Source organism: Molothrus aeneus, chromosome Z, assembly GCF_037042795.1.
Source record: "Molothrus aeneus isolate 106 chromosome Z, BPBGC_Maene_1.0, whole genome shotgun sequence".
Lineage (NCBI taxonomy): Eukaryota > Metazoa > Chordata > Aves > Passeriformes > Icteridae > Molothrus > Molothrus aeneus.
In genome coordinates, this window is record NC_089680.1 from 32,231,419 (window position 1) to 32,475,211 (window position 243,793).

The 243,793-nt window shown below is 38.7% G+C and overlaps 3 protein-coding genes across 5 annotated transcripts in view; 1 reads left to right on the forward strand and 2 right to left on the reverse strand.

The window, feature by feature from the left end:
* The window catches only part of AP3B1 (adaptor related protein complex 3 subunit beta 1), a 153,139-nt gene extending 119,914 nt beyond the window's left edge, over positions 1-33,225 (reverse strand). For both annotated transcript variants that reach the window (XM_066568762.1, XM_066568763.1), the window contains exons 1-6: positions 33,074-33,225; positions 19,669-19,744; positions 13,448-13,522; positions 8,166-8,261; positions 5,795-5,955; positions 2,371-2,437 (exon numbers count right to left, since the gene is read on the reverse strand). In XM_066568762.1, the coding sequence (XP_066424859.1) occupies positions 2,371-2,437; positions 5,795-5,955; positions 8,166-8,261; positions 13,448-13,522; positions 19,669-19,744; positions 33,074-33,204 (606 nt within the window). In that variant the 5' untranslated portion in view covers positions 33,205-33,225. The remainder of the gene's footprint in view (positions 1-2,370; positions 2,438-5,794; positions 5,956-8,165; positions 8,262-13,447; positions 13,523-19,668; positions 19,745-33,073) is intronic.
* Positions 33,226-74,658: 41,433 nt separating this feature from the next.
* SCAMP1 (secretory carrier membrane protein 1) lies at positions 74,659-115,593 on the forward strand. Its single transcript, XM_066568819.1, has 9 exons — positions 74,659-74,871; positions 87,303-87,380; positions 95,047-95,145; positions 95,405-95,516; positions 101,791-101,919; positions 107,493-107,652; positions 109,329-109,430; positions 111,232-111,349; positions 112,344-115,593. Exons 1-9 carry the CDS (start codon positions 74,815-74,817, stop codon positions 112,506-112,508), a joined length of 1,020 nt encoding a protein of 339 aa, XP_066424916.1. The 5' UTR covers positions 74,659-74,814; the 3' UTR covers positions 112,509-115,593.
* A 6,161-nt stretch (positions 115,594-121,754) lies between these two features.
* LHFPL2 (LHFPL tetraspan subfamily member 2) lies at positions 121,755-238,185 on the reverse strand. 2 transcript variants are annotated; one of them, XM_066569538.1, is made up of 4 exons: positions 238,090-238,185; positions 176,925-176,977; positions 136,385-137,159; positions 121,755-122,948 (listed from the first exon to the last, which is right to left on the reverse strand). In XM_066569538.1, the coding sequence occupies exons 3-4, from the start codon at positions 136,812-136,814 to the stop codon at positions 122,692-122,694; spliced, it is 687 nt and encodes a 228-aa protein (XP_066425635.1). In that variant the 5' UTR covers positions 136,815-137,159; positions 176,925-176,977; positions 238,090-238,185; the 3' UTR covers positions 121,755-122,691. The 2 variants fall into 2 exon arrangements, with proteins under 2 accessions (XP_066425635.1, XP_066425636.1); XM_066569539.1 differs by lacking the exon at positions 176,925-176,977 and having other exon boundaries at positions 238,090-238,161.
* Positions 238,186-243,793: the final 5,608 nt, after the last annotated feature.

The window sequence follows — 243,793 nt, forward strand, 5'->3', positions numbered from 1 at the left end:
GAACTGCAAAAAGCTGAGACATTCCACTAATCAAATGCAGGCACTTCATAAGTCTATGACCAAAAGCTGTTGTTTTACAGTTTGGTCCCATTTGAAGAATTCATATGGCTGCAAATGGACCTAATTTTCTCCAGCAAGACTATAAAATACATAAAAAAGACAAACATTTTAGAAAGTATGTTGAAGGAGCTTTTTCTTTTAGGCTAAGTATGAAGTAAAGCTTCCCTCAAAGAATTCAAAAAGATGAATCAAATTAACACCAATTTCCCCAGGATGCATCCTCATTAAACCTATAAAGTCGACAGCCTAAGGCCACACCTGTACTTAAGGACCACCACCTATAAGCAGCTGCATCTCCTCCAATTTTAAAGGCTGAATCAAGCAACAAATGGCACTCTTGATTTCCCCACTGTGAGCAAATTGCTCTTTTCCAATTAGGGGCAAAGAATAAGCTTATTCAGATTGGAGTTACCTGCTAACAAAACACTTGTGCACTATGCACGTTCTGTTAGTAAATGTGGAAGCTTTCTGGGAATATTCAGTGGTAGGTGACAAAAGATAACTACTTAAGATAAAGCTTTGCCATGCTAAAGTAGTCCTTACAAGGCTATGAAAGATTAAATGGAGACTGATCCATTTTTGACCACCACAAGCTGTGGAGTCTGGGGTGAAAGAGCACAATTAGATGTAGTGAGCCTTAAAGAGAGATCTGTATGTTTTCTTTCTGAAATAATTAGTCTTCATATTAGTTCTCAAAATAGTAAGACTTCAGAAGCTGAGATGTCAGCTCAGACTGGAATCAGGTCTCACTAGCGAATAGACATAGAGGGATCAAAGGGAGTAAAAAGTTGTTGCAGTTAACCAAGTATGTCTCCAAACAAACCCAGCAGACCTAAGTCCAGTCTATCATTTTCAGCTACTGCTTCAGCCGGTATGTTTGTAAGTATGGTGTCCAGTACACAGTGTATGCGCCCAATAGGCAATGAGCCCATTATCTCCCCTTAAGTAACTCCAAATTCCAAGGAGATAAAAGATCCAAATCTACTCTATACCTTTTTTGTTAAAGTAAATGTGTAAATGACTAGGCATGGGATAACCATTTACCATATGCTATAAGGCCCAGGAGTACAACTCAGGGATTTTACTTTTTTGGGGGTATTTTTTAGCCCTTTATTCCTCCACTGGTACTAACAACCTAATCCCACATTCACAGACTGCATGTATACCATGTGCACGAACCACGATATAAAATACATGAAGAACCACTGCAGGTGTAGCTTCACACAAGCTCAAGGCCTCTGTCAAATCAAGCACAGATGCAGTCAGGAGACCTAACCGATTTACTGTCTGCTGAACCACTAACCACTAAGTTCTAACACACCTCTTTCAGTAACCCTTCGGTGGCAGTTACAGGATGTCTTTTAGCCAACAGAACCTTTTATGCTTTGAACACCTTGACTGTGCTAGAACAGGATACAGTCCTGGATACTGCATCCTGGAGGATACAGCCGTGTTACCAAAACACTTGGAAAATAGCAGATGGAGCAATACACTACCTGGTACCTAGTAAAATTTCCACATAGTCAAAAAGGATTACATACAATTAATTAGTAATCTGAACAAGAACATGAGAATGTTTTAATTCACAAATCTGGTTTCTCTTTGAAATCTAACTTTGATTCTTTGGTCAATTATCTTTCTAGTTCACAAGTGGGAAACTTATCTGCAAAACAAAATGAACTAAAGATTGTGAGACACTCAGGAGTACATATGGAAAACCTGTAGCTATATAGGGCAGGTTAAATATAACAGGAGTGTTAAATTTACAGAAATTATGCCAGAACATCTCTTATTTACCAGAGTGGAAATAGAGATACTGGCAAGAACAAACTGCCCAGCAAATATAATTTTTTAAGAACCATACACACTGCAAGATAGATGGATGTCAATAGGCACACTGTGCACCATACACAAGTAATTTATTCCTACACTACTACAAACTAACTGAAATTATCAAACTAATTTCCCAATGAAAAAGTGCATATGAAAATTTATAAACACTCGCACACTGATTCATATTATTATATAACTTTGATTTTCAAAATAAAGTTTAAAGAAGCATACATAAAACACATGCTAACAAAAACATTAATTAACAGCCTCATGATGCAAGTAAAACTACATCTTATTAAAGGATAGTCACTATTACATTCATACTATAAATGCATAAATACAGAATGATTCTTATGTCTAAAAACATACAAAGCCACATTGGCAAGGGTTAGGAAAGTATATTACCTACTGCTGAATGACAGTCTCAGGAGTAAACTCTATAAAAATATAGGCATATGTCACAAATCTGTTTCTTACCGTACTTCTATCCTTCAAAAGCTTTTCTATCACTTCAATCAACATTTCCTTTTGCTCTGGATCAAGACTAGGAGGAAAAATAAAATTATTTTAACTAATTTGGTCAGACATATCCAAAATTAAAGCAGGTTTGATTTTTGACCTTTAGACACAAACTAGCAACAAAGAACTTTGAAGAAACCACTTCCAGAAAAATCAAGTATTCCAAAGAACACACTGTAAAAGAACTTGACTGCAAGTAAGTTAGGAGGACAAAATTAAACTAAAAATATAATTTTATCTTAGACCCTTTATGTGTATTCTATAAGAAACTTAAACTCATAAAAAACCATTAAGACAGGCTAACCAACATCACAGAGAACTTGACTGAACTTCAGATGCTACACGACAAGGTTCTCACTGCTCTTGCAGAAATTAATTTCAGCATGAATATAACTCAGAGGTGAATGAACATCAGGACAAAGATTCATACTTTTATTATCTAATTATCAACATAAAGCTTTTAATAAGACACTTCAACCACTTTTAAGTTAACCTCTAGTTTTAGTCAGAAGTATTGGAACTCAGAAATGTGGACATGGTATTCAAGTGTACCTATACAAAGCTGGTGTGCAAGCTAATGGAAAACAGACTGCTTGAAGTCCAAAATAGCAAAAGCAGAGGAAAAGCAAAACTTGCATGCAACAACCTTTTCACATCACAAGAGCAGAGAAAAATTTGCCAGAGACATCCACTATTGTCAAACTTGCTTCTTAGGCAAGTAAGGACAAACTTTTCATTCCAGCTGCTTCCCCTTCATGGATCTATACAGCACAGAAGAATTTAAAGCCAAGTCAAAAGAAAATAGGAAATGAATACAAAGACCCTTAGAGATGTGTAGTTCTGTGCCTTTGAAAAGTCATTTCAACATGGATACAATTATAGATAAGTGAGGGAGTATTTGGTCATTATTGCATACTTCAGTTTTAATGCTGAGTGATCGATTGCCCTAATGCACAGTATATTATTCCAGGTACAGATTCACAAAGTCATTATCTGGCTGAGTACTACTTCACTAAGATTTTAAGACCTAGCAACATCAGACCATGCAAAATGAGTAACAAAAATTTGTAAGAAGCCATCATCATCATAAGCAACACAACAGTACTTTGTTCTCTAAGTACTTTCATGATCACTTTTGACTGCAACTTCTATTTTTGTAAAAGGAGTTTTACTGGATCTTCTGTCAAGGACCAAAACCTTCAGAGGAAAAGCCAAAAGTCTCTCAAAAAGGTTTTATTTCAAATTTTTTAAAACTGGCAGAAAATTTAGAGAGAAAGGAATATTTAAAACTAAAAAACTTCAGCAAAACCATTTATTTATGTGATCAAGAAAGTCTTCAGAAAGGTGTGAATGAATGAATTTACATTCCTCCCCCTTCACTGTCCTGATATTTAAGACAAGGAAGGGACCATTTTCAAAGAGAAAATAAAAGAAGAGGCCAAAGAGGTCTGTGATTTCCTCCCATTATGACATCTAGTACTAGTATGGAACCTACTAATACTAGTGATGGGAAGTAGTCCTTCTCCAAACCTCACTGCAAACACAGTACAGTTTTCAGCTGATAGACAGAAACTACTAATATCTTTAAAATGCACTCTTAAATAAAGTAAGCAAAAGGTCTGATGAAATTACTTCAACATACCTGGCAATGTTGACTATATTGGACACAAACGTTGCTGTTCAGACTATGTCTGAAATCTTTTCTGTTTGATATGTAAACTTCCTGCTGCTAGGATTAACTGAACTGCTAATAAACAGCTCTTCTAGGGCAGACATCCATCCAAACACCATGACACTAAACACAGGGAAGTCTGGAGTATCGAACTTGCATCCAGAACCCTGACTAGAGTACTAACTGAAATACAGAACTATCAAACAGGCAGAGAATCTGGGAAAACCAAAAAGCAAATGGAGCATACAAACATATTAGAATAAACGGTTACTACTTCTTATTCAAATGGCTGCAGAAGATGGAGTAGCTAGATGTAGGAGAGTGTATTAACTGTTGAGTTTTACTTAAAAAATCCATTCCTTCTGAATTCTGATTGCGACCAACTTAAAAATAAGTATTCTGAAATGACTTACTTGTTGCAGTAGGCCAATAGTCAGCCTTGCCACCAATGTATGATCAGTAATGCAATGATTCAGTATTGCTGAATTATCTAGCTATCAGTCATTAACTTTTTTAAACAAAGTATACAAAGACAGCTTGTTAACTACTACCTAATTCTTACTTTCTGCCAAGCCAACCGAGTCTGCCTGTGGGCAGGTTAATTTGATAACCTCTTCACTAGTTTCCAATACTGTTGCTTCCTCCAATGACCAAGAAAATTATATTCTCTCCCTTGGTTCCATGGCTAACTAGCACTATGAGATACAGCATTTGTACTAGTAAGTTTTGAAAATGTGAAAATAAAAGTTCACATGCTTTTTATAAACAGCTCTCAAATCCTACTACTAAGGACACAATTTTTAACTCCAGCTCCACTCAGAAGTAATCATGAAGCTTACTCTAGTCCAGGTAAGGAGGAATTTCCAGCTACAGCAGCTCAAAATCTTGCATCATGATACTTAGGATGCTTGCATGAAGACAGCTTTTGAAGGATGCACCCTCTGAGGCCGTCTGAACCATTAAGGAAACAGAACATCAGTTTCACTAGTTTTCCTTTGTCATGTAAGCTCCATGCCCATTTCACTACCACTAGGAATACATGGAAAATAGAAGGACATAGGCCAGTTTCTCCAGATTCTGTTACTGTGTTTTTTACCTGATTCAGAACCTCTAACATCTCTTAATCTCCACTTTTTGGAATTGGTGAAATAAAAGTGAAGTAGAATAAATGCCTGAAAATGTTTTGTAAAGGTACGGGTTCTGTTGACTCCACCTCTGCAAACCAGTACCCACATCTTTATAAGAACTCTTACAAAGCAAGAATTTCTGAAGTAAGAAGATCTGAAAGATTTTGACTTGCACAGATAAAATTTCTAGAAGTTAGCATTCTTTGTCACATGTGCCGCAAATTACTTTCAGGCAAATGCCCAAGGATGAAAGATATATACTTGAAACAGTGAATTCATAGATTCTGAGAATACCCATCAAAACAGTTGTTACACAGATGAAAATAACTAGTATCTTAAAAAACAAAGGACAGTGTATCAGTTTCTTTTTGTATCTCTTTATAGCTAGCCTGTTAAGTCTAGCAATCAAGAGAACTGCCTGAATCACAACCAAACCAGCTGAGTGACAGAATGTCTACACCCACCCCATCCTTTTAAAGAAATAGATCTGAGACATGCTAAATTCAATTCAATTCAGTAGTCTTTATAAACGTAGCCCACAACTATTACAAATTGTTTTTCAGTAATTGCCAGAATCACTTACCTGTACAGTTTTTGGATTGCATGGGCTGCATTTTTTCTCACATAAGGAGATAAATCAGAAGAGGCTTCCTTAATAGCAAGCATCATAATAGGAACAATAATTGGGACACGTATACTGGATAAAACTCTTAAAGCACTTGCACGGATTAACTGATTAGGATCCTAAAAAACAGGAGTGAAGGGGTGAAATAAAATAAGATCGTGCAGAAACAAGTCATTAAATACACTGCTGTGCTTACACTAATTAGTGATGATACATTAAAACATGTAAATCTAAGCCAGACTTGCAAGTGAAGGCCATGCTATAATAATTTCTTCACACAATTCCAAAACAAAAAAAAAAGTAAAACAAATAAAGAAAGAGAACAGTAAACATTATGAAAATATTAAAATTTTATAAAGGAAAACATTAACATCATGCAATTTTCCAGAAAAAATATGTGAATTGTGGATAAAATATTAATATTTTATTTAATAATCTGATACATTTGCTGCAATCCAAGTGGAATTCAGATATTCTGAGAGAAACACTAACTCAATTTTAATGCCTATATTTACAAAATGTCAAATAAAAATGTTGTTCTCAGTTGTGACATTCCCATTCAAGTTCTTGACAAAATATCCATTCTATGCTTTACTGCAAGATATAAACTGAAGCCAGTAACAAAAATAATTTCAAAGAACATGTCAAAATATTCGGCTAAATGTTTTGAGACTTCTTTCTATTTCTTATCCTCTCTTCTTCTGCCTCAATTCTTGGTCAATTTTACAAGACTACGGTTAGCCTGGAGATCCAACACATCTGTATTTGGACGAACTATTATGTAAACGTATCCATTAATCATGGGGTTTGGAACACAAGGGAAAAATGTTGCTTAATCAAGTACTAAATCCCCTGAAATCTAGCAAAGTGAAATTGCAGCATCAGTAATTCACTATACTTTACAGTGTCTTGCAATAAGGTAAACTCCCAAAGAACATTTCTCCCAAGGACTGAGAGCTGGCAACACATATTTTCAGACTGGTATTACCTAATTCTCAATTAATCTAAGATCTCAAAATCCCTACATTTTAGAAGCTTCTAAGTACTAAGTATCTGGATGGTGAAAGCTCTTTATTTGACTGTTTTTGGAAAAATATCTTGTTCCTGCTAGAGTCTGCAAAGCTCATCTGCAGCCACTTTAGTTTAAAATAAAAAGTTCCTTCAACAGAGGGAGGTAAAAGAAAATCTCCACACATAAAGCCAAATTATAATCATTATAAAATGAGAAACAAAACATTACAAAACACGAACAGAGACCTATCTTTCATAGCAGGCATAGTAATTTCTTTAGTTGCTGACAATCTCCACTATTTGGTGTCTACCCCCTTGTCACAGCACCAGTTCTTTTTTTGCTACTCAGCCACAACATTATCACTCCTCCCTCTGCACTCATTACTCACAGCTTTTAAAAGAGTTATGCCATGAGGAGTGTTCACTGTATACATACATCACAAAAACCACTGCATACAAAGTCATTTGAATTCTAGCTTTTTGTGGCAGTCAGAGATAGTGAAGGCAGTACATATGACATTGGGATGAAAGTTCAAGGGAAGGGGACAGAAAACTCTCTAGTCAATGTGGGATCCTCCTACAGCCGCACAACTGGTGCTCTGATTGCAACATTTTCCAACAAGATGCAAGGTGTGGGTTAAGTAACATAACTGAAATGAGCCTAGAATACAAGAAGAGCACACAAAAAACCCAATCTTCTCTTATTATAAAAACTGGCCAAATTTCAGAACAGAAACTTAATAAATCTTTCTTCTCTCCACAGTCACACTTCAAAGGCAATCCTAAACTTTGCTGTCTAGTCCCATTTCTCATTGTTATCTCATTTGAAACAAGAGTACAAAAAGCTATTTTTTCAGTGTTTTTAATGAAAAAGTACCATGTGCAAGACACTGAAAATTTTAATTTAGGTACTACTGTCTTCCTTATGTTTCAATTCTCTGTTGTACACAAAGCTCATTTTTTTACATAAACTAAAAAGGAGCATAGGTGGTTCATGGTAATAACGGGGTCTTTTTTCCATACATACAAGTTACATTGGAATGAGAAGTCATTCCAGAAATTGTTTGGCATGTGGATTTGAAAGCACCATTCTGCTGTTTTTCTTTAGTGAAGCAATTTTACGTCTTTCAGGCTTACTTAGCTGCTTGACAAGGTTTGAGGTAGCAGAAAAAAAATACATCAATCACGTAACTTAAAACTACTTTAGCAGATGTAGATATTTACATGCTTTAATTTACCATACTACACTCACACAGATATATTTTTTTTGTGCTACCAGCTCAGAATTCCCCATAAAATATTATTATTACTCACTCACTTTCAAAGCACGCTGGAAAGTACTGATGGACAATAATGCTAGATCTTGCTGCTCCTCTGCGTAGCGCATCAGATAAACATACACAAGCTTTTTTATCTGAAAAGAAAAAACACAGTGAATTTCACTATGAGAAAGTTTTACAATTCTATAAAACTAGTTTCTAGATTTCACATTTTTACCAACATTTTCTTCTAAGGAAAAACTAATAGATCCCAGGGCTTCTCCCAAAGTCTTATGAAACGCCTGAGGTGCTGCAATGCTACCTTATTAATGAAACAGTCAGATGAAGACTAGTAACACAGAGTTCTGCTTTATATTATTAACTAGTAAATTAAGACTATAATAAACTAAGATGCTGACATGGGGAAACTGATCACTTGAGCACACTTTTTTTTTTCTTATAGAAAATAGTTTAAAGTGAAATAGCCAAGAATTTCAACAAGACCATTTTATTTTACCCTGAAACTCAAAATAAATTACTTTAACACATTTGAATGTGAATATAACTTAAAGCTGAACTGTGGTAACTTACCCCTTTCAAATCTGATTAAAAGAGCACTTATCTTGGATAAAAACAAACGATGTTAGACTCACCTCTGCATGACTACAAGCATTCAAAGGATGCAATATAAGCAAAGCATACTACAAAGGATGTAATGTCCAAAGATTAAGAAAACCTCAGTATGATTTTGGGGAGGAGGGTATTCAATTTAGTTCACTTTACCCCTCATACCCACGAAGCAGTGAAAACATTTTCTTACATTTGAGTAGTAAACTGACTGTTGGGGTTTATAATGGAAAATTCTGAAAGACCCTCAACTACAGCTGTGCTAATAATTACTGTCACTATCAGAAGATCTATCTTTGTGCCAATTCTGGCAAAAAACCATAATATTAAATCACAGAAGGTTACACCACGCTAAATTATTTTTGTTCAGTTAGAGAAGTAGCAATCAACATTGACCACGAGGCCTGTGCACTGAATGACTGCAGGTGTGCAAAGAAAGCCTCCTTTCCTTGAAACCACTCTGTGACTAGAAATGGAAGCACTCAGAGCTCCGTGACTACACTATTCTTTTACCATTTACCTTCATTCAATGTTAAAATGCTCTGTTCTATAAACCTTAATCATAACAGGGGCACATTAGGCTTGAGGAACACAGGCAGATTTGTTTAATTAATTTATCAATATAAGCACATCAAAATCCATGAATTATTGATGAAGACTTAATTTTTTTTCTATACCACCAATTGTTTATTAGGTCACTTTTTGTATCCTCACCAACCATGACTTAGTGCACATAATCAAGCTGAGGTCAGCATGCACTTACACCAAAAAAATCATAAGGCACTTCTATAAACAATAAGGTGCCCTTTGCATCTCTTCAAATAAATTAACATATTATACCACCTCTTCATCTCATTTTCCTGCATCAGTGCACTGAGCCCTGATTTTTAAAAAATATAGCAGCCATTTCTGGGCAGAAAATTCTGGAAAATGGCATGGATACAAGTCACAGAATTGCAGAATGTTCTGAGTTGGAGGGGACCACAAGGATCATTGAGTCCAACTCTTCAACAAATGACCTATACAGGGATGGAACTCACAACTTTGGTGTTTTTAGCACCATGCCCTAGCCAACTAAGCTACTCTCAGGGTTACTCAGATAAATCAATGTATTTTATGCTACTGCATTGCTGCAACTTGTACGAACAGATTTGGTTAAGAATTCTTCAGAACAGGGAAAAAGTTGGCAAAACATTTTCAGGAAACAGGATCAATGCACTAAGGATCTGACTTAATCTAGTAATTTCTCATAAAGCATCCTATGTAACGGACCATGATAAAGCTTCTGAGACAGAAAAGGTCTAACTAGATGGCTGCAAGTACATCTAAACTACAACCTAAACTTGTCATTTAACTCAAATTGATAGAGAAATTTGTCAGATGGCTTTACTAATTGTCCTGATCTCTGTTCAGTTTAACAGTCTTTTCCTGCATAAATATGTTAGTATTAAGTGGTGGAAAAATGAGTAAGTAGGGAAGTTTAACCACAGCACAGATGATGACATGTGAGTTCACATAACTGTCTATTTGTTTTAAAAGAGGAGAAAAGGTCCATAAAATATAAACAGTGAAAAGCTTCTACTAATAATGTTTGGTTATGTGATAAGACCTCATCTTCACACCCACAAAGCATCCCTCCCACAAGGGGGATGGAGGGATGTGTGCACACAACATCCTGCTCTAGTTTCTCCCAAGCCCATGACAGGAACCATCGGCTCAGAGATGCATAAAGAAACAAAATAATAGGAGGGAAAACAAATTCAGGACTCAGAGAAAGGATACCCTGTCACACTCCTCTCAGAAAAACCTCAGGAGGGCTGCAGCTCTTATGCCCAGGTGTTAATACCACCAAAAGTCAATGAAGACTAGAGCACCTTTCAGGCTGAAGGTGTTTACATGTACAGAAATGGGAAACAGATGAAAAGTATTTTAGACATGACATGGGATGTTCTGGGGAAGAGCTAAAGTGAAGGAGAAGCAAGGGAAATCTACATGATCTGGAAAGTAATAAGTCAGGGATAAGAGGGCTGAACAGTTTGATAATTGGTACATCTATCCTTCTGTTCTCTGCATGTGAATAGCACAATCTGTTGCATTGCCTCATTAAATTTCATTTTGAACTGTTTTCTTTATTTGGTGTGAAGATGCATTCATGTGCCTACAACTGCAGTCAGGCCACAGGCTGGAGGGCTGCTATGTCCATGGGCACCAGCAACTAGAGAGACGAGAGTGAGGGGATTAAAGTATGACTCCAGCATCTGCAATGTTAGATCAAGCAATAGGGATCTCTAAGTCCAAGGTGGCCAGCATCTGGAAAAAGTGAGGGTCTGGCTGCCAGCACCTAGTCAGGGACCACAAGCTAGATGGCCCCATGAGCATGTGTGTAACTGAAGAGACCAGAACATGTGAAACCAAGCACAAGCCAATTTGTCTGTGGTGCATCAAGCTGCACCAGCTAACAAGTGGGTGAAGTGGTCTGGGAAGGAAATAGGTGTGGGTGTGAGCATATATGGGCAAGACCACAGGAGGGGCTGGCTATGCCACAGACCAGTGAAGTCCCATCCAGATGCAAGGAAAGCCCATGGCCTTTGGGTCTCTAGGGGCAAGAACCATGATTTTTTGCGCATCTCTTCAAGGGCATAACCACAGGGGTTTAGATAGTAGAGGAGCAAGAAAGTTCTGGCCAGATCCACCTGTATGTGCACAGAGGTGCACACACCTGTGTGTCCAAGGGCAAGTCCATGAGGGAGCAGGAGAGTCCTGGTTTAGAGGGATTCCTGTGTGTAAAGACATTTGTACCAGCAAACCAGAAAGGGCTACAGCTTTAGGGGCTCATATGCCCAGGTGCCATCAACAGGGGCGACTGAGATCCATGGGCCAGACACTGGGCAGACTCCATGAGGATGAACACTGCATATATACACACATTCCCACTAGCAGACCATCTTGAACTGCCAAGCTGCTGACACTGTTTGTGTTCACCTGAATATCCCGTGATAATTTACATGAGTGCCTCTCTACATGCATATTTGTTCTGTATATGTACAGATACAATATTTACATGTATGTGCACACCTACCAGGAATACAGTCTCAGCTTCACTACTGGTTGGGTTAAAAGCCTTGAACTAGGAGAGTCTTGCTTCTATCAGACTAGAGGCTCCAGTTCTAACAGTTAAAAGCACTCCAGATAAATAACATTGTTTAAGGCACTTGTATTTGTGTAAGGTCTCCCTGTTAAAAATTTGACTTAAGACTACTCATAAACATACTTACAAACATAAATTACATCTGAACAGAATATTTAACTAGTCTGATTTCTTACCCACATCTTTTTACTGCCTGTCACTAAAAGTACAATTACAACTTCTAAAATTATTTTAATACAGTAAATTCCTGAAAGACTCTGAATTAGCATCTTTGCACATTTCCTCCTCCTTGCCTTACCAGAGCTCAATACTTGGCCTTGACCAAATAAATCCACTCTCTCAAAGAACAAAAAAACCCAAAGATTTTAAAGTAGTAACTAAAAAAGAATAATTTCTTCAAAGCTAAAATTAAACTCAAAGTTGACTATTACTATCCATCCATGTAAATAAGGAAGAAAACTGATGTTTCATCCATTATATCACGGCATGTTAGAGTGACAAAAGAGTTTGCTGAGGCCATTACTATTGGAAATATAACCTTTAGTGCCATAAGCCAGGGAAAAAATATTTTTTTGTTCCTACTAATAATAAAAATATAATAATAAATAATAAAGTCTGAAGTACACATTTTCAGAAGAGGACAGAAAAATTGAAGCATGCATTCAAATTATTTCTCTCCTTAAAGCCCAATACTTCAAACAACTGTTGCCCACGTTTTTTAAAAATTACAGTCCTGAGCAGTAGGAAGTAACTAAAGTCCTTGCATGTTCACTCTACTTTCATCAAACTGATGCTTGTTAGGCACCATGAGGTCTCAAACTACAAATTTACAGATGCTATTTTTATCAAAATCTTATTTGTAAAGTCGACTATAACTGTGACACTTCTGCAGGGAAGCCGTCAGAGTACGCGCAGTAATGCTAGTGAGCATCAGAGTTACATTTTCTACATACACCCTGTGGTTATACAAGAGTAACCCTGTGGATTTAAACACATCATCCTTTAACACAACCTCAAATTTTTAGCGTTCTGGAAATCTGAATTTTCACAAATCCAGGATGGACTTTTCCCCTTTGCTTTCTTACAAGAAACAACAACAAAAAAAAGATACAGAAGCAAGCTACTTTGTGTCTAATAACACCCAATACAGATGCAAGAACACACCTTTTTTTTTTTTTACCCAGACATTACCTTTCAGCTTTGATCTGCAACAGATGTTTAAAAATACAATGTAGCACAAACCCAAGCTTTGCCAAAAGCACCACACTTCAAATACTGAACTACAATAACTTTCTTCAATTACATCATACCTCATAAACTTTCTAAAATTAAGTAATTTTTCTTTTAAATGTAAAGAGCTACTATTTCTTCCTCCAAATCACCCAACAGGTTCCCTTTATTTATGCACAAAATTATTACCATAATGTCATTATTGAAATAAACTCCTAAGCAGTTCCATTAATGATACTAGAGATTTTATGCATTATGTTGAAGTCTAATACAATTAGACAAAAGTTTCATAAACAGATTTTCCACAACAGTATGTTTAACAAGTTAGAGGAATACCTCAATATTTTTACTGGCAACATTCTTCACAACAGCAGGAAACAGCTCAGAAGCATTTTTTCCCTTTGCAATCATCTGAAAAAAAAGAGACAAATCTGAGTAATGTAACAATATAAATTATTAGAATGTGGTTTGGGTTTTTTTGCTTTATTACAGATCTTTATTTCAAATCTCATTTCTATGAAATTGAGGGTAAAGATGTAGGTTTTTGTTAATTACTAGACCTGAAAGGATACAATCCATAAAATAAAAACTCTTGGGTGTTGTCTGGTTCTCAGTTTGCTGGAGTGGACTTGAACTGGACTTTAACATATAAGACAGCAAATAATTTTTAATGCTTTCAAAATCACTAAAACCAAAGACCTTTCTAACCCAAAAAGCCCTGCAGAATGACCTTTTGGGTGGTGGAGGGGGATAAAAAAGGCCAACCCAACAAAATCCAAGAAGTTATACAAGCTTAAGTCCTGATCCTTTTGCCTGGAACATCTGTGGCTGGCAACAGAACCAAGGAGAAAAATAAAAATAAACATCACACTTTAACAACAAAATAAAGTTATTGCCCAAAGCAAGCTAAACACAGAAGGCCATAAAGTGTTTATACAGAACAAAAAAAAAATACAAAAGCCACACAGTAAAAGCAAGATCAATCAACCCACCTTTTTTTTTTTTTAAACAAAGTTTTTCGTGTTTGATCATGAACAAGGCATGTCAAAAACAATAAAACTGTCACAATAAAGATCATAAACATCAAAACCCCGGCTTAGCTTCAGGTCTTGTTCAAACAGCTTAAGAAGGAAGTTATTTGTAGGAAACCGGGTACATAAGAAGGAATAAAATACTTTCATATACACTATAGCTGCACAATTTTCTGCTTAGATATAATTCCAGTAGGATGTCTGGCAGTGCTTTATGTCTAAACTGCTAATACTGGAATTTCAGCATGATGTTACATCAAGTTACATCAGGTTCAGTGCTGCTGATACAGACCCAGAGCACTCCCATCTCTAAGAATTTGTGCGTCTTGCTCAAGGTCAAGATTCAGCCAGCCAAACATCACATTAATCAAAACCCACAAAATCTCATTAAGAAATCATAGAATGGTCCTTTAAAAGTCATCTAGTCCTGCAGCAAGCAGAAACATCTTCAAGATATTCACAGATCAGGCTGCCCCTCACTGAATGTTTACAAGGATGGGATATTCACCATCTCTCTGGGCAACCTGTCCCCGTGTTTCACCACCATCGTTGTAAAATCTTCTTCCTAATCTAATCTAAATCAACTGTCTATCAGTTTAAAACCATCCACCCTCATCCAGCCATCACAGGGCCTACCAGCAAGTCCCTCTCCAGCTTTCTCACAGACCCCTTTATGTACTGCAAGGTGCAGTAACATCTCCCCAGAGTCTTCTCTTCTCCAGGCTGAATAACCCTAACTGTCTCAGCTTGCCCACACAGGAGAGGTGCTCCAGCCCTCAGATTCTTTTTGTGGCCTGCTCTGGACCCACTCTAACATGTCTGTTTTTCCTGTCCTGAGGACTGCAGAACTGTATGCAGTTCTTCAGGTTGGGACTCTGTTACGAGAGTGGAGTAGAGCAGCATAATCATCTTCCTCAACCTGCTGGCAACACTTTCTGGGCTATCAGTGAACACTGTCAGCTCACAGCCACCATTTCGTCCACCACACACCCAAGTCCTTCTTGTCAGAGCTGCTCTTGATCCCTTCATCCACCAAACTCTGCTGGTACTGGGGGTTACCCTGACCCAAGGGCCAGACCTTGTACTTGGCATTGTTGAACCCCATGAGACTGCCATGGGTCCACACTGCAAGTTTGTCCAGATGCCTCTGGATGGCATCCTGTCCCTCATGCATGTCAACTGCACCATTCAGTTTTGTGTGGCCTGCAGATTTGGTGAAAGTGCACTCAATCCCATCAGCTATGTCATTAATGAGGATATCAAATAGTATAGGTTCCAGTACAGACCCCTGAGGAACACCTCTTATCACCAATGTCCACTGGGGTTCCAACATACATAAGCAACAAAAAATACCAGGGATCCAACAAAGAAACAGGAGTTCTGCAGCTGCAGTCACTCCTGTCCATGACCATTACATTCCAACCATTACACCACATTATACAGCTGATTAAACTTCATATTCTCAGCTCACAGATCTGTTTGTGTATTTCATTGATAAAACACATTAAAAGCATAAAGAGTTAGGATCTCATGCAACAAAAGCAAGAACAGACAAAGCCAGGAAATACCTAGTAAACTGCATATTCTGAGAAGCTTAGAAGGAGGATGCCAGAAAGAAGGCAGCTCTAGCTCAAGCTATTACTCAGTCTTTCCAAAAAGGAGTAAGAGCAGCTGTCCAGTATGACATTTTGATCAAACCCATTTAACATCTTAAACTGTTCATTGCACCTGTATTAAAACGCAGGAAGTGACACAAGCACTGTGAAAAAGCAAGCACAATAAATGAGTTCCAAGGGGTTTTTAATTAAGAATCTAAAATAGATTTACTACTTTCAGGACTGGGGGGGTCTCCACAATAAATGCCAAATTCAGAATGACAAGGTAGAATTTAGCAACAAGATGCACTGCAGAGAAGTAAGAAAGAATGAAAAATTATCATCTTGGTGAAACAGAAGTTACAATACTCAAAAACAGGGATGATCCTCAGACCTCCCTGATACACTGTAATGGTATGACTCTATGCATTACTGGGATTATTTAATTGATCTACCATATAAATATTTAGGGCCTTTTAAAAGAGCGTATTTTGATTCATTATTGCATAGCAACTCGTGTAGACCCTCCTTAGCTTATGGATCATTAACCTGAAAGAACATAAAGGTTCCTTTCAAGACTAATGTCTATCAAATCAATTTTGTGGCTGTGCCTAGACATTTGCCATTTGTGTTGTCTTATACACCTGGAGTTCTTGCATAAAAACATTCATTGTAGTGCAAGAACTGTGTAATGTCAAGATGTACTTTTTTTTTTCCACATGAGAGACACACAGACATGGGTGATACTCTGAGGGAACTCAGGCATGTGACAGTTTCCTAAACTTATGCTCTGAAATCTTCAGGAGTGAAATTTCACTGGTTTTTCCCCAGAAATTCAAACAGGTTTCAAGATCTAGCAATCGTTGTTTGAAGATCAGTGAATGTTTTAAAAGAAATATCAGCTTTATGTTTTCATGCATATAGTAGAATATGTACACACAAAAATTTCTTTCTAAACCAGCTGTGTTGCTTATATTCTTCCAAAGACTGCAATTATTTTATTGCATGCATATAAGAAGAAGAAACATACAAAATAACATACTGATTAAAAAAAAAAAGGTCATTGATCATGAAAGTCGTATTTTATCTCAAAGTATACTTAGGTACCTTCATGCATAAAGGGAGAAGTGAGAGGATCAAAACTGGACTACTCCTATGCTTGAAACAATGCTGTTTTAAGTCACTCTCTGGAAGACAGATTTTGTTCTATTTGTAATGAATCTCCATCTCCCTAGGAGAAAGTTCACAAACTATCTTAATGGAGGAAGCAACCAGAAAAAGTGCACCAGCATTCTCCTGCTACTTTGCTATCACACCTATATGAACAAATGAAGGTTAAGCCTCCTAAAGTTTACTAAAATACTAAGATAACTGCTGGTATCCTAGAATTAGAGTCATACGGAGCAGTTTAGTTTGGCAGGCACCTTAAAGACTAACCCACCTTCCATGGTTAGGGACACTTTACTAAGCATCTCCCCTGTGAGGACAGGCTTCAGCCTAGAGAAGAGAAGGCTCTGGAGAGACATTAGAGCACCTTCCAGTATGTAAAGGGGGCTAAAAGGGAGCTGGAGAGGAATTTCTATAAGAGCATGTAATGACTGGACAAGGGATAACAGCTTTAAGCTGACACAAGGTAGGTTTACACTGGATGTTAAGAAAAAGTCATTGTGAGGATGGTGAGGCAGTAGAACAGGTGGGCCAGAGAAGCTGTGGATTGTGTAAGTTTTTTCAACTATCTAACACTTAGAAAATAAGCATTCCAGTGATACTCAGACGACAGAGTTCCTTTTTCCTGTAATAGTAAGGCTAGAGGAAGCCTTTCATCTCTGAAAAACACATCTCATTCCTGAGAGATGTAAGGTCCCCTCTGTATGTAAGCACAAAAGCACCTTTGTGCTCCACAAGAACATTATCACAACTGCTACAAAGCCTCATGCTCATATTGTGAAATATCCCAGTCTTGACCTGTAAAGCTCATTGTTTGAGTTTGTTATGTCAGCCAGAGGTTAGTGCCAGGTATTTGGTGTGAAACACATTTTAAACATAGCACAGGAAACAGCAAATACCTTGAAGATATGAAAGAAACTGAAAACAGAGGATCCAGTAAATCAAACAACTCACTTGCGGTTAAGTAATGGTCAGCCTTATATGCTAGAAGGCTGTTTCTACTTCAAGCAGCAGCAGCTGAGCAAGGAAAAAATATCCAGAAATCAGAAGGTGCACACTGCCTTTTGGGGAAGTAGTGCTCTTCCTGCAGTGCAGAGTGCTTAGAACAGGAACAGAAAACAATAACCATGAACTTAAAAAAGGACAGAAATCTGCTATTGGAAACTGGAGAGAATTGTCGGAATTGGAAAATGGGAGAGCAGAAGGAAGAACGTGCCCAGTAAATTCTGCCTTCCCTCGCTGAAGACCTCTTGAGCCTGATCACTTCAACCCAAGTCCATCAAGGAACACAGCTATCACTGCTAACTACACATCTCCAACTTCATGGTATCAAACACTTCCACGAAATTAAAGAAGCCATTAAAACCTCTTTTGAATGTTCAGCAGGAGCAGGTATCTAAAATTAGAGAGTTTGCTCACTGCATACTCATTTGTAATGACAGCATTTTTTGTAGGAAAAAAGGAAAATAAAAAAACCAACCCAGTAAAGCCTTGGTTTAAAATTTAAAGCTGATTCAATTTAATGTTTAATTTCCCCCATATATATATAAATATACAACGACATTCAGTTTCAACAGTTTCCAAATACAGAAAAAGATTTGGCCAGTTTTTCAAGGGAGCAAGAGGCAACTTGCCACAACTCTTCTGTCCACAGCAATAACCAGAAAAAAAATACTTTCTGAAGGAAGCAGAAGAATGTAAGTTTACCATGGCACTTATAAAGGTCATGTGTTTTTGCAACAGTACATGCGTATGCCAGACTGGCCAAACTCTTGAGCAATCCCACATCATGTTGGAGAAGATGAATCCAAAAACCTTTCCCAAACCCAAGAAAGACATTATGAAATAACAGCTGATAGGTTACCTGGACCTCACAGGTAAATGGCGTCTCTGGCAGGACTAAGGGATTACAAGCAAAAAGACAATGATCCTGATTAAAACTCCCATCACTGGACAATCATGAAGGGGGAAGCCAGCTCTGGAGTCAGAGGAAAGAACACGATCACACGACACCACCTGTACCTACTCACTTTGGTACGTACTTGGACAGGATTAAGTATGCAAAAACCAAGTAGAACAAAAAAGCACATCCGGAGTAGACTGAAAAAACAATGACAGAAAACAGATTCAAAACCCCTAAAACAAAAAAGCCAAGTGGACACTGAATAATCATCTGTAGCACATTCTTCCCATACTTTTAAGAAGAAATAAAGCGATTCCATCCACTTCATGATGTTTTGTTTATAGGGTTTAAACATATAATAGCGTTAAACGTTATTCAATCACCTCTATGGGTACATTCACCTGAAATAAGTTATCAAAAATTCAGGGATCATGCTCTATCAAAAAAGAAAAACCTCATACAATAATAAAATATAAATAGTAAATGCAACATGTCATTTTATTCCTGCATATTTCTGTTGTTTCCAGTCTGACAAATTTGAAGCATCTCTTGAGGAGCCATTTCCAATTCAAGGTCTCACTGAAAATAGTTGTTTACAGGCATATTGGCACTGTTACATAAATATTTTAAAAGCATGTGACTGCATATATCCAAATACACCAATTTCTACACAAAATTCCAAGTTAAGAATTTTACCATTTGTTCACCACAACTTTTAGAGATCGTTTAGAGACTTAAGTGCTAATCTGGTAAAGAATGTGTAAAAGGAAAGCATTATTCCATCCAAGAAATAAAAAAAGATAATAAACTTCCATATCCCCTAACAAATAAAAACAGTAACAGAAAAAAAAAATCACATACCCCAACAATCCTTTTCATTGCATCCAGCTTTGCAGAATCTTTATTGCTTTCCAACATTTGTTTTAGGTCTTCATTCCTATGGTAGAAATATAGTAAAGCATCAATTAGAAAAACTAAAAAATCAAAGCAGAATACCTTTTTATATTCTTGCATCAGCTCAGCAACTTATGGTGAAGCACTACTCCCTCTTACCCACTTTTAAATTTTTTTACACTGTATGATGAAGTGTTCAGCAAAAGAATGTAACAGATTCTAACAACAACGAAAGACCATGCAACTTTAATCTGCTTTTAAGTGAACCTGTCTCGAAGGCTGAAATCTTAAAGCACAAGAAGAGCTTAGTTTAAACCAACAACACATTCACTTCTCCCTTGTCCTCCAGGGAGGGCCAGATGCAATAAATAGAAGCTGGCATGTTTGTGTTAAAATATAATATCAGCTGATGTAAGTCACTGGAAAGTCCAAACTTCAGTATGCTCTGAATTTCACTAAGAATCAGGGATATAACCTTGCGCTCCTACCTGCCTTTCTGGACTGCAAATTGCTATCCCCTATGCTCAGGATTAAAAGTCTCAGATCTGAAGTACATTCTACCAGCTGTAGGACTAAGACAGCCTGATGATTAGACACATACAGTGTCCAAGCACTTTTTAGAGCTGAAATAAAATTCTCCCACAAAAATATCAAGTTAATAAGAATGTTCTCTTGTAGATACAGCTTTTTATTAGCTGTCACTAATAAGAAACCTCATCCTGCTTGGCTTTTTAGAAGTAAATAGATCACAGTCTAACTGCACTTATAGAGTACAAAAGTTTACAAAAAAGATTCTTTGAAGAAACAGCTTTTTTGTAACATCTGGATTGCCTGATTTACTGAAAGATACAAGTAGATAGAAACTTGAGACACCTGAAATACTCTAAAGAACTCTGAAGACTTTCCAAGTTCAAACCCTGTGAACTTTCACACAAGTGAAAAGCAACACAGTGGGTAAACCATGGTGGGACACCAGATGCCCACAAAGCCATTCTTTCTCTCCCTTTCTGAAACAAGATGGGGGTGAGAGAATAGGATGTAAAAAACCTCATGTGTCAAGATAAAGACAGTTTAATAAAGCAAAAGCAAAGGCTGCATGCAGAGGCAAAGGAAAACAAAGTATTTATTCTCTACTTCACATCAGCAAGCAATGTCCAGCCACTTCGGCAGGAAGCAGGGTTTTAGTATACATAGCAGTTGCTCTGGAAGACCAATACGAAAGAATAAGAAAGAATGCCCACCCATTCTCCTTGTTCTTCACTATTATTGATGACGAGTCATCATATGGTATGGAATATCCCCTTAGTCTGCCTGGGCCATGAGTCCTGGCTACACATCCTTCAAGGTTTTGCCCAACCCCAGGCTGGTATGGAAGGGGGATATTGGAGAGGCAGTCTTGACTCCTATGTGAGCACTGCTCAGCAATAGCTACAACACTGGTGTGTTACAAACACCTCTCTCACTACCAATACAATTTAAGTCTAACTCCTTTTTCAAAACCAAGTGTTTCATGAAATAATTGGAGCAACCTATTACAGATTCCCTATACTGTCAATGTTTGCTTCACTTGACAGTTTAATATTTAATTATTCTCTTAAAAAAAAAAAGAAAAAAAAAGAAAAAAAAAAAAGAAAAAAAAAAGAAAAAAAAAAGAAAAAAAAAAGAAAAAAAAAACGAAACATTCCATTTCCTTTCCTGCTTTAGTACCACTTCGCAAATATCACTGGTAACTCCCTATTTTGTCTGCATCACACTCAAAGGTTTTCAGTATCTTTAGCTACTCCTGGACATGTTCAAAGATTATAAGGTCAGTCGTCTATTGTTACATTTGTTTGATTGTGTATTTGGTCATTTAAAATGTATGTCCCATTCAATTTTGTCCTGAAGTTTTGCATACTGCTCCAATCAGCTTACTAAGTCTATAGCTGGACACCTTCCTCACAGGCAAGTCGTAGCATACAAGGTACCTTCTTGTAACACCACTCAAGGTTGATAGGTCTGTTAAAAATAACTAATGCTGTGATGTCATACGTGTTTTCCTATTATTCCCGTTCCAGGATAAAGTCACACCTTTCTCTACATTAAACTCTACATTTTTCTGATTTGACTCAAAGATGCTTGTATTCACCTCTACATCATCACACTTCTTTTAGTCACTCTATATTTTTCTCTCAGATCCATATCCTTATTTTTTATATCAGAAATAAAGTATTTGTTGGTTTGAGGCTGTACGTAAAATATCATTAATAATTTGGGCTTTTTACCTTTCAATCCATCTGTATAGTTCCATTTCCTATGTTTTAGGAAGAGTAGCTTTGATTTAATTTTTGGCAGCTCTCTTTATTCCTATCACACTTGGCCACAGGAACAGCTGATTTTGCTGACCATTCCTACTCAACTATTCCTCATAGGATAACAAGTAAGTCTCAGGTTTTTTTGATCAGCTTGTAGTACTTTGCCTGACACTTTGCTCTAGCTGGATACAGAAACTCAGAAACCTATAATTCCTTCTGCTTAAGTCATAATTCTTCCCTGTGCAGGAATCTGTACAACATGGTAAGAAAAGTTACACAGCAAAAGACAGGACTTGATTCAAAAAGTTGCTTTTAGTCCTATGCTCCTGGTTCCGGTTTCCTACTTTTGTTGCAAAATGTGACATTTGTAAAAATTTTCTAAAGAAAGGATGTTCTTTGATGTTTCATCTTTGTATACCTTCAAGCCTAATCAACAACAAATGAGATTCAATCTATGAAATGGATAGCGGCTAACAAGCAAGTTCGCAGTGAGGTCCTTGTGTTAGAAAGACTAACTGTAGAATTGCCTTGTTAACGTTCAGGGCTTGACATGTTTCAACGATCTCAGACCCCAGCTGAGGCTAGCAAAGCTTGGGAAGAAGGACACACCCCTGAGGGCAGACCAAGAATGCAAATTTGATGGGCCACAACAATATTCTGCAGGACCACCAAGACAAAGAGTAAACTAATAAAGACAACACAGCAATAGTGTGGAATCAGCTCCAACTGGGTAAAAGGCAATTCTGGCAGGGAGAGACTGTGACCACGGCCCACTGACTTAAAAAATCACTGACCCAGAATAAGAGAAAGGCTGAGCATGTGAACCAGTTATCATGAGAAGGGAGAAATTCATTAACCAATAGAAAGTAGAATACTAATCAACAAACAAACAACAAAGAAGAATATGTCAACGAAACAGAAAATGTAGAAATAACAATTTGAGTTTGAGGATGAAGTAGCAAGAATGGAGGAAGTTACACAGAACAGGATCCAAGTACATGCTGAAGACTGTCTCCCAGAATGTAACAAACAACAAGAAAAATAAAAAGGCAAATTTAAGATGTGAAGACAGAAGAAATTCTTATTGATGAGTTCTACTTCTAAGTGCTTATAGAAAACATTCTATCATACACTTCAAATTAAAACATTTTAAACTGTTAGCTGGGAAGATATAAACCACAGAAATTTATATATGAAGACCTGTTTTCAACCAGCCTTGTTTCCATATGAGAAAAGCAGCAGGGGAAAATATAAAGAAAAAAAAAATAGGAATTAAACAACAAGTTCTTGATGAATCAATTTGGAAATCAATTGTTACTTGAGTAGATGGTTTGTTTGGGTTTTTAAATATCTTTTCTAACAAATAATAATCCAGGATTAGCAAATATTAGATACTTACAGAGTAAAATATTGCTCCATACATCCACCTTGATCACCAGCAGCAGCAAGCCTTTTTTCTTCTACAGTTAGATATGGTTTCAGTGTAACATCAAAGTTTTTCCCTTTAAGAGCAGACTTAATAGTGCAAGACACCTCAATTATTTTGCCCAGCATTGTGGAGTTTTGTTCCATTCTTTTAAGTGAAGTATATTAAAAAAACAATAAAAAAATCACTGAATTCAACCAAGGTTGCCTGCCAAGAGTGAGGTCTACTCTTAAAAAAAAAAGAAAATCTTACAAAGTAACAGGATACGCACTCCCTTGCTGTTTTAACTTCCAGAAACAAATACCATATGCAAATTTCAAAGGTCATTTCCCTCCAAAAACAACTCTTATCAGAGCCTCAATGAACAATGGGAAAAGCAAATGCATTTCAGTACTTTGTAATGTAATTTACTGTACAGTACAAGTATTCTCATCTTTTGATCATTAAGAAGTTTTAAGGAAATTTCAATCTTTAAATAAAAATCCTCTAAATAGAAATAAATGTAAACATAAATGTATGCTTTGCAGTCACAGTAGGGTTCATGTTTCTATACCCATTAGTTATGCTGAGTGACAGTTCCTCAATACACAATCCTAGACAAATACTTTCTTTATCACTTACTTCCACTTGCCAGGGGCTCAGGAAAATGCAAGCAACCCTCAGCTGCATCAATACCTTTGCCTCTACCCGCTAAAACTTTGAGAGACTCTACCCTTACAGAGCTAGGTACACATTATAGATGATTGAAATATAAACTTTATTACTTCAGGAGCAACACCAGGTTTGAATAAGCCTAATCTGATAGTTGACAAATTATGTGGAACTATATGAAGCAGGAAAGTAATGGTCCCAACAACAGCAGATGAAAAAAGACCAAACTTTTGGCAGAGTATCAATATATAGTCTCAGCCATTTTCCCTAACAGTAAGAAGAGTAAAAATCACTCTCCAAGAGTGATTAAAAAAAAACAAACCAGAAAAACAGGAAGATTCCCACCTGTCTGCCCAAGGATGTATTCTAAGAACCCTATGAGACTTCCCTTGAGTTCCCAAGCTATAATCTAGTGTCTTAACGTCTACTTCAATATAGGCCCACTGTTCTTAAAAGTTGCAAGCTGAAAGCACTGTTATAGACAACAATTAGAAATATTATACTCATATGAAATATTAAGTATGTGCTATGAAATATGATCTTTAGTACTTGTATAACATCTACCATAAAAGGCAACAAGTCAATTATTAATGTATTAAAAAATCAGTTCCCAGCTGCCTTTGTAATCTTTAGCACCACAGGCTTGTATTCCTAAGTATTACAATTTTTAAGCTAAAGTAGTATAAATTAGAAATGCAAACTCATCACCTAACTTTCACAGCAGGTATCACGCATGAAAGGTTTGCAATGACACAACATGACGGACATCACAAAACACATCCAAAATATGCTCTCCTTGAAACATTGGTTGAATGTTAAGCAGAGGTAGTTGGTTTCTAACTGTCTTCTATGTTTTTATATTTTATACTTGTAGCATTTAAAATATACACTATTTTTTCTTTCTACATGAAAACACTGCTTTCCTCATATCTTTGTACCATTTATAGATACAATAAGGGTATGAGCATCATAGGACCAGCGACAGACCTACCAGTTTGGATTAATCTTACAGGTGTTTCTACCAGAAAGAAAAAAAAAACACCAGTTAATCTTTTCTAGTTCTCATGCTCTTTCTTGTGGCCTCTATTCCTCTGCCATTAAAAAAGGAATAAGCCATGTCTTTACAACTGCCCCAAAATAAAAGAGGATGGTGGGTGTAGTGGTGTGGTAAGTATATGGAGTGTAAGGAACAAAAGAAAAGACAAAAAACAACCTTAGATCTTGACAGTCACAAGATTATACTTTAAAAGCCTGGCATCCTATACCAAAACCACTTTGATCACCTTACTCTGCATGTTGATTATGGCAAAGAGCATCCAAAAGAAAAATTCTGAATATGCCATACTACTGTCAGCAGACACTTGGTCACTAAAACTGGCATCTTGCTGAGATTAAGCCTAGGATTACAGATTCCAATGCGCATTGTTACCCACTTCTACAGAAAAAGAAAAGTAGGCATAACTGTACATCACTGAGGTTTAAACAGCTATGTCAGCAATAAATCTGGGCCTCTGTCTCAGTTACTTTGCCTTCCCATAGGAACTATGACAAACTCTCAGTTATACTAAAATATGAATCCAGAATCTGTGGCATTTGCCACTGCATCACCATGTTCCTAAGAACTATTACTAAGAAAACTTGCTCCACTCTGGTAAAGTACACATTTATTTTCCATCAGTTTTCGCAACACCATAAGATTAAATCCACAGATTTTCAAGTTTTGCTACAGTTCTGACATGCCAGTTACTGAAAGAAGTCACCCACTAATCATGAGCCTTCAAAGTAATTAAGCAAAAGATTCATGAGTATCAGAACTGCAACTGAAGCCCAACTAGCAATGCAACAATAACCTTGGGAACAGATGTAATCCCCTCAAGGAAAGGAGAGTGAATTCTAAACAAACAAACCCTGGTGAGAAAGAAGATCTTCACATACAAGTACAGCACTATAGCATCGTAAGATAAGATATAAGAAGTGGTAAACAAATCTACCACAGGGGAGGAAGCAAGCTTCACCAGATATTATGGAATAAAGCTCTTACAGAACAGAAGTTACAGAAGTCTCATTCCGTTTCAAGCATTTCTAGTTTCAAATTTTCCATCCACTGCATAATTTCAGTTACACAGTAACTGAAGTATCAATTGCACTGTTCTTGCATTCAAGAGACTTCAGTTGGCAGGACATACTTTTAGCCAGAGCATATTAATTTTTTTTTTTGGCCTTCAGAATGAAATTCAAAATACTGCAGATGTTACCAAGTTTGAAGGAGAAAATACACATTAACAGAGCAGTGTAACCTTAACTCTTGGCACCTGAATAGCAATGAAGTCCTAGGGAACATCCCATGTTTCCTGAAAAAAATTTTTTTTTCTTGACATTTTACTGGTACTGCAAATTGCTTAAAATAAATTGGTTTATTCTAGGTCATGCTATTGCATGAACTCTAAACAAGTTTGAATTTAACATTTAAAGAGGAACTGCAAATTTATTTCAGATGCATAAAAGACAGAAGCTTAACTGGCAGCAAATACATGCTGCAATTTGAGTTAATTTTGTTGATTTAGGGTTTTCTTCTAGTAGGAAAGTAAGAAATCAGAGTTTCACTGCGTTTTGGTCTATGCCATAAACTGTTTGAATGACATCTTGTGGTGCTGTTCAGTACTACCATTCTTTTCCATTATAGCATTATATTTACTTCTAATTCACAACACAGAATTCAACTACTACTTCAAGAAAGCCTTGAATCATATGGCTATGAGTGTAGCTGTTCTATGGTTTAAAGAGAAATTGAGGTAAGAATTTACTTCTTTTTCAGCCCCCCTGATTTTTCAATCTGAAAAAGAAGCACATTATGCAAAAAGCAAACTAAATAGTTTTAAAGGATAGACTAGAGATGTGAGGGAAACCAGGATGATTGTAGTATCCTGTAAGGGTGAGAGTCACAGAGAACAAAACCAGTTACAGTCTGATCAGAAGCATAATTTAACTAATTTAATTGTTAACTTTGCCACTAATTTCTCAAAGCACTTGCAATCTGGATGTTTAGTTACACTCTTTCCCTCACATCGAGGAAACAGGAAAGTGTAAAATTAAAAATTAAATAAAGCATCTCCCAGTTCTCTGCTGTGAATAGATACAACCTGAGCAACACTTGAGCAACTCAGTGCATCAACACCTCTTAAGTTGCTGCTACCACCATCATCAATGCAGATATGTAAACTATCTATATTTCAAAAGCTCTAATCAGATTGCAGCTAGTGTAACAAAGCAGTTTGAAATCCCTTCTGGATCGGACTGTGATTTGAGCTAACATTATCTGTTGTCATAGAGTAGTTAAAGATACTTTCACCCAACAACAAGAAATGTTGTCTGAAAGGATGAAAAGATTCAGTCTTGCAATTGCACTGCACATAACCATTTCTGACAGTACTCACACCACAAATATGGCAGGAAAACTTCTCCCAGAGAGAAATCTTCCTCAGTGGAAGACAGTTTTCTGAGGGCTGAAAGAATGTCATCAGAAGTGGTGCTGCCACTTAAATGGCTGAATCAACTTAGAGCCTTTCTTGAGGCTAGCGCTCAGAATTTGCAGACATTTATAGATCACTTTGCAGCCTTTGATAATTGTGAAGGAATTATAAGTGAGAAATAGTATCACAGAATATTCTCAGCTGGAAGGGACCCATAAGGATCATTGAGTCCAACTCCTAGTGCTTCCAGTTTTCCCAAAAATATGAAAGAGAAAAGGTTTCTTTGAAAGATACCACCACAGAGGTGGTGTTGCCAGAACCTACTCAGTGCTAGTATATTTACATATATGTCCAGGTTTCAGAAACACTGTTTAACAGCATTACAAGGCTGCTCATCTTCTGGCAGAACGTGAAAACCATTCTGGTTTCCTCCAAGTATCAAAACTATCAAGGGGTGGCACAAAAAAGAACAGGTTTCAAAAAAAGCAGAACTAAAAACATGTGGAATTTCAGCCTTGTAACAGCTGTTGGTATGTCTCTTTAATACCATTCAGGATGCAGATCAAAGCAAATGTCTAACGCAAATAAATGACAATGCAGTAAATAGGCAGAAACCACACTGAAGACCTTAAAACTGTAAAACTTGCCTTTTGGAGCAAATAAAAAAGCCACGAAAATATAGTGACTGCATTACAGAGAGCCACAGCAAATCAACAATTCATTGTTTGCATCCTCATATGTGCCAAGTGCATGGCAATAAGAACATTTTCACTGTGTGGCACTTCCCATCAGATCTGACAGATTTCAGCTGGAGATATGTTCTGCAATAGCAAGCCCACATTTGTACACTGCATTTAGTTCCTATCCTTGTACTGACTAGAGGGTTCAGATTTTATCTTGTAGACTTATCAGTTCATCCAAACCATTCATTTTTGCTGGGTTGTACATCCTACCGAAACTGGCATATAACCATATTGGTGGGCATAGGGCCATTTTAACAGATGGAGAAAGAAAGTATTTGTGCCAGTGAGCTAGTGGATGCATCAAGTTTGAATATTAGAGCTGGAGTCTCCTCCAAGAATTTCACAAACAGCAATCTATGTACAATCTCTCCATGACTGGTTGAACAGAATATGCCAAGACAAAACTAGATCAATTTAAGACTCCAAGAACACCACTGGCAGCTGTTGAAAGCAAGTTTTTAGCTCCAATGGGTTTGGAAAAGTCTTCTGCACAGAGAATTGGGGAATGAGTATCTTAATGAAATCACCACCTTCAGCTCTCTGCAAAACAGGCTTGCAAATCTCTGCAAAGAAAAATGAGTTTGCAGCACTGCTGAGTTTTGTGACGAATGGCTCAACAAAACCTGTAAGCCAGACCTGCAACAAAAGAATCTAATAAATTACAAACGTATTTTGCTTGGCAGAAATAGTTTAAAGATGCAAATCAGTAAAGTTGAAAATATGTGCTATAAATTTTGCCATCTGCTTCAATACTGCACTTAGCAATTGACATCTACTGATGTTACTCCTATGGTTCACCTCTTAAGTTGTTACATTTTATCAGCTAAAGCAATAACTAGTTTTATTGCTGAAATTATACCACTTCCAAGTACCAAACATTATTATATTCTAATTTTACATGTGGTAAGTTTTGTTTAAAATGCAATTAATATAGATGAAAATCCTCTGTCCACCTGCAATTAGATGTACGCAGTTATAGCTGTATCCAAATATATGCAATTAGCAGGGATTCTGTGTTTCTAAGTAGCTCTCCAGGTACTTTTACATGTTGGAAGGTGGTTAGAATTTTCATTCCTCCACTCAGAGCAATAATAATGTAATAGAGCATAATCTAACTATAAAAATATTCTATTAACTTTGGTGATGTGAATCACATAATATTTCTCTACACTAAACAGGAGATGTTGAGATTCCACCTAGGCAGTGTTTACTGCATGGAGTCCATCAATCTAGAACTAGGAGAAATAGCTTGAGGCCCATATGCTGGATTCAGATTGTACAAAGATTCACATAACCTATCAGCTCTTACAAATTTTCTGCTGAAAACTTCTGTTATGGACAGAGACTTCTCTGGAGACTGTTTCCATTACTCTGGGGACCAGAATCTGACCCTTTCTCTCCTTTTTGAAACATGTGGGACATGGGAATATCTAGAATATTTCAGTTCACAGACAAGTGTCAAACTGCCAACCTGGACACATGAATACATTCTTAAAACATAAATACACAAGTTTTATAAAGGAATGCCATACATGCCAGTTCATGTGACAAGTGTGAAAGAGGAAGAGAGGAAGGAGAGCAAAAGGCATTTCCAGTCATGCAACAGGGCCCTTTCCACACAAGAAGGTTCAGACTGATTCATCTCAGGTATGTAAGATCTTTCAATTATTTAGTTATTGAGATGCTTAACAGAATGAACACAAAAAATTCCATTCTCCGAACACCAGATCTACTTCATTCATCTCACTAACCAATAGGCTTTAACAGCACTACATACCAAAACCATAAGTTCTATTTGCCTCTTTAGTCAGGATTAAATACACAAGAAAAAGTTAGCACCAGTATAATACATTTGTTATGAAATCTCTTATTCAAGAACAGTTTTAGTTTAGTAAACACCACTAAGAAATCAGTTTCTGATATACATGTTGTAATACTACAGAGAGATTAGAAAACCCTCCTCCTTACCGCCTCTCTTTTGTCCTGAACACGTAGTCATCTCACAGAAGCAGACCAAAATCTTATTTTTATGTTTTCTATTTTCTTTCACTGCAGTGGACACATACAGTGTATTATCTAACAGGAAACAATGCTTGCACATGGTGTGTGCAACATAATGCACCTTGCTTATATTAAGATAAAAGATCATTAAATAAATAGTTATTTTTAATAATCCTCTAAGAGTAAAATTTTGCACTTTGTCAGGATAAAGATGTCACCAGGAAAGAAATTTTGATCAACTAAGATATTTTCAATACCAATAGTACATGTTTGAACCAAGCTACAACACAAGCATGTATCAAAAATACTATGTTCAGCAATTGAATTGAAATTATATTTTTAATTGAAAGTTAGTGGACAGATTATTGAATGCTAAAGGTAAAAAACACAGCTTTAGCAGGAGAATGACACATAGGCTTTTACACCAAGGGATGTTCAGAGCTTTTAGATGATATGAACTTCAGCAGAGTAGTCCTACTGAAATGTGAGTAAAAAGCCAGGACAAATAATTTATATTAGACCAACTTTGGATTTCAGATTTAAGTGTACCAATACTGATTTGCGCCTCTGTGTGGGCTCATAAGGATCAGGATCAAAAACAACTTATCCTAACAACTTCATTATTTTCTTAACCATTTTGGCCTACTTCTTCATGACAAACAGGGGAAAACAAAGAAAAAAAGACTGGAACTTTTTCAATGAAGTGCTTACAATACTATCTTGATACTTATACATTAACTACATTATATTATTCTGATTGACTGGCAACAGGCAAACACAGGGCTCTGGTCTAACATTACTGCACTAATGTTCTGGGGCGTAAACTATATATGTATCCCTCTGCTGAGGAGTATTTCTTGTATCATCAGTAGACCCAAGGAAGAATTCCACTTCCTCAGCAACAAAAAAAGTTTGCCAAGCACTAAAAAAACACAATAATATCAGACATGAGTATATCAGCAATAATGAGAGACAATCTAGAGAGATCAGCAAACTACCTTTAAAAAACTCTAACAGTAATTTTCATTTAACCCTAAACCCACACCTTCATGCACAAGATGCAAGGACACATCTTGCACTTCCCTGTATTCTCTTATATCACCTTGTGATGAGCAGGTTTCGCACTATTACTAGAGTGAACTATTAGAAATACAATGTACATGCCTGATGAATGACTACTGCGTTTTCCAACTAGAGTGCCACACAGTCTTCTTTTCTAACTATAACTCTCACTTGCAGTCCAGTGAGTTTTTCACACTACACAAATCACCCTCCCAGTACAGCATCTGCTCCTCAACTACCCAATCCATACTCAGAGCTTAACCACGCAAGTGTTAAGCTGAAGTGAACTGCGTTGAGTGAATTGTGGATAACACCCTATTTCAGCAAGAACTTGCTTGTCAGCTACAAAACACCACAGACAACGTCTGTTTTCCTCTCAAGTCATTCCTTTAGAGAATTACATTCCTGTAAGGGTAAGAGCAAGTCTAGAGGAGTGATTAATTAATGTGGCATGCTCACGTAGCACAAGCTGCTGGTTCTTCCATACTAAAAGACATCCATATACATACACATGTAGAAAACATCTCAGGACCACAGAGCTGTATTTCCCTATGATCACTGGGGAGCCTCGGGTAGAATCACTCACTTCAGCTTCTGCATTTAATAAAACAGAGAACTATACTCTATCTGCAAAACAGTCCGATGTTTATGAGTTATTTAGAAAATGATGGCCATGTTCAATGAACAGGATACCCTCCACCCCGTGATAAAAAGAAAGTAGCAAAATAATAGTTTGGAAATAAAGTGCTAAGTTGTTTCTATGGAAGGGATAAGGAAGGAAGGGTGCAAACAACCTAAATCAGCTAAAACACACAGATCCGCAGAAGCACATTTATACTAGAGCAGAGAAAATTTGAACTGGAATCAAAAAGTGAAGTATTTAGCAAAATAGAAAGGGAAAAAGAAATGAGACTCATCTGGCAAACTGAGGAGGCCCATCAGCTAGTGTCTTACAGAGCTAAGCATTAAGAGTGTCTGCAGCTTCATGTTTTCGTGATTTACTCTGCTGTGGCTCACAAATAAACACATCAGTCGAGGTTTCCAGAGCATAGATGTTCTCTTTGTGCAGAACAATCAAACTGAAGACGCAGCAATTGATTTTCTAATGTACATGAGACCTTAAGTTTATGGTGCTTTTTATTGGCTGCTCTTGGAATAGATTTCCAATTTGTTGTAGAATACAATTCCAGCTTAGCAAACCTTTTGATCCTTTCATTTGGACATTCTTCCTCTCCAATCCACTTTTACTTTAAAGAGCTGAAAGCTTTCTGTACCAGTGCACTTGGCTGGGTTTTTTTTACCTTCTCCATTTCCTCATTTTGACTTCTGACCAAGACACTGTTAACACTGTTAACACCCACTTCGAGCTGGCCACCTCGCACTGATCCACTACATTTCCAGCCATAACTATCACAAACACTTCTTTTTACAAACTCTTTTTTCATATATACCCATTTGAAGGCAAAATTAGGACAATTCCACCGCTGTTAGCTGTCGAAACAGAGGAGACTCGATAAGCAGTTTTTCAAACAAACTAAAAGAAACACTTTACAGATAACCCACTATCTATGCACACTTTAAACGCAACCAAACGAACTTTTTCGCGGAGTCACGACGGGAGTCAAGCGGGAGGCGCGGCTTCCCGGCCAGGGCTCCTGGAACTGTCCCTGCCCGTGGGACGCCCCGCCAGCCCAGCTCCGCCCGCCCGCCCGCGAGCCCCCTTACTTCTTGGTGTCGCTGCTGAAGAGCCCGAAGGCCGCAGGAGCCGAGGGAGTCACGGTGGGAGCCGCCTCCTGCGCCAGCTCGGGCGCCGCCTCTCCGCCCTGCTCGCTGTAAGTGAGCCCGTTGCCGGACATGGTGGTGCCCTGCTGAAGCCGCTGCTCGCCCGCCCCGCCAAAGTTGCCGTGGCGGCACCCGCGGCGCTGCCGGCCCGGCGCTCTCCCCGGAAGCCGCGCGGTCACGCGGCGGGGGGCGGGGCGGGGCGGCCCGGACGTGCGGCCGGAGCCGCGGCTCACGGGGCCGGGGGAAGGGCCGGGCGGCGCCGTGCCTCGACCTGCTCGGCCTCTGCCGCGCCCTTAACGTACAAAGCTTGGCCTAGAGCGTCGGCTCGTTTGCTGCTTCTAGGGACCGTGTTGCGAATGCCAGTACTCCACGCTGGCGGTAGAAGCAAACTGTTTACATATGCGGCGCCAGAAATATAAAAGGATAGTTAGAGGTCTTCTGAGGGAAGTTTCTCCTAATTCCTTTTTACAATTCTGTTTTCGTACGTCCATCTTTTCTATCTTCCTTAGTCTTTCAGGAATAATCTGTGTTCATTAGAGCAGCCTTCAGTCCATATCCTGACATATGCTAGTGGAGTGCAACCTTTTCCTCCTTAAAACTGAACTAATTTCCAAAAGGTTACCTGTTCACAATCAATACTTTTTACCTTGCAGAGAAGAAAAAAAAAAAAAGGCTGGGGTAGGGGAGTCTCATATTTCTCTGAAGTAGTTTTTTACTTGCTTTTCAGCAACTTGTACTTTTCTGATTGAGGCATTACCAAGCAAATTTTTTTAATTTATATTTTTATTTAATGTTTTTTATAAAAGGATTTACCAGTAAAGGATTTGTTAAGAGTGTGGAGCTGCTGTAAAGGTAGCTGTCCTCAATACCTGCCTTCTACAGGTTCCAGTGTTTTAATTTTTTTTTATGATCTCCCACAGCTTTTTTTCCTGTGTAGCACTGTTTTTTGAAAGTCATGGTTTAGATTGGGAAAGTCCCAGTGTGAATATTCTTGACTATTTCCATTTTGCCTATTGGTTTTTCAGACTTCGATTATTGTTCTGCCTTTTGCATTGTTTACAGTAGCAGTCGTCACAGTTTTCTTTCCCTGTAGAGAGAAATCCGTTATTATTACTACCATAAACTGTCACAGGAACTATTGGTACTCATCCTGTGATTTGATTTGAGGCAGACACATCTCAGTCATACAGAGCCAGAGAGGATTCTACCTTCTGATTTTTAAAGCATCAAAGACCAGAGTAGGCTTGTGGAGAATTGGGTCTGAACCAGACAAAAATGGACACCCACTTCTCTCTACAGAAAGATCTGAGAATTCCTGTCAGCAGTCCTTAGAAATTGCCTCTGTTTTTCAGACTGTGCCTATTTATTTCAAATTGTAACAGAGACAGCACTTGAACTTTGACTCCAAACATGATTTTGTTTACATGAAGATGTTGCTAGCTGTGTCTTATATTTGTGTGCCAGGCACGTAGAGTGTAGGAAGGGGTAATCTATAGGAGGCCAAGTCAACAGTTTGTAAGGTAGATCTATTCTAGTTTCATTTAAGACTGTCTACTTGTTCTCTCAGGAAAGAGGTTACTTCTTTGTATAAATTCATAAAATAAGGCTTTATAAGCACTAAAAGCTCCTTAAGTACAGTAAACTAGGTTTTTTTACCATGTATATCTACTATGTAGTATTTACTATGTGTACTACTTAAGTATTCTTAGAGTGAATGGAAAAATAAAACAATAGAGTTGTAGAATTTGTCAGAATGATTAGTGGGTGTACAAATGGCAAAAGTAAGACAAATGGCTATTGAAGTGGAAGAACGTGGGACTGTGATATGAAAAGAGAAGGAAATAGTAACAGTAATGCAGAGCTTCACTTAAATATTACCTGAAGATTTACTAAGTGTAATTGAAAATTCCTATAAGGAATGTTAGCTGTGAGCTTTTGCTATCACTTCTTGATCTAGTTTTAGTTTGAAGTATGCCACAACTGTTCAATGAATTGTCTTTTCCTGTCTAAATTATGTCTTCAAAATCACCCTGCAGTGATAAGGTACTTGCACATTGAGTTCATACCTGTATGCAATTATGTCAAAATTACAGAATCATGGAACACAAATGACTCCAGATCTAAATTCTCCACTTACATTCATTGGTTACAGCATTATATATTTCAAAGTTTTGTACAGCATAAGAAAATTAACAGACAGGGCTTGAAAGAGAGAACATAGAAGGCTTTTGCTTCTGTTTTGCACTTAGCTTTTTTTCTGAAACTATTTCACCTCCTTTATTCATACCATCTTTACAAATCTACTTATCTAGTTTCTGGTACTAACATGGACTCTTACTTTTCACTCACACAGAAGCTAACAACTATACAATATGTGGAGACATGCAAGCATATACACATATAAGCAAGGACACAGCTTTTAGAAGTTAATTGTGCTGAGAAATAATTTCTAATGCTCAGTGGAAAAGAAGATGTATTTTTATGGATAAATGCATAAGCATTTTCATCAAAAGTCATGCATACATATGCTTTTGAGGGGAAAAAGATTTACATTGCTCAACAAGCTGTAATTTTATAGTTCCAACAAACATAAATTTTCTAGGCTTCCTGAAACATTTACACAAGATACTTTGCAGTGTTTTTTACAAAGTTATATATATTTGTGGCCACTGGACTGCCAAATGCTTATTGTGTGCCCTCTTGTGGCTCAGATTACTAGTATGTTATTTGTCATGAAAAGGACATGAGATGTATTGAAAATTGTTTTTTAATGGAATTCAAGTTCTGTATAAGAGAAATATCAAGCTACTAAAAGCTTTGCTCATATTCTGTATGTTGCTAATAGACTGTCATGTATGCAAAATATACTGATATTGCAGATTCTACACAAATGTCTAAGAGTATTGTCTTGTAAGTGTAATTGATAAAGGGTAAGTAATGATACAATCCAAACTTCTTGTAATACGATTTTTCTTTCAGTAGTGATCTAGAAACCTGATGCATAATAAGTTACTTTAAAATTAAGCACCAAGAACTCTTTCTCCAACTTGACATAATGGGTTTTCAATCTGAGGTGTGAACTCAGTTTCCAGTAGTCCTGAGCCTGAAAAACACTTTAATCTGCCTCCCTCCAAGAATTGAATCAAGATTTGTGACTGTAATGAAAGCAAATGAGGTTTTTCCAAAAGTACCAGTTCTCTATTCCTTCTTAGCAGGACTGGCTACCATGTTATCCACAGAAGCTGAGTTCACCTATCAACTCTTGAAATCAGGATACTTCAAATTATCTTTTATTCTTTTTATTATACAGCTCTTCTGTAAACTCTAAAATTATACAATATATATCTTATCTTCATCAGTTAATGTTCCTTCAAATGGTTATGATGATTTTAGCTAAATGATGAATAGGATAGTAAAAGGCAAAAAGCAAAAACATAGAACGCAAAACAGAAACATTTGAAAAATAAAACAGTTCTTCAGTTGTAGAGTTCTTTTTAATTTCTTGAAGCATAAGCATGCAAAATAGGTACTAGTAGAACTGGAAACAATATTAAGTACTACTTTTGGATAGAGAACATCTTGGAATTAAAAAGATTGGGATTGTATTAAAAAGTATTACAGAAATACAAATGTCTCCAATGGAATAAGTGCTGTGATACTCTCATACTGATATCAGACCTTTGGTGTGTTTGATGGTGATTAAAATCCATGTAAAATGGAAGGTGAACCAGTTTTCAAAACTTCCACTGTAATTAAAAATATTATTTATTTTTCCATTGTTTAATCTTCCCAGATATTTAAATATCATACCATCAAATATGATATCAAAGCAGGAAACCTAAATCAACTGCCAACAATTTCCCATTAGTCCTGTGACAGGAATGTTCACAGACCTCAAATAATAGGATTAAAATGTTAAAAACTGTGTTCAGATGTTTATTGCATAATATCCTATATTTTAAAAACCCTACTCCTGAAGAATGAAAACATTTGGCCTTTTCTCAGATTTGTTTTAAGTAGGAGAAGAAATTCAGGGTGTGGTGGATTCTCTCAAGTAACCCAGCAAGTCATAACTATCATTCTGAAGAAATGACCAGTTACAGATTCAGTCTTGATTGGCCTTTTCTATATAAATTCTAGGTTTCCTCCTAGATCTATTAGTGAAACAACGATAGGCTTGGGTTTGCCAATTTATCTTCACCTTTTCTTAATCTAGAGAAGCATGGAGTCTGCAGTTACAACAAAATATTTAACCGGTTTAAGTAATGAAGCTGAAATAACTTTTTAAAACCTTATGCCCAGATAAACAATTTATACTGTAACATAACTGCCTTAATTAGTATTTTAGTTTCATAGTTACAGTTTGTAATGTACATTTATTTAAAGATCTCTTTAATCTAGTTTAGATTAAAGACTTTAAGAAGAGGGCATATGGACGTGGTTTATGTGCTTATTATAACATTTCTTTATTGTGCTGCCATTATCTAGATTCTCCACTGAGTTAGGCTGCTCTTGAAATACATGCCTGGACAGTTGGAATTATTCAAGTGTCTTACTGGATCCTGAGATTTTAAAGCAAGTCAAGCCACACTTACTAAGGACTTCGACCCTGGTGTTGCTTGTGTACCTGCACATGTTCTACCTTTAAGCTACACTAGTACGGGTAATATATATTTGTGTTCATGTTTGATTTCTAAAGGCAAGTGAGTTGTTTGGCAGAAATAAAGAGATAAATATTAATAAAAGGAACAACAGGTTTATAAGATCTTCTCAGAGTGTTTCTGTATCTTCTAGTCATCTTAGATCTCTCCTAAAGAACCTCTATTCAGTTCTTGAGATTGAGATTGTAATTCAATTTACTGCTGGAAAAGCAGCAATTACAGTATGTGGAATAATAAAAAGAGAAAGGAGGCAATTTTGAGCAACTGGTCATAGGCAGAGAGGAGGCTAGTGTATTACAAACACACTGTAAGCACATTGTGATTTTCTTGGCATGGAGTCAACTATGCATTAGTCCTGGTATAGATTACAGTGGTACCAGAATAGGTTTTACTGATGTTGAATTAATATATAATATAGCATGCTCCTTTCCTCCGTAGCTGGAAAACAATACCCTTCAAAAGTAACACCTTATTTCTACAGCATGCACCATGTGTCATGTCAAATGGAGGGGAAAAAAAGCCAGAAAAGCACCTGTTTAAGGAGATCACAGAATCAGAAAGAATCATCAAATGGATACGGTTGGCAAGGGCCAATGTCGTCTTGTCCAACTTCCTTACACAATCAGGTTTCCCTAGACCAACGGTACTTAGGAGTGTGTGCAGACAGCTTTTGAATAATCTCTTTTCTGGAGAAATAGACTCCGTACCCTCTCTGGGAAATCTATTCCAGTCCTCAGGCACCCTCACAGTAAAGAAGTTCTTCCTCATGTTCAAGTAGAATTTCTGTGTTCCAGTTTCTGCCCATTGCCTCTCATTTTATTGTTTGGCGCCTCTGAAAAGAACCTGGTCCACCCTCCTTACATCCTCCCTTCAGATACTTATGCATCAATAGATCCCCTCTCAGGCTTCTTCAGGCTAACCAAAACCATCTCCCTCTGCCTTTCCTAAAAAGTGACGTGCTCCAGTCCCCCCATCTTTATAGCCTCTGCTGGACCAGCTCCAGGAGCTCCATGTCTCTGTTGTCCTGAGGAGCCCAGAACATCTGGAGTGCTGTATCCTCACCAGGGCTGAGTAGAGGGGCCAAATCACCATCCATGACCTGCTGGTAATGCTCTTCCTAATGCCCCAAGAATACCATTGGCCTTCTTGGCCACCAGGACACGCTGCTGGCTCATGGAAGCTTCTTGTCCACCAGGACCTGCAGGTCCTTCCCCACAGAGCTGCTCTCCAGCAGGTCAGGCCCAGCCTGTGCTGGTGCCTGGGGTTGTTTCTCCCCAGATGCAGGACCTTGTGTTTGCCTGTCATTAGAGATAGTGTCAAAAGACTTGCTGAAGTTGAGGTAGACTATATTCACTACTTTCCCCTCATCTATTGAGGTACTTGCCTCATTGTAGAAAGTAATCAGGCTGAGCAAATGTGATTTCTCCTCGTTGATGACTCTTGATCACCTTTTTATCATCCATGTGGATAATGATGGTCTCCAGAATGAAGTGCTCCATTACTTTCCCAGGGATTGAGGTGAGACTGACTGGCCGGTAGTTTCTTAGGTCCTCCTTCTTGGCCCTTTTGAGGACCAGGGTGACATTTGCTTTCTTCCCGTCCTCAGCACCTCTCCTGATCTCCATGACCTTTCAAAGATGGTCTCACAATGCTGTCCACCAGGTCTTTCAGCATTCATGGATATGTCCTGTCAGGGTCTATGGACTTGTGGATGTTAAGTTTGACTAAATGGTCTCACCTAATCCTTCTCAACCAAAGGAAAGTCCATCTTTTTCCAAACCTTCTCCCTGATCTTCTGGGTTAGAGTTTCTAAGGGATGGCCTTGGCAGTGAAGACTGAAGCATAGAAGTTCAGTAATTCTACTTTTTATGGAACCTCTGTCACTGGGGTCCCTGTTCTATTCAGTAGCAGGCTCACATTATGCCTAATATTCCTTTTGTTACTGATTAATTGAGGTATTGATGTTTTTTAAAACAAAATATAAAGTGGAACATGGAATTAAATAAGAGAAAGCAGAAATTGGTTTTAGAAACTGGAAGGAGCAAAAAAGAAGAATGAAGTCTCAGAAAACTCTGGTGACTCAGATGCTGATCACAGAAGATAAAATTCTTAACAAGATTGTAATAGAATTTGTGTGAGAAACATAGGATAGTCTCTTAATGCAGGAGAATCAAAGGGAGAAATTAAAGGTGTAATGCTAAAAAATGGTTAGTCTTCACATTTTCCTAAGGGTGAAACACTTGCATTACTTATCCTAACAGATTTTTTAAATGTATGGTAATTTATAAATAGTTTCAAGAACGAACATAATGACCTGGCTGAGAATAAGGTCTTTAAGCAATTGCTACACTCAAGTACACTTGTATATTAAAGGGGTGAAAAGGTCAATAAATTATTTTCCTGGCACACACCAGGCATGAGAAAGTTGAAATAACATCTTGGAAATAACAGTAGATACAAAGAAGATAATTTCAGACAAGGGGGGAAAAGAACCAGACAAACCAGCAATTTTTTTTGCCAGACACTTCCCCTTTCAGTCACATCTGAATAGCAGCCATTCCTAACCTGGATTCTCAAGGCCATGGAATTGTGTGTTCTGTTGAAAAATACCTCTAGGTTGTTCTAGAATGAGGTAGGGGCTTCTCAGGACCCTACAACTGAGATTCAAAAGCTAACTCATGTATCTAGTTAACTAAGTGTTAAGGTTTTTTTCCTATGATTAAGAGTTATTGCTCAGACAACATGTCCTGTTTCTCAAAAAAAATGTAGGAAATGCAAATTATAGAGAATTTGTAGTCACTTGTATGAAAAATTTCCTTTTAAAATATATTATTTTAATAAACTTTATGATCATTATTATTAAGTTGATAATTATCTTTCTTTTAATTGCATTTACTAGTAAAATGGAATGGTATATATAAAAATGTTTAAATAATATATAAATTAAGACAAATAATTTAAATGAAATTTTTAATAACAATATCTGACTACATCTCTGATACTTATTCTTTTTACTCATTGAATCATGTAAATACATATTTTTCTGTACTTTTAAAAAGGAATGTAGAAATAGATGAGAAAAGTAGATTTCTTTCATTTACTATTTCAAAGACTAAAATAAAGGAAGTGTAATGCAAATTTATAAGCTCTTACTGTTGAAACTATTTTCAATGTGTATTCCAAAGCCTTTTTTAGATCATAGGCTTCATTTAAATAAATTCGTAGTTAGTCCTGTTCAGTGTATCAGAGGATGCATTTAACAAAACTTGAAATGATACAGGAAGATCAAGATAAAGAATGACCTATATATGAGAGGAAAAACCCTGAATAGACTAGAAGTCTGTGGCCTAGAAAACAGACATTTGATAGAAGTCATTCTGGTTTATGATCTATATCTATAAAGTCATGAATTGCACAGAGAATGTGACTCATTATCCCATTTGCTTGGAGTTATCATATAAAACCAGTAGATTGTAGGTCCAAAATAAAGAGATACTTGTTCTACAGCACAACTGAATATGTACTTTGATAGTTGCCAGAAGTACTGTTGATGCAGAAGTTTCCATGAGTTCAAAGAAAAAGAAGACAAAATCATGAAAGAAAAGGTTATTGAACCTAAGGTTATTGAAACATTGCTGGCTTGGGAAGTTCCTGAACCACAAGTTTATTACAGAGAAATCTTATTATATAGTCTTCTCATTCTGATATTCTTCCATAAGAATCTGATTCTGGTAATACTTAGAAGTCTTTGAGGCTAGATAGACCTTTGGTGGTGCATCTGTTCTTATGTATTTCAGTTCACTATTCCTATTGCAGCTAGATAAATGTGTAGCTATTCCTTCTATAACACAGTTCAGCAGCTGAAAAATGAGAATTGTGTAAAGCACAAAAGAAATTAGCACATATATTATCTAAGGGACTGGTTAAACTTCTACGAAAGACTGCTTCCATAACCTTTGATGTCTGCATTTCTTCTTTCTTTTTATCATTAGTGACTGAGTCATGAAATGCTAGTGAAAGAAGACAGCTTATTTCCATTACCCTTTTCTACTGGGTAGAGAAAAATGGTTTTTACAGAGAATAATGTTAAAATGAAAAGTGTTTTACAGAGAAAAAACATTGCTTGTTAGTGGTCTGAGTTGCTTCACAACAAGCAAGGCTTGTAATAATTATTCTATTAGAAAAATAAAAGGATGGAATAAGCAAAGCCAAAGTAATGGTCAGTGTTGTACAAAGGAGTATGTCTACCAGGACATTTAAAAGGAGTCTAGGAAAAGGAACTACTTTGAAACTGCAAAATTGAGCATGTAGCATAGACAAATCTGGCACACTAGTCCAAATAGTGAGGGTATAGGAGTGGGGTGAGGAATCCATTTGGGACAGCAGGGAATACACCTACACAATGACCAGGGTGGTCTGCATCTGGTTCTCCTCAGCAGAGCTTTGTGTATTAGGCTTTGCTTTTAGGGCAGAAATAATGCTGAGCATTAGAGAACACAACCTTACCCATGCATATGTCCAGTTAGATTTGGGATTGGGGGAACTGAAGAAAGTTAAAGCATTGAGACTTCACCCTGGGTGCCAAACACCTTCCTTCTGCTTTGACAAAGGCATTTCTTTAATACAGCTTAGTATATAGTGTCCAATTCCTTGAAAAGAGGGAGACAAAGACCAAACTGCAGTTTCCTTTTGCAGTTTCCAAGCAGTTTTTTTAGCATTCTGAGGCCAAGTCACACCAAGACTTCCCCTCTGCTGAGAGCATCATCTGAACGCTTCTGAAATTCTGGCAGTTTTGGGTCATATGAGCAGGTGGCCTGCTGAATAGATGAGGGAAAAACTGTGGATGTATTCTACCTGGACTTCAGTAAAGCTTTTATACTCTCTCCCACAGCATTCTCCTGCAGAAGCTGACAGTCAATAGCTTGGATGGGTGTTCTTTTACTCTTTTTTTCCTCTTTCCTGAGTAAAAAAGTAGCTGGATGAGTAGATGGCTAGAGAGTGGTGGTGAATGGAGTTACATCCAGCTGATGGCCAGCCACCAGTACTGGTGCCAGTCCTGTTTAATGCCCTCATTGATGACCTGGACAAGGGGTCTCTCAATCAGTTTGCAGGTGACACCAAGCTGGGTGGGAGTGCTGATCTGCTGGAGGGCAGGAAGGCTCTGCAGAGGGATCTGGACAGGCTGGATCATGGCTGAGGCCAATGGTGTGAGGTTCAACAAGGCCCAGTGCTGGATCCTGCCCTTGGGTCACAGCAAGCCCAGGCAGCTGCACAGGCTGGGGCAGAGTGGCTGGAAAGGCCCTGGGGGTGCTGGTGAGAGCAGCTGAACATGAGCCAGGCTGTGCCCAGGTGGCCAAGAAGGCCAATGGCATCCTGGCCTGGATCAGCAATGCTGTGGCCAGCAGGGCCAGGGCAGGGATTGGCCCCCTGTGCTGGGCACTGGTGAGGCCACACCCTGAATCCTGTGTCCAGCTCTGGGCCCCTCATGATAGAAAAGACATTGAAGTCCTGGAATGAGTCCAGGGAAGGGCAATAGAGCTGGTGAAGAGTCTGGAGGACAAGTCCTGTGAGGTGAGCTAAGGGAGTTCATATTGTTTATGCTGGAGAAAAGAAGATCAGAGGAGACCTTGTTTCTCTCTCCAATTGACTGAAAGGAGGATTTAGCCAGGTGGAGGTTGGTATCTTCTCCCAGGCAACAAGAGACAGAATGAGAGGACATTGCCTCAAGTTGCACCAGGAGAGTTCAGGCTGGACCGCAGGAGAAATTTCTTTGCTGGAACAGTAGCTAAACATTGGAATGGACTGCCCAGGTGTGACTGTGGTCACAAGGGTTTTCAGGATGAAGAAGAGACGAGAATGTTGGCTCTATGATCAGAAGGCTTGATTTATTATTTTATGATATATGTTACATTAAGACTATACTAAAAAGCAATAGAAAGGAAAAGGTTTCTTGAGAAGCTAGCTAAGCTAAGAATAGAAAAGAATGAATAACAAGGATCTGTGTCTCAGACAGAGCAAGAGCCAGCTCTGCCATGAGTGGTCAAGAAATCCAAACACCCACAGGAGACCAATCACTTGTTGCATTCCACAGCAGCAGATAACCATTGTTTACTTTGGTTGCTGAACTGCAGCTTGTCACAAGGAAAAATCTTAAGAAAGGATTTTTCATGAAAGATGTCTGCGACACCCAGGGAAGTGGGAATTCACTCTCCCTGGAGACATTCAAGAAATGGCACTTAGTAATATGGTTATTTTGCATGGTGGTGGTTGGTCAAAGGTTGGATTTTATGATCTTGGAGGTCTTTTCCAACCTTAATGATTCTATGATACTTATATACTTGCTTTTTGAACGAATTGAGGACTTCAATATTTTTCAGCAAAAATTAATTGAAGCAGAGTTGGTAATTAGAGGAACAGGATACTTTTACCCAAGTCCTTGCAAATGCATTGAAGTGTGTCTGAATTCAGGCAATATATCAGACGAGAGTATACCAGCAAAACTCTTCTAAGTGGAGATGAACTTTCAGGCTTCCTGAAACAACAATATGTATAATTTTAAAGCTATATAGGTACTCAATAGTTTGGCTATCTAAGTGCATCCCTTCTCCACTGCTTTGGACTTACATCAATACTGTTCTTCCTTTTTTTCTGTATGTTGTTTCCCCTTTTTATTTTCTGTGAGTGGCAATCAACTTCCCATAAGTTAGAAATTTGATACCAAAAATAAAGGAAGGCTGGGGGAAATCTCAAATCTCTCATTTTTGAAGGCAGGAGACTAAGAGATGAACTCTTCTTCTGGCCCACTCTGGCCTTTCTGATGCTCTTTTAATTGAGACTTTGACATAGAAGCAGTACAGAAAATCTTTTCTAAAGTAATAAGGGAAAAAAAGTATGAAAACTTTATGGAACAGAAAAAAAAGTCAGAAATAAATTGCCTATAAATGAAGTTTTAGAAAAAGGGTTGGAGGAATACAGAATACAAAACCTTGCCAACATCTCCAAACACCAGGTTAAAGACACCAAATCTGGTTCTCTAAAGATTTTGATTCCATTTACTGATTTTTACCCACATTGAATAAAATCAGAATTCTAAGCCTCCTAGCAGCAAAATAGAAATTCATATTCATCAGGTACTTCTTGGTCTTGAAGTTACTCTAAGATTTTTGAAATGAACTTAGCTTTGGCATCTAATTTAACTTAATTATATTAGAAATCTGTGCTTTTGATACTTTTTTTTACGTGGTGATTTCCTGGTGTGGCCTTCTTCCATAGGAGACCCTGTCCCTCTATGAGCCCTGATTTTTAAGTCCATAGAGAGAAAAGGAACTGTGCAAAGATCCACACTATCCTTACACTATGAAGAACTATATTATTAGTATGAATCAGCATTGAAGTGAAACAATAACAATAACAATAACAATAACAATAACAATAACAATAATAATAATAACAATAATAATAGCTTTATTCTGGGTTGGTTAATAAAAATTGTCTGTGGCAGTTCCAACTTTGGGCACAAGAGGTGGATGTTTTCACATGGAACATTTGATTCCATCAAATACTTAACATAACTAGTCAGCTTTTATACTTCAGGATAAGGGGTAGTCAGCTGTTGCTAATTTCCTCTTGTATGTTTTATGTAGTAATACATTTACAGAAATGAGATTAATTGTAAAGATGTAATGTGGAGAGTGGGAGTAGCTCAGCATTTATTTACAATGGGTTATTTATTTTGCCCAGGGGATGCTGGGGCTTCACAGGGAATGCAGTGTCTTGTCAATATTTTGTTCTCTTGACAAAATATTTTTATATGCACTTACATGCAATTTTGAGATCAGAGTAAGCACAGTGAAACAGTCTTTGTGTAGGATTGAGTATATGTTGCTGGCATTCACCTGACCTGAGCTGAATCTAGTGACATTCTGTGTGGGCTGGGACTGTTTTCTTAGTTATTTCTTCCTTTCTCCAGCCTAAACAGATTAAAAAGACAAGATTGAAAAGCCAACCTGATTAAAAGCCATGCATATCTGTGGCTTTAAACACTATTACATTTTTTGCATATTAGTTTACATTATATGGTTTGGAGGTTTTTTAATCAGAAGTCATAGGGAAGAATTACTTGAGTCCACTTATATATTTGAATTTTTGACATTGTGAAAGCTTTTCCATTCCTTAATATCATGAAGAAAAAGCAACATGCTACTTTTACTTAATTTCCATAGGGACAACAAGCACATTCCCTGGTTAACAGCTGCAGAGAAGAAGGATTATTAGTGATGTGATTATGGAAGATTTTTGTATTAATGCAAATATGAGCATTGCTTTGCATAGCGACCTAAATTAACCATTATGTTCAAAATATTATCTGTATTTTAATCTTCTTACAGCTACCTAAAGATGATACTGCTTTTTAAAAAAGGCATCAGTGTAGGCTTTAAACATACTTTTCCACAGACCTGTGTGTTACACAGACTCACAGACTCCAATGTAAAAATGAATCTTTTTCATTCTAGGTCTCTTTTTGATGTGGGATGACCAGAATAGTGGGGTCTGGTTTGTGTATATATTCATTAGAAGACACACTAACTTTTTTGTAGTTACTTATATGAGCAAGGATTGCTTGCATGAATGAGAGTTTCAGAATGGGAACTTACTTTATCGTATGTTGTGGCCTGTAATGCCTTTTCAGGAATGCAGTCAATGGCAGATATCTTGTTTCCGCAAATCACTATTTCTACTTAGTATCTGAAGATTTTATTTGTATTGTCAGTGAGAAAATTGTTGTATGGAGAATTATAGGAGTCTGAAATTCAAAGGAGTCAAATTTTATGTCATTACTTGCCATTAATTTTCTGAAATCCTATGGATAAATTGTTCTCATTTATGTCACAATTCAAATTTTTCTGTAATGGCGCTTTCCAATGGATCATCAATGTATGCTGTTCTTTTGTGATAATCCATTTTCATTGTGAACACTGTCCTATGCAGATTCCTGTATCCAATGCATCCACTTTCTTCAGATGTCATTGTGCTGAATTTTATCAGGTAAATTTTCCTCAGAGGTTTGATGCTGTGAGTACATAATCCCTGCTATATAATCCCTGATGCTGTGAGTACATAATCCTTGCTATGGTAGATGATTTATAATTGCTGTCTCACACACTGCAAAATACCAATCATACCAAAAAGTTAGCCTTCTGTTGTTCCTTGCAACATTCATTGCCTGTCAGCCATTCACTGTATTCCAACAGGCTGTTGAAGTTGAAAGTGAAGAAAATTTGATTTCAAGTAGTATGTTTTTGGTAATACCCAGAGAAATCTCTGCAATACTATTCCATATCAGCGAGAACATGAACATTATAACACTAGCTTATGTTAATTCAATAACTTTCTTCATATACATGCAGCATTTTCCACATAAAAGAAAACCCATTTTGGAACAATAACTGAAGAAAAACTCCAGCTCATGCAGTTTCATATTTCCAAATTAAGAAACCCTCAAGATGAAGAATCCAAATATGTTTTGTTAATGCAGTATTAATACTTCAGGAATTTAAGCAGCAAAAGCCAGAATGAGACAGACTTTCACAGTAAAATGCTATCCTTTTACCTTGGGGTGTTTGCAGAAACCTCCTTCAGCACAAACTGGTAACAGATTTGGTAGGAAAAGTGTCCATTCTAAGGAAAACCAGTCCTGCCTACAGGAGCTGGGTGTGACTTTAAGTGAACCACTTTTCTTATCAGCCAGACTGTGACAGGCTGTTTCATGTAGAGAGACCACAGACACTCTATCCTGTCCCCCAAGCAGTGAGAAGCCAAAAGGAGCAAATCTGTAGTGCTACAACAATGTGTGTTTCAGGTGGCAGACTGCTTCTGTGAGCACAGATCTGACACCACAGAACAGTTTCTCAGTGGTTCTTTTTTTTTAGCTTCACATCCTGACTGACCCACTTGACACATTTTTAGTAACAAGGTTTGGAGTTCAGCTGGCATCCTGGTTCTCTACTACATAAAGCAAGAGCACCCTAATAGAAGGGTCATATGCTATAATAGAGTACCATGTAGAACAATACCTAAACTGCAGCTACCTAAATTAGCTTTTGAATACCTTAGTGTGCCTAGCATATGTGATTATTGTTCGTGAAGCAAGTAGTCTTATAGTTATGTGATAGATATCAGATATAATAAATTGCACCAGGAAACTGAAGCACAATGGAATTACAAAACCAGGTTAGTTTTTATTTTGAGCTGAATTGGATTTCTTTTTCAGTACCAAAAGTGCACCAGACAAAAAGGTACATGGATGAAGAATGGATGGAAGGAAGAATGTAGAACCAGTGGAAAATAATGGGATGATGAATTGGGATCACTATTTCAAACTTGACCTCTCCTACCTTAAAATTAGTGTGTAAAGTTTAATACTATGCAATATACAGCCTTTGATGTTTTAACATAACAATGTATAAAAAAAAGTTAAACATAGCGGAACTTAGCTGAGCTCCTGAAAAACCTCCTGGTTTGTGCTTATCAGATTCAAGTGGGAAAACTTTTATATAGAACTGGAAACGTTTACTCTTGACTGCAGCTTTCATTTGAGAAAATGCAATGGATACCAGAAAATTACCAATAGAATAATTTAGGCATTCAGCACAGAGAGAAGAGAACAGAATATGGTTTGTTAAGATTTTTCACAAGAGCCCATGTAAATAGTGATAGTTAATTGTGATGGGTATTGCTAATAGTGATAGATATTCAGTTCAGAAGTTTAGTTTTTAAAACTGTCTTATTGTTTACTGGATGTCTCTTTTTGATAATAAAATGTTAACTAAATTGAAGTTAAAGTTAATGAACTTGCAGTGAAAAAAGCCCCACCTCTTCTTTCACTTAATAGCACAAATTTAGATTATCCCAGAAAAATGATTACAGAGGGGTGGATTAAGTTAGCTAAACTATTTTAGCCACTTTATCTGGGACAGTAAAAACCACTCAGAAGTTTTGGGTATTAATTTTAATACACAGCTTCCAAATGTGACCGAAATAAACTTTGCTGTCTTTGCTGTCAGGAAGCATGAAATTCAAGGCGCTGGTTCTGTTTTGCAAGAACTTAAATGGTCCAGTGTGTCACATGTTTAAATTTATCTGTCTCTTCCATCCAACTATTTGACTTGCACTAATCTAAAATTTTCAGATGTGTTTCTTGGAGGATGAAGCTCATTGCTTCTCTTCCAGGACTGCCTTTCTGCAGTGCACTACTTGTAGATTATTCTTAAGCATGACCTTGATCTAGTTGTAAAAAAACCAAATTTCAATCTTACAGTTCCAAGCTTTTATAATTAACTATGCACAATTCAGTAAGTGGCAGGATCCCATTTAGGCTGTTATTTTTGGCTGCCTAAAAGGAGAAATCTAAGATATTTTTCACTACTTACTTAATGGTTAATATTTCTATTGCACAGATTGCTTAGTAAGTTGTTTCTTTGATTCTTGTTTTAGTTTATCTTAAAATTACCAGAGATACTGTAGTAATTTGCTTCATGTACATGCATATAACTAATCTCTTTATGAACAAAAGCTAGCTTTGGAAAAATATCTCTTCAATGAGGAGAATATCACTACTTCTACCACCTTAACTTAGTATCTCCCTATTGCAAATCTTGAAAAACTGTAGCCACTATATATTTCAGGGGAAAAAATGCATTACTTTATTCATTTATTAGACTATATGAACAGTATTTTCATATTTGTATTTGAATTGCAAGGAACTAACAGACAGATATTCTTTGCTGAGCCTGGCTAAACTTTTAGAAATGAACTACCTCATTTGAAATCCAGAAATTGCTCAGTGCGTACAGAAGTGTATGCCAATTGATGATGTTAATGCTTTTGGAAACAATTTTGCATCAAAACAAACAACTATAAAAAAACCAAAGTATTAAAAAAATTAATAAGAAATCTATTCCTGAGAGAGCTGTAATTTTGGTTTCATTGATTCTGGACCTTAGCACTAGCAAAAGGACATGAAAATTGAAGAGACATACTATTTTTAAAATTAAGACACATTTGTGGATTCTCTTTGTTATAACTGACCATCTGTCTGAAGAACTGTTGGAATATGTTGTCATGGTACACTTCAGAACTCTTGGAAACAAGAGGAAGAAAGACAGGGAAATATACTGGAAGGCATTCTAATCCCAGGATAAAGGGAAAACATAATACAGAAAACTTAAATAATTTGCTACACAACTAGAATGAAATTTGTCATTTCTGTGGAGTCCTAGGCTGCATTTCATGAAAGTAGTTAAAAGCAGTAGTACCTACAGGACTAAAATGTTCAGTTCTGCTATGAATACAAAAAATGTGATTTTTTTAAAAAATTAATTAATTTAGGCATTAGCAACAGCTTAGCACTGCCAGCAGGTTGAGAGAGCATCTCTCTTAGGAAAGGCAGAGGGAGCTGGGCCTGTTCAGCCTTGAGGAAATAGAACTGAGAGGGGACCTCATCGATGTCTATCAGTACCTGAAGGGAAAGTGCCAGGGAGATGCACCAGGCTTGTCTTGGTGGTGCTGAGCAATAGGACAAGAGGCAACAGGACAGAAACTTATGCTCAGGAAGTTGTACCTGAACATGATGAAGAACTTATTTACTGTGCAGACAGCCATGCCCTGGAACAGGTTGACCAGAGAGGGTGTGGGGTGTCCTTCTCCAGAGATATTCAAAAGCTGTCAGCAACCTGAGTATCATCGGTGCAGCAGACCATGCTTGAGCCGGGTGGCTGGGCTAGGTGACCACCAGTGGCCCCATCCACTTAACTAATACATGTGTTTCAGTGAACAAAGAAGGGTACGAAAGAGACTAAACAAGATTTTTCAACAACTCTAAAGAAAAGATAAAACCTTAGAGAAACGTAGAATTTTATCAGTTCAGTTTGACTGGGCAACCAAAAGAAAGACGAAAGATTACTTTATTAGGATGTACTTGTATCTCATCAGGGCAAAACAAAGGGTAAAAAAGAATGGAGTTACCCAAGGTAAGCACAATAGTAAATTTAAATAAAGCCATAAAATACAAAATAAGCAATTTCTTCATCAAAATTGAAGTGATTAATCACTGGAACAAAAAACAAATTTAATAGCACATTCAGATGAAAACTAAATGGTTACTTTCTTCTTCACTTGTTTGGTTTAAACTCCATGTGTTTGGCTTAAAACTGGATTAGCCATATGAAGCTTTGTAATCCATAGTACATGAGAAATGTAAATCATTGAACTGAAAATTTTACCTTACCCTTTACAACTGTGATTCTGTGAATTTCAGGTTTTAGAAAACATATACTGTAAGTAACATGGAAGAATTTGAAGAAAGCATCATACACTTTTTGTCCTATTCTCCCTGGTCTCCATCCCAGAATGAGCACTGCAAAATAAAATTAACCTGAATCTGACAAATCTGGAGCAGAATACGAATCTTGTAGATCTGCGTGCAATGTGAGTAAAGCAGCTGTAGACAAAAGATAAAATTATAATAACCTAGCATTTTATTAATGTAGAAGTCAAGTACATGCCTTTGTTTTTCATAACTCTAGAAATCACCCATCCTCAGATTTTTGAGTGGTTACTACTATCCTCTCTCTTCTCCCCAGTACCATCAGTATGTAAAGGACTCAAACCCAGTACTGGAAAGGAGTTACTACATGGCCTAACACTGTACATGGCTAATACATAATAATGAAGATACAGAAAGATGATTTAGTGAGCTGATAAATATGATGGACAGCTACTTAATTGAAGAGGAGAAAGATAATTCACTGCTGAAGTGTCATTATTTAAATAATGCTTGTCTGTTCAACAGGCATCTCCTTAACAGAGATGTTATTAAAGCTAAATTACAGCAAAGTGGTGAACATCTCCATCTAAATAAGACAGACAAGTCAAAATGAGTGATGAGATACTAATTTTACAAATTTCAGATAAGCCATTTATTATAATTACCATATGCTATGTCTTTTGTTTCTTCATTTGTCAGTTCACGTATGGAGCCATTTGATTAGTATTTTTGTTATTCAAAGTACATAACTAATATAGACAATTTTTTTAAATTAGAAAGTTGTTTAGTTGAGGAAGTCATATGAAAACAGGAAGATATACGGAGCAACAGAAATTAGGATATAAGAGAAAAAAAAATTGACGTCAACTGTTACATAAGGATAGGCATATTAGAGTATCTACCTTAAATGTAAAGTCTCTCATGGCTGCAAGAGAACTGCTTTAAAATCTAATAAATTGGCTACCTCCAATACACAAAAACTAAAATACTTAATAAAACTTGTTTTAACCTATTATATGAAGATGATTGAGTTTTAGGACAAGATTATTTTTGTAAATAGATAAAGTTACGTATAATATACAGAGAAGATGACAGTAATACCAATGATAATAAGAAAACATGTATCAAAACCTAATACATAGATCACTGAAAATAATGACAACATTGAGAATAGACATCTGTGGGAACGGCGAATGCTTTAATGTAATCATAGATTTAATGAGTTAATGCACAATTTCTAAGTCTTTCTTCCAGCTTCCTTGAAGAAGCTAGGTGTTCATCTCAAATACGCTGAGATTCCTCTAACACACTAACACTAACAGAATTGTTTTTCCAATCCAATAGCCTTTAGGTTTATTTTAATGCCTAGATCCCAGATATGACAAAACCTAGGCAGCTTTGCTGCTTTCCTGCCTGTCCTTAAGGAAAAGCAAATCTTGCTTCAGTCCCAGTCTTGCTTCCTTCCCAGCCTGCATGTTACCCACTCGCCAGCAAACTGAGGGGGCAGCTGGAACAAGTCCCACTGCAAGGCAGATACTTTGTAGGCTCCAAAGCCCACCGGCACCGGCTCCATCAGACACGGGCAAGCTTCCCTCGGCTTCCCAGAAGCAGCCTGGCAATTGCCCCCTCCCTCGCCCCCTCTCCACCCTCCACAGCCCCTGCCACCAAAGCCTTGCTAGGCAGGGCCCTTTGCTGGCCTCGAAGAAAGAGTGCCTTTGATTCTTCTTTGGCGCAAGTGCCTAAGCTGTGAGAAATCAGAGGATAATGATCACACCCGCTCTGCTTTAGCTAAGGAGATTGCTGGAGGCCCAGAGCACAACACTGGTCCTTTAAAGAGAAACTGAAACGGAACCACCCATGCCTTTGTGGTGCATGCGGATAGGAATTGGATAGAATCGGAGGGGTTAGAAACGTCCTCCAAGCTGGTCAGGTCCATCAGTCCCCCAAAATGAAACAAAGTTATCTGGCTGGGCTCCAAAAAGGACTAAACCCGCTGCTTTTATGCCAGAAAATATGGTGAGACCAGCCCACTCATCTAGATCCAATTCAGTGAATTAAACAAAGCCTCCCTTTCCACTCCCAGCTGAGATGTTTAGGAATCAAAGGCTGAAGCCCCAGCGTTATTTCACTGGCAGTAAAGGAGACACGCCTTTTTAAGTCCTGCCAGCTGAGCAAGGGGCTGGGCCTGGGGGAGGTGGCGCCTGCCCAGCTTCTTCTCTCAAGGCAAGTGCCGTCTTTGCAACACCAGGCAAATGGAACAAACATTGCTGGAGTGATTTCATACAGACCAAAAGACAATATGGAACAAACTTTGGTTTAATGATAAAGACAGATTGGGTCTCAACAAAGGCAAAATGACAAAAGGCAGAGCGTAGACAACACCCAACCTCTGACATTTACTGATAGATCTAATAATACTGATGAGTCCTGAATAATACTAATGTATCTTAACTACTAAATTGAGGAGATTCCTATCATGGAAACTAACTAAGTAGAAGATTAAACAACTCAAAAAGCTTAAAAAACAGTCGTATTCCTATCTAACTAATATCTAACAGTTGTATTCCTATCTAACTAATCTGCCTAACTCTTGCTAGCCCTGGACAACCTGCAGGGTTGTCTAATTTGGTCTTTTCTTCTTGGGGAGAGGCTGTGCTTCCTTCCGAGGCCGATGTCTTCTCCTGTGTTGGTTCCTTTCCTTCACGGTTTCAAACACCCTGCAAGATAGGAAACAAACCATCCATTGCTCGGTTTAGTACACGCCATTAAACCAAGGGCCGAGATCTCCGTTTGAGTAGGAATTTCTGTCTTTTCGGGCAGTGGCACATTTGCGAATTGATCAGCACCATGAGTCTGATCGTTCTACTTTCAATGCCTTGAAATGTCTTCCTCCTTTTGCTGCATCCTCTTTTGAATTTGATCAGCAGCATCAAACCAAGCTTTGATGTATCTATTCCTACTTGTATGAACTGTGTCTTGTTGGGGCACGGCAAGGTTTCATTGCGAACACGCTGGGTTTTACCTAAGCTCTTTGGGTTTGAGGTGGGTGTCAAGCTTGACCACGGCTGCCAGGGGCGATGCTGCAAGTGCCCCCAGCTTCCCCTGCGGTGCCTTTGAAAAGGGTCAGCCCATTTTAGTCCAAAGGCGCAGCTTTGAGCAGAAAGAGGAGGAACTTGCGCACCGTTTGCACTGCCCGCAGGGAAAGGGGCCTCCTGCCGAACGGGGCGGCTGGCGCGGTTGGCAGTGGGGACGCTCGGCGCTGCGAGCCCTCTTGCGGCTTCTCTTCCCTGTCTCCCCATTCTCCTTTCTGGGGGGGCTTTTCCTCCTCTTTGCTTTGCCCACGCTCTGGAAATCAAAGAGTCCTTATCAATGCTTCCTTCCTCTCAGAAAGCTGGAAATCAGAGCATGCAGCACAAAAATCTATCAGCCTAAGCAAATCCTTCCAAACCCTTGAGAGCTGAGAAAACGGCTGCCTTTGCCAATGGGCTGCGGCGGGCTGCCAACCCAGAGCTTGGAGGAAAATACTCCTCTTTTCTAAGAGGGCCAAAGGGGTGGGATAAATACCTGGGTATTTAGAGCTCTACATTTCTTATTTCTACCTTTCTGCCTAACATCTATTTCTCTCTGCTTTTCCTCCAGAAATGGCTAGGCAATGGGATTTAAATTCAGTCCAATTAGAGTAGACACATGGTTAGCAATTTTCTACTACCCAAAATAATCTCCCTCCCTGTCTCTCTCTCTCTCTCTGTCTCTCACATGATGTGAAGCAAATTGCTCTTTGCCGGTAAGGAAAGTTTTAGGGGAGCCACAGCACCGGCAGCTCCTTCTTGGGGAGTATGCTGGGATGCTAGAAAAACTCCCTGAAAATCTGCAGCAAATCCACCAAGGCAGCCTGGATTGCTGATGTCAGCAAGCAGTGGGGAATTAAGGGTCTGATTGGAGTCAGCGAGGGTGGCAGCCCTTGAGAAACCCATCTGTAGAGAGTCAAAGCCCATTTTGGTGGCGGTGCTGCTTTCTTGGGTCAAAGTTAGGCTCCAGAATTGCGTATTTCAGGGCAGCAGCACAAGGAAGCCCCGGGCAGCATCTGCTGTGCCTTTCCCAGCGCATGGGACGATGTGATCCTGGCAAAGCGGCGTCTGGCATGGCTCGCCAGCAGCTTTCCTCCCCTTCTCCCAGTTTCTCGACCTTCCTGGCACGTCTTGATTTTCTTCCCCCTCACCTGAGCAAGAGTGCTGGCAAGTTTATGTTCCTTTTTCCAGGAGTAGTAGTACTCCACACACTGTGCCACGGTCTTAGTCTGGATCTGTTGTGAAGAGAAAAAGAAGGACTCCAAAATGATGTTGGGTGCATTGGGGAAAAAGTAGAATATGGAGTGAACTAGGAAGGAAAAGCATGAAGTAAATGGAGTAGGGTGTAAAAGGAAATCAACTTGGGGAAAGAGAGGCATCATGCAATGTGTTAAACCGTGTATTCTGCTAGGTGGTAATACACGCAATGCACAAATCCATCTAGCACAGTTCTTCTTTCCCCGGTTCACTCCAGTTATGCCAGCACACCGTCTTGTGGAAGCAGCAGCAGGCCTGTGCGACGAGTCTGACAGAATGAAGCTTCATCTTCCAAAAGAGCTTGGAGAAAAGGGCTGGAGAGGCAGGAGCATCCTTTTTACACAGGTCTTTGATGTCCCCTTTTGTTACTACTTGAAGATACTTGGTACTTGAGAAGAGAGAGACTGAAGCCCAGTGCTTGTTAGCAGAAATAACCAAGCTTTCCTCCTGATGATCTGCTTGGGTAAAGAATGTCCTGTGGCTTTACCTGCTTCTGGATGAGATGAAAATCCTTGCCGTAGGTGTGGAAAGCCTTTTGGAAGGACTCCTTCTCCTCAGGTGTCCATCTATCAGAGCCTGGCAATAAAAAGCAGCAGGTAGTAAACGGATCCCTTGATCCACACCAAGTAGATCCCACTGGCTGCCGAAAGAAAATCGTCGCAGGCCATCATTCACGTGTGTGTACGTGTCTGCTCCCTCAGAAGGTCATGAAGACAAGAGCAGGCATTGCCCGGGGAGAAGGATTGGAAAAGAAGTAAAGCTGAAGGACTAGATGCTGGTGCTTCCCCACCCGCAGAGGAGACAAGACCTTGTGCTGGTGTTAAGCACAATTGCTTTCAGCAGAAACGCTTGCCACAAGAATGAAGGGGACGGCAGCATCTGTTAGGGACGCAAGAAGCTCTGCTTTGCTTACCTGCATAATGATAATCAGCCATGGGATGGCCTTGAGGTGTTGCAGGCCCCTCTGAGAGCAGCATCTCCAGAGCCTCCTGCAAGATCAAGAGGGAAAAGGCTTTAGCCGCCCCACCACATTAAAAATGAGCCAAAAAATCACAGGTGCTGCCTTGCAGCTACTTTGCCTCTCCAGACATTCAAGCCACTGTATCCCATGTGGGTGAAACACTGTGACTTGCTCCGAGTCCCTAGTTTTTGCTGTCCGACCCTTTGATCCCGGTCCCCAAGAGTGGCCTTTTGCTCACCGACCTAATGATTTTGCTGCTCCTGCAGCCAGAATGGCCTCAGCTGACTGAGGCTTCTGGGAATTTCACCTCCAAATGTCTTAGAGAGCCCAGATCTCCAGGCAATTTACAAGGCAGCAGGCTGTAGGACCTTCTGCCGCCGCCTCCAGGAGGGAGATTCTCCCTGCTGGAGCCGTTTGGGCTCAGCCCGAGGCAGCTGGAGGAGACACAGCAGGCAGCAAAGTACTCTGCTCCCTGTTAAGACCCTTCTTCAAAGAGCAGCCAGGAAAGGCTGTCCCAGTGCCCGGGCCCTCTGCATTCCCTGTGCCCTCTTCTCTGTGCCCAGACAGCCGCTTCTTACCGGAACGCTGCCGCGTGCCTGGTGCAGGCAGTGCAAGGCGCGCTCCAGGTTAGCTGCTGCCCCGGGAATGCCACGGGAGCTGGCCATGTCCAACAGTTCTCTTACTGCAAGCACAACAAAAACCCACCGAAAGTCAGCCTTGAGGCCGGGAAGGGCAAAGGCTGCCATGCAAGGCAGAAGGAAAGGCTGGGAGCTAAAGACAGCAGCTTGGAGAGCATGAAAAGGAGAGCAAAGACAGGGCCAGCCGAACCAAGGGCCCACGCAGTGCTGGCTCTCCCTCCAAAGCAGCTTCTGTAAGAAGAAGTGGGGGCCAATCTCCCCTCTTCCAGTGGCAAATGGCCCTGACCACTTTGGAGAGCAAGGTGCTTGCTCTTTCTCCTTGCCTCTAACACTTCTACATGGGAAGATGGGCGAGACAAGGAGAGAGGCAGAGCCTGCAAAAGGCTGCCTTTTTACGCAAAAGGAGCCTTTTAAAGACCCAAGTAGCTCAGGGGTGGAAGAAAAGCTTGAAGCAAAGCTACCTCTGTCAGGTTTTTCCATGTCAGAGTCATCCTCCCCCCAGGGCTTCCAGACCAGGGTTGCAGGCTCTTCATCCTCACTTGGTGGTCTGCTCTGCAGCTCTGGGAGCTCAGCCTGAAAGTCGCTGCCAACATTGATGTGTCTAAAGGAAGAAGGAGGTGCAGGTGAGAAAGGCAAGTGGTCAAGAGACCCTTCCTGTGGACCCACAGGCTTGAACCAATCCCACCCTGACTCTGGAAGAACAGTTCTCCTCCTCGCCATTGCTCCAGTTTACTGTCCTTTAACGCTATGCCAAAACTCACGGCTGAATGTGGGCTCTTGCTTTCCTTTTCATCGTGCCTCTCCTTTCCACCTGAAAGAGATCAAAACAACGCTCCAGTTAAAAATCCTTCTGCCAAGGATGTGTCAATAGCCTTCCTTCTCATCCTCATCATTGCAAAGCCCAAGCTCCTGTGTCCCAGCTCCTGTCTCTTTGCTGTCATTGCCGCCTTTTTGAGGTGGAATTTCCTAGGCAGGACCCTCTAGCAGTCAGCAGCTTCCTCAGGAGGGCAAGCAGAAGGCCATGCATTAATCTCTTCACTCCTGGGGCCACTGAGAAGAGCCAAGAGAATGGCAGGGGAGATGTGCCAGTGCAGGCTTAGGTTGGATAGAAGGAAAAGGTTCTTCAGCCAGAGGCTGCTTGGGCACTGCAACAGCCTCCCCAGGGAAGGGGGCACAGCACCAAGCCTGACTGAGCTCCAAAAGTGTTTGGACACTGCTCTTGGGCACAGGCTGTGATTGTTGAGGCTGCCCCGGGCAGGCCCTGGAGTTGGGCTCAGTGATCTTTGAGAATCCCTTCCAAGCCAGAAAATTCTGTGCTACTGTGATTGTGCTCTTGGGGAGATGGCATTTGACGGCTGCCCCTGAGCATGAGGTATAACCAGCCCTACATGCATTGAAAAAAGAATCTATGAAGATATTGAAATAGAATGTATCTATAAGCCATGTAACTATGTAAGTATATAAGAATTGCTGATACCAGATGGTTTTTGAAGTTGAAAGCCTGTGTTTGAGGACAAGCCCAGTCAAATGCTTCTATGCCCTGAACGACAGGGATGCCAGAGGAGAAGTGCCATCATTCTGTTGCTTGAAGCTTTGGAGCGGGTGTGAGCAGAGTCAGGGCGTAAGGGGATTTGTTGACACTGAAGCCCTGAACTGCTCAGCCATGAACAATTTGTTTTGGGGTCAGCACAAGATAGTTTTAGGACAGAAATGGGTGCCAAGAACTTTTAATCAGGTCATCCGTGGACGAGGATCTGCAACTGCACTGGGACACCTCTCTAGGTCCTCTATGGAAAGGTCTGTGTTTCCCCTGGAGGCAACATGGTTCCTTCAGAAGCTGCAGCCTGCTTTCACGTGGAAGCTCGTCTGGGGAAAGTGAGCACGCAGCCTGTGTGTCGTGCTTGGTGGGAGAGGCAGCTGGAGCCTCCTGCCCCTGTGCTAGTGCTTTGAGGGCAAACGGGGATTTTCTTACCTTGGACGGTTCCCAAGTGCTGTGGGGATGCCCGGAGGCAGACAAGGAGACCAGGACGTCGGTGCAGAGGCCGGGTCTGGCGCTGAGTGCAGAAGGCGGCTGGTCAGGGACAGCCCAGGAGCTGATCCTGCAGCTGCTGCTCCAGCGCTGCTCTACCAGCGTTCCAGCAAGGGCCGCAGGAGCAGGAGACAACGACAGTTGCTATGGGCACAGCCCAACATTCCATCTAGAACCCCAGGGGAGCCATGGGACAGAAAGAGGCATGGGCCGCCTCTGGCCCTTGTACTTCTTCTGCTGCAAGTTTGCTCTGAGAAGCTTCCCATTGAGCCTTTTCTCCTCAGTCGTCTGATGAGACGGGCAAAAGCAGTGCAGGGACAGCCCTGGGTCTTCCCGGTGCTTCTCTGCAAGGTGCCTCCAGCTGAACGTGCACAGGAGCCTGCCTCTGTGCAAGGGCCCAGACCTCATCTCCTGCCCTGGAGAACCAGAAGGGCTCCTCCCACTGGCTCTCCTCCAGCTCTGAGAGGAGCTGGAATTTGCAAGTTGTCCAGCGCAGAGCCAACTCCAGAGCTTCCTCTCAAAGTGGAGCCATTCATCCTGCCCCCTTTCTCAATTCTCCTTTTGCTGCCCAATAATGTCACTGCATGTTTTCCCTCCTTTGGGCCTCTGAGCTGGTCTCTCACCTCATCACTCCTTCCTTGAAACTTGGAGAAACAGGATGTTTTTTGGGGGAACTGATGGGGACACACACACACCCAGGGACAGCACACCCAGGGCATTTCTCTAGAAAACATTAATGCAGAATTTCTATATCCCTTCCAGCTCCCTTGAAGAATGGAGAATATTCACCTCAATAGATTATGGGATTCCTATAGGAAAGGATTATAAACAAAATTACCTTTCCACACTGATGGCCTTCACGTTTGTTTTAATACTTCAGTCCCAAATATGGCAAAACCCAGGCAGTTTTGCTGCTTTCCTGCCTAATGTTTAACAAAAGCAAATCTTGCTTCCTTTCCAATCTTGCTTCCTTCCCAGCCTGCATGTTACCCATTCACCAGGAAACAGAGGGGTTACTGTTCTTAAAAATATTGTGCTGCAAAACAATCCTTTGTCAGTTCTGGTAGTCCCACCCTTTATTTTCAGAACTTGGTTCGATAAAGAACAGCCTTTCATATAGTCTCGAGCTCTGAACTCCAGAGATAATTAAGTACATCCATGGGATGAATTTGCTTTGTCCTCTTCTATCCTCTTGGATACAATTGAGACATAGACTCTGGTATTTTTTGCCTGATACGAAACTGTGGAAATTAATTTCATTTATTGCTAATCAATCCAGAGCAGGATAAAGACAAATAAACCAAATATGAATTTTTCATTTATCTGTTAGTTTGCCTTGTTGCCCCCCTCCCCCTTCTTTAATATTTTATCCCTGATGTGCTTCCAGCTTTGCTGATGGATTGGCCTTGGCCAGATGTGGGTTCATCTTGAAGTCATTTGGAACTGTCTCCATCAAACATGGGGAAGCTTCTGACAGGTTCTCACTGAAGTCATCCCTGAAGTTCCCCACATGAAGTGCAGCCAGAGGATTGTCAGCCATTTTCTTTGCCCTAGGGAAGCCATGAGCTGTTTTCCTGAGAGCAAGGGCCATCATAGAAAAAGTGTCTGCGGGCTTTTTTGTCAGCAAACTCTTAATGAATAAAAATTATACATTTTGACATTGGCTTGTAATTTGCTAAATTGCTGAGTAAAATCAAAATATTTCCTCAGTGCTGTAGCAGTTGGTGGACTTCCCATGTCACTTTTCCTTACACAATTTACAAGTTATATATTGTTGTTATTATTCCAATATATAATTGTAAATTACGTGTTTTGTTATTTCAATTCTTTACCGATATGGCGCCTGTCACCCTCACCAAGCCCATTAGTGCAGTAATTACAATCACATCACTGTTGTGTTATTTAAATATAATTTGGGGGATTTAATGGCATCATAATATTAAGCTGTGGCATAAGTGGGAAAAGTTGCAGACTGCTGATACATTAAAATACCTGAGGAACTTGGCTGCCACCCACCTTGCTGTTGGCATGCAAGGGTGCAGCTGACACCAGCCGTGAGACAGAGATCACCAGGGGAGCCATGGTTCCATCCTTCAACAGGCAGTCAGGGTTTTCAGGGGTGTTTTTTGTATCCCACTGTCTCCAGTGACAGCTCCTGAGTGTTAATGCTTCTCATGTCATGCACCATAACACAAAAAAGAGGACAAGGTTGGGGGGTGACTGGGAATTGGCCATCCAAGGACTTCAAATTTCTTTGCAAACAATTCTTAAGTTCTTAGGAATTGTTTCCTCATTACATAAAATAAAAATTATAAGCAACTACACCAAATTTCTCTGAACACAATGTAATTCAGAGAGATCAGAGCAGGAATCCTTAGTGTTCCAATTCCTCGTCTATGTTTTTAAGAAATTGAGCTTGCTGTTGGCTAGAACTATTTTTCACTCCTATTTCACAGCTAAAAGCTAGTAACAAAATCCAGAAACAGTAACATTATATGGAAGAAAAAGACATGGACATTTGTTATACTTACAACAGTGTTAATTAGCCATTTTGGATAGTTGTGAGGGGACACAGAATAAGTAAGGTGGAGAGATTTACCTACTGGAAGTAGCAATTAGATTTCCTTATATTTTTATGACTTTATGTTCATCATATAATATACATAATAAATTTGGGAAGGATTATTGAATATAGGCTTCTTTCAGCAATAACCAAATTAATTAAAACACTCTAAGTCACATACAGTCACACACATTATTGCTTAAAATAGTGAAGGATGGTAGATGTCTTCAGAAGTGTATAGATAATAGATGTTTTGGCACTAATGTTACAAAGAAGGAGGACTTATTTCAATGGTATATGGAATGGCACTTGCTTACTCTTTTGTAAATGTGAAAATGTTATTACTAGTGAAAATACCTGGTGAATTCTTCAACTTTAAATGTATAGTAGGACTTCAGTTCTTTTTTTTTTTAAATCTGTTAATCCACAGAATCTTGCGTAACTCTACAAAAATAATTAAAAAATTCCTAAATGCTAATTTGTTAGTATACAAAATAGAACAACTGAAACAGTTCTGTGGTAGGACAAACTTGGACAATGCTGTCACAAAATTCCTGTAGGAAACACTTCTTCAGAAACACTGATGGAATGGATTTTACTGACCTCAATTTTGCAATGTAGCTGGGTGAAAAATATTCAGTTTATTTGCTCACCAATTCTTGCAAGCATAAACAACCTCTAGAATTTAAAAGCACAAGTGACAGTCTATGGCACATTGGGCAATACACAATTAATCAGTATAAATACAGTGCATAGAAACATACACACATTTTTGCATACACAGAGAGAGAGAGAAAGAGAGGAAAAAAATGTTTTCACTCAGGCTCAAATTAAACATTGCTCAAGTCTTAAAACAAGAGCAAGCATTCATCTATGGCATACTACCTCGGGAAACATATTTTTAACAGACATATTTAAAGATAACTATCTTTGATAGGAGTTTTTAAAAGCAGTCACTTATAAAACGTTTATAAAAGCAGTCAGTCACTAGAAAGCAAGCTGACAAAACTATTTACCTTATGACATGTCATACAGACATCTGCAACCTTCAAAGGCAATGGGAATTGTTTTGCTATGTTTTAAAAGGCAAAATTCAGAGTGTCTAAATGTACAAAGTATGGATTGAGGATATGAACAAACAGCAAAAAATTAGAATGAGCTGATGCAGATCACAACTGTGACATCAAAATTAATCAAGCAACACAAATTATGTACTATCTGTTTCATGGAACATTTAAATTTTTATAAAATTCGGCAGTACTGTTGTCCCATATGTCAATGTGAAATTACATAGGCCCCACTTTATACAGGACATATTGGAGAAGGGAGAGCTCATGTAGTGCTGTAAAACTGAAGTGGAAATGAATTTAGCAACAGCATTCTGGGAAAAGATGTGCAATGAAAAATGGATTGGTCAGGGAAAGTTGTTACAGTAAATAAGACATGAAATGATGAAAGCTTTGCTGAGGGTTTTTAGGTGTTAGGGTGGATAAGAAAGGGGCCACTATGACTGTGTATTTCTAACATTTTTACTTCACTTTATGTTTCATTGCAAATGCTTGACAGAATCATTACCAAGCTTATCTTTTGGATGGGACATCTATGTGAATCTGCATTGCTTTTTAACATTTCCCAGATAGTTACTAAGAGGATGGAGTACTTTTGTTGTATTTTTCACATTAATTTTCATCTGAATTAAATAACAAATATATTATTTTGATGTCTGCGTTTTCTCAGCCTTTCTGTGATGTCTTTTCACAAAATTAGGAAGTTATTTGGTTGCTAAATATTATTCAAATGATAAGTGCCTCTCACAGCATGTACAAGAAGCAGAAAGCAGAACGTATACAGCATCCTTTATCTGTTATTATGAATATTGCAAATCAAAGAAGAAATGCTTTACAATGAAATTACCCTTTGGAATAGAAATTCCAATAGTATTCTTGATACAACATTCTGCACTTTTTGTTCTGTCACTTTTGGGTTCCTTATTATTCATATTTTCACTGATTTTAAATATGGATTTTCTTCTATATACAGTTATGGAAATTAAACAGCATAAAAAAATAAGTGATTTTGAGTTACAGTTGTATTTTATATTAAAAAAATAATAACTCTTTTGAGTTAAAGAATAAACTTCTCTATATTTTTTCTGAGAGATGTCTAACAGGCTGATGCCATGTTTCAAAGTAAGTTTCTTTCCACCAATCAGATCATGTAGCTTCTGGTGACTTTTTAAAAAAATTAGGCTTAATAGAAGTGGCACCTTATGTATGAAACCAGACACACATACCTAAAGCTAACATAAAAAAAGGGAAAAGAGTTTAGGGCTTTCATGGTAAATGTGACTTGAGAACGAAAATAATAGTTTATAATACCGTCATTTCCTGGCCACTTATGACTATTTAGATGATACTGGTACTCTCCAGATATTGATAATTTAAGACATTAATAATACACTAGTAGATAAAAAAATCAAACCTTACTTTGTGCTAAAAAATGCCATAACACTTAAAAAAGAAAGTAATTTACCAATTTGTAATACCTGTTTACGGGCTGTACTCCAGCACATTCAATGGTTTGAGAAGTTTACAGATATTTCAATGTTCTATTACAGATTCATATAAGTCCTTAATTCATAAGTCATTTACTATAAGAGAGATGGAATTTTCTAAGGGGAAAACTTGCTTTGGATTGATTCACAGTATTTTAGTAGTACACACATACTTATAAATGGTTTTTATTCTATGAGAACACAAGCTGAAGCAGAGCATTCTGCACACACTACAGCTATACCTCACAGAAATAATGGTTCCTTATGATATTTGAAATAATTTGGCTACCCAGTTTAATAGATCTGTACTAAGTATATTCTCTATCCATAACTCTTTATCCACATTAATGCTAACAGTATAATCTATTTCATCCTTATGGAAAGATAGAAAAAAGGACATCTTTGCAAAACATTCCCATTGTCAGTGGCCAGTCTTTTTCATCATGGACCTGCACGTTTCCTCTCCAACACTTCAGATCTCTGTTTACTAAAATGGTGATTCACCATTTTCAGCTTCTAGGTTATTCTGAGTTTTGAATTTTCAAGTATGGGCTAGAACTTGCTGCACATTTGTATCCCAGTATTTCACAGGGAATAGTGATTCCACTTTAGCATGCTTACCAACAGTTCAGCATTGGAGCCATGACCTTTAATGTCAAGCACTTTTGTGAAGTTCTGGATTTCTTTACCTATTCATTTAGATCATGTTAAAGTTTATCACCATATAAAAATATTTTTGGTGTCATTTTTAATTATCTTATCATGGACATGAAAGGCTGCCATGTCAATAAAGACAATGGGTTGGAATGGAGATTAATGGACATCCTTAGTTAATTCTGCATTTTAATGTAAACAGCATCTTTCAAAACTGGAGAAAAAGCATTTTTTAATTTATTTTAAATGGGGGAAAAAGGGATGTGACCCTAATAAGAAAATCCTTTCTCATCAATTGCAGGGGTTTTAGCATGTAAACTCCTGAAGAATTTTAAACTTTTGAGCTAATAATGCAGTTTTGCTTTCCTTCTATGTAATGCTTCAGAGAGACAGACTTTTTTCCAAAGGCAGAAAAGGCATGGAGAGTTTTTCTCCACTTTTGATGTGCTTCCATGCTTGTATCAACCATGAACAAACTAACCTTTGGTAACTTAACATTTTAAGGATTTTAATTAAAACAGTGTTGTAAATAACCAATCAGGGTCACAATAAAACAATTAATCTGGTTCCTGTATTCTGTTTCTCCCAGCAACTAAATTTAGTGATGTATCTATGTACTTTGCTATCTCCCACACATTAAAAAAAAAAAATCTGTCCTAATAAAGAACCAGTACAAAATTGAATCAATGTTGAAATCATTTCCACTAGAGATCTGTGATGCTTTAAAGAAACAATACGTTTTGTCTTAAGAGCATGCACTGAGTTACTGTTACTGAGAGAGCAATTACTGCTTTTTTAACATTAAATAGACTCCTTTTCTAATTGACTTGAAATCTGAGCAGGCACAAGTTTAGCAAACAATTTACATTTTTTCTTCTTCAGAGACAGCCTAATCTGCATGCTGAAATCTGTCATTTTTTGTACCCATAATTTGCCCTTTCTGAAAATAGTCTCTGAAATTAGTGAGTGGGTAGGCTTTTTTAGTTCTACCAAAATGCTTTTTCTTTAAAGGATCTGATTTACTACCTCTTATGTATGTCAAAGGGCAAATTCAGAGGGACAAGGACAAGCTATTTATTTTAAAAAATGTGGTTTTTTAATATGAGCCCTTGTGAAATAAATCTCTCCGATTTCAAACTATACTGAGTTTAGAGCGGTATGCATGAAGAGCTATCAGAAACTGGAACTCCAGAGCTATTTTCTGTGTCCATTGCCACTGCTTGCTCAATGCCTGCGCACATTTAGAATATGCAAGTAAGAGACAATTGATTTTTCAAAAGTCAAATGTTAAATGAATGTGTGTCAGGGATTGGTCACAGGCCAAATGCCAGTGCCCCCCACAAAAATCACTAATTCTCCTCTGCTATAGTTAAGGAGAGGAGGGGGAAAGAAAACACTTAAATGGGATTCATGAGTTGAGGTAAGAATTGGCAAGAAACACTTTAAGGACAAAAAAGGCTCAAAACTCAAAAGATATAAAGAAAAATTTATTAACAGAATTAAAAGAAGATAATGAGAACTAAAATAAACTTTTAGAACACCTTTACCCACACCCCCCAGCCCTTCTTTGTTTCCCACTGACATAGCAGAGAGACAAAACAGGATTTTTAGTCAGTTTGTTACTTCTAAAGATCCTTTCAATTTGCTTAGGGAGAGAAGTCTCCTTCACCATGCCATGGGGTCTTTCCCACAGGAGATAGTTTTCTCTGAACATTTCCAACACGGTTCTAATTTTCATGAGTAGCAGTCCTGCCTGAAAACCAGCTGAAACAAGAGTGCCTCCCACAGGCAAAAACAGTCTTCCCAAAACTGCTTTTTTTCATGGGTCATTAAGTTCATGGGGTTTTGTTTTTAAGGATGAGCTGTTCTAGTATAAAAGCAAGAGTCTTCTTTTTTCTATCTCAGAAAGTAAGAGTTCTTTCTCTCTCTGTTCAAGCCTCTCACCAGATCACAGTTTTTCAGCATCCACATGTTCCAGTGTGAGCACCGTTTGTGCATGGGCTCTGGGTGAATTCTGCATCCCCACAGGTGCTTCATGAATTATAGGAAACAGTTTGTCAAATTATAATCCTCACCATGGTTTCCAGAAGAATTTCAACTCCAAGAGCATCTCCTCCTCCCCCTCCCTCCTTTGCACCGCCCTTAGAGTCGCCATGTTGTTCTCCTCATGTGTTTTCACCTTTTCCTTTTCTCTGACTCAGCAGAAAATCAGTGTTCATTGGTTCATTTGTTTTCAAGTTCTTTCAAGTGGAACAGTTTTCATGGAGTTTTGCAGTGCTGAACAGTTGATCTTGTCCAGGCTCCGCACCAGGGAATCGCTCGTTGTGCTTCTCGCTGTTGGCCACGTGGTCTTTGCCGACACTCCACAAGATGCACCGGCCGCCGGTTTCAGTCAGTGTCCCTCCTCATGTGGGGCGCTGAAAGAAAGAAAAAGCTGCTGCTGTTTCTGTCCTTTCGTTTCTGATGCAGCAGGTTAGAAGTGGTCAGGCAGGCAAAGTCTATTGCTGGCCGTGACAAGATGGCAGCAGCCACGTGTCTGTTTTGGCCCCGGCCGCTCTCAGTCTCAGCCAGGGCCGCTCCTGTGGGAAAACTATCTCCTGTGGGAAGGACTCCATGGCTGTTTGCACTGCCGGGATGGCCTCCGGTGGCATGGCCGCTGGAAAAGGGACTAGTGGGCTCCTCTGGGAAGGCACCCAGCCAGTCCCCTCACCCCTCCTCACAGGTGAGGGAGAAACAGAGCTTCCTGCAGTTTTGTTTTTCTTAAGTACGTTATCACAGAGGCGTTATCAGCTTTTCTAATTGGCCTAGCAGCATATCTATTCTCGGAGACAGCCAGCGATTGGTTTTGCCAGGCATGGAGGAATCTTTTAGCAGCTCCTCACAGAAATATCACTTCCATGGCTGGCTCCTTCCCTCCTCACAAAAACAATTTATGCAAAACCAACACAATGTGCTTTCCTAAACCTTACAGAAAATTCTCATGAGAGAACCAACTACTAAAAAGGAGAACAATGTCCGTAGTATATATATATACGCCATCAGCTGATTTTGTTCACAAAAAGAAGACTGTAGAGACTTGTGGAGATTTTTGAAAGCTGTAGTTCCTATGGCTTATCTTATAAAATAGACTTGCCCTGTAATAGAACAGATTCCTTCTGCTTTAGGTCATGTGCCTATTACATGTGATAGGACACTATTTCTGGTTCTGTCATGGCCCTATAAAAAATTTTGAGGAATAAAGTTTGAGCAAAAAAAACCCAAGAAAAATACTGTTTGCTGTTAAAAAACATAGTTCTACCCAAACTGGGATATCTGGTTACCTAACTTATGGTTTACTGTCATCTCTTCTCCTTTCACTTGTTAAAATTTCTGGAAATCACTCCTTTCACTGAACCAAAATCTGCCTAATTTTCCTTCAAGACTATATCTTTCCTATTTCATGTTTAAATTGTGTATTTATGTAACCTTTTGTCAGCTTCACTTCATGTCTGCTATTACAGCCTTCAGAATAACTACACCACTCTTTATCTTTCCAGTAATGTGATAATCTGCAAGATGAATTTCACCAGGAGGTCCTCAGATTTAATAATTTTCTTTTTTTATATCCATGACTTTGCTTCAAACTATATGTGACTGTCTTAAATTTCCCCTTTTGTCTAAAGCTGTTGTGGCACACAGGCAGTTGTGCACTGTCATGTTGCCTTGGAATACAGTCTGAGTTGGTTCCAGTGTGAGGGTACATTTCCAACACTGTTGCTCAGTTAGCAAGAACTATTAATGGAGGTTTCTGGATGGCGAGAAGCCTGGTACTCTACTGCTTTTTGTGAAGCCATTCAATTGTTCATCATCTTTCCATCCGGGACTCCTTGTGGACTGCACTCATTGGAAGAGCTGGCCATCTGTGTATCATACCAGACTTCTACATTACAGGCCAAAAGGAAACCTGTCATTAAATCACTGTTTACATCCAGGACACCATTCAGCACTGCAAATGCTACTTCTGCTTTTGATGGGGTAATCACTGCAGCAGCAGAGGCACGGATTCCTGCCTGATGACAGCTGTACGTGTCCTGACACAGCTGTATCGAGACTCTCTGTGCCAGGCATGAGACTTCTTGTCTACTAATGGTCACATTCAGAAGGAATATACATCTGTAGAGATGGAATGACACCAGGTTACCTCAAACCAAAAACTCGCAATTTTTGTGCTTTGTGTGAAGAAACTACTTGCACCTGTGCAACAGAGTCAGGAGAATCCAGTTGTGAAGAATGCACTCTGAGCTATTTTACACAAAATCCTAGATTTGTTCTACAAAACTGTATATTGTTGAATTGATACCAAAACACCTTTTGTTTTTCATCTTTTATCCTTTTTTTATTTGTTCAGAACTCCTGACATTTGAAGACTACAGTTTTGAATTATTTTTATTGAAATTGAAAGTGAAATTGAAATTGAAAGCAATGATGAGAAAATACAAGAGATTAAAAGCAATGCCAAACATAAAAAACCAAGAAAAGCACACAACTATTTACGTTCAATTACAAAAGCACAGTTTTTAAATTGAAAGGATGAGAGACACACAAAAAAGTTATTTCCCAGCATCATTTGGCTGGAAGGGATCATAGTGCAAGTTATGCCACTGTCTAGGAAATTCCCACTGATGGGAATGTGTACTTCTTATTGAGTGGCGCAGATGTGAGGAGAGGCTGATGAAGTATAAGAAAAGGACCACAGAGGACAATCATCTGCAGTATAATACAGAAAGAGAAAATACAGTGGTAGGAGAGACTGAGATCTCACTGGCTGAAACAGCTCTTTTATCACTTTCCTCAGTTTCTGCTCTTCCTCCCACTCTCAAGTTGGTAAAGAGAACATATGCAAGCAGGACAGACTGCCAGTGCTGCTTGGCTTCATTTCAAAGCTGTTTGGAATGCACTCCTCACTCCCAAACAGCATGTGTTTGCTTCGTCACATCTTCCCTCATGACTGCAGCTTACTATTCACTGCACCCACACACTGGCTTTCATGATAGATTAGCTATCCTCGTAAAGGTAGCAATTGTGGCAGTGTGTGGCTGCATCCACACCTGTCATGACTCTTTAGAAAGGAGGGGAAAATTGCTACTGTTCTAGACAAATAACTAGGTGTTCTTCCAGCAGGAGTAACTTTTGCTACATTATTACATCCTGATGTTTTGGCCAGTGCCAGTGACTGCCAGGCTCTTACCTTTACTGTCTGTGGGATGGGGAACAGGCAGACAAGTCGGTGAAAAGAATGAAGACACCTTGTTATCATGTGCCTGCACAATCCTTAAACACAGGCAATCCCTGTCATGGGAGAAGGGCTCTACTCCTTACAGGAAAACAAGCAACTGGTCCACAGGGTAAAAAATAGAGGGGAAGGATGATTTGATGATGATTTACTTTTTGTCCCAGAACAGATGGACCACAATTGAACTAAAGAGAATTAGAAGAGCTGCGGCATCTAATGGGCCCACTGAGGACAGCTTTTACTTTTCATATACATTTGTTTTGAAAACATGACATTGGTCAATTCTAAGTCAGCAAAAGTGATTCTTTACTGAAGCCAAGACTAGCATGAGTTTGTTAATACACAGCATGCCATTACAGCACCTGGGCATCAGTAAAATCAGTCACTTTGAGAAGCAATACAAGAAGTTAGTTCTCTGCTGTAGACTAAATTCTGATCCTCCTGAGGGGCATGAGGAACAATGTCTGCATTCATAAATTCTTACCTCAGTGTGGGTCTGGGGTGGTGTACAGGGCAGCAACAGCCACAGCAAGAGTGGTGCAGAGCGTGAGCATGCACAGCACGAGATCACTTGGCAGTACTAGGCTGGCTTTTGGCAAGATGACTGCAGTCTGGCTGTGCACCACTTACCTGTTCCCTTCTGCAAATCAGCTATTGCCTTGGAAATACTTCTTCTCTTCTCAAAGGGGTGAGCTCTTTATGGAAGAATTCCAAATAGCTTGCTACAACTCTGGAACATAGCAAGAAAATCTAAGTGTAGAACTTCAGAAAGTAGTCAGGGTTCTCATAAGGGCAAGGTGCTCATCAGCTTGTGAGCATTCACTGTTGTCCTTGTTAGGTGACTCCAGGGGCTTGACTTGGTTATGCACTGTATGCCTCCTGTAAGTAGGCTGAGCTGGTTCTACTCAAGAAAAGAGTGCTGCTGTAACTTCTGACAGTAGAACTGGCAAAGCTGCCCCACTCCTAGAAAAAGACTAATGCTACAACTTCAGACTATTAAAAGAGGCTTATATTAGTTCAACACTCTGTATGCTGGAAACAAAGAGATTTTGATTTAGTCATTGGCACAGTGAAACTGAAATAATTATCTTGTGGACTCAGGGCTTCCTTGATAATAAGAACAAGAGGTGAAATGGAAGTCTGCATGTATAATTCTGCGTGCTACTATGATTTCTGACATTTCTCCTATTTTTTTCCATGCATGTTTCTTTTAAATTGATGTAAAAGATTTTAGGAAATAATGCAGCTCATGATCTTCAAGTATTACAATGAAATGCCTGTTTAACACATTTCTGTTCCCTCCCCTAAAGTTAAAATCTTTCCAAAATTTTGAAAGTAAATGTCTTTGCTGTAAAGCCTAGAAAAATGATCTTGCTGCTTCAAATTATTCAATTTGGAGGAGCTACTATTGAATCACTCTTCTTTTATTAGTAGGAGCTACTACTGAATAACTCTTCAATTAAAGTTTTACCTAACAGACTATGTGTCTGCCTAAACTTTTGCAAGACTTTAGTGGTCTTTAGTGGTATCTGCACATGATCTAATCTGAAGTTGTAACTTGTACTATCACAGAGTTCTACTCCTCGCTTCTACTATGTGAGCTTCTAGCAGTCATTCAGTCTTCCATGCCAGTAATTCTGCTCAATGTCTGCAGTCTTAGCTATGTGCTCATGTGGCACACGGACACTCATCATCCCTGTTTTCTTCTAATCATCATGCTAGCATTTGATGCTGGAAAGGTTGCTTCACTTTATGAGAGGAAACTCTCTTTATAAGAGTTAAAAAGATCTTTGTTACAGCTTGGTTTTATTATTGGTCCATTCTCTGTAAAACTGTGATCTATTTCATTGGAGCAGACTACTAATCAAGACAGACCACTTGATGGTCTACTCAGCAGTTGAACATTTTAGACTGAAAAAACTTGATGGATTTTCTTGTTAGCCTATCTGAGCAGTCCTCACCACCACCCGAGTTTGGCATAAACATTGCAAATCTCACAAGTCATAGAAAATTTGAGAGAACCAGGATTTGGAGGAATAATATGAAGTCAGTTCCTTACACAAGACTTCATAAACATAAGTATCCAAGTACAGCTCTCACAGAAGGAGTTTGAACTCCTCTTTCTGAGGAAAAAAAGTAAATTCAGATTATGATAGTTTTGTTTGCTAAGAAAGCTTCTGGTTCAGTTATTAAAAAGCAATGAACAAAACCAGTTCCAGAGACTTGAGAATTTTTAATTAAGAAAGACATTTTTATCTAAAGCAATTCACCCATTCTCTACTAAGAGTTATTTTTCAATAAACTTACTAGCACTTCATAAATCAGAATGAAGGATTTATGAGCTCTTTCTTGTAACAGAATTAGAAAGAGTCTGTCTGTACATCCAGGATTGCCCCATCCCAGGCCAGAATCTGTTACTCATCCTTGTTAAATTTTACATGGTTGGTGATTGTCCATCTCTCTATTTTGTTTCAATCTCTCTGCAGGGCCTTTCTGCCCTCAAAGGAGTCAACAGCTCCTCGCAGTTTAATGTTGCCAGCAAACAGTATTCCTTCAAATCCTGTGTCCAGGTGAATGAGTATTGAAGAGGACAGAGCCCTGCAGAACCCCACTAGCTGACTGGATGCCAGCCTGATGTTTTTGTAAAATACATAGTATTCTTTCCAAAGAAAACATCCCATCGCAGTTTCATAATTGCCTTGGAAGGCATAGGACAGATTATTCCTCTGTGCATAAATTATTATCAGGGAAATGTCACAATGTCAAATGTGTGATTTGAAGCACCAGCAACCATACAGGAAAATACATTATTTTCATCCAATCTTGCATTCATTCATGCATGCATGCATTCATTCATGTTTAGCTCAAAGAGAAGCAAATACACAGTTGTGAGTGCACACAGCATTTGGACTATCAAAATATATTGAGCCAATATCAATATATATATTGATATATATGGCCATGGGTGAATATGGGAAAACAACATGACTTCATGTGCTGACACCATAACTGAGATATATGTATGATTGGAAATAATACTGTAATGTACTTCTGTTGATTGTGCAAAACCTGCCTTGTAAATTTATAGAAAGTATTTTACACTTCATAGCAACCAAGAAATTGAAAGTGTTTTGCTTAGAAGCTATGCTTTTATGATTTGTCCCATTTCCATACCATTTTATGTCTGACAGTATACATCACAGTACTTCACAAAAAGTGAGAAACGTCTGCATAAATCAGAGGAGACCCTGAAGCAAGTATTGCTTTCCTTACTGATACATGCAAAATCAATCTCATTTACCTAGAGTACTCCTCCTGACCTGTTGACAGAATGACCTGATTGTAATGACTGTCAGCACAAAGATCAGAGTAATGATACATGTAGAGCTATTAAAAATCATATAAGTGCTAACACTAGTGTGCCTCACAGTCTACATTATTATGTGGGGGAAAAAAATACACATTTGAATAGCAAAAAATAACAGGTTTACTGCCATAATGATTTTAATTTGACTGATGTGGCTCAAACAACTTTTTTTTTTTTTATTTTAAATGAAACTTCAAATAATTTCTCTAGAAAGCATGTAAGTAAATTCAGGATCTGCTGGTTTTGAAAGTGCTGCATCAATGTAGATTGTTTTAGTAGCACTGAATTTCACATTTAAACCATAGCTCTGAACCAAAGGTGCTCCTTTGCTTTTATTTGCATCTTCTGGACCAGGTTTTTCAAACTGCACTGTCAGCATTTCTGAGGAAGTATTTAAAAAGTCTTTTTAACTGTTGGAAATGCTTGAATTTTTAATTTAAAGGCCTTTTTAATGCTTCTCTCCCACGGAAGCGGGTTTTTGTGATCGTGGTTCAAAGCCAAACTTTCCCTACTATCCTTGTAGAACCTTTGTACAAGTCACCTGAAACCACAAGCCGGGTTAACTATTTACCATCCCAATAGGAGGCGGGAACGAGAGACTAAATGCATGTTTTACCAAGTAAGGCTTTCTACCTTCGCACGTCCACTTCCCTCCCCAAACCAGCCCGGCTGTCCCGACCCGCCCTGACGGCCGCGGGAGCGGAGGGCCGGGGAGGCCGCACGGACGGGTCGAGGGCTGGGACACCTGCGCACACCCCGCGCCAGGCCGCCCCTGCCCGCCCCCCGTTCCGGCTGCCCTCCGGAAAGCCCCGGGCCTCTTTCCGCCCGGCTCCCACCCAGCGCTAACTACTGAAGGCGGGACACAGCCCCATTGCCCCAGAGGAGCAGACGCGAACACGAGGCCGGCCCGTAACCGCAGGCCCTCCAACCAGCAGTTTACAGCCAGCCCTCAGCCAGTCCTAGGACCGGCCCTTCTCGCACTCCGCCTCGCCCCGCCCCCACCCCGCCCCGTCCGGCTCCGGCATGAGCTCCGCTACCGCCCGCCCCAGGAGCCGCCACTCCGCCTTCATCCCGGTCTCCATCCCAGGGCCATCCCACATGTAACTTCACTTCCGGGGCTGCCATTTTGGGCGGTCCGCGGCTGGTCGGTGCAGCGGGCGGGCTCAGCTCGGCCCGGGCCGCGGGGCTGTGACAGGGACTGTGACAGGGGCTGCGACAGGGGCTGTGGCAGGGGCTGTGGCAGCCGCGGCGGGGACGCCGGAGCCGGGCACTGTCGGGACGCCGCCGCAGGGGCAGAGCCGCCGGCCGGGGACCGCAGCGCCCGCCTACCCCCGCAATGTCGGACTTCGACAGCAACCCCTTCGCCGACCCGGACCTCAACAACCCCTTCAAGGTGAGGGGCCGTGAGGTTTCCTTGGTGTCGGTCTGCGCCGAGCCTCGGGGTTTCCGCGAGAGGAAGCGAGGAAGGAAAGGGGGAAGGGAAGAAGGAAGGAAGGAGGGAAGGAAGGGCCCCGTGGCAGCTGCGGGCCGGGGTCTCTGCCCTGAGAGGGCTACGGAGACGGCGTGGGGTGGGGGCAGGGCGCGGAGGATAGGCAGCGTTTCACAACTTCAGAACTCCGTGTTTCCATCTGTACCTAAAATAATACAAGTCGTATTTCAGATGCGTTATTTCGATGGAAAAAAAGAGAAAAGTTGGGTTTTTTTATTTTGACACTAGCTTTGTGCTAGAGGTAATGCTACTACTGTGTTTTTTTATTTTGCCTGGTTGAGCTAAATATTTAAACTTAATGAATTAGAGAATTTATTCTCTTCTTCTCTAGTCTCCTCCCGCTGCCTTTAAGCTTACTTGTTCCCTTACCTTTGTCTGAAGTAACCAGGGTACCAATGGCTGGCATGAATTCTATGCTGCATTTCAAACTGCTTTGTTTTAATGTGCTTTAAAGCTTTTATGTTTTGCACTGTTGACTTGTCATACAGCTGTGAATTCTTTCTTCGCTCACTGTTTTCAGTTGTCAAAACGAGCTGACCTCTCTGGATGCTTCCCCTCCTGTCGTTTTCTTGTTTAAATCCAGTTCAACTAACTTCTGAAGCTACCTCCGTTGATAATGTTACTGGAGTTTTTGCAGGCACTTTAAAGCACACAGATAGTATATGGCAGCGAGTTTAGAATGTTAACTGGAATAATTAAGGTTTTTAAAAACTGAGGTGTTACATTTCAAGCCAAGCATACTTCTCTCCACATAGGTGCTGGAAGCATAATGTTCTTAACATTTGTTCATTAGAGTTGGTCTCAATCTTTAGTTTAGTTTTTATGGTCACAAAACATAGGCAATAGTGTTCATTATGCTAGAATTCCTTAGGCTAAGATCTGTTTTCACTTGTTGTACGCAGTGCAATGATCTTCCAGGTGAACACAAGTCCTGGTGTTGAGTCTGCTGCCAGCAATAGTTTGGGCTGGTAGCAATGTCGGTGAGCACTGTTCTTTTTGGCACCAAACACTGAAAATGTGTCATTCTAGAATGCGTCTTAGCAACAGAAGTACATGATGCTTTTCCTCCTACTTCCATCCTTCTTGTAATAGTTAATCAAATAACATCTAGCAAAATCCAGGGCAGTAAGGGGTATTAGATGCAAAATAGCTGTCTGTGCAGTGCTCATCAGGCCATGTAACTGGCCTTGTGTAGTGCTGTGAGACCTAAATGAGGCATACACCTGAATTATACTTCCACTTTGAAGATACTGCTTAAAGTGCAAAAGGTTATTCCACTTTCTCTGTAGGGAAAGACTTCTGTTGTAACTGTTGGGCAGAATCCATGCTCTGCTTCTCATCTGCAGTGCATAGTGATAAAAGGACTCTATAACAGCTTCTCTGTAACTTGAACTCTCTGTTTGGACTTCTTCATTTGCAGAAGGTGGTTCAGGAAAGCTGTGTACCTTTTCAGAGGCTTTTTTCCCTTCCTTCAGTCTTTGCTAACCTCCATCACATTCTGCTGCCCATAAAAGTTATCTTGCATGCCTTTACTTACTTGTGCATTTAACTTGAAGGGGCAAAAGACTTATATATAAGCTAAAGCTTGATGACCATCTTGTTGGCAGAACAGCTTTGAAATTAGTGGGTACTAATGCATCTATGTATTTAAGTTTATGTGTTTTAAAATACTTTATGCATAGAACCAGTATTTCCAGATGGACCCTTGCAGCCTAAGTAATTTTGTCTAAACACTATCCTAATGTACTCATATTTTTGTCTTTGCTTGATAATTTTATGTATGATGTGATTAGTTGTTTTCCTTGCTTTTGAAGCTGCTTCCTGTACTAATGTAAAATCACGAAGTAGTATGGCAGAGAAGGAGTGGTGGGAAGGCATCAGGTGGAACATTGTTGCCAAGGTCTAAAGATAGATCCTTTTTTTCCTTAAACATTTTGGGTTTACTAGCTGTCTGTGATGTGCATGGGAGGTTTCCTGTAACTGTTCCTATGTCTTTTTATTAAAAGATTAGAGCAGAGCTTCTTGCTTGATGTTGAATCACATAAAAGTATTCTCTGGAAAGACAAAGGTAAAGCATAAACACCTAGTGCTCAGTGTTTTGGGTAGTTAATTTACTTTTAGACTTTCAAAAGTATTATCAGCTGGAAAAACTGAAATTAGCTAACCTGGCTTGATCATGAAGTGCTGTGGATTTTGATACAAGTGGCTACTTAATCTTTGCATTTTTTATTCTTTGTTGTTTTAAAAAAAGCAACAAAATGCACCTGAATCCAGAGTCATATATGCTTTTGAAGTAATAGTTTTCCTCTAAATAAATGGGAATAGCATTCTGAATGCTGTACCAACAAATCCAAAAGATGGGGGTTTTTTGAAAGTCAGAGGGTACTGAAATAAACAGAAAAAGTGACAGGCTAACACTTACAAGCTTTTGATAGCATTTAAGTTGTGCAAAAGAAAATGCATCCATGTACCATACAAATGAAGATGTGAGAATCCTTTTATAATACAATGTATCAGCAATATGAAGAAGTACACACTAGGTATAACCTCGGGTATCATGATTGGAAGCGAGTTAGTAATGAAATCTATTAATTTTGTTTACTAAGAAGCACTAGTCATAGCTTATGAGTGTGAATTCACACTTCGTAAAGTTCTCACTTTCAAATGCCGCAGTCCCACAGCACCCAAACAGGGTGAGCAGAGCAGATGTGGTGATGGTAACTGCATTCAGTGCTAGGCAGATCTATCGAGAGGAGACAGATCTGAGCCCAGGTTAGAAAGCCAAGCCAGGGTCAGGACCACATCCAGTGAAAGTAAACAGGATCAGCCAACAGTCCTGTGATGATCAGGGAAGGTCTTAGTAAGGAGTGAGGGCCTGACCACTTAAGAGGAGTTTGGGAATCCTCGAGGTCCTGACAGTCTGTCTTAAATAGCATAAAGCAGCATGAAATAAATTTTGTATGACAAAACAAAAACGTGTTTCTAATGTAGCTGTCTCCTTGTATTTTTTTTTTTTTTAATGTCATAGGATAGGTGATAGTTGTAGTCTTCTGTCTTGGGAGGCGATACAGTTACAAAGGTTCTGAAATAGCAGTCTCAAAATTCGGTGCAAGTATCATTTACTCTGAAACAATCAGCAAATCAGCAGTTCATCTACAATAAAAATGGTTGGTTCTGTGTTCTTGGTTTGATTTTTTTTTTCTTTTGTAAACAAGCAATCCTACTACTCAGAGAAGTCTTTTTAAGTAGAGCTATGAATTTCACAGGCCCTTCATCTTGGCTGACAGGCAGCAAAAGGTTTGAAAACTGACTGTTTTTTCCTAACATATGAATTATCCTAACATATGAAACAGTTATTTTTTGGTGGCTGTAGAATGAGAACTATAAAGACTGAGTTGTGTGATAAATTCCGTTGGGTCAGTTCATCTGATGTGTTCAGCTCTGAGCAGATGCATGTATTTGACACCATCGAAATTATGATAGGCCTGAAAACTAAGATAATTTCTGTTCAAATGTGTATGGTGACCTTCATGGAAATGCCAAATCACTGTGTGATAGGAAGATTTTTCTTTTTTCTTCATCAGATTTAGTGTGGGAGGGCACAATCAGAGCAGACCTCAAATGTATATATTGTTAAGTACTTGAGTAGTTTCTTTGAGTGGGATGAGGGATCCAGACTGTGAGTTGATACCTTTGAATTGTTGCTCCAAAAAGACAGAACTTACATAGTTCTGTCATGACTGACATTCTTGTTTAGATGGCTGAGGTACTCTGAAATTGCACTGAATTGCTCCCACTGAGGTCACAGGATTACTTGAGTCACTAGAGCTAAGTACAGAAGTAATTCCAGTTGTAAGTTGGATATTATGCTTTATCTTGACTCACGTGAGCACAGATTTGGTGGGAAATACAACCCAGATGTTTGACACTGAGAGCAGTTGTGCAAATGACTATTACCTTCTGTGGCAGCAGAATCTATACAGTTTATATTGTTGTTGCTGAGGTGAAACTAAAGTGATAGAAACTTAGAGGAAGAAAGAGAAGTCCTGATTTTTTTTAAGAATTGGGACCCTTACTACGTAAAATGTTGGTGCAGCTTTAGAATGAAGCAGTTTTGTCACATGCCTAAATGCATAACTGAGTTTTAATTCCTGTATTTGACTATAAAATATACTGATTTAAATTGTCTGTCCTAAAGTTAGTATAGAACATAAAATATAGGTATTTTTTCTGACTTTACTATCTTCTTTCCCTTCATGTCTTCAAAAATTATGAATACCCCTAAATCCTGCATAAATTGATGCTGAACATCGTGGTAGTGGATTGTCCTTTAGCTGTTCTACATGGAAGTTGATTTCCAAGAGTACACTTAACCAGTCCTGTAAGTGCACTGTAATCTGTTAAAAATGTGGAGCGTTTTAATAGTTATTCAGTGTCTTACAGCTGCATTTTTCCCTCTAGATTTTCACTGAAGTGTTAGCACATATTGCCTAGGGTTACTATTGCACTGTATACTGAGATTTGGTGTTACAAAGAGGAACATACAGGTGTCATAGCTGGGAAAGCAGAATGGTTTGAAAGCAGCTGGGAGGTGGGGGTGATACTTTGTTAGGCATTCCAGTACTCCATTGGAAGGTGAGGCTGGTGCAAACTTTAGGACAAATTTGGCCTTGTCAGCCTCTGAAGTTCTTCTAGGTTTCAGAGGTGGGGATCTTGCCTTGCTCAGTTGCTCAGAGCCCTTCACAGCTCTGTTTTCATGTGATGAATGTCACATACAACAGGCAGCATTTGCTATGATAAAATTAAAAAACTTGTTTTTTCAATTATGAAGGAACTGTTATGTGGCTACTTGGGCATTTTTATTATTATAAGTCCAGAATTTTTTACCAAATGTTTATTCCACATGTGTGAATTGCAATTTCATAGGCTTAATCTGGCATTTTTATGGGATGGAGAAACACTCCAGAACCTGTTCATGTAAAGTGTGATGGATAATTTTCTCTTTGTTCAAGAAATCAAAAAAGTCAGACCAATAGTTTCAGGCATTTTGTATTGCATTTTTGCAACAGAAATTAACACTTAATTTTCTGACCCAGTGGTGTTATCTTAGGGAGTACTTCAGAGAGAGCAGGAAGTACAGCTGTTACTATTACTATAACCTCTTCCCACCCCCAGAATCAAAATCCACAAAACTTCAGGATGAATTCTTACTTAAATCTTACTTTCCAACTGTTTTTTTGGTTCTGGGTAGCTTCAGTGATTTTTATTTGAAATTGTTTTCAATTGCTGATGTGTTGTAAAAGCATTAAAATCTCTATCCAAATCAGTGTTTAGTGTTAATAAATTCCATCTCCTGACCTCTGCAATAAAATGCCACTTTTATTTCCTTGCTAGTCCTTGGGGCTCAACTGAAAAAATGTTCTGTGCGGAAAATGCTTTTGTCTTTTGGTGGAAGAGTAGGTATCCCTCAAAGTGAAAAGTTTTTTCAGCAATATGAATGACAGTTTGGACAGGCTGATTCCTAGTTCACTATATTCCCTTCACTTAAAATCACAACTAACAGTATAAGCTTAGCTGATGCTGTTTTTCAGATTATTTCTATATTGTGTGTTTTATATAAGTTGTTTACTGGCGGGGGAACAATTCTGGACCCATATCCAGTGAAGAGTAATATGAACCATTGTTAGAACTGTATTTACTTCTTCAGTCTTTAATTTGGTAGTGTCTTCCATGCTAGTGAAACTGGTAGCTGATGACTAGTTTTGGTCTCCTAGACGACAGAGGTCTATTCACTTCAATTCTGTTTTTTAAAAAACTGTAAAAGCTCACACAGAATGGATTGTTCTGCTCTGTTTTAAACATCCCTGTTTGTAGTTAATTGTGTTTGTACATCTGTGATAACTGGGTATTCAATTAATTTTATCTTTATCTGAGCAATGTGAGCATAATTTGTTACCTTGGCACAGAAGATGCTTTTAATAGTTCTATAGGTGCTCTTGCCAGTATGAAATATAAATGTGTTGCTTTTTCTCTGTTTGTTTTCTCAGTTTGTGTTACTGTGTGTAGAGGTGTTTTTTATGACTTTCCCATTCTTGGCATAAGAAATAGGTTGCTGCTTGTACCTATCTTGTCAGGATTAAAAAAAGTGTGTTAATATTTCATTTTGAGATTGATGGTACTGGAGAGACACTGCAAGAAGCAGCTAAAAGGAAAGATTTAGATGAAAAATGGCTAAATTAATTAAGTTGTGCTACTTTCTTAAAACTTCAGTCTTTTAAACTAATTCAGATCTTGAAAATGTCGTCTGAAATGACTGTGTAACTTAAATGCAACGATAGCTACAACAGCTGGATATGAAAAATAGTCTGGTTTTAATTCTGTTCTGTGATTGTATGACTAATAGTTAAATAAAAAGATCAGAAGCTCTGGGTTTGAAATGGCAGGAGTTTGGGTGAGATAAGACTGGGTGGAACATGAGATACAGAAAATAAATTATTACAGCATAGATTCACTTACTCTTGTGGAATATTAGTTTTTGCTGTTTTTAACCAGTAGAATATGCATGTCATGCAAAATAGAAATTTGATAGCAATCACTTAAATGCCACTTCTTCTGAGTATGTCATCCTGCACAACATGTATTAGTTGTATTCATTATTCAAACGCTGAACAATTTCTAAATTCAATGGGTTTTTTTAATTCTGCATCAGTGAGTATGAGTGCTTCACAACTTTCATCACTGTGTTTAGATGAGTTGGCATTTGCTCCATTTTTAAAATGAGATGCAATGAGTTTAAGGTAAATGATTCAAAACAATTCTTTGTGTTTTGTGGGATGTACTGTCTAATCTCTTCAGAAATATTGTAAGTAGTGTTTTGAAATATGAAGTGTGGCTCCTGTCATTTGATGCACTGTAGGTATTCAAAACAATTAGAATAGCTCCTACACCTGGGCACCCTGACTGTGAAGAGCTGAGGATGGTTGTAGCAGTGAATGAGTTATAGGAGAGATATGAATTTCCAGACTGGTACTTGCCTCCTTCAGCTGTGGCATTCCTCTTTTCCTGGTTTACTTGAATCTTCCTGTGTCACAAACTTCTATTGAAGTCTTGACTGTGTAATTCAAGTTTTCTGAATGCAGAATTTCAATGCTACTTGCAGTGGTGGATTGTGTATTTCAAGACAACAGTATTTTCTTCATTTGCTGAGTAATGAAGCTTTACTTGAATAGAGCTTTTATTGAATGTCCTCTGGGTCATTCAGGTTTTTTTTAGAGCTGCTACTACTTTAGCAAACAAAAGCAATATTTGGTAGAGGTGGAGCAGTTGTTAACTCAAAATGGCAGTTGACTTTTGACAAAGGGCTTCTTGCTCTAATCACTGTGTGTATTTAAGTGTTGAACTTATTTTGGGGTGCTAAGACTGCTGCTCTAGTACACCCTGTTGTCTCAGCATATGTTCTCTCTTTCATTGTTAGTGTTGGAATGTCACAGTAGATGTACAGGGAGATCTGAGGGGTTTTTGACCATGGTCTTCTTGAAAACACTTGAAGAAAACAGTCTTTCTTTCATCAGATATTGATTTTTGTTTGTATGTTGTATTTCTGAATATAGGTTGCTCTTCTGAATTTGACTTGACCACTGTTTCATGCTTTTTGGAAATGGCTGCTGTTCAGTGGGTGTCTCGTGAGTCTGATATTGTAGTTATTCAAGTAATTGAATTTAGAGTCTGTAGGCTCGATTTGGTTCAGTTATTTGGTTAGCAGTGCACTCTTCAAACACAAGTTCAGTGTTGAAATATGCTTTTTAAGCAGCTAATTCAACCTAAAGTCCTAAGTACTATTCAAGTCATAGTAATTAGACCTGCCATTCCACTGTGTGGCTGGTGGTTAGCAATCACAAGTTGCACATGTGTCTATACTTGAATATTTTTCTGTGGAGAAGGGAATTATATGAGAGCATTCTTGAAAGGGGTATCACATTGAAAGCATGAACAAAGTGTTTTATGCTCTGCTAATTGACATTAATGTAATTAATTCCAGTAAAGACTGGAATAAGCGTACTAGGCCTGACTAGGACGGAGTTAATTTTTTTCATAGCAGTCCCTGTTGTACTGTGCTTCAGATTTGTGACCAAAACAGTGCTGGGAAGGCACTGATGTGCTTGCACATTGCTGTGCAATCCTTGCACAGTGCCAAGACCATCACTGTTTCACACTCTTGCTTCCTCTCAGGGAATAGACTCAGGCAAGAAGCTGGGAGGGGGCACAGGCAGGACTGTTGACCCCAGCTGACCAGAGGGACCTCACATGCTGCATAACATCATGCTTGGCAGCAAGGCTGGCAGTGGTGGTAGTAAGTGGGGGAGCTGCTCCAAGCAATCATTGCTCAGAAGCTGAATGGACATGGTGGGGGGTGGTGAGCAATTCCCTTTGCCTGACTTGTGGGGTTTTGTTGCCTTTTTTTTTGCCTCTACCTTCCCCTCTCCCCTCCCACATTTAAACTGTCTGTTTTCTTAACAACCAAAAGTTGTATTTGCTTTTTCCTTTTTGGTTCTCTCCCGTATCCCACTGCAGAGAGCAGTGAGTGAACAACTAGTTTCAGGGCTTTGCTGCTGGCTAGAGTAGACATACCACAATAAGATAAAAGTTTTCAGCTGTATGCAAGTTTCTACTGTTCTATATATTGAATTTTGAAATTGTCTTGTTTATATTAACTTTGTTTTAACTTCATCTTTTTTGATCTTGTACTGGTAAGTTTAGTAAATTAATATATAGTTAAAATGTTATATTTAATTATTTGTATATTTTTATGTACTTTTCTATTCAACATTTCAAGTAATTTCTGGTTGAATTTTAACAGGAAATGAACTCATCGCACCGTGTTTTCCCTCTTTTTTGTGGTTCATCTGCTCGGTCTTTTGTGATCACCAATTTTAGCAAATGAAATAGTAACAATTAATTAGTTTACCAGTTTATGTTAGACCCGATGATAGTCATTAGTTGTAACAATGTATTTGAGTCTAGCATGGTAACTATCGAAGGCTTGTGAGGGAGACTCACCAGCGTGGCTATTTTGAAGTAACTAATTAAAGATGAGTCAAATATAAGAAAGCTGATATTGAATTGCATTTAACATTGTTTTGTATGCATCTTTAGCAAGGATTATTCTTGTTCAGTGACCATTGGAGTACTGTTTTGGAGCTAAATGTATGCTTTAATGAAAAGTGGTTTGTGACCAGAGGGTGTTTCAAGTATGCTTATATACATGATTTTGTTCAAAATAGACAACATATAATTTTTTAATTTTTGAGGCAATGATTTTTCTTAAGCATTTTTGTAGCAAACTTTTAAAATTGCCTTATATGAACAATTTTGTGAGTATAGCTATTGGAATAAACAGACTTGTTCTCATTTGCTCTGTTCCTTCGAAATTTAGAAGCCCTGTTTTTTTTTTTTTTTCCTAGCTGTAAATAAGTTGACTGCAGCCATTAAGAAAGTCCTGTTCCTGCATCTGCAGATAAAGTTCCTGCTTACAAGACTAAGCTAAGGCCATAATAGATGCTGATTATAAGAAAGCAGAGTCTGCATTTAAACTTGATTTTTATTTTATTCTGCTGAATAACTTCTGTATTAACTTAACTGTAGATTAGGTCACTTACTTTTTTAAAAAGGAAGTGACTTAAGTCACTTACTTTAAAAAAAAAAATAAATGTAATAGAATCATAGAACAGCTTAGGTGATAAGGGGTGTTAAAGATCATCTAGTTCCATCTCTCCAGCCATAGGCAGGGACACCTTCCACTAGACCAGGTTGCCCAGAGCTCCATCCAGCCTGGCCTTGAACACTTCTGGGGATGGGGCATCCACAACTTTCTTGGACAACCTGTTCCAGTGTCTCACCACCCTCACAGTAAAGAATTCCTTTACAATATCTAATCTAAACCCACTCTCTTTCAGCTTGAATCCATGCCCCTATTCCTGTCACTACATGCTCTTGTAAAAAGTCTCTTTTTCTTGTAGGTTCCCTTCAGGTACTGGAAGGCCACAGTTAGGTCACCTGAAACCTTCTCTTTTCCAGGCTGAAGAACCCCAATTCTCTCAGCCTGTCCTCACAGGAGAGGTGTTCCAGCCCTCTGACCATCTCTGTGGCCTCCTCTGGACTCCCTCCAGCAGGTCCCTGTCCTTCCTGTGCTGGGAGCCCAGAGCTGATGCAGCCCTGCAGGTGGGGTCTCAGCAGAGCAGGGCAGAGGGGCAGAATCCCCTCCCTGGCCCTGCTGCCCACCCTGCTCTGGATGCAGCCCAGGACACGTGTGGCTCTCTGGGCTGGGAGTGCCCATGGCTGGGTCATGTCCAGCCTCAGCCACCAGCACCCCCAATTCCTTCTGGGCAGGGCTGCTGGGATCTGTTCATCCCCAGCCTGTGCTGGTACCAGGGCTGCTCTGACCCACGGGCAGCACCTCGCACAATGGTCTTGTTAAACCTCATGAGATTCCCATAGGCCCTCTGCTCCTAGAGCTTGTCCAGGTCCTTTTGGATGGCACACCATCCTTCAGCTGTGTCAACTGCACTGCTCAGCTTGGGGTCATTTGCAGATTTGTTGAGTGTGCACTCAATCTGTCTATGTCATTAATGAAGATATTAAATAATACTGGTCCCAGTACAGATCTTTGAGGGACACTTGTCACTGATGTCCTCAATCACCTGCCTGTCCTCCATGTGCCTTAGCACAGCTGCTGGGAGGATCTGTTCCTTCATCTTTCCAGGCACAGAAGCAAGGCTGACAAGTCAGTAGTTCCTGGGGTTCTCCTTTCTGCCCTTCTTAAAAATGGCAACTGTGTTTCCCCTTTTGCAGTCACCTGGGACTTGCCCTGAGCGCCATGATGTTTCAAATGTCATGGAGAGTGGCTTGGCACCTACATCAGGCAATTCCCCCAAGACTCTGGGATGCATCTTGTCAGGTCCAAAAGACTTAGGTAAATTTCAGTCTCTCAGGTCATGAACCTGATCTTCTCTTACAGTGAGTAGTACTTTGTTCTCCCAGTTCTTTTCCTGTCAACCATCCACTTCAGTAGTGTAGGAAGAGAGGCTGCCTGTGAAGACTGAGGCAAAAATGTTGAGTACCTCAGTCTTCTCTTCCTTCATTGTTCCCAGTTTTCCATTGTTACCAGCTGCATTATTGGGGGTGAACTTCTTTAACCTTCCATTTCTGCTTAACATACCTGTAGAAGCCCTTATTGTTATCCTTTGCATCGCATGTAAAGGTTTTAAATGTATCTCTTCAAAGGGAATATGAATGTAAATATATATAACTATGTATTTATTTTCTTCTTTATCAACTCCAGGTTTTTTTTCTAATGTTGAACTAGACTGTTGGAAATGAGAAAATATCTATATATATCTATATACCTAAACATCATAGTTATAAAATAAGTAAATACTTACATATATAAGTATATATATAGCTCTTTTTTATGTTTGGTGTACATATAGAATATGGTACATTTATGTAAATATGTAACTAACAGTATTGAATAAATGGGTTTACTCATTTTCAAGAAAGCCTACCTTTTATCCATTGTTATATTCTGAAAAAGCAAAAATTTTAAGGTGCAGAAACAATGTGATAGAACCAGGCATCACATGGAATAAGTACAGGTTTTTTCAAACTGAGTTGGTGTGGTCCATTGTGGTGGGCTCTTCTGCAGAACAAAGCCTCCCTGTCAGTAGCACAGAGAAATGTTTAATTTCTGAAATTGTTTTCTCCAGCTAAATCTCGAGCAGTCTTTTTTGCTGTATAATTACTTGAGGTAGAAAAAAGTTAAACTTTTTTCCTTAATTTTACTAGTTCAAGTAGAAGCTGAATCAGAAATGCTTTTGGCATTATGGGACCCTATTTCTTCAGCTTCATTTTTATGAAATGCTTTCTCTGTTCTTGATGGGCTTGGGTGTACTTCTGGGTAGGGAAGTCCAAGGGTTACAGAAAGCTCTTTTCTTCTGTTGTGCTTTTCAAGTGTATAGGCTGGAGTCCATGCCTGGTCAACATAGCAGGATAGAGTTTTTTTTTCCCTTCTCTCATGAGAGCTTTTTTTTCCTTATAAATCAAATATATGACAGATGGGATTTCTGTTAACACTGTGTTAATCTAGGTTTATAAGAAGCTCAGAATTAAGTTATGTTAGTTTGGGAGATAAAGAGGTAGATGTTTACAGACTTTTTTAGTGAAAACAAACCTTTTTTACTTTGAAACAAAATCTGACTTTTATATAATATAATGATATGGGTGTCACCTTTTTGATTATATGCATGTGCACAGATTTACACAACTATTTCCTCTTCTAGGATCCTTCTGTTACACAAGTGACAAGGAACGTTCCTCCAGGGCTTGATGAGTACAATCCATTCTCCGATTCAAGAACAGTAAGCATGTTTATTTCTTAATCATGCTGTTAATCTTTCATTTGTGAAAGAATTGGGACTGATGTTGTAGAATGGGCTGGCTACAGGTGGTGGAAGATGTGGAAGAATAGATAGTTCAATTAAGTATTTGGAGGATGCATTGGCAAGGTTGATTTCACAGAGCTTTGACTTGTTAAGGAAGACTGTCCCTCTGAAAGGAGACCAAAACAGAACTGAGGTTTTTTTCCTGTTTTTTAGTAACTTCTGATAGTTTTATTAAATTGTTTTTCCTGGTTTTACAGACTTCTGATAGCCAGTCCTTGTGGTTTTCTGCATTTCACTAGCTTTGGAGTTTATGAGTGTGGCACACTTACCCAGCGTTTTGCTTTTGATTTTTGTTTCACTTAATGAAAATGTTGTTCAGAGTAAGGAAAACATTGTGTTTAAATAATGGTCCACAGACTTTGTATGGTGGTGCAGTAGTGAAAGAAAAAATTTATGTCAGAGAAACAGTTGCTTTACGCCTCTAATTTGTATTGTTTCAATATACCTTGTGCTTTTCTTTTCCATTGTGGGGAAGAGTATAAGAAATAGGGTAGTAAATTCATACTGTAACCGCATTTTTCAGTGCTGCTTCTGATAGTGAAGATCTTGTGCAAGATTATTAAAGTATGTGGCTAGTTATTGTCTGTCAGTATAAGTCATAAATATTTAATACCATATTTTTAAAATGCAGTCTTACTTTTTATGACAAATCTGGTAGTGCTGTTAGGGAGTGTTCATATTTGAGTATTTGCAATGCCATGGATGGAGCAACAGAATTCACTTGTGAGAGAGAAGGAGCTTATGTTAATTGATATAAACCAGCATTTTAACAAAGTTGCATAGGAAATGCAAATGTGGTGGTAAAGTGGTTTAACAAGATTCAATGGTGAGGTACATTTGATTACTGCCCAGAGGACACGGTCAGAAAAAGTTGTCAGGAAGGCCTTCCTGTTTAGTCATGAGGTTCAGAAAGGGCCCCATTGCTTTCTGGACTCCTTTCTGAGGGCAGGGGTTTTGGTATGTATGGATCCAGACTTAGTCCCAGATTTTGTCAATGATATATGTCTAAAGGACTACATGTGCACAATCAGTCCTTTCTATCATTTAGCTAAGATTTCAAAGTTTAGTGTCAATTACTGAAAATCTGTTGTGGCAAGAATTTATCTTCCTCAAGGAGCAATGCTGAGGTGTGTCCCTACTTAAGGGGGGGTCCTGGTGTGCAGCCCATTGCTGTATGGGAGAGCTCAAGGGGCCCTGGGCTGTGCACTGCTTATGAAGTAAGATGATTGATTTGTAGTCATATTTGCATACCAATTACAGAAGTTAGCTTCTTCCAAACTTGGCTTGAGTCAAATCTTTATTAGCACTATGGTTAACTGGGTGCATTGCTCAGATCAGCCCTTGGATACTGTTATCTGTTTCCCCCAAGACCTCCTTAAGAGCTGGATGTAGTTTTCACAACCAGTTGGATCCATTGCAGCTGGTGATAACTTGAGCAAGATTGTGGGAAATAATGGGAGCAGGGAGAGCAGACTCACATAGCAATGAAACAGTAAGGTTTCATACAGTTTTAAAATGCTGTGTGGAAGAAACTTGGTTTTGGGTATGCCTTGGATCAGCTGTTTAAGGTAGAATATTTACAGCTAGCAACAATGTTAAGTAAGTCTCCAAAATTATTTTCTCCTAGGTCACAATATCAGGAATTATGTTAGATTTTGTTTTATCAAGCTAGGAGGCTTTTGAAATGACTTTGTATTGACCAAGAAAGATCTACAAGAAAGTAGATCTTGTTTTACAAAAACAATCTCGAGCTACTCTGACTTCTTTTTTTATTTCTGTACTTGTTTTAACATGCAGCTTTGTGGGAAAAGGAGAACTGAAGCATATGGCTAAGATTATCTGGCTTTGAACAGTCAGATGTGCTTGGATAGAAAATTCTAATTGCTCATTAGAGATGTTACTCAAAAAGCTGGGATGATGAAAGAAATCTAAGTCGATGGTCAGATCTACAATGCGCTGTGATTCAGTTAATAATCTGTGGCATGTTTACAGATTAATAAAAATTATCCACTGAATGAACACTTCTCTGCAGAGATAAAGAACTTCCACAGGTTTTCATGACAAGCAAGACTGAAAAAATTAAGAGTGCAGTAATAATCAACCTTTATGTGTTACTCACCTTCCTCTCTATCTTGTGGTTGCTGAACATATGAGTATTTATTCAGTAATTATATGCATTTGAAAGAGTGTACCTAGGTACCTGAGGATATACTCACAATTCCAAGTGCTCAGCTCTGTTTTCCTGACAGATTTGTATGCAAGAGGGGAGCATACTACGTGTGTATACAAAGAAATATGTGCAACAAGAGTAATTGAAGAGACCCTGGAAGTGAACACCTTCATAGACTGGAAAACCAGAGGTAGAAGCAGGGTCTGTGAATTTTAGACTTGGGGAAGTACCCAAGTGTCTGTCAGTATCCCTGTGTGATGTCCATCCGACCTGGATAGAATCACTCTGTTTTGTGTGCTCCTCAGAGCAAAAGCATGCAAGTAGTTTTGGTGGGAGTCAGTTATCAGATTTATAGTGGTTGTACCAAGATGGTATCTTGCAAACTCTAGAATTAACAAAGCATTCAGTTTTGATCTTGGCTGTACATAAAAGATGTGGACAGGCTGGAAAGGATCCAGAGAAGGGTCACAAAGGCAATCAAAGAGCTGGGAAGCCTGATGTATGGGGAATGATTGAGGAAACTGTGTTTGTTCAGCTTTGAGAAATGAAGTCTTAGGGAAGACCTTAAGTCCATATTCCAGCCTCTAAAAGGTGGCTACAGAGAAGATGGAGACTCCACTTTTACAAGAAGTCACAAGTGAAAGATGGGAGGTGGTGCGTAAAAGTTACTGCTGGGGACATTCAATTGCACACAAGAACAAAATGTTTCACAGTGAGAACAACCTGATCAACAACTTACCTCGACTGATCTCCCCAGGGAATTGTTGGATTCTGCAGCATTCAGATTGAGCTGGACAGAGTGCTAGGCCATATTGTTTAGACCGTGCTTTTACTAAGAAAGGTTGGACTAGATGGTGCTTGAGGTCTCCTTCCAGACTGGTGTTAGTGATTCTTTCCCCATTCTCTCCAAGTGGAGGTTAATGAAGTATGCTACAGTGCAAAATATTTCTCCATTTCAAATCCAGATGGATTTCAATGGATAATTATTCTGTGAGAAAGTGATTTCAAACTGAATACTAATATTTGTTGCATGGTCTCAGTTGTGCTCCCTTTGTCAAGTGAGGTACTTCCTACCAGTCTTTTTGGATACAGGATGGGACACAGGAAAAAAAACCCCTATATTCTACTTTTCCTCAGTATTCCTTATTTTGTTTACTGGCTTCTGATATTTTTGTGCCTTGACTTTTTTTCATCCTTCACCTTCAGTGGTAAGAAGGCAACATGTATGACATATGGAGAAGAGCAAGTAGGCATGGGAGGTTTTTTGTTGCATATGTCACCACCTTAGTATCTAACATGAGAAATCAGTTTTGTTAGGTTTTTTTTTTCCCTTTTATTTTTATCAGATTTCAAAATCTGTCTTGTTTTTGATGTTAAACAAAAAAAAAAGTAGGCAATGGTGTAAATGTCATATTTTTGTCATATCCTTGGCTGATCTTCAGTGGTTTTGTCTCCAGCTCCAATAGTCACCATGGAGATTACATTGTATCTTTTGTCATGTTTCTGAAGATCAACAATGAAGATTAGATTATACAATTAGTATTTCTGCTTCATCATTTAATGAAATTATGTTAAAGAGAGTTTTAATCTCTTCCTGCTTCTATGTTCTAAACTTTTCAGAGCACTCTTTGTATATAGATAAGCCTATACACTCATATATGCCTGTATACCCATATATACCTGTCTTGGTGTGAAAAGACAGGTGTCTGCTAAGGAAGTCAGGAGCCTCCCCTGAAATGGAAAATATAAAACCCCTCCCTCCGAATTGTTATAATTTTAAAATTAAGGGTCTCTCAGGCAAAGGTATGGGAGTAGGAATAACAGTTCTTTATTGAGGAAGAAAATAAAAATAAAATTAAAAATTGCAGTAATACAAAGCAACACTGACAGAATCAGAATACAGCCTGACACCCTGTGAATCAGGGTGTTGGTAGCACTTCCATTCAGTGGTGGCTGCAGTCCTCCTGCAATGCCAGGTGTGGTTCTGTTGGAGCAGCGATCCTGTAGAAGGGAGGAATTTTCCTTTGAAAGTCCTGTGGTGGTGTAGATGGGTTTGGTCTTCCTCTGGGAATGCAGTGGAGAAGAAAGCTTCTTCTCTGGGAATCCAGTGGGAAAAGGCTAACTGTGGTGTTCCAAATCTCAGATTATATCCAGGTAGGAATGCCTGGCTCCTCCCCTGGGCGGAGCATCTCACAATGGGATGATGTAATTTTATCAGTCATGCAGTGACACTCAATGGCCCATCTTAATAGAAGATATCTCTCTGGTGGGAGGATTGGTTATGGAAGAGAGAAAGAAAACTGCCCAATTAAAAGTTATCTTCCCCAGAAGATAACTGCCCCACCTCTAATGAGTGGTGATAGAATACAGACCCCCAGCAACACCTTCCAACCGTAGACAATACCTATACATAATAATGCATACAGCAACCAATTTCAAATTACTGCATTAGAAAATTGGGATAAAATCATTAATGAAGTCGGATTTTCTGTTATTGTTTGAATAGATGTATTTCTGTGGACTTCTTTTGTCCAGCAAATTCCTGGGTAGCTCCCTATCCTTCCATCTTGTGTCTAAACACAGCAGAAAACACAGAATTCTGTAAGAAATCAAACTAATCATCCACTCCTAACTTATTCTGGAATTTTTAACCTGTCCCAAATAAATAAACTTCACCTGTATGAGGAAATCAATTCAAGAGAGAATGTCTTTTGAACACCTATCTCCAGTCAGCTGTTGAAAACAAGTTTAGTTAGATGATTTTTTTAAACTGTGTTCTGATTGTTTTTAAACTGACTATTGCTGAAACCTTAGGCTGCAAACTACAAACTTTCACTTTGGGAAGTTGAACTATTCTTTAACTGTTACTTAATTTTGTGAAGGGAGCCTCTAAGACAAATGCAGGCTGAATGATTAAGAAGCTGCAACCGTCAACTGAAGCTGCAAGTCTGTCCAGATAAAAACAGCTACACATAAAGAGTTTCATAAAGAACAAGTAGGCCCCACATCAAAAATCATATGGGACCAAAAGGCATTTGCAGAGCACATAAAGAACATGTGGAGAATGAGTTCATAGGTTGTGAGGGTATAGAAGCCCAGGCACTTCTTTGTTCTTTGTCTCTCAAAGTGCAGCCAACTTAAGCTTTCAGGTACTGGAAGGTTCTATAAGGTCTTCCCAGAGCCTTTTCTTCTCCAGGCTGAGCAAACCCAGCTTTCAGCCTGTCCTCACAGAAGAGGTGCCCCATTCCTCTGACCCTCTTGGTGTCCTTCCTCTGAACTTATTATGTTCATGGTCTTCTTAGATTGGGGGTCCCAGAGCTGGATGCAGTAATCCAGTGGGGGTGTCATGAGAGGAGAGAGGAGGAACAGAATTGCTTCCCCTGACATGGGCTGCTTCTGGTTAAGCTTCTTTGGATGCAGCCCAGGTTGTGAGCACAATGCTAGAGCGTGAGAGTATACTGATACAACTTCAGTACTCCTCACTTCTATGAAAACCCCAGACTGTGCAGCTATGTTTTGCAGGGCTTTTTGTTGAGCATTATTTTGGGAGCTAAATGATTTTCCAAGGCATTTGAATACTTCTGTTTGTTTCATTGTAAGTAGCTGTAGTATTCTTTTTGCTTCTCAGCTTTGATTAGGGTTATAAAAATAAGTACTTTAGTTTGGCAGGAAGACTTAGATCAAATGGAGTTTAAAAAGCATGATGGTAATTTTTTAAAGAGTCATCTTTTAAGAGTTCAAGAGCAAGCAATTTCAAAGTATTGTTATTCAAGAAAGTGAGTCAGAAGGCCAAGTTGGCTGAGCACGGATCTTTTTCTAGAACTTAAATAAAAATGGGAGGTGTTTGGACATTGAAAACAAGGACAGATGACACAGGAAGGTTTGCAGAGATGCTGTTTTCCACTACAGGGAGGAGATTTGTGTGGTTAAAGCTTGATGAGCATCCAAGCTGGGCAGCACTGTGGTGGATGACAAAATGACCTTTTAAAAAAGTAAACAGCAAAAGGATGTTCAGAGATAATATTGGTCTGTTACTTGATGAGGTCAGTCACTTTGCAGTTAGGGGTGTGGAAAGAGCAGAGATGTTTAGCACCTTTTTTACCTCAACACCACTGATGGGCCTAGGGACCCTTGTAGTCTTGTGACTTGAAGGCTTTGTAAACTCTGAAGGTGCTCAAGGTTTACTGTTCCCACTGAATGCACGTAAGTCAATGAGGCCTGATGCAATTCATCCCAGTGTACTGAAAGAGCTAGCTGATCATTATCATGGGTCCTCTTCACGTTATTTTTCAATGGTCATGGGAGTCTGGAAAGGTACCAGTTGACTGGAAGCTGGCAAATGTTGTCCCAGTTTTCAGTAAGACTAAGAGGGAAGACTTTGGTAATTACAGGCCAATAAGTTTCACTCCAGGGCCTGGTAAAATTATGGAGAAGGTTATTCTGTGAGCAAGGGACAAACACTTTAGAGACAATACAGTCATTAGTCAGAGCCAGAATTGGTCCCTGAGGGGAAGGTCCTGCTTAACCAACTTAAGCTGGGAGTTGGACTCCATGATCCTTGTAGATCCCTTTCAGCTTGAAATGCTCTATGATCATGATGCTTTCTTCACTAGGTTCTTCATCTATCATAGATAATTTATAATACTTGTGCCTATTGTGCATTGCTGTGGTCTTTGAATAGTAACCTGGGCAAATACATTAAAGCTGTATTGAACTTCTAGCATTTATTATGAAGCTAAGTAAGTATGAAAACATGGTAGTATCAAAAACATGTACTTTTTTCTGTGCTTAATGAAAGAAATACTACTGTATTTCAGCAACAGTCTGTATCCTCTGAATACAATGGCTGAAATGTATATTTTGCTGTGATTATATTCTTAACACATGTATTAACCTAGGAGAAATTCTGGAGTGATACCTAGCAAAAATTGGTGAAATAGGAAAGCAATAGATTATGGATCTTGAATTTGAAAGTTTCATATGTTACATTACTTCTCTAGTTCGCTGGGTGATATAAGCCTGTGTTAAGTAGAAGGCTCTGGAAGACATTATTAATAAATTACATGGTGTTTCAGAGTATGAATAGATGACTTAAAGGCTGAAATCCTCTGAAACAGTTACTGGTTGTATTAATATTCATGTCTGAACAAAATTAAAATTCCATTTACTTTTACTGAATTCCTAAAATTCTTTGTCTGTTTATTGAAAGTAATGCAAGATAACATGCACCACGGAACTCAGTTGATGTCTTTTTTTCTAAAGATTATAAATATTGAAAGCAGGATATTGAGATTCCAATTTATTTCAGTAGCACTTCCTTTAAAAAATTTAAATTGGTTCTTACAGATATAATGAAAAGAAGTTTATTAGAATAGGAAAATATATGTCTATAATTGTCTTTTGTTTTCTTAGCCTCCTCCAGGAAATGTGAAAATGCCGAATGTACCCAGTACCCAGCCAGCAATAATGAAACCAACAGAAGAACCATCTTCCTACACGCAAATAGCAAAGGTTTGTCTGCAACTTTTAGGCACTAGTTCCTTTTAATAATAATTATTTAAATATGCTTCTGGAATAATGTATTTTATAAGTAAGTATTGCTTTCCAAATTAAAATTAATACTGCCTTTAAGTAATTGGTAATATGTGAATTTTTGCTATATTGGTTCAGTCTTCATAAGTGGAGATGCTTAATTATAGTGAAAAGACTTGGAATATTTATGCCATGTTCATACTTTTTGTCAATATCTGGTGATATTTGTTTTGTTCAGGAGCATGCCTTGGCCCAGGCAGAACTGCTAAAGCGTCAGGAAGAACTGGAAAGAAAAGCAGCTGAACTAGATCGCAGAGAAAGGGAAATGCAGAGTCTCAATCAGCAAGGGGGTATGCATGAAAAATATACTTTAAATTTCTGAAATGTCACTTTTCCTTAGAAACTTTTTATTTTACAGTGGCATTGTGAAGCAGATTGAAGAGGGATTTTTGTAATGTCTTCAGGAAAAGGAAGTTTATCTCCCTTAAGAAGATGAATGCAGTGAATAAACTGTGCTATCCTTTCAGATTTTCAGTGAAAAAAATTTAAATGTGGCCTCTGTAGCACGTTATTATCTTTTATCTATTATTCTCTTCTATTTTTATTCTAGATTAGTATCTGAGTAACACTACTGAATAAAAATGGAACATTTTGAGATGAAGTAAAACCAACTTCTTGAAGTAGCATCTCTGATTTCTCATTTATCTATTTACACCTGTATGAGAACTCTTCTGCTTTGAAACATTTAATTTCTTTTGCAGTGTTATAAACATAATATTCTACACAAATGCCAGAAAGATCTATTATATTATTGAACTTTTATTAAATTTTTTGGATGCCACAAGCTCTGTGCTGTGCAAAATCAACTGTTTTTTACAGCAATTTCACATGTGCGAGAAGATTTCCATCCTCTTAACTGAAGGTGTTTTTCTACAATTACATTTGTGGGAATATTCCTTTTCAAAAGAGCCCCAAAACTCAACAAAGCAAACCATTGTATGAAAGGTTGACTTTATCTGGTCATTTCACTTTTATCTACAGTTCTGTTTTATTTTCACACATGCTGGTCTTTTTTTGAATATGCAGTGTTACAATTCCAAATTGCTTAATTCCTTATAATTCAACTTGTCAGGAGATTTTATAGAATAGAATAAAATATTTTCAGTTGGAAGGGACATACAATGAATCACAGAATAGTGATTGGAATAGAGTTGGAAGGGGACTCTGGAGGTAATCTCTTCCAAGGCAGGGTCACCTGGAACAGGTGATACAGGAGCAGGAATACATCCAGGTGCGTTTTGACAGTCTCCAGAGGAGGACACTGCACAAAGCTCTCAATGTAAAGCACTCTCAATGTAAAGAACTTCTGCCTAATGTTAAGTGAAACTTCTTGTGTTTTAGTTTATTGCTATTGCTTCTTGTCCAGTATCTGGGCACCCCTGAAAAGTCTGGCACCATCCTCTTGGCACTCACCTTTGAGACATTTATATGCATTGATGAGATCCTCTCTCAGTCTTCTCTTCTCTACACTAAACAGGCCCAGCTCTCTCAGTCTCTCCTCGTTAAGAGAGATGCTCCAGACCCCTCATCATCTTTGTGCCCCTTCAATGGACCCTCTCCAGAAGCTCAATTTCTCTCTTGTCTTGAGGAGCCCAGAGCTGGACACAGCAGTCCGTGGGGCCCAGTAGAGGGGGAGGATCAGCTCCTTTGACCTGCTGGCCATGCTCATTCCAGTGCAGCCCAGGATCCCACTGGGCCTCCTGGCCACAGGGCCACACTGCTGGCTCATTGTCACCCTGTGATCCACCAAGACTCCCAGGTCCTTCTCTGCACAGCTGCTCTTCAGTGGGGCAGCCCCAGCCTGTGCTGGTCCTTGGGGTTATTCCTCCCCAGCTGCAGGACCCTGCACTTGCCCTTGTTGAACCTCGTTAGGGTTCTCTCTGTCCAACTCTCCAGCCCACCAAGGCCCAGCCCAAAGGCAGCAGAGCCTTCAGGTGTATCAGCCATCCCCAGTTTGGATCATCAGCAAACCTGCTGAGGGTACCTTGGATCCCTTCACCCAGGCCAGTGATAAACAAGTTGAGTGAGACTGGGCCCAGTATTGATGCCTGGGGAACACCACTGACTACAGGCCTCCGACTGGATTCTGCTGCCCTGATCCTGACCCTCTGAGCTCTGCCATTCAGCCAGTCCTTGGTCCACCCCACTGTCCATTCATCTAAACCATGCTTCCTGTGCTTACCTGTGAGGATGTTATGGGAGATGGTGTCCAAAGCCTTGCTGAAGTGGAGGCAGACAACAACCACTGCTCTCCCCTCACCTACCCATCCAGCCCTGCCATCACAGGAGGCTGTCAGATTGGTCAAGCATGATTTCCCCCTAGGAAATTCCTGCTGACTGCTCCTGATGACCTTCTTTTCTTCTGCATTCTGGTGCTGACTTCCAGAATGTTCTGTTCCATCACCTTTCCAGGGATGGAGGTGAGGCTGACTGGCCAGTAGTTTCCTGGATCCCGCTCCTTCCTGCCAGTTGTGAAGATGAGAGTAACATTGGCTTTCCTTCAGTCATCAGGCCCTATTCCTGTTTCTTATGATTTTTCAAAGATGGTGGAGAGTGGCTTTACTACAGCATCTGCCAGCTCCCCCAGCACCTGTGGGTGCATCTCATCAGGGCCTGGAGGTGTGGCTTGGGAGGAAAAAAATGGCAGCTAGCCCCTTTGTCTCAGGGAAGGGGAAAATGGAGTTCACACCACAACTCAGGCAAAACAAATGGGGATCTCTTGAAACTTCTGGCATTGTTGTCCTCCTCACACCAGATGAAGCTAGTGGATTTTGGTGTCCTTTCCCTTGTTTGCTCAGCTTTTTTTCCTGAGGTCTGGGGCTCAGAGTAGCCCCCTGCTGGTCCACCATCTCAGCAACTTGGATCTCCAACCAAAAATGCAGCAGAAACAGTTCAATAAAAAAAACAAAATGCAGCTGAAAGGATTCTTGCTGCAGCCTCCAGGCCAGGGGAAAGAAAGAAAGAAAAAAAAAGTGCTTAAGCTAGCAAAAACAAATCTAGTGAAAGCAAGAATGTGATGTCCTGGCCCATACCACAGCCGCACCCTCCGGAGAGAGGCTTTGAATAAAACCCATGCAGGAGCCCAAGGCTCTCTGCCCCTCCCCCTGATTTCTCTTAAAGCTACAGCAGCCATTTCTGGGAATAAGGCAGATGATTAGGGAATAGAGTATCATTGAAAAAATCACCCCAAGGGAATTGTCCAGCAGCACATCTTTTGTCATTAGCTCATATACCACGTGCATTAAAAAATTGTCTTCAGTGACCTCCAGGAATTTCCTGGACTATGTGTGCTGGGCCATGTTGTTCTACAAATACCAGGATTGTTGAAGTCCCCAGGAAAACTGGGGCCTGTGATGGTGAGGCTATTGCCAACTGTCCGTAGAAAGCTTCATCAACTTCCTCCTGCTCATCAGATGGCCTACAAGTGAGCACCCACAGCAGTATCACCCATATTAGCCTGTCCCTTAATTCTCACCCATAAACTGTCAACTCATTTGTCTGCCCCTAAATAGAGCTTGATACAATTCAGTTGCTTTGTTATATGAAGAACAACTCCACCACCTTGTCTCTCTGACCTGTCCTTTCTAAAAAATCCACAACCGTGTGTGAAGTTACTCCAGTCGTGTGAGCTATCCTACCATATCTAATTGCAATGAGGTGATGGCCTTGCAACTACACATAGATTTCCAGTTCTTGTTCATTCCCCATGCTGCTGTGTGTGTACAGGCAACTTCAGACAGGTTATAGAGCATTCAGATTCCCTAGATAGAGTGTAACAGGATTCATTGTAACCATGAACACCCTTGATGTTGTTAGCCCTGTGATTCTCATCTTGAGAAGCAGTCAAGGAACATCTGTTGATGCACTGGTTGACATGACCTCATCCCTAGAAGGAAGCAATAGAATGATCATAGCCACTTTGGACCCTACCCTTGAGTCCTGTAGTCTAAAATCCATCTCACCAAATTGGCCAGTATGCTGCCAAAGATTGTCTTACCCTTTTTTAAGCAGGCAGATCTCATTCCTTCCTAACAGGCCACAATCATTCAAGCAAAACCCATTGTTATAAAAGCCAAAACCTTGATGGTGGCCAGAAAGCAAGATGTTCAGCTGCACAGTGTGGCTGCTTTTGGCTGTCCCTGTTTCTGTGACCAGGAAGATATATGAGAAGATGACTTGGGCACTAATGTTCGTCACTTATCTTGCCAGCACTTTATAGTCTTCCGTGATCCTGCATATTTTTTGGCTTGTGGTAGCATTTGTACCCATGTGAGAGAGGAATAGTGGGCTGTGGTCCATGCTCTTGACAAGTTGGGCTACCCTCTTGGCAGCCTCATGTATCTTTGTCCCTGGTAGGCAGCGTTACCTCTTGAAACTCTCGACTGGGCTGGTAGATTGTGTCTTAGGGACCCTAAGACAGTCACCTGCCACAATTACTCAGAGTTTCTTCTTACTGTAATGACTGTGTGCTGCTGGTCCAGATGTTCCTTGTTGGACTTGCTAATGGACATCTAAAGCCTTTAAAACATCATATCTGTTCTGGTGTGGGTGTTGGAGGATAGAGGTTGGATTGCGCTCTGTATTTGTGGGTCACCAGGATCTAAGGTGTCTCACACTCACTGATGTTCCATTGTAGGTGTATGATTTTGAAGCCATTTCTTTATCTCCGTTTCTGTCCCTCTAACACTGCCTGCTGCAATTTTGTACCTTCAGCAGCAGTTCATCAAACTATGCACATTTCATGCAGGTACAAGTCTTTTCTCCAGAAGAAATATCCGTGCATCCATTGCAAACTACCACCTGTACTCATGTCTCTTTCCTTACCAGTTCCCTCAGTGGATCTGTTACTCAGACTTTTCTGGGGCTGTCTCAGTAGACACACTTGTTTTGATTCTGAGACAAGTGCCCACCATTATGGCAGATGCTTAGAGCACTTAGCACTTACCTGAGGCATGGACCTACCTGCGCATTGCACCCTCCCTGCTCACCCTGCTGCACAAACTGCTGCACCACATCTTTTTGATGCACCATGTTCTGGTCACTCATGCTCCCTAAAGCTGATTAAATCTCCCACACTGCTCCTCGTAATGCTCACTCCCCTCCTGACTGGTTAGTGAGAGCTTCTGGGTCCTGAAAGGGCTTTGGGCTTTAGGTGTCCCTGAGCTCAAGAAACCTCTGGAGAGCTTGATCTCACCCCTGAAACTTACTTCGGTTGCTGCTGCTGCCTCCTGACTGACAATGGCCATATAGTCCAATTACCTGTCCACTTCAGTACCAATAAGTTAAAGCATGTTATTGAGGGCATTGTTCATATGCCTTGAAACATTGACAGGCTGAGGATGTTGACCACTCCTCTAGGAAACCCATTCTAGTGTTTGACCATTTTCTTGGTAAGGAAATGCTTCCTAATGTCCATTGTGAACCTACTCTGGCACAACTTTGAACTATTCTGTGAATTACATTTCTGGATCCCAGGGACATGCACACTAACTTCGACTCTTTTGAAAACACCATAGAGTGGTCTTGACTGGAGAACAGGGTTTTTTGGAATTCTCTAGCTATTTGCATTAATTTGCCTTAAGATGCTGGCTGCAGATCTAGGACACTGTTGTCATATGTTGTCTTAATTTACTACAGTGAAAGATCTTCAAGCTGGTATATCAGCTTGATGCCTTTGACCTTCTCGGCTCAGGTTCTGTGCAGCATTGCATTTGACCTAGTAAAAGTGTGCTGCTTCCTATTTCAACAAATTAATTTGGTCACATGGTGAATATATCTCTTGCATTCAGAGTTTGAAATGCTATGGCAAAGGTTTGTTGCGATGATTGTCTCAACTGAATCTCCGCGTCTGTGCTTGGTATGACTTGTGTTCAGCAGAATGTAAACTCTAGCCTGCAATCAGATAAGCATTCAGGAAATCCAAGTGTCCGATCCTGTGTCCTTTGCAGTGTCCTCACTCTGTCACACAACTGTATCAAAATATAGTAATGCTGTAGGGCATATTCTTGTTAGAAAAAGGTACTTACAGACCATTTCAGTAATTGTCTTGAGATTTCCTGCCTTTTAGGTAAGTTTTGACAGGAAACCATATTGGAAACTAGAGATACATTGACACTAAGAATATCAGGATTCTGAAAATGAAGAATGCTTTTCAGTCCCCTATCTTTGTGTTCAACAGACTATGTGAGTATGGTGGGACTTTAGGGAAATACTCATTTAAAAGTCAAGGAATTCTCAGAAATTGTTTTTCTGTCCATATCTGTTTTGTGAAAAATTCCCTTACTTTTTAGGAAATGTTAGATGCCTGCTCAGTCTTTTATGTAGATAACTATTTTACTTTCCTTGACCTGGCTACACTTAATTGTATTTAATTTCTGAAGTTTATGTTATGGATTGCTCTTAAAACTCTTGGGTTTTGGTAGCCCGAGTTATCCATCCACTTGAGAAACTCATGCATTAAACACTTCAAACAAGTTCAAACATATATCTCTTTCAAGTATACAGAGACTGAAACTACATTATAAACACCTTTTTTTTTTTTTTCCTTTATTTTCTGTTTTGCAGGTAGAAAAAATAACTGGCCACCTCTCCCTGAGAATTTTCCTGTAGGTCCTTGTTTTTACCAGGATTTTTCAGTAGACATTCCTGTAGAATTCCAGAAGACAGTAAAGATTATGTACTATTTGTGGATGTGTAAGTATTTTCTTTTGAAGAAAAATAAAGTGCCTGTTCAAGCTTGGTAATATATACCTGCTGCTTTGGCTTTTGGAGCATCTGTAGTGAAGAATTATTTTAAGTCCAGAAGCCAAATATTGAAGCAAAATTTTATGTTAACTTCAGTTTTAAAAGTATTGAATTACATCATAAAAGCTTCCACAGAAGAAAAGGAGGATTATCCTAGGGCAATTTGGTTCTAATTTATTGCAATTGTCTGGTTTAAGTTTCTCCAGTTGTAAAATGAACTTTGACTGTTTATTAACTTAGAAATAATTCTACTGGTTTTAAAATCAGCTTATATGTTAAGGAATAAATCTCACAATTAGTGTTAATAGACTTTTGAGTTCAAGATGTATAATACCCATTTACTTTAATATACATAATTGTATATAGTTTAAAATGGTTTTCATCTATAGCAAAGGCTTAATATCATTTTACCCTATTTTAAGAAATAGTGTCAATTAGCTGAAGAATCAGTCCATGTTAAAGCTATCCTTTGCAGGCAAAGAATGCTCTACACCGTCTTTGTAGGATTAATTTTGCTCTCACTGGGTGTCTCTGTTTTTACTGGAGAAATACTGGGTTAAAGAAGTGCGCAGATGCCATACTTGTTTCTTCTGCCTTGTCCACTGTGATTGATACAAGACTAATAAATACTCTGACTCTGATAAAATTGCAAGATTTAGATACTTTGATGCCTTTAATATATTTTCAGCCTTCCTATGAAAATGGGGATTTCAGATGTTTTCTGAACTTTTTTTCGTAGCTTAAGATGTAGTTAGGAAATCTCCATAATTTTACACATTACTCTAGTAATCTTATTGCTGTGATTGAACCACGTAATTGAAACACATGAAATAAGCAGGCAGCACTGAATCCAATCAATTCCACTTCATCATAATCTACTGCTTTCTATATTCATTGCTAGATCGTTAATCTTCAGATAAGCAACTATAGAGCGTATGACTGGTCACTCTCATAAAATTGACAGATAATTGAGATGTATATGAAATCTAAGGTGAAATACTCAAAATTTTAGGACGGTTACCAATTCTGGCCATTTGCAGGACTGAGTTCTGAAAGTGCATATGCTTCAAATATGAGGTGAAGTTGGGCAGTTAAAATTGGAATATTAATACTCTTCTTAATTTTCCTTTTTATGGCAACAAGAAGCAGTATTACATTATTTCAAAATACATAGGACCTGTGCTTTTATACTGACATGACTGCCTTCTAGGTAGGCTGAGGTTTCAACCAAGTCTTCTTGCATTCTTTGTTCTTTAGCTGTAGTGCTCTCTGATTTACACGTATTACTAAGGAAGGCAGGAATAGGGCATAATAGGGGAAAAAAACCCCAATATCTATTGAGGTCTATTCGTTCCTAGGATTGCATCTATGTGCTTTGGCTAACTTCTCATTGAGTGCTTATTTATCCTCTGAGGAGGTATTTATTCCCATGGTAGACCTGCTTCTGCTTGCCTCTTTTTTTTCCTCTTCCAGAACTTCCTATGTCTTGTAAGACCTAGGGGTTCTGTGAACATAATCACATTTGGATAAATTGAGTACTGCATTCTCAGCACTTTATAAAGTAGTCCTTTTCCTTTGTGGTAGCCCTGGGAACAAACTTACTAGTTTAGTTTTCTGTATTTTCACTGTTAGTATTAATTTGACATCATCATTCTTGGTTTTTATGTCTCTGAGGAAACTTCTTTACCTGTTTAAGATCCATATGCTCTTCCTTTCATGAGAAAACAATCCTGTTTGTATCCCTATTTCATTAACTCATCCCTCTTTTCTCCTTTTGTAGCAGAAGTCAGAGTTTTTTAATTCGTTGATGTGTTTTATCTTTGCACATTTTTTCCCCAGGGGAGAGACTTTTTTTTTTCCAAGAGACTGAGTGCTCACATGTTTTTGTGAACTATAACAATCAATTAGCAATGACTTTTCACAGTTGCCATTGGAGCTTTTCTATTCTATCTTGGCGTTGTGGCCATTGGTGCTTTAAGGGCTTACTCATGAAAATGACAGTTTTCCTAGCTCATTAGCACTGTTTAGATCTTTTTGTGCTATTACTGTGTCCAGTGTCAAGTACAATGTCTCTTGATTGTGCTAAAAGTCAAAAACAGACTCAAAAGCATGTTTTCAAGCTACTTTCCCCACAGGCTGATAGCATGTGCCTAATAAACACCACTTTGATTTTGAAATATTTCTTATTTGAAGTTACAAATGGAAGAGATTCTGGTAGAAAAATAATACAGTGAAGTGCCAACTTTTTTTCTGTTTCTGTTCAGGAGATTTTCATCTCATCCTTTGTCTGAGGATATGAGAGATGGTGTGTCTGTATATATATGTATATATATGTATATCAGTCTGTGTAGATGTTTGTTCTGCCTGTCCCTGAGAACCTCCAGTGTTAGACACTTCACAAACTCCCTCCAAGCCTGTTCTAATGCATTGCTGACTTTTAGAATTAGAAAATGTTTATTGGTATATTAATTTAATTCTCCTCTTACGTGTTTGATCTTTCCTGTTCTATCCACTGTTGCTATGGAAAATACATTTATTCCCATTAGTCATCTCCTTTTGCCTTACTTAGCATATTTCACTCAGCCTTTCCTTGTGGGTGATGTTTTCTGAAGGTTTGACTGGTTGCTGTCATACAAATTCACTGTTAGTCCACTCTATATTATTATGTGTTTTTTAGTGTGCAGCATCAGGAAATTTTTAAAATGTACCTTCACATTTTAGATAGCACATATTTATGTGCTAATCCAAGGCTGTTTAATGTTATCTGTTTTAGAATCTATTTTTTCCTTACTTGGGAGAGATGTGCTAACATGCCTTAAAAAAAAGAGGAAGATCTTCCTCTTTTTTGTAAGGCATGTTAGCACATCTCTCCCAAGTAAGCAGAACAGGACTAAGAACAAAAGCCTAAACAACATCTGAAGCTCCTTGGTGCTCCAAGGTTATGTGTGATCAAACTTCACTAGCCCAGTCCTCACTTGTGAGTTGCCTTGTGGTTTCAACACTCTCCATTCTACCGGCATCCCATTTGCCTTTAGGCAGTTCCAATCCAGGGTGACAGTCATATGTCCTAATGTGGACTTAGGTTTCCTGAAAATATAATCAATGAAATATTACTGAAATTAAGCTTAGTACAAAAATTTGTTTTCATATGGTCTCAAATGGAATAGCAAAATCATCTTAATAATGTACATGCGAAACTTGTGATCTTTTTTTCTAATTTACAACTCTCTTTCAGACATTTATGGATTATAAAGTGTAGTTAATTAAGACAAGGAATATATCTAAAGGAGAATTCTGTTCAGGGAAGTTTATACCAAGTAAAGTATTAATATTTATTAAACTAATGTATTTTTCCATTGTTGACTCTTATTCTGACATGAACACCTTTTTTTTCAACTTCAGCTGCTTCCACACACAAACTAGGAGAAGGCTTTCTTCAATCACACAGGGTACTCTATTGTTACAGCTGTGAGGCTGTCATACAGAAATTGCATGTTGCAGACTTCTGACAAAGCCCTAGGTGATTTCAGCTCCCAGGTGGTCATTATTTTCTAATAGCTTGTATTATGGTTTAATTTGCTGAGGCAAGTAGGTGGAAGGTACTTTATAACTGTTACCCTGAACCTACAAACACATGTCTGTTCATATAAGAGCTTAAGCTTGCCTACATCCCTTAGTGAAGGCGTTGTCTCAAAGGATAAATGATTCTCTGTATCTTGCAGCAGGCAAGTGAATGGCAAGCACAGTGAAGTGAGAATTGTCAGTCAAGTCTGCTGTCTTCCTTTATTGCTTGCTAATACTCGTTTTGTACTGCTGAGACTCTGTTACTGTAGTGAAGCCAGACCCCTGTGTTGCTGGTTTCAGTATCAGTAGTGGGTGTGATGCTTCCCCCTTTTCTGCACTGATGGTACTCTCTTAAAACTTGTCCTGTTACCATAATTGCAGTTATTAAAAGAAAGTAATTTTGTAAAGTTCAATTTCCACCAGAATTTGAATGTTTCTAGTAACATAGGGGTCTCCATGTGTTCCAGTATTGAGTAGAAAAAGAGAGAATACCCCTTTCTTGTACGTATCAAAGGAAGGCAGAAACTGGTATTTGTATAGTTTCTTTTGCTTTATGAGGCAGAAACACACAAATTCAGAAAGGAATTGGTTTGCCTACCCCTTGGGGCAGTGGTAAGATACATAGGTGCAATAATTGCCTTTTATTTTAAAGAACAAAGGCTTTTGATTCTGGCAACTCTTACTGGAGAATATGATTTATCTGAGGAAATGTTTTCACTTTCATCAGTCTTCCATGCAATGATCTGTGCATCTTGCTTTTAAGAGTTTTTCCCCACTTGTTGATTTAGAGCTCAAGTCATAATTAAGACAGCAACAAAGAGTTTCAGGATTTCCTTTTTCAGAATCTTTAGTATATTGCCTGTTCTGTTAACCTTGCTATCCAGGAGAATGACTAAAATGTTGCTCTGAACTTAAATAAAATAAAAATCATTGCTGTCAGGAGCAGTTTGTGCAGTTATAAATACCCTACTTTATCTTGATCTGCAAGGAAAGAAATTGTTCTCTGAGGCAGCAAAATCCTTCCTGAATCACTGGTTATTGCTGAATAAAGAGAAAAGTTCTTGTTCATCTTTGAAGGCTAGCAGAACTAAATTCTGTGCCAGATAGCATGAAGGTAGTAGTTGTAATGTTTCTTAATATTGCCTTATTCTGTTCTAAGAAATAAACTTAATTGAAATAAAATGTAAAGTCATGATGCAAATGCATTTGTTTTTAGTAGAAATTGAATAGTTACTATGTAACAAGGTCTGCCAGTGAGAAAATGACACTATTGAGCTAACAACAGACCACCAAAAAAGACAGGTGTTCTAAGAAAGACCAGTGTCCTAAGAAATATTTGAATATACAAAATACAGGAAAACATCTAGAACAGCTTCTTCCAGACCATGTTTTACTGACGAACATTCTTAGTAACTGGGGTATTTGTTTTATTATCTGGAAGACAAAGAGCTTTCTGTTGAAAGACTATTTGGGAAATTTTTGTTTTCAAATTTGAATGTGTAGAGTGTCTATTTTGTGATGCACTTTGTCATTTTTAAGCTTTCTCAAAAAATATTCAGTGGTCTCATAAGTATTTGTATTCAGTTATTACTGTAGAAAAAAATCAATTATTGCACCTGTAGAAACCTCTTTTTTCTTAATTTAATATTTGAAAGTGTTTTATTTATATGACAAGATATTTTCCATTGCCAGGTAGCTGATGGTACTTGAATTTTCATGTTGAGTGCTCTTACTTGTGAATACAGCGTTTACCTAAAATTTAGAAAACTATAAAAATCAATTTATTACAGAAGGCCTAGAGATGGTATTGGTATTGTCTGCATGCTGATGTTTTGTTTAAAATGCTGTTTTCTTTAAATGTTTAAAATGTTTAAAAGTTCAGGTATAACTTTAGCATTTGTAATAATTTATTGTTTAAACATAATTTAATTAATACTATTTTGCTTTTGCTTCTACAGTCCATACAGTGACACTGTTTCTTAATATCTTTGGATGTTTGGCCTGGTTTTACGTTGATGCTACACGAGGGGTTGATTTTGGATTGAGTATTCTCTGGTTCTTGCTTTTTACCCCGTGTTCTTTTGTCTGCTGGTACAGACCACTTTATGGAGCTTTCAGGTAACAACTTCAGCTTGACTTAGGATATTTAAAAACTTGTCAAAATGCATTAACATTCCAGAATTTTCTTGATTATCATGATGATAATCCTTTAAAGTGCTTTCATTAGAAACAAAGAGTACGTTTGCCATTAATTCAGTTGACGAATTTGAAATACAGATGCCAGTAGTTAGCAATACCATGGAATATCCTTTAAAGTATTTACCATTTTTACCACAGACAAAATATTGTCAGAAATCCTTAACTTTGTTGAAGTTAATAAGGGCTGGTAACAGTTGCAAACAACATTCTCTCTCATTAAATCTCTGTTTCTACACACCAAGAATTGGAGCAGATTAGTAGTCAATAGTGTGTTAATTTTTTTCCTTCCTGAATGAACTTCATGAATAGCTACTTTTAAAATCTTGTATTTTTGTTATTTTAAGTGATAGACACCTAGAGTATCTCTAATTGAAATAGCCTGAGATTCTTAAGAATTAGTAGAGCAGGTATATATTAAACAACCTAGTATTTTTCCTAGTCTTAGCAATCTTTGCAAACTTCAGAAGCATAATGTGTGTGATTAAGAAGAGAATGATGTGTTTGCGTGTAAAATTAAACTTTTTCTTAGTGAAGATCAGCATGTAGAGATTTCAAGTCCTGTACTCAGTAAGTTTTGGGTTTTTTTTTTTTCACATTGAAGCGATTCAGGATGTTCTCAGTTAAAATACCCTTATTCCTGCATTAAAAGATTGATGGCCAGAAATTGCAATTAACTGTAACATTTAGACTACAGGAAGTGTTTCTTTTTGCTAACCAAGGAGGTATTGCTATACCCACAAATCTTCGAGGAATCATATAGTTTAACTTGCATTTCTTGTCTAATAAACCTGTATCTTTTCTTAGAAAAAATTGGTTGGTTGAGGAAGGAAAACTCTTCTTGCATATTCAACTTGCAGTCAGTTGCTCAGCTGAAAATGAAATAGTTATTGAACTGAACTGGTTGTACAGAAATTACAAACTCCCTTGTGCAGGAAGAGCTGTTAAGGACAAAATCTCTTTTTATGACTTAAATAAATGATTTCTACTTTCTTAAGAACTCTAGTAGGAAGCATTTCATATGGTCAATAGTTTTGACAGAAGTAAGTTGAGTCTTCATTGAAATTTTGCCTGTACGTTTATATTTGGCTCGGGTTTTTTTAATTTATTTTCAGTCTTTGTAAGGCTGGCATTTTAATTTACCAGGAAATGTATTTTGTACATTTTACTTTAAAATAACAGCTGCTTCAGTATTCTGGTGTGCCACGTGTTTCAGTAATTCCATATGAGATCTTCTTTCCTTTCACAAGTTAAATATTCTCTTCCCATCCTGCTATCACTGTGAACTTGACTCTGAAAGTGGTGCAGAATGCAAACTTAAATGGTTAGTTGAAGGGCCCTGCTCTGGGCTGAACAGAACTATTCTCACCTTTCTTAGAGATGCAGATGGCAAAATCACTATATTGAAGAAGAAAGAGCAGTTCTTGTAAATAAACACCCCATAAAGACACAGAATTGCTGATACTTCGGGTCAGTTGATAACTGAAAGTACTTTTTGTCCAGTTAATACAGTAAAATGTTAGATTGGTACTACAGAATATGAATAAAAATAATGAATTTTCTGTCTGCTTTAATCTTTTTTCCCCCACCTCTTTCAGGAGTGACAGTTCATTCAGGTTCTTTGTGTTCTTCTTTGTATATATCTGTCAGTTTGCTGTACATGTACTTCAAGCTGCAGGATTTCAAAGATGGGGAAACTGGTGAGTACTCTGCCATGGTGTTGTACTGTCTGTAAGACAAACACTCTTACTTGAAGTAACAACTGCAGTACAGTCTATGTTTTCAAAGGAATGATCTTGTGTTCACTAGAATGTTACTTTTAACTCTCAAAAGAAAGCATTTTTGGAGTGCTCTTGACTAGGAGAAGTGGGTGAAACATATCCAAAGAATGTGAGGTACTTCTCTTACTGGGCTACTCAAAATTTTATCCTTCAATTTAAACCACTTTGAACTTAACTCTTTCATACACTACCTCCTCTATTTTGGTGGTGTAAGGAGTTATTACTCATTCTGTATTTAAGGTAAAGGAAAGCAAAAATTTAAACATAAATAATATATTGTTTGCATATTTTTCGTATTATTAGGTATTTTTAGTTATATTTATATACTTGCTTCTTATTGAGAAATTTATGGCTAAAATTTGTAGAACGACTTAACAAGGCATTTGGGTGAATATTGGATATTATTTGAAAAGTACATTGGTTAGAGTCACATTCATATTCTGCAATAAGTTGATCTTTCTTTTAAATGTTTGCAAATATATAAGCTTTTACATGAAGCTTATATTTATATTATCTTTTATTTGAGTCTTTGAGGTCTAATATTTAGATTTTACAAGGAGAAGCTAGGAGGAATCAGTCACTGTCCTTGAAATAAAGGAATTAACTAAAAGCAAGGTTGTAGTAGCCACCTGGTAACATGAAGAGTCATGAATGACAGTGCTGTAGTTGGGTAATGACATTTCCCTCTATCAGTGCTTTTTGCTGCAAACCTCCAAATATATGAAGGGCAGACAAAACAGTATTGCTTTAGAATTGTTATGTAAGGAAAGAGCCTGCTTTTTTTTCTTTGGAATCCTCTATTGCTTATTCATCCAAGTCTGGGAAGTGTGCTTTTAAGCATACTTGGGGAAGGAGTATTGAAATTAGCCAGATAATCAGAAAAATCAGAAAATCCTAATTACAGTTTAGATTTTGGTGTTTTGTGGTAGATTATAGTGGGATACAGTTGACATCAAAGCAGTGTGAAGCAGGTAGGGGATAGTTTTAAGGTTTGGATTTACATAATTTTTTGCTAGGGATTTTTTTGTGGGTTTTTTTTTTTATAACATGGAAAAATCTTATTCATCTTAATGCATGGGTTTTGTTCATAAGGCAGCTTGCTTTTTAAATTTTCAGGTCTGAAACTGTTGGTGTCTGTTGGTGTTTCAATTTTGAACAATGGGGAAATGCTTGAAGTAGATACTTATATAGCAGGTTTTTTTTCTATTAGATTTTCTATTAGATTTTCTATCATCTGATGCTCTCTACTTAAAAGAAATATATTTATCTCAGTTGAGAAAGCATCATTGTGTGGATACAATTAAATGAGTCTTCATATAGAAGCTGTGTATGTGTGGTATTCTGTTCTGTATTTATAGAAGTTAGAAACTATCTTTTTAGGGATATTTTCTCATCTATGAATTCATGTAGTCTTGAATCAATCTGAAATGACAATTGAGAAGCAGCTTTCTAATTTCTCCACAATTTTACTCAAGGACAATAATATTTGCAACAACTTTTCGTACAGTTTCACTGCATTTTCTGTGAAAAAAATGGAAATTAAACTTTAAAAGCATATCACAGAACCAGAATATGCTTATGTAAAATTCCCATTATTTTTCTTTAAAAATACTCAAAATGTTTAAGAACCAGGAGGTTATGAAATTTACTTTGGTGAGGGTATCTGATTAAATGGTTCATGGACTGTACTAGTAAAATTTGTTATTTCTCCTTCCTTCAGTGGGTGGATTTCATCTCTTACTGGACTTAATAAGAGTATTCCTGTTGGCATTATGATGATAATCATAGCTGCACTTTTCACAGCATCTGCTGTTATCTCACTAGTTATGTTTAAGAAGGTAAGTTATGTATTAGTCCCCTCTTTTGTTTCCTATATTTGATTTGGATTTTGCTTTCTGTCTTGAGAGAGGTACTCTCTCACAAAGTAGTGGGGATTAAATTACATTCTTCAAGGTGAGCCTTGCCTATTAACATTTGTACAGTTTTGTTTATACTGTTGTGGAGGTACAAAATGCTGTTTGTACAATGCAGGTATTTTCTGCAAATGGGGAATGATAGCTCTGAGTTAGAGAACCTGAGAGGTAACCCCACCACAAAAGAGTAGGTGAAAGCAGTGAACACTGTGATTGTAGCTGTACATGCCAGGTTGTCCATCAGGCGCAGAGAAGCGTGACTGAAATGATTGCTAAGTTACAGCTCTTACCAAAATCATTCCCATTAAAATCAATAGAAGAGAGAGATGCTTAGCACCTCAGAAAAGCATTTTTATTTCTCTATCTCCATTTTTTAATATTTTATTGCCAGCTAATGATGCAGAAGCATGAAAACTCAAGGACATAAACTCTTTCTCTATGGTTACTTCTGTTACTATGGTGAATTATTCCTCTGGTTATTAAGCAGAGCTATTGGTCATCACACTAGTTCTGCAAATATGTAACTGTGTAATAAGGATATTTTGAAATTTTTAATATTCAGTCAGAGTGTTGCTTACTCTTGTTACCAATCAGAGTAACTAAAATGTTTCTAAATATTGTTGTAAAGAAAAATTCACCAAATATACATCACACATTTTAGTGACCATGATGAGACCCCTCTGAACTTGCAGATAATTACAGGTAACCCCCCACAGTCAAATTGTGAGTGCAGCAGGACAATGACAATTGTAAAAGTTTGTGGGGAAAAATTCCATGTTCTCATCTCTGTATTCGCTCAAAAACATGAACAAATCACATTTCCCCACCTCACAGCTCCACTTTGCATTGAGACTTTGCTGTTGCTCTGCTAAGAAATGGAAAGCATGGCACCACTTTCTCAGTGCTTTTCCCCCCGTAGGTGCACGGGCTGTACCGCACGACTGGCGCGAGCTTTGAGAAGGCACAGCAGGAGTTTGCCACGGGAGTGATGTCCAACAAAACTGTACAAACTGCTGCGGCCAACGCCGCCTCGACAGCGGCCACCAGCGCAGCCCAGAACGCCTTCAAGGGTAACCGGATGTAGAGAAACAAAGTCACCCCGGTTCTCCTCAACTGTTCTTTATTTCCCAGTCACTTACTGTATTCCCTAAATGCCTAGATCAAAATTCACACAGCATGTTTGTTTCTTCTACAGCTGTGCATGGGTTAAATGGGAAATGGTTGGTTTATTTTATTATAAATTTATTTATTTTAAGAAGAAAACCAATGTTTCCCCTTCTTTAACTTGTTGAATTCTGCAGTGTAAAGCTTTACATATTTTATGGAGGATAAATAATTTCAACAATTGGCCTGAGAATGAACTCTGGTATATAATGATCAAATCAATATAATAAGAAGCTGGAAGGTTTTTTAGCAATTCACACCAGGATTTTTTTTTAAGTTCAGGAAAGCAGTTTGGATTAATTATTTTTCTTTGTAAGAACTGACTTCCCTATTTCTGCCATAAGAAGTGGGGTAATAAGTGGTCAGTAAGAAGTGACTGAGAGATATAGTTAGGTTTGACTATTGTTTTTGCACTTTCAGCAGCTGCTGGAGGTCAAATACAAGTAAGGCAGAGAGTATAAATTCTTTTCTTGTTTGGTTTTGTTTTCTTTTTATTAGGTAAGTCTTTTGATAAAACCTGTAAGTTTGCATGAATACTGTTGAGTTACCTGATCTTGTTTAAGTAGTGTTTTGGTCCAGAATTTACCTGTGCCACTTTATAGCATTTGTTTGTATGTATTTCCATGGAGTATTCTCTACCTGTGAGAAATTACTATGGGGCATAAACATTCTCTGTAATAGAGTAGTTCAGTTTAAGGAAGTTAACTGGTGATTTCAATCACAGAGCTAAATGATTATATATTTGCTATTTTTAACTTCAGTATTCACATATCCCCTGTCCCTCTTCTATGTGCCGTGGTATTTTTGTTTTATTTGGGATTATTTTTGTTAGTTTTTGTTTGGATTTTTTTCAAGTATAGATTTATGTTTAACAGTGGTACTAAATCTCTAACCTGGACAGTCACTCTGTTTACTGCCTGTCCAAAACACTATATATACAGTGTTTAATTTTCTAACAGGTATATTGTCTAAAACCGGGCTCTTGAAGCAATGGCATTTAACAGATACTTGAATGAATTTTAATATTAACTCAGCCATCTCTGTGATGTGATTTAAGCTATAGAAAAAAAGCTTTTAAACTATTTTGATTTGGCAAAGGGAGAGATGTTTATCTTTATTAAAGTTAGATTTTAACTCATTGAATTGGAGGCCTAAGAGGTTAGATTGATGCTGTGAAACTAACAATCCATAATGGTATACATACCATCACAATATTCTAGAATATAATACAGTCAGGACTTGGTATAGTATGAGTTTCTCTGCTTTGAAGACCTTACATTTTTGGATTGCCTTGTATGAGACTTACATACAATACTTACACAGTTTTTCAAACTCTTCCAGGAAATGGAAAGATGACATCCCATAACCTGTGTATGTACACACCATGGCTGAAATTAATTCAGCTCTTAAGGTGAATGATAACACAGCATAAAGTTCTGAGGCCCCTCCACATTCTGAAAGTGGACTGAATTTCAATACACTGTATTCTGTTTCAATACACTGTATTCATAATAACAGAAGCTCATTTAAAAAAATACTCCCCTAGCTTAATCCCTGAATCAGTAATATACTAGCATGAATTCTCCTATTAGTCTCCTTTCATTTACTAAATTCTTTAAACCGCAATTGAATTTGGAAAAGCGTTGTAGTTTCACAGATGCTGAAGTTCACATTAATGAATATACTTGCTTAAATATTCTATCTAACAAGGCTGTTAAAATGTCATAATAGTGGACATGCTAATATTGAATTTAAATTTGCGTGGAATGTTTTTTAAGCTTTCCAGATTAAAGTCACTGCTGTTCTCTGCTGAAATTGGGGGACCATCATTCTAGAAGCTATATATCAAGATTGTTCTTTTCATATTTTAAACTTAACTTAAGGGTTGTATCTAGGAACTCAGCTATGGACTACTTTTAAATCTAAATTTTGGTATCTCTTGGATTGGAATCATAGGGACATCATCCTTACAATTTAACTGAAGTTGAAGATTGCATAATAGCATAGAGTACCAGAAAAAAACACCAAACACATTAGGAATAAAACCTGAATTTGACAGGTAGATTTTTTTTCTCAAATGTTTGAAGGGTCTTTGAGAAAACATATGTAATGTTCTGTGTATAAGAATTGTTGAATTGTAATATCATGGGTTGAATGTGCAGATTTAAGCCTTCTGAGTGAAATTCAGGGTTGTGTCACATGTGAATTCTTTAAACCAGAAATCTGTGACACTTTGCAACCAAAAGGGAGGAAAAAGTTTGTTTAGCTTTGATAACAGAAGGCTAAAATTTGTTAAAAATATTTTGTATCTAACAAAAATAAGATTTTACAATCTCTTATTAATCGGAGTATGGCGGCCACTTGAGTTGTCTTTTTGTAGTAATTGTGACAGAGTACAAGGTATGAAGTTTAAACACTGGAATGTCAGTAGTCTTTGATTTGTAATTTAGGAGTTGTTTTTATTTATCTGAGGATGTTTGTATATTTTGTAAATTACTAACAATGTTTAGCCATCCTGGTGAATGTCATGGTTCTGTACAAATGCACTTCTTCTGTCCCTCTGTTGCATGTCTGGGTAGTTCAGAAATTTTGTATATTTATTGTATTAACACAGTGTCATAGAATAAAAAAATACTTTTTTCCTAGGTGTTCGCTCTGTATAGTTTTGACCAATAATGGGGATTTTTCTTCTAACAGTCAGGGTGATGTGCAGGGAGGATGATCTATGTAAGAGTCTGACTTGCTTTTTATAATTCTGTATATAAATGCTGTATTTCTGCTGAAATAGTGAAGCAAAATGTCCACTATCAATAAATCTGGTTATAGAGAATTAGTCTACTCAACTGTTACGAAGAAAATTCTTAAAATACTTGCAGTTTACCTTCTTGTGCTGTAAACTCACAAGGGTTAAAATTAAACATGCTCTGTCATGACTGAATGGAATTCTACAGGTATTAAGTGACTCTTAAAACATTATTGAAAGTAAAATGAAGTTGCTGAAAAAAGCTTTGCCATGGTAGTATTTATTTTCCTAATTTCTGCCAGTGAATCAACATTTCTGTGTTACTGCCGTCCTGCTCTTTCTTTGTTTTTTAGTCACTAGCACAATCTGTTGATTTTTTTTCATGTAATGTCAGTTGCAGCACCTGCTCTCTAGAACTCATCTTACTACTGGGTTTCCTCTGAAGGGCTGAGTGACTTCATCATTGACTGTGATGTAGGTAAGTTTGCAAATGCACAATGCATATTCATGCAGTGATACAGTGAACAGTGCTCTGAGGTATGGTCAGGATTATTTTGGGAGATGGCAGACGTGTTTTTGAAGACAGTTTCACATGCATGCATCAGTCAGTATTGACATTCTTCATCCACTTGATCTTTGTAATTTACAGATCTAGAATGGCAGTGTCAGCAGACTGAAGGAAGAGGTTTTGTACTTTCTTGTAAATGTAAGCATGGTTGTGCCATATGATCCAGTCATGTTTTATGTTTAGAATTATTACACAATTTTAGTGCTCTTCATGGGACATAATTCCTCTGGTTTGCTTAGGTTACTTTCCTCAAGAAGTTGTAAGCATGGAGTTGGAAAAGCATGCACACATTGAGAGAAAAGCACGGGTTAGGAGAACTGTAATTAAAAATACTCAGTGATACTTCTGGGAAGATATTTCTGCCAAGGAAAAGGCACACACCTAGAAAGTAATATTCTGCTTATTAATCTGTAGTACAGCACAGTAGGTCAGATAATTAATTAGGTTTTACATTAAAACATGTATGAATTAGTTTGTACTTTTTTTCTAAAAATTAATTTTATGTCTGCAAGTAGCTTTTATTTTCATAATTAGAAAAATCAGGAAGATTGACAAAGGCAGTAATACAGATCTAGCTCAGCAGCAAAAGCCAGTGAAACTTATAAATTATTAAACTAGGTACAATGTCACATGATACTGAGGGGAAAAGAAAAAAGGCATTGATAGGGAAGTGTAACTTGTGGCTCATGCTGCCATACATTTTGTTCTGGAAAAAAAAAATTCCAGCAGTTTAACGGAAGAATATACTGCTCAACTAAACTAATGCTTTTTGTTGGATGAAAAGGGATTATATGGAACAGTTGTGGTTTCAATACAGTCTTTCAATACACTTGAAGTTTCCTGTTGACTAAGTTATGAGTGTATGTGTATATATATAAAAATAAGTGTACTGTCCCGCTTTTGGTGAGTGCTCCTTTATGTTCCTGTTACATTACACTCAGATGTGAAGGAAAATACTCCAATACAGAGGAGCTGCTCTTTACAGCATTGAGAATACCAGGTTTTACTTTATATCCATGATTTGAGAAGGGAAACCTCCAGCTGGAGAGATGGGAACTATTTGGGACAGATTTTTATTAATAAAGTTTGAGGCTGTATTAGTTAAAACAGGGCTGGTGCAGGCCTGGAAGACAGACTGGCCTCAGTTACTTGTGGCCCTGCACTTGGCTTTTCTGCTCTGTGACCCTGTACAGCTGGAGTTGGGTAGGCAATACTGGCTGGAGCCCAGACCACTGTACAGAACAGCTGCCTCTGACCACTGGTGCCTCTGTGGCATCAGCTGCTCTGCCACTGCTCCAGCTGGCAATGCTGCTAGTAGATTTTATCATGTTTCTGGCCTAATTAAAGAATTGTGTACGTCTGAGCTGTAGTCATTGTACACATGCCAAAGCATGGTTGCTGTTTTTTAGTGCAGAAGTGTTGTCTTTGCTGTGGCTGTATTTTTTAGAAGAATGCATGATGTTCTTTTTAGAGGAGTGCATGATGTTTTCAAAGAAAAAATACATATCCTGGGTTGGGCAGTGGGGTGACACTTTTTGTCCAAGGTAAGAGAACAACCGGAAGTAGTCAGAATATAGAATCATGGAATCAATTAGGATAGAAAAGATCTAAATACTCCTGAGATCATTGACCCCACCCTAAGACCTATGTGATTAAATCTGGCATTCTTTCTCTTTTACCTTGGTCAGACCATGTTACTGATCCCACCACATCTGAGTGATACCTTAAGCCAATTACAGATATTGATTCCTATGCTCTAAGAATTTCACTAATATGAAGATATTCCAGGTAAAAGGCATTTGTTTGAAAACAAGCTTTCAGTGAACTGCAGAACAAGACAACATCTTTATATTCCTGTCACTCTAACTCTGATAATAGACATCCACTTTGTGATTGCTCCACTATTCTAAACCCAGCTGGAGCTTGGAGAAGAAGTTACAAGAATACAGAAATGTGTAACAATACACACAATTGGAGACCTGAACTCTGTGCTACTGCCAACTCCATTAACTTTACTGAACAAGGTAATATTTTTAGCTGTTCAGATCAGTACTTCATAATTTCTTTAAGCAGTGTTTTATATTTGGAGACTAAGTGGTCTATCTATACCTGTTTTGAAATTCATAAATTGATGATGGTAGTGGTGCATTCAGTGGCATCTAACCCTTAACTTCTGGACTATAGGTTTCTAGATGTTCCAAGCTGTAACTAAGAGCTACTTCTCTGAAGTTTAGGAACTGTTGGAAGTGTAACTAAACTACACATGAATAATATATAAATTCAATAAAAGTGGACCATTGTAACTGACAAATAAGTGACATACTGACTTTTCTTTAAACTACTGAAAGCCTTGCTCCTGGTTCTACTATTGACTGGCTTTGTAACACTTTTTCTTGTGTCTGTCACTTCACAGCTGAAAGCTAAAACACACTGTGGCAAACATAATTTTAAAAATCTGTGTATGATGAAGCAATATTTGTTTTAGAACTGTTACTACCTTTTTTCATGAAAAAGGAAATGCAGTGCTTTAGTTGCAAAATGAAACACATTTTGTCAGAGATATATTCAATTAGAAAGTCTCTTTAATGCAACTGTATTGTATAACACATAGTTACAATTTCAGATCACATACTTCTGATCAGTAAGCAATAATAAGTGTTTAAGTCAGATGGGAATCTGAAATACATCATTGGACTGGGATATTAAATGCTATTAAAGCTATAATCAAAGCTCACCTTGGCTCAACTTGTCCAATATGTTTGTATTAAGGTAGTCAGACTCCTGTTAAAAGTTCAAAAACTCACATTTAATTGAAATTTAGATTAAAAAGAAGACATTAGGTACATCATTCATGCTAACAAATGTACATAGTGGTGAGTCAAGAACAGAAAAACAGTACCACAAATAAACCATGGCTCAAAACCTACTCTAGCTGGATCGCTGCAGCCGCTCTTCCTATACCGAGGAGCTGTGTATGCGTTGCTGCCCTGCTCTGCTTTTGTTGGACTCTGCCCTTTCCTTGAGGTGTAGGCACCAGTGCCCATGGCTTTCAAGGAAGGCCTGAACTCATCTCCATTTACCACTAGGATATGGGAAACTTCAGTGGGGGGGGTGGGGGGGTAAAAATGCAAAATGGAAATTATTTGGCTGAAAAAAAATTTCTCAGAATCCAGAGAACTTTATTGAGCAAAATAGATACAAAGGTGATATAGACAACCCAGAAATAGCTCAGTAGCAATGTTTTTTGCAGTGCCATATTACAAATAAAGCACACTAAGAAACCTTGCTGAGCTTTTTCAGCTTTTTGAGTGTTAATGGCAAGAGGTGGACACAGCTTCACACTGGAAGTGTCTGTATTCTGAGTAATTCAAATCAATCTAGAAGATATTTTTGTTAAATCTTCAAGCTGCTATTACTACTGTTGTATTGATCTTCAACATCAGTGATTTTATTGCATTAGGTAATATCCACACCATCAAACTCCAGACACTTCTTCCCTGGGAAGTCCCTTTTCCAATCACTTGTTTAAAAGCAAAAACTAAACCCCCCCCCCCCCAAAAAAAAAACCAACAAAAAAAACCCACAAAAAAAAAAAAAAACCCAACCAAAAAAACAACCCAACAAAATAACAAAAAACCCCACAAAACCCATTCCTTGTATTGCACATCTCACACAAGTCTGTGTATATATATATTTTTTTTTTAAATATGCTACAATTAAAAAAAGGTCTATGGCATTTTATTGGATATTAGTTTAAGAAGTTGATGAAACCACAGATGTTTGAAGAAATCTTCAATACCACAAAACAAAGTTAAACTGAACTAATTGGCACACAGGTTTTAAAGAATCCACAGCAAATTCCTCTAGATCCTATGCAGTGCATGTACGTTAAGAAGCAGTTACACTCTACAGCCCCCTCATAAAATCAATTAAATTAGCTTTAAGCTGATTTTGCTTTTTTCTTTCCCAGAGTGCCTTTGAAAGCTGTTGCTGAGGTGAACTTCAGGAGCAATTTAACCAGCTGTGAAATTTAATGAGTGCACCCTGCACCTGAAAAACTCATCCAGGAAAAAAAAAAAATCACTATATATACCACCTTATCACTTGCTAGAAAAACAGAACCCTGAGAAAAGAAATTCTGATTACTTCTCCTCTGTATTTCTTCCCAGCCCGTCTTCTATCTGTACTGTGTGAACATGGATATTCTTGCAAGTTAGTTAATTATGCTGTTGCAGAGCAAGCTGATAATACACCAGCAACAAGCAGAAAAGCTGGTTCTTTTTGGTTACGAATGCAAACAAAAGCAAAATGTGCCACTGAAAATCTCATTAATACTTAAAAAAGCAAACCCAAACAAAATGTACTATCGAAATTTTTTAAAGCATCACGTGGATCACAGCAGACGTCAGCTAGTAACATGAAGGAAGGTTGTTCATTATTTACTTCTCAACCAGAGCAGAGTATGCTCTCTCAACCTTTGTAAGGACTAACCTGACCTGATTCTGGCTAATCAAGTGCTTAAGCCAGTGCAGCATTTTTCACCCTAATACTGTGTCAAGACTTGTTAGCAGTGGTGACCTGGACTTTGGATTGCTACCCACCTAAGGAAGCTAAAACCATACATCTGTTTGGTAATTAATTTTCAGCTGGTTTATATGGTACTCATAAAACTGCTTACCCCCTCTTTTCCAACTGCATGGCCCTGAGGGCAGGGCAGAGCTGAGCTGGTGGCCCAGGTTCAGTGCATGCTCCAGAGAGGGCTCAGGAGGGATGCCTGGAGGAAGCCTTGCTGAACCCCAGGTACAAGCCCAGTGCATGTCCTTCAGGCGAGGGGGATGTGTATGGGGCAATGCCAATGAGACACACAGGAGTGGACAGGGTGTGTGGGCTCTGATTTTCACCCTCAAGCACCACTTTGTGCTGGTAATTTTCCTTCATTAAAATCTTGATTTTTGCAGGCAGTTGGTCCCAGACCATAACTTTTGGAGAGGATTTAAATTCAATATTTAAAGAATAGTGAGTTCCCTGTTTTAAAGTAGAAAATGGTGGATGTGGGTTGCAGGAGCAGGTGAATGCAAGAAGAGGCTGGGTTAAAACAATCCCTTTTTGAATACAGGCAGAAGTTGACCTTGTTGCACTGCATCTCAGAGGTCACCTGTGTATCTGTCCAGCGCACAGAAGGCAGGTGCCATGGGCACAGAGGCACAGGCTGGAGCTGCTCTGTCACTGTGGTGGGCAGCAGGTGCTGGAAGGGGACCCCAGCTCCACCTCTGTTTGCCAATCCTCCAGGCTGCCCCGGGCCCGCCGCCAGGGCCGCTGAACAGCTCTTGTCTTGTGAAGCACATCAGCAGTGCCTTGAAAGCAGCTACATACCTGGACAGTAAAGATTTTTTAATAACTAATGATACATTTTAAGGGACTGACCAGACAAAACCAAGAATCTCTGTGTAATAGGGAAGCAACATTGTCACTAGACGATGTTAAACTACCAAGAAATAAGAAAAGGAATCTGAAATTCACCTAGTATTTAATTAGAACTACTCAGATCAGTTATCCCCAATGCTCCTATGGCACAGTTGCATCATTCCTTTGTTTGTTAAAATACCTTACAAACTTGGTATCAGAAGTAGTTCTAGTAAGTGAGACAACACCACAAATAACACAAGCTGGCTTTGAGAAAAAATGGCATTTGTGGCAACGTCTATTTAATTTCTGCTGATTTAGTTGGAAAAAGGTCTACTACTACACAAACAAAAAAAAAAAAAAGGAAAAAAAATCTTCCCAGCCAAGTAGAATTTGTAAAGGCTTCCTGAAAATTTTAAATTTCCTAAAGACTCATGTGTGTCTGGGTCATGAGACAGACGACTGATCTGTAGGCTGGGAATGACGTTTCATTGACGAGAGAAAAGGTACAATGTTGAATTACAATGTGGAATCCACAGTTGTAGGAGAGGCTGCAGCCCAGATAAGGCTGGTGCTGTGGGGAGCTGTTGTCTGCTTGGGATTTCAGAAGTTTTAATAAAGGCTGTAGAAATATTTCAGTTTTATCTGAATCAGGTGAGAGCCAGTCTAATAACAGCTTCTCTGTCTAGTCAGTGGAAACAATATTTACCTGCTAAGTAATAAGTTGCACACACCTTGTGCTTTAAGTTTCAAGAGAGAGAAACCTGGCAAGGACTTGACGTTCTAAATGCCTTGAGATTGGTGTAAATGTCAGCTTTGCTCTCTCCAACATAGAGTTAATGTCCAAGAAGGCACTGTACTTCTAGGAAGTTCAGTACCAAAAAGCACCTCCATGAAAATGGTACCAAACCAGGTGATGGTGAAGAAATATACACCAGTGAGGGGAGCCCTTGGAAACAAAGCCTCATTAAAATAGGCTTCTCTTTTGCTTAAGAAAAAAAAATGTGCTGGCTTTTATTATTTTAAACCCAAATTCTTCCAAGTGACCAATGTGGGTTAGGCAATCCGATCAATCAGAATTTTTCAGTTTTAGCAACATTCCTGCTATATATATGTGATAACTCACATCCCCAGTCGGATTAATATATTCCACTGTGTCCTGATCACAGAATGAAACTAAAAATATCCCCAAGTATTTACATTCTGCTTTCTTGGGATCCTTTCTCTGATCCTCATTGCCCAGCAAAGAAGAAACACCCTTTCAGTAGTTCAGGGTTGGAATGCATGGGGGTCAATCACACAAATGTTAAAAACAGGTAAATGGATCTGCTTGCCCAGTCAATGGAAAGCAGATAAAGATCCAGGTGCTGGTATTTTTCCCCACTGGAGTTAAAGGAGGCAGATAAGGTTTTTTCCTTCTTCTATTTCTTCTTGCACTTTGTCACTGGATGTGGCTATTTCAGCTTGCGCCGAGAAGACTGCGCAGATGAAGGTCAGAACAGTGCCGCCGATAGCTGTGTAGAAAGCCCAGCCCAAGGAGCAGTCTCCCAGTTTGTAAGCAGAAGCATAAGGTCCACAATAGCTTATCGCCTTCTGGCATCCCCAACCTGCAGGGTAAAGTATCAAGCCTAAGATAAGGAAGAGCCCTAGAAATAAAAACAGAAAGAAGTTTTACAAACAATCAGTCTAACACCAGATGCAGCACATCTAGTAATTGTTATTATGGTCACTAATACTCATAATTTACCAGAATTAGGAGAAAACTGCCATCTCATCCATCCAATCTTCCTTTACTGATTGTTCCCTAGTATATGCCATGCAGTCTTTCAACTAAATCTGAAGCTACCCTGTGATTTATGTTGTATGTGAAAGGCTTACTTTTTATGATAATGGCCTAATTCCTTATTTTAATCTCTGTACTCCTCCTACGTCCTTTCCTCTCACACATTATTGCTACAAATACAGAGCATACAAAATATTCAAGCATCTCCATCTACTGCTTATGCTTGCACTTCTCAAAAATGTAGGAATACTTGCATCCACTTTTGATTTTGTATTTAGCTAGCCCTCATTTAGCTTTCTTTAGCCATTCACCATAAACGTGTTTGCCTGTCTTCCTCTGGATTTTGCCTACACTGATTTTCTTGCCTGGAAAAAAACAAACGAACAGAAGACAATAAAAAAACCCCACTACAAACCAAAACAAAAGAAACCCAAATAAAACCAAAACCACAAAAAAAACCAGATACACTTCTACTTTTTTGGCCACATTAAGATATAGTAGAAAGATAATACTGCCAGTTCACTGAGCAGTTCTCATAACAGAGAGTCAGCCTCAAACAAATAGATCCAAGTACCTATGGCCAGTGCATACATAACCCTGGGATCCTCCAAACAGTTGACTAACTACTTTAGAAGGAAAGCACTTTCCCAGTGACAGGGGCAAAAGCCTTAACTCCCCATCTTGCTAAGCACCCCCAACAGTCTGGTGTGCCTCAGGCTGGAAGTGAAAAGCACAGACTAGTTGTTCTGCCCATGCGATTGTCTCTCATATTCCTAGGTTTCTCTATGAAGACCATTCAACAGAGAAGGGCTTCATTAAGGAAATTGAAAGTCACATTAGTGTCCCTGCACACATGTCTTTGAACAAAGAAAGGAGATTTAATCAGAATGTCTAATATGCTAGTGGCTACAGTGCTTTCTTATGGGCACTAAAAATAATCACAATGAATTAAACACATACCTCACTCCTACAAGGAATGTAAGAAGGAGCTAAGCATAAGAACAGCTCACAGTATCAAAATTTGCTTTCTGTTTACCTTAAAAATTTACTTACAAGAAAAGGAAAATTGTGAAAAACAGTTTTTGTTTAAATGCAGTCAGTTTATCCAGAAAATTAATATAGCTTTCCAGTTCCCATAAATATTTCTGATTTACATTTCAGGCACTTTAGAGCCCTTTATTTAACCTGGTATGCTGATGAAAACAGCTGCTAAAAGTACTGTCACCTTCTAGAAGCAGGCTAAAAGTTGTGCACTAAAACCAGTCTTTTTTTTCTTTCTTGTAACCAAGAGATTACAAAGAACAGGTTTAAAGACTTGTTTTCATCATCTTCCATTCAGTTAGACTAGCAGTTAGACTTCTCTGCAGTATGTTAGGGTTCCTTAATTGTTTGTTCAAAGAAATTTGGCCAGATGCATGAAATTTTCCTCACTAACAATGTGGGTCCTATAAGCAGTTAATTGACACAAAATGCAAAAACCATCATCCAACTGTCTAAAATTAATGTCTGTGAATGCCAGACATTTCACAAAAGAAAGTCCTTCCTCCAGCATTTTTCTAATGATGACACAACACCATGGGCATGAATGACCTAAATGTCATTACTCTTTGGGGCGGCAAAATCCATTAGTGAGTGATATCTGTTCTCTGTGGAGGGATTTCATCACTGCTTACATTTAAGAACCAGTGACAAATTTCATGCAGTGTTTCCTGGCTGGTTGGCCAAACACATTAAGTATAAAGTATTGCTTTATCTTGGACAGACCTGGATAAGCTGTGCATTCATCCTGCTGAGCCCTGCAGCCATTTCAGACTAAACACCAGCAGTTCCTTCTCCTCTATTCATCACTACTTTCCTGTTCTGCGCAACCAGTATGACCACACTATGTATCTTTCTGACTGCACATTGGTATGGGCCAGTTGCTGCTCTCTCTAACGATCGCAAGCCCTTTGGTAGGTAAAAATCATCATCACTGAATTAAGAAGCTGGATCTGAAATGCCAGCATAGCTGCTGCCAACATGGAAGTTTTTTAAGTTTATCACTCCATCACTCACAAACCTAGACAGCCTGTGTTTTAACAGCAAACCCAGCTTATGGCTGGCTGAGTGTCACAAACAGGACCAAGAAGACACATCCATCACTTTTTATCAAAACTAGAGCACTGAGCGACTCCTGAAAGCTACTGGTTCATGGAATGTATGCCCCAAGCTGAAAAGCCATTACCCAAAACTCAGGCTCTCAAAAGGCACAGCACTGCTGCCAAATGTAGTCATTAGGACTTTACTGACTTAGACCTTTTTTTTCAAAAGTACAGAAAAATTCCTGGATATATAAATATAATAAATATGTAAAAAGCCACAATTTGATAAACTTAATCTATTTTCTCACAGATGAAAACAAAATCTGGAGGAAAGCCTTGACTATGGATTTGAATACAGTTAGAGTATATACCTGATTTCAGACAGCTAACTTTGTAACTCCTATACTGGACCAGCATAATGAACAAAACAAAAGTAGTATTTTTACTACCAAACCTCCTTTCTACTTCTCCATTTCAGTGCAGACAGAAAGTGTTTCATGAGCCTCTTAGCACTATCTAATATTTATCACAATTTTTTATTTCATTAATAACTGGTTCCTGCTTGACAGGAAAAGTAAATAAAGATGATTCCATTAAGTCAATTCAAAATACCCACAGGAGAAAGGCACTCCTCTGGTTCATGCTAACAGGAAGTGGAGAGGCAGAGGCCCCTCATCATGTATTCAGCTCAAAGCTCCCATATCCAGAGCAATGGCTGAGCTGTGCAGGGTTCCTTCCTGACTCTCCCAGAAAGGAGTGTTCAGTTAAAGAGGAGCTTTGCCTCCTGCTACCCAGTCTCTCAGACGAGTCAGTTTCAGAGCCCATCTCAATGACTCCTACAGCTTGAACAAAATATGCTCCACCATGCACTAACAGTGCAAACCATTGCCTAAACTGCCTAAAAGAGCAGACAGCAAACCAAAGCACTTAACTGTTCAACCACTTCCACTTCCACCACACCCCTGAGAAAGATCCACCCCCTCTACTCCTGGAAACATGGATGCAAAGGGACAAGGGACAAGGATGCAAAGGGACAGTTTGCCTTGAGATATGTCTAGCAGGAGGACAGTAAATATTAATTATAGAGATTTTTTCTTAATCAGTTTATGTGTGTCCCTGTGTCTTTGAAGAGAAGCCAATACTCAAGAAAAAGAACAGAGAATAAAAATTGAGTGCTCTGTTTGAACAAGTTTTCTACAATGAATCTTTCCAGTTCTTTGTGCTGCTGTACAATAAATGATTTTTAATTCATAGCCAACTTACCTGTGGAATTACATCTGTTTGTTCACCCTGCTGGGAGGAACAAATTCACTCTGAAAACATTACAAGCTGTTTTCCACTGTGCTCATCTACAGGCACATCCACAGAGTTCATGCTTGCACTGTTCTAGATTTAACTCCCTCTCTGGGAGCTGCACTGCTGAAATTGCAGCTTCTGCTGTACACATACCGCTGTTCCTACTTTTTAAGCAGCACAATCCCACTTCTTGAAATCAGTATGATTCTTCAAAATTTCCTTTTTGTTAGTTGTTGCCAGTTCTCAGTTACCTCTTCTCTGAGGAGTCCTCAAAACAGAGGTATGAAAGAATGTCACACAATGTTGCCAGATGTCTAGGCATGACAACAGAAAACTATTCAAATTACTTTTTTACCCAGAGACCTCACCTATAACTCTTCGGTGTAAGTTCTGTCAGCAGAGAACATTTTTGCATCTTTCACTGAAGGCAATTTGACCACATAACCTTTTATTATCAGGCCCTAATTACTTGCTTTTGAAAAGATGTCTTTGTGAGATTTAGATTTTAATGTTACTATTAGATTACTATGTATCTCCTGATTACAACAGCCTATTAAACATCAGGCATTCTTTACTTAAATTGTGTAAAAGCGACTCCTTTCTCCTAAAACACCAAATCAAAATCTTACAGCACACTGAGAGCATCAGTATCAATACAGCAGACTGCATCACTGTGCAAAAATATTTCAGAAGACAGTTGATTAATGCTTTCTCCTATAGGAGAAGATTTTTTGTATTTGTGCACCAAGAACTTTTCCCCTTTTACAGGCCTGCAGCTGCAGCAAGGTATTGCTCCTCCTGGTTTTTATACACTGCAGCAATGCTGCCTGGTCAACATTGTGGAAAACCAACAGACCAGCCTTTCATTGTGGGCATTTTTATGTCACATTATGAGCTGGAGTTCAGATCTGAAGAAAACATTTCTTCTTCCTTGGAAGCAACCCTTGAGACAGGAGGTAGGGCAGAGGCTTGTTTAGCCAGTTGAAGGCATGCTATTTAGTTTTGACAGTCTCCTGTGCAGCTGCTGTTGTGCCATATTAAACAAGAACGTATACTAACAAAGCCACTTTCCATTGCAAAGCCTGAAACCATCTACTCATTTCCTAGCAAAATAGTAAAAAAGCTTTTAAATACTGCTGAAGAAACAGGAAATTAAGCAGCTGTGATCAATGAGGTGGCACTGCAACAGGCTCCTATAGAGCCGCACAACTGAGCAGCAACATTTCAAGAGAGGAAAAAAAAAAGAGTAAAAGGGTAAAAGCAGGGAGGGACTAGCTTTGCAGTGCAGTGCAGGTGGGCTGCATCCCCAGTGGCACTGATCCTGATTATTTTAATCTTCTGCAAAACCACAGGGGAATAAGAATCAGCCCAGGGACACTGCATCAGCCAGGCACCCTGCCTTTATTGCTCACATTTCCACATGTGTCAATATGCCACCCGAACATTTCATGTGTTAAATATCTGTATAAATACATTAGTGTAGCTTAAGCCAAGAAGGCTTCCCCATCTGCAAATTTTTCCTGACAAACCCAGCAGGGATGCTACTGGGTTACCTACCACTCATGCACTTTTGATCACTTTGCCCCCTGACAGACAGGTGAAGGGACAGCCTGCCACCTGGCAGCTGCACAACAGACACCTTCAGCCTTTGCAGTGATTCAGTAATACCATTTTAATCAGATGACAGCTCAAGAGATGGGCTCAGGCCTGCTGACATGGTGTTTCTAGCACTGCACACTGGCTACAGGAAAAGCAAGAGATGCTGAATGGATGCTGATGCTGCTTATAGTACCCACAGCACAGGGCCCCAGACCTGCCTCGGCAGCTGCTCTTCAGCCCCCTGGATGGCTGCCAGGCCCACCAAATGCAAGCAGCTGACCAGAGGCAGGTAGGTCTTTGTCCAGAAAGAAAGGGGAGACTTTGCATGCCCTAGTGTCTTGGAAATGGTCTCTGGCCCACTCATAAAGGCTGCATGAGAAACAAGAGAAAAACTCACAGCATTATAAAGATCAATGCTTTAAAAATCCTGGACACGACAGTTGGTGCAGGCTAACACAAGCAGGTGTGTTTTGGGGCATGTTGGAAGCATGGCTGTTGAGAGGGGCAGGGTTGCCAGCAGGCAGTGCACTGAGGCAAGTGCTCACCTTCATACCTTCAATCACTGCAGATGGCTGCTCACATATATAGATTTCAGTGCACCTGGGATACCCTACCCTGAGGCAGAAGTAGTTTAATACTACAACCAGGTGATGGTTCGAAAGCCCACATGGGTTTCTTTTTCCCTTTAGAATTGTCTCAGGGTGCTATAAGGGCATGTACATACCAGAATAAACAAATATTTCCCTAATCACTGCCCTCCCCAAGCTGAGGAAGAGGATAAGGCCCCTACTCTCATGTTTCTTCTCCCATGTATTATACAAATCGTAGATACTTATAACCAAACCTATGCAAACCTCTGATGACATTAGTGCTGTTGCAGTCTAGAAACAGAGATAGAAATACAGTGCAGGGGACTACTGGCGAGACACTCAACCACTATGTTTTACTTACCCCCCAAAAAAGCCACAAAATAACTCAGTCTGTTAGCTCAATGTTAGGAATTAGGGGGTTGTTTATTATATTGGTATGATCTTACTGCTTAGACTTCTCTGAAGTGTGACCTACAGACTGCTGCTTTTAATAGAGGAGATGGTAAATTCACCACTAGTTTTCAATAATTTTTATGTATGTGGTGAGAGTGCCCACTAGTTGGGAGGGAAGAAAATGTGTAGACTCAAAGTAAAATCAGTCCCAAGCCTTGAAGTGACACTGCTGCCTCTTTGCTGGCTGTCAGTCATGTAAAGTCACCACACTCTGGGGGCTCCCATGTGGTGGCTGTCAACCCAGGCAATTAAGGTCAAGATAAAGCATGTTATAAGGCAAAAGCCAAATGTTTAAATTTTTTCAGCACTACAGAAGTAAACAAAGACTCTCCACTTGTTGGGCCATTGCTCAGGCACAGCCAACTCTCCCATTTTACCTTAAAACCCCAAAAAGTACTGAGTGTTTTTAATCTAGGATGACCCAATAATAGTTTCAGTCAATGCTCCTAATTGAGAAATTCAGTTTTAGGTGGTAAATTCAAGGAGGCTTCTGAATCAGGAAAGAAAGGCCATATTAAATATTCTGTTATTGAAAGAAGCAGAGGCCAAGATCCCATCTATTCCCTACCCCTCACCGTAACCTTTTTCACTGCTATTCAACCAGTGAGTGCCATTGCCTCCAAACCACCAATCACTCATGCTGGCTTACCAGAAAGGGAATGAAATATGACTATAGCTCAGTAAGGGAGGGCAAAACAACCACCTCCCTTAGCTTAAACAGAGGTAAAAGGACTCCAGGTCACCTTTTTCATGGCCTTACATTTCCTCAATACTGATCCCATAGTACAAACAAAACTTCAGTTTGGGGGTGGGGGAGAGGAGCTGCAGAGGAACTAGGACTCAGCCTGAAGGAAAAGGCAAATGGAGTTGCAGGAAGGGGAGAATTTCCTCTGGCTTCATGAGCTATTCAGCAACACAGTGCAGGGCATCTGTACTGGGTAAGAAAGCACAACTCAAATCCACTTACTTCCTCACCACCACATCAGGAACACCAAAGACAGAAGCTTAGCAAAAGATAGCCCCTTTTCCTGAAAGAGCTCCTCTCGTCTTTCTTTCTTGTGCTTGAGTGAGAACACAGCATTTGCTAAGTTTAAATGTTTTCTTTGTGTTTGCATTCTATACACAAATAGCAGCATCTGTTGTGGCTCTGAGGCCTACAACCAAAAATCTGACAGAAACAGAGCCCCTGTGCCCTCCTGATATCCCCATGGCCTCTTGGGGTCACCAGCACTCTTCCACACCACCAGGGCAGGGGTGTAAAGAAGTGCTCAGCATTTCACCTATGCTGGTAGAAGTAAGAGACCTCAGTGTGCACATGTGCCACAGGTAAAATCTTTCTCAGTGGGTAGCATGGGAGTCTCTCTCACACTAAGCGCTGTTTGTTGGAAGACACTTATGCTTGCCAAGATAATCAACTGCCAAACTTGATCACTGAAAGCCTGAAAGTTTTGTTTATTTTTCTATTAATTTTAATCTGCTGTGTGTCTGCTGGTTTTCAAGTGCCCACCTGGATAATGCCGGAGACGAGTCGACCTCTGAATCTAACAAAACACTGAAATCTGCATTTTATTTCTTTGAAGTTACTAATGGTCTCCCTCAGGCTCAAGAGCAATTTAGCACTTGAACTCAGTTTTTCTTCCCTGGCATATTCCAAGACAGCAGTCCCCTTTGTTTGAACTTTCAGCAGCCAAGTGTGTATTAGATATCATGCTGGCATTGGGCCATATAGGTTACAGGAAGCACTATACCGCATGCAGAAGAAGCAGTTCAGACTGTCAGGATTTCCATTAGAAATCCCTCTCCCCTCCCTTTTTTCTTTCTTCCCACCCCAAGAATTCAGAATTCTGGCATCAGGAAAGAAAAACTCTGAGCTGAATCCAAAGAGGAAATATGCTTTTTGAAAAATGCATGCTCTGCGTTTTAGAAAGACAAACAAGAAGCTTCCTTGCCTTCAAGGGCAAAATCACTCTTGCTTTGCTCTCCTACTGCTTGGGCTCCCTGGCTGTTCAACAGCTTCCACTGCCTGCAGGCATCAGCTCACAAGGTCCCTTCTTCCTTATTCACCAGTTTGTCTCTTTCTCAGACAAAATAATGCCTTTGTACAGCATGACGCCACCTATAAACAAATACCCTAAACTATGCTGCAACTACTGTAACCTTTTCTGTTATGGTCTGAATACGAAAGAGCCCTAGAAGCCTCATGCCCCTTCTACCACAGCTTGTGTCTCCTGCTTTTTCTCCCCTCTATGATGAAAGGCCTGGCTGACCTCCCACTTCCTCCCCAGCTTCCTCCTCCACAACTCCCACTGGCCTCCTTAACTTCCAGCAGCCAGGAGTCTGCAGTCGCATGGCTGCACACACCATGAGCCCACCTTTAGTGGCTGCATCCGACTTCACCCACCCCCACAAGCAGCTCCAGATCCTCATCCCCTTCAGATGGTTCCTATCACAACTCTGCTCAGGCCATCTTCCTAATCACACAGCCTCCCACAATGGAAATGATGCCAAGTAAGTATAACAGGCTGAACAATTTCTCAGCTCAAGAAATGTAAAACAAACTCTTTCAGCAGTGAAGACAGAGTAATACACAAGCTGGTTTGAAACTGAATTTCACCTCTTCATTTTAGAAAGCTGCAGAGAAGTTTCTTTGCATTTGAGGGTAAAGTTGTACTCCTGGAACTGAACTATTGCCAAAGTCCTGCAGCAGCTCCTGATGGAGGAACTCTCCAAGATACCAAGAAGGGAAAAGAGAAGACATGGACAGTCATAGAGGGAAATCATGAAAAGGTCAGAAGAAAGAATGCAAAAGAGCTCTTGAGATACCTGAGAAAGTACTGTGGAAGAGCTATCATTGCTTGGGACTGAGCAGGACAACAGTCAGTGGAAAAATAAACCTCTCAGACCCTGGAAAAGAAGAAACTTCTGGGGTGGCAGAGAGAGGCCCAAAGCTACAGCATCTGGGCCCAAACAGACACAGCAACTGTCTTTTTCTGATGTTTTCAACTGATGTTTTCCTGATGTTTTCAACTAAGCATCCAAAGGAAGTTAATGCTCTCTGACCTGCCTGCAGCAGCCTTTGAAAACACAAACCTCTGCTTTGGCTGACTGGACATCTACCTATTAAAGATGCCAGTGGCACAGCCAGCTAAGCCACATGACAGCAAAATGCAGCCATATATTCACCTGAAAAAAACAGAGTCACTCCTTGGTGTGCACACAGCATGCCTTCTGACATATGCAACCCAATTTTTACACGCTTCTGTCAAGCCCCATTACAGCTAGTGGACTGTGAACAGAAGAAGAGATGAGAAGGGGGTGACTCGTGAGGGGCCTTCCAGATGAAGCCAACAGCATCCTGGAAAGATTTTAGAGAAGAGGAACTATTTTATCTTCTTTTGGTAAATGTTCCTGGCAAGGCAGCCCTTCTCCAGCACAGTAAAACAGAAGTAAAAGAAACTGAACTCCCAAACCCATTAGCCTTCCTGATGTGTCAGCTCCATTTCCCCACTGCTCTCGCCAAAGCCTTTGCAGGCACATGATGTTGAGCTCCCCACAAAAAACCACAGGGGCTTGCTCAAGTTCTGTGGTTGATATGATACTGATGCAGCTAATTTAGCTTCCCCTCGCTAGTGTGCAGTCAGGGTGCTGCTGGTGCATTGTGGCTCAGCTGAAGTCAGGCAGACACTGGCTGTGGGGAAGGGGTTGTGTCTGCCCAGCCATGGCACAGACCGAAAAAAGAAGCCAAGTTGCTGATTATGAACTTCATAAAGGAAACTATCAGAGATGAAAGCCAAACTTGGTTTAGGCTCTGTCCTAAACTCTCCCCACCCTCCTCTGAGGCTAGATTATGTTTATATTATATTACTTAGCAACAAAGTGAAGTAGACAAGCCCAAATAAGACTTGTAAATATATAGGCAATTACACTATAGACATACCAAGATATGTCAGTACCAGATCACCAATTATTTACTTCCTATAGCTACATGATTACTGTGAAAATTTACTTTGAATTGATTCTTGTCAGTTAGAATGTAATAATATCCTTTCTCCTCCAGCCTCTGGATTTCAAGTGATTCACAGACTAAAAGTAGAATACTTTCCCTAAAAAGACATACAAATGAAAGTCTGCCTGGTCTTCCTGCTGCTGGATAGTAATTATCTGTTCAATTACATGTCTCCATTCTCTGCACTCTCTAATGCAGAGAAAACGTGCTTATCCAGATGAAACAACCTTCAAACATCTCCAAAACCAGGGCTATTGATTACTGTTTCTACCGCTGCAGAATAAAAGGCATTGCAGTCTGAAAGTAAAATGGTAGAAGTTCTTGCTCCATAAAAAAGGAATTACAGGAGTTTAAACAACAGCCATATTTTCTTCCTTTATGGCCTTGTATTTCTCATTTTCTGCCACAAAAATTATAAAAGAATCCCTGATATGGTCCAGATACTTGTATGGCTTCCTCCTGTTGATCTAAATGACAGTTTGCACATTTGTCCAAGGGCCATAACAGAAAAGATGTTGCTTTCTGTTCTGTAATTTCACCATAGGCATCATCCACAACTAATCTTGCTAGACTGGAAAGATATATCCGGTGTCTGTTATTGTTTTGTCATGATGAATTCCAGGAATAAATTAGGTTGTTGTATGTTTTTAATTATATTAAATCTCTACTACAAAGATATAGAGATTTTAAAGGAGATTAAGTCTGCAAGATCCTGAGTTCCTGTAGATGACTCTACCATGTGTGCATCTCATGTTTAAAAAGGAGATGTTTGACATACTTGCAAATATTGTGGTGATATAGGCTGATTAACAAAATTATTTTGTGAATTCTTCTTGTACACTTACTTGAACCATAATTGTTCACATTAGGAAGAATGATGCTATGCTTAAAATTATTAAGGCAGGGTTATAACTTGCTCCCTGGTCAGGGCATTAGTTTATCTATCATAATCCCTGTCTGAATTAGCCATGCTGACAACTGTCCCTCTTGAGCAACTTGCTTAAAACAAAAAAGCATTTTTCAAAACTCAGGAGCTGACAAAGTTTAAATTAGCAGCCACCATTAGTCAAAAGGAAAATAATTGCAACTAAGTAAGCAGATGCTGTAATACTACTGGAACAAAAGTAGCAGTGGACCCAATAAAATTAATCTTGAGAAAATGAGCTGTGAGCCACAAGATGCCTGGCTGTAAATACTGGCAGCAACGTTTCAGTAAGGTGACCTTTCTCTTACCCAGTTTCATGCTGTGTCATTTATCTGAATTTTAAGAAGGGAAGTGCTTCTATGCTCAGTACGGCTTGAGAAGGACTGATCTATGCCCTAACACATACAAAACGCTTTGTCAACTGTACTGTTCAATGTTTTAGGCTGCAAATCCTATTATGGGTACAGCTGGATTGATAATAAAACATCAAACTGTCTTAGCATGCATTTTCTCACAAATGCAGGGTCTCCAAACACTACTCTAAAATAAAAGTATGTTTTACTTGCTAATCCTAGGTGACAGACTAGATATTTTGAGATGGTATCAGAGTTGTAAGTAAAGTTATCTTTTCAAAAGACTCAAATCTGACATGTCAAAGATCTATTTATGCTGCTAACCAATCTCTCCCATAAAAATGTCCCTCCAAAAGAAAACAAGTAATAATTGCATCTCCTGGAAAAACAGTCATGGATTATTTCTGAAGTATAGAGTAAGAAAGGAAACAACTTCCCCTGGTTTAATCTGCACTGCCAAGCAGCTTCCTTGTCACACTGCCTGGGGGAAATTCTGTACACCAGGACTGACTACAGCAAAACCTGTGACGTTCATCTGAAGGACCTGATATGCTAATCATATGCCATCATACGAACAGAAGCATCTTCAGCCAGTCTAGGGATATAATTCTGCTCCAGAAGCACAAACCTTACATTGTGGGTGACATGAAATAAGTGTTATGTTTCCATACTGAAGATGAATGAAGTAGTCAAGAGTGAGAGCCACCGTGGTAGTGCTTCAGGAGGCAGCATCAGCCAGTCCCTGGCATGTAATGCTGGCTTTGGAGGGTTGCAGCAGGCAGTAAAGTCAGTCTTCACCTAATTCCCCATGTGTATTTAGAATAAGATTATGTTAGGTCTCAACTAAGCAAATGAAACCATCCAGCTTCAGATAAAGGTCTGAATATCTATCATTACATCTCCTGTTTAGGTATAGCCATCACAGATATGTTTGGCCACCTTAGTGGAGGTGAGAAGCGGGAAAGCTGGATTCACATTTCAAGCAAAACAAGTTAAAACCTAATTTTTTGTTGTGATTAAATAATTTTGTGAATTGAAAACATCTGCTTAAGAGCCCCACTGAGATAAAAAGAGGAGGGGGCCCTGCTCATTCCCTCCCTCCTCACAGATCTCTGGGGGCTGCCAGAGGCAGGGCTGAGGACCATTCTCCTCCTCCAGATGACCACACACACAGAGAGCATAAAAGATGAAAAATTCTGTATGAGACAGGTTTTCCCAGGGATCAGTGGCAACTAGAGAAAAATGAATACTTCTCTAACTAAGGCTGTCCAGGGTTGGTTTACTAACAGTCATTTAATCTCTGTAAAATCTATGGGCTTAAGCAGAAACACCTAATCTCTAGAACAAATTCGTCTTTTCAGGCAAAGCATAGCTGATCCTTGAACAGTAAAAAGACAAGCTCACTGGGCTGTGTAAATGCAGCTGAACAATAAGCTGGCTAAAGGAGAGGTTTATCTCAAGGTATCACTTGTCAGGCTCACAGCTTTGAAGGAGGCTGCTTCGCATGAAATGCTGGAGGAACTGGGTGTGCAACTATAACCAGTTCTTAGCCCTAGGGTGCTTTTTACTCTCACCACAGTCATGAAGCCTTTGAAACACTAAGGAAACTGCCTTCAGTCCATGGAAAAATTACTAAAGTAGCAAGAGGGAGATAGACTGCCTTAATATGAGTATTAACTTTATTCTCTGCTGGTAGCAAAGGACAGAAGTTTTTGTAACAGAAAGAAATTCAAACAGAGGAAAAAAAATGAACAGCAAACAAAAGAATACTGGTCAGTTCATTTTGGCACACCTTACGCTGCAATTCTGCTGCCAATGTCAATGTATTACATGCTGTGTAGCTATAAATTTCAGTTATGTTTGAATAAACACCAGCATATAGAATCACTTTGGGTCTGCCTAATGCAGTCTGTCTGCAGGCAGGCCAGAATTGCTATGTTTCTTCATCTGAATCACCCCAAAATCAAAAGTTCAGTTGCTCTCAAAGTGCACGTACCTGCAATCCCTTGTAGCAGCCCACAGACATTAAAAATGCTTTTCTTCATAATACTCTGCACACACATAGTAAAGACAGACACAAATGCCACGGTGCAGAGAATCATGATTCCCATGGCTAGGAAAATAGCGGTTGCCTGCCAGAACCCACTGGCAATCTCACTGAAGTTTTCAGCATAAGGACCACAAAGCGTGTCTCGTCTGGAGAACTGCATGTGGGAAATCCTGGTGCAGCGCCCATAGATGCCCAGTGTTGGACGGTAGGGCTCCTGCTGTCCTCCCATTCTGTTGTCCACCTCCTCGGAGCTGGAAGGCTTTGCTTTGCCAATCAGCCAGTCTGCACTCATGAAGGCAATGAGCTCTGCAAAAGCCACCACAATACTCAGGAGAGTCCATAGCATCGACCGACATGTTACAATGACATGACACATATTGATGTCCAGTGCTTGTGATCAGTGCAGCACACGTAAAATCCAGACACAAGGGAGAAAAAATTAAATTAAAAAAGGAAAAGGACTTTAAGAATATCACTGTGGCTGCTCTGACTACTTTCTCAACTCTCTCACAAAGATGAAGCTTCTCAGGAGAAGAAGTGAGCAGCCTCAAGTCTTGCAAGCAGTGCAATCATTTGCTCTCTCTGTTTAGTTCCTCCTTTTTTCTTTCTGGGATGCTGAGCTCTGAAGTATGCGTTTCTTTCTTAACATTCATACTGGCACATGACACTGCAGGCTGGTGGGGGAGGCTACAAGGACTGCCCACTGTTTGACATCACACACCTACAAGAAAAGAGAAAACACATCATCAGTGAGAAATAAGTCATTTCCACCCCCACAACAAACCAAGATCTGGCACAGATTCACATCGACATACAAAGCTCTAACAAGGGCTAGTCCAACAGAGCCTGCTGGAAACCTCCCTGATTTGTTGCAGGGGAGTAATTAATCTCCCTCCCACTGCTGCCAATACTTAGAGTATCTGCTGTGCCCTATCCCATGGTGGGTGTTTGTCAAACACTGCAAGCAAAGGTCTCAGCAACACCCAGTGGTACCACCCACTCCTACCTCCACACCCCCATCATCCTCTTCTGGCCCAAATTACCAAGGGTGCTGGCGGTCACCCAGCAAAATGTTTGGACATGTTTAAGCAGTTTCACAGATGTGCAGCTCCTGCCTTCACTTTGGGGAGGCATCACAGCCCGACTCTAGGACAGAGGCTGAGCACAGCTCTACATACCATGGGCACCTAGGTGCAAGGGGCAATGAAGGAACCTTGTTCCAAACTTCCGGGTTTCTGCTGACTGCAGCTGAGCCAGCCCCGCCTCAAGAGGAGGTGAACAAGATTACAGTTGCAGACAGCTCACCCTGTGATGTGGTGGTGACCCTTTTGAAGCCTGGATTTTACAAGGAGTGGTGCCTCCCTGGGTCTGGGATCAAGGTTTGCACCAGTGTTTCAGGAAAACAATCTGCCTGCAGGGAAGTCACACACCTCATCTTGAACTGCTGCCACCACTGGCAGCCTCTGGTGACTCACACCATTGTGAACAGGAATTATGGAAAAGCACCCCAGTCACTGCCAAGGGGCCAAAAGCCCCAGTCAGAGGGGTTGCCAGCCAGCCGTGAGCTTCCCAACTCCCCTCAATTCCCCTCCTCCACAGCCCTTCGTAGGCTGCAACTGCAGCAAAATGTTCCCCAGGGCTTTCCCCAAGCCATTACACTGCCTTTCAACAGTGGCTGATGACATTCCCAGAGTTACACTTATCTTAGTACAAGAGGCAGAGATCACTATACTTCCAAGTCCTATCCAAATATCAGCCTCAAAATAACAAACAGGTCATCCTACACGCCTCTGCTCTTGAACTGAAACAGTGTTGCCTGAAAGCAAGGGTGGGAGCAGGAAATGCCCTCATGTTACCCCCTCCAGGATGAGAATGTAGCACTTTGAAGTTTTCTTCACCAAACCCCAAATACTGACATTGAACCAGAGGCAAGAGTAAAGAACCAGATCTGGACCTCACTGCTGTGCTGTTTCAGTAACCAGATGCCAGAAAAACAGGCATCCTCAATATTTTTTTTTTACGTTTGTCATGGGGTTGGTATTTAATTTCTTAGTAGTTCTGAGTTGGGTGGTTGAATATTAGTCCCACTGAATGCAAAAGGAAGCATACACATGCAGCTTCACACATTCAGAATTTCATCCAGAAATTTCTACTCCCTCCTATATTAGACATAATGAATCATCTGCAAGATTTCATCCAGAAATTTCTACTCCGCTCATACTAGTTGTACTGAATTGTCTAATTTGCAGATTCCTTTGGTAAAAGAGGCTTAAAGCGGATGTGTCAACAACAGAATTTGTCTCCTGTAGTTCAGTGTTATGGCACTGCCTTAAAAAAGGGCCTTTAGACATAGTGAGCATTTCCGCTAATTTTCCATTTTGGTGGGGGGGAGAGCATTAAATTTTCAAGCAATCTGACATGCTAATGACTTGAATACACCCTTTGTAATAACAGAGAGCTGAAGTGTCAGCCTGCCAAAGAAAGTTAATTTGCTCAGTATTTCCACTTAAAATAATGATTGGAATGTAGAAAATGTCCACTACAAACCGATATTCTTCTGATGTCATCTGCACAATTAAAGAGAATTTAATTGAGAATCCTTTTATTTTTTAAAAATATGCTCCAGAAAGCTCTAAAATCTGTATTTCTCTGCAAGAACTACACCCATATGAACCCATCATCTTTGTAATTCCCGGATTTTCAGTGAGGTGGAAGGGGCGTCAGAGCTGAACACCCATAATGGCTGTTACTGTTGACTCTGTACTGCTAGCTATAAAACACCCTTTACTGAACACAGATGAAAACAAAGTTCATATTTACTTAGGTAGGTGGATATTCTAGATGAACACTGCAGCCATAAAAATATATCACTGATAACAAACATGGAATGCTATACTAGAAGAAAAGACCAAATCATGGGGTTCTTTCCCAACTGAAATGTAAGCGCAATAAATTGCAGCAAAATTTTATGACAGTATCTCCAGAAAAGTCACTGCATGAACAAAACAGCCTGTCTAAAGCTGACATGGTCATGCCAAATCTCAGGAGTTCACTTTGCTGTTGTGCAACTAAAGGACACTTTACAGCATATAAAAGTGAGGTAGTAGATATCACTGAGAACTACAATTCAATTGAAAATACTTTGGTTTGGATTTTCCTAGGCAATGAGTACTTTATTCTGGTGCGAAACACCAAGAGTCAAGACACATACCAATGTATCCTCATCCTCAGGAGAACTTCTGCATAAGTTTTTCTGTGCACTAGTGACGTGCTCAAAGAAGAGCGCCACTCACCTGCAAGTTCTTTTTTGTCAGACAGACAAAAATATTTAAAGTAGGATGGCGAGCTCAGAGGAGCAACAGAGGCATTTCTTTCTGAGACGTAGTAAGGAAAGATTGCAGATGAAGCACTGAAGACAAGTTCTAGCTCAGTCATGATTAGATAATTAACCTTTTCCTCCCAACAACCTCTTCCCCCTTTTCCTCTCAACAACCTCCTCCCTGCTATGGCTTTCCCAATGAAACTAACCATCTCTCATGTGGCTCCAACAATATGTTTGTGCTATACATGGAAGCCTTTCCAGCTACAGGCTGTGCTAAATAACTGTGCTTCATAAATCTTCACTCTGCTCACCCCCTGCTTTTTTTTTCTCCATTTTTGCTCAGCAGAAACTCAAACCAGGCCCTTGCAAAGTTGAAAACTAGTTGTTTATTCTTCCTCTCAGTTTCCCATCCCTCAACAAGTTTTTTCCATGACAGAGCCGTATGTTCTTCACAGCATGCCACTCAGCATCCACTTCTGACCGACTGTCAAAATATTTGGTTTGACAACCCAAATTCAAAATACACAATGGCTCTTTAACCCTTTTGGTATTAACTCATTCAAAGTCATTCCTGCTGAAGAAGCAGATTACAAGAAGTAGCCTCACCTCATAGTCATTTGGGACTCTCCCTATTTTTACTACTGCATTCAATCACACTGGTGTGGAAGGAGGCCATTCATGCTGGGAAAGAGCCCTACACAGCAAGTGCCCACATGAGCCACACACCACAGCAGCACGAGGGTCTTGGAAGTGCCATTCTGGCCCACCACATAACCCACATTCCTTGTTGGGAGAGCAGAGCTCTTGGATGGCTCAAACTAAACCTTCAGCCTCATTTACCTTGGCTACCAGAACCATGCTCATAGTCATGCTCGGCATTAAGTGAAGTCTAACACAGTGAAAAGATGTCAACAAGAACATCAGATGCTCAAAGTATCCAAAGAGAATAAGAGTTCTCAAATGCAAAATTCTTTTGGTTATTTTAATCTAACAAATCAAGCCAATTTAAAATATTGCTAAAACTTTCTTTCTCTTCAGATTCAATTTTGACAACCAGATACACTGCCTCCAGTCATACTTTCACATCTCTAGCTAGGACTTTTCAACTGTTGCCTTTTACTATACAATATATCTATGTTGAAAGTATATAAACAACACATATTTTTCTGAATGAGATAAAGAAACAAAATTGCCTCCATTTTACTTAAACTGCCAAAACCAGAAAGTGAGAATCCTATCCAAATTATAATGTTTGAATTAAGGTTTTGATTTTGAAGATGTCAGGCAGATAGAAAGGAACAGCTGCAAAGTACAAATCTGAGGCTGTTTATTTTAAAAAGGTGTCAGACAAGTAGTGTACAAGAGAACCACAAGTACCTTGCAGAACAATGTTGTGGCTAGTCCTTCATGCTCCCCTTATGATTTAACTGAAGTCCGAGGCTTGGACTACAACTCAGCTTTTGCCCTTTCCAGTCTGGTTCTGTCAGCTCAAGAGTGAGAATAAATAATTTTTAGATAAGTGGCTTTTGGCTTGGCTTAAGCAAACAGCTGAATGGAAGGCCACACAGACTGCTGAAGCCATCCCAGTTTATAAAATAAATCCAAGCACAGTTAGACATTTTCTGCTAAAGTTTGTTGGGGTCCAGACTACAACCACATAGAGGAATTTCTAAATCTTGTTTACCATACACAAGCTTGAGCATCTCATAATGCAAAATGTGCAAAACTTGGAAGCCTGGGTTCTGCTTTCCCTGAAATGTTTTTCATTAGCAGTAATAAACTCTCTGAATATGCTTTGAACTACGAGAGTGGAAGTGGCTCCTATTTGTGTTGATGTTTACTCACTATTTAAAACAAACAGAAAGAGGCTTACACATTAAGACTCAATTACCTTAAGCTGACCCCCACCCAGGTTGATATGAGCTCCCCCTTTAAAAAGCTTCCATCCTTAGGTTTACTGGACAAGCAAACTGTTCAGCTGTGAGCTCACCCAGCCTGGTGGAGTGAGGCAGCCATCAAACTATTGAGGTAAGAGGGACTGCACTTAAGACAATGTGGTATGACCACTAGAAATTGTTCATTTTCTGGGTAAGGGATAAATGTTGGCCAATAAACTTCTCCTCCCACTCAGTCCTCTCAGCATTCTTACAAGAACTGATGTTCAGAAGGAGATGGTAGGCTTCTGCCAACTTCCCTGCAGTCTTCAAAGGAGGGGACAGAAAGGTGCACCTCTGCATTTCTACCCCACAGACTTAGAGGTGACTTGCAAATGTAAAAAGAAAGTACATTAATCATACTCCCCTGTCACAAGAGAACAGCGACAAGGATTAGTACTTTGGGAAGGACCAGTTGTCCCAAATGGCTTAGTGTGGGCTCTCTTTGGAGACCAAAAGGAGCTCTGGTGGCACTGGTTTCTGATAAGCACTGCATACTTGCCACAGGAAGCACCTGGACCAAGAAGAGGGAAGGACACTTCATTGTGCCTTTGTTTCATTTTCTAAATGTAACACATTTCAAAGTGATCAAAAAGATTCAGTGTCAGGTAACAAAATGGAGAAGGAGCTTTAAAGCTGAAGTGGTTGCACAGCTTCAGACAAATAGCTGAGAATAAACAAAGGATTCTCCATTCACCTACGAATTCTCATCAAATTATTGCCAACCTAAACAACATTCCAGAACAGAGCTTTTTACTTGAAGAACAAAGAGCAAAGTTTTGATTAGTCTTCACGTGTGAATTAAAGAGAGTGACTATTTACATATCTAATGAATATTTAACCACTATAAACCTGCACAGGCACAAACAATGAGTGCATGATTGTGACAGGTGGTTGAAAACACATCAGACTAAACAGATGAATTTTGCTGGTAATGGAAAGAATGTAGACTTATGATGCAGCATGTCTTATTCCTGCTGGCACAAGATATTAAATGGAAAATGAAAATATTTTTCAAAATAGTCAAAACTCACTGAAGTATCTTAATCAAAATACTATTTCTTTGTCTTTCATTTAAATTATCTCCCTACCAAAGGAATGTAGATGTAAATTTTAATTAAACTATCCCTCATGTGCCCAAATATTATATACATCAAGTGAAAAAGAAATGTGAAAAAGAATAAACAAAAGAAAATAATTCTGACAGTGACTGTTGGTCTCCTGAAGCTGGACATGATGTTTATTCCATTTTATCTTGCAAATGCTATGGAATATGACATCTAATTACAGGTGGATTTGTTTCTAGAATACCTCACTGTAAAAGAAACAAATATAAAACTTCTTTCCAACTTAAAAAAAAAAAAGCAGCTGAAATGTACTATTCTTTTTCTGACCTCATAAAAAGCCATGGCAAAACTCCCACTGACTTTAATGGGGCCAATACACCACTGAAAAATCACTACAAGAATGAAAGTTTCCAAATTTTCAGACCAACTGCAGGGGAGGTTTAAGCATAGAATTCATTTCCCTCTTCCAGACAAAACTTTGCTTATTGCCCCCCCACTAAGAGGATATCAAGCTAACTCAGATTTCCAGCATTGCCTCTGAAGCACAAATTCTCAAGCTGGAGATTTGTTCCAGTGCTCTGTATTTATTGACTTACAAAATTCCTTAAATCTGCAGCCATTACGTTGTGTTTTGAAAATTTACTTGGGATCTTTTGTAATTCCAAAATTTATTAAAGCCTACAATGTTAAGAAAAGCTAATGTGTGTTATTTCTATTGTTGCTTCTCAGGAGAAAATTACACATCACATCAAAAATCATCACTAAGGGAGCAATCTTGGCTACAATTAGTGATAGTCTAACTGCTCAGGAATTTACCAACTGGGAGCAGAATCATGACTTTTCTGCCCTAGTTTGATTCCTCAGTAGCTCACTGAAGTCTCAATCTTCAGAAATTTCATCTGAAGCCCCCTTTCTTGGTTAGCTACATTATCATATATGCAAGGAGACTCAAATATTCATTGTGTTGTGATTACTTCATAAAACTCGTAACTAGAGCTCCTAAAGGAGTCTGATCAGAAAAAAAGGAAGGTTAGGAGAAAAATCGCAAGTCAGAAGGAAGGAACTACTAATATTTATAATATTTATACTAATGTATATAACAAATCCTTGCTATTTTTATACTAAGGATTTTTACTTTAAAAGGAACCCAGACTATGGCTATTTAAATAGTTAATGGTGTGTGTATAAACTAGAGCATCAGACCAAAACCACATGTAATCTGTGCTTATTGTAAAAAACAGTTCACCCTCATGACTTCATTATGACAGATTTGGAACTATTCTTAATAATTTATTAATATTGTACTAAGATATTTATTATACTAATACATTGGTTATTGTTTAAAATGAGACTAGTGAGAAAAACAGGCAGGAAAGGAAAGGAAAGGATGACTCAGTTGTGACACTTCTCAGCAAACTCTAGGGAATTGCTTACTAAAAAGACAAAACTAGCTCAGGAAAAGCCTCACAAACACAGCAGATCAAAGACACGATGATTGTTTAGGAAGGAACAGTCTTTCAAACTGGAGGGAAGAGAAGCTGTTTTAGACAAACAAGCTTAAGAGAAAAGCACCTATGGGATTGTGCCTATTGAAGTTAGGCCAAAATGGAATACCATACTGGGCTCCTCATTTGCCCTTAGACAAAGCAGACAGCCTGCAAACAGCCTTGGTTCCTTGCATGAAGGAAACACCACTTCAGTTAATTCCCAAAAGGAAACCCCTGCAGTATATCTCCTTTCGCTTCTGCGGCTCTGTTAGCAGAGCAACCACAAAGGTTACGGCTCTCCAGCCTGTCTGAACAGCCAGGGGTGGGTCATTCTTCTGCTGAGACGAGACCTAAGGCTGTAGACCCAAGAACTGACCTTTCCCAGCAGGAAGGACCCAGAGTTGTTTGCACTGTTACTCACTGCAAACAATCAACTACATCAGTCCTTCCAGACTGCTGCCAGCTAGAAAGACACCTGGCAGGTATCGACTGCTCCCCAGATTCATGACGTGTAACACTCTCTCAGTAAGGAAAGGACACACTTTTGGCACAACAGGATCCTTGCACTTTGGATCCAAGACACACAGCTCAAGCAAACTACCTGCTATGACAGCAGTGACTGATGAGATGGAGAATCTATCTTGTCACAAAACGTATGTAATCATTCTTGTTCCTCTTAATTCAAACTGAAAGTGAAGCATCATTCAAAAACAATCAATACAGACAAGCCCCTCAGCACAGTAATGCATAAAATGTGTGTACATTACAGGAACACTTTGACTTTTCATTGTACTTGACCTGAGGAGAATCAGCAGTGTCTCAGGTAAGTGAAAAGGACTGTGATGGATCAGAGCTGCCAGAGCGGCTGATCAGAGCTGCTGTTTCTGTACTGGCAAGGATGTCTGAAGTATCTGGGCACCACATTTAACAGTAAACTTTAAAAGAGTGCATGAAACACCTTTTATCCAGGAAAAGGCAAAGTACTCAGACACTGGCATATCTCTGTGCACATCAACTAAATGTATAGAGCTATAGATATTTTTAATGGTTAACCTCTTGACTGTGGCCAAAGAGGAGAACTGAAATGACGTATTTTCAATACTGCATATTTCATTCATCAGTAATTACAGGAATGCAGTATTTAGTTGGGATCTCTGAAACGGAAGCTCACTGCAAAGAGCCTAGAAACATCTAGACCAATAGCTGAAATTCTGGAAACCCCATTTTAGAGCAAGAAGCAAAAATAAACAGATTATTTATTTTAGCAACTGGATTTAATTTTAAAGCCAAGATTGAAGATAATTCTAGCAGTTGAGCCATGTGCAAAGTTCTGTATGCAGTTTGACTTGCTAGACTAGATAATGCCACAGTCCTTTTCTGTCCTTAAAATGTATACAATTAATAACTAATGCATGTTTGTAGAAACTGAAAAGGGCTTTCTCAGCTACATTTTCTCCTAAAATGCTGTCATGCCTCTGTTTCTGATGTCATGTGGCTTGCGTCACAGAAACACTTAATGTGCAAACTAAAACTGGACCTGTGTGGGGATATGCATATAGGTCTGGTGATGATTCACCTTACTGCCATATAAATACATAGGCAAAAGAAGGGAAGAAAGCATAAATAACCATCCCAGATGAGACGTTCCCTCACTCAGGTAATGAAATCTATAGCAATACTGCGAACTGAACCTCAATGCTACCACTAGAAACCCTAGAACTCTTGACATTTAATATATTCTGCAGTGTCTTGCACTGTGCCAAACACTTTTCTTGTCATCCTTCTAACACAAACTTCAGCTATTGTTGTGTCACTGAACCTCTAGCCCTGACACACCACATGCACATGTACTTTTCCTTCTCCACAAAGGAGGACTGTGGACATGGTCACATCTCCAACTGTGACTTTGATTTTCTGCTCACTGAGAAATGGTTTAGGTATTAAACTGCAAGGATTTTTTCCTACAGAAACCACTGCTGAATTAGGCAATTACCACAGCAACATGTCAAAACAGCTTCAAACAAATTCACCTGTAAAGAAACAAACTTAGTTCTATGACTAGCTCTCTCCACTTGCACTTCAGAGAGGAAGATAAACTTACTCCTAATATCTGTAGCAGACAATTTCCCAAACATGTACCTCATTGAAGAGGATGAAGCTACAGATACTCACGGGTCCCACTAGATTGTAGGGAGTGGACTTACTTCATGACAGACCTTCTTTTTATGTACTGGGTTGGTTAGTTTCTTTCAGTTCTCAGTGACATTAATCCTTTTGAAAGCAAATGCAGTCTACAGAATGGTGGAAGGGTAACATCTGATTGTACTGTTGCCAAAAGGTAGAAAGTTCTTGATTATGTCTTTCCCATTGGAAATGCAAATGAATCAAAATGCATATCTGAAGATCTCCCAAGGAACAGGCAGATAATTATTACTAAGAAAAAGGTCCCTGCATAAGTTTTTTAAAGCTTCCATAAGCTTTATGGAAATCTGTCTGCTCTGTGAGTTTAAAACATTTAACTGAATTCTGAAAATTATCTTTAAATGTAAGATTATCTATTAGATCTCCTTACTGCATTTCAAGTTTTTCATGGCAAAATTAGAAGTACAGTACAAGAAACAGTTTCATTAACTGTCCATCATGGAAGTTGCTGTTTAAAACCAATTCTAAACAGTGCACTCATTGCATTCTGTAGGTTGATACTGATTATTACTAGCATTAATTGGTTCTTTAAAATACATGGTTGCAAATTATAAATTTTATCTTCTTTTCTCTAATAAATGCTTTCCTAAAAACCAACTAATTTCATCAGAGGCAAAATTAATTAGATTTGAATAAATCATTAATATAATGTATAAAGCTAGGAAATAATATGGTCATTCAGACTCTACATGAATTTAAATTTATCCAAATTTTACTCAGAATTTTGTACCATGACTCCGTGGTCTGGGACAAATGTCCCAGTTTATGTTGAATATTTACCTTTATCTCAGGCAAAGAGGACATGCTCTTTTGCCAGTCTTTTTCTCTTTTGTTATGCTCAGATTGCAGAATTAAAAATTCTGATAATGCAATCAAATAAGCAAAACCATTTCAGCCTAAACCAGAACATACTGAAAAAACCCATATTTTCTCTGATTTTTGGTTTGTTTGTTTTTTAAAAAGATGCTTCGTCCAATGTTCTCTCACTTTTGAGCAATAGAGTTATGAGATGTCCAAAGCATCAAGGGAGAGAAAATAATGAAAGTAAATCAAAATGGACTACTTAAATATGGAGAGGAAAAAAACATGCAAGTAGAAAGACCAACATTATAATCTATAAAACAGGCTTGGGGATGGGGCGATTGAGGTTTTTTCCTAGTGAAGCACTGCCTAATGTACTGAAATGTTTTCCTATAACTGCTACCCATTACTAAGCTCCAGATCTCTGACAATGTGTAAAATCTTGCTATCTGACACAGTTGAAATTTTGTCTTGTGTATATATACATATATATACACACGTATATATATATATAAACACACACACATTACAAAAAGCTTGGAAACATTCTACCCTTACAAAATAACTTTACAGTCCTCCTGAATAAAAGTTGAATCAGGAGATTTATCTATTTCGACAGATATAAGATTAAGGACACCAAAATTCCTACTTTATTTAACCAGCATAAATATTTCTATAAAAGTTAAATTTCAAAAGTTATAATCTCAAGGCTTTAAGAAAAAACATAAAGTGTAACAAATTCCACAAACCACTGAATAAATCAAACAGGAAGCAAAACACCTTCAATGCACACCCAGTACCCTGACAGTCTCCCAGCACTATTGGATGAACAGTGTCTACAACACTTGCAGGTCATCAATTTGGCATCTCTTGTGCCAAAGTTGCACAACGGGCTCCCCTTTTTATCTTTATGTCAGAGAATACAATTCTACAGATAACTGGAAATAAAACTCATTAATCTGTGTTCAGTGAATACCACCTTTAGAAAAAGTAAGAGATTGTTTCTCTTGAATATTGCTTATCTTTTACAATTTAATTCATTGTGTAGAGTAAGACCTGACAGATCCATCTGGTGCTCTGCACAGGATAAATTCCAAGAACACACTGGTTGGTGTACACTGCATTTTCTTCTTGTTTACTAGAGTAAACAAGAACTTACCAAGGTAAAAACCAAAACCCAAATGAAGCATTTGAGTCCTTGCTTCTGTAATCACTTTTCCCCTGATCTGTCACGATGGCAGGAGTAACAGAACAGAAGCTCTCAAAGCTTTTTGGTGCAGCCTGGTCTATTTGCAGCACAGACAGAACAAAAGATTTAACTGGACTGACTCACTATTTGGATAATGATCTCATCTGAACTGAGCTGTGAAAATACCAATTTGCTTGAAATGACATAACTGCTGTTGCAAAATCTAGATTCCTCTAGTAGTAGCTCTCCTAGCAAGAAGGCTTTGTTGTAAGACAGAAGTGAGAGGCTCTTCAAGCGGATGGTCCAGTTGGTGCATGTGCACAGCCAGGTCAGAGCTGCCAGCAGTGCTGCAGCAGCCTCCTCACAGCAGGCTGTCCTCTCACAGCTGCAATTTGTGATCTGTGCCCTTGCAGGTTCTGCCCCTGTGGGGCTGAGCTCCACATCAAATGCTCACCTTTGTGTTTGGAAAAACTCAGCATGCACCAGGCTTTGATGGTGAAGCTGTCACCACTGGCTTCGTTGCTGGTGTCATCTGCACTGAAGGTGATCCCTGTTTTGCAGCATTATTTTAAGATGCTGCCTGAGTAATTCTGAATAGATCACAAGAAAAATTGCTTATCTTTCACAAAATTCACAGAAAATTCCATTTCCTCTGGACTGGAAGAGACACACACAAACTGGTGCAGGAAATGCCACAATTGGTGAAAATTGTGTTCTTCTGTGCTCAAGGTGTGTGTCTTTGGCTTCAAGAACATTCACATTTGTTTACTGTGTATGTTTTTTCCAAGAAAGGAAAGAACTACTTTGTTAGTTTTTTACTATAATCAAAATCTGCTATCCTATTTAGGGAAAAGGAACATAGAAAGCGGAAGATATTAAATGGCAAAGTTATCCTTTTTTATTTTTCTTTCTTAGTATGGTGCTTCTAAACACTTATTTTTTACAGTTTCAAAACCAAACTTAGGGTAATTCCTGCCCTATAAGCAATATTTGTATTTGCTCATCATGAGCATAACCTTGGCAGTGTGATTTAAGGCTTCTGAGTCCTTGCAGCTGTACTGAACTCTCAAATGCTTTTACAAAACACTAGAATAGCAAAAGAAGAACACCAGTATTCACTTAAAAGTATTTAACAAATTATCAGAAAAATTCTAAAGCATTTAGCAGAGTCTTAGTCCTTTTACCTAGGATACACCCAGTAGCTTGTCTCCCCACTGCAGGCTGAAATAAAAAACTGCAGAAATTGTACAGTAGCATTGCACTGGAGCGAAATACTGCTTGCAGCATGTGCATACCCCAGTCCTCTGTATTCCACAGACACTGTCTTGTATTCAGGAGGGCTTAAAAGCTGTTGAAACTACAACAAAACATGCTGAAAGAACAAGAATGCACATAACTCCTTTCCCCAAATGTCGAAAAACTTGTGGGAACCAGATTTCAGCTTTTTCATGACCTGTTACAACAAGATCATATACAAATGGTCTAGTTGGTTGGTTTGTAAACAAACAAACAAACATGACAGGTTAGGTTAGATTAGACTTGTGGGTCAGAAATGTAAAATTAGCATGCTGGTCACAGTCATACCCAGTAAAACAATCCTCTCCCTTGTTTTCAAACTCGTAGTTTTGTTTAAGGGTTGGTTTTTTGGGGGGGGGGTGGGGATTTGTTGTTTTGGTTTTTTTCCACAGGAGGCTATAAAAAGAAACAATAAGCAGAAAGTACTTAAACCACAAACAAATGCAAGGAAGAGATAAGGTGAAATACTAAAAATATATCTGGAGCAGTTGCAAGCTGGTGAGGAAGCAAAGTAACAATAAAACATCCATGTCTTTATGCAAATGCAGTTAAAAAGAAAATAAATAAATAGGAACCAGCTGGTGAGAGGAAGAGTATGGTGGAACAAAGCACACTATGGGAATGAAAACCCAGGCTGTTATAATAACCTGTACAGGAAAGCTGCATGCATAAGAGAAGGTCAATGCAGTATTACTGTAATCTGACAGAATAACAGTGTGCTAAAATATGAAAGAACAATAGGAATGCTGGAAATTCCACTGTACCTGTGTGGAGACTGATAGCTTGTTCATACTCTGAGAGCCTGAATGCTGACAGCCAACTCAGAGAGCCTGTGCCATCCCCCAAGAAAACCCAGCAGGCCACCTCAGCAGCACCACCACTTCTTGGCAGCACTGGAGCAAAAACAGTTAGACTCACGTGGGGAAGGTCTGACACAAGAAGGTGTCTTTGCACCTTACAGATTCTTTTCAACACTAACCAGTCTAAAAAGTGACATTACCAGAAGTCTTATAATACAAATGTTAAGTGATTACATAGGAAAAGTGATACTGAGTTCTACAAGAAGCTGTAAAAGAATGGCAGATAATTTAAATGTGTGCAAAAGAATGGTCAATCACTGTTTAACCTTTGGAAACTCTTGGGGAATTTGTAAAAGTAAGTTTAATACAGAAGACTGATATTTATCGAACATCAGTAATATTTCTGTATTGAAGAATATAATGCTGGAGGGTAAAAAAAAATCAACCTATACTCAACTAAGACCAAGAAACAGGAAACCTATAAACTCTTATAAGCAACTCCCTTAAATCCATAAATAACATGAGATTATGGAAGTAAGTCTAACCTTTAAATGGATTGTTTCTTTAGAATGACATGCTAAACCCCAAAACTTAAATTACTAATTCTGTGGGAGGAGAAGAACAAGAAGGGTCTTCAAGCAGGCAGAGATCCCTCTGTGCAATTTAAATTATATTTTGTCTCCTGAAAATACTATGAAAAAATGCACAGAAGAATGCTGCTGAAGACAACTTGAATTACACTTAATAAGGATTCATCATCCCATTTTCAAAGTCCAAATAACCCAGTTTCCTAATGGTAGGCTACCATTGAAAGTCTTCTAAATGAGGGATCACAGCCTTCAAAAGCTCTATACAGCTGCTAGGATTAACAGCAGTTTCCCTTCACTCTGCAGAGTCATGTCCTGAAGATCATGTTCAGCAAATACTAACATTGCTCAGAAAGCTGGAATTACCCTAAGCTTGTTTGAAACCACCAAAAAACAAGTGCCTAGCAACACTGAGAAAAATAATGTTGACTTGTCCGTTCCCTCATTTGCTTTCTAAGACAGCCGAGGAAAAAAAAGCATTCATTTAGGTTTGTTTACAGTGTACTTATGTATACTTATTACTCACAAATAAGTAATTCCTTTATAAGACAAATGAAGGATGCAAACATTTAACAGAGAAAACCTCAACTTGCCTTCCCCCCCCCCCCCCCCCCCGTCTTGGTAGACATAAGTTGTATTTGCATTAATAGTTAAAAACTGGGGATACTGCACATTTTTCAAAAGCACACAATTATAAGAATATACTATACCTTGACTGATCAAGTGAGGTATCAATCAAAGAACATAGTTTTTAAAAATTTATATTTAACTTGATAAAATTAGCATTAGCATAGAGCAGATTTTTAAGTCTGACAATACTAAAACACATTTAAATTAATTCAAAGTCATGCTCCACCAGAGTTTTGCAGGGAGAAACTGTTATTCCAATATGCATAAACTGTTATGGATGCCATCAAACGGATGCTCTGTAAAAACTAGACAGAGAGAAAAAGGAGAATACATCCCATCCACTGTTTCTTCCTGCCATGAAAACTAGAAATTTAGGCCCTTTTTTTTCCAACAACAAAATTCAGGCAATGCTTTTTGAGGTGGAGTGATGAGGATGTGTATTTTGTTTTACTTCGAAAAGAGTTGTTAGATATATTCTGCAGATGTAAAGATATATTAATGCATAATATTATTTAGCTCCTAGTTAAAATTGTGGCATAAAGCACAAAACAAATACAGACTATGATACTGATCTCTGAGTTGGTAAAATGCTTTCATGTACCCACCAGAATATTAGGATACAAATCCCTCTGGTTAGTGACATTGTCTGAATTCAGTTCCCAGAAGATAGTAATACAGAACACCAATGCTATAGACATATCAGACTTCTCAACTATAGTGAAGATTTTGAAACAGTAAATAAGTTTGCATAGATTTTTTTTCCTCCTGCAGAGAAAGATTTCATAAGATATTGTAAATGTTCAGTATAATTTAAAAATTCTAATTTAATTGCCAACAGTTTATGAACTCATCATTTCCATGAGGCTTGCCTTGCTATTTGATCACATGAGTAAAAGCTTCTTTGGAGACAAAACACACATCTACAACTGTAATCTTAGAAACTAAATAACAATGTGACTCAGTTACTATGTTTTCACTTAGATCGGCTGGTATTCAGGAAGTGAGACTCCCATTACTAATCATCTGAGAGAGCCCTTGAAATGATGAGTGACCTTTTAAAAGTTCAGAAGAATAAACATGCAACATGAAATCACTGGGAAACAGCTTCTTAAAGAAAACAGGTAATGGAGAAACTTAGTTGAGAATGTATGCATATCTGACACGTCCTGACTTCAATGTTTTGAACCCAACAAGGCTGAGCACCAGCCCTCTACAGAAAGCAGGATTGCTTGTTCTTCCTCATAACTAAAACCCATACTTAGATTTTATTCACATTCCCCATATATGCTGTTAACACTAGAAGACTACCCATGTCACAAAAATTCTTATGCTGTGTTGCTATATTGTGAGCTCAGACAGTAGTTACACTAAGTCCATCAAATAACCATCAGAAAATACAATTAGGGGTTTTTCAAAACTGCATTTGGAAAAGACAGTAAAAAAAAAATAGAGTATGCTAAAAGTGATTAAATCAAAGGTAACCCTTACAACCTTTCACAGTATGCAGACATGATCTTTAGTAGAGAAATCCAAGAGGCATTCATGTAGAGGAATTCAATTTATTGAAATAGAGGTCAGTAATTGGATCTGCCTGGAGTAATTGCATATCATAAACACAATGAACTTGAAGCCTTGGTGTATATCAAGGGCTACGAATTAACTAACACCAGTGAGATTAACTGAGAAAAAGGAAAAGGCCTAATAGGATACTCATGCACTTTGAAACAGCTATGCTGCTTTCTCAGCTGGAAATAGTACATGAGAAGCAGATAATCTTTTGCTATATCTCAAGAATGTATGTATGTGCTCAGATGTCCAGAGAACTGCAGACAGAGAGATCTGGAATGTTTCTGGCAATGGAAAAAAAAAAAGAGGAGGTGGGGATGGGGTGGGAAGGGGGTCTTAAAGGGAGATAGGATCAGAATGAACCCTACATCAAAACTGTTCCATTTTCTCCCTATCTGAAAGGGGATGGTGAATGAAGTTTTATTTTTATTTTTTAAAACCAATTGAAGCATCCAGGAATCTGGACATAGCAGAATTCAAGTATTTCCTAAAAGTACAACATAAACTAGCATGAAATCAAAAAAGATAACATTCAATGAGGGCAAGTAGCAAGAAAGAGAAGTATATAAATACAGACTGAAGAACAGCTAGCAGTACTATAGAAAAGGAAGTGAATGTAAAATGGGTCACAACTGAGTAGGCGTCAAAAGAACAAGAGGACAAAGACAAAACTAAAATGCTCTAATTCAGAGATGTGTTCATACTCCCACCAAAACATAGAAAGCAGTGGTTACACGCACTTTCAAAGCATCCAGCTTCTTGCTTAACATTTCAGCAAAATACACAGAGATGGCAAGAGAGATCAATGGCCAGAGGTCTTAAAAATGTGACATGAGGGAAGATACAAGAATGATTCATATGGAAGAGTAGATATGATAGTAACTGAAGTGATATTGCTAGGATCCTAGAAACCAGAGTTATGGTTCACAATCAGCCCATAAACCCGCCACAGATTAATGTTTTGTCCAACAAACAATTTTGACCTTAAACACAAAACAGAAGCCTATATGGGTAGTTGTAAAAACAACTGCAGCACTGAATAGAGCCATAAGAAACATAATGGAACAGAAAAAAAATTTGTGTAGGGTTACCATAAAAAAAAAATCTTTATAAAGATTTTCTCTACCTTTCTTCCAGTTTCAAGTTTCAGCAAGAGCTATGAAAACAGCTGTGGCTGGGGTAAGCTTGAATGGCTGGACAGAAGTGCGGTAAGAATTTCAGGGTGAACTGAAACGAGCTTTCTTATACAGTGCAATCAGTCAAACTTGAGGTTCATGCCCTTCACATGGCCACTCTATAAATTATAGGACAGTAAGTCAACCAAATCAAAACAGGTTGTGGAGGGCAGTTGCAGTGTTTCTTGAACACCTCCTCTGGGATGCAGATGCAAGACACCCAAGGGGGTTTGCAGTAATTTCCAGCCCAGGTGATGCATATGCTCAAAATGGTCCAGAAATAATTATAAAACTAGATTCCATAACAGAATCTTCTGCTTGTCTTCCTGTCAACATTTACAGTGTGCTGCAGGAACATGCAAGAATGCCTTTGTATGATATCACAATCAAAGGTCATTTTTTCCTCAAGTTATAGTTATGTTAGCCTAGAGCCTCTCCATATTCCCTGTGGTAACAGCTAAGGCTGCATAAAGTAACTATGTAAGTGCTAGAAAAATGTTCAATTGACACAGCTGTTTGATGGCAAATTTCAAGTTGGGTAAGGGCATCCCTTTACAGGAAAGTGGAATGAAAGTTGTTGCAGTTCAGGCTCAGACTCCATCACAGGTTCCCTTTATCCATCAAAATATAAGTTCTGCCTTAGTACAAAGATTATTCAACACTTTCCACTCTTAAAATGTACTTTCATTGCTTACAACTTTGCCAAAATAGCAGTTTGGGCTGAAACTTTCCACACCAGATGCCCGCCTGAGGCTGAATTTTTTTGCACAAGTTTCAGCCAAACAATTTAGATGTTCTAGAAAATGAAGATGTGTTTTTCAGTATTAAAAGCATTTGGTGAGTTTTTCTTCAAGAAAGAAAGCTTTCTTGAAGTGTAAGTGTAGATAAACTCTTGAAGTGTAAGTAAGTGTAGATAAACTCTTCTACTCTATCAGATGGTTCATGACACTGAGGAGTGCACATCTACCCTGATTTGGCAGCTGGAGGCCTTTTGTAGGCTTGCCCAGTGACTCAAACCTCCATCCTTCCTTTGTATGCCTTTCTGTCAAGCTGGAGTCCTGCTGAGACCAGCAGAGCAGTCACCCTCCCTGGGGGACAACACGTGATTTCAATCAGCCGTGGACCATGTTGGATCAGAGCTGAAATCAAAGCTCAAGTCAGAGCATGCTTTTCCTTCTCCTGCCAGTGACTGAGCTATGCAAAGGGCCATGCTGGGGGGCTGCTTAAGAAGGAAACAGTGAAAGAACTTCAAAAACTAAACCCAAGAAAACAACCTACCAAGCACACACAAAAAAACCAACAATAACCACACCATATCTGGAGACTGGGTGGGCTGAAGTCACGAAGTGAGGTGGAAGAGGATGGAGAATCTGGATCAGTGAGACAGCTGACTAGTGAAGAAACAGTTAAGGTCTCACCAGGAGGCAACCCAACCAACTTACTCAGGGATAGCAAATGAGTGGTAACAGTAACAGATAAAAAGCACCTAGAAGTGTACAGAATTTATTTTGCACCCTCAAAGTACCCTCAAATCTGGCATTTCCTTACATTTTAAAACTCTGCATGACAGCATTCTCAAAGGTCCCTTGTTTTACATCTGAATCACGACTTTACAATGTCCACACACACGTTGTGAAGAGTGGAATTAGATGCTACAGCAGAGCCAGCCTAGCAGGGAGTCCTTGGAGACCAAACACGATCCTTTTCCTCCCATTCCCTGACACACTTTCCTCATTCCTTTTACCATTCTGGTAACCACTGGATCCCTCCATGAGGTGACTGAATCTGACAAGCCAGTAAAAAGTTAATCCAGAAGAGAAGGGTAGGGAAGAAAACCAGGAAGGAAGCACACAGGCATTTTCTCAGTGTGCAAGTTGCACTGGCTCCCAGTAAAGATGAAAAGCACCCCATTGTGCAGTAGGAAGGTGGCAGAACCAGACCCCAGAGAGCACAGGGGAGAAAACCAAGGCCTCCCCCTTCTTGTCAGATAAAGGCCTTCACCATGACAAGTTGAAGGATGTCATTACAAAAGTTACAGTGGGACATAACAATTGCTTAAATCTCCCCATTGATTGGGGACCCTGGAAAAAGAAAACATGGCCTTCTAGAAAACATGTCAAAATGACTGATATCTCTTCATTCAGAGTCACAAGTCAAGTCACATGCTGGAATTATTTCACTTTAGCAATGCCTCAGTGACTCACTGGCTGCTGTGCAGTATATTACCCACAGAGAACTCATCTTAATTGTTTAGCTCATATCTATGTTGTTAGAAAACAATATAGTTTTATGTAGTCACTCTTATTTTTCTGTAGTTCAGTCACATTGGTCCAATTTTATCCATGGGCAGCCCACCCATTTCCACATTAGAACTAGAAAAATAGTTCTTTCTGTTTTCATTAAAAGTTCTTCCTCCTTTACCCACATTACAACTGTACCCATACTCAAACAATACACTCCAGACAAGTTCTGAAGAGTTCTCTTTCTATTCTTCATACAAAACAGCTCACTGACCCACCACAACACCAAATCCTGGCAACCCTTCCAGTTAAAATAAATAAATAAGCCCTTAAACCCACTTCAAAAAAGGGATGGAGTGATCCAGCTCCCAGATGCAACACTTGTGTTTGAAAATTACAGCAGCGAGTGGCCTGAGGAGCAGCACTTCTGCCTCTGCCCTTAACGGCCCAGCCTTTGGCTCTGACACTGAGCAGGTGGGCTGCTGTGACCAGTGTGAGTCACACAAGAAGCCTGTGGTCCCCCACATACCTGTCAGAGAGTGCTAGGCAAGACCCCCCAAAGTTTCAGAGAGACCTGGGAAGAACAGCTCTCTTCACGCCATGAGCTAGGAGCAAGGATGCTAATTGTAATCATGAAGCTGCTGATTATCCTGAGCATGCAGAAGACGTGCATGACTTAGCTTTCCAAATGATTCCCTGCAGATCAATCCTTATTGCACAGACAGATAAATCTGGCTGTGGCCTCTCCCTTCCCCACAGTCCTCTGGACAGAGCTGGGTCTGCATCACAGATCTGCAGCATGAGGTGTCCTGAAGTGGGGAAGGGCTTGCCAACCACTCTCCAGCTACAGACCAGCATCATTCATCACACCAGCTGACAGGTTAGACTTGTGCACTTGGGAAAAAAAGGGAAGAGCAACAAAAACCCCACCACACACCGAGCAGTCTGCAGCAAGAATCAAAGATTATTGCATCACATTCTTGTGCTGCATTCAGGGCTTTTTTGGCCTGAGCTCTCTTCCTGACCTCATCTACCATGACTATCCTCCAAGTTCTGTCTCAGAGCTCATTTCCTCATGGGAGCTTAACAGAACTACAACTACACATGTACATTAAAAAAAACTAAATATGCACACACTGTCCAAGTAAGCTCTCAAAGAACAAACCTCCAGTTGGTTTGCTTATCTAGTACCAGCAATCTACTTTTTTCCAGCCTTTGTTCCTATATCTTCAATATACTGATTTTATTGCATGATGCTTTTGAAATCAGAACATTAGATATGCCTTCCCAACATAGGATTAGTGACAGGAGGCCTCTGATGGAGGCCTTTCTGGGCTCCTGAAAGGTGGAATATATTTTTTGAGAAACTCCATCTCTTTCTAAACTGTCAAGTGCTCAGTGCTTTCAATATTATATGCTTAATTGAAAACACCTTTACACTCACTCATGTGAGTTGGGTATACTAATCCTGAACACAAAATATGTCCTCTCAGAGTTTTAAATAATCAGTGTTAACATTTATATTTAAACATTCCAACTGCAATAAATATTTAGCTTAAAAACTGTTTCAAGTGTGTATCACATAGAAAAATAAAGTACATCTGTAAGATGTCCATGAGGACACACAGTAAAGAAACCAACAAGACTCAGCTTCCACCAAATAATAAGTACATTAATAAATTTGTACTTTAAAAAAAAATCACATTTTCCTTTTTCCCTTCAGGAAGAGTGAATACTAACTTCAGTAATTTGGTTTCTAGATAACAGACAGGAAAGAATTTCTCTGAGAGAGATGAAAGGATTTAGGTAACACTGTATATGCAATTAGAATTCCCAAATGTTTGTATCACTGGGAGTTCCTGTGGGTGCTGGGGAAAGATTAAGCTTGATTAAACTGCAGACTGTGCAACTTTATTTATAAACTCAGTTGTGAAACACACAATAAAAATCTATTTGACAAAAAACTCAATTTATTTATGAAATATCTGAATTAGGTTTCTCAGTTATTTCCAACCTAAAATTCCACTGTGTTAATATGAGCTGAGAAATAAATGAAGTCCCTTGAAAGTGTTAGATGGAGAAGTAATGGGAAGAGAAAAAACTACTTCAGTTCAAGATTTCAATGTAGGTATTTCACCGCATATTTGGACAAAACAGAAATTTTAGATGTTTGTCACATGATTCCACTTCCACACAGTAATGATCTATTCAGTTCAACTGCCATTTATTTTCAGCAGTGATTACTCATTAGCAGTTGCATTTTGTCAAGACAAGATTTTGCTATTGTGAAAATATTTCCTGGGTAGTCAGAATGTCCTACCATATTCTAAACCATATGTCCCAAAGGCTGATTCAAAAATTGAAATTCTAAGGAAAACTCCCCAGCAACATATTTCACCAAAGAAAAAGGTCAGAGAGGGAAGGACACATAAGTTTAGCAGAAGGTTCCTTCTGGTCCATTCTTTTCTTAAGAAATGTCCAGGTCAATCAGACAAACAAGTAGTCCTACTCTTAACATGGAAAATTAAGGTACTCATTACTGACAAAATAGGTTACAAACCAAATCTAATAATACTGAATATAGATTTGAAACTTGTGTAAGAGTTTACAGCCAATCTTGAAGAAGTTGTACTTAACCTGTTCAACCCACTCCCCAGAATACTTTACAGGGAGGAGCATGTTCAGTCATTTTTTAGATTTCAAACCTGTCAGAGAAGTATCTGACATGTATTTGGGTTTAACCCACTTATTACATCATGCTGAAGAAAAAAGTAGATTCTGTTCCTAAAAGAGTTCAGACACTCCAAAAGCAAGCATTTCTTTTCCGGAACTTGGATTTAGACACATTACACACAATCTTCAAAATGTAGGTAAAAGAATAGCAAGCTTTTGCTGCTAGCTTGGCATGTGAGAACAACAAAACCCCCAAAACAATTAAAATTACAAGTCAGGGCATGAAATATTCCCTTCTTTGATTTTTTTTTCCATTGTCTCAGTTTGTCTAGGCTTTGAAAATGTCCTCCATTGCCTGTGTGCCAGAGAAATTGCCTTTTCAACCCACAACTCTAAGCACACTTGTTTATGTGAAATACAGTGCTGAGTCAGCCTTCATCCCTCAGGTCTAATCATAAATTATACTGCCAGGCAGATTTTGTAAAAGCTTTTAGCACTGATTTAGCCATGGAGATTGAAAATAGAATACCAAAGTGGAAAAAAAGCAATTATTGATGGAATATTCTCTTACTTAAGCCACATATTAAGGCTCTCTAATAAAATCCTGTTTTAGTCACCTACGCATACGACAAAAGTCAGCCCTTCAGGGCTTTTCACAGTGTAACAGAGGCTGAAGAATTGAATTAACAAAGAATCCTTGAAAGCATTAAAGGGACTTGCGTAGGGTAGAGCTAACTGGCAAGGAGTGTGCATAGTAAATGCCAATATGGGAAATGCTCTGAGGTGGGCCAAGCTGCCATTTGATGCCCAAAGTCCCAGGTTATTGCATTAGCATGCCCAAACAGAGTACAATCCTAAGTGAAACTCAAAGTTTTCAAAGTCTATTTGGGATATTTTCTCAGCCAGCCACCTCATTCTCCTTAACAGAAGCCTCTGACAGTAAAGAAAGTAAAACATCCTTCTTTACTTTCATTTTTGTAATGCAAACATTATTCACATAGTAGACTATAAGAATATGCTTCTTTTTAAATTCTCCTTACTTACATAATAAATATACAAATGTGCCTGGGTTTTGTGTCCATAGCAATTAATCCCAGTCTTGCAGGATTAAAGATTACTGGAGTGGGCTACTTAAAAAAACACAAAACACAAGCACCCTTTTGAAAGAAAAACTGCTTTTTGCTATGAGGAGCTCTGCAAGTTGAATTTCCATGCTTCTAACATCCACTTGCTGAAAAACACCATTCAGAAAGCTGAAAACAATCCATTATTCTTCAACTGCAGCCATCAGCTAGAGCTGACAAATGTTTGAAACAAGTCTGAAAATCATATTCAAAATGTATCCAATTCCAAGAGTACTGCATTACATACATTAGAAGCTACAGAGAAAATATACTCTCTAATCTCATAGAGTTACAAGAAAATCATTGGAAAAATATGTAGAGCAATTGGAAAAAAGCTTCTTCTCTAGTGTAGTAAATTGTATTCAGCTATGAGACACCTTACAAATTGAAAATAGCCTTTTAATGACCTTTAAGCTCAACATTAATTCATTCTGTTGGTAGCTGTCCTTGTGAAAAATGAAATAAAAATTAAGCTTCCTAGGTGTGGATTCAGTTGATTTTCCCATTCTGTTTCATTGCCATTTTAATTCAGACTTCTCAATTTCTGTCTAGCTTCTTTCTATAAAGTTAATATAACATTTGGCAAAGAAAAAAGGAATCATAAAATGGACCACTGAACCACAATGGTAGCTAGACAAAGCAAGAATTTCATGTGTCACCAGTCCATGGTCTTAACGCTTTGTGTCCCATTATCCACACATCTCTAGGAGAAAACAAACTTCCACTGTTCTATCTCCTCTTTCAAAGAGATCCTGCATTAACTTCTAGAAAATCAGCAATAAACTTCCTCAATCTCTACCCAAAGGTGTCAGCTCTTTGAAATCATCTACTTTATCCTCCAAACAAAAGCTCTGCTGCTACTGGCAGACCTGACCTTTTGCAAAATTCGCTGCATGAATGCTGTCAGACTGGAGCAGCTGCAGAAGCTCACCCTGTCACTCAGCCTGCCCATCCTGTTGGTTGCTCTTCCTTGCCACTGTTGAGATTCATAATATTTAACTACAAATAAAAGAAGCAAATGTCTCCATTTTGGCTGGCATTGGAAGAACAAAGGAAAATTATGACAAACTAATGAAGTAAACAAGACAAATTGAGGAAACATGTTATGCCTTATGTGAAGATGGGAGAATGCATGCTGAAAATAGAAAGCATTCAAGTGAATGAAATACTGGAATATAAAGATATTAATGGCCTGAAAATGATCATGAAGATAAGCATATGTAATCATCTAGACTTACAAAATTTTCTGGTTTTTTTTAAACAAAGATAATCACTATGATTCTATGTTTGGGATTCGCAACCTTATTGAATAATGCTCTGCATAATTGTTTTTCTCCTGTGCAAATATTTACATTGCATTAGTGGAAGAGAAATCCATACTCTTCCATCCCTGGCTTAAAGCATCACCACCAAGTTACACAAGAACTCATGGCTAATTGGAAACAGCTGCTAAGCCACTTGCATCTCTGTTCTTTTATAATACCCACAAGTAACTCAGAGGGATCACGTCTTACATCTGCTTCTCTTCACTTCTACATCAAAGTCTTAAATAGATAGATTGTAAGAGAAGTTGTCATTGAAGCTAGGTCTTGAGGAGAGGCACAGAAAGTCATGCTGCAGCTGCTGCAGATGTTCCTCTGTATGTTTACTAATAGCTGCCTGCTGAGTTTTAACATATTTGGAGCCAGGATTTCCAGATGTCTCCTCCAAAATTAATAAAATCAACCAGGAAGTTTACAGAAATAAGATGATGTAAAAATTTTTCCCTTCTCACAATTTTACTTCTGATTTCTGCAGAGGAACTGTACACCACAAAACAGATTTGCTCGCCTAACATAAATACGCACAACAACAGCATATTAAATAAAAGTGCTGCAGAAGATCCCAGATCATACATCATCACTTTCAAGTACCAGAGACAGTCCCTGATGCTCAGCAGCACTGGTCAAGCCACTGCATTGCCTCTTCAACATGCTGTTCATATGTTATCAGCACACCAAAATAGAAGCTAGGGTTTGGCCTGACATTGATGCCCATCACCTCTGAGGAGACATTATCCATAAAGTCTGACAGCATAAATGAAATACAAGCTCAACACACTAAAATCCAATGAAAATTCACACCAGCATAAACTTGGACAAAATTTTTCTGTCCACCCTATCCTACACTGCCCTCAAGCAAACTCATCTAGCTTGTTTTCCAAATAAGTTATTTAAACAAAAAAGAGAAAGCAAGATATGATTCACTGCTCCAAACTTTCAAGCCATGTTTTGTTATAAAATGAATCCCTGCCAAGTTCCTTTATCAAATGTATCAAATATTTTCCCACTCCTATTGAAGAAATTAATTAAGAGTGCAGCCACTCTTTTTTTAAAAAAATTAAAATAAAACCAAACAAAAGAGACTGTACTGAGGAATCCAGCTTCAGTGTATGCTGCATCTTATTAAAGGACTCAAACTGTTTTCAGCCAGCAGCCTACAACAGCCTCTGATTATGATAAAACTTTCATATTTCAGTGAAAATTTTGCAAAGATGTACACATACAAAAGAGATGTGTGTATTTACAGACTTTCTTACCTCCTGCCAGAAATTTTTCTTTAAACAAAGAACTACCGCTTTTCCTAATGGAATGAACATTTCTAAAGTCCCAAAAAATCTAGCTGCAATTAGACAATATAAATCAAACCACAGTAATGTAACATGCAGATGACCCAGTTTTCTAACCAACATAGCAAGAAGTTTTTTTCAAAGTATTTTAGTGATTTTTAGCAATTTTAATATGCATTTTTTTCTGTTAGACAGTTATTGTCCCTTCCTGGAAATTTTTTCATTCTGCACTGGGAGAAAAAAAAATGCCCCCAAACCAACACCCTACCAAAAAGTATGTAAAACAAAGCAAAACAAACAAAGAAACACTAATGCACTACAGCTAAAAGACATAGTCTATGTGGGGAAGAGAAGTCATTTGAACTCTCCTTCAACACAAGAGTTAATTACATCAAACATAGATAAGACTTTCAAAATCTTTACCTAGTGTGAGTGAACAAGGACAGAACTCAGGACTTCTGGATGAACTGTGTCCAGCTTTGTTTGCTGTTTCAGAGAAAACTAGTCTCTCTAGTTTGTGCTAACAATTCCATTCTTGTCAAAGTCTGTAATACAGACTTGTGAAAAAGACTCATAAAGTCTCAGGTTTTAAGAAAGTTCACAGAAAATTCTTCATCAGCTTGTTATCAGGCAGCATCAGCTGGTAAATGGCAAGTTGAAACAATTGCAAACTATTCTGGAGAACACTAAGTTAGAAAGAGATTTGATAAAAGCACATTCAAAACAGTCTTGGCTCAATATCCTTTTCCAAACAAGCATAGTATATACTTGTCATTGACCAACACTCAAACTGCTGCTATAGGAGCTTATCTATCAGCCTCCCATCTGCTCTGCATCTCTATTTTCTTTCCCTTTCTGAGCTAAAAGTCATCTTGAAAATGTGAGGAGTATAGCAGTAAGACTTTGAATCTGAGAACATCAGACTCTGTAAAGAACTAGTGTTTTCTTATTAAGCCTGGGATAAGAAAAAAAAAACCCAAAACTATCACTCACTTTCAGGAAGAACATCTTATAACTTACAGATCAAACTTCACTGTCCCCTCTTCAGTCATACATCACCACAACCAAAATGGTTGCTCTCACTAAAGGTACAGTAGCACCCTCTCTTTAGATAAAGAATTACAAGTTGTCTCTCAGACCTAAAATCATTGCTTGAATACTAATTATTTTTATAAAATGTAAATGTCACCTTAGAACAACAAAGAACTGTATGAACAACTCTGCATTTCAAAGGTGGCAGTTATGGGTAAACAAAATACTGTGGTAGAATACTGCAGTGACAGAAGCTACATCATTTATAGTTTCTACAACACTGCAAACTCTGGAGTGTATTCCTACAATGGCTGAAAAGCAGCAGAAGTTAAGCAGTATGGAATGCTTTTCTCTGAATATAGCTGTCGGAAAGCTTTCCACTTACCAAAGAAAGGACTGGAATCTGCTCTTGATTCACTAATATAAGGCACACAACTTACCAAATGTCTGTGTGATTTAGCATCTCAAGATTGTCTTTTCTCCTTCTGCAAAACTACAGCTCCCCTTAGCCTTTTCTACTTTAGAAAGGACAATTCACCTACCAAGAATTGCTCTGTACCAAAAGCTGAGCTCTGCCTTGAAACAAAGGGGCACAGTTCAATTTATCTTTCAAAAGGAGCAAGGAGGTAATTCTGTTCAGCTATAACTAACAGATATAACTACTATCCAGTAATAAGTAACATCAATGCTAACATTTAAAAATCAAAGGTAGTAATAATTATTTGGGGCAATGCCTCTTATTTTATAAAAATTATAAAGCCAGTATGTTAATCAGTATAGCTGCTGTCAACCCTTATTGTGTTAGCCATCATGCATAAGTCAGCAAAATGCTTTAGCAACTGGAAAACTCTGTCTAGATCCTTATCAAGAGCTGATCAGAATAATAAGATCACAAAGACTTGTCCATTCATTTATTAAAATAATATATTCCTTACTGCAGCATGTACTTCATCACACATCAGCAAACCACTTCATTCCATCACTTTTAAAAAACCGTTTCCATGGCAAAACCATCTATTTTGCTATTAGAAATTTATATCAAATGATACAAGTTTTACTCAACAGACTTTGTTCTAGACTGTGTCATAGAAATCTCAGACTGTTAATGCCCTAAGAGACAGAGTTCAGTCTGACTAGATCTTTTTCTTGATCCTCAAATCAAAGAATTTAAACAAATTAAGCTGTGAGTTGCAGACTATTTATAAATTAAAAAGCAGGAGAATATAAGCCATTTACAAAAGATTCAATGGATTTTTCCATCTTAATATACTCATGTCCCAAAGATGAACACTGCTTTTGTTCCAAAAATAATTAGCATAATGACAAAAGGGCTAGTGTTTTATATACTGTTCTCTATCTCTTGCTCTCCTCAGACTTCTGAAATATCCATGGCTATTATCTGCAACATTTCTCTCTGAGCCTCTTTTAATCCTGTGATTTATGGACTCCCAAAGTGAAAAAAAAAGTCTCAAATATAATGAGGTAGAAGAAATAAAGCTACTTAATAGTGTTCTAGGAACAACCTTTTGCAGGATTTTTCAAATAACGTGCCAAATTCTGTGAAGTTCTAGAGGACTGTTTCAGCATGAGGTGTGTTTCAACATATACTTCACTACTAAAGGTGTAGTAGCTCTCACTGAAGCCAACTGGAGTTTTACACATACCTTCAGAGAACACTGGGCAGACGTGTACCTGTGTCACTACAGACACAGATACACCCTTTCTTGTTCAAAAATAATTGCATGCACACAAACAGCACATGAATAGCTCTTGAAAAAGCCACAGCTGTTTCTCAATTCAAGGATTAAATTCAGGTGGATCATATAACAACTCTTACAGTTGTGTTGACTATTCCAAGTTTTAACATCGTCAACATTTTAAAAATGTGTAAAAAAATTGGGTGGATTAGGCCACCCTGGTTGGAAAATCTGACAAAATACATAACTTCATATAATTCTCACTGATTTAGGCATGCTGCACATTGCTGGACCTATACAACAGACACTGCATCATTGCACTCTTTGCCAGTTAGTAAATGGGACTAACATACACAAACAGCCGAGAATATAGAACTGATCTATAGATTAAATTCAAGTGGAAAATGGTCTCACTTTCTCTTCACCTGAGAGTCTGCTATTCTGACTCCTGTTTCTGTTGGATAAGATTGTAAATATTCATAGGAATATCGAAAATCCAGCTCTATGGACCTATTTTGGAACATGATCCTGTTACTAAATACATTATGTTTTATATTACATTAGCTTCCAATGAATCACACTGTAAAGTTCTGTGTCACATTATTTAATATATTATGTTTTGCAAATATTAAGTCAAACTTATATAGTCCCTTTGTGAAGCACTGGGTATAATTACTTAAATCAAGACTTATTATTTCATCAGCTGGCACAGAAAACAAAGTTCCATCCTCAAAATACCACTGCACAGTTCCCAGTGTTATTAATTTCTTTTTTATTAGCATGGATATTACCACAAAAATATGCTGCTAGCTGAACCTACAAGCATGATCCTGTAAAGAAATGTGCAACTATAGCCGATACCTATCGAAACCAAGTGAGCACAAATGATTTCTAGCTCTTGTGATTTTATCATGAGTCATATCTAGTGTTTTCCTTGAGTCACACATTTAGGAGCCTCAATTATGGTGCCCATAATTACATTTTATGATTTCATTACTGTGGTGAGAAAGAGAGGAATCTGTCAGTTTACATATATGCATCAAGACACTGAGCATGCAGGCGACACCCTTGGTCACATGCCAGACTATTTTGTATCAAATTTTGCTGATACAAAACCAAGACACAGTTACAAAAGTGCTATCTGCTAATGGTAATTTTTGAGTGAATGCTCAACAAGATCCACATACATGAATTCCAGTGTGTCTCCTTTGCTGTGTAAAAATTTCAGAAATTGAAAGAAGTTTCATTTTTTTTCCTCACAGAGAATAACAAGTATTTATTGGACAGCTTTTGATAGCAACGGTATGCCATTCCACCCATGTATAAGATGGAACAAGCCCAGAACTGCAGGGACATAGATAGTTAAATCCTATGGTTGGGTTATTTTTTCCTCTACCAACCAAATAAAATTAATGAGTAGTATCAGTAAGTAAACAACACTGACTGGGCCTTGGTTGCTAAAAGCTGTTATTCTGTTCTATGATTTCAAAATTATTCAAATGTTATTCAAGGTACAAGTGGACATGTAAGAATCAACACTTTAAAAATCAGAAGGTGACTGAGAAAACAAGTGAAGACATAGTTTATATTTTAAAATTCATCTCCTCCTGAAAAGCCTTGAAACTCTTACTAAGTTTTTAAAAGCCATAAACAAATTGCCTTTCAATATCCACATAAACATCTGTAAATCTGAACCATTGCTGAGAGCAGATTCTGCTATTGCAGCACTGACCAAAACAACTTAAGGCAGTAACAGGAACAAGAAAAAAACTTCTCCTGCCCTCATTTCCAACACATAAAACTTTCTCTCAGGTTGCACCCAGCAGGAAGCAATTCTGATTCCACAATGGATACAGCAGATGAACTAACAGATCTCTGTCACATCAAACTGTTACAATATTTCATATATAAACTAATTTGCCATTTAATATGGAAAACCAAAAAGACCCCAAAATAAACTCTCTCCACAAGACATATTCAAGCAAGCATGAACATAAGGGTTCAACAGAGCTTAATGCATTATGGGAAATTTGCAACAAAATCAACTATGAGCTTCTAGAACATGCTACCATTTGCTAAAATAAGTAAGAATGTGCTCTGGCTGCTATTCTTAAAAACATTCCCATCTGGCCTCAGCAAACAGGAGAAAAGTGATGCAATTTTCATGGCACCCAAAGCCTCAAACCCAGACACTCATCACCTAGGTGTTAGCAAGCCCTTACACAAGGCTTCTCAAATTACTGCTTCCCACCAAGACCTGAAACTGGCTCCCTTTAACATCTGTTAATCTAATTGGTTCCTACGAGCCCATAACAATTAAACCTGTTGTTGCAAGGAGCAACAGGGAAAGGGGATTTTATATATCCGCATCTGGGCTGTTAGCAGAACAAATGGACTGCATCTTACCAAGGGCTCTCACCAAAATTCGGTTACTAAACTGTGAGAAAAAGAACAAGCCTCAGATGAAGCTGATGGCCTCAGCAAGTGGGCTGAGCTCAATGTACTGATTAGCTGCTCTGTCACAACAGCAGTCACAAATGGGGACCAAGGCTGCCCTATTTCTCTAGTCATCAAATGCAACAAAGTTAGCGAAAGGGATGTCTATATCCATGGCAAAGATAGATTGAAGAACTCATTCAAAGAGTAAACAGAATTTTTGCAAGATCTATTATGAAGCTGACAATTTTTGGTTAGCCTGTAATAAGAAGGAAAAGAATGGAACCAAAATCTTTGTTTAGATTCAAAATATTTTTTCAAAAGGGAAGTAATGCAACAGCTGAAGAAACTGAGCTCTTTACTTATGCAAAACACTTCAGTGTATTTCAAGTAGAAATAAATTTTTTCCCGTAAGAAGAAGTGAAAATGGAACTAAGTAATAGCCAGCTCAGTATCAGCCCTGGTCCCTTTTCCAGACATTTAAGTACATCTCTGTGTACTCACAGCAGATTGTCACCCTCAAAAGGAATTTTCATACATCTAAGCAACGTGAATAAAGGCTTGCAGAGCAGGAGCTGCTAATGATACTCAGTATCATTAGCCTACAGAAGAAAAGGAATGAAAACTCTGTAGTAAGTTTTGCAGATGTCTAAGCACAAACATCTTACACTCTGAGAAAGCAAGTAAGCCCTGTGGTTTTATTGCAGTGTACCGGAGTAATAAAGCTTATTTCTTGTCCTTTCTACGGTCTAGTCTTAAAATGATTTAACAAAACCTCTCTCAGAAGTGTATTTGCTCTGTGCTCTCTGCTATACTTTCCACCTTAGAATTAAGCCCCAAAGCAGCTGAGCACAACACTGAATTGAGGTGACATCACAACCCTCAGAAGTTCCTCAGAAGCTCCTTCAACAGTCTAACACTTTAGACACCTCACACTTGGACACCTGAAAGTTTACTAGCTCCCATCTTAGGGTGTAGGAAGAACAACTGTTATTTACTTTGTGGGAGACAGGGAATTAAGCTTTCAGCCTTTGTGTCCTTGCTCTCTAGCCACTGGCTTTCATTTTTTAAACTCTTTTGCTTGCTATTCATCCCTTTCTTAATCTGCTTCTCTAATTTTCATCAATCTTTGTGAAACTCTACAAAGTCAACTTTTAAAAACAGAAATGCTTTTAACAGAGGAGTTGAGACTTGATACTCAGAAGTGAATGCAGAAAACTTCTCGCTTTTCCATGTGTATTATTTCCATGCATATATTTTCCAAAGTATTATAGAAGATCTATGTATCTGAAAACCCTTTCCCCCCCCACTTTATGGGTGCTTCCTTAGATCATGACAACTACAGACAACTACTACATTCCACAACTTCAGCCAAGAAACAATTTCTTTTCTCTGATTATTGCAATACACTTCAAACACATAATAATTTGGTCATTTTGAATTGAACTCAGGGAACATTATAAGGTTGCTCAGGTTATGTAGAGATATCTGATGCTTTAATAGGTAAAATTATTAAAAGTGTGCCAACATAACCAGATTACTTCTAAGGATACTCAAATACCTTTAAACACACAAAACTTCTGATAGGCTTTCCGTAGGTTTAATGTTTTGAGCTGTGCCTCCAGATGCATTTGGAAAAAAGAACATAGCAGTCTTTCAGACTGTCACACAACATGCTAAAAAATATGATTTTGCACAGCTAATCCTAATTCCTATCTCATCACTGTTAGTTGAGCACCATCCTAAAACAGAAGTGATGAATTTTTGAAATAACTTGCTGAAATGCAGCACAGATTAGTGTGCTATTATTGTCCATGCATTTCCTTTAATAAGAAGGAACTATAACATACATTAGTGATTAAAAGAAATAAAAATAAATGGGATAAAGGCTTCCCAAGTGAGAGTCGTGGCATCTGGTGCACTTTTTTTTGATTCACTTAGATTACTTAACATGCAGACAAAGCAGCATCCCCTCTACATGACACAGTCTTAGTATGCTAGTATTAACTCTGAGGTAGAGTTGCTCCAGCTGCCAGGAAAACAATCATTAAAAAAAATACAGCAACAAATAAAAAGAACTTGATAACAACTATACATGAGAATGCTGGGGAGGCAGACTTAAAAAAATGCTGTAATTGCACTAAATATAATGTCTTTACATATGCCCATGCAAGAGTATTTTATTATCATACAGTTTCAGGAAGAAATATGAGCAATAGTAGCCAATTTCATGAGAGAAATATGCTCAGCACAATCTGGAAAACTAGTTGGACTTCAATGGATGTTTTCAACCTCCCTAATATAGAATTTCTTTTTGTTCTTCTCAGATTCAACTCTTCCAATACATGAAAAAAAAAATCTACAGGGAAAGATTTCTCCCTCATTTAATAAAATCCATAAATCTTTAGAGATTATAATTTTTTTTCACTGTCTACTGCATTAAATTTTACCCCCAAAAGAATCTTCAGGAAAATATTTATCTTCCTGCATGATTTCTATAAGAAGTGGATTAGAAAACAATGTGGAAAGGACTATGGCAACCTTCTACAAGTAGACAAAACTATTTTGCTTTAGGGAAAAAAACAGATTTAAAGAGAGATATAAAAAGCACAAATCCAAAGAAAATAATCAGCCTACATTTGGTACAGCGGCTTTTTTTTTTAAATTACATCAATATAGAATTTTATCAGGCTTTTAAACTATAACATTTAATATTTAGAAACAATAAAATACTTATTTTAAATGCATTTTTCATGGGCATATTGAAGTATTTTAGGATATTAGTATATAGCATAAGATTGACCCACCTTTGGGTCTGGTATGTTGCCTCACCTCCTCCCATCCATTCCTCCCATCCATTATATGGCACTGAAAGTTGGTAATGTTCTCTCACTGTGATATAGCCCTTGTCTCAAGTCCTTCTGCACTACCTGGCAGGGATCTGTGACTAGTGCTCTGAGGGAAGCATTACCCCTATGCAAAACCGCAGCAGTATGATCAGACCACAGCACTCAACTGTCAGGGATACCTTACTACATACATTAGTATATGTCCTCAATTAAGTCACATCCATTATCTCATGCTGATTTAAAAATCAGTGAAGGAATTCTGGTGGTGTCCTGGTATTCGTAACAAGTTCAGCCAGCAATCTTTGCTCATCAGGCTGTTTGTAACAATCATTGAATGCTTTTTCCATGGTCTGCCTCCATAAGTTATTGGGGAAAAATATATTGTATTCTTATGCTCCAATTATGCAATTTTAGACGCACAAATTTGAACAGCCGTCAACAGGTTATTTTCCAGCTTGCTTAGAGGCTGTAATACCTTCTTCCATTTAATTGCTTTGGGAAGTAATTCAACAGCTCCAATAGTTTAAAGCAAGAAAGGCCAGAAGGATGTAAGAGAATTCCTCTAGGGGACATTGAAGAAAAATGGTAAGATAGCCTCAAGAAATGCAAAAGGAATTCATTATTTCAAACAGCTCAGTTCTAGTTGGTAATAAAGTACTTGGCACCACCACTGAGCTCTCTGCACTTACTTTCTTCATAAAGTTAGTCATCCAGGGTTGAAAGTAGGTTTCAATGAAACTGTTGGTGAGTTCTGTCACAATTTATATAGATTTCAATGACAGTTTCTCTTCAAGAATATTTCTTTTCCCAGACATCATGATGGCCGTTTTTAAAATAATTATTTGCATGCACAAGGATAACACATCTGCTTATCTCCAGACACATGTTGAGCATTCAACTCACAGATTCTGTACTTTGGAAACAAGTCAGTAAGCTGCAGTATGTGGTAGAAGAAAGAGGGTGGGGGGGGCAGGAATAATGGTAAAATGTAGTCTATTTAGCACATCTGAAAATAAGCTTAAGCTCCGTTTAGTTCCAGCAGCTGCCTATAATGGAAAAAATGAAGACTGGCCGTTGCCAAAGAAGTGGGCAGTAAGAAATAACAGATGTGAAATTTCAGCAACATCATTGGCTAGGACCGTTTCACAGATGCTTGAGAGCCAGGGTCCCTGTTGGGCTGCAGCATTCTCAGAGGCACACTTGCTTTTTCTCCTGCTGAACTGTTGTTCCTCCTGCTTAGCTGAATTCACTCAGCAACCTCGCCCATGAATGCAACTGACAGGAAACATCCATGTCCTCACAAGCATGTGTAAAGGCTCCTCACTTAAAGTTAGTCAGTACATTTTCCAAAATCATATTAATATTTCATGTCTCTCTTCCTCAGTCTTGTTCATCCCTTTTTTTGTTTCATGGAAACTTATGGTGAGTGGGGAAGACAGGTCCTTCAAGACAAAATCTTAGTACATGAGGCTCACAAAGAAAGCAAGATCAAAGAAACCAATTTAAACTGTTGCGTACATTTTTGAGAGAAAGGGCAGTGAGTGAAAAATGCCCCTTAAAGAGTCAACTCCAATTACACAAATAATTTTCAAGGACGAATCAAGTTTCTTGATGGAGTTTAAAGGGAAAATTATGAATATAAGGTCTGTAGAAACTATCACATCAAGAGCAGCTCCTGTCACCCAATTTGCAGGGTTAAATTGACTTCAGTTTAAATTAAAATAAAATGAAAGGTTATATTTAGGCATCAGAAATATGCCTTGAAATTGTAATGCAGATAAAAAGATAACTGTTACTTTAGGGAAAAAAAAAACCAAAAAACAATTAAAAAGTTCTATTAGAAAAAAATACACCCAGTACCAGCAGCTAATATCATCAGAACTGTAGCTGGGCTGTCACAACCATTATAAGACACTATTGAGTTCAAAATATGGTTGTGAAATGCAGCTCTTAATAAGCCTAGGTTTCCATGCTATGTCTCATTTGGTATATTTATTACCTGTTGCTGAAAGAAACAGCATCACTCTTCCCACCTACTTCCAGCTGCTTATTGTGTCTTTGTCCCTTTTGTTGCATCTAATAATTTCTCATCCACAGGACAAGCCAGGCCAGCATAGGTTCCTGATTTAGTTTTTCTTCACTGGCAGTTAGGGGTTTTTTTCTGAATCAGCTGCTTACCTTGAACTCACCTTGGGACTGGGAGCTGATGCAAGAGAGGGAAAGAACAGACTGAAGGATCCCAAAAGGGATCCTGCACAAGACCAGATGCAATATTAAACCATGCTCTGGAAAACATTACTAGTTTTCTTCTTGTAGAAGAAATATTCAAGTGTTTTCAGGATTCCACATAATACAGTGAGTTTCTGAGAGCTAATGGGAAACTCTGAGAGGAAAAACTGTAATACTATAGCAAATGAAGGACTCCACAGGACAACAAAGCACAGTGACAAGGACAGAGGCCCAATATGTGGACAAAAGGTTTTGCAATCTAAGTCAACAAGAGAAGTAAGAAATTCATTACCTTTCCTAATATCACTTAGCAGGTTAATAACAGAGGCAGAAGTCAAATGCAGGAGTTGGGACAAGCAACTCTATGCACTACATCACACCTCTTCCTGTAGCAGCACTTGCTATTTACTCACTGCTTGTGGTACGGCATCTCCATGTCATGAACCACACTAGGTTCCATTAATAATAACACGAAAATGAACCATTGCATTTGCTAACCCATAAGCAAATTATTAGTTCAATGTAGTTTACTCCACCTGAAAGTTGCTAGTGCCTTCCGAAAAACTTGAAAACATAATATTTTTCTGACTCAGTAACATGTCCTTTATTCCCTCTAATGACAGACAAAATTAAAGAAAATGGAAAAAAAAATTCCAATTTTATTTTTGTTCCTATTAAATGGAAGTGAGGTGAAATTTGGAATTAGTACTTTTAGATTATAGGTGTTTGTTTTTTGTTGTTGGGCTCTACAGGGGGTGCACCGGATGGGGGAAACTGTTTTGTGATAGTTTTGTGTTAGGCAAAAGAGACACACAGGACTTTTTTGGTCTTTAGCTTTTTGTTTATTGTTATCTTATCTAAAGTTTTGCACACTGTCTAAACTAGACTCAGCATGCAGAAAAATCTACTTGTGCTGAGTCATCTCACTGGAGTGTGGATTACCATCAGCTGTGACGTGAGGTCCTGGAAGGATCTTAGCACCTCTGCACTAAGCAATCACTTTTTGCCTCATATTATATGGAAAACAAAAATAACTGGTGCTTTCTTGCCTAATACAATTTCAGAGTCTAACCATTATGTTTATTAGAAAAGGCATTAATAAGCTTCTGTCATACTTATATTTAAACAAAAGGAGCACACACAAGTGTGCTCAAAAGAGTAAGCAAAATACTGAAGATTTTATTAAGAGATTAGCAGAAGGTAATTTACTCCTTTAGAGTTTTATCTTAGTTGTTTTTTTATTGCTTCCAGTTACAATTTTATTAATTATTTTGCTACAATGGAAGATTTTTATGCAAATAAGTGCTTAACTATTTTCAAATGATTCCCCAAGACAAATTATGCCATGCCTTTGAATAAAATGCAGACAACTTGATTTTGCTGTGTTCACAAGAGAGACAACATTATTTACATATTTTGTTATGAAGGAAAAGTTATCATTTCAATTTTCATTTAAACGTATTAGATCCTCACAGTTAATCTTATCAGTTGTGCAGTTTTATCATCACCACTACACTTAACCCTGTACACTGGTTTCCCACCTGCTGCTGCTAACAGTTGCTCAAGTTGTTTTTTAAGTTTGGTTATTAATGCACATGCTGTGTTTTGGTTCTGTTAAGTGTCATAGGACTCCCCCCTTAGCTGGTCTGAGGCACATTATTATAAAGTAAGTTATATTATCTGTAACACTATCCAAAAAGCAATTCAAAAGAATTTAATAAGAGTCTCTTCAATTCTTAAGCATCTTGTTCTTAAACAGCATCAAACTTGGAGAAAAGAATATCTGTATTTTTTGTTGAATATAGATTTATGAACTGTCTATAATGCTTTCATTCCGTCTATGCACTGATGATTACATGGATACAACAGTTTAGTCCTAGTAATTGTCAGGCAGTGGAGGATGGCAGCAAGGGGCAGATTAAAATGTAGGCAAAAAAGAATTATCCAGAACTAACTGAAAAACTTTAAATTCACTTATCTAGTTTTTCTAGCTAAATGCTAGTAGAAATAAAGAGGACATAATAAATATAGACCTACATGAATGCAAATATTCTAAACTGAGTTGCATTCTAAGTTGTTACTAAATGCTAATTTTTGAAAGCAAGAGGAAACATACTTTTCAGAGACCATTACAGCAAAAAAAGAAAAACCAAAAAAATCAAGGCAAAGGCTTCTCACTGCATTGGTCATCAAAGTAAACAGCACATGGAACAAAATATATGGGTTCTAAACATTTGCTGCCAACAGTACTGAAATCAAACAAAATCCCTTAAATATGAAATATTTCACGTAAGTTGGCTCTGCCATGGAAACCAGAGGACTAGAAACATTACATTATTCCAAATAACCATCTCTTGGTAAGAAAATGCAGTTGGTTTTTGGAAGTATTATTTTGCTCTTCTTCCATTGGTCTCTTTCTCCAGGCAGCCAGAGACAGGACAAGAGGAAATGCCTTCAAACTGCACCAAGGGAAGGTTCAGGTTGGACATCAGGAAGGATTTTTTTACTTAAAAGGTGGTTAAGCATTGGAACGGGTTCCACAGGGATGTGGTAATCACCATCCCTGGAAATGTTAATGAAACAACTGCATGTGGTGCTTCATGTCCTTAGCTGGTATGGTGGTGTTTGGTCAAAGGTTAGACTCAATAATCCTGGAGGTCCTTTCCAATCTTAATGATTCTATGATTCTTTCCTATTATATAATTATTAAGTACAAGTAACACTGATTTTATCTGTGTGTTTATAAGGCTGTCTCTGAGAGCCTACACCTACAGACAGGGAAGTGCAAATAATATATTTATAAAAAGATTACAAAACTCATTTTTTAAAGTATTTTAAATTTTTAAAATTCTTTCTTAGATCCTTCTTGTACTGTTCTCTAGTCAAAATGATACATATTTGGCACACACAATGCAAAGAATCAGCAATAAGCATAAGGGATCAGGAAAATAATTTAACTTTACAAAGGATACCACAGTTTGCAGAGGTGGAGTTAAAAACTACAAACAAAGACTGCAGTTTAAAGAAAAAAAATTTGTCTTGTAAGCCGAATTCGGTAAGTAATTTATTAACTTACTTCAGGTTTCTAGAGTGATATTCTGTAATGATCTATTCTAGAATGATATCTCATTCTATAATTGCTAAAAATATAAATTTACATTATTCTGAAAAGCCAATTCAGGCATCATTATTTTAATATTATAATTCTTGAAGTTACCTTCAAAAATTATCATATTAATATTTTTCAATATATAATTTTTGAAGTTACCACTTCAAAAATTACAGGTAGAACTGTTACTTTAAAGTTTTTTCAAAGTCAGGGTGATATGAGGAGAGGTTTCACTTATCAAGAGCAGCCAATGAAACTACCTCCTCCTTTTCTTCTTAAAATTTCTGCTTAAATGCTCTGGATAGGAACTTGGTGCTCAGAAGAAAATATTCAAAAGGTATAAACTACTGATCAACTTTCATCCTTCCTCTGCAGTAGTAAAACTTCAGCATGTGAAAACACAGAAAATATGATCAGAATTTCATTGACTCACCACTGTTCCAAATCCTTAGGTCTTAGTCAACCACTTCAAACACCTGGCAATACCTATAGAAAAAAATTATGTAAAACATAAGAAACGTACAAAGACAAAAACATCAAAACAACATTCATGATTACTATTGGTGACTGGAATGGGAAAATTTGTTCTTGAAAGAGATTATGTGCACATGGGTAATGTTTCACTACAAGGCCACTTTTGCTTGGCTAGAAACATAGCTGTTCTAGACATCACTCCAACCACGAAGGCACTAAGAAAAAGCACAAACCCTCGACTTCAAGAGGGTAGACTTCAGACTCTTCAGGGGTCAGTTTGGTGAAGTAGCCATGGGAAAAAGCCCTGGCTGGGAGAAAGGCCCAAGAAAACTCACTAATACCCAAGGATCACCTCCTCCAAGCTCAGGGACTATGAGTCCTAACAAGAAGGAAGTCAGGCAGAAATGCCAGGTCTGCATGGATGAACAAGGAGCTTGCAGACAGACATACACCAAAGGGCAGAAGCAAGGACAGGTAGCCTGGGAGGAATGTAGAGAGAATGTCTGAGAAGCCAGGGATAAGGCTAGGAAAGCTAAAGCCCTGATAGAATTAAACCTCTCCAGAGACATCAAGGACAACAAGAAAAGCTTCTTCAACAGGTATGTTTGCGATAAAAGCAAGATGGGAAAATGTGGTCCCTCTCTGCAAGGAAACAGGAGATGTGGTTACCCAGGACATGAAGAAAGCTGAGGTACCCTGTAATTTTTTTGCCTCGGTTTTCACTGTCAAGTGCTCCAGCTATGCTGCTCGAATTGCAGAAGGCTAAGAAAGACATGGAACTACTGGAGAGGGTCCAGTGAAGGACTACAAAGATCATCATAGGATCACAGAATATCCTGAGTTGGATGGAACCCACAAGTAGAGTCCAGCTCCTGGCTCTGTGCAGGATAATCCCCAAAATCACTCCATATGATGGAGAGCACTGTTAAAACACTTCCTGAACTCTGTCAGGCTTGGTGCTGTGACCACGTCTCTGAAGAGCTTGTTCCAGTGCCCAGCCACCCTCAGAGTGAAGAACCTTCTCCTGATATTCAGGAAATACAGCTTCATGCTGATTTCCCATGTCATACCACTGCTCAGCAAAGAGATCAATACTTATCCATTTCAGCTTGTGAGGAAGTTGTAGGGTTTTGGTTAGGGGTTTTGGTTAGGGGACTGGAGTATTTTTCTTCTGAGGAAAGGCTGAGAGAGAAATCACACAATTTAGGACAAGATCAGGTTTGCAGCCATCCTCAGCACCTGAAGATGCATATGTCCATGGAACCTAATGTTGCAGAAGTCCATGGGACCCCATGAGATACATTCTGAGTAAACAGGACAATATCCACCACATTTGAGAACTTGTGGCAGTCTGGTGAAGTTCCCATTGACTGAAAAAAGGGAATTGTGACCTCCATTTAAAAAAAAAAGGGTAGAAGAGTAAGACTACAGGCCAATCATTCTCACCTCTGTGCCCACCAAGACAATGGAGAAGATCTTCCTGGAAACTATGCTAAGGCACATGGAAAATAAGGAGGTGACTGGTGACAGCCAATACGGCTTCACAAAGGGCAAATCATGCCTCATGAATCTGGCCTTCTATGATGGGATTACACTGTTGAAGATGAGGAAAGAACCACTGATTTCACATACTTGGACTTGTGAAAAGCATCTGACATGGTCCTTGTCTCTAGACTGGAAAGACATGTATTTGACAGATGGACCACTCAGTGGATTAAGAATTGGCTGGATGGTTGCAGTCAAAGAGTTTCAGTCAAAACTCATGTCCAAGTGGAAACCAGGGCTGGTGTTCCTCAGATGTTGGGTTTTGGGACCACTGTTGTCTAACATCATTGTCAGGGGCATGGACAGTGCAACTGAGCACACCCTCACCAAGTTTGGTGACGTCACCGGGCTGTATGTGGTCAAGACACCAGAGGGAAGGGACGACATCCAGACAGAACATGACAGGCTTGAGAGGGGGGCCTGTGCAAACCTCATCAAGCTCAAGAATGATGCATCCTGATGAGCAAGAAACTGGGCAAATGGGGCTAGGGATCTGCACAGATAAACAAGGAACTCCTGTCATTAATCAAGAGTAAGCAGAAAATACACAGGAGATGGAAGCAGAATCGGGCCATTTGTAATGAATATAAAGGGAGGCTGTTAAAACTAAGTAGAAATGACACAAGGAAAGTCAAGGCCCACCTAGAATTAAATCTGGCCATTGATGTCAAAGACAACAAGAGAGACTTCTTGAAATATATCAGTAACAAAGAAAAATAAGAATTTTGTGGTCCTGTTGCTAAATGGAGGGAGGGACCCTGGTAACAGAGAATGAAGAGAATCCAGAAGAATGACATTTCACTGAATGTCTTCTTTGCTTCAGTCTTAACTGACAAGACCAGCCCTCAGGGTTCTCTGACCCAGGAGACATGGGTAAAGCAATTCTGGAGTGAAGACTTTCTCTTGGTCAAGGAAGACAGGGGTAGAGACCACATAGGTAAACTTGACATCCACAAGTTCCATATGTCCTGATGGGATTCATCTATAAGTGCTGCAGATACGACTGCGAGGCTGCTCACAATGGAAGAAAGCAAATGTCAACCTAGTGTTCAACAAGGCAAAGAATGAGGACCCTGGAAACTACCAGCCAGTCAGCCTCACCTTGATCCCTGGAAAGGTGATGGGAGCACCTCATTCAGAAAGGCTATCCACATGGGTGATTAGGAATAGTCAGCATGGATTCACTCAATTAAATCCTCCTTGACCAACCTGATTGCCATCTTTAATGAAACCAGCACCTGGAGGGATGAAGGGAGAACAATGGATATTGTCTACTTTGACTTCAGTAGATTTCCTTAGACAAACTCAGGGATGTGAGCTGGATGAGTGGACAGTGAGGTGGAGCAAGAACTGGCTGAACAACTGATCCCAGAAGGTTACAATCACTGTCACAGAGTCTAGTTGGAGGCCTCTCCCTAGTAGTGTCCCTCTAGGTTCAATGCTGTACTGTTTAACTTCATCCGTGAGTTGGATGAAGGGGCAGATGCCTGATCAGCAAATTCACTGATGATACAAAGCTGGGCAGAGTGTCCAATACCTCTGAGTGCTGGACAGGCTGAGGCAGCTGGGCCTGCTCAGCCTCGAGAAGAGACAAGTGAGAGGGGACCTCATCAATATCTATCAGGATCTGAAGAGAGGTATCCAGACAATGGATCAGGCTCTTCTCAGAGGCACTGAGTAGTAGAACAAGAGGCAATGGGCAGAAACTGATGCACAGGAAATTCTACTTGAACATGAGGAAGAACTTTACTCTGTGGCTGACTGAGCACTGGAACAGATTGCCCAGAGAGGCTGTGGAGTCTCCCTCATTGAAGATAATTTAAGAACTGCCTGGACACAATCCTGTGCCATGTGCTCCAGGACATTCCTGCTTGATCAGGGAGATTGGAATACAGGATCCACTGTGGTTGGTCCCTTCCAACAAAATCCATTTCATGATTCTGTGACCTTCTAGCAGACTTCCAGTACCTGAAGAGGGCCTAAAAGAAAGTGAGAGAGTGTCTTTTTACAAGACCATGTAGGGATAGAACAGGAGGGAGAGGCTTTAGACTGAAAGAGGACAGGCTTAGATTAGACGTAAGAAAGAAATTCACTGTGAGGGTGGTGAGAGATTGACACAGGCTGCCTGGAGAAGTTGTGGATGCCTCATTCCTGAAATTTCCACAGCCAGGTTGGATAGGGCTTCGAGAAACCTGGCCTAGTAGAGGATGTCCTTGCCCACAAGGCTAGAAGCAGAAAACCTTTGAGATCCCTTCCAACCCAAACTATCATCTGTGAACTTATGATTCTATGAAGCAGTAACACATAAACTAAACACACAAAAAATCACATATTTTTCTGTTCCTCTATTCTACTAATGAAGTATACCTATCAAAATCTGAAGATACATTTAGGATTATTTGTACATCCTGTGGCAATTTATAGTAACACTTTAAAATCAAGTATGGCTTAGGAAGAACTCCAAAAGATCCTAAACCACTGCAATAAAAACCTGACCAACATAGCCTGGTCGTTCCAAAAATGTACCTATAAACTTCTGCCACCCTATTTCATGGAATTAAGCAAGGACAAACACAAATTCTTGTACCTGAGATGGACTAATCGCTTGGAGACATTGGGCACTGGCCACCCAGGGCACACTTCCTGAAACAGAGTTTGGGTCCAGGCAGAAAGTGGTCTAAACACGAGCCAACAGTTAGCCTTGGCAACAAGGAAGGCCAAAAATATCCTGGAATATGTCTACAGGCTAAGATACCACCAATAAGCTATTATTCACCTTCAGCCAACACTTTCAGGAATATACATCTTGAACAGTTTTCTATCCCCACTACCAAAAAGCGATAAATTAAGGTGACAAAAGTAAGGTTAGGTTGATTCAGCAATACTGAAATACAGAATTTCCCATGGTAATAGCAAATCCTTCATTTTTATACATTCATCAGGACAAGATATATGAAAAACCTCCCCTTACATAAACAAACAAAGTGAGTCAGAAAGTCAGTTCACTCTTACAAAGGGAGATAATCTGGCCTTGGTGAAGATGGTTTAGCAACAGAAAAGCTGGTGCAGAACTTCCAACAAAGTGTGCTTCTGAGGACAAAGGAAAGTGTACTAGGAACTCTGCAAAGTCAAACATAGCTTAAAATGGCCTCTGAATTCCTGGCACATAGAATATTCCTTCAGGAAAAAAAAAGAAATAGCATCAAAAAACACCAACTGACTGGACCAAGCAGCTGTGATTTCTTCAACTTTTCAATCTCAAAAACAGTTAGCACAGCAATGAAAACATAGCAGTGTTAGCAGAGACAGAGACTATTTTCAGGAACAAAAAGAGCCAAATTGTTTTCCTTAAACTCAAGTACCAAAAAATGCAGGATCAATTTTAAATACATGTAAACACGCCTAATTGTCTGAATAATCCATTAGGTGCTGCTTATAAGGAAAAATTCCTCGCTTGGAGTCTGAGCTCCCTGAAAAATAGTGCAGTCAGGGTAAGACACGATCAGCCCACAGAGGAAGCTGTAGAAAAGCCTCTCTTTCACAGAGCCATCCACCTGCCAAAGGCACAGCAGTGTTCTTCCCCACATGTACACAAAAACTCAAAAAATACTAAAACTTTGAAAAAAGGGGAAAGTAAGTATAATATCTTAAAAGTCTCCTTTTTGTCACCACTTTTGTGACAAAGCTAACAAGAAGAAATTCCACACACCTTCCACTACCCCATCACCACACAGACACTTCCCTTATGCTGCAACAGGCCAAATCCTCGCAAACAAATCAAAATGGGAAAAACACATGTATGCTTTCATTCTTTCTCTCAGGAGGTCTTACAGATTTTGCAATAGCTCAGAGAGATTTCTAGAACAGCTGGCAAAAACACATAAAATCTGTTTCTTCCTTTCTACCCAGCTAGCTGTAAGTTTGATTGCATTAGCTCCACCCGTCCAAAAAAGGTGGAAACATCACATGCTTCATTTTTAGCTCCTTTCTCATTTGCAAGAGATAAATGTCTTAGTGTAACTAAGAGAGAAAGAGTCTCTATAACAAGCAGAGCCATTGATTTAAAGTTCTCTTATTTATATTCAACAGGAGAATCAAATAGACTGGATACTGCTAAGAGAACACAATGGGTTTGATAACATTCCCATGTCACATACCCTGTCTTTGTACACAGTAGGAAGTGGGTATACTTAGGCTACCCAGCACAAATACAATAAAAAAAGAATACAGATATATCTGCTGTATCTTAAAACATCCTTTTCAAGTAGCTTTTTCTTCAGATATACTACTGTGCGATACTTCCATGTATTATATAACGGCATGTACTGAAATCAAAGAAATATTTGCTTACTTCAAGAAGGTTTGTATGACCAATTATGTCACTATGAATAGAAATAATGCATTCAATGGGTTCTTTGTCTTTTGCTATCGATGCAGAACAACATAAAATGAAATTAAAAAAAAACAAGTAGCATTTCATATACGTCATTAAGGCTACCTTCAGAAATAACAGCAAAACAAGAAGGACAAAGTATGCTCTTTAGGGATACTCTGATAGTAGGTTAAAAAAAACCCTCACAAGTAAAACTGCCCTCTAAATTAATGAGAATGCTAAACACCATAGGAAGATAAAATCTCAAGATATATAACAGATTTTTTTAACAGTTCTTCTCAGGCTCATTATTTTCTCTTTCACACAAACCTACAAAAGAAAAAAAACGCAGTTTTCCTTTTTCTATAATCTACCTAATTTGTTCAATCTAGATCATGCTATGTATCTATCTGTATGTAATTTAAAGCAAATTTAAGAGTCATAGAGAGCAGCTTAATTTACAAGCTGTTTCAAAGAGAACAGAAGAAAAAATCCTATTTCATACTACAAAAATATTTTCCCCTGATGCACCTGTCCCGAAGTTTACACTTAATAAAAGCCAGATGTACTTCTAATACACTGATCCCTGTTCTTAATGTCAGTTTTCCCAGTGCACCACCTTTACCAAGAATACAACGCAGCATAGTTTTATACAACATTAAAATGTTTAAACCAAATAATACATTTTTATAATCCTAGCAATTCTCACAATACCAAGCAGAATAAATACAGAAGCATTAAGAGACCTGCACTGCAGATGATAGACCCCTCTTAGCCTTTTACCTAATACAATAACACTGAGTGGTAAATGAATCAAATTACGTTTCTTAAACAAGCCAGTCATTACCAAACAAAGCAAAAATATGCAAATTTGGCTTTAGTAAAGTTATTATGTAAAATTTGTTTTGGCTTCTAAAGTTTGTTTCAGCTAAGCATAAATCCTTATTTGAAGTTTGTAATATAGAACATCAGCCATGAGCCTGATCCCATATTCACTGAAGTCAGTGGGAATTCTTATCTTTAGCATTATCCATGAGGATAAAAGGACATAAACTGTTTATTTTAAAGGCAGTGTAACAGCACTTAACAAGTTCACTTTACACCATGCTTCTTGAGTCACATCTCTGAGTCACAAGGACTACAAAGCAAAATGGCAAGTCCCCCTTCCACAGCTGCCCCACAAGTTATACCACAGCCAGCACTTCAAACTTCCTCGGTACAACCGTCTACCAACTCAAGGCAACCTAAGCTTTGCAGCACTAGCTCTACTAAGTACATCTACAGCACTAAAATTGTTCTTTGGCTCCATTTTGGTCACAGAGCTGCTCTAGCGGCCACCACAGAGAAGAACCAGACAAGAAGTGATTCTGAAAGCAGCTTCATCCGGGGGCCAGCACTGCCTGTTGCCTGCATGCAGATGATGAGAGGAACAGGTCCCATGGGCAGCCCATCAGACACACACAGGCTCCAGGCCAACACCACAGCAGGGTGGGGGATGGAACAGGAACATTGACAGCACAGCTCTAACACGGACTGATGGCACCAGGCTGGGCTGAAACACACTTCTGGGTCCCCAGGCAAGAGCACGGGCAGGACCCAGGGGAGGCTGAGTCACAAGAGTGCCCTGGAGCCCTGACATGCAGTTGCTAATCAAATGCTCTAACCAGTGGCATGCTCCTTAGCAGTGAGCTAGAATCACTTGGCAAGCTCAAACTATTCTTCCTAAATGTCAGCTGGCTTAATAAGTAACAACTTTTGATGAGTATTTATTAGCATTTGAATTACTGCTCCCAGATTACCACACACTGGCCTGCAAAATCCTAAATTTACAAACAAAGCTGTCTTCTGGCAGAAGTGAAAGAGAATGTTGCCAAGGGAGACAAGTCAGTTATCTTTTCCTGAAGGTCTAGAGGTGGCAACTGCAGAGTTTCATTACGTCATAAGCAATTAACAAATTCTTTTATTTAATCTGTACCACACACCCTCTTTAAAGCAACAGCTGCACGGTTTTCGTTGGTTTTCAACCTCACACCTCCTGCTCCAGCCAAAATTATAGTCAGAGTATCATCATGGTGATGTGACTATTACAAATCAATGAAACAACCATTAGACTGGCCAAATTGCCTGATAACATTCCTGCATTTTCCAGTAATGCTGCATTATGACTGAATTAGGAACCCATTTGTTTTGTGGTTTCATCCTAAAAAAAAAAAAAAGAAAAAGGCTTAAGGCACCATCTTTCTCTCCCGCCAAATAAAAACAAACCTGCTTTAACACTTGAGCTTTCTTTACATTTGGGACATGATATCTAACAAAGCAACCAAACACAGAACTAGGGCCCAACTTACTGAGACACAAGCTGTTAAGAGTTCTCAAAATACAAATTCAAACTTCTCTATGGTGTCAGGAAAACAAAATTGTTTATGCATATATTCTACATTGAACTAACTTCCATACCTTCTTTGCAGTTTTCATCTACATTGAAGCAACAAAAATATACACACAAACAGTAGTTTATCAAACTAAAGCACCCAGAGGTATAACCTGTGACCTTCTTCCATTGAAAAACTGCTTTTTAAACCTGAAAGACTTCAGTGATTCATGCAATGATTTTGCTAAGTGACAAAATCTTGAGCTTAGGCCATTCAATTTGATGCCAGAGCAAACTTCTTCTATCAATAGTTTATCTAGTCATTATCCACCTAACACACCTATCATGCACTTAAGACCTTAATTCAAGGCTAAAAATATTACATATTAATTACACATTAAACTGTAGTCACATCTGCTACAGCTTATGTCCCAGAACCCTTCTTCAGTCTTGTAATAAAAGAAAACTCAAAATCCAAAACCCAAACCAACTGTAAGTAAAACGAAATGAAGATGAGACTCTGAGCAACATTACACGTGCCTTTGTTGAGCATTTCAGTAAAATCATGTTATAGAAATGAAAATCCTTACTCAAATACTATCTGCCCAGTTTTCCAGCTCTGGAGGACACCCTGCATTTTCTGCAGACCTCCGAAATGCTTTTCCAGCTGGACCTTACAAACCCCTCCTCTGATGCTAACCCAAGAAAAGGAAATGAGCAAACCACTGCCTAGTAAGTGTTAAAGGGCATATTTAATCTGCAGATGGAAGAATTAACTAGCCCTGGGGATGGTGGGAATTGAAGAGCAACTAAAAAATACATTAACTGTGGTTTTGTATACCACAGTGATGCTTTTTTATGCCTTTTAATTTTTTTTCATTTTAAGCTTTTTCTGAAGCAAATTTACTTAAAACACTACTAGAGAAACAATATTTTCAGAAATGTTCTGGCAATACAAACAGAAAATCTAGGTTTAGTTTTTCCTGTAGTCAGTAACATCCTTTTCAAAGACTGTCGCAGTATGTATTTTGTAAGAACTTATAAATATCATTTAAACTCCTTTAAATATTTTAAAAATTATTATTTAACATCCATTTCTGAGTAAAACGGAGATATAAGCTCTTGACTATCTGAAAGAGCAAGATTTTGACAACAAGAAAAAGAGCAGAGATAAGAAAACTCTCTAGTTCTATGTCAGAGGCTGATGATATGATGAAACAAATTCACAAAATTAACAAAATTAACAAATTAACAAAACATAATATGGGGAACAACACAAGCATAACAAGGAAACAAACTCCCTTGCTAAAGGCCCTCTCATGCCAAGATTTTTTTTTTAGGTGTATTATCATACCTCCCACTCACCTCTCAGCAAAAACATACTAAAGAGCTTGAAGCTGTCTCAAACCCCTCTGTCAAAACCAAGACATGCAATCTAAACCCATTTAAAATATTCTCAAAGTATTACTCATCAAAAAATCCTGTTTCTCATTTGAGTTCTACTAGCACCATACAGACCTTTTATCTGTATCCCAGGCTTTTGACTATTAAAGGCAGAAGACAACTACTTTTCTACTTTTTATTAAGTCTTGATAATGTACACAATGTCTACATTGACAACATCCACTAATGTTTAAAGAACATTAAATACTTAGCCACATATTTTATTCTAGACAAAGGCTAAAAAACAAGATATGGGGATATAAAGATGTTTATTTTGAATGTTATTATATCCTTTTTTCCTTCTGCAAAGCATATAAACAAAATAATATCCATGATAGAAAGTTATTTTGAAAGAAAACATGAAAATTTAAGGTCAAGCAGACCTCCCCAAAAACAAAGAAAAGCAAGAAATTGGTGAGTTCACAAAGAACAAGCAAAACAGCTCTAGGAAATCCATATGAAAGATTTGTTTAAAGAATATATAAACTCTGATCTAAGCTTCACAGATCTCTCCAAAAGTCACGCTAAGAGACAACATGGCTCTGGAACACAACAAACATTTCTGAAAGTTCCTTCTGTTCTCTTCACCTCTCAAAACACTGTATTTTGCTATCTTAGTAGGAATTAACATTTTAATTGGCTTTGGCCATTTGCTCACTACCAGAATAAACATAATGATGAACCTGATGGTGAGAAGTTCAGGAACAGCCAATGCAGTTAGGTGGAGAACTCTGTGGGAGGCAGGAAAATGTACCATTACTAATCTCCTCAAGCCCCATTTCAAGTTTTGGGGGCAACTCTTTTATTTTCAAGCCAAAAACCATACACAGCTGAGTTCATAGCCTTTTTAACCTTTCAATATAATATAAGGCTAAACATCTAAGGGAGTTTAAAAACTTTCAAGGACCTACCATAAACCCTGAAATATGACATAATCTTGTCTGCTTAATCAAGTTCATCAGATTTAAGAAGTGATAAATTTATTAGAGTCTCTCTTCACACTCCCACTCCCTTTTTTTTTAAGTGTCAGTAAGGCAAATTATTTCCAGGCTACACGGGATCAAGTAACTGAAAATAACCACATGTATGTAAACTACACATTTTAACAACAGAATCAATTTGGCAGCAGCAGAAAATGCAGATTCCTATGAGGAGGTACTATTTTTCTAGACCTATACATACTTCAAAGAGGGCAATCACATGAGGAACAAATATCAACAGTTCTTTTTCTATGAGTTTTCTTATCAAGTAGGGAAAAAAGTATTTCAAAGAAGAAGAATCCAACAATTCCTTAGGTCTGAGTGACCTTCTAATGCACTGATCCATAATAAGAACTCTGTAAAGTTGAAGCTCTAAGTTTCAGAGTCCCCAAATAGTGATCCTTTCTCCCCCAAAACTAGCTTTCTAAATATTTATATAAGCTGCCTTTTAAGTGATTTTTCCAATGAATGCTTAGGTTTAGAACACAACATGAGGAGGTTTTCTGACATAATTGCTTTCTTATGGTTTTCCAGCAATTGAACATGGACTTTAAATCTCTTACAGGCAAATCTGACTGGTTTAAGTTATTGTTTTTGAGAGCACACAAATGATATGCAACTACTCTTCAGTATTCTTTACAGCATCAAGAGAGCTCTCAAATCAATGAAAATTTAACATACATACACAGTCTCTCTTCCATATTCATTCACATAGTATAGTCCAGCTCCATTCAGACGGTCCCCTGAGGTTTTGGCTCTCTAGAAAGAGTTAAATATCTGAAATAGACCCTTGTTATGTTCATGTATTAGTATTGTTTTCAAAGGGCTGTTTAGAGGATGAACACCGAGAACAATGCAAATTCTCCACTCCATGCTCAACTAACAAAGCATCCAATCAGTTCACACTGACCTCCAGTTCATTTTGTGTCCAGATGTAAGTGATTAACATTACATTGTTTGAAACTTAATTCCACATCTGTTCTTCTGTGGGACTTGGAAAACAGATGAAGTTTTCTGACAATTGTTTGCAGAGTAGATAATCGCAAGCATGTGTAATAGTATCCCAAAGTGCAAAAACACCATGAGTATAAGAAGCTTTTTTTGCTGAATGTTTTTGTTGCTTTTCTAAGTAAGATAAAAAAGTAAGATACTCTCAGATGGAAATGATTAATGCATTCTTAAAAAGTCATCATCTATAACTAAAAAGGCAAAGCAAAATCGAGACTTTCTTCCTAAAGATCATCATTTCACATCCCAGTATTCTACCTAGTCAGCAAAAATTCATTTTATGGCCTGTCAGGTAACTTTTAAAAGTTACGCAGAAGTGGCAAATTCCTGCAGAACTACAAAACACAAAATACATTGTTTTGTCATGGAGCACTGTAGTAGTGAGAGAATGTTCTGGGCTATAACAGTATGACAGTCAGCATCTTTTGAACACATCACAAACTTAAGTGATATGGCTGAATTTTCTTTTGATCCCTAGAAAATAGATAAGCACAGAAAGGAAAACTAGATAGCAATTCTTCACTGTATTTGCCAAAATAAGTGCAGACAGCATCAAAGCATATTGGGAAATGTTAGGCTCATGAAAGCACTTCTTCTATGGAAGACACAGTTATACTGAAGAAATCTGCCCAGTTTCCTCTGGATGCTTAATTCCATATTTGCTCGAGAAATGATGGAACAAATTACAAAATAAACGATCCACTGATAGACATCAAATGTAACAAGTGCTTCCTCCACTAAGTCCTCAAGACGAAGAGCAGTAGAAACTATGAAAACATTAGTCCAAATTTCCTCTGTCTTTTAGGCAATTGGGCTAATACTTCTACTGACCAGATAGTTCTAACTACTTTATTTATGGTCTTATGATATCACCTTGGACCTTCATCTGATCTCCACATAAAACAAGCACAAGAGTGACATTATCTACACTGACTGAGAAAAATTCACAGGGAGGGCTCAAGGTAGATGAAAGACATGTTTTTTAAAAAAGATTTTCTAATTAATTCTGGGATAAAAGTAAACTGCCAAGACTAGCTTATTTTGTTAGAGCAGTGTGCTAGGGCTGCGTGTTTGACCCCCTAATGGGCCATTCACTGAAGAGTTGGGACTTGATGATCCTTGTGGGTCCCCTTGCAACTCAGAATATTCTGATTCTGTGAACTATTAGTAAGCTATATATAAGAATGCCTCTGAGAAGGGCCAAACTTTCAGTTCAGTCACACACAAAGAAACCAGATACTGCTGCCAAGGGCTACCATGATATTGTGAACTTCCAAATACTTAGTGTTTTCTTAAAAATGTCTGAGAGACTGAATTACCTCACATTGGAAAAGGTGTTTTCAAACTTTTCTGTACAATCACTATGATTAAAAATATGGATGAAAACAGAAGCTCAAAAAAAAAACCCAAAAAACCCTAACCCAAACAACCAAACAAAATCATAACATTTTATTTGTAAAATAAGGAAAGTCATTATTTTGAGTTCTGTTACATACACATGTATGCACGCACACACACACGCTCCCCAGTACTGGTGAGAGTGGAAACCAGGTTAAACTTGGGTAGTTCCACGCAGCCAGTGTGTCACAGCAGATGAAGAACAAGAATGAGAAATAGAGAAACTTCCTTAAATCTAAACAAAGAAAAGGTGCAGAAGAAATCGAGTTCAAATAACAGAATCCATATAATTTATGTAAAAATAAGCTATTCCAATAAGAAAAAGAAAGGTCTGTCTTCTATAGAAAAGGATGGTGATGGGTTCTAAAAGTATTCTGCTTAACACAATTGCTGACACTACTTAATTAGGACAGCCATTTAAAATGCATATGATAACTAATTACATGAATTAGAAGGCACAAAGAGGATGCACTGTATGTTATAATTATAAATTCTCATTTTCATTATGTAACTTAGAGAGTATCAGAAAGGCAAGATTTATAATGCAGAGCATGTGATCAGACAGCATTGTGCTTCCAAATAAATGCTCCTAACAAATCTGAATTAAAGTCTCTACAACACTAAAAGGGCAATAAAAGGGCAATATGGCCTCACTAAAGATTAAAATACAACAAATATCCTTAGTTATACAGAAAAAGTAGGCAGGTTGTGCAGATACGAATGCCATGTCCATCAACAAACTGCAAACAGTAATGACTTTTGAGTTTTATTCTATGATTATAAATGTGTTTAAAGAAATCACTGAAGGCTTTCTGAGGCAAGTGAAGATCAGACAAGTTATTAACTGTCTGCAGAGAGTATCAGGTGAACAAATGAAATTCCCCGCTACACATACTATCCTGCTGATGTCAGGACAGCACCAAAGCTAAGCATCCATGCTGATGAGTTATGCACCAGTCCCATGCAAGTCCACTTCAGCTGTTGGGAAATGTCCCAAGGAAGGGTCTTCATTCTTCCACGTGCTGTGGGCACTGAAAGAGAGGTATTTCTATTTTTTTAGTTTGAGTACCCTCTGCCAACATAATTTCCTAAAATATTACTGCATAAATATAACATATACATGCATAAAATACTACTGCAAAAATATAACATATACATGCATATGTAAAAAAAAAACCAAAAAACAAAAAGCGCCACATGCCCATATTTATACCCAAAAGGCTACAAGCATATCTACTTTAAAGACTGCTATAGGACTTTTCTCCAATTGTGACCAAAAAGCTAAACGAAATTCAATACGCACACAAGACCCATGGGTCTCTTCCACTTTGTCCTTCTGTAATTGTACTAAAAGCTTGTCTGGAGTCTCTCCCTCAGGCATCTGGAGTTGACACTTCTCCTATTTATCTAGCTAAAGAAAGGTCCCCTGCTTCTTCCCTGCCAATACCATGAAGAATTTAATGTATCAGCAGGGACTCGAAGCTTGAAACTCGATCCACTATTTTCATAAAACGATTCACAGACTTACACTAAGTTTTTTGACTTAAGAGCAAAGGATTTCCATAGAGCAATTTGGGGCTAGATTAAACAACTCATGTTTCCATCAGTGGGGGAGGGAGGAAGAGGACCATAACATGCAGCCACCAAATTGATTTTAACATCCTGAGACAGAAAAGAAACTCCTATTCAAGTCCCTTCATACCTTCTTAAAAAATCACAGCAGCTATTTAATGACTCCTGTGAAGTAAGAAGGGATGAGCACAAAGCAATAAAAAGCAAATTGAGGAAATAAAATAAAATGGGAACCAAAAAAATTTTTTGTTTTTACTTTACAGGAGGGAAGACAGTGGTTTGGAACTTGATTTTACTTCATACCAATACAATGGTATGGTATGGATACATACAGTGGTATGGATAATAATAAAGAAAAATCAATGGAGAATTTGTATCAAAGGAGCATTGATGTGCAAAGCTGAACCAATTCCCCTTTTCATATCTACAAAAGATGACAGGTACTCAACACAGAAGGACATAATATTCTATCACATATACTGAGGAACTTGTAGGCTGCCTTCACTTCTATTATACCAATAAGTAAACTGAACAACAGCAAGGCTAGTTATTCTAATTTTAGGTTTTTTTGAGAATGGAGTACTACTTTGACTGAAAAATTGCTTGCTTGTGCAAGCATCTTCAGTTTCTTTGAAATTCTAAAAGTGTTCCATTAACACATCAGCCAAACATCCAAATGTGTAAAACATGGAATCTACTTATAGTAAAAAGCCTTATCCCAGGATTTCTGAAACAGATAAAAAATTTACAGCAGGTTTTCTTCCAGCTATTTAAACAAATAAAAGATGATAGCTCTCAAAGATGGAGTTCATTTTGGCCACCAGAAATCAGAGAGAACTCCTAGTCATCTATACAGTCTTTAATAATATGAAGTCTCCAAGAATATTAAACACCTTTTTAATTGATAGGGTACCCACCACTGAGATCCTAAAAGCTGTTTTCATTTTTAAAATTATGAATCAAAGTCACTAAGATATCTCAGAGAGTTGGGATGCATAAATATCATTTTTTTATTTTTAAGGAAGAAGCAGGTTGTTATAGAGACTTATCTAGAAGCACGGCAGAAAATAAATTCATCACAGGACAAAACTCTTGGTTTACATATAATGATACATTCACAAAAATCTCAGAATCACAAAATAGTTAGAGATGGAAGGCAGCACTGGAGATCACCTTGGTCCAACCCCCCCTGTCAAAGTAGGGCCACCCAGAGTATGGGACATAGGAATGCATGGGTTTTGAATGTCCCCAGAGAAGGAGACGCCATGGTCTTCCTGGGCAACCTGTTCACTGCTCAGCCACCCTCAATATAAAGAAGTTCTTCCTCATTTTGAGGTGGAACTTCTTGTGTTTATTGCCACTTGTCTTTGTGCAGTATCTGGGCACCACTGAAATGTCTGGCACCATCCTCCTGGCACCTGCCTTTAAGGTATCTATATGCATTGAGGCGATCCCAACCCAGTCTCCTCTTTTCTAGACTAAACAGGCCCAGCTCCTTGTAGGAGAGATGTTCCAGTTTGTAGCCTCTACTGAAGCATAAGGATTGAGGATGGACATTGGAAGCACGAGCTGCCTGTAAGAGGAAGATTGTTTTCACTAACAGGAACTATGTGTCTTTACGAGTTATAGGCAGGATAGCCTTCACAAACACTGACTTCACTTCACAAATAGCCCAGAAAGGATACCAATATGCTAGAATAAACACTGCCAAGTTTCTGCAACTTTTTCGTATTTTCTGGAAACAAAGTTCATCCAGGTAAGGCCATTTAAGATTCTCCACCCAGGTGCAGCGTTCAAGCTCGCAAAACTGCAAGTAATTTAGAGGAAACGCTACTTTAAAAAATTCAGTCATTAAACAGTATCTTCCTTTCTTTCTCTTCTGAATACGGTATATCTGCAATATTTCAACACTTACAAGGGGCTTATAAAAAAGAGGGAGAGTGACTTTTTACACAGGCACATAGTGATAGGACAAGGGGAATGGTTTTAAACTAAAAGAGAATTTTAGATTAGATGTTAGAAAGAAATTCTTTCCTGTGGAGGTAGTGAGGCACTGGATCAGGCTGCCCAGAGAGGTTGTAAATGTCCCATTCCATGAAGTGTTCAGGGATGGTGCTTTCAGCAACCTGGTCTAGTGAAAAGTGTCCCTGACCATGGCAGGGGGATTGGAAATAGATGATATTTAAAGGACCCTTCCAACTCAAAGCATTCTATGATATTTCTGTTAAAAATACTTTAGATGCTAAAAGTGGTTTTAGAGAGAGACTAGTCATAAGCACATTGATGAAAGATCAAATATAATCTTTCATCGATGTGCTTATGACTAGTCTCTCTCTAAAAAAGTCTTTTTAAAACTCAACTGAACTTTAAAAAGAGCCACAGAAACTAAATAATGTTAATTTCTAGGCGTACATTTCAGGCATTTGTAACATTTCTCTCAGATATTCATGTGAATTAGTATCTCTTACAACAGGTTATATATAGTACATACATAGTTATCTGCAACACATGTTCTTTTGAAAGACTGTACTTCTAAAAGGAGGGTTTCATCTCTTTTTTTTAACTCTTACAGCCTAAACTGCTTTCAATGAAAGACAAGTAGGTTTGGATGAGATGACAGCATACATTGCTATTATGCTTGTCTCTCAAATCTCTGTGCCTAATATAATGGCTTCCCACAGACTCAATCAGGAGCATCCTGCTCCTGAAACAAGTTTTTTTTTTTTAATCAATAGAATCAAAGATTAATTAACTAAAGGCTACTTCATTTTCTCTAATCATCAACATTACTGTCTTTCTAAATAACACTCAATATTTCTGCAATCACATTACAATCAAACTCCAAAAATATTTGTATGTGACTTTAAAAGCCTAATCAGGGAATGCTCTTCCTGATCACTTCGGATTCCTCAATCATTCCTTCTCACAATATTAAAAGTCTATTAAAGTGGACCAGAAGTAAAGAACCTAAGAGTCCATGGATGTAGTTTCACCTATCCTTTAGTCATACTTGGGGTTTTTCTTCATATTTTGGGTAATATTAAGATGCCTATAACATTTGGCTTGTTAAAATTTATTGCCTACAATTATCAGCTAGCAAGCATGAAATTCAGAGGTAGCTGCTACTTCTGAACAAGAAAAATAGAAACCTCTTTCTTTATCTTCAAAACCAGAAGTTGTGGAGCTTTTTTAAAATTATATTTATTTAAAATAATAATGTTAGGCTACAAAGAGTAGGTTCTTCAAGATAAGTATTCATAATTTTCAGGTTTATCTTAACATTACAGCCAAAATTATTTTTATTGAATTTTAGTTCATTTAAAGCTTTAATTTAATTAATAGTATTAACTACCTACCACTGAACAATTAAATTACTAACATTCAATGAAACTATTACTCTGGTGTGCCTTTTTTGATCAAAGACTATATTGCAACACCACGGTCTGCCTGAAAGGCAAAGCCCTGCTTACTGACAAATTTTCAGAGTTTTGTTAAATGTCCACTTGCATTCAAAGGACTGAATTGCTAAGACAATAAACTGATGAAGAAGAGTGAGCACAATGGACAGCCCACGAGGCGCTGTCTGATGATGACCCTGGAAGATATTCTGATCTTCACACCTGTGATTCTGTGATCCAACAGTATGCGGACAAGACTTAAAGAAGTTCTTAATAGCAATGAACTGGTTGGATACAAATGCAAAAATGCCTTTCAGACAGATAAAATCTAATCTGCAGTACTAAAGAGCCTGTGGCCCAACAACTCATCTCTACACCAACAGTCTGGTCATAGACAAAAATTCTGTTTATTTTTCCTTTCAACTCCATGGAAAACATCCAATTCTTTGGGAATCTTGTCCTAGACTGATAGACTACTCCCATCTTTCTATCTGTATGAAAAGACAACCTTGTTCAAAAATTCTTTTGAACCTTAACTTTGGAGTAAAGTTTTTCAATTTTAGCACAGATTATTTAAAGTGAAAATGTCATAAGGTTATTTAGCATTTAGAAAATTATTTAAAAAATAGAATGAGAAGGAAAAATACAGTGGCAGAATGTGTTTCATTATTTATAAAGGCAAAGAGAAGCAAAAATCCTTCTCTTTAATCACCCATTTAACAAATATCTGAATAAAACAAATTGAATGCTTTTTTCTAGATTATAAAACAAAAGTCTTTGTTATAAAATTCAGCACAGGATGATAATTATGCTTAACACTTCCAGCAGAAGAATGGAATAACTTTGAGACTTGTACAGGAAAGTTGTGAGGCCAACCATGGGACCAAAAGAAATTTTTAATATTCCTACAAAACAAACAAAAAATCTTGCATGGCATCTTGCTATGCCATATTTATGCAGCAGTCAAGTATGACTTTTAAGCCACAATTAACATAAGTAATAAATCGTAAGAGCTGATACTTTAAGCTATTGCCTGAGAATGAGAAAACATGAAATTGCTACTAGTGTTTTTTTCATATAGAAGAACACAGGTCTTTAGTACTGAGGCTGTGTGCAGTAGAGATGAAAGACACTCGTCATGAGGAAGGACAAATAAACCCCTTTAGTCCTTTACAGTTTATATTGCTTATTGTATACATAGGTTGTGTAAATTACTACTACTTAAAGTAAAACATTAATTCCTAGGAAAGCAAGAAGGACACACTTCCTTCATTGAAGTGGATAAATAATATGCTTACATTGTCCCAAACAGTTTTTACATTAACTATTTCTACTGCCTTTTACAAAACAAATAAATTCCTCTATTCAGTCAAAACAATATCGGTAAATTAAGAGTACTTTCCTGGTTCAACACAATGTCAATGGGATTTCCACTTATTTCCTGCTTGAATTTTAAGGAAAAGTTTTTCTGATAAATGCATCTTTGCTATTTCTTTGTATTACACAAAAAAAAAAAAAAAAAAAAAAAAAAAAAAAAAAAAAAAGGATTTCTGTCTGCCAGACCAGCAAGGTGAGACTCTCAGCCAGGTGAGTGACAGCAGCTCTATTCACATACCTAACACCATGAAAATCCATCTAGCTGAGATGTTCTGTGAGATGTTCTGATGTGCATATAGTTCATTTTATATGTTATGCAGTTTAACTTCACACCCAATTATTTTCATTTTCTTTCTTCCTATATTCAGACATAAACTATGCTGCAGCCACCAAAACCAATCACAACCAGCTGCCACAGTGATTTCAAAAGTATACTTTGCCCTGAGAAACTAGGCTAGCAAAGTAAAACTGGTTTAATAACAGTAAGCTAATGGATATCCTTTCATGGACACACATACCAGGTTAAATTCGTGATACTAGGTCAGCTTGCAGCAATTTCCTGTCTCACATCCCCCCAGTACAAATACAAAAAGCAAATGTTTAGATCAAAATGAGATCCACGGAGAGGTCTGCCACTGTTCAGTGTTTAAGGCCGTAAGAACCGTGTCTGCAAGAGAGACGCGATCTCCACTCTGTTTTCCTCCAGTGCTAGTAACACGATCAGGGCCAACATCCCTTTCCCCACCGCACCAAGAGAGCTCAGCTCCCAGCTGGGCACTGGCACAGCTTCGGTAGGACCAGACAGGGTGGCCACATCCTAATGACCAAGCCAGTTCCAGCCCCTCTGGCCAGGAGAGATGGGACAATCTGAACCACCTCAAAGCAAGGACAGAAACACACCTTCACAGCCAAGTCCCCTAATGATTTGCTGACCATATACCTGGGGAGCAGAACAGCGTCTTAATACTCAAGTAATGCTTTTTTTTTTCTTTTCCTTTGCAAAACAATAATGCAGAAAATTTTTTTCAGGAAAGGGTTACAGTGCTGGCTTCACTTCCAAGCCAGTAAAGTTTGAGATCATGGGGGAAAGGTTTCTTCCCCTCAACATCCTTGTCATGGACCATTTACTCCTCAAGGAGATGCAGAGGCTGAAACACACCTATGCATTTTCCTCCTTTAACATATCTGTTCTATGAGGCAAGGAAGAGATCTAAATTTTAAAAATTTACTTTAAAAAGAATATAAATACATTTGATTTTCACATAAATATTATAGACTATACACATGTTGCTTGCAGTTCTCCCATACCTGAATGTATCTGGTGACCAGATCAAGAAATTAATGTACAGCCAAGATGCCTCGCATGCATGCACTGCTTGCTTTTTAGAAGTTTTCACTCTGCTTGCAATCAGCCTCCTTCAGTTGTGTTTGGCCCCTCAGCTACAATATCTCTGCTCCTTTCAAAGAGAGCTGTTCTCTCACTCTTTCCAATCTGGCAACCCACCACCCTCCATGACCCATTCCACCACCATTTTTAAAGGACTGTATCAATGGCTTTTATCTTTGTTCCTTTTCCTGTGGAAACTAAAATTTCTGGAAACTTTATGCCTCCAAACAGCAGCAAAGAAAACTGATTTTTTCCAGTGTGCAATTCCCTTTGCTCTGCCCATCCGGAGCCACTGGATTCAGCAAGTTACCTACTTGCAGACATATGGGCCAGCTCCTCCACCCAAGTCCCCTCACAGAATCAATACACAGAAAAGGGATGTAAAATAGTTGCAAAGATACAAAGAGCTTATAAAAGCATAAGAGTTTTCTAACATAACCTTTAGATTGCACATACACAAACTCCCCAGTCCTATACAAATAGTACTGATCAATTTTAAACCTTTTCTTACATGTATTCAACACCTTAGTAATTTCAAGATTACAATAGAGGGAGCATAAGTGATGCTCTTTTTACTTTCATTACATAGTTTTAATCTCTGTTCTAATGTATGTTCAGAAAACAAAGAGCTTAGCTAAAGCATACATTTTCTAGAGAATTATTTTTAGTTTGCTTAACATTGAAGGAATTCACTACAAGCTCTCCACAGCATGGAACAACGCTCCCACCAGTCTCTCTGTTACAAATTAATGAAAAGCTGACTGCTCATTCTCTGCCTAAAGGCATCTACCACGCATCATAAATTTCAGTCATGGGCACTGAGGAGCAGATCAGGGTACAACCTCACCAAAGCAGTCCAAAGGAAGCTCTCCACATTCATTGCAGCAAGATGATACCTTAAGCCTTCTACACAATTAGTTCTCATGTACTCTCCTCTTTCTCTCATTACCAGATTTCTCCAAAAGCATCATACGTTCAGAAAAAAACTGACAGGCTCACTGACCCTCTTTAAAGCACAGTATGCAGGAGAAGCTATGTATTTTTAACAGCCAACTCCACTGCTGAAATGTCATGTTGAATTCGAAGGAAAGAACAAGTATCAAGTATTTGCAAAATTGCATCAAAAAGACTCAACAGTGATCTTTCCATTAAAGGCCCTGCTCTAAACAAAACCTATGAAGTATTTTAGCTGTGTACTTTGGAACAATGCCTAGAAACAAGGCTACAAAGATCCCCCCACCCAAACCCCTGCTCTTTGACTGGTATTTATCAACAGCAAAGGAAGTATAAAATTATAATATGAAATCACTTGCCTACACAAAAACAATAAGCCAACCTCTAAAGTAACAACAAAAATGTTATATGTGCTAAGTAAATTTTTGAAAGTGCTAGATACTGCTTTAATTCAACTGCTCCTGCTTATGTGTGAATAACTTTAGGCTATTACTGGCTACTGGAAAATTACTTAATTTTGAAAGACAAAGAAAATTTAAATACTATACTAAATTCAAGGCTTATAAGCCTTGTCAGTCAGAATTCTCTGTTCCCAAAGAAAAGGAACATCTTACAATTTCAAACAGAGAAGAGCCAATGGATTGTAATACTCTTAACATGAACACTGTGCAAATTATTAGATAATAGCACAAGCTATTTACTCAAAAAAACCCCACATTTTAGCTCATCATTTATGATCAAAGGGCTAGAAAGCATTAGTATACCCACCAAAACTTATCATTTGGTTTTGACTTCTGTAACTCAAAACAACATTGATAAATGTGCAGAGGAAAGACCCATAAAACATTTTCCCTTGACTTTAAGTTTAGTTTTTCACAGCAGGCCACATATTTGTCCCACCTTTTGCCTGACAATCTGGCGTATTCTGCATTCTGGCAGTCTTTCCTTGAAATTCTTCAAGGTATGCAGCTCCAGGTTTACACATTATAGACCATCGCAGGGTCAGCACAGACTTGGAACTTCTAGCCTGAAATTGAAAACTGCACAATACACAGTATCTTTCATGCAACCTAGCAAGGATAGATGAATCATCTCTCCAATCCTTCTCAGGCTAAGGTTCCTAATACAATGTATGAAGAAATCACACAAAACAAAGAGAGCTATATTTCATCAAATTTTAGAGGAGTGAAGTCTGAATTTTTTTAGTTAAAATTTATAGTGTTTGTCTGCTAATGGAAAACTTGCATCTGAAATAAATCCTTATATGGCAAAGATTTCCTCAGCTATGGAAAACTAATTAAAGCAAGCAGATCCATGAGCTCTACTACGAATGAAGCTTACTATTGTCGGATTCATGCTTCACAGTTGATCAAGCTTTGAGAAGTCTGCCTTTCTGCTGGTGGCTGAAACCAATCAACTGAACAAAAATATTACATAGAGAAAGAAGCACCTACAGATCCCAGCATAGAAATCCAGGACAATGCCTTGCATCAGGACTGCACAAATTACACGGGAGGGAAGGTCTCACTGTGCATGCTCCTTTTTTCCCTGTCACGACAGAATTATGCGGTTTCCAGGCAGAAGTGAAATACTAAAGAGGACTCAGACACTTCTCCACTATGTTCCAAGAGCTTCTCTGTTAAATCTTCTCCCAGTACCCACTGTCTCACGCTCAACATGATCACGTTCAGCAGTGCTACAATGTCCAGCCCTGCCCACTGCTCCCTGTTCTGTAACCCTTTGCACTGCCCAGTGCTAATGCACGAACCAAAGCTGCCACAACAAACACCCACAGTGCCCTTTCCACCCCTGTATGCCAAATAAACTCTCTCTTTCCTGCAAGGCCACAAAGGTGCAGCACTGCTGGATGGGGACTAATACGGCATTTGATAAATCACAGACAGGCCCGTATGCAGGTCAATAGGGAAAACAAAAGGCACAACTGGACAGCCAGGACACCTGGAGAGAGTTCTTTTACAGGCTCAACAGACTGGTCACAGTTCAGATCCAGTTCATGACCAGGTAAGTGGATGATTTTCCTTGGAATGAAAGGCAAGTGTTTGGTGTGGGTTTTTTTAATTTAAAGTAATTTTGCTCCTATTTAAATGAAATTTATCTAACTGAATTGGTATTTCAGCCTCACCAGCTGTTTGTCAACATGCTTTTCAAACAAAGTAAAATGCTATATAATAAGATTGCCTTCATTATTCTCAAATTTTTACATAAAAATAAAGGGAGAAACCATAAAAATACAATTGTTGCAAGTGCTTTTGGCACCAAAAAATGCCTGTGGAAATAACTTTCATCAAATAACAGCAGCCACTGTTAATGACTATGTACAGGACACAAGGGAGGAACTTCAGTATTATACTACTTGTAAAAATTATCATAATTTTCACAATCTCGTTCCTCCTTAGTTTATATACGTCACCTAACCCATAATTCATAGGATCTTAGTTAACTAAAGAAATCTTCACTCAGTTTTGCTGATAACAAAGTAAAAAATTTCAGTGCTTTGGCCACCAAGTGGATGGTGGTACTTTCACAGTCTTGTGAGATTGACTCTTCATCAGAAGACTGTCAGACCTCCCAAGCCCAAGTGGTTAGAAGTCTTCAGCAAAGAAAAATCACCAAGGAGAAGTGTACAAGAGGTTGACAGAATGACTGATGCGTGGAAAAATCAAAAAGGATCAATTTCTCACAACAGAAACTATAATGATAGTTCTGTAACAAACTAGGAAATGCTTTTTCTTCGCAATATACACCTGAATTATGGAATCATTGCAGCAAGACACTGGACACATATAATGCACAGACTCAAAAAAGCCCTAAATTCTTGAATGACAGACCCACTGCTGGTTATTGAAAACACAAATGCCTGTGTTCAACCAAGGACACTCCTAAACCACTAATTAAGGGACCTAACCATGGGAAAGAATTACTACATATACTTCATGCATTTCTTACATTTTTCTCCCTAAGCATGTTTACTAGCTGCTTTTGGAAAGAGTATGAAACTAAATGGACACTTGGCCTGACTGGAACATGCCTAGTTGTCTGTTCTCATGAAATACAGGAAAATATGCCAAATACTACATGAAGGCAGACGCACCAACAAGCACAGAATGCATGCAGACATTAGACTCTTTAATTCTCTACTGGTTTACAAACAGCATTATTCACTATTTCTGTGAACAGCATGATATAATGTAAGACATAACAGATTTAGACAGAGTTATGTATAATTATTGTACAAACAAAAATTGTGAATAAGAAAAATTATTTTGCTTGTCTTGTATGTGTGATTTTATTCACTACTGGGAAACAAGCCATGATCCATAGCCAACTCTGAAACAGGAAAACAAATTAGGTACAGCCACTTTTAAAAGCCAAGGCTGTATTCTACAAAGAGGTTAAATTTTGGTCCAGTTTTAGAAAGATTTTTTAATTAGTGGTAATTAAGCCTGGACAGGTGGACCTCATACCTGTGGAACAGAACAGTACACAGCTTCCAGTATAAGGAGAAAGTAGTAATTTAAGCCAACTTCTGTTCCCTCTGTGTATTAAATGTCACTTTTTAATACGGTTAACTACTGAACTTCCATGAGGATCAATAATCCCTTCGGATTTATCTGAACATTGGTAAACTGGCCAATCAAGGCCAGTTACGTGGCAATGGGGTGGATTTGCGGATGTTTTAGGGATTTATTTAGTGGTAGGGCTATTTATTGTGTTCTTGTAAAGCAAGAAGAATTAAGTACACAGGAATTTTTCAAAACTTTTTCTAAAGATGAGGCTAAATCTGATATCTTTTTTATGGGGAAGACAACACACGAATCTCAATTTAATTTTGTCATCACCTGTTAATAATGAAATAGGATTTTGGTTTTTGGACAGAGTTTGCTGCCCAGATTCCATTCACTGCTATGCTCAAGAGCCATCAGAAATGACAACAACACTTCAGTCTGGAAAACTAGCATGACTCAGATGCCTACTGTCACTGAGACTCCCTATCTCCAGTTATGTGACATGTGAGAACCTGTCCCTTCTAATAAACAAAAAGAAATGAGGTATTGAGAATATGCAAATGGATAAATCACACAGTAGACACCAAGTATTAGGCAGCTGCCACAGAAAATGGCATATTTAAGACAGTTCTTACTTTTCTATTATCCATTCAAATTATACGATTTTTTTTCTGCCCTACTCATAATGAAAGACAGTATGTCCTATAAAGATATTAACTTTTTGTGAGAGGTCTTCCACAGCTCTCATTTTTTTCCTGTGAGACTAAACAGTCGCTCCCTTCAGAATCTTCTTGCAGGTCATAGTATTAAAGCACTTTATTACAGCTGCTATGTGCACTACTCTACCCAAGACCTCACCAGTGCTAAACAGAAAATACCAGCTATGTCCCCTTACATGCAGCATTCCTTACTTATGTATCTCAGATGCATAAACAGGTGTATTTGTCCTTTAACTACACACTCCAGATTTTCACTCACTAAAATAATTTAAATTTTTATTCCTCTTCCAGGAAGCATGCAAATCATAGCAAGTTGTGCTCACCTTTTGGAATTTCAATTCATTTTGTTTGCACTGTCTCTCCAAATTGTCAAAGCAATTGCCTTTCAGCCATCCTTTTGGCCACATGAGATCCATCTAAATTTTCCAGCTGAGGCACAGCAACCTGTAGAGTGAATCTGGGCCATCTGATAATAGGAGTGCTTTTGCTACTTATACGCCATGACTCCTTATATGCAACAAATGGATTCATAGGGTCTGCTCAATAGCCATTTATCATATTATCTGTGTTCTACTAGCCAAGTACCCAATAAAAGTACAGAATAAAACCAGAAGATATACTGGACCCATCCAAAATGCCTTCTCAGTAGTTAGTAAACCATTAATGACACTTGGAGACCTTTTCTCAACTTGGAGACCTTTTCTCAACCACTTGTGTGTTCATTTTACAATGACTTCATGTGGAGTTCCCCACCTTCTTCTATGAGTGACATGTGAGATAGTCAAGAATATCACACACAGTCACTGCATGAAAAAATAATAAAGTCAAGATACCTCATCCATCTACCACTCATCTTCTATCTGCTAGGTTAGCTATACTACTAAGGAAGGAAATTAAAATTGCCTGACACAGTTGACTCTTGATAAATCTAGACTGGTTGCTTATCAATTTTATTATTCCAGAGGCGCTTCTGCTATTAAAGCAATTGTTTAATAACTTGTTTAAAAAAATGTGCAGGGATTAAGGTTTTATTGACCAACTTGTAATTCCTTTCTTCTTTCAGGTTCTCTTGACTGGCTTACAATTCCCTTCATATTCCCCAGCACCTTTACAATATACATATATTTATATTTTTATTTATATTTTTATTTATAGAAGCAGGGAGTGTAGGTTCACATTTGGCCCTACCCAGTCTCCTGAAGACTCTCCTGTTTCAAAGACTCTCTGAATATCTGGACTAGTACCTGACAAAAAGGTAAATTATAATGTTGAGTTTTCAGTTTAGCAATCTTCCAGTTCTTATCTGAGCTATTAAAAACAGTGAAAGAAAAACATAAGTCAATCACGCCAGACCTTAAACATGAGAGAGGGAAAAATTATGAGAACTGGACTTCATTAAGAGAGACTCCTAGCTATCTAGGTTTAAAAAAAAAAGAATTAAAAAAACACAAACAAACTCCAACAAGAAGTCACTAGTTTTAAGCACTTACAGCCCCTAAGGCAGTAAATGTTTATGGTTGGTTGTTTAGGTTTTTTTATGTCAACTAAGATAGTAAAAAAGTGGTATAATCCACTAACCTTATTGCTTAGCTTCAAAAGCTTGTTGAGGGGCAATAAAACAAGGTTGTTCAATAGAAATTTAAAAAAACTCCTGTGAAAAACTTACTAAGCCCCTTTGGGCAGGTTTGGCAAGTGGAGATCTACTCAGGCATTGCCTTCATCTGCACTGCTGGGGAAGCGTAGGAAGCTGATGTCTCCACTGTTCTGGTCCAAGGTACTTCTTACTGCTATAGTAGGAGGAGACTGTGCTAATGAAAGTCCCCTGCTGGCTGTCAGTTGCAGTCAGCACAATCACTTCCCTGTCAAGTTTTCCCAAAATATCAATGCAGCCTGCCAAGACAGAGAGAATGCAGCAGGAGGGGCAAGAAGGCACTCTGTCTTTCTGCACCTGCCTTGAAGTAAATGGAAATGTCAAGTTGTCTAGCAGGTGGGCTACACACTGCATTCAGCACACAAAAACATGGCTCCACTAACAGGTGTTGTTACACACTGATCAGTTAAAATGACCTACTGGTACTGCCAAAAACCACCCCATCCTTTGTGTACTTATTTAAATAATTTAATTATAAAAGGTCACACTAATCTAGGCATATCAAAAAGGTGTTCTCTGTCTCTTCCCCTCTTTTGTTATTTAATAGAAGAAAAATTAAAGAGAAGGAAGTTTTTTTAAAGAAAGATAAAACCAAGAGCAAGAGACACCAATAAAAAAGTAGGTCCCCGTTAAGTAAACACATACAATTTCTAGAATTTATGCCCTCTAGCTCTATTCTCCATCACTGTTTACTGACACTACAGATGCTGAGTTAACTCATATTGTAGCTTCAAACTTCCTTGTAGCCCAGAAAGTATAATAATAGAATCTCTCCTTTCACCAGTACCCCATTCACCAGTAAAATATCTATATTCCTTCTTTTTGCTTGATAAGCTTTCGGCCGATGATACTACTTGTGCAGTTTCTGCACAATTTCAGTTTGCTGTATTCAATGCATACATGGGACGTGAGAAAGTACAAACAAGGCCTCACATCTTCTGTGTGTTGCCAATACAGTGCTGTACCTCATCAGAGAGCATACCACTGGAACAGTTACTGTTTAGAATTTAGAAGAGCTAACACATTTAGAAGAACTAACACATTTAGAAGAACTGAAATGAACACTAACATACTAGAGAAAAACACAATAACATACATGGATGAAGAAGGACTGATCAGCTTATTTCTTAACCCTTATTTCTCACAGATGTCCACAGTGTCCACATTTCATTAATTAAATTCGCAATTTGATTTTTTTTTTTCAGCAGTAGCTATTTAGACCTTACCATTCAAGAAAGAATTGAAAAATCAGCTATGTCTTAACATTAGTCATCCAGAAACACAGCTGACAAGGGATTCTCAATTCACACTGGCAAAAATCAATTTAGGCAAACAGAAATCCTTCTATTGGGACGTGGATCAAAATTCTACTGAATAGGATCAAGGTTACAGTATCTATACTGTACTTCAATTACACTGCACTGAATTGAACTAATTGTTTTTGACTTCTTAAAGTTATGTATTATCAGAAAAAAATACCATTTTTCACAGAACATGGCAGTTGAAGAAACTGAATTGCACAGACTCCTACTAGTTTAAGAAAAAGAAAGAGGTACTGACTGGCTGAATCTGAGTGACCCTTTGTTCAGGAGCAACACGCTTGCACTGGCAGACTACAGTGTGCCCATGGTAGAGATACACCTCACACTGCCTCATACTGGCCCATCCTGCTCCTTCAACCATTCTGTAAGGAACTAAAGGTAACAGAGAGGTGAGTTGTAACATACCTGCCTGAAGTACAGCGTGAGGAAAGCCAAGCCAAGCATTTAATTAATTTGCTGTCTTTCTACTGCTTAAAAAATATGCAGTTTCTATTAACATGATGAAACATTCTGGAAAAGAAAAACTATGTCAATCTACAGCCCATTCCATGTTTTCCCCTTCTACAATACATAGTTTTTCATTATTTATTTCTTTGCACAGGACTTAAATAAGTCCTGTGCAAAGAAATACATAAAGGATTGTTTATACAGATCCTTTAGTCTAGAAGGGTGGTTTATAGTTCCCAGTTTAAACAACTACAGTGGTGCCTACTTGGCTATCAGATTCTCTTAGTAGACCTTAACAATTCAGAAACTTGCAGAGAAAACATCACAGAAGCAAAAATGCCAGTGTTTGTATTAAACAATGGCAAACTGAGGAGTAAGCATCAGCATCTAGTTTTACATTGTAACAGTGACCCAAATTAATTCAATTGTATTTTCCAACAGATATATCAAAACCAGCAGTAATTCCATCTCCTTTTTTTAAATTCTAGGATCATTTATTTCAAGACAAAAACATATTTACCTGAGGTGAATAGAGATGAATGTTTTTAATAAGATTTTTGTCAGACAAACCATTTTCAGAACCATAAAATATATTTATTACTCAATTAACATACATTTATGCTACGTATTAAGACAAACTCATGTAATTGGAAAACTAATTAACATGCTTCTAATGACATGTTAATTCATGTAATTAGAAAACAAAACATGTATTTCTGAATTGGACACCATGCCCTCCACACATCTCAACCGATTTAGTCTCCTTCATTACTGTTCTTTTCAGATTCCGTATGTTTGTACTGGTTGTTTATGTGACTACACTAGAAAAGCACTGTAACTTGTTTTATCTGAGGCAAAGAAAAACATGCACATACATATACATCCTACATACACATACACGTTACATCCCTACCAAAAAAAATGTAAAAGCTGATAGCTCCCATTCAGAAAAACAACTTATCTGCCTTCAAAAAGAAGAAAGGAATTTACTTTTCTTGATTTCACAATACAGCCTGGCACCATATGTTTCATTTGGATTTTTCTTCTATTTTTGTTCTTCTTCCCTCTTGAAGGACTATAGCAAGCTCTATTATGGATGGATTCAGAAACTACAAGTCAGCCAAAAGTCGCAGATCTCTCAGGATAGACATGTCCATCTGTCATTTCACAGCAGGAGAACAATAGCAGCTTCAATATAGACACAACAAGCCCACACAATCCTTACACAGCCAGACAGAAAATCTGCCATAGCTGATAGCTAGCTGCCTTTGAAACTCCAGACAGATGTTCCTGTGTAACACCACGATCAATTGCTGCTTTCTTGTTTCTGTATTTTCAAATTCCTCATTTTTTCCATAGCAACCAAGAAACAGTCAGTTTACTACTTGTAACCTCTACAGAGCTTTGGGAAAATCACACTTCAGAAGCAACAGAACATAAGACATAGAAGCATATTCTTTAATCTGCAATTTTTCTGCTCTTGGGGCCTATTTTAAAAGTAGGTTTTTCATAAAGCTTGACAGATACTGTGCTTCTATAATGATTTTCTAGAGCTTTGTTTAAGAGCCTTCAATTATCTTCTCCATGAATCTGTTTAAGAGCATACTGCATTGCCTATTGACTGTTGAAAAAAATCCACTTTGATTTTTTAAAATTATTTATTTCATATCTGTAGATCTTGAAAATAAAATTTATAGACAAAAAAAATATTTATAAAACACTCTAATTTAATCTTTGAGTGACTATGAAGAAAAAAATTGACAAAGCAGTGGTTGCAGTTCAAGTAAGAAAAGTGTTACTCCTAACATTCAACCAATTTACATGTCTAAAAATAATCTCAATAGGCCGATCTGTTAAACTTTTGTTTCAGTAGTATGCCATGGAGGTTTTTCCTGATGAGTCTCATTGGGTTTTGATTATAGCAGATCTGCAACACTGGCTCCTTCGCATTCTCATATTTTCCAGAAGTAAACAAATTAGTCCTTTCAAACAACAGGATAGTGCCTGTATCCTACTGTGAAGTTTGCTTCATTTAGAATGAGCTTCTAAAATGCTGGACTTCTAGTAACTGAGGGCACACTGACAATATACACTTTGGAGTACCTTCAGAAGTCCATGCTGGGATTTAAAATTAAGCAAACCCAAAATTAAGCAAAAGAGCCTCAAAACTTACATAACTGGACAAGATGAAGGTTGACATGTTACATTATACTAGCTCACCAGTTTTTGTTCAAGAACAATACCATCTGAATTCCTTCTTTAAGAACCTCACAGACAGAAAAAGGTAACAGTCCAGGAAAGGAAAGAAAAATAAAGAAGCTTGAGAAGGAGCAAGAATAAAATACTCAAAAGACAAAGCTAGAAGGAATGTATATGCATATGACTGAAAGAATGTATGCTTTTTAAAACATCCAAATTCCAAGGTTTCAAATCAAAAATTTACCTGTGTCTCTCAAATATTTCTGGAAATTTCACAGACACTGGAGGTAAAGTTCTCGTTAGCAAAATCAATATGCTATTTGAAACCATAACACAAACTCATTTTCTTGTAACTTTCCACAAAGATGCACTTCAGTCCCACCCAACTGGCAAAGGCAATTAAGCCTGCATCAACTGTAAGTCCTTTAAAATTTGTTGGGTAGAAACAGTATTTAAAACTTGAATAAAGATCTCTCAAATATCAAGACAGAATATGTATGCCACAGCAGGGGAAAAAAACACATGGAAAACTCTTCTAGACGGACTTTGTTTTAGTTTAGTTTTTGGATGGCAGGGGTTGTTTGCTCTCTTATCTGTACTGAAGCTTGGAATAGCCTGAGGCAATGAATAGCACAAATTAAGCAGGAGTAAGAACACAGCTGGAAAAGTCGAAAGGTAAGATCAAATTTAATTCCTCACCATTAAGCAACGGGAACAACAGTTAAACCTGCCACAAAGAAAATTTAAATCTGAAATACCTGCTTTTCACTTGTAGACAAATCTCTTAACATGGTTGGTCTTTTTCCTTTTACATCACTCCTTTTTGTGAAGCTGTGTTATAGTACATAAGCCCTGTATTTTCCATTGGGGGGGGGTTTCTTAAATAACAGATTACTTAAAGCATGCATCAATAAATTTCTCATTCTACAAAACAGGTTATGTTCTAAATACACAACTCTAAAATTATTTTCCATTTCTAAGCAAGATTAATTAAACTGAATTAGTTGATACAAAGTTAGTCTGTAAAGAAAATAAAGTTTCTGCTAAACATTAGAGCTTTCCTTTTCTTCCTTACATCAGGGACATGTGCCTCCAGGAAGCAGACTAGAGTGAGGAAGAGTCTGCTTCTCCAGGAAGCAGAGCAGAGCAGAGCAGAGCATATGTCCATCCTGACATACGGCACACTGTAAATGCGTCCATCTCCTGCTTTTCTCACCATACTGTATTCCAGGTATTTTAGATATACCAGTGACATCTGCAGTAAATAGGGACCAAGGCTGAAAAGTAAAAGCACACAATAGTTTGATCTGACAGACAACTAGATCCTTACTTAAGTTGTACGGCTGTTCAGGGTTGAAAATTACTAAGGAAATACAATGAAGGAGTAACAGTTTTCAAATTACACAAGAGAATGAATGGCCATGAGAGTTAGAGGAAATGGTTTCATGAAAAAGAAACAATTATTTTTCCTAGGAAAGTTCTTAAATTCAAACAAAATCTCACACTGGAGATTCAGTAAACCTCATGATACAACAAGACGTTTTAGTATAGTGTTGGAAGAAATTAAGTCACAATCTATAAATTGCAGGGCAGGAATAAAATTTGTACCTTAAGGAACAATTTCATGCTGGGATCTTTGCAGAGAATACTTCTCCTGCATGTGTTAATATCATTGATATATTACCATCATACTTTTACCCTAAACTCTCATAAAAAGCCATTAAGGTTATGCTTCATGTGTTTAACACGGGATTTAACTGCTGGACTTTACGGACACCAATACAACACTTGTTGACATCTTTCTGGAGCCTAGCTCAGCAGTGCACCAAAACACTCTTTTTAAGTCTACACAAATGCAGATGGAAGCCTGCTATTCACCAGGAAACTCCCTCTGCCAAGGTGCATTTACAGAGCCTCTGAGTTTTGTTAAACAAACCCAAGAGCAAGCAGTTCTACAGACAGAAAAGTATAAAAACAGTGTCAGGACTGCTCTCCTGCTCCTATCTTTTGTTCCATTACGGATGATCACTGAAATTTTTTAAAAATGCAGCCTTAAAACACAAAAAAAATAAAAACAAAACAACCCAAACAGTTTCCACTGTGTCCTCACGTACTGGCTGGCAGAATGGGATTATTACTAGTAGTTTCCAGATGCAAAGAGACTGATCACAAACTCATTGGCAGGACTCTGCTATGTACTTTATCCCAGCTGCGAGAGCTGCTCTGCCCCCCAGCACTGTCACACAAGAACTGGTCCATCTTCCTTCATGTAAACACAAGAAGTGCATGGACAGTTCACAAAGCAAGGGGAAACTGATTCCCCTGACACAGGAAGATTGCCCTGCAGGTCAGGCATAACTGCAGCTTTCACAGCACAGATGAACACACCGGCACATTCCTGCCACTCCTGCAGGCAGAAGTAGTGTGACACTCAATGAGCAGTGTGAAAGTGAAGCAGACCCTTAAATGCCATTTGCCTCAGAAGATCCCTTCAAACAGAAAATGTCTTTATTGCCTACAGATGCAGAAGTGCATGATCGCAACAGGAGATGAGGACCCAGATGGAAGACATCTAGAGTATGGCAAGTAACTCAACCTCAACCAGTCTGTCTCTGCAAGACAGCAAGTATTTTGATAGATCTCAGAATGAGCAGGTTTTGTTTCTGTGATATCACTTAACTCCTCACTGCTGACAACTGTCTTCCATTTATGTTTTTCTAGGGCACTGGCTTGTACCTGGAAACATTCATCTTAGCATGGCCACTGCCACGTCTGCCAGCCACTCCTCAATCCAGAGTACTACGTACAAGGGTCACAGCACCACATCTCCTCTTTCCATAAAGCACTACCTCGATTTCCAGGAACAGACCAGTTTATTTTCCTCTTTCCAAAACTAACATTACTGCTACTGTAATCCTGGAAAAGAGATACCCAGGGGAGAATCAAACAGCAATAACAGAAGTTGTGAAAACAAAATGGCTTCCTTCCATCTGTGAAACACAACCACTGGGGAGGGAAAAGGCAGAATGCTTTGAACAGGAATCTCTGCAATAAGAGTTTATTTAGATGTGTCAGACAGACAGTGTCCTGCTGTGCTTGTCCCCAATTATCTGAAATTAGAAATAAGATGGGGAGAAGATTGCAAACCTTTGATCTGAAGCAGAACAACGCCAGTTTCACGGTATCAGTCATGTCATACCCTTAGAGGCAGCCAAGCCTGAGATCTGTTCCTAAAACTCATACATCTTATCCTGTATCCACTGACCTCCTTTGATCCAAATGATGAATAACATACACAAAATGAAAGCATCTTGTAGAAGAAGATGAGACCTGCCTGTAACCCCATGGCTGCAGCATTGGGAGAAGCTGAACTAGTTTAAAGTTTTTTGCCAATGAAAAGGAACATCAGGATGGGCTTCCCCTCCTCCCCTCCCTTCATTCTGCCCCTATACCTGAGCAGACAGTATCTTCCCTCCTTTACATAATCACGACAGACCATCCTAAGCCTGGGTTCTTTTTGTCTTGAGTTAGTCTGGGAGAGGCAGAGAGAAGGGGCTGGTCAGAAGCAGAGCAAGGCTATGCCCTCCCTCAGTTCTGGGGAATCAAGACACTGGATCACCCCCAGTACTGCCCTCCTTGAATACCATTGGAAAGGTTGCCCATCTGTGTCACTTTAGAGCATCTCTAATTTGCCTCACCTGTAATATTTTTTTAATATTATTTGACTGGAGTTAGGCCCACACATTATTTTTTTCTGATTACTCCAGACATCTCTGCTTTCTATTAGGGCTGCAGTACTGCACAAGCACTCAGCCTTGGTAATTGTTCATGTTAAAGTTTTCTGCAATCATGGCAGAAGAGAAATAGAAACTCAGATTTAGGAGAGACCTACCTAAAAATGTTATTAGCTTGCTGGTTTATTTTAAATTATGAAGGGCACAATCATTTTAACTTAAAAGCGTTTTCTTATTGAGCAGCACAAACACAGTTAAGTCTGTAGCACACATTTCATTAAAATAAAATATCTGTTAATTAAGTAACAGATTTACTGCTAGCATTGTGAGTCCTAAGTATTTTAATGCACATATTCACAGTATTTTGTGTACTAATGTACAAATGCATATACTTTACAAATGTATGCATAACTATCCAACTTCAGGGACAAATGCACATTTCACAGTTCAGTTAGAAAATACAGCTCTTCCACAAAATAATATATCCAATGCCTGACACCTATCTTCACTTATTTGAGATAACTAAGTTTAAAGCATAACTGCTAATAATATACTGTCCTCCCTTTTTAAGGATACTTAATGTCACAACAAAACACAAACCTTCATTTTCCACTTTCACCAGGAAAGCATTTGAGATCTCCTAGATCCAACATGTATTTTAAATAGAGGTTTAGAATTAAAAACTTGATTAAAGAACAGGAATTTAAATGGCCTAAACTTATCTATCAGTTAACAAACAAATTTATGTGGCCATATCTGAACACACACATCTAACCACTTGAAGTGTGCCAAGAGATATAACACTTCCTTCCTGTGATTTTTAAACCTTGAGGGACAGTGAACTTAGAAAAATTTGTCCAAGCACCACTGTTTCAAAAATCAGCAGAGGTTTTCAATGATCAGATGACCAAAAAAGCAAACAAAAATATTATCTGCCATCTGAAAAAATTATGTATCATTTGAATACTCCTACTTAAATGAGAGTGTTAGAATGATGTCAGGATAAATTTCATACCCAAGCTTCACTACCTGCAAGGGTGAATACCTACTGAAGCTAAATTGTCTCCTAAAAAAACCATCAAGAGATGAACATTGCTGAGAAACAACCTTTATCTCTTTAAGTGGTAGCAGAGTAAATTGTGACACAGGAGGAAACGCCTGTTTCAACCTAGATAAAGAAGTCTTCTTTCAGATAAGATTTCATTTGCATCTGCGTTTAGCAGCAAATTAATTCACAAGCTCATCTCTCAAGATGGTGGAGACGTTGGGAAAAAACACCCAAATAACCCAAATCAACAAAACTTCCTACCCTTTAATAAAGAATTTCCAAGATTTCAGGCACAGCACCCAGTTATCACAAATTTAGTGCAAGCTGGTAATAGCGATGGAATAGTTGTCTTAACATATGAGCTAAAGACACAACAATTTCTGCAATTCTAGGAGTGACAAAAATGTATGCACATAAAAACAGGCTTATGAAAGCATAGGGAAGGGAAGTTTGGGAAGGGAAGGGAAGGGAAGGGAAGGGAAGGGAAGGGAAGGGAAGGGAAGGGAAGGGAAGGGAAGGGAAGGGAAGGGAAGGGAAGGGAAGGGAAGGGAAGGGAAGGGAAGGGAAGGGAAGGGAAGGGAAGGGAAGGGAAGGGAAGGGAAGGGAAGGGAAGGGAAGGGAAGGGAAGGGAAGGGAAGGGAAGGGAAGGGAAGGGAAGGGAAGGGAAGGGAAGGGAAGGGAAGGGAAGGGAAGGGAAGGGAATTAACTTGACTCTCCTTCCTAGCTTTTCCTCTCTGTAATAAACTCCTATAACAGGCCTTGCAGACAAAACCTGACAGGCCTATACTTTTAATTAGTCCTCATGTGGCCAGAATACTATTTCCCTACTACATACAGTGTTCAGTTTTCAGTAACTACAGGAAAAATTTGAAGCAGTCTCGAAGTTAATCCAAATTTTAAACCTATACACAGATGACCTGGCTTTAATTCAAATGAATGCACTTCCAAGACATACGTATTTGTGTGTCTGTGCATCTGTCATCTATATCTCTAGTAAGCAAAACCCCACAGATATTAAGTTACCTGTGTTAGTAAATTGGAGTATTTTCAATGGTTTGAAAAGAAAAAAAAAAAAAAAACAAACAAAAACCCAAACACCCCACAACACTTCTCTGACAACCACATGAAATAAAATTAGATCCCACTGTACTTAAGAAAAAATTCTGTTAAACCAGAGTTCAGTCAATAAACATTAGCCCCTTACATCAAATGTAGCTTATAAATGATTAAGCTTTAACAATCACACCCCACTCTAGTAGGTCAGATAAAATCTGCTGCTTCCTAATTGGCAAAATATTTCACCAGTCTGACTAATCATTTGACAGTAGTTAACCCCTTGATTCCATGTGTTTAAAGATTAATATTTACAGTGTTCAGAAAGTATAAGCCAGTTACTTAAAAACCCCTATTTGCAGCTCATTTCCTTTGATCTCGAAATACATACAATAGCTACTAGCCAACAACAACTCTACAAAGAAATAACTTTTTTTAAGATTTACATTAATTACAACTAGAAACCTGGTGGTCTGAATTCTATTTCTGATTCTTTATGATCCAAGAAGCTAATTCAACTAATTTTCTTAATTAAAATCTTTACAATCATACCTAATAAAAAAAATCCCTGAAAAAAATCACCTGCTCAAACATGTGAACTCTACTGCTGGACAAATCTCATTTTCTCAACAAGCCAAAAGCAGAGGCTTTTCTTATATTTCTTCAAAAGAGGAATACCAATTCTAGAAAGCTAAACTTAAAAAAAATTGTTTCTGAAAATCTCTTTGGAAAAACTAACATATATTAACACAGTTCCAAGTAAGGATTTTTAAGCAAGCACCAAAAGCAAAAGATATGCTAGAGAATAGCTGAATTTTACCTTTAATCCCAGCATGTTAAAAAATCTTTTTTCCTTTTCATCTATAATAAAAAGCATTCATGTATAGCAAGCAGCACATCTTCCAATGCTTTTTACTGGAGCCATTGGGTTTCAGCTCCCTGGAGATAATCAAGCCTTGAGTATGAAGAATGCATCACAGTGACAAACAAGGGAGGCATCACATGACATACTTCCAACATATTCGAGCAAATAACAATTAATTCCCTTCTTCTGGTGATATTGTGAGTGAAATTTCTAACACAGCTGATCATTCAGTGTGCAAAGTTAACATCAAGTTGCTCATGCTGTAGAACTGGGAGGAAGCTGGTTTCTGAAATACACATCTAATGAGACAGCAGTGCAGCAGCCACCCTGCCTGCCTGCCCCACCACCCTGACAACTCAGCAGTCAGCTCTTTGATGGGCTGGAGACTTCCTTTCACTGGTGACAAAACATGGGCACTTATAACATGCATTTTTTTCTGCATCAGAAACCTAGCACCAGCCTTCATCACCAATTGGTGGTAAAAAAACTATGTTCTGATTAAACATGAGATGGCTGTCATGCCTCACATTCTCCCGACTCTCTGAAGTTTCATACATTTTCCATATATTTAAGAAGTTACCTACAACCAGCCATGCTCCTAAGTAGAGGGCTCAGAGATGGTAATTCCCAACTCCTAACTGCAGGCACCAGCTAAGTCTCAGAAAATCAGGTTCTTTCAAGCATTTTCTCTGTCCTCTTGGCTCTCTTACTCTCGAGGTCAGCTTCAATAAGATGGGAAAATCCTCCAACTCCTCCCCTTCTGAATATTCTGTGACCTGGTGGTGAGGATACTTGGAGGTGGTGATGACAGGTAGGTTCCCCAGTGTGCAGAGAGATGGGAACACAGGTCATCCACTTTCAGTGGAAGCACCCCAACTGGCAGGCATAGGGTGTCTACAGGACTACCTCTTAAAGCAATACGCTGTGGGACTACAGGGCAGGCACAGTTCTTTTACCTACACTGCCTCAGGAGAGAGTCCCATGTTGATAGAGATCCCCAGCACCCACCAGCCAGCTGGTGGCACCATGTCAAAAGTAGACAGGAGGAAAGCAGCAACACTGTCCATGGGCTAATCCTGCAAGACTCACCATCCCCTTGGAGGTCTCTGGCTCTTTGTACTGACTCTACAAACATTGCAGACTCTAAGATCAGGTAACACGACTCAGGTGGCAAATTTTTCAGCGCTACATGGGATTCAAACATGGAGTTGCTTTGAAGCTGCATCCAGCACTTTTATGACTGAACACACCTGTATATCAATTTCTGGCAGAATTTTAAAGTATGCCATTCTGAAAATAAATTAATAGAAGAGAAATGAGTCAAGGGAGAGATTCAGTTTCCTTTTACATGCATGACTCATTTTAATTATCATCCTGCAGGCAGATCAGTTAATTGCTAGAAAGAACTGATTATTTACTCCTTTTCTCATTAGGTAAGAGCCATTGCACACTCTGACTGAAAAATCATAACATGAACTAAAACCAGACCTTGCTTTATATTTCTAGCATTTTTACTTCCTTTTGTATTTTACCCTATTTCCAAACAATACTTTTTGGAAAATAATGATAAGTCTACACACTGCTAAGGCATGTTTTTATTTTTTTAACATCTGAACTTGGTTACATCAGCTAATAAAGCATTATAGTATCAATTTTTTAAACTAAGTATCCAGATGCATCTCTAGAAGTTTATATTTAAATCAGTGAATTAGGAACACTATTTCACAGCATAACTCAGTACACGGGATTTTCTTCAAAGCACTTATCAGATCGCGTTTGTTTTTATTTTACTATACTGTAAGGGATCTCAAATTAAACTAATTTTTCAGACAAGAGAAAAAAGGACAGAAATTTTAACTGCTTTTTAGGGTTGTGTGATATCCTTCAGGGTTTTTTTGTGGAACAGCAGAAGTAATGCTAGAAAGAGAGGACAAAAATCAAATTGAGCCCTGGTGACATAGCAAGTGCTCAGCTAATGAAATCATGCCAAAACTAGCACCTATAATTAACATACAATGGAATGGCAATGATGAAATCCCAAAAAAAATGTTATCTTTCATTCAGTATGAAGGAGTTGTATATTATGGGTGGGAAGGTATCTTTTTTTTCTAAAGAAATCAGATACATACATTGGTATTTCAGCCTGGAAATAAGACACGGCAGGTATAAATAATGCAGTCTCCCAGCTGCCATGATTTATTATTGAAGAGTAGTATATCTAGAGAAATAATCTGGATTTATGAACATTCTCACTTATGCTGAGAATCTTCAAGATTGCATTATTTCAAGGACATATTATTTCAGAGAGGAGATGTCTCCAAAAAAGCATTCAAACTTGTGAGTGGGCAGAAACCCTAGGCCAGATGGACCCTACCAGTGCTTACTGGCAAGGTAAAAACTGGTAGGGTCCGGTAGGGTCCATCTGGCCAGCTAAGTGTGGCAATGACTGCATTGATGTGGAGGTGACTGCACAGCAGGAAGGACTATCCCACAGGCTAACAAGGGCAGAAAGTAAAGCCAGGTAGAAAGCACAGGTGACTCTGGCTGACATGGCAACAGTGTTGTGTTTCAACAACTTCCCTTCCCCTTCCTCTTCCCCTTCCCTTCCCTTCCCTTCCCTTCCCTTCCCTTCCCTTCCCTTCCCTTCCCTTCCCTTCCCTTCCCTTCCCTTCCCTTCCCTTCCCTTCCCTTCCCTTCCCTTCCCTTCCCTTCCCTTCCCTTCCCTTCCCTTCCCTTCCCTTCCCTTCCCTTCCCTTCCCTTCCCTTCCCTTCCCTTCCCTTCCCTTCCCTTCCCTTCCCTTCCCTTCCCTTCCCTTCCCTTCCCCTTCCCCTCCTTCCCCTCCCCTTCCCCCTCCCCCTCCCTCCACCCCTTCCCCTCCCCTTCCCCTTTCCCTTCTCCTTCTCCTCCCTCCCGTCCCCAGAACTTGCCTTCCCAGAACTTCCTTCCCTAAGAACAGGAATGACATGGAACTGTTGGAACAATTCCAGAGGTGGCCACAAAAATGATGAGAGGGCTGGAGCACCTGTCCTGTGAGCACAGGTGAGAGTTTAACAGTTTCAGCTATGAGATGAAAAGGCTCCGGGGTGCTCCACTTTACAGCACCTTCCAGAATTTAGAGGGGGCCGACTAGAAAGCTAGAGAGGGACTTTTACAGGGGCGTGGAGAGACGAGACAAGGGACAATGGCTTTAAACTAAAAAAAGGGCAAATTCAGCTTAGATATAAGGAAGAAGGCTTTTACAGTCAGGGTGGTGGAACTCTGGAGCAGGCTGCCCAGAGATGTGATGGGTTCCCTACTCTGGGAAGCATTTAATATCAGGTTGGATGAATCCCTGAGCAACCTGATCTAGTTGAAGATGTCTCTGCCCATTGTAGGGAGGTTGGACTAGATGACCTTTAAAAGTAGCTTCCAACTCAAAGTATTCTATGATTCTATTAAACAGATTCATACCTCATCGAACTAGAAAGGCAGAAATGCTACATAACTCAAGCCATATGACTTCCCTGAAATAATTCAGCATTGAACTACAGTTTATTTTCCAGGGTGGAAAAAGCTATGGGGTGAGGGAAACTGTTATCTTGATTCTAGCATTGATTTTAACTTTCTTAATGCTACCTTATCTCAGTCCACTATAGATTTTTATGGCTCTTCTCTGGTAACAGTCAACATGATCTTATGATTTATCTCATGATATATAGGCATTAGCAGGTCTTTCCAGTAGCAATTGTACCAGTGCCAAATACATGATATAAACTTTACTCCTAGGCAGAGCACCTCATTTTTATTCTCTCGAATTGTGACAGGTCTTTCCTCTTATCCTTGGATCTTCCCTCTATGTTGACAACTTATGTTGAGCTGATTATCTGCTGTGACCCTCTTTTCAGAGTTGCCACATTTCCACATGACATGCCAATGGAGTTATTCATATTTCTCATCAGGATGACTTTCACTTCAGAATTTCCAACCTGTCCACATTACCATCTCTTTCTGTTATTTGTCATTCCACTATCTGCTGTATGTTACTGGCATGGAAAGTATTAACTTTTTGCATCACTGGTGATTTTTAAACTCTCTTTTCACATGGCAGGTTGAACAAGAATTAATCCAGAAATATATAATGCCTCCACTGCCCTGAAAGTCAGGCTGCATGACCACAGCAGGGTCAGAGCCTTGCAAGCTCTGGTTTTGTGACTCTCCAGAGGCTCACATGGGTAATGTGATTTTTGTCACCAATAAAATAACCAGTGAAGAGACAGCAGCTTATCTGCAAATCCAGCTAAACAAGAACAACTCCATATTTACTGTTACATTAGGCACCTGTCAGTTAGCCAGGTCAAAGCTGATACTTTGATTTTGTTTTGGTTAACTTTGTGAACAAAAATGGTTGTTGAAAGGTTAAGTACTTCACCTAAGTCTATTACACAACTTTATCCATCAACTGAACTTGTCACTTCACTTAAAAAACAACCTAGAAATTTTCATCAGATGAATCTTCCCCAAGCCTGTAACAGTCAGCATTAGTTTTATACACTTATTCTATTGCTTATTAACCTCAATCCCACCAAAGACAGCCCAATGTCATGTACACAGCCTGCCTCTTCCAGCATTTCTATCCTGTCCACCCAGCACCTTTTCCCTGAAGGAAGGAGAGCATGGTTTCCAAGGCAGTACCCACTGCTCGAGGAGTGAAATATTGCTGCCTACCACAACCTGATGCAGAAGGTCAGGACTGAAACTACCAACGATGGGGCCCAGAGGCCATTCCTAGTGTATCACTGCCTGCTACCTTCTCAGGCAGCAAGGGCACTCTGACTGTTCAGGGCTGACAGCACAGTCACTCACACATCTGTACATTCAGCTCTCCTCTCCAGCAGTCCATTACAAAACACAGATCCAGCCCATAAGTCTATTGTACAACATTAAGTCATCACATGTAATCTAATAAACTAGATAAACTAGAGACAGAACACTTATGTCATATTCTAGTCTCTGAAACTTCTCCAAAAGAAAAAAAAATTGGTGGGAAAGGTGAAGAGGATGGAGGTGAAGAGGATTAACAGAACAAAGAACTTAACTACTCAACTTTTCCAGATTTTCTGAATGCACTTTCTTTGGCCTTGGTGATTTTAATGGATTCTGTTTATGGCTGTAGTTATTAGACTGGAGCCTGTTTTGTTACAGATTTCTGGTAAGTGCTACAGTGTCTGTTCCAAATACTGAATAATATTAATTATAAATATCTTGTTAGTTTTGCTCTCTCATTTACAGTTATGACATTCATACTAATACCCAAACTGTAATGTGCAGCTCAATTTGCTTCTTATAGAAAAAGCTCAACAGTCGTGAGCACAGCGATCAGGACAATCAAACTCAAGGGGCAGAGTTTTGACTGCTCCTAAAGAAGATTTGTAGGTGACTCCTCAATATCCAAAAACTGAAGTCACCTGTGAGATGAAATAGGTGTGAAACTAAGTTCTGATAACACTGATTACTACTCTCCCCTAATAATTTAAACCACAAATGATTAATGTAAAAAACTATTATTTTTTTAATTTCAGATTTAATACAGATATACTGTGTATCTTAGAAATGAAAAGACATCTGAAGTTTAATAGCTGGCACTGGGAAGCATTCTGAGTTGTGTCATGATGAGAAGACATACTCTGCAAAGCTCTAAAAATTAAGAATCTACTGTATAGCTGCATACAATGGCTAAAGACCAGACTCTGGGACCCACAAGCTCTCCAGCAACTGTATGCTCTCAAATAATTTACAAAAAATTTGATGTTCTTTCAGAATTTTAAGACAATTGAAAATGAGGATGGAGCACTTACTATTGGAAAAGGGTTTTTACTGTGACTACATCAGCTATGCTGGATTTGGGTTTTTAATTAAATTTCTAGCCTACAATTTACATTTCTGCACATGCAGAACTAATTTCTTCTCATCTATGTGATCCTAAGCATATGCACCATGTATAATTTTGATGGGTAGAAGCCACACATTTCAATTCACTTCCTTTTCCCCTTCATAGTACCTCTAAATTTCATCAGATCTCTGTGGTACTGCCACACCATCACTGCCAAATGGGTCATCTGTCTTTCATCACTTTTCAGAAAAGTAATTTTTTTCAATTTTAGATCAACAGATCCACCTAAACTTGAAACCCAAATATATAGCTAAAGGCTGTCTACAGTTATTCCTAGTTATTAAAATTTTCAGCACCAATTCATATTATAATTGATGCTGGTATTTTCCAAGTGTCAGTAAGCAGAGTTTTATAAAGGAAAGGAAGATTACGTCTCATAAGTGTCAGTCATCTTCTGAGTTAACTTTAAAAATACCCAAAACTCTCATCAGCAGGAGCTCAACACTGCATAATGGGCCTCTCTACAATTCCATACAGCTCCAGACAACATTAAACATTAATTCCTCCTGAAGAGAAAGAAAAGTAGCTAGGATGCTCATAGTGTTATTTGACATACTCCAGTTCCTTTTTGTTTTTAAAACCCTAAATGAAAGCTGTGTCATGTCACCATAACAACTACAGTTCTCCTGAAAACATCTTAAAGTGTATCTCAGATAGCTCATGGTGTACCATGTTTTAAGAATTTGAATTTGTGTCTTCAATGCCATATTAAATAAATAAATAAGTTAGTTAAATGAATAGAATTAGGCTTTTGTAAGTGACTGAAAAATAAAACCTGTTGGGTTGGTACCTCTAGACAACCTCCCGGTACTGGACACCCCTTCCAAAGCTGCTGACTTGCAGACTCAGAACATTCCACTTCTACCAAAGTCAGATCAACCATAAAAAAACCAACCAAACAAACAAAACCCTCCAAAAACCAAAACAAACAAAAAACTCCCAACCAAACCCCCAAACCCTCAAAAAGCTGAAACAAAAAAAAACCCAAATGAACAAAAAAAATATACAATCTAAAAGCCCCCAAAACAAAACATTAAAAAAACCCCAAACATGACAAAATTAAAAAAAAAAACTCAAACAGCAACAGATTTCTTAAGTCAATCTTTCTCTCCTTTCACTATTATCTACACCCATTTCTTTCTCAAATGTTTAACACAACTTCGTTACTTGACTGAAAGAATAATAAATACAGACTCTGAGGAACTGATAGGAGCAGGAGATTAAAAAATTCAAGATACTAAAGTGAACATGCACTTTTTTGAAGCGATTCTCTTCATTTCAGCTGAAACAAGATAGATGCTCCATTTAACAGACAGAATTTCAATACAAAAATCAATACTTGAAATTTTATCAAGAAACTGACACCATTTAGTTTTCTGCTATTCTGGTCCTATCACAATGAAGTCCAATTTAACATCTAATTTTGCATCATCTGTTATGAGAGGAAAGCAAAGATATTATTGGAGTCTGTTTCAGAATAAAACCATTAGACCACAGATAATGCGTTAAATTTTCATGTTAAAAAAATCCCTAGCTATAATGAAAGACCAACTGATAACAAACATATTTTCCTAATGGCAAAACAATGTCCCTCAGTTATGTTCCAGAATACTGAAGTTTCTTAGAAGCACTTTTTCTCAACAGCAGCCATGCCAGAATATGGACAAGTTGGGGAATTGGTTGCTGCTTTAAAAAGTCAATCCATTCAAATCATTCATGCAACTAACAAGCCTAATAGTTCAGCAATGCAGTGAAAAAGTAACTGTAAAAACGGATGATCTAACTTTGCTTTTACAAACTTTTGATTGTTATAATTTTTTGGGCAACATCTATCTTTCTAAAGCATCAACCATAAATGCACAAACTATAAATGAAAGCAGAAAGAATCACAGAAAGCTTCCTCAAATTATGAAGTGAGCAAGTGCCTCATGACTTCAAAATTTGTATTTGCCAGGGATTGATAATTAATTTAATGAACCACACTTCCTGGCAGTGTGCCAACCCACCTCTTAAGGAAACACCAGAAGACTGTATGACTAGAAATGCAGTTGTAACTGATTTATCTGAGAAGTAAATTGTGAGCAGTGCTCATTAATTCATAAGAAGAGATATAGTTATGAGGTTGTGGAAGAGGAATGGAAATATCTCAGCAATTCCTTTTATTCAAAAAATTCTGCTTACCTGTTTTTAAAAACAGAGGTCTTATTCCTTTGTTTTGTCTGACCTAGTTCATTGCCTATTGGTTAAATTTAAAATTTCCAGTAACTGATTACATTAATCATTGGACATCATCACACATTAAAGTTTCCCAGACATGGAGAATGAAAGGGTTAATGATAAACCTACACATCTAAGTATCACCATGCACATTCTGCATATTGAAATCAATATTTGGCAAATATTTCCATTACAACTTCTAACATAAGTTCAAAAACTAACAAACTTTAGCACTAATGAAGCTAAAGTTCATCTAAAAACAACACAAACCCACAAATGGTTCTCAGAAATTGGAAGTAGGCAATAGACAGTCTGCTCAGTGTAGGTTAAGGCAAGACTGTTCATTACAGCACTGCTTTCTGAACAAAGCAACCCACTTAATTTTACTTTATCTGACTAATGCAATTTTTGGTATTTGATGGGAAACAGTTCCAGAGAAAATTATTTCAATATAAAACGTAACACTGACACACAGCTCACAATTTTCTTCATTTCATTATCACCTTGTTTCTTTGACCTAGTTTCACTGTTCAAAAAGTCTATTAAGAGTAGTTTTGTTTTCCTCATAAATCTTCCAACCAACCCTTTGATCCTTCTAACACCTTCTTCTTAATTCCTGTGAGTCTATCAACAACTTTTCATAACAGGTACCTTGAAATGCCTGCAATTCAAACAAACGTAAATGTAAATGGACAAAGAAGTGTTTATAAAACAGGAAAGAAACATTTTTTCTCTCCTCGCCTTTGTTGGTCCCTAAAATATTTTTTGCATACAATTGGAACTCATAATTTTTCCTTACTACCTCAAACTCAGATCTTACAGATTCTCCTAGTTCTTTAATAGTTTTTAGGTTTCTCGGACCCATTTTCTTTTTAGTTTAAACTGCATAACTGCATAATATTAAATAACGTATTTCAAGATAAAACTCAGTTTCTTCCTCTTAATTTATTTGGGATGCTTGATGCTCAGTGAGATATGATAACATGATGTCTATATCTGATGATATTTTCTTCAAAAATTTCTGTCATGGAAAATCATGTATTAGGTGTTCTGCATGGCAATTATGGTCAAACGCTACTTTTTTCACATGTCTAATCAATCAAAATTAAGACTGTGTTTTTTTCTGAGACTCAAAATACATCACAAAAGTTACCAATGTAACAAACAATCACATTATTATAAATATTAAACATCATAAAAACTGCAACACACAGACATTTGCTTTTATAATATTTTCCAGACAGTACACATGTTTAAAAATTTAACTATTCACACATTTAAACAGCTATATATCTTGTGCTGGGATAAACCAATGTGTAGGTGGTGAATCTTCCAGCTGAGCTGCACAAAAACATTAGTACACAGAAAAATAAGTGAAAGGGAGCCAAAATATTTCCCCTCTACAGGCAGAAGCTCATTTAAGCCTATGAAAAAACATAGTCATTAGGAAAAAAACTTAGTTTATCTTCTGTTTCTGAAAGGATATAATAAATAACAGACATAACTACAGTGTGGGCCATGTTCAGGAAATCTGTGAGGTCTCTTGGACCACACACTTCCTCCAGAAAGTCACACATATTAGTGATGAAGCAACTCACCCACCCAAGGCAATGCTCAGATCACTTACATATGGCTGGAAAAGGAGAGAGAGACATTCACCAAATGGTTACCAGCACCAAGAGCTACCATCATTGCCAGACTCAATGCCAGCTATCCCAGTGGCATTTGAGGATGCAGGAATAGCTACAGGCCTCTTCACAGGCTTGAACTCCCCAATAATCCAATGCAAACAGGAAAAACAAAGTCTTCTGTCGACTGCTTCATTTACTTTTCAAAACTTCAAGATGCAAAAGCCCTCAGAGCTACAAAGGTCTCTGAGCCACAGTCAGCAACCACAAAATTGGGTATGGATGATATTGTGCCAGCCTACAATGCAAAGAAAACCTACATGCAAGGGAAAAGGAAAACCAACTACTTCCTGATCATGTTAAATTACAGAAGAAGTAATGTGAAATTTTTCATTCAACAGCTGCTTCTCCTCCAACTGGCTGCCAGGTTAGGTATGTCAGCCCTTTCCAAAAAAACAAATGTATCCTATCTTCAAAATAAGATAGGTCACAAAGGAGCCATTCAAAAACTTGGCTCTCAACAGATCCATAATCCAGTGGGATGGACCAACTACTGAATCATTTATTCCACTGTAAAGGCATGTGAACTTCAAAGAAAAAAGGAGGGGAAAAAAACAGAAAAAAAAAATCAAGCTTCTGCAGCCTAGACAGTTTCATGCTAACTATAGCCATATATAGTTTTCTGCTTTAAATCTTTATCTCAGTCAAATGAAAACACACACACACAAATAAAAACAACTAAAATAAATTATGCATGGAGAAATTAAGATTCAAAGCTTAAAATCAGCCTCTACTCACTAAGGACAATGCTGAGCAGCAATGTTCATTCCTCTTGGTTCATAGACAACGACTATACTAGATTATTAAACCATTAATGGCATGCACATGTTAAAACAACAGAAAAATACAATTCAAACTAGTTAAATTCGGAGCTATGAGGACATGTAACTCATCCAGGATCAAATAATTAATTTAGTTATATGTAAAAACAAGAACAGTGGCGTATAATCAAGTTGCTATTTGTAAGCAGCAGACAGAAGAGGTTGGTCAACCTATTTATTGTTCCTTAAGCAGGACACCAGCTTCACTGCAAGACCAGCACAAAGACTATTTCTATTATCAGGTAATGAGACAAATGCAAATACACTCTTCGCTTCTCTCAAACAAAATCAAGATGCCTGTGGCTACCCAAAGACAGAATGCTCCCTGTCCTAAGCAAGGAAGATCACAAAGAGGGGCTTGCACTGTCACTTGGACCTTCTGCCTTCTCCTCTCTTGATGACTACAGTGCCCCATGCACAGGACTCTTCAAGACATCTCTGTATACTAAGCCCTATTAAATCCTTATTTGTTCCTATTTAATGTAAAGCGTTTTTTGTTATTCTCACCAATTACAGTTCCTTTAGGAAAAACAAATATTTGACCATACCTGCTTCCTCTTTAAATAAGAAGATACGTAGTGATGTTCCGAACTTCTGAGGCTATGCAGAAAACCACAGGAAACAAACTTAAAAACAAGCCTCTGCTTTCTAAAGAAGAAACCTTGTATTGCTGAGAATTTGACGGGGGAAGGACACATAATGGTCCAAGTCAGCCCGCAAAAAGTAAGTAGCAGAAAATTGTGTTTCCCCCCAGACTGCAAACCACTTCACTGTACACTGGGACTGGAAGTGCTCATTCCTCAGCTATCAGACCAACTTCCTCCTATGAGCTGTAACAGCTGAAGGCTTTGGAGTGGATGTGGAGTATATTTCACTTTTGTAAAGATGGCTACATATAAACTGCTCTCATCAGCTGATAAACTTGTGTCTGTCTCAGGCCAGACAGACACAAGTCTGATGTACTATTACTACTAGATTTTAATTAACCAGTGCTTCTAAATAGCATTTAATATTATCAGACAGAGAAGAACACAAGAGAGCAATGACAGCACTGATACTATCAATTTTTGTTCAGTCCTTCCAGTAAAGGAAGGTGCATTGGAAAGGGAGAGATTTGTTTTCCATATTATTTGGTTTGTTTGACTCAAATATGAGCTTTTCATCCTCACTGGAAGAAAAAAAATTATTCAGTCAATATATGAGATCAATGAACAATCAATCATGATAGATACCTAGATACAATGGCACTTTTTTTTTCTTTTTTTTTCAGCATAACTCAATAGCAAAAGGCTAAATGGAGAAAAAACATTACACAGATTTTTTTTTTGTTTACTGTTTTCACAGATCACATTTGCAGTGTGAGCCTCTCCAATACATTCCCTGAATGTCTGGCAAAGAACCTTGCACTATTCTTCGGCTAAAAGACAGATTATCTAAAGAGTAGCTTCATGTTACCTGGCACACTTGTAAGTATAATCAGTTAAAGACAGGTGAATCTTTCTCTATCCATACAGGAGAGGTGTTTTAGTCCAACAGAAGAACTGGAAAACTTTACTGCCTAAAAAGAATAGTTTCTTTTTTCAGTTCCAAAATACCCAGCTGTGATGCTGTTGACTGTGACTAACTGAATTTGGCATAGCTTTAATAATCCCTCAGAGAAGAGAATTCTGTTTGCTATATGCAAATACATCATCAGTTCAAGTATTTGCAAGTATCAAATGATGATATTTGAACAAAAGAATACTTTTAGGGTTTCCTACAGTCTATTCTTAAAGCAGTCAGAAAACAACTTTACTGTTCTAGCATTAATTAATGTTCACTTGCTATGTAGAGATCAAAGTAGTTACTATATACAAATATTCCAACAATAACAGAAGAGCACTCACAGTTATTTACAACAAACTTCAACCGTCTCACCTACACAAACCAAAATGTTGCCTTTCCTACCTCCAAAGCCACACACTTCAAATAAAGCCCACTCTGGTATGTGAAGCAAAGTGTATGGAGTAAAAGTATGATCTATTTACCCAAACAGCAGATGTAGTTACAGACTAGAGAGGCTCAGAGAGGAATTTCCTAATACCTACATGATCCTTTCCTCTTCAACTTAGAGTCCATTGCAGTAGCACAGGATAAATCTGGAAAATCAACCATCAGTAACACAGAACAGCCTAATACCTGGCATAAAACACCTTCACTGCCACTAGGATCACTGCACAGGCTTTCCACCTCCTGGCAAAATTGCTTTTCCTCATGCCCCAAACTACTGAGAGAAGGAACATAAAATTGTTTACTTGATATTACAAGAATAGAGGAAACTTTTATGGGGTAAAACATGAAGCAGCCTACAGATAGCATCTGGAGGGAAAACACTATTAACTTAACCCCCACACTCATTTTAGAAAACTCAGCCAAAACATGTTAAACATATTAATACATGACAGAAAAGTAGACATGTGCAACATATGGCTGTGTCTTCATTTATGCCAGATTACCATTTGGTACATTACCATTTTGTTCGACCACTATGCAATACAAATTTATACCCGAGCAAGCACAGGCACAAGCACATTTCTGTCAAGTTTGCCAGAGTGCAGGATGCTGCATTCAAGCCGACTTCACATCAGCTGAAAAAGTACAAATAATATCTGTTTAGGTATTGTCAGAGTAACAGAGAGATGAGCAGCATCTCACAGAGCAGAAAATCTACTAGTATAAGGTTAACATTAAAACTGGGGATGAAAAGTTATATTTACATGAGACATTTGCATCGTGTGAGTATGGGTTTTGATTCACTTACAAGTGCCTTAAAGATGCATCATTGAATCAACAATCTAAATCAAGCCAGTAAATCAGTGTCTGTAGGGTAAAGAGCAACAAAGCATCCTCCTCCCTCTATATCCCTCTGTCCCCATCAGAGTAATAAAGGCTTTCAGTCTTTCCTCTAACTCTGTGGGGAATCTCATGTAACGTGTTCATGTAAACAGTTAAAATGTATCTAGAGTAGAGGGGAGATGGGCAAAAAACCAGAAAACTTTCATATTAAACACAATTTCACACACACATAGGAGAAAATAATTCAGAAAAGCCAAGTTAAGATTACAGACATAGCTGCCTAGATTGCCTAAATGAGACAATATGTATTATCTCATCTGGCAGTTTAGCATGACTGAAATGAAACATAATTTGCAATTGACGCCAACTGGCAGGAGACAAATGTTCATGGTAATCTTTGTGTTTTATTAAGAAAGTTCTTCTGTCTTAAATTACACGGAAAATGGATTGGAGGCTTTTGGTCTAAAAAGTACAAGGGTTGCAGATGCTACCCTGAGCTGTTAACTCATAGAAAAATGTGTCTTGAGTTTTTACAATTTAAAAGGACAAATCTAAAATTATGCCAGGTCAAATTGTCTACCCAGTACCTCTGTCTCCAAGAGCAGCCAAAAGCAGATGTCTGGGGAAGAGCATGAGAATAGTGTAATCATTTAGTCATACTTTCCCCAAATACGCTTGTCTCCAATAATTTGCAGCTCAGGGACTTCCAAAGCCAGAGGTCATGCTTATGTATTTAATAATCCCTCACAGACTCTTTTTTCCATTAATTTTGTCCAGTTTCACTTCAATTGGTATAAATTTTCAGTATCCACAACATCCTGTGGAGTTACACAACTTAATATATGTGCATGACAAAATTCCTCTTTTTACTATTCCAAACCCAACACCTGCTAGTTTCATTTTCATGCTCATTAGCTCTTGTACTGGGAGAGAAAATGAACAACTTATCCCTAAGCTCCTCACAACACTATTCATGTTTTTATAAAAGTACCATCACATCCCAGTTGTCTCTTCTCTTCACCAATTTAACTGCTGAAGAGAGTCATAGAGCTGAAAAGAAGATCCTCATCACGTCAGTAAGTATGAAGAGGATCCCATTCTGTTTCATTCTACATCATTAGAGCATCAAGACAAATACATTCTTAGCTGGACAAACAAAATAGATGTGAAGTAATGAAAGGTAACCCAAAGAAAAGCAACAAAAATAACTGATGTACAAAACTCAGTGCCTGTTAAGTGAAAAAAAGCAGGCTATTATAGCTAAAAAAATACAACATACAAAAAAGAATTACTTGCTTTGTCCTAGACAGATGTAGAATGAGCAACGGTAGTATTAAATTACTACAAGAAAGGAATTAACTGGATAAGACACAAAGAAAATTTTCACATGTCATGACGATGTAAGGGAGACCACTGAGTTCCTTAGAACAAGTCACAGATGACAGATACGGATGATCCTAATCTGAGGCAGAAGAATGGGGTAGATGATGCCATAAGGTCTCTTCTAGTCCTATCTTTGTATGATCTTCTTGGGATGTCAGGTGGAATCTCTTCCTCTCAATGATTTAACAACAGCAAAATAAAAAAGTGGGAGGAGTGGAAGGTTAAATGGAGCTACAGGGTTGACTGCTCTGGAAAATAAGAAGTTACAACCTGCTTACAAATAAATTATTTGTTGAGACCCTTTCCTTGCCCAACTCCAAGGAACCTGTAGAAAGAATGAGGGACCACCAGCCAGGAGCTGGAGAAATTTTGCTGAAAACGTGGACTTCTATTCTTTGACCTTGCCTGGAGATTCTTTAAATCTGCTTGGGAAGCGGAGGCATACTATGCAGAGTACACACATGAGTATGTGAGACAGCCCCAGTGTACTCTTAAGGATTGTTTACCTACTGTGCAATGCATGCAGTGAGCAACAGAAAAACAAAGTAAATTGTTGATACAGGCTAGTCAAACACCAAAAAATTGGACTATTCCTAAAGCTCTGTTTTAGACAGGACCTTCACTCTTTCATGCTAACATGTACCACTTTTGCAGTAACCAAGCTCAAGAAAGGCTGGATATTTCCACACTCCAAATTCAGCTGCGATAAAAGGCAAGCTCTAATTCAAGCTGCCAGGGCTGTCATGGAATGCGGTCTGGGCCACTTAGATGTAAAGATTGGTTGAAGGTAATTGCACTGATCTTATGCAGTCATGATCATGACTAATGATTGAATAAACATGTATACACAACACAAACCAACCTCATCCACATTCTTGCAAACTGGATACCTCTACTAAATGATCTACCAACTCAGCAGTGCAATCAGCTGGGCAGTCTGTGGAATATCTTATATGCCAGCTGTCATGTACTATGTCTATTAGTACCTTTAAAAGCCCCAAAAACAGAGAAAAATGAGACTTTGTTAACTCCTCAAAGGGAAACCATACCAGAGAAAAACTAGCTGGAGAAAAATCAATGCACAAAGATAGAGAGAGAAAGAGAGAGAGATATGAGATGTAAGAATGCATGAAACTTTTACTATTATGCCGTATTCATCCCACCACTTATGTTAACTTAAAATGATTTTCTAAGAGCACAGAATCATATCCACAAATATGACTGAATATAAAATTAAAATATATGCTACTATTTCAAATTTATGCAAAATAAAAGAATACATTACAATATTAAAACTAGAACTTACATTTAAATTTTTCTTGTAAACTTTAAATTACTCAGACCTGCCTGTGCAAAACGGCATTCAGGTTTTATCAGGTGGCTATTCTGAAATAGTTACAATTGCCAAAATTTTCATGATGACTATGAATACCTACTGCCTTATTTTCTGAAAAAAATTCATAGAAGGCTGCAAGAACTGGAATATTTGCACAAGATATTCTCAAATTATTTTTTTTATTTATTTCAAGCATATTTATATTTCAAGCTTATTTCAGTATGTACTATTTATCAGTATTAACAGTTGTGCAGAAAGATGCTGCCATTCTTTAAACAAAAGAACTCTGTTGAGGTACTCTGTACAAATACTGCTTTAGTTGTCATGACTGTCACTCACTCTCCCTCATGGGAATAGAGAAGAGAATCAGAAAAGGGAAAATTAGAAAACTCATGACACTTTAATAGGTAAAGCAAAAGCCATGCACTTAAGCAAAGCAAAACAGGGAATTGAACTAATGCTTCACATGGGCAGGCCAGTGCTCATCAATCACCAGCAGAGCAGCTCATCAATCACTAGTAGAGCTCCATCACAGGTAAAAGTGACTTGGGAAGACAAACGTCATCACTGTGATCCCCTTCTTCTTCTTCTTCCCCTAGCTTTATTACTGAGCATAACGCTGGTTTCACACCATAGGACTTGGTGTGAAACATCCCTAGAGCCAGTTGTGGTCAGGTATCATGGCTGCGTCTCCTTCCGACTTCTTGTTCACCCCAGTCTATTTGCTATCAGAGCATGAGAAGCTGAAAGTCCTTGACTTGGTGCAACTACACCTCAGCAACAACAAAAACATCACTGTGCTATCAACATCAGTCTCACACTAAACTCAAAACATAGGACTATATCAGCTATTAGGAAGGAAAATAACTAACTCAGCTGAAATCAGAACATCAGCAAACTCCTAATATCTGATAGAATATGTACTCTTATCTGCAGCACCTTCTCTTCTGCAGGTACTTTAACAGCAGGAACAGTAACTATATTTACAACACTGTACATATATATGACTTATTAAACATTAAATAAAAAACCTCACCCTTTTATATGAAAGTATTTTTGGCAGAGCCTTCCCTCCACACACTTACTGTTTGCAGATGATGTATCGAAGTAATACACACATGCTAAGAGACAAAACAAGAGTACATAACCATTAAAGACAAATGTATCTACCAACATATAATACTGGTGTATTATCACCACCACACACTTCAGTGATGAGGTCAGGTTTAGACAAATGAAAGTTCAATGAAAAGTCTGGAAAACTTGTTTACAATGATCCCAGACAAAAGCCTTGCAAGCTGCAATTCACTGACCTATGTAAACTGATTTGGCTTTCAGATAATCTCCCAGTGAATACTATTGCAAAATCTATAAACACAGATGGCACCAACTGGCACCCTATCTGCAATTTCAGCAGAAGATCAAATAAATACAGAAGATCAAATAAATACAGAGACTGAATTTATCTTCCCACATCACAGGTAATTCTTTCCAAACAGGTTTAAGGGATTATCATTGAAAGCTGAACCAAGAAAGTCCTGTCATGGCTAACCGAAGTCTCAACCACCCTGAGAAGTCACACTGCTCAAACAAAACAGATTTTAAAACTGTATGGCTTTTAATAAAGTAATGCAACATTCAATTCAGACCAGGCTCTGGTTATAATTGCTACAATCACAATATTGACCATTTCTATTAGCAGTAAACTCACAGGATTTTCTCCTAAAGCACCCTTACAGAAAAACTTACTTGGGATCAAGAGGGATGAAAAGGCTGGCAAGCTACCGTCAAACTTTAAGGTAAAGTATCAGTTGTACTATTAAGGCGTAGTATATTATTTTATCTACAAAACTTACTGCTACTGATCTGGAACAGAATGACAAGATTGATACTTATTGCTGAATTTCAGAAATTATGTACTATAAAGGCATATATGTATGCAATATCAGGCATCAGCAAGCATGAAGATCACTTAGTCAACTCTAAAGCTACTACTGTTTGTATAATTAAAATCCAAAACATATTCATCAGTAAGATGTAAGATACCACATAGAATGCCTCGGTCCAAAAATACCTTTACCATCTTTAAGATGACATTAAGTATTAAGACAAAGAAGACTGAAAATACAGCAGTGACACCAATGACAAAGGAGACGGAACAGCTGTTTCAGCAATATTGCTTCATTGATTGTTTCTCAGCAGTAGAAACTATTAAAGGTGAAAAAAATCAGCTAAAATAAGCCTTCCTTGTGTGTCTGGGTTCATTATAGTACTCTCAGTGTCTGAAACACAAAATTATGCTTTCTTCAAGACATTTTTGCTCTTTTTATGATATTTCATTCTCATGGTTTATCATTTAGTTCATGTGTTTTCCCCAAAGGCTTCAGAGAAACCCTTAAAGAAACCCCAACCAACAACATCTAAAACAAAATACATAAGAAGTGTTTTAGGGAACAAATTGCAGCAGCATTTCTCTCATGCATCAATGTCTCAGATATTCTGGATTCTCCTTTGAAGAATCCACATCTAACTTTAGAGCTCCAAACTGAAAAAGACAGTATGATTATGAGAACCAGAAGACAATGAGAACCGGAGAAAATAATTTTTAGCAAAAGACCATGCTTTTTTTGGTTTTTTGTTTGATTTTTTAAATTACATTAGTGAATCAGAAACTGGAACCTACTGATTATGTGAACAGCACAACAGTCCCTAAATATCTTTTGCTGTGATTTATTTATACTCAATCATGGATACATACTGGAAGTGTCCAACTGCTACGTATATTGCCACAGTTCAGAATTTCAGATACGCTCCTGATCCATTCACATAGATCAGGTACATTTGCAATCAGCTGTTTGCTGTTGCAGCAAATTTATAATTTAATTAATTTTCCACTGTAAAAATAAACTGCATTTAGTTTTCTTTGGAATTACCTACCACAAAAATGTCTTTTAGGAAAATACTTCTAGGAAAATTGATTAACTGTTGTTGAAATACTTATTCATGGTTAATGTCTCACCTGCTAGAGTTGTAAAGCGAAACAAAGGCAAATTAAAAAGAAATATAGACCTCAGATCTGCAGGTTTTTCCCAAAATGCCTCACCTTCTGTCAGCAGTACAACATGAAAATATCACTTTTCTTACAAGACAGTAAAACAGTACTTGTTTAGAAAACTTTCACAGTATCTGGCCACATCTCCTGAGCAATTTTAAAAGGCAAGGGATAACAATACTATTTTTTTAAACTGGGCTTTACAAATGACTTACATTCAGCTTTATTCCAATTCATCCATATGTAGGACAGTGATTTTGGAAAAATGCATCCTGTTAGTTCCACTTTCCCAAGGCAGATTTTAGGCACTACAGCTCAGGAGTATCCTGTCAATTTTCAAGAAAGATAAAGAGATAGAAGGGAAAGCTGAAAAGCCAGAAGGGAAAAGTCTTTCATATTATTTTAACAGACTTGTCAACTACATCAGCAATTGTCTTTGCATCAAAAAAGGGCTCTGAGAATCAGTAACATCTTCCAGCAACTTGCCACTTGTTCCCAAATGAGTTCAAAATGCTGACTCCCCCAAAAATTATTTATCATGTAGGCAGAAAGCAGCAGAATGGGAACTCTTGAGAGGGAAGGGAGGTACTGAAAACACAGAGGAAAGCAGGACAAAGGAAGACACAGAAAGCCCTTATTCACAGGGAAGGAATGGGGACATAAAACTGTTTCTCTTATTGCTACCAGCAGTGAGAAGCTGAGCACTGCTCTCCTTCCTACAGGCTGGATGGTGTGAAGGATCAGCCAACAAGAGGAGCTGTGTGTGCTTGTGCCTGGGCACAAACACACAAACACACACCTGTGTGTAGGAAGTGAGGACAGTTAGGGACAGCAGGGCAGCCGTCACCCTCCCACTTTAAGCTTTAATAAATAGCTCTGAGGCAAACAGCAGCTTCACCAGGGGCTATTTCTATGTCGACAGACTCTTTCCTTTTAGTCTTTTAACAAGCTAGTTTAAGATGCTGAGGGTAAAATTCCCAGAAACTGTTTTCTTGCCTGATTTTTTTTCCTTCTGATTTGCAGAAATCTTACATTAGCTAGGAGCTGCCATCCTGTGTTCAACACGTCCCCTGCATTGCAACCACCACTTCTCTTTTACTGGGGAGCCCTCCAATGGGTACTCAATGTCTAACAGAGTAGAACCTTCTGGAAACACAAATTTTGATGAATAATAATTCTGTTCTCCAACACACTCAAATAATGAAGCATTTCATTTTCATGTAATTATTATTGAAACAGCAATGTTCACATCATATGCAAAATAAAACACCAAGTTTCTTGCCTGGTTGCCAACTTAACAGTCACCTGTAGCGCAGTCAGGTTCTGCTGATGCAACAACACATAGCAGTTAATAAGTCATTGTCCTATTGTATTATAGAACACCACAAGCAATCTTCACAGCTACAAGCTAGAACACGAAAAAGGATCATGGCAATTATTGGCTTCCTTTCAGTCTTTGCCAGCAGTACTTCTGATCCTAACTTACCAGCCCAGCACAATCAAGACTGTCTTAGAAGATGTGGAGGAATGATGCTTTGATTAAATAAGTAATAAAAATAACTGTAACATTCTTACACAGCAATGCTGCATCCATTCCCAGGGATTCACAGTTGTAAAAGAAAATGACACACTACTACTATTTGCCTGACGTGTGGGTACATCATCGTGCAAACATTTCCCAGAATGCTTAATAAAAACAGACGATTAACTAAAAAAAAGATAAAGTGGGCAATTTCCTCCATACTGATTAAACCCACTGTATGACTCAGAGGGAGAAATCCTGTGAAGAAAGCAGTGCTGTGATTAAAGCTGGAGTGGCTGCAACTAGCATATGGAATGAAAAACTGAGCAATGGTCCCATGAAACCATATCTGAGATAAAACCATTTCATTAATAACCATCTTAACAGTCTGCCTATACCCTGACCTAACAATGCATGAACATGGATAGAATACTCAAGAACATCCCAGAGATTAATTTGGTTTATATTTTTGTAGTATGTTTGGTTTAGAAAAAATAAAATGTAATGTCACTGACATTTCCCAGTTAGCCACTCTCTGTGCACAGCATAAATTTAGGTCTCTATGAATTACCATAAGGAGCATAAGGTTTCTGCCACCAAAGCAAACCCATTGAAAACAACAGGGCCCCTTGCAGGTATGAGCTTGAGCAGTCAGAACCCACTGCAGGATTGGGACCAAGGAGACATCTTCATTAAGGGATCAGTAATGGTGCCTAAAACTGTTTCCCTAAGAAAGGCAAACCTTGTTATTAACATATATAATATTTTCTTCTGGATGAGGTCAGCTGGATCTCTGTAATTGTGCTCATTTATTCCTACTTATACATCTCTCATTAGGATGCACACATTCGCAGGGACTCATCTGCTTAGTTCTGGCTTGGTGTAAACTTACTGTGATGGTGCAACGCTGCTGCTCTGCCACCAGGTACTGGCAGCGTGTGCACTTGTCTGGACACGGCACTGCCAGCCCATTCTGTTTTACTTGATGTTGCTCCAGCACACCCACAACTTCTGAATTATGGGATCCAATCTCACCGGTGTGTTACTGGGTGCCTTTGGAGTGACACCTAAACTACCAAAAAAATTGCACCAGTAACCTGTGCCACCTACTTCCTGCCTTTCCTTGAAGGGCCCTAAAAACTAAAATACACACATACATACACGCAGACACACACATCCCTCCCTCAAAAACTGGTCCCAGAAACACGACGGGTATGAAGAACTCGTGTCAGCGATGCGAATGCACCCACGTGAGCTTTGAACTGCCGCTCCCAGAGGCAGCTCGCGGAAAGTCAAGAAGCTCCCGTGCCCGCGGGGAGAGGCTGCAGGTGCCCGGGCCAGGGCGGCCAGGGCGGCCAGGGCAGCCAGGAGCGGCCCGCCTCCCGCTACCCGTCCCGCACGAAGCCGACCGGGGCCCCCCGACGGGCGGTGCCCGCCCGGCCCCGCCCTGCTCCTCGGGGCGCGGAGGGAGCGCGGCCGCCCCGCGGTGCCGGACGTGTGCGCGGAGCACGGCCAGGCGCCGCGGAACCCCTCCCGCTGGCCGGAGAGATCCGCGTCCCGCCGGGAGCGGGGCTCGGCAAGACCGCCGCGCGGGAGGGAGGGGAGCGGGGAAGGAGGGAGCGAGGGAAGGAGGCAGCCTGGCGGCCGCGGGCGCCTCGCCGGGTCGCGCCCTAGGTCCCCGCCGCGCTCCCCGCGGGGAAGGCGCCCGGGCGCCGTCCCGCTCCGCCGCTGCCCCGGCGATCGCCGGGCGGCTCTCGCCGGTGCCACAGCCCCGTCCGTGCCGCCACCTCCGCGCTGTGCCCCGTCCCGCCGCGACTGTTCCCCGGCCTGTCCCTAAGGCTACAGCCCTGGCCCAGGAGAAGCAGCAGCCCGGCCGCCGCTCCTGCAATGAATGGAAGCACAGCCAGCGGTCCCGGTCCTCCCTCCCGTCCTCCCAATCCCGCACAACTTCAGCGGTGCCGCTGCCTCACCGCTGCCAGGCAGAGGCGGCTCCTCCGCGCTCGGGCTCCGCTCTCGCCGCCGCCTCCGGCCCGCGCCCCGCCGGGCTCACCCTCCTCCGCTCCCGCCGCGACCATGCACCGAGGGAGGAGGAATGGGATCCCGGCGAGGGCCGACCCGGCCGCCCCCAGCCGGAGGGAGGGAGCCGCGGCGAGGGGCGGGGAGGGCCGGGACGCGGGCGCCCTGCCCTGCCCAGGACCGGCCCCCTCAGGCTGACGTCCCCCGCTCCCACATCGCCGGCCGCGGGGAAGCGCCCAGAGCGGGGCCGGGCGGGAGCCTGGCCGGGGCGTGGAGGCACCGCGGCCATGGGCGGGCTGGCGTGCCCCGGTCGCTATCTCAGCCGGGGAGAGAGGCTCTGGAAATAGCCCAAATAACCGCTGCCCCGCCATCCTGGCGTTTGAATTACCAATGTCCAAGGGTTCTCCATCTGCCTCGTCCGACATACAGGCTGAGAACGGACCGGGCAGCACAACTGGCAGTGTCAGGCCCGGTACTGCCTAATGCACGTCGCATCACAGTCTGCCCCACCGGACCTAGCCATAGTGGATGCACTGAATGGGAAGCAGGAGTGGTAAACAGCAACTCCTCCTATCCAAAAATTCCTCTTGGTGTAGACCTTCAGAAATACAATTTATATTGCAAGAGAATGTCTAAAAAGTCTACAATGCTTCCGTTTTCAAACTTTTCCCCCTCAGAACAAATAATTTCCCACCGATACCCCTTTAAAATCATATTTAACACTCTTCCAGTTTCAAAGCAACACTCTGATGACCCAGGCTTTTCCAGAACTTTGTAATTTTTAAAGTATCTTGAGGTGTCCAATGCCAAGCACATACGTGTCTACAAGCAGTGACACTCATTTAAAGCATCTGCAGGGAAAATTAAGGTTTAGGCTTGGACATGTCTCTGCATGCCTCTGCTATCCCACACTGTTGCACCCTTGTGTAATATGCTGCTCGTTGTAAGTGGATGACAGGTGTCTAACTTCATACAGCTCATCTCAGTGTCAGCTTCACTTGCTAGATTGCAGCTGGCTGTTGCAACAGATAAAACCAGCTGCTAAGTTGGTCAATAAAATAAATCACTTTGGGTATCTCAGGGACATAAATGAAGTGCTACACCAGTGCAAAATTTGATTTGCTGCAGCTAAAGCTGTCTTTCTGAAAAAAAGCAAGGAGTTGTCTTTTCACTGCTATCGGAACAGTATCTTTCACAAACACTAGATTTACTTGAAGCTATGGCTTTTGACTAAATTATCTTTTTACTGACATGATACAGAGCAGGCTGATCAGTGCAGGCTGATCCTGTTGACTGCTTGGGACTCCAAAGTCTTCAACTCTGCAAGAGCACATTCCATCTGACTGGATTCAGTTGCTGGATCTGTGCTTTTTTAATAGGTGTCTGCTGCTCAGAACACCAAAAGCCAGAAAATGATCTCCCAGGTACATAGGCTGAGGAAGAAAAAACAAATACAAAACTCCAAGAATTATGTTCCTATGCCAAAACCAAGAAAAACATAAGCAACTCTCAACACTTACTGAAAAGAGAGCATATGCTTTCATGTCTGATTATTGTCCAAACTTCTGTCCTTACATTACTTTTCCTCTTTCTGGACAAGTCATCAAATGAAACATTCTAAAAAAAGTTTTATTAGAGACATTTTTGAATGTTCCCATTAGAGAGTCTGAAAATCCATTTTTTACAAAATAAGGGTGTCTTTGTAAAGCTGAACTTTCTGTGACCTTTGAGAGCAGCTACTTTAACATACAATAGGAGACAACTCAATAGGTCTGTCCAAAAATAAACATGTCTTTAAAGAATATTTTAACCCTAGAGACTTCACACAAGTAGCGTACTGACAACATTATTCAATAACACAAAGTTAACATATTAGTCATATTAGTTTTCAGAAAGCTGGAGGCCTTTTGCATTCCACTTTTGGAGTGCACTTTGAGCTAATACCTACAATACATCGGTCTGCTGCTTTTGGATCAGTTTTTTCTGAAATAGATACATGCTCTATGCTGTTTCAAAAAGATAGAACCATGATACTACAACAACAATGTGAAAATAAAAAGTATTAAGTCTATATTGCAAATATGCACGTAGCAAACATCCGTTTTCTCACTATTAACTTTTTAAAAGATTTATTTATTAACTCTTAAAAAGATAAAGTTAAATGCTAATTGATTTAATAAAGCTTAGCTAGAATGAAGAGAAAGAATTATTAAAGCATTCTTACTATCTTCAAATATGATGTCAGCTTTTAAACACAGACACCCACATGTGTCCAAATCACAGTTAACATGACAGCAACTAACAGACTGAATATTAAGAGTGATGTTGTGATGCTTGCTGCAGTAGTGGATCCAGTGACAGCAGCAGCTTTTTCTTCCTTCTCCATTAATTGTTTAAAAATTGTTTGCTATTTAAAAATACACAATAGGGACAATTATACAGTGCTGCTATCAGTAAATGGTAATGTGCAGGCGTAGCCACTGGATAAATAATTACTAATGGGAAAGATGACACCTGATAATAAGCAAATAACCTATGGAACACTGATAAAGTTTTTAAGAAACTTGTTACTGACTTACAGCACTGCAGGTAACACAAAGGGCAACCATGTCTTAGAATATTTTCATTTGGGCTAACAGATAGTCTGACCCCATTGGATTCTGTCTGGTCCACAGCACATATTGTTACAGGTACTCTTTAGTATACTACCTGGATGCTAAAAAGAAAACTTGTGTGGCAAGCTCAGTGCATCGGGTTGTGAGGCTGCACAAGTCTGTGACTTAGAAAAACAGCCATGAGCAGGCAGTTTTCACAAGGAGATAGGAAGCAGCACACTGAAATCCCCTGATGCAGTCTGAAGGCCAAGGATTGTGACCCTGGCAGATCTAAGCATAACATAAAATTTTCTTAATTTGAACACTTCTTTATTTGGAATTGGTGTGAGGAACTTGGTATTTCCTTCTATCCAAGTAGTGGGGTTTTAATGCTAACTAATTATTATATTGTCTTTGATGTGCAGCTCTAAACATTTTTATTTAGCTTATCTTAAGCCCAACTGCACAAACAAATAACTCATCACCAGAACTTAGCACATACGCGTTATCCAAACAGGAAACAGAGACGTCAAAGAAGCACACTTTGGATTAAGTAATATATGAGATGAAAAAGATGATATAATGTTTTTTTACTCTTGTTCACAGATCTTTCCAAGTATTAACTTCATAGGCATTAATTTGTTTAGTCAGTTTTCCTCCCTAAATATTGGTTTACTTATAACCCCAATAGTAATAAGTGATCTCATTTTGCTTGATCGATTTAAATTCTCCATGGACTGTTAGAATGAAGGATTATTTTACCCTGAAATTTCCTGAAGTTCACCTGAACAAATACAGCCTTGGATGTGGCCCAGAAAACATTCTCTGAAGGTTGTAAGAATAGAATATAGACAGGGCAGACAAAACAGGATAGCAGAAAGTACAACCAAAGAGACTACGACATCCAAATAACTAGCAAATAACATACAGGTTGGAAACAAGAACAGAGATTATTTGGCTCAAAATTTTGTTCTCACTTAGCCTGTGAATAGTCACTGGAAACTATTAAAATATTGGATAAGCCACAACAATTTATATATAGAGCCTACAAAAAGCTAAGAATGAACAAAGTGAATATCACGTGTACATACTGGAATTAGTAATTAGGCTAAAGAGCAAATCAATCTCAACTTTTTAAGCTTCAGATATATTCATACCTGATTTGCTCCCTCATTGCACTTACTCTTCTGTTGCTTTTTGTTGTTGATATTTTGGTTTTATTTTTTAAGTGGCTGTTGTTCCAAAATCTTCTCACTGTGGAGGAATGGAATAAATGTTAATATTCTATTCAAATGAATGATGTGACTACAGAAACACACAGGGAAGATTTTTTTGGAGTAAAATAATATTAAAGAAAATGCTGCATTTGGAACTTGTTCCAAAACTCCAAGGAAAATAGGAAAAGAGGAGTTAATAGGCAGAAGATGGTGGGAAATATATAAAAGAGAGGACTCAGCTCTGGAAGAGTGAGGAAATTGAGTTGGGACATGGGTGTTATTTTATTGTGGGTTTTTTGTTCTTCTACTCAAAAGAGAAGTAAGATGTAAAACATCAGCTGAAATAAATCTTCGAGAGAATGTGTCCTTCTCAAGTAACACTTGTTTTCATTTGCAGCTTCAGAAATTTCAGTTTTTCTAAGCACTTAGCTATGATATTTAATTTTTCAGTAATTCATTGCTCTAGTGTCAACTAGTATATGGTGTTACAGAGAAGAATTTATCTCTCTATTATATAGCTGTATCAGTAGGGACAAAAAAAATAAGGAAGACATTTGAAGAATGGGAAAACCCATTTGTTCATACTGGAGACTGCAGGAGCAAACAAGAAAAGAGAAGAGGCTGCAGTTAAGCTAGAGAAGGTCATTCAAAATTATCACTTTATGTTGTAGACAATGAAAAAGGAGCAAGAGCATCCACAGTGCATAACAGCAATACTATATTGAATGTATAGATTTCAGAGAAAAGGACTTTTATAGCTCAGGTCAAAAATAAAGTTAATGTGAGAATGTAGCCATAGATAAAGAAAAATTACTACCTCAAAGTTGTTATGTACACAATCAATGTACAATATCTAGACTTACTGGGATGTGATGACCTAGGGAAAGATCAGTGCTGAGCAGCAGAGAGCATGGAGATGTCTGCAAAGAGAAAGGAAATAGGAAGAAGGTTTGGAAGGAAGGACTGGAAGCTGTCTTAAATCATACTGACTCTGAACTGATTACTCAATTCCAATCTATTCAGAGACATATCTTGAGATTTCCATCTCTACAGAGATGAAGGAGAAAGAAGTCGAGGGTGACTCAGGAAAGCTAGTCTAATAACCTATTTAGATAGGAAGAAGAAGCAAAAGGGACGAAGGACAGGGCTGCTTAAGCCTCCGTGGGAAAGCGATGAATAAAGCACTCTTCCAGACATACAGACCAATGCAAGGCAGCAGCAGGCATTCATCAAAATAAAAACAAATTGAAAAAATAAGGTCAGTTAAAACAGTGTCTCAGAGTCTGAGACCTTTAAAAAGAAAGCAACATGAGAAGAGACAAAGGCTTGTGGTGGGTGTCTGAGATATCTGTTGACCCTGGCTGAGTATTCTGGGGTCTCACATTCCATCTCTGAACCAAGCTTCGTGTTTTGGGAAAACTAATTGTTAAACTAATTTGGGACTCTGCCAATATGGTACAATAGAAGAATCTACCACTGTATTTTAAGAAGGCTTTAATTGAATGCAGACACTGAGACTCGCTGAAGGGATCCAGATTTATCACTTTGCCTAATCTCTATTTTTGAAACACATATTATTGTAACTAGTATGTAAAAAAAAGCCATCTAGCCAAATAAATGCTGCCTGACACAACAGCAGTAACAGCTGTTTTATCTCCCATAATTTGGCGCTGTAGGATAGAGAGTATTTTAAAGTGCACTTTGATGCAGTAATTAATGGGAATTTAAATTATCAGTATCCTTTCAACTAAACAAACCAAGACATCCATTAGGTATAAATAATTAAAGAGGTTGGGTTTTAAATAAGATAGTCAATTATTGAAATTCCCACATTAATAACCAGCTAT

Coding starts and splice junctions, on each gene's coding strand:
- SCAMP1 (XM_066568819.1), top strand. CDS start 74,815: ATGTCGGACTTCGACAGCAACCCCTTCGCCGACCCGGACCTCAACAAC. Junction 95,517..101,790: donor GAGTCTCAATCAGCAAGGGG/GTATGCATGAAA, acceptor TCTGTTTTGCAG/GTAGAAAAAATAACTGGCCA. Junction 109,431..111,231: donor TTTCAAAGATGGGGAAACTG/GTGAGTACTCTG, acceptor TCCTTCCTTCAG/TGGGTGGATTTCATCTCTTA.
- LHFPL2 (XM_066569538.1), bottom strand. CDS start 136,814: ATGTGTCATGTCATTGTAACATGTCGGTCGATGCTATGGACTCTCCTG. Junction 122,949..136,384: donor GCTGCTACAAGGGATTGCAG/GTACGTGCACTT, acceptor TTTTATTTCTAG/GGCTCTTCCTTATCTTAGGC.